Genomic DNA, 243,793 nt, shown 5'->3' with positions numbered 1-243,793 from the left:
AACCGTCCGCCAGACCTTCCTGCGAGATTATTACACACCCAGAGTGATATGGGCAACCGGTGCGCGACGCCAACTTGTCACGACGTGTCTGGCAGAAATTGAAATGCACGTCGCTCACCTGTAAAAAGAATAAAGCAGAGACGGAAAATATAAAAGTTGTGTTTTACTGTATTTTTTTATTCAAGACGGAAAGCTTCTTCAGGTGGAAAGTTAACATTTTCCGGCTCTTCCTTCATTCATATTAAAAAAGGGGAGTAAATAAAAAGAAGAAGGCGCACAATATTTTTACGAAAGAAAATAATGTTTTTTGCAATAATAAAAGATTGCTTCCGTTAGAAACATGCGAGTGAGCAGGAGGTATAATAATATGCGATAATATGTGATAATATGTACCTAATTAATTATATTCAAAAAATATTTAGTGTGTAATGACAAAAAAAAATGAAAAATAAATTAACCGCTTAAATAAAATTCTGATAGGATAGTGAGTTTTGTTACGTTCTTACACGGCTAAACAATGGATCGACGATGGATTTTTCATGGCACGTCAAACTACGTCACGTGTGCCCGCTGTTTCGCGACGAGAGATTCCGCATTAAAAAGTAACAGCAGCTCTGCACAGATATTAATCCCGTAAAAAAGTGAGTACATCACGTACAAATCTGGTGTGCGCTGCGGAAAATATTTATACAGAGAGCGAGACCAGCAGTCATAAATCGGCAGTTAAGTCGCGCGTGTGCACGCCGAGAGAACATGTGATTTGATTCTTTGACACGTGCAAACTGCAATTTATGCGATATGCACGGTGTGTCAGCTGCAATTTACTCGCAGTCACTTTTAATGGACATTGACGCCGGCACTTCATCACATGAAAACCCAGCAGGCTGCACATTTTTGGTGTGATAGTTATTGATCAAAAATTTAATTGTTAGAAAATACGAACTTTAGAAAAAGTATCATAATCAGAGATCCAAATACAAGAAATCATGATTTCTTATCTAAAAAATGCGACTTTTTAAAAGCGAAAAATTGAAATTTATGAACCGTTTATATTAATTTCTAAGCAAACTAAGATTAATATTTGATATAAAAATGGGGTGTCATATAAAAAATTACAATTTACAAATATTGATTTATAATATTTCATTTCAGTCAACGGCTACATAAAATACAATGTTTAAAGTGCATTTTTTTTTAAAATTAGAAATTTTGGACACAGATGAATTCTCAAGTTTCTGATTGTTGCATAATATCTTCTGACTCGTATATTTTGCGACCAATAAAGGCTTCCCTATATTTGATCCCAAGTTGCACTCCAGGGATGGAAAATAAAATGGAAATGCACTTCTACGAGTGCAGCGAGTGCAGCCGTTGCTCTCACTTGATGAATTGTTCAACTTTGCAAAAATGAATGGGTTTCTGCGCAAGCTGTGAGCTTTTCCTCGGCAGAAAGAAATCGCTCGACTGGAAAAGCACGAGTTTTCTAAATTCTCCTCTTGAATGGTTACTTGGTAGTGACACACAAAAAGATAAAGCATGTCGCTCTATTCTTTTCACTCTCTCTTCAGAAGACAACTCACTTCTTGCAAGGTGAGCGGAATGGTTGGAAATTGGCAACTGGTCAGATTGCACCAGAGACTTCAAATTTATGCCATTTTTTTCTCCTAAAATTTTCCTCATTACTAAATTATTTGACTTGCTGGAGTTAAATCTAATGAGATTTATTAATTGGATTTTGGAATTGATTTTTTTTTTTAATATCAGAGAGTAAAATGAATTTAATCACCAGAGAGTATTAAATTTAAAATATTTCCATGAATGCCAAGAATGAACACAACAGATTCTAGTTAACAGATTCCCAAATTGTGGGCATTCAGAAAATCCTAACAGTAAATCGCTTTCAAGGTAAAAGTCAATTGCACGCAATCAGAGACACAAAACAACACCAAAATGGCGACTAATATCTTGATTGTCGACTATTGTGCTGTCCGTCGGTCGTTTCCGCATCAAACTGCGTTTTTATTCCGCTCAATTTAATCCTCAAAAGAACTCGGACGAGAACGCGGTCTGCTTTTTAACTCTTCATATCAGGGAAAAAATGGTAAAAAGAGGCGCGCGTGTTTCTCGCCACCACTGCGCAAGTGGAAATGTTTCCGAAATCACATTTTGGTGTGTCCGTACAGACTCATTTAAATAATTGCTCATGTGCTGGCAGCTTTGCCTTTGTGCGGCCCGAATGGATTTTTGTTTATTTTTATGCAGATGTATTTTGTTTTTATCATTATCGCAAGCACGGTCGGTTTTTTCGGCGCCACACAAAAATTTGCGCCCAGGGATTTGCAATGAATTTACCAAGAAAAATTTATTTGGTAGATTTTGCCTTTCACCCATAGAAGAGTTGAATTCCGACAAATCTATTTCAATTTTTTCATTATTTAAGTTTTTTTTTATTGTGAGGTTTTTTTAACATTTAAATTGTCATGTTCTGACTGTTACTGGCTATTATTTAATTGCGATTAATAATCATTAATCATAACAGTACCTTGAAGTATTATTGATTCATTATGAAAACAAAATTTAGTTGCAAAGTGTCTTTATTGATTGTATCAGAAGGCAATTACTAAATTAATAATAAAATTTACATAATTTTTTTTTTTTAAATATCTACAATTTAGTATTTTAGTAAAAATAATTCAATTGTTTCTAAGAGAATATTCACTTTTATCTAAACACCATCATGTTTATTTTTTCATTATAAAAAAATTTAAAAACTGCATTATTTAATGTTGCATAAATATTTATTAAATGTACATCATGATTAGCGCTTTACTAAAGATGATATATTTTTCAATTTAAAATTCAATCAGCTCCAACTATAAAAAATAACTAAAATAGTTAATTTGTATTCTACAACAGATTCTGTTGCTGATCATTCAAGAATAAATTATTAATGAAAAAAAAAACCTTTCATAAAATATATTGAATTTATTATTACCTTGTAAATTTATAATTGATTCATACAAATGGAAAACGTATATACGTTTGTAATCCCCTGGAAGCCGTTACGTTTCACTTCTAATCAATTTGTATCCGCAACGCATCTGCCGAGGGTATCACACCTCGCTCCAGAAAACGAAGCAAACTCGGATCAAGAATGCTGATAGCATCGCACAGATCCTCTTTTTGCCCGACACGATCAAAAGGTTCGCACCACACACGCCCGCAAAGCCACCGCCAAATCCATCCTTTTAAAACTTGATCCGTCGACGTGTTATTAAAAAGAAAATCCATAAAAAAGCAGCAGACGGAGGAAAACCAAAAGCGATCTCACACTGGAGCCAATTGCAAGTGCAAATAAAGGCGAATTTCGCTGCGGGCTGCGAGTGATACGGCGAATGCGAAAGAAGGAAAATATAAGGCTGGCTCGTTTTTCAGCATGCCAATCATGCCCGGCCGGTAAATAGGGCTGAGGCTGGCAGCGCCAAATTAGTTGATCACGTCGCCATCCAGTCGAATTAGAGGGTGCGAACGAATTCGGCGCCCCGGCCGTAATAGAGGTGCAGTTCGGTCAACTGGAACTGAACACGATGGAGTTCTCTCGACATCGATCTCAAAAGTAGTGTATATGATGTGTGCGTTCGAGCTGACGAGGTGCGCGCCCCCACCTTCACTTCGCTCACATCACACATTTCGCAACTTGGGTTCACCCTTTTTATAGTAAGACTTTAATCATACTGTGTTATTTTTCTTTTTAAATTATAATAGTATGTTGAAGAAGAATTTAAAATCATAAAAGTACTCAACCTTGCAACAAAAATGGTCAATTTGTGACTGTTTGTGACCATTTAAGCGAGATATATCTCTCACAGGCGTTGATCACGTTAGTATCTGTAGGAAAATTTTTAAAAAATATTATAAAATTTCTGCTTCACACACGTATTGAAATCAAATTAATAGAAAAAAGAAAAATAGCAGTAATTAATAAGAACAATTCTGTGCCTAAATCAATTTAACAAATGTATATGCAAAAAATAAATCGCCAACCTAACGAGAGACATTGTTGGCAAAATGTTAAATAATTAATTGTAGTATAACGGGTTTTAAAAATTAAAGTTTTTTAAACGCAGACGATGCTTCCGTCTATTTTAATATGAATGTTGCTCTAATTGTAAGTTATAACGAGTTTTTTTTTTTTAAGAAATGTGGAAATCAATTTAATTTTGGCAGTAAAACTATCACAATGCTAAACAAATATGTGCTCAAATTCTGGTTGGAGTTTTTTTGTTTTTAATAAATCGTTTTTTACAACAGAATTTATAACAGAATATTACCAAATTTTCTCATTTTTCTTTCGAAAAAGCGAGTTTCCCCTCTTTGAAAATCCCCTTCCATCGCGTAAATATGAACGGCAGATCCTCCCTGCGTCTTCGAGTTGCATTAAATTGAAATTTCAATGTTGGCTGCGTCACTCTCGTCTCCTCTTTTCTCATGTACCAAATCGAGAACGTTACACGTCTCTTTGACGAACGGCTGCAATAATTCACTGCCTTATTGGTTTATTCCACTTTTTCGCTCAGCTGCACGTTTCATTGACAGATTCATTATTGCAGCCGTCGCGAAACAAATGGGGTAAAAGTAAGCAAAGAAAAAATACAAGAAAATAACAGATTGGGTTTGCGGTGCACATGGGGCTACGTGTTAACAAAGATTAAATTTTTTACCAGTAGATCGTCCTCCTCCCTGTGCTAAATCCTGGGATGAATAAAAAAAAAAGAAAGGCCACGGCTGTGCGGAGGAAAGTTCGATTTTCGGCGTTTGTACGCTTCCTCAGTTGCCTACCTTCGCATGCAACAGATTCCGTCGTTGCGAGATTTATAGCGTCGGTTGGCTCCCCCGCCAACCTACGCGAGTTTCCTCGCCCCTAATAAAATGCAGCGATCGGCTGCCAATGAATTTCGCGCCCTTGTGTCGACTTTTCACTTCTAGAGTCCTTCTCCGATTCGTCCATATTAGAGAAAGTTGGTGATAATCCACAATTATAATTATTTCTGTATGTACCTTATCATTTAGGTGAAAGGGTGAAAGTTAAAAACAAAGTTCCTTGTAGTAATTTTCTCACTCAAAATTATCTTCCAATATTAATAATGAAATCAAAAATAAAACGGAAAATTGAAATATTTTTGAAATTTTTATTGAAACCAAAACTTTTTACCGCATATTTTTTTAACACTCTGATAATTACAATTTATAAAGTGGAGCGAAATTCGACTACTTGTTTTGTTGATTTTTTATTTATTTCAAAGTCAAGCGACTGTCGTGCCTTTTTGCGTGTTTTCTTCTTTCGTTGCCTATAGCCGGAAGTCTCAGGTGATGAAGTGAGCTTCAATTGCTCTTTTTTATTGTGGGTGTGGCTTATATTACTGTCGCGAGGAACCATAAACTTGTGGTCAACACTTTGCAAATTATTCATGAGCCGTGAAAACTGTCAGGCAAATCTTTGATACTTTGTCTTATAATTTAAACATAATTTATATAAACTTGTTTAAAATATTTTTTTATTTATAATGTTACGAAAATTAAATCTTGATCTTTTTCTAAACGTTTGAAGACTTATAAATTATATTATTTTCATGTCGTCGGTTCACACGTGCGCAATGAATTGCATGCATAAAAATTCATCTGAAAAAAGGGGAAAAAAATATCTGAAAAAAATACATGTTTGTAAATCTGATAATTATAAGGAGGTATTAAATAATATTATCACATGTGTTTTTCCATATTTGATTTTTTTATGGAATAAATAAATTTATTGAAAAAATACTAGCTGTAATATACTGGGCCTGCTGAGAATTTGTTTTTTTGTGAGAGCAAGTTTAATTTTAAGTGCTGGCGAGCTTGATGTGAAAGAGCAGGAGCTCCTAATTGAATTACACACCGAGTTAAACTGCCTTGCCACAAAGGAGCAACTCGACGCATTATTTTCCATACACGCTAACAAGGCTGGAATTAAATAACGTGGCCCCAGATGACAAAGAGAGAGGTGGATCGGCTCATAATTAGGCAAGAGATACGAGCGCATTAGTCGCATTATTACAGGTAAAGCCCTTTTAATAAATAATGACCTCTTTGTTGATATTTTTACGCCCCTGTTTTGCGTTGCGGAAAAAAGTTTCACAAGATTAAAAGAGGAACAAAGCAGGACGGATCAGTGGGAAATGAGGTCGCAGGTGTCTAATACAACATTACTCTTTTTATGCTGCTCTTCGGGAGAGGAAATTTCGTTGGCGTGTCACATTATTATTTATTATACACAGAAAGAGAGGCAGAGGAGAAATGAAAGACTGCGATGTTGCTGCGCTTTAGATTAGTACTTTTATTTATTGGAGCAAAAATCAATGCATGTGATAGTGTATTATTTATTGGTAATTTATTATCCTTCATGAAATATAATAATAAATTTCAAACTTCGTACAACACGTCATGGTCCACCTTATTTCTCTGTTTAAATGGTTCTTTTGTGTGTATTTGTGAGTGTATGTGAAAGTGTGAGTTAGTACAACAGCGAATATTTTTTTTCTTTATGTCGTTTTACACAATCGCGATTTGTTTATATTTTCACGTAACATCAAACAGTTATAAACATTAAAGTATAACAATGAATCTTATTTTGTATATTTTAATTTTAAATTTAAGTGGGGTCGTTTGCGGCTAAATCCAATTTTCCAATTTTTGTGTTGTGATTCTTCTTCTTTTTTTGTATATGTATAGGAAAAGCCGCAAACGTGTTCCCCGTTGTAACGTGTATTTAATGACTTAATTAATTATGTCCTAGCTTGAAGTAGTTTTGGACACGCACCACTCATTTATTACCCTCGTTAGCATCTAAAAGTACAAAATCACAGTGAGCACAACCAAATGAGCCAAAAGCAGAGCAAATAAGCATTGTTTTTCTTTATACATCCCTTCCTGTTTGTTGTATATCTCGGTTTGTCTATAGTTTTTTTTAATCGTCGATTTTACAGCTTGCTTTAAGATCCTCGCGGTATATTAATTGTGTCAGTCTCTCTCGTTGGGTTTGCTCGTTTTAAATTTCAACTCTGCTTATTTACGCGGTTTAACTGTTCGATTTTATCTCTTCGTGCGCTTTTCTTCGTTTTTTGTGTGTTACTTTTGATTATGTGTGTATGTAATGTGTTTTTGGCTGCCTTTGACTCATGCGACATCGTGAATATTCGCCCGTTTTCATTCCTCGTCTCGTGAGCGAGTGAATTTCCGTCACCTAAACGTAAATGTACAGAATATATGTATGTCGAGAGAAGAGAAAGTGCGTTCGAAACTTCGTCTTTTTTATACAAACAGTAGAGTTTTGACACTTACACACGTACTTAATCAAAGTGTCGCTCTCGTTGGAAAGAGTTTTTTTTTCTTCTTTCAATTCACACATTCACTCCTCATTCACTATGGAGTGAACATAAATTTCTTCTCATTCAAACGCTGCGCTACTTTTTTGCGGAACGATATGTGAAAGGCAAAAACATGGCGGTCAGAGAAAGACGGACAGAATCAGAAGCGGCTGCACGTAGGCGATAATATTATGACCAAAAATGTGAGCGGCGGGAGAATAATAATGGTTTGTGGGCGCAGTACGTCCATCCACCGGCATTCCAATTTAGCGCGTTAACCATGGAGCACATCAGAGATAAACAGTGATGGCTCTTGCTCGTTTGTGTTTGTTAAAATTCGCACCAATAAAACGTAAGCGGAGTGGCAAATTGGACTAAAATGTCTGGCAGTGTTTACACTGTATTCAATTAAATTGATCAAAATCATATAACAAATTCATAAAAACTTTTAATTTATTTAAATTGAATTAAACAATGGCGTGAAATGAAATAAAAATTTGGTTTCTCGAAAAATTCAAAGTATTCTGACAATCAACTTAAAAAAAAAAACGTAAAAATCAAATAATAAATGAACAGCTTGCTCAAATTACAGTTTTTTTTATAGACTTCCTGGGACTTAATTGTAACAAAATTATTTCAGAATGGGTACTGAAAAATTATTATTTTCATTGGAGTTTTAAAATGAAAGTGTCTTCAAATGAAAACCAAGAAGACACGAAATTGTACTGAAACGAAAATAAACTTTAAATTTTGCTTGGCAAAAATCAATTTTTTAAAAAAAATTCCAATTCACCAAAAACAAATATTTCAATTAGCTCATAATTTTTGTCGCTAAAATAGGGACGATCGAGTGCGACCGCGCTGCCAGAATCGACCTCTAGCTACCATGAATCCATCAAAATTGAATTGCGCCTCACAATTAGAGCAGAGACGGTAATTGAATGCAATTCTGTTGTGCAGGCGCCACACAGCCACCGGCACACAATATGCTGCTGCTTTTGTTGCGCCGGACAACGGCAAAATGGACAAATTAAAAATAAATTACCTCTCAACAGCAGCGGCAGCCAACAGCGTTCAGTTGCACGCCGCATAACGAGAATTGTAATTGTTAATAATATTGCAGCGTGGAAAAGTAGTTGGTCAAGGGTGTGCTCATCGTCGGCACCAAGCTTTATTGTTTGTTGTTAATCGAAGAGTCATGAAGCTACACACTGAGAGTGTAGAATTTCGCTCTGAGCAAGGAAATTAAACTGGCTTTCAACTGTTTACTATTTTAATAGCAATTTCTCATTAGGAATTTGAGAAATTTTTTATTAAAAATTTCAATCAATCTTTTTTTTTAAATTCATTAAATATTTGCCTGAATTTTAAGTTTTAGATATTATTTTATGTTTAGTTTTTCACTGAAATTTAAAAGTAGTACGTCATTTGCAGGTTGCATAAAATTGTCTAACCTTGTATTACTTGTATTACCTGCGACTGTATCCAAAACATTCCGTATCAAAACAGATGAATTTAATTCACATTGTTTTAATAAATTTGCCTGATAAAATCATTATTTTTTGCAAAAAATTGTTATCACCAGAGCGTATTCTCAAAAGCACTTTTTTCCACTTGAATTGAAAGTTATCGGTTATTCACAGTGAATAGATGAAAGGGAAATTCTCAGAATCGGAAACAATTGGCACCCTTTCGAAACTTTCCACGATTTTAATCGGCACTCGGGCGTCACCTCCATCTTTTATTCCCTTTATTAAAATATCCACCCTTATTCAGAAAGCCACGGTCGAAGGAAAACTTATTTATTTCCTTTTAATGAGCTCTCTCACCTCAGGGTGGAGTGCAAAAAAAGGGAGGGGGAATGGAAAAGTTTTTTATTGACAGCGCAATTTTGGTTGGCAGGCGCGAGTTTTAATGCTTATTCCCGCACGTGGCGCCTGGGGAAAAGATTTTTGCCGATCGCACTCGTCGAGATTAAAAGAAAATGGACTTGCCGAGGGAAGTGAGTGGGTGATTTATTTCCAGCACGCACCGCTAATTCATCATCAGGCGTGCTCGCGCGCCGTAGCGATGTCACAACAATTCTTGCTCATTAACTTGCCTTTCTTGTGTACACTCACTCGCTATACTCGCGTTTTCTTCTGGAGAACAAAGACGCACAACCCTCACTCTCGGCTGATGACGCGACGCACCGTGTTTTGAGGAAGGAGAAAGAAAAATGCGCGGTGCCTTGGGTATACATTCAAATGAAGCGTTGCGAAACAAGAAAGGGGCGTCCTTCTCCAAAAGAGGGAACGCTCTAAATTAAACCGAATAATTGTTTATCACGTCACACGCACCGCCGAATTATTTAATTATAAAGAGAGAGTGAGCATTCATTTGCGCGCGGTTTAAGCTCGTGCGTCGGGCCGGCACTAAAATATTAAAGGTCTCACAAAACCCTCGTTTTTATTGTTTGTGCTGCCATCAGCAGAAAAAAAAACAGAAAAATATAAGGCGGAGAAGCCAAAGAAAAATACTAAAGAAGAAAAGTAACAAAATTGCAGCCTTACATAACAAAAATTATATTTAAAAAACAATTAAGACTTGATTCTATTGCCTAAAATAAATTCCAGAATATTTAAAATCTGTAGGAAATATTCAAAAATTTCATTTCCAGGGTCAAAATCTAACCAGGGAAATTTTATTTTGGTCCCTACTATTCGTTTAGTTGAACAATGTGATAAGAGAAGCACACTAAAAATAATTTAAGTTTGTAACAGTAGCATGTAAAAGAAAAATAGAAGAACAAATTAACAAACTTATTTGCAGAAGATTGGATTTAATAAAAAAAAACTTATTTCTGCCAACGGTAAAAAAACATTCTATCTTTTTTGGGGGTTCTGCGGACTTTTTTGTAGAGTCAATTGTGGTCCGGCGACGCGAGAAAAGTGGCGATTCTCTTTCGCTCTTGGTGCACTTTTCCCTACGCACTTGAGTAGACACCTAAGTAGAAAACTATCGAGCTGATCTGGCGATGCGAGCTGCCCATATGAATATAGACGTCGTGAATGTTTTCCTCATGCATGCACACGTGTCCTCTTTTATACATGTACATATAAATTTGGCAGGCGGTGGAACGCCGGCGAAAAATCCCCGTCCCAAAGGGTCTAAATCCGCTTTCAGTAATCTTCTCCCCACGTTCCTGATTATCCAATGATTCAATATTTCAGAAAGGCGACACTAACAAGAAGCCCAAGTCGCGTGCCAAAGTGTCTGTGTGAATGTTTTGCGCGTTTTCTCGTCAGATGGCGCAATCAGGAAATTGCACTCGCAAATTAATCGGAAAGCGGCGTCTTTCTCTCTCCCTCTAACAAGAGAAGAAACAAAGCCCGAGAGGGCGTCTATTTTAGTGGATTAGTTTACGGCTCTCTCCGCTACAGAGACATGCAGACACATCCCCTATTTAGTTTTCAAAGTAACAAATAAAGCGGCGCATCGGCGAATCGGGGACCCACAGGGTTGCCTACGTGTTTCAAAACACAAACACCTCCCGCATGCTTTTCGTCAACAAATTAGCGAGCGTTCTAACTTTGTACTAAAACCGCGGCCTTAAATATCACGCCTTGACACACCGCATTATTTTCAAGAGGTCCCCGATCGGTCCGAACGGCTCGTTTTTTACGATTTAACATTTTAAATATTTTTTCATAAATTTGTGAACATTAAAATCTCTCGTTTTTTGATATTTTTATACACATCTATGAAGAGCAACGTCTTATCGTCGATGCCTTATACACAATCAATGAGAAAAGAGCGTTATACAATTTTTTAATAATTCTTCTTTATCTTGAAATACGACGCGTATTTTTTTTTAAGTTGTGCCAATCAAAACTGGTGTTAGTAAATTTTCTTGTAAAATTTTGAGCTTGTCCCTTGATTCGTTCTCGAAGTGAATAAATTAAAAAAACACCCATGTGTTGCGTGCGTGTTTGTTGCTGCTGGACGTTTCTGATTGTGGTGTGGGCTGCCTTCTCACGTACTTTTGTATGTGTGTCTACACCACGCTGGCACCACCGTCGCTTCCGGTCAAAGACAGCGAGTTCTCGTCCAGCACACCCACTCGACAGCTTTGTCTGCAACATAGAGAGCAATTGAAGTGGCTAATAAGTCTGAACTAACTTCGTTTCTGCATGCATGGGACGGGGAATATAATGAGATTTGTGCACGTGCAAGTGAAGTTGATGAAATTTGGCTGGAATGTAATAACTTATAAGAATTTTCGCAAAATCTGACCGCCTCCACAGTACATAGCTGCAATTGGAACGTAATTGTGCCAGGAAAATAATATCTGAAGAATGAGTGCAAACAGAATTTTAAAATTTCACTTTGATTTGAAGCTATTTGTTGCAAATTTGTGAATTTTAAAAAGTTCTCTTATTATTTTCTAAATTTTTTTTTCTAATTTTGATATTCACGAAAGTAAAACACGTTTTTCCACAATCATAATGTTTTCAATTTTTTTATAAAGTTAATTGCTAACTGCTGACCGCTGGGTATTAGTTTTACATCAAATTCCTTAACCGGAGAAGTAAAATTTTAAATTGAAAATTCACTTTTCCCTCATTTTTCATAATCAATTGTATAAAGCGAGAGTTGTGATTGAGTTTTGACTCTTCCTTGTCTTGTGATTTTCTTAAAAAAGATTTATTATTTTATAATTAAATTTTATAGCAAACTATACTTCTCTAAAGTAATTTTCTTGATTAATAAAAAATATTTTATTGCTGATGTTTGACTGTATTTCTATGATTTTTTTTTTAGTTTGTAACATTTATTATGTTTATATGTCACAAAATACAATTACACGGCTCAGTTAATCCTAAAAATTTATATAAAAAATATAAAAATTTTAAATACATAGTGAATAAAATATTTAATAGAAAATATAAAATAAATGATTAAAATAAATAAATATATAAATAAATAAATACATAAAAAAATAATAAATATAGTAAATAAAAATTGGAACATTGTTATGTTATTATTTTTAATAAATAAATTTATTTCCGAAACTTTGCATTATGTTAAAGAACAATTTCTGTTAAAGGGATTGTCGTGTTCCTCTTGCATTGTCAAAAATGAAGCCCAACGCAATTTCCTGCTAGACACAATTGCCGCCTCTTTCGCGTTGCTTCAGCTCTCGGATTGTGTTACGCCGGCGGCTGCACAAAAGGCGCCGACCATTCAACTGTCGACGAAACACGCCAGCAAATTGTTATTAGCAGACAAGTGCGAGCACTTAAAAACACACACAACAATGTAATGCCTCTCATTGTTGCGCGTCGACTGCGTAATACTTGCTAATTGCACGTAATGGGGTCTGAGATTAATCGCGGGGATGGATTCCCCTGGCACTGGAGACAAGAAGTTGCCAACAAGTAAGTCTACTTCGTAATGGCAGGCAGAATTAGCTGAGAGGTGATGCGTTGGATTTCGGAGCTCACCCGTATTAGTTTTGCACCGAGAGTTTGCAGGGAATGCGGGTCTTAATTACGCTCCAAGTGCTTTAACAAATCGATTCGCACGAAAGAGAGATTGCCAAATGCTAATGAGAATGGATGGCAAAATCAATCTGCCAGTCGAACTTTCACAAAGACAAACATTACCCCCAATCAAGCGGTATGGTTAGGGGAAAAGTTTGACTTCGACATGCATCAATATAAAAAGTGCCAATTTTGCGCAAAAAATTTTCTCTTTGTCGAAAGGCGACTTTTCCTCCTCGAATGAATATTCATCTGACAGTCTGTTTTTTTTTTACGTTCTGTCCTTTCGGAAAGATGTATTGGGTCCTGCCGGGGCTCTTTTCTTCTCTCTTTCAATCTCTCCGTCAAGACTGATATTGATCTATAATAATGATAATCACGGTGCCGAAGATACGAACGGATTTGTGGTTTTGCAGAGATGAGAGTCTCTCTGCTTCTCAAAGAAAAGTTTTCTCCTGTGTCAGTTCAGCGAACCGGAATAATGGGTCAGCATTTATAGAGAGCGGCAGAGATTGGGCCGAACGGCGCAAATGCTGATTCATGTGAAAATTTATCTCTTGCTACTTTTCTGTATGCGAATGTGGAAAAAACAATCTCTTGAATTATTGATTATTGACTAAAAATAATCAAATTATTATTATATAATTGTAAGATTTTACCATTTTTCACTTTTGTGAAAGAGAGAAAATGTGTAGAACCTACTCCTAAAAATTCTTATTAATTTTGAAAATTGTTCAATAACTGACATTTCTAATGAAATGGATTTTAATTTAAATATTTAAATTATAAACATTCCTTATGAATCTCAAGTAAAGCATACCCTAGTTGAATGAACATTCCCTTAAGTACATGAGGGGGAAGAAGTATATGAAAAATTCCTTCCCCAATGGACCAGAAGATTTCCCGGAATTCAACACTTGAAAAAAATTTAATACCCTGAGCGCTGCTCGCGAGGGCTTTGTTTGACTTTGCGAACGTCACTGGTCTTCTCATTAAGGCGCGACGGATGTAAACAAGGAAGAGTCGTTTGCTTTATTGCCTCGAATTGATTCGGGAGCGCTTGAGGGACGATAATCTCGGGGGCTTACACGATATTACACAAGTTGCTGACAATCAAATTGCCGTCGGCTATGTAATCTCGACGATGATTATTGTAATTGCTAATCCCGCATGTGGCAGAACCGCACGAGCGCGGTGGCAATAAAACGCCCGAGAAATTATGGCCGCGCAATAAGGCCTCAGCGCCAACTGTGGAATGTTTGTAAGGAGCTCCATTTACATTTTATTGCGCACTTTTAAATTTCCCACCAGAGCGGTGCTGCCTTTAATGGACTAGTTTTCCGGTTTGCAGTATGAAGATAGAGAAGTCATCTATTTTTTAACTGCATAACTTTATTTCAACTGCGCCGTAATGGAATAAGTTGGTTCATAAATATTTAATAAAAAAAAAATGGGAGTGACGTAAATTTATTCCTTCCACGGTTCTTCCAATTTGAAATGTATATTTATAATCTTGCATTAATTACACGCTAGTTGAAAAGAATTAAAATGAATTAAAAAGTATTTATGGGTCCTCTGATAAAATTTTTTACTTTACAAAATAACTTGTAATTTCATCAATAATTGACTCAAATTATAATTATTGCAATAAAAAATATCCCTTCATTGGTTTCAGTAAAGGTGATAATGTTTCTAATAAAAAATTAAAGTCTTTTAACTCCTTAAAACGTCCCAAAAGAATAATAATTTCTAGGAACTAATTTGAGGTATTGACCAATACAAATTTTGCACCAAAAATGCAAATTATTACAAGCAAATTTTGATTTCTTCTTGATGATATCTTTAAAATTTGTCATCTACATACATGTAATGTAAGTAGCAGAAGCTAATTAATTTGAAAAAGGCGTTAATGTAATTGAATCCCAACTTTACTATTAATGAAATCAATCTCTCACTCTCAGGCTAAATAATGTCCCTGCAGAGTAGCTCGACTGCTTTTAGCCCGACAGACGTGACGGCTGCCTGAAGTGATTAAATTTTAATGGACGTCTTTGTACGTCGCAATCCCACACGGAGACAAACATGCCCTAAATGCAGATGAGTGTTTGATGTCTGCCGTAGACGTATATTCCAGTTCCTGCCTAGAACCCATTCAGACGCATGCACTCCTCGGTAAACAGACTGTCATTATCGGGTGTGCGGCGCGGTTGTTCGGCTGTGACTAATTCTTCGCCTGTGAAATGCGCCGGCGGAAAAACGGGAGACGGATTTTATGCTCCATATCCTTCAAATATTTGCCGCACATCCACCATAATTCATTTGCCTAATGAGCTCGCTATCCTTGCAGCTGGTTTTAAAACAAAACCATATAAATACGTTTTTTTTTAAGGTGTGCAACCAATCGGAAAATGGAATTATACAAAATATCCAAACTGGATGGACATGTTAATCTATGCTTTTTCCGTTTGAATGATCACTCATCGATAAATTATTCAGCCGACAGGACCGCAACTGAATTGCAAATGAATTCCATAAAAAATTAATGATGCACCGGGCGATGTAATAATACAACTCCCACGCAGCGTAATATATATGCGAAATTGGAAATTGATAACAGCTCTTGTATTGAATTTCCATTGTCCTTGTGGTGAAAGTTGAGAGGTGGTTTCGAATTTCCGATGGCGCAGAATAATAAAGACGTCGTAAATTAAACGCAAATAAACTACAGCTGCGTATATTGGAAAATTCAGAGTGCGTCTCGCTTCAATTATTGGCTCTCGGAAATGGAACAAAAAACACAGACGACATGTTTTGAAAATCAGCAGGGAGGCGGCGTTTGATTTTCAATCAAGCGGATTAGGCGGTGAAATAATGGCCCCGCATAAACTGCGGTCGTTGCTTGTCATAGGTAAATTCCCATCAGGTCCCCTGTTAAGCGGCACTGCTGCTGGTAAAAGGGATTAAAAACGATTAATTTATTGACTCGCGCGCCCACCAATCGTTACGTTTCGCCCAGGGATAAAATCCACATCATTGTTTTGATTGGGCAAAAGTAAAGAAAAACAAAACATTTTGTTAGTTTTAGCAGGAGCTGCGTTTAATTTCAGGCTCACCAGACAAGCTTTTCAAGCGATACACGCTTTTTTCAGTAATCAAGTGAAATGTATGCTTTGCTTTTTAATTTAGGTCACAGCAGGAGGATGATAATTTTAAATAAGAATTATAATATTCAATCATTTTCATGTCTAATTTAGTAATTTAAAACATAATAAAATATTCAAATATTCCATAATTTTTTGTTCAGTAAAATGCTTAAGGTAAAACAAATATATTAGCATTTGAGATTGCACCACTGGAAAGTTATGTGTAATAAAAAAATCACATTTTTTCTTTTGCTTCACAGGATCGAGAAAAGAAATTTAAAATGATCATTTCCTTCTTTTCAATTAATTTTGGTTTAATCATTTCACATAATTTAACATTTGCAACCCCGCCTTATAAAAAATAGAAAAAATTCTTTTTTGAACAAGTGTATTGATAAACCTATCCATCAAGCAGCAAGCAATGAAGAAAAATTCTTATTTATTCAAGTTGTTTAGTTTAAGTTATTTAACTTTAAAGACTACATCCAACTTCAAACGTAATTTATCAAATTAATTGATAACTGCAAATATGAATTTCAAATAGAGCATCTTCCTTTTAATTTAGATCAAGTTCAAATTTACGTTGACTTTTTAAAAAATCGAGGAGTCTCATTTCTTCCCAGTCCAATCGATCCAACACACTTTTGGGCCGCATCCGCTGAGCAAAAAAAAAAAAATGCATCAGACGAATATGACACCCGTAATTTTGATAAATGACCGCGAGCACGGCTAAAAGGCGGATGAGGAGGCTCTGATGGAAATTTCGCTCGCTCACACAAGTATCGAGCTGCCGCCGAAATTAATCCTCGCCATTTTGCTCGGTGCCTGCGCTCAGTGAGCGAATTCTGCTTGTCGCCGCCAAATTAAAGCCCCGCACATTTCCATGCGGCAGATCAATTTTATTTGTCAAAAACAGGCGAAAGCACCTGCGGAGGAGCAGCGATGAAAAAAAAAATACTTTTGCCTTCTCAAATGACAACCCAAAATGATCCTTTTGAAATTGATTTTCTCTCGCCCGCTGCAAGAAAAAAGAGAGAAAGTTGGGAATTGAAAAAAAAAGTGTGCGGAATGTTGGCGAACTCGGGTGGAGAAAATTATTACTGCGAGTGGAAAAAGAGAAACATAATTTCACCGTCACGCTCGGCTGGATGATAAAGAAGAAGGAGAATTGTCACTTGGCACACAAAAGCTCCCTAATGAAATTTTAATTTTTGAAAAGGTCATTTCGCAAAAATCGATTGTCCTCACAGTGTTTGCGCAGTGAAGTGAAATTTTACGTTTCAAGAAGCTTCAACTTCTTTTAAATTCATTCAAAAAGAGAGGAAAATAAATGAACGAGGTCCAAGTAAACAGTTTTATGGTAATGATTGAGAAAAGACGGTTCGGCAACTTGCTGCGCACGTCTGTTCAGCTAGTCGCATACCTTATAGATCTACAGGGGCTTTATATTTGACGATGGATTTAATTTTACTGTTGTTATTTCTTAAGGGGAAAAAATGATGAACTCGTTTTACTTGCTTTAAATATATTTATCAATACTACTGAAAGCATTATTAAATGACTACAATTTGATTTATATTTATTCTGAGCCAATCAAAGGCCATCTGAAGTCATCGTTTAATTGAATTCTACATAATTATTGTTTAAGCATAGAAAGAAGTTTGATTAATATAAAATTCCCTTTTTCAATTCAAAATTTCTTTTAAATGTTCAAAGTAATCGTTTTCATGATTGAAAATAGAAAATAATTGTTAACTTTCCTTGATATTTTTTAATACTCACTCTTGAAAAAATTATAAACTTACGCTTACACAAAAAGAATGTTAGCTTTAATTTTTTTGTCATTTTCTTTGTCCATATTTTATGTTTTCTATTATAATATATTTGTTTGCTATTTAATAATATTGTATGTATTTATTTCTAGGTTTGGATGTAATAAAAATAAATACAAAAGTTTCGCGAATTTTCTTATTCCAGGCTTGTCTTTTGTCTTCCAGTACATGAAACTTGCGCGTAACAGGAGCAAACAAGATGAAATTCATTCTCATTATATTCTAGTCTAGGACACGTAGCTCGGGGCTAAGTGATAACAATAACAATAACGAGTCAAATGTCGCAGACGAGAGGAGAGAGCTCAGTTTGATTTAGCGAGAGCGACCTCTGAAAATGGCCCTGGGCCACTTCTTCATGATGAATGTTTGGCAAAATTATTTGCCCGCGCCAAATGGCGGAGAGGGTGCGCGAGAGAACAAGCGAGCGAGCGGGCGGGCGGGCGGGTGTTTGCTTTGTTTGAATTAAACACAGCAGTCGGGAGAGAGGAAACGTCAAATGACAGTATCAGCTGACACAATCACGCGAGAGATAAAAGTGTGACATCGGTGCTTTCGGCGCAGAATTATTCGCGACGCGACAATGAATGCGCTCCCAGCACATCTCAACTTGCTAATTTATTCAACGTCATTTGCACAGAACTCGCAAAATTCGATTAAATGAAAGTTTCAGTGACAAAGTGAGAGCAACTTTCTAAGTAAGAGCAAAACTGCTTCAATTCTTAATGAAAGCATTTTTTTTCCCGCATAATTTTATATTCAATTAATAATTGTGTTAACAAAAATTTAAAATTTGTTGTTAAGTAAATGTAACTGACCGAATTTGATTCATTAACAAAAATGTATAATATAAATAATATAATCTAACTATTGTAAAATGGCAAAATGTTTTCATATTTGATTTTTTTGTCCAATCTTTGCGCAACAAATTTTCGAGATGAATAAAATTTTTGAGTCAAGGCACACACACTACAAAAATGTTGTGTAATCTGATTGTGTCATAATTTTATTTAATGAAAATCTAAATAACTATTTCCAAATAATAATGACATTTTGGTATCATTTAATAATTTTTATATAATTTACTGCATTTTTTTAAATCAATTTATATTTAAATACAATAAGAATCAGTTAAATTCAATTACAAAGATGATATCATATTTTCAAAAATTATTAATAATTCAATTAATGTTTCATAAAAATGTTTTGAATTCCTTTGGGTTGTTATTTTTCTTCTTTTCTAACGTTTTATAACATTTATTTCGCTTTGACATATCTGAAGCAATAACTTATTAGAATTCACTTCTTCTAAAGAGCGATTTTGTTGCCGGCGAATTTTCGTACATCCGCATGTATTTTGGTTCACGTGCTTGTTGCACATTTCCATATTATTCGGGCCGTTCTCTTGAATAATGCATGAAACAAGAGCAAGCGAGAGATCCGTCCCAAAAAGGCAGATAACGATAAATTATATCAGACTAAGGTTGCACCTGGCGCCTCTCGTTCGCTGCCTTTTCTTCGTTCGCGAGAGTCGCGTTTTGTTTATATAAAAGCCCACGCCTTGAACCTGCAGCATCCAGTTATATATTTGCACACCTTGGTGCATTGTGTGTGCTCTTGAATAAACGCGGAGAACAATGTTGGTTAAGCACATATAATGGCACCGTGGGCAAAAAGTATCCATCCATCTGTCCGTCGGCCTCCGAGAGAGAAAACTTAACTCACTCTCGTCGGAGGATCGCGTGCAGTTGCAGAAACAACAATGCCGGGTCGGCCCTGCTGACCGAAAGCAGGGCAGCTGCTGCACGCAAAAAGAGAAAAAGGGAGGGACGCGTATTTACTCGCGCTCCTTGGCAGCTTTCTCTTTTCCCGACCCTCGCCTATTCTTTCCGACGCAAAACATACACGCAGCTTCCCGGCCGCGGAGCTGGGACGTTTCATTTTCTGATTGTGGCATTATTTTCCCGCTTTATCTGATCGCGGCCTACAGCACGCCGAACCCATTTTTTTTCAACTAGACTCTGCATGCAAAAAGGGGTGAATCCCTTTAAATAGTCGGATATTAATTTAGATTATTTAGAAATAAGACCTCATTATAAAATAAATAAAGCGCAGACTTTATGTATATAAGTAAATTTGCAAAAAAAATACGCGTTTGTTTTGTGCTCAGTTTGACACATTTCAAGTTGTTTTTATTTCTCACGTCACATCACAGTATTAAGACCAACAGGTGAAGTGAGGTCTCAAAGGACCGGGTCACAAAATTTCATATTCTGGAAAAAAGAAATATATATTCACTTCAACTCTACTAAAAAAGGAAAAAAAAGAAAAAACTATAAAAAATTAATAAATAAATAAATAAACTAAAAGTAAATTGTGTGTCTTGTTATTAGGGGTCCCCTGTGTTATCAGTGGAATAGTCTGAGTATTCAAGAGTGAAAATGTTACAAATTGATATTCCAGGTATTTTAGGTTTTTTTTTATCAAAAAATCATCAAAACCTGTGCACTTTCACATCATTATCAAAATTGTGACTGTTGTGCTGGAAATTGCAGTATAATTAGTATAAATGTTGTATACTCCATAATTACTTTTGAATACGAATAAATGCAGCAATGATGTTTTTGTATGCATTCTATGGAATTATGTATAGTTATAGCTGAACACGGCTGAGCATAAGCAAACTGAAATAGAACAATATATAATCATTGCTATTTTTGAGGCAGTTACTTAATTTGGTTTAGAAATGTCTAATATTGATTTCGTGCAAATTTATAAATCAAATTAATTAATAAATTTGAATCCAGCTAACAGAATTAATTTTATATTATTTGGCACGACATAATTTTTTATATTTTGCTGCCAGCAGTTTTATAAACCTTTTTTTATTGTTAATATAAAAAGTGTCTAATTTAAAAAAAAAAAACGAATTTTGTTTATTTTAATTATATTACATCATTTTTTTAATACATAAATAAATTTAGCTGTATAATATTATATAAACAAAAATATAATAATATAAAGAAATTTTAAATAGAAGACATTACACATGAAAATAATTATGTTAAAAACTATGTCACATAATATTACAGCATTAAAATTAAAAAGAATGCACACTATGAGCACCCATAAAGAGCAATTTTCAGAACTGTATTGGATGACAGAAGAGTCAGATTTCCTGACATTGAGCTTTTTCACCCTCTCGCACCGAGCAACGGATAAATTTGGCTTTTATTGTTCTCGCGCTTGGACGCATCCAGAGCTATTTTAGTCACTTGTGAGCGCGCGAAAAAATGACACAAACATTCGCACTCTCGGCCGCTCTCTGTTTTCGCTCGCAGGCTACTTTTTATGACTCTTTTTCCACTGTTTCGCCCACTCCGGGGAAATTGCGCCCAAAATCAAACATTTTACGACTGCCGAACTCGCAAATTCATCAAATCCCCTTCACTATACTATATTGATCCGGAACGGCCACCAACTTTCGCCATCCATAACCTGGCGTAAAATATTCATCAGCCATTTGTAACGCAAATTTCACTTGCGAGAGATAAGTTCCGGCGAATTTCCAACTAATCTTTTACTGCCAAAAGTTAATGAAAGGTAGAGAGAGGCAGGCTGGTGAGAAATTAACGCACACGTGCGTGATTCTCAGGGAGAAAACAAGTTGGCAGCTCTTCGCCTTCGTCGACTTTTTTCTTTCTTTCTCTCTGTCGACGTCTCTCTCTCTCTCTTTGCCGCTTTTTACAACTCTGTCGGCGAAAGATCAACTTTATGTCGCTATGAAAGGTTCAGATTTATTTTGGCGCGGATCGATGTCGGCAACAACACACGCGCATCTTTCTGTCCTGCCGACACAAAAAGAATCCCTTAAACATTTTACGGCGCGCGGGTAATCGATTGTAATCTCGCACTGATTACATTTCGCCTGCCAATCCAAAAAATAAACACTGTCAGACAGAGTGTGGGCGGAAGGGTTTCATTTTTTCCCTCCCATAATATAATCTCTCAATCTGACATTCTGACGATGAAAGACTGTTAGAGATGAAAAAAGTAGCAAAATATACCTCAGGTGTTGATAAGTTTAATATTAAAAAAAGAAATATTTTATAGTACATTTAGTCCAGCTATTATTTCTTATTAGTAGATCCAAATCACCAAAACATATATTGTGAATGCTAAACCATTAACAAATTTAAAAGCTAAACAATTATTAACAACACTAAGAAAACTAAATAAATTTCTTAGACTTTGAGTATTTTTTTTTTTTTTTAATACAAAAAGAAGCAAAGCATAGTTTTTTTATGCTTTTTTTAACTTGTGGGGTTACTGAATGTGGGTGTGGATCCCCAAAAAGTGAATAAGGAAAATTTTCAAAATTAAATAAACTTTTTGGATATCCTTTATATGTTTTGAGAAAATCAATGGCAACCCTGAACGATTGTGAAATTCAGCCAGCAGCGTGGCAATATGAAATGAAATTTCACGATCCAATCAATTTTTTTTGTTCTTGTGGCTTCTCATTTTTCAATATTTACGCCACTGTGGCTGCAAATTGAATGAAGCAGCGAAATAACAATAAAAACGCCGCCCAAGAGCGCTCAGCGGGGAAAAAACTGTGTGCATTATAAAAGAGGGAACGGCGCACTTAGCGGTGCCGCGCGCGGCTGCTGCAGGAATAAATTCCACCTGATCCAACGGCGTAAACTTTTGCACTTTCGCGGCAGTTTAAAATGAAAAATGGGGCCTCCCGGTACAAGAAAGAAGTGCGCGCGCCTTCAGGTGCCCAATTCTGTAGCAGCAAAATGCCTGCCTCGTATTTATGGCACTCGTGAATAAATCTCCTCGCTCGACTGCTGCTCTTGAGCACATGCAGTGTAGAAACCTTCGTTGCGGGCGAACTTGATTTTACGGACACTTTGAAATTGCGCCAACGTAAAAAAAAGAAGATAACAGAAAACAGTTACAAGCACATAATATTCTTTTTTTTTTTTTTTTTTTAAATTAATATTTTATAGCGTCAAAAATTTAATATTTTTATTTATTTTAAGTGTTTTGAGTTCTTAAATTTTCATTTTGCAGATTACTTTAACGTTTAAAACGTAAAAATTTTAATCTAATTTTTTTGGCATGCAAAATAAATGGTGTGTCTGATATAAGTAAATGGAAAAGATAAATATAAAAAATACATAATTGTGATATAATTCATCCTCTAATTAACAGTATTTGTCTCTTTCAAATGTATTTTCAGATTTTTCTGTATTTTTATGTTTAGTTTTTTATGCTGTATTCATGACTCATGACTGTATCGAATGGAGAATAAATAAATAAATGAAAATTTATTTATGTAACACAAATATATAACCGTCATCACTGAATAAACTAGTTAAATTGTTCAGGATCTACTAAAAGATATAAAATCCAAAAAATAATTTCCAATAATTACCGATGTCAATGTGAAAAATAAATTTTGCAAATGTAGATCACAGCAATGATGACGTTTTAACATTATTCTATATTAAAAATATTGAAAGAATTGGATTCTTCTCAATTGTTCATAAAATATTTTGATAGTTCATTACTTTTCTAATGTTAAAAATTAAATTTACACAAAGAAGGCTAAAAAATTTGATTAGTATTTTTATATACATGCTATTCTGTTTTTGCAATATTTGATTGAGTTTTAAGTCTTCAAATTGGGCTGTGAACTTTACATTTTAATATCAAAATTTAATAATTCTTCTTAAATTTTACGTTAATTTCAATTTTATTTTGTATGGGCATAAAACTAAAAAATTAAAAGATGAAAAATATGAAATAAATCAGAATGACTATTTTACAGTTAATCAAAAATGCAATGCACTGAGGCAGTAAATATTTTACAAGGGCAACAAGGGATATATTAAAAAATATACCATTTTTATTTACAAAAAAAAAAATTATAACAGTGAAAACAACAATATCAAAATATTTGATAAAAAAATGTTATCTTTGTAACTGGTTTCAACAAAAGTTGCCTGTGTGCTCAATCTCTCAGACTAATCCGCAACACACCTCTCAAGAAAGAGCCGCTATTGTTCTCCAGGACAGCAAGTAGTGCAAAAGCCATTAGCCTCGTTCGTGCCGCTCTGTAGAGCTAAAATACTGCAAGTTAAGTAAAAATTGCTTTTACCACTAACGAACGTCAACAGCTTGAGCGAAGAGAACAAACCTTTGCTTCACTACTGCCGTACCTCGCTCGGATTAGAATTAAAAACTCGGCACTATCGACTCGCAACCTTTGTTTACCTGGGCACGGCACATCAAAGATTCATCGCGCCACCGAGCCTCTCACACGAATTAGCTTACACGTGCTCCAAAGGCTTGCGCGGCAAAACAATGCTTTTCTTGTTGTTGTCTTTTCAATTGCACACAATGCTGCCTCGCTCGCTCGCTCTCTTTTTGCCTTGCTTACAAAAGATTAATTATTTACGAGGAAAAAATTGCACCCAACTGCAAAAGGGCTAATTACGGTTGCGCTCGACTGCACTTGCGAGTAAACTAGGTTAAGTTGCAGAAAAAGAACAAACAAATAAATAAAACAGTGGTCTGGCTGCGGGCTGATAAAACCTGCACAGTCGAGAGTTTCTTATTAGGTTTTTGTAGAGCAAAAAGGGACGTGCTTCAATACAGTTCACCTCATCTTCGAAAGGAGAGTATCCGAGTTATCGGCCCTTGCGATTTAAATTATGAATTTTAATGCTACGTGGTCAAAACGAAAATTGAAAATTGATCATTAAATGGAAAAAAATTAATAAATTAAGGTTTTTTAACACAAGATTACATAATATTGTGCTATATTTCCTGTAATTAATATTACAGATTTATTTGTGTGTATAAGTTGTTCGTGTTATAACACAATTTTTTATTTAAATATTCAATTAGAGTTGGAAGCTCTCATGCACTTCCCTTTTAATTGCATGCATGCTCTATAAATAGAACTGGTCTCTGATTTCATTACCGAGTTGAGCTCTGCATAAAGTGCATTCAAAAGCGCATTATTTCAAGAGAAGTTTGGCCTCCTTCTTCTTGTTTTTTTCTGCTTCTTTGCATGCAAAAGAACCAAGGTGACTCTCAAGTGAAGATTTCATTTTATTTTTATGGCAGCAAGAAATTAGAATCGGAGTATGCAAAGCACGTCTTCTGACGAGACAGAAAAAAGCAATCATCTTTCAGAGCCGTATTAAATTTTATGTGAATAAAATGTCGCAAACGAGACAATCGCCGCGCATTTGTATCAACGGAATCAATACACTTAAAATGAGAGAAAGAGAGCGATGCAATTAAGAGGCGGCGAGCCCATCTGATTAAAACCCTTGAAGCAGAAACTTTTGAGATTGCATGCACTCGTCATTAAGCTGTGTAAGAGAGGGAAAGATGAAGTCATCATTCCGCCCTCTTTAATAAGCAACCCTCTGCGAGAGCGCGAGCCTCAAGTGGGTGACTTTTGTCGCAATTGTTGAACAATGTATCAAGGAGAAAAAATCCGGTCACGGGGGTGGGGGTGGAGGATGTCTTGGAAAAAAGAAATGCCCTCAAAAGTGCTTCAACTTTTCTCATATTCTGCAGAAGTGCAGCCTGAATGTGACTCTTCTTGACCTCATGAACTAATGTACTCGAGAAAGAGAGAGAGGAGAGATGCCTGGTTGGGTATGGCAAGGTATGCATATTGTTCGCGGCTACATTTTCCATCTCAATGGAAGGGTAAATTAGATCCAAATGGCTGCCACTTTTCTACCATATTCCATCCATTTTTCCAACAGTCGTTACTCAAAACTCCTCCTACTCAACAATCAGGCCGGAAAACAACCAGCCGAGCCTTATTTGAATATCAAAGGAAGGTGTGTTAAATTTTTTTTTGTTCCTACAGCAGCTAGAAAATTGGATCGTAACAAAGGGATGTTAAATTTTCAGTCAAATAGTCGGTAATTAGAATTTTATGAACAAGATGTTTTTAATTAGCTAGAATCAGGATTGTTTTGAAAAAAAAATTGTCCTTCTTTGGTCAAATATTTTCTTTCTGTCCGTCATTTTTTTAAAGTTATAAGTACTCAATTTTTCGCCAGGTATCTTGGTCTAGTTATAAGTCAGAAAAAATGAAAGAAATAAAATGCAAATCGCACATTTTTTTGATTTAATTGCAATCAATTAATAAATTTAAAAATAAAGCAAAATTTTTATAGTTTTTGTCCAAAAAATTTAAGTGAAAATAAATTTAACTGGGGATTATTGATCAAGAAAAAACATTTATTTAGGTTAAATGAGCTCCAGTTGCACACAATTAGAAAAATATATAAATTATCCACATTTTTGCTATTTTTGCGTTTTTTTTATCAATGGTAAAATTAAAAAAAAAAGTTAGTTCACTCTTTTTATGAGCCAACTTTGAACTGCTCTTTCAATTAACGTTTAAAACGTTGCAAATCGCTCTAAAAATTCAAAACTTTATTTCCCCGTCCTTAAAAATTACTAACGTGTTTTAATGTGCAACGTGACTGTCAGGATATCGGAAAGAAGTATACACTTGGCAGTCGTCGGCGGCTTTCGTTTTTTATTTCTTCCTCTTCCACTGCCAGGATGAGAATCATAAGCCCGCGCGACAAAGCTTCCTGATCTCTCTCTTTCTCCGGCGGCAAATTGATCTCCTATGAAGCACGATATTAAATAAAATTGCCTGCAGCTTCTTTCGTCTTCCGCTCGTCGAGATTTATTAAATTGATCTGGAATGAGCACCGCGCGCCTTTGTAAAATAAATAAATACATACACGACTTTCAAGTTGGCGTTCTCAGAGACGGCTTTGAGCTTGCATGGGTGTTTAGTGTTTGCTCTTTTGAGCATTATATCTCTTGACGAGCATCAAGATTGCGAGCGGCCAACGAGCGAGTGAGTGCTGGATGTAGTGTGCCCGCTTGTGTAATGTTTCATTATATTGCGAAGGGCTGTTGCCTTCATTCGGCGTAAGCTTACACTCTTCGCAGTTCAGTTTTTGTTGCTTTCTAGAAAGTTTACAATACAATTTAACACGCATCATGATTTTAAGCGAATTTTTTTAACCATTGAATAACATTATTTTTACAAGGATCATACAATTTATTAAAAAAATAAAATATTATTTATAATTTTTAATCATGCATAATTTATCTTAGTGCAAACAATATTTTTCAATGAGTTAATTTGGAAAAAAATTTAAATTTTTAAACAAGCAATAATAATAAATTGTAAAAAAGTTATCTCAAGAAATACATTTAGCAAGGAGTGTCCAATATTTTTAACTCCATCATTCCCGTCATTCAACAACACTCTTATTTTCCTCTTAAATTATTTTTTTGAGTATATGTGATTTATATTTAAAACACAGAGGCGTTGACAGACCAAAGATAAAGTTAACAATAATTGCATTTAAAGAAAAATTAAGCACACAGAAAAGTTTATATTATTTTTTTAAACTTGCATTTATAAAGATTAATTATACTAAGTTTCTTGCAAACATATTAGCATACAATTTGTTTGATATTATTTAAATTATATTAATCAAATAATCAACTTAAAAATGACAATAAAAAAATTAAGAAGCTTAAATAAAAACTTTAAGTTTTTTTAATTAAAATATGAATTTAATTTTTATTGTTATTGGTGATCAAATCTAAATGGATTTTTTTAGCAATTTTTTTTGCATAAAAATATTTATCCAATTTTCTCTTCTTCGTAAAGCCAGCATCTGCCGTTATAATTCAAAAAGCAAGGGTCCGCTCAAGTGGAGAGGAGTACGTGTGGGCCTAGAACATGAATAAATTCATGCGCGAGAGAGAAACGAGGCGACTTTAATCTCTCGGGCAGGACGTCCCGCCGATTAGAGATACGCGAAATTCGTCGCGTATTCTCTGCACGCCGGCAGGTCTGTGTAGGTGCACGAGAGTGCGGCCATATTGATTTTCGGCAAACGTGGGGAATTCCACTGAGAGGAGACGCATCCTTTTAGACAAATAATAGTATATACAGCTCTCGTTAAAAGCACTTTGGGCAGGCATTTTTTTTCAGACTGCCAAAAGTCCCGGGAGGGTAGTTTTCCTGCTACTATGTAGCATATCTACTTCCAGCTAATTAAAAGATCCACCCGTTTTATGTCTCCGGGAAATTGAGTCTTTGCCTTTAATGGCGCCGGCAAATTGAATAGCGGCGCCGTGATTGACGCGTGTTGTTTTCGTTGTTTAGCCAGGCGAAAACACACAAATTCCTCTCTTGCTACAATTTAAAGCGAAACCAGATAAAATTCCGCAGCTTTTAAAACTCGTAAAAACGCACACGCCACGGGAAAAGCTGTTTTTGTGTCGCAGAGCCGCCGCGATATCTTCTTTCTGAAATATGCCATGCAAAACATAACAAGCGACGCCGAGTTTTCCACAAATGACTTTAGTGATAGCGCTGCTCTCTCGCGACTGAAAAAAAATCGTAAACAAGTCGGCGACGTGTGTGTGTAAAACGTGTTCTACTTTTTGGTATATGCATAAAGGATTTTACATAATAAACAAACTGCCAAAACTTCCATTATGCGGCCGGAGAAAATCCGAGGACTGAAAAAAAGCAAAAATAACAAAAATGTCCTCTCTGAAAATAAGCCTGGCAGAAAACGCGGGCAGCAACAGATACATAAAGTGGTTTTTGGTGCTTGAAAAAACTGATAAAATGCCCTCAAAAAGTATTCATTTTATATGGTCATGATCGTAAAATATACTGGATGGATAAGTTATGGTCAAAACGCTTTGTTATGATAAAGACTAACATTTTTCTTTTTGTAGCCAAAATTTAAAGTAATTTTTGAAAGCCTGTAAACGAGTTGAAAGATTGTTTAAATTGCTCTACTGAAATGATGCAACGGTCTTTCGTCAGTTTACTCAAAACCTCTTCTCTTTCTATAATAATAAAATTTAAACTAGAGTGGAATATTTATGGATATTAAAATGTGCATTACTTGATATGTTTTAAGTTTTTACTTACCAATTGCTAAATAAAAAATTTAATAATTTAGCAGCAAAGAATTTCATAACAAAATTTGACGTTCTGTTTCAAAATTTTTGATTCCTAAATTGAGACCAGCTCATTGCTTTGTGTCCACAACATGCGTAAGAGATAGAAAGAGGGTCATCATCAGGGATATACATATATGTAATATTTTCCAATAAGAACGCAACCTCTTTCTATGGCGGATTTTATTTCCCAGCGGCTGTGGTGCGGCCACAAAATCTGTGCTTGCCGCGGGTGGATTGATTGATGGCTTTTCGCAGCGCAAGCACACATAGTACGGAGGACGGAATATCTTTCGCACATGAGCGAGCGCAAAAAGTGGCTGCTTCACTCGGCTTGGTCACTCACCCATTAGAGCAGGAAAGGTCGTAGTCGTTGATGGGCGACACGGCCCCTTTGGACTGGGCCGCCCTGGCTCTGGTCAGGATGGAGAGAACGGTGCGCTTGGTCGGTGACATGGTGATTCTGGTCCCGCCGGAGAGCAGCGGCCTCTTGCGGCCGATCAACGGCTGACTGCCTCCGGAATTGGCTGCTGCGAACAGGGAAAAGCCGATTTTGTTATAGACTTATCTGATGCGACGTCTCGTGCGTGTCACTGATTTCAAAAGGACATGGGGGATTATTCATTTGAGAAGGTGGTGGTTCATTCACTGACTCTCAAGTACCACTATTGAATTGCAATGATTCCAATGAATGAATCTTTTACAATTTATATGGGAATTTATTGAACAAATTCTTTTTTTAAGATGTAAAAGCTATAAAAAAATCAATTAGCCTTGCATAGATGAAGGGATTGATAAAAATACTTAATTTTCATAATAATAAGGTAAAATGCGCATAATGAAAGTTTTGCTTGGTGAAAATAAATGCAGAACACGGAAGAATTTTTGAAAAAATTTTAATTGATTTTTTGGATGGAAAATTTTTGTATAAATCAATAAAACATGTCATTTCTGATGTGTTGTGTAGCATTAATTTTCAGTCAAATCTTGAAATGAAAGATCTGTAAATAACATGACAGTAATCAGGAGTAGATTACAAAAAATTAATTTTTATTTGAACTAATGAATAAAAAATAAAAAATAAATGTACAGGGTATTAGAATTGTTGCTTAAATTCCTTTTTTCCAAAATACTTCATTTTGATTTGTAATATTTTATATTTAGTCGTATTTAATATTTTATTTTACCATTTTGTTTCAAATGAAATAATTAAATAAACGCTTATTTAAGTTTGTTGAATAATTTTTATTATTCTTTTTTTTTCTTATCATGTTTTTCAGAAAATAAATAGTATAATTATCTTTGTGTTTCAAGAATTTTTTTGTGCCATTGTTCTCTGAAAAAATCTTTTCGATTTATTAATATGATTAATATGATTTTAAACACATTCTAAACGAGTTGTAGCAAATGATTTAGTCCACCCTGAAGGCGAGGTTCATACCATTTTCCAATCGCCATGCAATTTTTTATATTCGTGGTTGACTTTTTGCATATACATCAAAATTTGTATATATCTTAATAACTCTGTTTCAACTGAATGTATGTATTTTATGTATAAATCGGTATAAATATTTTATTTGAATAAATCTATTTTTTTCAGTTGATTTTTCCAGATAATTTTCTTCATAGTATTATTTGATGTCCAAAAGCAAGCACAGAATCAAAATATATAAAATTTCGACATTTATTTTGGGTACGTGCAGAGACAACAAAGAAGGTTGACACGTTTCACCTTTTCCATTACCCTGGTGAATACCGAGAGTCAAAAGCGCGTGCGAAAAAGTTGGAAAACCATATCTGCCCAAGAGACACCCATCAAGAAATAATATCTTTCTGTTTGCCCGCGTGCGTCGTCGGCAGAGCCTTGCTTTCTTTCCTCCTCTTGTTTTCGCCGTTTATTTAAACACTGACAGCCGAGGGGATTTGCATTCCGCAAGCAAACACTAACGCCGTTAGCGGGAAAGCGCGCACGTGCAGTCTTAGTGTTATTATTATCAACGGTCGGACTTTTCTTTTTCCAGCTGCGGTGCCGAGAAAGCAGTCAGAATTTATTCGCCCTTCGCACCACATCCACTAGAGCCGGAAATGGGCTAAAAATGGCGCGGGTCGGTGCGGGGGCGGCTCGGAAAAACGTACGGCCCAGACACTTGCGGAACATGTAATAAGCGTTACATAAAAATTTCCAGGGGGATACGCTTGGCTCATAAAAAGAAAGCGGAAAACCGTAGGAAAAATTCAATTATCTGGAAAAAGTGTTTCCGTGAGAATTCACCTTAAAAGTTTCCGAAACCAAAAGTTTTATTTGTGCAATTTTAAATTACTGTTATTATTATTTTTCTGCAAATTGTTTGAATTACAGATAATTTTAATGTCCAAAAATGTTATTAATAGTTAAATAATGAAGCAATTTGCTGCTTTTGCTACTTTTATAATAATTCAGGTGAAAATTATTTAAAAAAATAATTTTTCATAGAAATATTTCCCTCCTTCCAATGAATCATTCTCTTTAAGCAAAAGTTATAAATGCTCCCATAATTATATTTCCATAGAAATGAGAAATTTATATTTACAAAAGATTTATCAAAATCAACAAATGTGGTGTAAATCCGATGAAAATGCAAAACAATACCTCATCCATGTGAACAATTCACACCATCAACCATCAATAACGAAATCATTTGTTTGATGAGGTTCTACACATCGCTGATTTTCCCTGACCACATCCACCATCCACCCACGAGCTTTAAAAGCGGTGATTCTGCATTTCGCCCGAATAAACCACCATTCCGCACCGGCTGAATCGAAATCGCTGAAATGTTTTGATGCAAAAACATCCCGTGCAAAATAAAATTTGCACAGGCGGCAAAATTGTGGAGCGCGAAAATATAAGATGTGTTGCAACTCGATGAGAGTGTTTTGGGCCCGCTAAGTGAAAATAAATTCCGGTGAGAGGCTCCGCTCGCTGAATAAATTACGCGCACCCCCGCAGATATTTTGCATGCGAATTAGCGGTGCGTGGGGAGGCTCTTTTGCGTGAAGGACGCGCAGCGAGAATCTAATAAAACAGGCTTCACATTGTCGCAGTAGCAGGTTTGTTATTTTATATTTCTTTGGTAACGTTTTTAAATCCTGTAAAACCCTCCAAGCTCCAAATTTCACATGACACCTTTCCGCAATCTGCTTTTACGTTATTGGAGAACTTGAAGTATTTTAAAACAAATAGGAAGAAATTGGTGAAAAAAAAACTATACGTTTACAAAATTCTGTAAGTTAATTTTTACTTAATAGATGTAAAGGTCACAATAATGTGCAATTAAAATATATTTAGATGATTTGAATTTGAATTCGGATTTTTCTGGGTTTTTTGAGTCGTTTATTGTTTAAGAAAACCATAAACAATCCACTAAGCCCTTTGAGGAGAAGACGATTTTAAATTGAAATTACCGTGAATAAACCCAGGGTTGTAGTCCTAAAATTTTCTTAATGGAGACGGTGGTGACGTCACAAATAGAACCCCTGTAAAGTAGGCAACCCCCTATGCACAAGAAAATTGCAGGTTGCCTATATGCAAATATTTTTTCCATACGACCCTCTTGGCCCACAGAAGCGCCCGACCTATCCATTTTTAAGGTGCGTCTTTATTCAGCAGGTAATACCCTGTTGAATTCTTAAAACTGACCACTTAACATTTCGTGGCAAATAATAAGGAAATTCCCCCTAAGAGGATTAACCACCTTTTGTGAAAATGCCAGGGCCAGCCTTCTTGTTTGGCTGTCGCCAGCATCCATTTTTAACAAAAGGATACAAAAGAATTTAATCCTAAACTTCGCCGCAGCCACGCAACAGAAAATAAATATGTTCTTATATGTTCTTTACGAATTTTGTGATCAATTAAACAATTTGAATGTATGAAATTAAAAAATGACTGTCTCCCTCCGTCACCATGGGCTGTTTCTTAATGGAGGCGCGTCACCTAAAAAATTCCTTAATGGAGGCGCCGTTACCCTCCGTCCCCCTAGGACTACAAGCCTGAATAAACCTGGTTTAAATTCTACCACAAATCATTTTTTAATATTTAACATGTTTTATAGTTTGATTTTCAACTCCTTGCAGTTCGACTTCAAAATTAAACTTTAATATTGATGTAATATTGCTACTAAAATCCAAAAGATATGGAATTTAAAAGGACATTAATCAAATCCAGAGCGCAAAAAAGTTTTGTTTGGCAGTGATAATAAAAATGAAACAAACAACCTGTGAACGTGGACCTATGGGGAAGATAAGTAAATTTTTGCCGTCAAACAACGTCCGCCGAGCGATGTGATAAAAATTTGCACAAATATTTGCTTTCGGAGCAAAACACACATGGACGAAATTGGCTCTCACCTGTGACCATGGCGGTGGCCGTCGAGGGCATTGATGGAGGCAAACCGGCCATCAGGGGAGGTTGCTGCGAGCGGACGAGCACGCCCCTGGAAGCGGGGTGCTGCTGGGGGCTGCCCTTTCCCGACGGCGGCGACCCGGAGAGCTGCGGGGGCGGCGGCGAGGGGCTGCCCGAGGAGGCGCTGCTGCTCGCACACTCGGGGCCCTCACACTCGGCCCCCGAGTGGCGCTGCCGGTTTTTTAGCACCTGCATTTCCCACATCTGCTCCTGTCGAATTTCGTCATTGTAGTCCTGCGAAAATTTAAATAGAAAAAAACACGGTTATTGCTTGTGAAATGTATTTCTCTGCGTTTATTCAAGATGAAATTTTCGGAAGTGTTTCCAATTTTGATATTTCTGACTTTCTCTTGTCCTAAAATTCAGATTCATTGCGAAAAATCAACATATTTAAATGCTTACTTTTAATGTAAAAAATATTCATTTTCAAGTGCTGCAATTTCAATTAATCAAATAATTATTTATTTTACACATATGTTTACAACATTCAAAACAATTATTATAAAAAAATTATAATTAAAAAAAAAATGTTTGTTTTGGATTATTCCGACTAACTAAGGCGATTATTTAGTATTTATTTTTATCTTTATTTTTGCTCACCATGAAAAATGGTGCTTCTATAAATGTCAGATTAAAAAATAAAAGTAGGGTAAACCTAAATTTAGTCATAATTCTTAAGAATCAAATTTAAATGTTGTTTTTTTTTTTAAGGATTTATTAGAATTAATGGCTGAATATTCTTAGTTTTTGCAAATAATAAATTTGATAAGTTCGCCTTTTATAGAAATTTGCAACTTATTCCACCAGTAAAAAGAAGAGTACGGCAGATCGATGCACACACGCACTTTTCTCACAGGATCTCTCTCTCTCCCCGACGAGAGCCCTCCATTATGCGTGTGTGGTGCCCCGACCGAGCCCCGGGATGGACGGGTGAGTGGCTGCTGATGGCCACTTTCTCAACAAACATGCATTATGCAAAATCTGCTGATGTCCGCGCCGCACTTTATGGCGTGCGCTTTTGCTTTGTCACTCTCACTCTCCGCCTGTCCTTATTCTATACGACTCTATAAAATGATGAAATAATTTCCTCCCAGAAGAGTCCGCAACCTGACAGATAGGATCGGGAAATGTGGGATTCTTCTAAATAAACTACCACCAAGTTATATCGAGTAAATCTCCTTGGGGACTGCCTGCTCATATAACGCGTGCTATCTGATTTGATGTTTTTATGCAAATGAAGTGTGCCCATATGATGACCTCATAAAAGAGGAATCATTTCCGTTTCATAGCCACATTTTCTAGATTTACTGATAAATCTTTGATGGCCCTCCAAACGAGAGGACCTCTCTCCAATTGCTTTGCGAATGTTATATTGTCTCTTGTCTGCCCCTAAAACTCTTAAGAAATGGTAAGAGAGAAAAAATGAATTGCCTAGGAAAGGAAACTGCGCCGCTGAACATTCCTGCAGTGCCGGTGAGGACGCGGTCATTGAAGTACGATTGAAAAATCCCAAATTAAATTGAAATAGAAGAGAGAATCAGCTTGAGAAAAATTAGCTCTTAAAATCTTAGCTATGTACAATTTCTAGTTTATTTTTAATTGCAGTAAATTCACAATTGAAATAAAATTCAATTTTTTCAACCATACAATTTTATTTTGCTTATAGTCAATTGAATATCTTCAAGTTATTAAGATATTTAATATATTTATTTTATAAAATCACTTAAAGTTAGCAAGTGTTTAAAATTTGTTGCAAATTAAATTTTATCTTAAGTGAAAATTAAAACTTTAATTTCATTTCCCGAACCGTCAAAGTTATACAAATATCATTGATGATTCTTCATCGGAGGATATCGAATGCTCATTTCAAAATAAAAAACTTATTAAACAGCTTTTCAACAGACTTAATAAAGATAATAAAATAAACAATAATTTTTTTTTAATTAATTGTACAGAAAATGTTAAGTTTCCATTTCTAGACACAATATTATGTGTTACTGGCGGAACGGTATGGTGTGGCTGTATAGAGTGAGAGCAAAGAGCTGATATACAAAGCCCGTGTGTGTGCTTTTCCTCCTTTCCTCGCCGCCGATCTATAATAGAAAGCCGCCGACGTCTTCGTGGGTGTGTTTTCACGCGCACTCTCGTAGCATCTCCTGTGCCAAACAACTTTTCCGATCGCTCCCTTTCGGAAGATTTATATTCGCCGCCGCCACCGCCCAGCCCACGAATTATTATCGCTGGGTTGCGTGGGCGAGGGCTTAAACTCGGCGCGCCCATTGTAATTAATATTTTAAATTTTAAAGAGGATTATGCGCACGAATGTCGGGGTTGAGTAAGACTTAACTCGGCAGCGCCCAAAGAAGGAAAGGCAGGGAAAGAGGAAATAAGATTTGAGCTCCTTCTTTTCTTTTGAATTATGAGCTTGAACTACCTCGAGAAGCGATAATTATTGTTCGGAGCTGTTGCGCTAACTTGCAAGCTCGGTTCTTTAAATAATTTATTTTATGAATAGGAGTCGGAGACGAAAAAGAGACGCGAGTCATTTTGCAGAAAACAAGTTTGTCGGGCTCAGAAAATCGTCTTGCAACTTGTGCAAGGCTAGCTTGAATTGCTTGACAATTTTTTTGTAATTTCCCTACTGCGGTACTGCGTCGTTTAGAAACACACTTTCGCTATAGAACTTCTAAAATATACTTTTTCTTTGCTCTTTAACCGATTGCGATTTCATTGTGTATGCTTACTTATGTTTTCATAGCAATCAATAGCAATGAGATAAAAGGAATAAAAAAAGCTTTGATGAACAATCTATGTTATTAAAAATGAAGCTCGTCTGCGCGCAATCAAATAACCAATTAAAAAATTTGCGAGAAGAATACTTACAAAGCCAAATAATGGAACTGCTTGTTTTGGTTAACAAATTTCAATTCTCAGATTTAATTTTACTGTAAGTTAAGTAATTATTATTTTTTATTTTTTATTACGTAATAATATACTGATTTTTTTTTCAAGTAAATAATATCTTATTGAAATATTACAAATTATTTATGTTTATTTGAGAACTAAAGAAACTTTTTAGTAAAATAAAATCACGTTCAGCAAAATGTGTAAGTCTTTAAAGTGGAAATACATGTTTCTTTGATAAGAGTATAATTTTAGATTGAAATTGACAAATTCATTAAAAATGGATTGATGATTACCAAAAATTTACTCGCGTGCGAATTTAAAAAAAATCGAAATCTTTAAAAACTTAAAAAAATTTCAGGGTTGGTTGATATTCATGCAAATTTAGCACAGTCTGGTAAAACTTTTGCCTCACCTGGCCAAATGGCTGCATATAAAATGCGAGAACACACGAGAGACTCCATTTTTATCACGATTAAAGAGCACTCAGCACCGAGTCTTTCAGACGAACTGACTCTGCCAGCGGTGAATTTGTACCCACAAACCACGGGTACGAGAAGTGGGTGGAAAAATCAGCAGAGCAGGAACGACCGCCAGGCTCACTTTTTGCAGGTGTGCTGAAGAATCTGATTCCCACACCTCCATGACGCCCCGCGTTGACGTACACGTGAACGTGATAATGGCGCAATAATTTGATTCGGATGTGCGGAGAGCGTTGCTCACCTCTTTTCACTCTGCCTTGAGGACATATTCGCACACGCGGCTTCCTCATTACGTATTCAAATGCACTCGGATCGGTCACACAAAGAGAGAGCCAGACGGAAAAAAGGAGCAGCGCGTGGATAAAAAAGTTTTGATGAGATGTTGAAAGGTATCGTAACTTTTTTACTCCGGCGTGCTAAAAGCGATGAGTGCGGCATACCAAGATGGGTTCTCGTGACATTGTGCTGAACGCATGTCATCAGGAAATGTGGGCGGATCTCTCTCGGCGCCCCACATACAGAGAGTTCACTCGTCGGCAACAAAAAGTAGTATAAAGATTGAATTTCCTGCGAAGAAGTTTCGGCGTTATTTTCCTGCCGGTGTGTGACTTATTTATGGCGCTAGTTACGCACCGGTTCTTCTCTCTCTCATCTGCCAGACAATGGGGACCGGTAAAAAGCAGTTGGCGAAAAAGTAGCAGATGCTGCTGCTAGAACTAGAAAACGAGAGAGGCCCCCAAACAAATTGACGGAATTGTGCACTAAATCGCGGGAATTTCCTTCGTACCCCTGTTTACTAAAGTTGGGCTGCTCTCGTCGGCACTCGCGACTAGTGTGAGAGGGCAAATTGAACGTTTATCACGAGTGAAAGTCGGAAGAGCCCATTTAACTTGCTCGTAGTAAGTGCTGCATTTGCAGTGCACGTGACCTGACAAGCTCAATTACTGCCATAATTTGCACTTGTGATATTAGCCTCATTTGTTATTAGGACCGTTACATTTAACTAGAAAATTGCACACAAAAAATATTTTAAATTATTCATCCTCTTATTTTTTTTATTAAAAAGCATTTTATTTCATACTCTTTCATCTGCTTAAAAAAATGGCTTAATACGGTTAAAATACCTTCAGGACGCCTCCTATTTCTGAATTCAGGACAAAATTATTTTTACAGGCAAAATCAATGCAATGGTAAATTAAAATTATCAAATATTATTGCTTAGATTCAATGATGTTTAAAAAAATTCATGTAGCAATTTCATTTATCAAATTAATCATGATCACCCCAGCCTGGTAACTAAATGTACAATGAAATTATTTGTTGATTAATACGTGGTTTTTAATTCAAATTAGGCAAATTAATACCATGACAATGTAATCATTTTCACAAGATATTATTAATATACATATTAAAAATTGAACTGAATCGATTTTTTTTTTATTATACTTCATTTGAATGTGATCTTAATTTCAATTATTAATTTAATGTCAAATGAGTTCAATTTAATAGGCCTTCTGTTGGTATCTTACTTGCCGATTCATTTCAAAGAAATTTCCAAATAGACGGAGCAATCAATAGCAATTCTTTTCCTGGCAGTCAAGGCTAGTGCGTGGCTGACACTGCTGTTTCCAAAAACCAATCATTCGAGAAAGTAACGCCACGTGCCTTAATTGCCACAACTCGTTTAACGACACGGTCACTCTCTCAATAAAAAGGCTGCGGCAGTTTCGTCGGCCAACGATATTACGTCTCTCTCCGCCGGTGGTGGACGGAATATGTCAGTGTGAAGGGATGGCGACGATAAAGCAGAAAAATGTCTTCACATTAATGTCCAGTTTATAGTTTTTGCGAGCAGCGCCCCTCTCGTCTCAAATATAAATTACGCCCTTGGAATTCGGGACCTCAGTGCTCATTTTTCAGTGTTGATGAGCCATTTATTTTTATGAAAAAGGAACAAGGAGTTTTCTAGCGCGAAATGGGATCGTGGCCTTTGCGTCTGCGGAGCGGATTAGGCTCTTGCACCGCGATCCGTGCACCTTTCTCTGTTCCAACTGGGGCGCGTGATGTTTGCTGGATTACGGTAGATTAACAGCACCGCACACGTCAGCAAAGAATTATGTGCGGACGTGTAACCTCTTCATACACAACCGGTTGTGCTTTCTCACACATTGACACGAGAGCGAGATGAATTATTACAAATGAATTCGGGAATGGCGTGACCTCTCGTAATTTTCGTCCGGGCAGTTTCCTCTCCGGATGTGGCGCATTTTCATTCGCGGAAAACGTTTGTTTGCTCTTTCCCGTCTTGAGAAAACATATCAATTAACTGCATAGCGCACGCACTTCTCAGACAGTTGCACGATGGACACGACAGAGTTTAAGTATATTTTCCAATTTTTCCAAACATGTGGAGTGTACACTCCTGATGCCAACAACGTGGGCTTTTACAAACGCATCGCAAACGTTTTCGTAACTCTCTGCGCGTCAAGTCACATGTTGTGGACCATCTTTTACGAAGACTACAGTGACAGCAACGGCAAACGAGCTTTGACTTCGATATTAAGAAAAGTGTCGTTATATGTTCATTTTTTTAGAGTCATCGCCATCAGATATTTTTTCTTGAGTAAAAGCGAAGATATTTACAAACTGACAGTTAGATTTGATGGTAATCAGGAAAATCATTTTTAAATAGCTTTATTAAGTTTAATTTCAGAAGTCACGGCTTTAGATCACCCATTGATTAGAAGAAGGGAGCATGAAATGAAACTCTATTTACGTGGAATCTGGCGGAAAAGCATGATGTGCGTATTGGGAATAATTTTTTCATTATTTACATTATCCATTGGGCTATCAATAAAAGAGTGAGTTCAGCATAATTCTCGAAGAAAAATACTTTAGAAAATTAATGATTTATATTGTCAGAGTACTAGCGACAGTAGGAAATGAGGCAAATTTGACAGATGTTGAACAACCAGTTGTAAAAGTTGAATGGTGGCCCAAACCAACAAACGAGAGTTGGACATATATATTGTTCCAAATTTGGACAAGTATGAAAAATAAGTTGTGCATGTCATGAAATTTTTATATAATATTATTATCGCTTTCACTTTTCAGGCCTTGCGATTTATATTCTTACATTACATTGGTCATTATAGATTTCTATATTGATTAAATTTTTGTTAAACTAAAATATCGCAATTTGATTTTGGTCAAATGATATAAAGCTTTTTTAATATATTTGAATCAATAATTGTTGATCGAATATTTAATCTTTAACTAGAATAATCCAGTGGTTTTATAAATAATACTAATAATCAGTAGCTTATCAATGTAAGCAAAAATCTTGACTACAGAAAATGTGTAGATTTTAAGCGCGGTTCCTAAAACAATGAGTATCTTGTTATAAAATTTAAATGATTTTTGCAAGCCATCGTTAGAAGTTCTGCATCAAGTTAAATTCACGGCAGATGAACAAACAACAAAATTTTTGTTTAAAATTTATAAGTCGTGACAATTATTGCATCATGATAAATCAAAATTATTCAAGTGAGTGAAATTTTCAAAACCAAAGTTATAATAAATAATGTATGTGTATTAAATAAATAATTAATGTATGTATTTTGTTTATAGTAAATCTTAATAAATAAAATTGAAGAAAATTATGTATTTTATGTATAGACAAATAAATAGACAAACACTTCTTGATACGTAGATTTAAAGTTTTTTTTTTGCTCAAAGTAGGTAATAGCGTGAAGGCTGAAAATTTTCAGGCACAAACTCGATAAAATAACTCCTGCACGCACGGGAAATGGCATCCTGAGCAAATTAAGGCTTGATAACCAAGACTCATTTTTCTTACTTATTGTTAGTGTTGAGTTCTTATAAATGTGTGGGAATGACAAAATAATCACAAATAAATATTATATATACTATCAGTCAATTATTCATTTTCTGAGAATAATTTATTCTCATAGGAGATCAAATTTATTTCTCAATGTAACATTTTCTTTTGTTTCTTGACACATATGTATATTTGAGTAATCATATATTTAATTTTTCACTTTTGTGCTTTGCCTTATAGATTTGAACATACGTACACAATTGGTACATAGTGTATGGAAGAACTGGAAGAAATAAAATGAAATTTTAATTGAAGTGTTCAATGGAAACAAGCTGTGACCGTTTGAAACATGCAAGTTTCACGTCACAATTTTGTGTTTGCTTTCATTTTTTGCTAAATATAAAAGTTAACTAACGTGTTTTTTTTTTTACAAGCCTGATTAAAACAACTTTGACCCCCCCTATTATTCCAAACAAAACTCGATCATTTCAGCGAAACCGCGATCTGGGGGGGGGGGGGGGGGAGTCTTCCACCAGATATAATCAATGCTATGGAGACCGCAGTTATTAGATTTCCGAACAATAATCTATTCATAATGAGAATTGATGTAGTGACTACAATGCACGCATTAATTCCTCCAACTGGTTGCTTTCGTGGCTCAAAGGAAATTTGCATATAACGTGAACAAGCGCACGTGTGTATACGTATAGCACATCCACGGCAAACAAGGCATACAGTGAAGCCAAATTCTCTGCTATTACGTTAGTCTTGTTTAGAGTGGAGCTACTTGATGAATATTTTGCCCAGAGGCATTCCGAAAGGCTTGATTCGCCTGCCTGGCTTCATTAAAATTTTACAGACGCGTTGACGAGACGTGCGAGTATGTTGCAATCAGGAAACTTTGCTCTAGGAGGTCGTGGATTTTGGCGTCGTCTTTCTTGCTCTGAAAGTTTTCGGAAACAAAGTGCTACAGCGCCAAGTTGCCGCGCACCGAAACTTGCTCTCGTCAAGTTTGTGTCAAAAACATTATGACATTTTGGAATGACATTATTCGTGCTCCATTGCAAAAGTTGCACTCTCTCGCGACACGCTGTATATAAGCGCAAAGATTTTGTGATGTGAAAATCGAGGCGGAGAAGGGAGCGAATGAGATTTGTGCCGAATTTACTATAATGGAATTTTGGGGAAGCATTTACTGGCTGAGTTATACGAAGGGAAAGTTCGAAACTTTAGGAAATGATATTTCACAGTCTGTGAGTAGATCATGAATTGCCAACTCGAAGATATTTTACAATATTTTATTATCAAACAACTTTCACGCAGGAATCCCGAGGCCTATTACATGCTTATTGTTAGAAGATATGATATCTCTGCTAAAAATGAGGAAATCTGTCTCAATTAATTTATCGTGCAAGTGGCAGACTATGAAATTGATGAAGTTTTTTATACACATTTAAAGAGTGCGACAGAAACGCAAAAGATACATCATAGAAAAGTTGCGGCAGACACAGGCCCATTTCTAGCAGAAGAACCCACTTCTGATTAGTCTGATAAGCCCTAATTACTACTATGTTTTTAAAATTCAAATTGGATTTCCAAATTTTAATGTAATATTGTTTTTTTAAACCTTTGGGCCGTTTTAAAAATTCTATGTTAAAAAATCTTGGCTCTACTACAAGTTGGAGTTAGAAGCATTCCACATTCACTAAATGCGCAGAATGGAGCGAAAACAATCAAGTCGGGTGAGCAGAACGCGATGTGAAAATAAACACGTTCGCGCACACCCACGCAAAAGGGTTTGTGTGCACTCCCTTTTTGTTTACATAAACTCGCATTCAGCCTCAACACAAATAACACTGCCGGATTTCGCAATCAGCTTTTAAGTTCCAAGGAACCAGCTGAGTACATTTGTGCACCAGTCCCAAAAGAAATTATTAGCATTTGGTAGAACAACAAGAAATAATTTATCGCCTCAGAGCGATTTTGAGCGTGTTGATTATGGAAATATTTTAATGTGGTCCAGCATATATAGAAAAATTAATTTAATCTTTATAGAAATATGCTTTAATCTTTATATTTGATACTTAAACTCTTTAGGAAAATATACAAATGCAGTTGAAAATTTTTAAGCACCAGAATAATTGGTTCAAATTGTAATTATGATGTACTTTTTACCTTCAAGTTTGTTAACACAATCAGAATTTGGATTTATTAGTAACATTTTTTCAAAACCTGAGGTATATTTAATTTCTCGACGAATTATAGACACAAAATTTATAATTTTCAACAAGTAATTTGATTTGTTCTGATTATCAAAATTTACTTTCACAAAAGTGGATAAAAAACGACTAAACTGTGTCCTGTACAAAACATCACCACGTGATGGAATGTTCAAAGGCGTAACTGCAAATGTCCTGTCACTCTGTTTAGACTGATAAAATCAGACGATCTCTGAACCGCCCCAGTAATATTTCTTTCTGCACTCTCATCGAAAGGGTGGCAGTTTTTGCCGGCGGGAACAGCAGCGAGAAAGAGGGTCAGGTGAGTTAGCGACACTTGACTGATTGTAGAGTGTCAATGGCCGACAGGCGAGTGAAAGAAGAAACGGAGAAAGATGGTTGCTTCCAACTTTGTGTGCATTTCCACAGCCGCAAATGTAAGCTGCAAATATACGCATGTGAGACGCTGGAGTGAAATATCCCGCTGGCTGTGTCACCCCTGCCCTCGTGCATTTCTCCCAGGCTAATTAACGTACGCTTTTCTCAAGCCCCGCCACCGTGCTTGTTTGCCAAAGACTTGTGGCACGCGTTGCTTTTAATCCGGAGAGAAAAGCGGCGCGCGAAAAGATGCGATGATGAAGGCAACCACACGCTTTCCAAGGCTTCACCGATTTTGCGGCTAAACCTTGCATAATGGAAGCCGCTAATGATTCCTCCGAGCATGCCACATTTCGGGATATAATATGAAACTCGATCAGGCCCGACCCGAGCTTATGTTATTTGGTAAATTGGAAATTCTTTATTATTTTGGCGTTGTTAAAATTGTGATCGGCTCATAATTTGAATTTAAAGAGTTAATGGTAAAGTGTTCGTTAATTTTAATCAAACATTCAAGGTGTGGTAAACTATGAACTGTTTATCTAATAATAATAACTTATAATTTCTGTTCCATTTGATAAATATTTCAATCTTTCTCCGTTTTATCCTTGCAAAAATGTGTAATCTTCAAAAGATTAAAGTTAGCCGATTATGCATAGTTTTACCAGTTTTTTCAATTTAGAACATTGAAGAAAACTAATTACACTCTGTGAAATATCTTATGGGGGTGACATTTTTTGGTTTAATGAAAATATATGTAATATAGAATTTAAATAGCAACGTCTAATTGCTTTCTTCACCATAATGAATCAATCCATAAATTCCAAAGTACAAATAAATCATTATATTATTTGTTCATTCAAATTTACGATTTTCAGATATTTCCTTTATATCCATCCCAAAGCCAAAATATGAAAATTAAAAAGCTATGTGTAGGTCATTTTAAAAAAGAAGACAAATAATAATATAGTAATAATAATATAATATTCAACGTGTGCTGAAAACAAATTATAATCAATCACTCTCGAAGAGAATTGGAATTTTCCTTCCCTTTAATTTCCTGGTTCAAATGACAGAAAGAAGTTGACCGCACACGTTGACTCCATAAATTTTGTAACAAGAAGATGAAGGAAAATTTATTTCTTCTTAACGAAATGAAATATTTACCGGGGTACTTCTTCTCCACACACTCACGGTCTACCCCTTTGCTCTCTGGAGAAATAACGGGTGAACTTTAATGTTTGCAGCGAGTACGTTCGTCTGACGTCGCCCTCCGACACAGGGTACGGCTAATTAAAAAGTCAACACGAGCGTTTGCGCAAATAAGCCACAAGTCACGTGAATATTTAATTTCGTTTGTTGGCCAAGTTGCTGCACAGGGCGGCGTAGCAACCCTTGCGGCGGCGGCGCGTGGTGCGACGGAGTGCATACAAGTGTGCGTATTTCGACCCGGCAACTTTTTACTTTCCGAAAAGGAGCTTATATCCGCTAGCTTCGGTGCAATATTTCACGTCCAAGCAACACTACGCCAGCCTTTTACTTAATGCCGCTCGTAATTACAAACTTTTAACGAGTCCTGCTGTGGCGTATGCTAATTAGCTAGTTAGCGGTGCCCCCGGGCAAGTATGGCATGGCTGTTGTTCAACCGACGTCTCGGGTTAATTTAATAAGACAAGTGATGTTCGGTTAAAATCAGTAACTCCAAGAAATGAAGATAAAGTTTTGAATAGAAAATATAAAGGTGGAAATTTTACGACTGAAGGATTCAATTAAATGTGGGAATTTAGTTTGCCATTATCCTCTTTTTGTATCCTCTAAAAATTAAGCAAAGTTGATGGAGGCGTTATCCAATTTTTAGCAACTGAAGAACTTCCATTGTAACTATAAAAATCAAAGTGGAGTGAAATATATAAATTATAATATATCATTATTGACTACTTCGTTAGTTCATTATTAGTAAAAATTGACTCTAGCAGCAAAAGATTGCCTTAAAATGATTTTATTAATCAATCTTCCATACATATATGAACAAATTGGGGCTACGCACCGAATTTGTAACAAATATTTGTATCTAGAATAAATTTTATATTTTCATCCTGCCTTGAAAGTTATTTCAATTTTCTGCTTAAAAATGATAATTACTTAAATAACATTTGATATCAAATTTCTTTTTAATTAAGCGCTTAAAAATATTAAATGAAGCAAACAAAAATAAATAATAAATAATAAAATTACTGATTATATCTCAACTAAAATTAATGTTAGTTTAAATTTAAAGCTCTATAACTCTTTTTATTTATTGTTGTTTTATATTTATAAATGTTATATCATTGCTGGCAACAAAACCTAATTACAGTTGTACAATTATTTTTCTTTATATTTAAAAATAAAATTGTGACTCTTGAAAATCCGGAAAACAATTTAATAAAACAAAATTCAATTCTTAAATCCTTGCAACCCACGTTCCTTCGTATGGAGGCGAACTGCCTTTTGTGGAGGGCCTCTTTATTTATATTTACAGGGCCGGAGCGTTTACGACGAAATGATATTCAGTGCTTGGGGCATGCAGGGAAAAAGGAAGGCAAAACAGGCGCGTTTCGTTCATATCCGCCAACAAAGAAAATGCGAAAGCGAGGCAGGAAATAAAGACAGACGAAGCAGTGAGGAGGGCCATTTGCATGCACACAGCATTGAATAATATGCTCTCGGGGAGGCGGGCGAAATAAATTGCGATATATCCACATGACAAAGACTTTATTTCCCAATAGCAGTGAATTATCATGTGCGGCCAGGCGGTTCCATCCTGCGCAAAAAAATATACCTGCTCCGATTGCCCGCATAAATTTTTATTGCCCTCCGATGAAAAATGGCGCATTATTTCTCTTGCTGCAGAACTCGGGCGAATTTATCATGCCTGGAGCACATATTGAAAAAAAAAATACAAACAAGCAGCGTTTAGGCGTCGTCCGGCAACAAAAAGGGCCGCTGTCGCTCTCAAGTGAATTGATGCTATGGTTACCTTGATGGAAAGGGTGTTGCAACAAAGGTCGCCCAAGTAATATTTCTTCCCAATTTTTTAGGGGTCATTCGATTGTGTTGTAAAATGAAACAAACTTCTCGTCGACAATAAAACAAGGAAAAAAATACCATAATCTAGAACAATTTTCAAAGGAGAAGGTATACAATTTTTAATCAGCTTGTTAATCATAATTTAATTTGCTTATATTTCTTTCTTATGTCTTACTAGTAGGACAGGTACTCTTACTCTACTTTTGAATTTTTAAATTTGACGAAAAACCTTTTTCCTTTTTTTTTTTTTTTTTTAATTTATTGCCTATCCAAATTTTTGTATTTTAATATCAATCGTATCAACTACCCAACAATAGTGGGGGTGATCAAAGAACAACCTTACTGAACCTTACCTAAACTAATTTCATCCGCCGCTCAAATTACAAATTTGTTTCATGAAATTTCATACCGTTTTTTTATACATAAAGGCTACATTGATTTCTAAAAAGATTGTAAAAAAAGAATTATTTGATGTCAAATTTTCCCAAAACATTTTGAGAAAATATAACGCTATTGATGGCCTGGCTGCTCATCTTTCTGTCAAAGTGAAAAAAAAAAAATGAAACAAATTTTTCTTTCTTTTCACGAGACGGCGCGCGTAATGAAGGCGATATAATTGGAAATTTTATGGGGGCGCACGCCAGTGACGGATTCCATCATTATTAAGTCGGTGATTAGAGCTGCCAAGCGAAAAAGATCGGGAAGGAATGAAGAAAGAATGAAAGGGCTCTTCCTCATTCACAGAACTGACTGACTGAGAGCTGAAGCTCCTTTAGTGTTTTGCAACGGACCGACAGCGTTGTCTTTTTTAATTTCGGAATGAGCAGGTTTTTAGGAATAAGCAATTGGAAAATATGTTGGAGGTTAAATTTTTTTTGAGATAGCGAATATTGGCAAAAAGCATTGTTAAATTTTGTCTTATTTTTAGGCTAGAGGCTTGAAATGAAAATCAAAATAATCAAAAAATAAAAACAACCAGAGAACCACTGAGCATCAATACAAAAAAAAATATTTTCTTTCCATGTAATTTTTTTTCTATTTTTACCAATAAACAACAATAGCAACTAAACTTATTAGCATATGAATTTTCATCAAAAACCTATTCATATATTATTATGCTTAATTTGCCCTTAATTGTGATGTAAATTAAATAAGAGATAAAGTTAATTAACTTGCCTTTGAGCCTTTCATTACAATACCAAATTCTCAATTGAGTCGAAATAAATTTTTTTTCTTTCTAAAAACATATCGATCTTTACAACTTTGAAGCACGCTGTCATGTAAAAAAAAAAACTCTGCAACAAAAGCAGCGAGAAACATTTGAAAAATTCGTTTTCCGCGTGCGTGGCCAAAGGGAATTGCTTGTGCTTTGTATTCACGGCACGTGTCGGCAGCATTCGCGTAATGAAAGGCTTAAATTTTCATCAGAGAGTACTCACCGGAACTAGAAACCTGCGGATCTCGGCGAGCGCGTAGGCGATTCTGGCGTGCGCCTCTGCCGGTGGAGCGAACGCCGTCACTTCGACGTGCAGATCATCGTTGAGGTGCGAAAATTTGGGGTCGTTTGACGCTCGCAGCTCTTCCTCCTGCGAACACAAGAAGCGTGTTTATTTTAGCTGACCTTTTGTCTCGGCAAAAAGCGTGGGGAACAAGCCGATGATTGCACCCAAGCAAAGCCCCCCGTGGTAATAATTCTGCCGGATGAATCGTCCGTCGGCTTCGTTTGAGCCGTCATTGTTTTTGCCGCTTGCATTTCAATTAATCGCCCCCGGGCGAACGCCGCGTATGTTGGAGGATGGTCTTCAAAGACCGCCGCACCACTCGATTTCGGCCTTGGCCCGAGGGCGCCGAAGCGGGAAAAAACACGAGCAAAACACAGAGATGCTGAGAAATTATGGCGGCTTTTGTATCGTCCATCACGCAGGTCGTCTTGGTAACGTGCAAAAAAGCTTGTTTTGAGCGGAATTTAGAAGCATGTCGAGGTACCCCAAGGCTTAAGTGCATAACAGAGGAGAATGATTACATGTTAAATTTGATGGAAACATATTTGCTGACAGGCCGAAAAACGTTTCTTTTTGGCAACCTTTTCAGCTCAAAAATTAAAGATGCATTAAAAATCTTCATACTCAAGGAAAATAATCAAATAATGTGCATCAATTCGCCATTTCTTTGACCTCTTTGTAAATTTTAATTGTTTAATTCTAATTGTAATATCTGAATTTTTCTTTCATCTCTTTTTTCCAAAAAATTTTATTTCCCTTTAAATCCATCTGCACTGGAGCTTGTTGAAATCAGATTGTCACAAGAAAACAAATAAACAGGATTAAAGTGAAGACAACCTTCAAAAATTACAAACGTACGAAATACGAATTCGTTTTTAAGTCGGAGCTTTTATGTGTTATCAGAAAATAACGTTTGTACAATTTTATCATTAATTTACAATCTACCTTCAAAAATAATTCAGAAATTATTTTTGTACAAACTTTTTACAAAATAAATTACTTGGCAATATAAATAATACCAAATTTATCGAGATCAGACAATGCATTATTAGTTTTAGAGTATTTCTCAATTAATTTTTATCATTTGTTTCTTCTTTTTTTTTTATTATAATGAAATTTAAAATCTTGTTAGCATCTTTAGAAAGAACTATGAAATGAAACATTATAGACTTTTTGATTCAGAATCTTATGTATACATTTTTTAAACAAGGTGAAATTATATATTTTTATAAAACATTATAGATTTTTTGAGATGGAGAAGGTTAAATTGTTATTAATTATACATGAATCGATTCAATTTAGCCAGTTATTCAATTTGATTGGCGGGCTGTTAACCTGAGTCATATTACACTTTTGGATCGCCATCACCATAATAAATAATTGCATTTCCAGCACTTTATTTATAAATCAGAAAGGAGAAGAAAAAATTTAAAAGGGATATTAATATCCCTATTTTCAACATTTATGAACTTATGAAGTAGAAAATAGGTTCAACATAAATTTAAGCAATTCAAATAAAAAATGTAGCGTGTATCAATTTCAACTTATCTCAGCACCCTAATGTTTTATAATCTGCATTTCCTGATATCTCTCCGCCCTTGATTTTCAAGCTGCAGTAATCAAGAATAAGCCAGCGTGAACCCCTTTTATTGAACGTTTCACGGTCTGACAGTTTGAATCGCGAGTTTTATTCATTTGATCCTGCGAAAGAACGAAACCACTCTCGGCAGAAAGAAACAGGCTTTAAATTCATCCATCCTTCATCACAAAGTGATCGCTCGAGTGGCAGACGTACATATTATATGTATTTCCAGATTGCCGACATTTATACAAATAGCCGCGCATTTCAACTGTCATGTTCGCCGGCCGTGGTCTGTGACCGCTGCATGTGCAATTTTTCATTCGCCTCAAACCGCCGTATCGTGTTTCAAAGGCCGGGGGAGAAGGTTAAGTTATGGATCTCTTCTCTCTCCGCTCGTGGCGAATATTGCGAGTGGTGGTTTGCAAATTGCGATAGGGTGGTGAGGGACACACAAAGCGCGTGGTAATTAATTTCGCCGACGCCGCGCACGAGCCGGAGAAATTAGTGATTGTGGCCGACTGCCACTTTTAAACAGCCGAAACCGCTCACTCGCTGGCCGGACCAAGTTGGACGCGTGTGTCCATTGTTGCGCGGTCGTATTGTTTAGCGGTGCCTATTGTGATTTGAGTTCAACGCGGCACCGCCTCCAAACGACACTAATGGACGTTCAGCGAAAGTAAAAGTTTGGCAGTTGCGGAGTTTTGGAACAAAACGTATACAGCGATTCAAAGCAGATGGAAATAAACTTTTGGCAGCTTTTTGAATAATTTCTAAAGGTTTGTGTTAAAAATTATGAAACCTCAGAAGAAAGTTCTCTTTTAACAATTAAAAAGAAAAATAATAATATAGCATTATTAATAAAATATTAATTAAAATAATCAATATAGCATATTATTTAGAGCATAATTATTTAATTTCCAAATGCATAGGATATTCTTTAAATTTTAGAGTTAATTAAAAATATCTCAAGTCAAAAATAAAAGCTTATCATTTGATCACTGATGCGTGATGATTTAAATATTTTTGTTGAATTATGTGACAAAAAAATGCGTAAAATTTTAAATGAAATACCGCTCATTTTTTTTTTTATTTTTGCTAAAGTGAAACAGGAAATTGCTGCATGCTTTATTAAGGAATTAACTTGTAAAAATTGTGATTAAATTACCGGTAAAAACGTGTTTAAAGAAGTTATCAATTTCCACCGATTTATCGTAAGAAACCTTAAGCATAAATGAATTTTCTCAGAACAATTCAATTCAACTCAATAAAGTTATCACAGATTAGTCAAGATTAGTGTTAAGAATAATTTGTGTTTTCCTGACATCCGATTTAGAATTCTCAGACTAGCAATTTATTAACAAAACTTTCTTTGTCAGCCTGCCTTTGAAAATTACAAACCGCGATAAATTCTCTGTTACTTTTTAGAATGAAAAGCTTGAGTGTTCCACGATGGATGACTGGCTTAATGCGCCCATTATGCATTGCGGTCTACGCTACTTTTAATCTAATTTCAAGAGCAAAACTAAAAGTAGTGCAGTATACATCAAAGGTGCAGCTCGGTGTTAGTCTCGCGAGAATAATTGAGCGCCGGTAGAAATTGATTCCGCGGAATTAAACAGCGCTCACACAGAAGAGAGACGGTCAATTAAAAACTTTGCAGTCCCGCCGGCGGGCAGTTGGCGTCCCAGGAGCTTTGTCACAACCCTCGTTAGTGTTCCGCTCAAGTTCGGACCGACCGGGCCTGCTGTCCATAAATTTGAAACTAAGCAAGCGAGAGGAAACCAAGCAAACAACACCGAGTCGAGGATATGCAACCGGGCGCACACGCACGACAAACTTGTTGCAGGCGTCTCGTTTAATGAATAAATGGCAAAAGTTTTTCGATGCACTCAAGAGATAGAAAAAAGGAGACACGATTTTGATTTTATTCGAGAAGTCGTTAATTAATTGATTGAGTAGCAGCGAGTTGGCGCTGCACCAACAGAGAGCCGATTCTCAATTACGGTTAATTGATTTGGAGGAGAAGTGGAGGCGTCCGTGCCAAGGTGTGGGCGCTGGAGGTTTTGTTGTCTTGTTAGACTTGGATTCAAACCTCTCTCGAGCGCACCCTTGAAAAGCACAACAAATATTTGAAGTTCGCTCTACCTCGCTAGCAAGAAGTGCCACCGCCAGAAATATTTGGCCAAGAGAGAGGAGGTATGAAAGAGGTAACGACGGCTGTTCGCTCCCCTGCCGTTTTACTTCACGGAAAAACCATAACGACGCTTTCTTTTTCTTTTATTCAGAAGATTTTTTTCCCCGGCAAAAAGCTGCTTTCGGGCGTCCCTGAGGAGCTCGTGCCAATTTACGGTGGAGTTTAATCATTAATAAGATTGAAATTTTGATTGAATGAACCGAAAAATAATTACTTTGGAGGAAATAAAAAAATTTTTACTCACTTTTTGCTTGTCTCGCATGGAGCCCCTTCCGAGTATCGCCATCTTCGTCATCGTTTCCTCCTGCAGGCGTTTTAATGAATTCCCTTTTGGTCCGAGCAATTTTCCCACGAAATTGAACTGAAACATGAGGGAGATGAATTTTCATTATTATGTTTGCCGTAAGATGAGAAATGATTAAATCTTTTCATTCAGCCTCTGGTGGCGGCCGCCGTCTGCATGGCAGCCGCCGTAATGAAATTCTTTTTTACGACGCGCGCGTTCCACAGGCCCCAATGATACAATATGTACACTCTGTGTATGTATGGTATATATAGGCCAGTGTCAGTGTGGTGTTATATGGCCTGAGAACAATGTAGTTAGCAGCTGCTTTGTGCCTTTAAAGAGGAGCCGCCACTCTATCACTTGCCGCGGTTAAATAAAGATTTTACCGCCCTGTTCGTGATATGACACGGCGGACAAAAATAATTTTTCCTAATGGCTGCAGTTAAAGTATTACTGCCCAATTTAATCTTGCACTTCTATGGTTATCTAGTTTTTAATTGAAATTTTTATTAAAAAATTAAAAGAAACAGAAATACAATATCTCCTTGTCAGTGGATTTATTGAATATAATTCAATTTACAGTAAGTTGGGCTATGAAAAAAAAATGCATATTTCAATTTTATTCCACTGAAGATATTGCACTTTTCTTATAGTTATTATTTAAATTATCAATATTATGAAATGTTAATAACAATTCCGTTTACTTACATTAGCGTCTCTTAAACTCGTAATTCTAATTTTTAATTAAATTTAAGTTAAGTACAACATATCAAATAATAAATATAAAAAGAATGAGATAATGATGAGCAAAATAAAAAAAACAAAAAAAAAAACAAGATTTATTAGTTTGATCAACACAAAACACAATGAACATTATCACCATGAATAATGAAGTTATTTCAGCCGCTAGTTCATATTGAATGATATATATTTGTTTGAACGCTCTGTATTTAACAAATGTTTTAACTTTTACCGGTGTTAATTGAAAAGCTATAGAGTCAAGCACTTGGCTCCCTCTCCACTTTTGAACAGGATGCAATGCATATTAAATAGATCGATTCGTGTGTTCATCGACTTGAATGGCATGCACATGTATGCAATCGCTGCAGGGCTCTATTTATCACGTTTAACTGAAGGAAGTAGCACTCAAGAGCGGGCGGGCGTTGCCTTCGATAATTGCATGCAGCTCGCTTAATTCGCCCCACTTCCACATTAATTACATCTCATATTGATTTACGGCCGATGCAAATAATGCATTCACGATTCCGACGCCAGTCCGACGGGCATCTCTGTACCAGACAGAAAAAATGGAGGAGCATTTGCAGTTAATTGCTAGACTGGAGAAGAAGCATCTTTTTAATTATTTTAGGACAAAACTTCCTAATTTTAAATTTTATAAGTTTTCAAGTAAAAAAGTATTAAAAATGTTTCTTAGCATACTGCCCGTTTTTTAATTTATCTAAGTAAATTTAAATTAAGAATACATACGTGATTTTGATTTCATATTTATATCTTTAAATTTATTTTGGTAAATTTTATTTAGACTTTCAATCAAAAGTTGTAATTTTTCTAGACGAAAAAAACATGTAACTCTAATTGATTCTTTATTATGAACTGATATGTAACAGAAGTAGAATTCAAAATTCTGGTAAACAGAATTCTTTGAAAATATCTGCGAATCTAAAAAAGTCTCAAAAGAGTTGAAAAATCTCATTAGGTCATTTTTCTCTTTAAAATTCCTAATTAAGGTCGTTTTTATTCTCACATATTTTGATTAATAAAATGATAAAATTCTCCAATTTAGTCTGAATAAATATAGGAGCAAATTTTATGTAAAAACTATTGTTTAATGGAAGAGCAGAACTAATAGGCATCCGTGTGAGAATTCCTTGTGAAGGTTCAGTCAATTAATTCACGCTTGCCTCCTCGAGTGCCATAGACGACAATTGAGGCGCACGCGGCCCAATCATTGAGCGAGCACGTGACTCGTTCCCAGACGCTCTCTCTTATTCACGTGTGCTCTCGCTTGACGGCTTGAGTGGAGCATAATTACATCCCTAAAACTAAAAGGGAAGTAAGAGCTCAACTTGCTCGAGATGAACCGGCGTGCGAAACCCTAATTTTGCGTTCAGCCTCGCGCTTTATTGGAACATTCGGCCGTAAAATGTGCAAAGTTCTGCGTGTCGCTGCCGCTTTTCGCCTGTATCAAATTACTTTTCCAATCTAGAAGTTTTGCGACAATTTCGTAGGTATACTATCTATCGAGCCAGAGGCAATTAATCAAAGCTTATAGGGCGAGGAGGAAGTGGGATGGAAAGTTAAAGTTTGTTCAAAGTTTAGATAGTAAACTCCTATTGAGTGGAAAATTTGATCAACTTGAAATGGCTCAATTAATATATTAACTTCAATATATATTTAAATTCCCTAACAAAATAATTTGTTCATATTATTTTGCGATTAAAAATTTCAACGGAACATTATTTTTTTGTTTAAGAATATACAGCAATACTCCCAACACTTAAGAAAAAGAGTATATACAATTTCTATCAACATGGATCTTAAATACACTTATATTTTAAATATATAAATGTTTGATTCAAATTTGAAAAATGATATTTAATGAATAACAAACCAAATATATTTTACAAATTCTTAAATTTAAAACATTATCATTTATCATATTAAAATAACGTACAATTTTTAAGAAATTAAATAAAAGCCTAAAACGTTGAAAAATATTTAATTTTAATATATTCCAAATAATTTACTCATTAGTTTTTTAATGTAAATCAAATTTTTTTAAAATTATATAAGTTTTGATTAAGTAAAAGCTTTAAAGAGTTGTGGATTATTTTTTAATAGGGTTTCTGTCTCCCAACAATTGTTTTTTTCGTGATCTTTTAATACTTATCATCTTCTTTTAAATTTGTATCCCTCACATTACGGAATATAAATCGATAAAAGCCTTGCATTACTTGAATTTTACATTTATTGCCACACACAAGCGTAAATAAATCAAATTTGTAACGAAGATTTTCCGTCCAATATTGATGGTCTAAATCAATAATTTTATAAATATACATTCACAATGTAGAAATGATGGTCTTACTATAAATCTTTCTCTTAAATAGACAAATAGGGACTTTTCGCAGTTTCCAATAGTTTTATCATAGTCGTCGAGCAAGTTCTTGCGAATTGCAAAACAACCGTCGAGACAGAAGTTGGGCCATCCGAAATCGATAAAGTTGAACACAAATAAAAGCGACGCCGGCTCAACTTGGTAGAGGGCCGACAATTTGATAATCAGATTCGCAGGCGAGCGCAAATCTCCCAGGCGGAAAACAAGCAACTGACTCTTTTTTCGCCACCACCGAGAGACAGACGGCCAAAAGGACATCCTTTTAAGGGTGCAACCCTTTGAGATTTGCAACCACTTGTTAGCCAGAACATGGAAACATCTATATATGTACATTTTAAAAGAAAGAAATAAAGTGACACATGAGCAATAAAAAAAAATCACCAGCCCAACGCCAGCCTTAATGAAAGAATAAGTCTCTCTTTCTCTGCACACAGTGCAAGCGAGCATGGAAAAAAGGCCCGCTTTGTCCGACATCAAAAGAAATAATGCTTTGTGTGTTCTGCCGTGTATTCTCCCTCTCAGTAACTTATTTAATGCACCGCTTCCTCTGCGTCTTTCCTCTCTTCGCATACAGAGTATCACGGGTTTGCTTATGGCAAACTGTTCAGCGAGGATTTTTTACTTCAGATCCTGAGGGTCATTTTTTATTCCCGGCCTGACAGTTTAAGAGACGAGTCTCTACTCCGTTAACCTTAATTTCCCAGCGATTCTCGAGCTTTCAGTCAGCCGTACGTGTGGGTGCCATTTGATGGTGACAAAACAAAAAATGACGGCCTTAAAGACTTATCTCCGAAGCGAGAAATTGATGATGTGCTTCCTGCTGTTTCTTTCTTTTCGTCTTTCTTGGAAATAAGCTCAATTTTTAGAATCAATTGTAATTTACACTCAGAAATATGTCAACCTAGACGTTTTTTTATTTATTTTTTTTTAATAAGAAAATATAATAATTATTTTCATGGACGCTAAAATTTGCTTGATAATTTTTCATTGGTAAAATTTACTTAATTAAATTTTAACCATTCATCAAGGTTCAAAAAAGTTTTCAGCCCTACATTTGTTTACTGGTTAGTTTTTCACTAATCTTCCAAACCGAAGACCAAGAGAAGTGACCGTACGTTGGGAAAAGATACGCAAAACGACGTGTCAGCACCGAAATAAACAACAAGGATTATTACCTAATTTCATACCGTCGGATTATGCAAAAATATGAACGGTGCTACTTTTTGCGTTCAATTTGCACGTGTGTTGCTTGCGTGTTATCTTTTTGGGCCTTTTTGCGCACTGCACGTGAGCTCTAATTACGCTTTCTCTTTCCACAGTTTATGGCCGTGCAACTTTTTACTCTACAGGCATGGTGAAATTTTTAGCTAGATTAAACCCGAGAGTTGGTTAACAAAGGGGAAACGAGATGTTTTGAAAGAGGAAACAAAGATAACTTAGCCGCTGATTAGCGTTGGGCACAAAGAGCAGCACTTAAGTTGATGCGGCGGAAAAACATCAAAAATTTATCTCCGTACCAACAATGCTCTCTCCCGCATTTAGTGCAAAAAGAGAGAGTGAGTGATGAGCGAGCGGCAGACAGAAGAGAGTCTGTTGCTAATTGCTTAACCGATAATTCGTACAAGACTGTAAATAGCCGCTGGCAGCTGTTGATTGATTTTACTTGTTTTGGTAATTAGCCGGCCGATTGTTCACGTCGCAATTAGCAAAGCTGTACTTGCCTTTTGGCAGACGAGCAATTATCCAGTTACACGCTGTCCTTGTCAGGTGACAGAGTTATGATCAAATCTATAGGAGATTTGAAAATTATAAACAAAAATAAATTAAAGAAAGAAGCCGTCAGAATTAAATTTTTTATCTTTCAAATTTAGCTGGAAATTTTGAATTTGACAGATTATTTAGAGGATTTGTAAAATTCAAGTTACTTGCTTTATTTTAACCATTAAAATACACATAATGTATTTTACTCTCCGCATATTAAATGAAAATTTGCAGTAATTGTGTATTATGTAAAGTAGGCCTATGGTGTATTTAATCTCGTCCCTTTTTTAGTGGAAAAAGACACTCTATCTGTGAAAAAAGTGAACTGTCAAAATTAACATGCATGCCTAATTGTTCAAACACGTCAAAAAAGTTATTTGCCAACTAAAAATTGATTGGCGTAATGTAGTATGTGCGTAATAAACTTTCATGGCAAAAAACAGTCATCTCTCTTCCTCAGCACGAATTTTCACATCGAGGAAAAAAATTCGGGCGTCAGTCAGTGTAATAATGCGTCGCGCAAATAATGAATACACACACCGACGGGGCTACCCTGATGCTTTCGCACTTTGTGCAAAAGCGGGCTGACGGCGCTTTCAATCAAAGTGGCAGCCGACAGGGTGGCGCGCCAGTCAACGACGTACGTTTAATTTATTTTTTAACCACACCAAAAAACGTAGGTAGCAGGTGAGAGAACCTCACTCGCACTCGGCGATAAGCCTTTGACTACATCAAACCGCTCTTATCTCTGCCACATCAGACCCCACACAAATCGATACTTTAATTATTAAATTTGCACTTAACAGAACGGCGAGTGCCAAGGTAGGCCGGCGACGCCTTGTTAGGATCGCGGATTTTTTAGGGAGATGCGCGAGTGCATGAATATATTTTATTATTATCATTATTAATTGTTTCTTATTTGTACAAATTATTTAAACAAAAATTATTTGCAGGGAATTCAATTGTTTAAATAGAAACTTTGGACATTAAAAAAAAAAAAAAAATATTGGTCTTTACACAAGAGCGTAAAAGACTAAGAAAACATTATTATAAAACGTTGTAAATACACATATTAAAATTTGAAGTGACTTTACTGGCGAGGAGAATGGGGGACAAGATGTGAAATGTTTTGAATTTTTCATGCATTGTATAAATTATTTACAATCCTCAGAAATTAAAATCAAATGTATGAACTGCTCATTGTCAGTTAGTAACGTTTGAAAAAAACATGAATCAATTAAATTTACATAAACTATATTTTGTTTTTTCGTGTACATTAAAACAATTTTATTTCAATTTAGATAAAGAGCAACGCCTATTTTTTTATTTGCTAAATTAAAAAAAAATCTGAAACTTTAAAAATGTGAGTTTCTTTTTATGAATCATGTAATTTACAATAGAAGAATTGAGCAAGAGCGTCTCCCTTCAAGATGTCTATTTGGGGTGAAATTTCCGCATAGCACTGGTCGGCCGTAAAAGAGCTCGTTAAAGGCAGTCTTGGGGCCAATCCTCTCGATTCCTCTTCAAAATGCAGTGTGTGCGGGGGAAGAAAAAGAAAGACGGCTCGGCGAACCACCCGACCGTCGCTGACCGTGCGAATGGCGTCAATTTGGATTAAAGCGGGCTTTTCTTTTAGGCGACCGTGCAGTTAATCCGATTTTTGAAGGCCGCTCGCTCTGCACCTCTCGCTTTTCAGCCGCCAACCGCAGCCTCCGGCACCACATTTCATGCTCGCCGAAAACAAGAGAGAATTGTGAATCCGATGGCATTAGGACGCAAAGGACTTAATATGGATCTGCCGCGCCGCCCGAGGGAAATTCAATTTCTGACTCGCCTTTCTTATCTAATTCTGCCCACTTTGGCGGCAGATGCCGCGTGCCTGGCCGTCGGCGAAATCTGCTGTTTTTCGCCACAATGGCTGCTATTTGCATTTGTATGTGTTTTTGATCGGGTGAAACAGATATAGAGCTCTGCAGCGAGCAAATTTGCATGCGCACGCCTTTCTGCGAAATTTTCATATATTATATAAGTCGAGTGCCTCTTATTCGTAATATTATTCGGCAGTCACAGACGCATATACATATATTTCACTTCGCAACTTTTGAATATTTCATTTCAGTCTCGCCTGCTCTCTCAATAAGGGAATCCAATGCGTGTGTGTATCTTTTTTGTTAATTTACTTTATTATCAATTTACATTTTTATGTTATGTTTTTTATGTTTTATCATTATTATGTTTATTTTTAACTAATTTTGAGACAAAATTGTTGCAACTAACTTCACAGAATTTTAATCTCAGAAACTTTGTTTGTAAAACTGTCATCTTTTCTCTCAATTGTATTGAATTTGTATAATTTTGAATGTATGAATGATGTATCCCGTTATGGGCAGCAATTGCCTTTGTGATATATCAATAAACACAATTTGCAACTATTTCCACTCAACAACAACTCCATGATTGACTTAAAGTCTCTTTGTATACAACAAGTGGTGGTGTCGTTTATTTCAACAATACCTTTTCTGAAACAAACTTTTTCGAAAAATTTAGCATAAACAATGTTATGTCACATTTGGTTGAATAAAAAACTACATAAAAATAATAATAATAATAAATATTCCTTGAAAATCTGATTTTTAGCCCAGCATGGCATTGTATTTAGGAAGATTTCTCAGCAAACATCATTACTTTTTTTTTCATCGTGGTGTGTAATAAATAACGTCGAATTGCTGCGTGAACATACTTTACTTCTGATCGTAAATCAAGTGAAAAATTTTGTGTTTGTCTGCACACTTTCGCTCTCTTAGATAATCTTTAATATATTACGCTTCACAAAGATGGCCGAGGAAAAAAACATAGCAAATTTACTAATAATTATAATGCCTGTTAAATTTATGCTATTATTGACTTTCCCTGAAGCTTGCTTTTCAAATTCATAAACCTTGAAATTTCAAGACTGCAGATATTTGGCCAAAATGTCTCTAAGCTTATAACTTTTTACACTTTATAAATAGAGATTCTTTTGTCCAAAAGATATTTAATGAATAATTGGGCTTCTCGTGTGACTGATAATATTAATTAATTAATTATTAATGTTAACAATATGGTTACTAAAGTGATTTTCACCAATTTGCAAGGATTGAGGTAACGTGTATTAAAAATATACTAAAATAAAATTTTAAAAAAAGCGATGGAAAAAAATAATTAAAAATATAAGGATCCCCGAATGAATGAGCATCCAACGATGAAATAAACATCTATTAATTCTATTGCTTACAATTTTAAAAATAAAACATTTATATTGTATTTGGGGGTCCTTGATCCAAAAACCATATTCTGGTAATTCCAGCTTTTGGCCTACGGATGATTAACAAAAATGAAGTAGGAACATTCAGCTGACAAATCATTGGTTATAAAGATGCAAACTTTTTTAACGTTTTTTCTCTGTTGTAAGTTTTCTCCCAACTTGAATAGTGCTAGCGTGTGGACTAGCGCGTACAGACGAAAATAACACATTGCAAAGAAATATTCCTGGAAACATTCTTTTCAGTGAATAAATAATTGAAATTCTCCACACCCACATGTCAGAGGGACGTATAACACAGATTTGGTTCGGGTCGCAATCCCGATTGACAGCTTCCTACCTGCTGTGCCTTCACGTGTGTTGTGTTCACTCGTGAGTAATGAAATGTCACTTGTAAAGCGTGAACGACAGTCTCGCAAGGCCGTTTTGAAGCACACGTACGCGTGGATACAGGTGGGTCATGCGAGGGCCGTAAAGAACTTCTCCCCTGGCAGTGAATTGCAAAATTTGATTTAAAATAAAACGCTCCCCGATGGCAGCACAGTCGTTCCATAAAAGTGTTCATTTTCGCGACTGCTCGCACCCAACTCGCTCTCAACAAACTCATTTCGCATTCGCCATACGTAGCCCTGCTTCTTTTGCAACGCGATCTCTCTTGGCACAGCTGGCACGCGCGCAGAAATAATGAATTTCGCATCTCTTGATCTTATCTGCCGCCGTGCGAAATTAATTTCGCAGGTGCCCCAGAGAGTGAGAATGGGCGACGGCAACGGGTGCCGCCAGATGATGATGACTATAAATGAGCAGACTAATAATCAGCAGCGCTCTCACAGAGAAAGAGAGGGAAAACCACCCTCCTACCCACTTTCGCTTTTTTGCCACCGGGAGGCATTGAAAAATAACCAGGAGAATGTTACCTCATTAGCAGGGACGTGATAGAAAACAGAATAACTTAAAATTTTGAGCTTAAATAAATAAAATAGATTTGAAAATAGAAAGTGAAAATATGTAATTTCACAATTTATTTACTACATGTAAAACAGCTTCCTTGTAAGAAATAGATACTTCATCATGGATTCTTAATTGATTAATTATAATTAATTAATTATAAAAAATAAACTAAATACTCTACTTAAATTTCTGTTATTCAACTTACTGTAAAAATTATCTCTTAATAAGTTTAATATTTTTCTTTTTCATCTCTCAATAACGCATTATGAATTTTTGTATTTTATATTGTACAGTTTATCTAGAACAATAAATAATTTCCCCAAATCTCATCCTTTCTTAATTTAAAAGAAGTGAAAACGGCTAAATTCGAACAGAATCAGATCGCTGGGTGTTTTTAACTGACGTGAGACAAAAAAAATCATCTTTATCTCCCTTATTCTTATTATATTGTTTCGATCAACATTGATTATAATTTTTTTCGACTGACCTTAAGTGTAAAATCATAATAAATTAAACACTTTTAGGATGATATCGTTGTCAAATTTTTGTGAAAACTTTATCAAAGTTAGCAAGCCTGCAATTTCCTAGGGTATGCACTAAACTTTGCATACCAACTTTGATGAAAATCGGGGGCGTCCCTCTTGTAAAACATACCTTGCTCAAGTGTGGAATAATGTATTGTGCAAAAGTTTTTCACTCTCGGCTGCAACACTTGAGCACTGCCCCTTCATTATCGGAGGTAGCGCGAGAGCAGCAGGGAATTTTGAGGGTCGACGTTTTTAATTTAGCCATCCACCCACCGCACACACACGGGGGCTCGAATCACGATAAAAAAAACTTGCTGAAGTGAGGCTCCTCTTTGTCATTGTCTGGTGCGTCGACGACGAGGGCCGGGATTTTGAAGTGGGAACATGCCAAAAATCAGATAGCTGCAGGGGAAATTAAGTAAGTATCAACGCCCGGTGGACATGAGAAAATCGATAATATTGGCTGAGCGAGAGGGTGGCCAGATTTTTGCATTCAGCCGGCGTTTAAGCCGTAAAATTAAGCAACTCGGTATTGGAGCACGTCGACATTTTTATTACGGCTGTAAAAAAGTTTTGCCAAGTTTTGCATTTCATTATCATCTCTGGTGACAGGGCTGAGTCGACGCCACGTGGCAGATTATTCAGCGTTTTTAGCCGAACTAGCACTTTTCCGGCGTTTCCCCGGCCGAAATCCGCGAGCGTGCGTTGATTTTAAGCTGGAAAATTTCCCTTTGTGGCCTCGCGCCGACTGCGCTTCAGTTGTTGCACGCAAACACATAAAAGGGAATACATACTCGCCTTTATTAATGTGCGCCTTCCCTTGTCTGGCGACATATAAATAAAACACACGCCGGAGAGTATGTGCACACACAAAATATGAGTTTGTGACTGTCAGGCACAGCAGCAGGTTTTTATCAATGGCAAGCTCTCTTTTAAAGAGTACATCTCCCTGTTGGGCTTGTAATAATTTCCCATACCACCCGGCGAATAAGCATGAAAATTTTATTGACAAGCTCATTTTGCTTGCTTCTCGGCTATAATATTCCCTTTGCTTTTTCAGGATGGCCAAAATCTGCATGCTTATTATTATTGTGTATTTGTCCAAATTGCTACATCACATTGTTTACATTAAATTTAATTGTCGCTTTTTCATTTTAATAAACAAAAATTCAAATTTTCGTGTGAAATAGAAAGCAACACATTCAAAGAAAATTAAAATGCATTTTAACACATGTTTGAAAGAAGCAGCGCAAATAGGTCGATGAATCGCATCGTGAGCCAAGTTGAGCAAGATTTCATTTCTCCTAATGCTGGCTGTGGCAGGGCAGAGAGACAAGCCAATGGCTGCGAGTTACATGTGTTCTGAGCAGCAAAGATTAGAGTTAAACAAACCGTAATAAGCACGTTTGACGTGTTTTATTTGCATTCTGCCGAGTTTGATTTATGTTCGCCGCTTCGGAGCTGTTTGTTGACGATAATGCGCCTCACGAGTTATTCATCAGAGCAGTGCAGTTTCTTGGGCAAATACAATGAGCTGCGGTTTCACCCAGGGAACCTCTGATATAGACCGTCTGAATAGATAAATTATTCATACACACGTGTGTGTGTTTTGTAATTTGCTTCGATTGCATTTTGAAATTGGTTGGCTTATTGTTAGTTAGAATTAGTTGAAATTAGTAAGTCATGTGTTTGAGTTTCAGAAATAAAATTAACTAAATATTGATTATTTTTCCATAATATATTCTACTTTGTTCATATTCACTGAAGTTAATGCACAAATAAAAAATAGTTTCCAGTAGGAAGAATAATTTGTAAGAAGTTTTAATTAAAAATTGTCCGAAAATGTAGTAAATAGAGTAATTTTAAATGAAAATTTATCCTTCTACTAAGAAAATAACTTTATAAAAAAAAAAATTTGAAATGCAATTTTTTTTTTCGAAATAAAAAATTGTTGTTTAACTTTTTTGCAGTATTAATTAATTTACAGCTCTACTCACTTCCTTTCCAAACTGATTTAATTATTTTCCAGTGTTCCCTGTAGCGTGGATATTTAACGACGGGAGATGCGTTATTTATTGAGCCGTGCAAATCGTCCTTCAGACCCAAAGCGATTTCCATTTTGCTGAATTTATTTCCGACGCGTATGAGCATTGAATAGCTCTGCGATTTTGCCACATTTAACAGATATACTAATTTTGCATTTCGATCAATGGACCAGTGAGAAACAGCAGCGAGCAAAAGATCAAAGAGGGCAGTGGTTAAACTCTTTTGGCACAAAGCACGCGAGCGTGGGTGGGTGAAATTGCTGCTGTAATTTCCTTGTTCATGGGTTCACGCCCACATCCAAATATTTGCAGAAAAGTTTTAATATTTTTAGAGATGAAGTTCAAATTGATTCTAAAACATCAATGAAGCCATGCGATGATTTAGAAATCCTACTGCAAAAGGATAGAAGGTTAATTTTTTTCTTAATGATACAATTTAAGGAGTCAAGTAAAGTCGTATTAATTTTATAACAATTCTAGGAAAATTAATGGAACGATAGTAATTTCAAATGATTTCCAGAGTTAAATTGTACAATAAAGGCTATGTAAATCAGCTGTTGTGCAATCAAACAACTCCTTTTAAATTGAACAATTAAATTAAGTAATAACTATATTTAATTTAATTTTCCTTTTTTAATTTGATGGTCTGATCTGCCTGAAAGCAAACTTTGAATCCAAAGGGGTACATTTTTTTTCCAAATTTAAATACTTCCATATTGTCTGCTTTACAATGAATGGGTCGTTTAGAACTTGAAACATTTCCGTTCATTCATTTTTTCCGCAATTTTTGTCAGGCCATTATTTGCTCACTTGTGGAGTAGATCATCATATGTCTGCCGACTGGAGAGCTACTTTTTCACATGCTGCCGCTAAAGAGCAAAAAATGACACTGCGCGAGAGGCAATTTTTCACTGTCCCAGCGCCCTCTTAGCCGCAGCGGCAGGGCGGAGTACATTTCCGAGAGAGGCAGAGAGAGGAAGACGAGAGAGGACAGGAGTAATTACACACGCGCGCTTCTCAGACAATGCTACTTTCGCGACGTTAGAAATTCTCTGTGTGGAATGATTCCGGCGGCCCAACCGCCTCTGCTGCTCTTTGTGGCCGCTTTTTGCACACCCGCCCAGCTCAACTACGAATAACGTGTACAGAGGCGAGTGCGTACTGAGCATGAAGGAAAGGCCAACTAGTTGGAAGTAAGTACGTAATAATTTATGCATATCCATGCATGTGAAATTTGTGGCGGGGTCCGTGTGTTGGACTCAGCGAGCCACACATTCCATGCATATACATCTTTAGTGGAAATGAGATTCTACAAAATAAAGTTGAAAACTAATTTTGTAGTGATGGATAATATTTCGTTTTGATGGGTTTTTGTGGAATAATGGAGACATAATAACGAGGCTCAAGTAGGTTTTTTAAGAGTTCAGGCCAAGACAAAATCTTGTCGGCCTGTGCCCTTCATTAGTGGTGAAGAAGGCTAATGTTTTTATTTTGTCTCGATATTTTTTTTTTAGATTTTCAATTTATTACATCTTAATCGAAAATTTGCGGTTGGAAAGGTGAGTAAAATCAAGAGCGGAAGCATCGAAGCAAAGGCGAGCAAATTATCGAAAAAAGGTTTCAATTTGACGGGTGGCTTGTCGGACAAAAGGGCGAATCAGGTGTCTTCGGCGTATGTGTCGGGGCTGTTTTGTCTCGTGATAAATTGTGCCTGCCCGCCTTGCTGCCTGCTCCTCGGCACTCTTATAGAGCTGCAGTGAAAGAGAAACAATCTCGATTTGTTGTCTTTTTACTCCCTTTTTTTAAGACCAAAAATACGTAGCCTCTTTTTCTTTTCTTTCTCAAGGTGGATTTAATCTCATCCTCCTTTGGAAAGGCGGTCTTTTACTTGAGAAGGGTGCTCTGTTTTGTTGGAATCGTCTGCGAGAGAAAGAGGATGTTGTTCTAGCGAAAGCAGAAGGCATTGTTTGCCGTGCAAAGAGAGGGAAATGAAATATATCTTTTATGATGAAGTTATATGTGCCGGGGCAGTGAGAGAGGAAGGGGTTTATTGATTCCTCGTTGCCGAAGTTCTACCGCTAACTACGCTTTTTATTAACCTACTTACTTCTTCGCCTTGTAACTTTCTAATAAATTTAGTTTTGTCACATCAGGGGGTGGGTGCGGACTGGTGACGCTTCCTATGGTCGTTTGCGAGCTTCGAGAAATTTGCTTTTGAACGATAATTTGTCACAATCAAACTAACAAACGAGACGTTTGCTTCAAAGAAAAACTTCTTTTGTAGTGGGTGAACTTTACTCTCATTGCTGTAATTGTCTTTGAAGGAAGTTAATAACAAATCAAAGAGATAATTGGTTCCATTGTTTGTTCAAAATATTTGTACATTCAATGAACATTATTATTAATTTCAATGAAAACTTTTTTTAATTTCAAGGGAAAATAAATATTTTCAATCTATTACTTTTTTTTCAATAACGGTAAACAAGACAACAAATCAATTTAAAAAATACCTGGCAGCCACAAACATGATATACTGCTATACGTATTATTATTTTTTTGTTTACCGAAATATCATTTTTTTTTTTTCATACATCGCCTGCAGGGAAAAGCACTTAGCTTAAAAGTCGTGTTTTCGCCGGATGCTCTCAAATCCAGCCATGGTCTTTTATCAAACATATCAACTCTGGGGGAGGCTGGAAAGGCATTTATCATGGAAAATTGATTGATTTACTGCGTGCATCTCATCTGCTCATATCGGCAAGCTCTTCTGAACATCAATATCAGTGTGAGTTTGCAAACATATACGAACATACATGCGTTCATTTTACATTACGCGCTCAGCAGGACAAACCAAATAATAATTACGCGAAGCATCTCTCGTGCCATGAGCTGAAATAATAATAATAATTTCCCATATGCTGTGCTTCTGCAAGATTAATCAAATTTGTTTTGCAGCAAGAGAGAGACAGAGAGAGAAGGATTGCTAAGTGTAATTAAAGCAGCGCGCGAATTTTACTCTCATCCCAAACGCTAGCTATCTCGTAAATTAGAGATAATTTCATTCCGCGCGTCTCGACTGCAGAGATATCGCGCATAAGAGATGAGATAGTTTTATCTGTCGGAATGAGTTTCCTGCGCTCCGCCAGTTTTAATCTACTTTTGAGACACGCGGCTGTAATTGAGCCGCAGGATGTACATCTTCATTCAATAACACGTTACTTGGCTGCTTGTTAGTGAAGCAAGCTAGTTTTTCTCCGGCCGGGGTTTCTTCCCGCTACGATAAATGAATAAAACAACTGCAAGTCCTGATTCAACTCTCCCTGCAGTTGAAGTTTTCTCTTTTTCAGCTGCCATCCCCGGGAGTTTTACAAAGTACTTCTGGCAGTTTAAAACTGTTCAAAACTTTAGAATTTTCACGCGGCACTGTTTCTTTAGCATTTAGCAGTTTTCTGCTGCGCATAGTTAAAGATAATATTTTCACAGATTAAAATGTTAGTCAATGGAGAACAGCTTTTGTCTTGAATAAATGAAATGATCGAATTCTTACACAGGACTGTGTAAAAAGAGAAACATGAAATTGCAAGAAAATCAAATCTTTTTTTTAATATTTATACCTAAAATTTATCGATGTAAACATGCATAGATGCATATAAAAATCGTTACTATCTAAATTTATTTCTATACAATGCTGTCGTGAAAACTGAACATTTTGGCAGTACCTTATTAATTTTTAATAAAACTTTTTAATCTACTCAATAATTTAATTCGCAAAATGTAAAACTTCAAAAAGTATGATTTTAAAAAATATAGTATAAATACATATAAATTACAATAAAAAAAAAAATACATTATCAAAAACGTTGGAAAAATTTTCATTTTTATGATAATGCAATAACAATAAATTTTTAAATTATGAAAAAACTAATTAACAATATAGTATTTATTGAAGTTCATTAACGTTATTGTGATTTCAAAATAAATATAATCACAGGTAAAATTGTTGCGCCTTTTCTATGCATTACGGACAGAAACTAGCTGCGGAAAGATCAAATTTGGCCCTAGACCATATTTTCAGTGGTCATAAATCATTGGTCGTTTTCTGAGAGTAATTTTACATACAAACACACCCTAAGTAATGTACACGATTACCAATTCAGCCGGGATAAACAATGGCGGCGTCAACCCTCGACCCGCGTATCTCACAAATCCCGGCCCGAGAGGATTTTGCAATGCAAAATCGGCTGGAGCGTGTGTCGGAAAAATGTCCTACCTTGGGGTGGTCCCTGACGGGGACGACGACTCGCACGGTCACTTTGATCGGTTTGTCCCTGGTGATGTCGATCATCCGCCGCTCCTCTCTGGAGCGCGGGAAGTGCGTCGAGAAGTGAACTCCGGAGCCGTTGACCGGCTTGTCGGCCTCCTCCGAGTCTGCAAAAAGACCAAAGCGGGTGTTCAGTGGATGGGTCCAGAGGCTAATGAATAATGCATGCGCCATTTCCTGTCCGGGCCAGCTCAGCCCGAAATGTATATACGCGGGTGGAAATTTCATTGTTCATGTGGAGAAAAGTGCGGTACTTGCATCAGACAGGCCGCATCAAAAATTTAACTCTGCTCGTTTAACCCTACGTATCGCATTACACACCGAGGTAATAAGGCTGAGCTTGTAAATTACTCGGCCGACAGCTCCCCTTGGCACTGCTGCAGTCGTGTAATGTATATTCTGGCACGGTGAAGCAAGGAAGTAGTTTTTCACGAGTGCCAAGCTAGTATCGCTGCGAATTGCACACGTTTAATTCTAGGTATGAGTGCATTTCTCTCTCTCTCAACGCTGCGGTTTTACTCGCGAATGGAAATTGCGGTTGGGAAAAAATAGATGCTTTCCGAATTGGAATTTGTTTTGACAACTCGCTGGGGAAATACAGTTGTGATATATACACGTTATGCATGGGAAATTTAAATTGTCGCCATGAATTTTTTATTATTGAGAAAATAAGGTTAGTAAAATTGAGCCACAGCGAACGTAGTACTTTGCAGGGGAATTTCATCAGCCCTTTGTGTAAAAAATGAAAATGATGAAAGCTTCTTATGAACAAATTTTTTGTTTTTATGCAAAGGAAGCGTTTTCCCGTGATTTGAAGTTTTGTGTTTAGAAAAATTCAAATAGCACAAATAATATAAGAAATAATGCAATTATAAATTTTTAAAATAATATTCTGCAATATTCCGTGCATGTGATATCTTTATTCTGAATAATAATTAATTAATTATTTTAGATCAAAATTTTTAATTACATTATAGTTTCAATTTTTTTTTTTTTACAATAAAGCTGAAACTCTAATAGAACTTCAAAATGTTATTTTGTTTGTTATTTAATCTTTAATATTGTATTGTATTATACGCAATGAAATCAATATGGTATTACATGGTATTTAATGTGAATAATGAACAGGGAATCAACATAATTATACATAAATATGAGAAGGAATTATCAAAATCAGTACCAAAGAAATGACACTATATTTTAATAATTGCCAATTTTTAATAGTTGGATTCATCTCCAAGCCTTATATTGTTGATAGCAAAAGACATTTTAATGAAATAATTATTGATAGGAGGAAGAAATAAATTTTTATGAATTTATACAAAATTCCTGTTTGAAAAAATTCTTAACTCCAAAAAACAAAATTTCCATTGTCTTTTTTTTAAATTTAAACTTTATGCTTCAAGAGAATAGTGTACGTATTTTTATTTTATTTAAAAACACCAGAATTGGCGGCCATTTCAATAAGACATCTCAAGGAATTGCAGCTGGGTGGAATAAAATTTTCATCACAAAACGTCCCTCAGCTGCGACTCGCTCAATTTGAGGCTCCCCTAAACGAGCCGGTCGTAAAATCAAGTCCCCGGCCGGCATCTTCACCAAACAAATCAAACGCGTACCTATCGCTTAAAGGGGAAATAGCAGAAAATCACCCCCAGCAGACCCAATAAAATCGAGCCAAAACTGCTTTCGCAGCCAATTTTTTGCATGAGATCATCTGCCACATCGGGGTGCAGGGCGTGTCGGCGGCTGCGTTTTTTTATGCTCGAATACATTATAATTGAAAAAAAAATAGCATTTGATGCAGTGAGCTGAGAAAGACCACCTAAATAATAAATCTTGGCCAACGTGACGTTTATGGCACAATGATTGGCTTCATCAAAAAAGCATTTCGCCCGCAGCACTTTATCATGGCTCCTTTTCGGCAAACAACCCTTTTGTTTTCATGTCCCTATATTAGTCTGCGAATAATAACAATAATTAATTCACGTCCGACCGGAGCTCAGGTGATACCAGAGGGGACACCAGCATATAAATTCAACAGATACGGGTCGTAAAAATTTAATTGCCCTCTATATTGTTTTCCGACGTAATTGTTTTGTTATCTTGAATATTTACTATTATTGGTCCAGGCAGTGCGTGTTCTGCCTCCGAACATCCCCACTATACTCTCTGGAGAATCTTTTTCAGCGGAACAATGCCACCCAGAGATGTATTTCCAGCCCTTCTCTTTGGCCGACTCTGAGAGAGCAACGCGATCCTCTTACTGAGAATTCGCTGCGAATCGCAATTGAGACGTGCTTCACTGGAGAGTTGACTGAAAAAATTACAAGCTTAAACGTACACAAGATCTTTTCACGGAAGCAGCGGCACTCGAGAGAGTGAATTATTTATAGCAAACGCGGAGAACATGCGATGGAGAGCGAAACACTCACGGAAGAATTTTTCATTTAATTTTGTATCGAGTGCATTCGAGGATGGAGAAAATGTCCAAGAGAGGTTTGCTCTGATTTCCTCTGAAAGCAGAAGCTTTTGTACAAAGGACGAATCTTTTGACTTGAGTGTTTACATTTTGATCTTGCAAATTCCATTTCTAGAATTAACCATGTTAATATGGAACTTACATAGTCATGGATTGAAAGCCGCTTCAAAGCAACCATTCAACTTATCGCTTGTTGACATGCTTCCTTTTATTTGCTTTGTAATATGTTTCTATTGCTTCAAAATCATATAATGTAATATACGTTTCAAATGTTTGATTGATATCAATAACTGATGACGTTCTCAATCAAAATTAATAAGTGAATTATATTAATATTTTCACTTTACTTTTTTCAGTATGAGCGCTCAATTCACCATTAAACAGTTAAAAATTAAATTGGTTTACCTGCATTTTAAGCATAAATCAAACAAAATTTGTCATAACAAAAAGAGATTTCTACCAATCAATAGGCAATGTAATTTTTTTTTATATATAAATATTAGCCATTAAGAAATCAAAAAGAGAAAATTATTTGGAAGTTAGATTAGATGGAAGGCGAAAATTCAATTCCTTGCAATTAGTAAGGAATTTAATTTTCTTAACCAGTGTCAATCAACTCTTGTAACAAGAATGAAAACACCCACTAGAGCATAATCTAAGGCGCCGAATCACATTATCTCTCGCTGATGAAATTCCGCAATTTCGCGTTTAAGCCCTAACACGTGCATCATAGCAAGCAAACAACACAAAGTTTCGCAAAGTTTTAGTTAGTTTGTAATGTATAAATAAGTCGTCTTATCTCATGAAATATTTGCATTTGGTAATTGAATTCTCCAACACGGTTGCACAAGTTTCGCCAGTGCACACATCAAAGAGGGAGGTTTTGCAGGCTCCGAGTACGTACTTTATAGGTACTCAGCCAGCAAGTCGAGTTGCATCACAAGACCTTCAAAGTGTCTATACCAGTGTCTACACAAGGTGGTTGGCAAAGCTAGTTCGCTTTTCTTTCCCTCCGGGTGGCAACACCTATGTTATTTGTCGTGGATTTGCGTATTCTAGTCAATCGTGCCATATTTTATCTATTTGTTTCTTTCACAAGTTCAGAAAAATCATATGTGTGATATAAACTGCAATTTAATATTGAAAATAACATTAATGCATTAAATTTTCTAGCATTATTATTGTAACTATTTGAAATCAAAATTTATTTTTAACCATGCCTCATATTATTAAATATCTAAAAAGATCGATTATAAATATCTATATCCAATATCTACCGTCACTTGACTTTGAAACTACAAAACCCGTGATTATTTTTCTCCTAGGATGCAAAAATAAATCAATTAACAGAGCACCTGCCGTTCCAAGCAGGATGTTATAAATTTTCATCGCTTGAGTTTCTCCACTTCCAAAGACATGACTCGCGGCGTTTTATACGCCATGTCATGTAACGTATGGAGCAGTAATGAATTCAAGTTGTCTCCGTCAACGTGCATAATTATCCCCCGTCGTACACTCCAGGTGACACATGCGATATCGCGCCTCTCCCTCACCGCTCTGCGATACATAATTCATATTTAATATAGCCACACACACTAGAGGGCACATTCTTCGACGAGAGCAAGTCATTAAAAGTCGCAACTTTATGCATAATAATGTTCAGACCAATTTCCTGAGAGATAAAATATGAAATTTCATCAGATATAAACTGCAAACCTTTGATGTTGTTTATTTATTTATTACAAAAGTTGCAGCGTTTGTGCACTCATAAAAATATATAATCTTTTTACAGTGATTTTTATCATGGGAGAAATAAAAGAAATTAAAAATTTTTGCGATCAATTCAGGTGAAGCAAAGGTGAGAAGTATTTATGTTGACAATGTTGTACTGAATTCGAAATTACTGAATATTTCAGTTCTTGGAAACTACAAACTACAGCATAAAATTGCAAAGTGGAAAACCCTCGAACTCTTGTCTTTTTCCTTGCCAAAATCGACTTTCTCTTTTATATATCTGAAGCTCTTTTTTGCTCGAGGTAAAGTTGCCTCTCGAACTTATATTGCCGAGGAACTCGAGTCTCGTGAGCTTTTGATTTAGCCGAACAGGCACCGCTCGAGAGGGTCATCGAAAAGGACGCAACGCCCACGAGATTGTTCCTCGATCCAATTCAATATCACATATGGTGCGTGTGTAGCTCTTCAGCAGCTTGTCTGCGTCAATCAGATGCTATACGGAGAGAAGAGATATGTCTAAATTCGCCTTTGGTGAAAAGTGACGTGGCTGACGTTCGCATATGTAACTCTATTTTGCAAATGAGCAAGAATATGAAGCTCGAGTGCTCCACTCTCTGCGACTGGAGTGCCTCTGACTGAATATCGAAACTCACGCTTTCCAACGCATTTAGTGTGGCAGCAAATCAACTATTCCTAGACATGCTGGTGACAGGCAAGCAATTTGAAATCAAATCTGAAGTTGTTAGGTATAAGAAATATATAATGGGCATTTTTCTATTTTAGTATCTCCTGACTTTTAGTGGAATATTATGCAAACATAATTTATTGTCTTTGTAGTTTTATAGACATTATCACACAACATAAACATTTTCCCAAAAACGATTAATACAATTCTATTTTACTTTTGTATATTCTTGGAATTCATCTACAGCATGAAATTCGAACACCAAAGATAAATTATTGAATGCTATTTTTTTTTTTAAATAATGCCCATGGTTCAGCAAAAATTTATATAATATACGTGTTTAAATTTAAATTTGCAAACTTAAATTTCAAATAGTTGTATATGTAAAATAATAAATCATTAACTTAATATATATTATAATGCTATAATTTTTATGAAAAAAAATTAATAACTGATAAATAATAAACAAACATAATAATAAATGAATTTTTAGAAAAGTAATGATCTGTATAATATTTATGTTAAATATTTTCTGGTACGAATAAGAATAATTGTTGTTGTAATAATTTTGTCATTTAAAGTTAAAATATTGTTCTTCGGGGTTTAAAAAGCATTTTGTTGAAAGAACGGGGAATTGATGGACATGACGGCACAAACATTAGCAAGAATTTTGCTACAAAATTTTGAATTTTGAGAACTATACTATGCTTCACTGAACTTGGTTGTTTATTATTATTGCTGTTTATTTGTCCAAATTGTTACATCACATTTTTTTACATTCAATTGATTAATTCCATTATCTATATTTCTCCAAAATTTCAAAACTTTTTTGATAATATATATTTTTCATAAATTTGTGGCACTATTTGGAACATAGTTTTCAGTGTGTTGGCAATCGCAAACGCGGCGAGACGAATGCATTTATTTGCAAGCGTGTCCCATTTCACTCCACCTGTCTCTCTCTCTTTTGCCCGCAGGCTCCACCGAGGGTACAACAACAGAGTGTGCAGCACAAATGATACGGGAGAGACGTATATGGTCGTTCACTCAAGTGCAACTCGCGCGCACACAAAGAGGGAAAACAACGCCCGGCGAAATTACTCGGTAGGCATGAGGCCGTGCAGTTTGCATGCACAAGTAGAGCGCACTCTACTCCAGCTGCTCTTTGGAAGATTCGTTTCTTTCGGTCGCAAAAAAGCAGCAGGGTGTTTGCTATGCAAATCTCGCAGAATGAATGCCAATGGCTCTCTTTCTCTTCTTTTCAGCGTTCTTGAGTTGGCAATCATGGTAATTTACGTTTTGCATCTTGCATTTCTAGGAAAATCACTATAAAAATAAGCCCAAAAAGAGATAAATTTAAATATTAAAAGTATAAAAATTTTAGAAATTTTTTTGAACGGATTATCTTTCCGAAAATTATTCAATTTAGACAAAGTTTTTAATTAGTATAACCTTTTTAACTTTCAACTTTTTAACTCCCAGCTTACTTAATTTTGAAGTGCGTTATTTTAGATTTTAGTTGTTATTGTTATTACTATTTTTTAAATTAAATGCACAAATTTGATATCAATTTGTTTTTCATATATTCTTTGCGTTTATGCTCACTTCTCTCTTTAAAGTGCAATTCCCAGATGTCGAGCTTCTGTTAAAACTTTGCAAACGTTTTATAAAGAGATGAAGGACGGTGGTGTTGGTGGAGCAATCGTAAAAGTTTAAAACCAGCGGCGAGGCTGGTGTATTATTTGCATGTACATTGAGGAAGGCGGGTACTCGAAAAATACAGGCACAGTTCTGCGTATTTCCCACGAGTGCACACCTTCGTCACACAGGTTGCATAGCCGCGAGGGACTTCATCTGCCAGCTGCGGCTCGGGCGTGGTTACTAGAGCGTGTACTTTGGCTTTTACCGCGCGTAAACACCATTAGCGATGCCCTTTTTGCAAAATTCTACTGCGAATTTCTGAAAAGGAATGCTCTTGGGAATTGCACAACTTTATATTTCACGAGGAAAGTATTAAAATCGTTTGCATATTAAAATATCATTGAATTCATTTAAATCATTGAAACCTTGTTAAAAATAATTTGAATTTTCCACCTCCATGTTACATGTGCAGCAAAATTGAAAATGAATTTGGGTGAAAAAACAAATGTTTTTTCTTCTAAATTAAACACAATACATATAATAATAATAATAATAAATAATGATTTCTTGACGATAAATATTTCACACTTTCCCCTATTCCTCCTAAAAACATTTAGTATGCAATTTCATATTTTCATTTAATTTGTCTTAAAAGGTAAAAATTCAATAAGAATTTAGCCCTTTTTCTATAAAAAAATTTAGAGCAAACAATTGTAATATCATAATAGAGCTCTCAATTACGAAACAATGAAACAAAAATGTCGAGTGGAGTCTTTTTTTATTTATATATGCTAAAAAATATTTTATGCAAAGGAACCTTGCTTTTTTCCCTTAATATTGAAATTTTTTTCTTTATAGAATAATCATACTAATTTCAAATTTTAAGATACATTTATAAAAATCGTTGATGTGATTTCTGCTTTTCCATCTTTCAGCACACTTGCAAGTAGGGCAACAGAAATCAAGTATTTTGCTCACATCCAAGCTGAAAATCCGGACAGACTTGATCTGAAATCCAGCAAAAGAGCCGTAAAACAAGGGGCTGAAGAGTAAGCGGACCTCGCGTTCCCAATTGTGCAGCCAGCCGCGGATAAAATGTGAACGGCGCGGTCAAATCCTCAAAACCCCTCTTTCAATTTGGCGGCTGCGGCGCAGGCACGCCTATGCAAATCGTGCACACACACATTTTCCCAATTTCAACCATGAATTTTTATCGAGTGGTGGCGGCGGCGGCGGAGAGGATCACACGTGATATATGATACACACACACGTATGTACGGCGGCTGGCTGGTGGAAAGAGCTGCGCGTTATTGACCATCACTTTCAGCCGGGCCTCTCGAAATGACAGCAAAGCTCTCCGGCGCTGTCACTCGGCAGTCGCCGTTAATACTCCTCACAGTAATGCAATGTTTACCTTTTCCGCACAAAATTCATTGGACCCTGGCTTGGAAAAAGACAAACACGCCGCGAAATTGATACATCCCTCGCTCGCTCAACAACCCGGAAAAAAATTATGGATGCAAATTTCTCACAATATTGTAGCAAGGGTGATATTTCATACCCCACAGCTTGAATTCCTATAAAAAATGGATCGATATTTTTGTGAGTATTTTTTGCTCACATTATTTGTAATAGACTATCCTTGTCAGAAAATTTTTAGTCCTTGTTTGTTTATCGTTGTAATTTAGTAGGTTTTTAAGTTTAAGCTGCTTTTTATTTGTTAAAAAATGGTAATGTAAATCTCAAGTATGTGGCAAAATTCTTTCAAAATTTCACATGTTGCAGAATTTAATAAATTAATATAAATAAGTGTATACAAGTAGATATGGTCAGTCAAGGAGAGACGTTTGTGAAGTAAAATAGGGCTTGGCCCTTGATGATTATTTTCTTTATATACAAAGAGCTCCATTAATTCCCATCGCGGACTACCAATTAATATTTTGCTGATCAAGATCAATTATAAATTATTATTAATCTGCAATAATAAATTCTGAAAATAAATGTCCATTTCTTTTGCTATTTTGTAATAGCACTCATTTATTTCTATATCAAGAAAAATAAAATAATTCAGTGAAAACGCATTTCGTGAATTTGCTTGCAAATTTGCGTTTTTTTTCTATTTATCTTAAATTATGACATTTACATGATTTGTAGGAGTCAATGGATATGGTTTCACCTCAACTTGAATTTGGAGCTCTTTACACAAGGTTTACAGAATTCAAATTTTGCGTGGATTCACTCCAGTCATATTTGCAAACTATCCCTCTCTCCACCACCCCCTGCGCACACATTTGACCCCGTCTGAGAATTCGCCCACTGGCAGATGTTGCTGCTGGAGAGACGGATTAACTGCTGTGGCTACAGCTCGGCGAATGCTAATGTAGTTTATCATTTCGCAAACAGCCCTGCTATGCCCAGAAGAGGAGGGCAAAAAGAGACGTTGCCAGGCAAACTAGGTTTGTGGTCACGTAGATAAGCACTTAAGCGCGTTTGGCACCTCCGAGAGCAATATTAATCCCGCGCTTTATTTGCTGCAAACCAGGCACGCGGTTCTACCAAACTCCAAATGACCGGTCGGAGCTATAGGAAAATTGGTGCGAGAAATAAATTTTGACAAGAGTGCTTCCATCATTGATTTTCCTTTTGGATAGAGATTTAGTGCAGATTGCGCGTCGCCGGTATAAGCTGTTTTTAAGGCGATAAAAGCTTAGCAGACTCGAGCTTGTATTGAAAGTGTTGAGAGCGGAAAATAGGACACATTGGGAAAAGCTAGCTGAGCATGGTATGGATGAATAATCTGACGTACAAAGCTGCTCAGCAATGAAAAAAATCTGACTCAAGACCAGCAGGTACAGAATGATACATGATACAGAAACATCTGCTAAAAAATTCTAAAAACAAGCAAAAAGTTAGAAAAGTGAAATCTGATTTAAAATACTTAGTTAATTAACTAATGCTAAGAGTAATTCTACAGTAAATGGACGTACTCAAAAACCTTTAATGCATTTGGCATCATGTTCATGGTGTTATCAAGTGGACGAGTGAGCTGAAGGTAAGTAAGTTGAATCTTCCATTTTATTTTGAATTTAACTTGCAATATATTATAAATATAAAGGTTAAAAAAATAAATTTAATTATTTAAATTAACAGACCTGAAGTAAGTGAGTGTATTTTGTCTGTGTCAATAAATAATTTCTCCAATGACTGATTTTTTTAATGTTGTTGACATTATGTTGATAAGTAAGAAAACGGCAATCAGGTACCCATGAATGAAGATTCTGTATCTTAAAAAATTGTTGTGACAACGCAAATTGTGTAGGGCACAAATAATTGTATTATATATTTTGAAAATTTTACAAATTCACACTAAAATATGAATAGTTACAAATAAATATGAAACAAATAACTTTTTTTTCGTATGTTTTTTGAATAATATAAATAAATTAAAAAATTGTATAAAAATAAATAAATTTTTAAAACCATTATTTGAAAAAAAATTAACATTGAACAAATATATTCATACTTTATAGACAACTGTTCAATACGATTAAAAATATCATTATTATATATCATTATTATATTATTTGTATCTTCTCTTGGTTATTTGCACAATTTGCAAGCTCTTTCCCGCAGATGAAAGAATTGAACAACACAGACGTGCTTTTTAGCTGGATGGCCTGCGCCTGCAGGTATGGTGTGGGACGTGCATAGCATGGCTCAGTTTCTTTGCCAGCAAATTCGGTTACTCTGAGGCTCGCTTTCATTTCAATGCGTCGACGGGCGAAGGAAGAAGCTGCTGGAGCCAATTTTTGCCGGCTCGCAAATCCACCTTGGGCGCGCAGGTATGTGTGCGACCGACCACACGTGCGCCATACATATCCCAAAAAAGTGGTGTGCAACAGAGCCCGGCTGGGTGGGCGGGGGTGGTTTTCGACCAGGGCGTGCTGATCAAAGAGCGGTGCACATTAATTGAATCCCGTCGGCCATTCCGCAGGACGGCTTTGGCAAGCAAATAGACAGAGAGAGAAGTGACCTGCGAGAGAGGGGAGGGGGAGGTTCTCCCTCTGCGGTCACGCGGCCAAACTGGAGTCATCTTTGTTTATTCGGCACGCGCAAAGAGGTCCACATTGTAATGCGATTAGAGCGCGGGATAAGTAAGGAGCAGTGTTTCCACATGTGTGTTGTGTTTGTGCGATTTCATATACGTCTGTATAGACCGGGGTTAATTCAACGCCAACAAAGGCCGTCTCTGAAGATTCCGCTGGGACAGATAAAATACCTCGGCCTCTCTGGGGGAGAAAAAGAGCTTGGTTGCTTGCTAGGGCGGCTATCTCTCGAATTCAATGTGCATGACAAAGGACAGGCACTCTTGCATGTCGCCCGACCGCAAAAGAGAGCCGCTCTCTCTGCCAAACTGGAAACGCGCGCCTCGCTCTACAGCTTCATTCTCGAATTACACTACTCGGTCTGCTTTTATTGTTATTAAAAGGAGAGGCCGAGTGTTTTCTGCGAAATCAACACGTAGCAAATTGAGCAGCGATTGTACATATGTGTTTACCAACATGTGGCTCGTATTTCTGTGTGATGACGAGAGGGTAGCAGACCCTTTCTGCTGAATGGACGACGAGATTCGCCACTTAAGTGCTAATAAGTCGCAATTATATGAGAGAGTCCTCAGCTTTTCAGTGTTAACTCGTTGGCAGCAGACATGTTATTAATATTTACATGTAAATATTAATTGTTCCGTATGTAAATAAGCTCCCTCATATATTGAGGGGATTTTTCGCGGAACTGATCCAGGCCTAACCTATAATATGATAAATTAGAGTTTCCAATTGAAAAAAAAAAATAACTATAGCTTGCACGGTTGCACATATCATCTAAATAGTTATAGTCATGATTAAGTTATTACGGTCATTTGAATTAAATGTTTAAAAAAAAACATTTGCTCTTTTTTCACATGATTACATAAAATGCTGAAATCAATTTCCTAATATATGCAATTTCAAAGAGCTAGAATTTTTCAAAGTTTAATGTATTAATTAATAAAAATGAAGACCTTTGATGTTCTTTAGAGCACAAAAATATTTGACTTCAACGGAATTTAAATACGCCACTAATTGTTTCTAAACCCATAGAGTAGAGCCCTCTTTTGAATGTTAGATCGTTGACGGCATGTGATTTTGATGTTATAAATATGTATGTATTTGGAGAAACTCCTCGTTTCAACTTGATAAAAGAGGCGGTGTGAATTAGCATAAAATCAATGGCGACAAACTTATTTTGATTTCCATTTCAGCCACTTTTATTTCCTGCCGTAAAAGACCATCTATTTATCGATCGAGGAGACGCACACCGTTGAAATTACGGCCGAGTGCTGGAAAAGGCGAGAGAGAATTGGACGCGTTCCATAATGTTTTATTTAAACCGCGGTGAAAAATTTTGTCGCAGGCTCACAAGTTAGTTTCGCACTGCCGACTATGCGAAAACAAATTCTAGTTTTTAACCATTATCATAACTTTCCCGCCTGCATCTGACTAAAATTCGATATTGTTTCTGCAAAAGCGAGAGATCAAAATTTCTTGAGCAAAATCCAATTAAACTTGGCAGGCAACAAACAAAACCAAACGATTAATTGTGCAAACTTTTCCTTCTCCATTGCTGCCAAAGAGTTATCCGTCTTCTCTCTCTCTCTCTCGCGCGAGTAATTTAATTTTAATAATTATTCTGCAGCAGAGAGTCTAGAGTAGAATTCAATTTGCTCAAGCAGTCAAGACGGCGCTTGCTCTCGCTAATATTTATTTAAAGCACCAACTACTATTGTTTCTTTAGCAAACCTCATTCGCAAAGTGCCGCGAGCGATGCAGTTTTATTTAGCATCGGGGTCAATTGGCCTCTTTGACGCTAACAATGGCCGAGGTGTTTATTGCTTTGTTTATCCGCCGAATACACAATACAAGAGTATACGCAGCAGTAATCCATCCGCCGTGTGTCGTTACGGACCCATCCGTTATTGCTTTTCTAACCGTGGCCACGCGGTTAGATTAATGGACCGTAAATTTCTGACATGCCCCGGCACTGCGCGTATACATATTTATTCCTCAATTTCCACGGGCTGTTTTTTACGACGCACCGAATTTATGATCGCGTGTCATATATACAAGGTTGGGGCAGGTTGAGAGCGATAAAATTATTGTTTTTCAGCTTAAGAATCCTATCAAGCTGGTTGATATAAAAGAGAGATAACACATAAAAGTTTCACTATTTCTGAGTTAAAGAAATGGATTTATTGCAAAAAAATGCAGTAAGTAGAACTGCAATCTAATAAATATTTTTTTAAAATTTTAACTACTTTTTTTAACCACTTAACTATAAATTATTATTTTGGTTTTATATTTAACAGTTTATTATGTATTGTATAATTTTTTTTATGAAACGATGCATGCGCTGCTCACTAGTTGTTTTTATCTGTTCATAAATTTACTATTTAAAAATATAATTATTACGTGATCCATCAATTCTGAATCCCAAATCTATGAAAATAGATAATTTGCCTGACTTGTAGTACCATTTATATATTTTAACTCGATTTGAATTAATATTTTGGATTTATTTATTAACAAAGAAGGCGAAAGAATTCTATTCAATAGTAAATGTCAATAATATGGTTGTTGGCAATCAATTTGTCCTAGTTTATTGCACTGTACCAAAACATTATTTTTGCCTTCTTTAATAACGAGATCGTGTTTTAACATAAAAAACTGCTTTCTCAATAAACCAAAAAATAAACCAAATAAGGAATTCCGATTAAAAAATTTCATGAATCTCTTACTTTGGTAAAATATGCGATAAACAAAAATGTACAAACGCTTTTCCGCCTTTTATCATGGTAAGTACTTTGTTGCTGTTTAATGCTCTAGTGGCACGAGAGGCGCTCTCCGTCTTTATATCTTTCTTGAGAGAACGTCTGCTCGACAGTCACGTCGTGATCAATTCCCACTGATATTGGTCACCGCAATCAATGGGGTGGGCGGTCGGCGGGCCTCGAGCGCAGGGAGCAACTTTTCGTTTCCATCAGACAGCTGCACACTTTCTCACAACTAAAATAATATCCACGCGATAGATATAGGAAAACTAGAAAACAAACGCTGCACTTCTGAAACTATTTTGATCGCCAGTTTCCAAAAGCAATCAGTTCGAGAATTTTCTCTGCGTGTGCATCAAAATTTTGTTGTAAAAAAAATAATATATCAAGTGCAATACGTGAAGCATTTCTCCATCACGAAAATCCGCTATCTAAACAAAAGTGGCTGTTTTTTCCCCCAAAGAATAAATATTTGCGTAAGGAGATTGGCCCAGGCCTCTTCCAAGATAAAATATTGCCGCGAGATTTGCACACCTCCTTCGGAAAATCGATCGCGGTCCTATCCACCTCTGGCATGCCTTTGTTTTACGGCACCTGCTGTCTCGCTGGAATTCCACTGATCGATTCGCGCTCTCCTAAATTCGGCGCCAGAAATCAACGTCAAAACAGAGCGGTGTCGACAACCGAGAGAGCTCTTGCCAGAATAATAATATAAAAAATAGGGATCGCCGTACTCATATCCATCACTATATCTCTTTCGCTAACCCCGAGGACGGCATTTTTCAACAGGCCCGGACTGCCGAAATATTTCATTGTGCGGAAAAAAACAGCCGACAAAGCGCGTGCGATTTTTTGCTCTATTTTATATTTTCCAGCAGAGAGGACAATTTGAATACCAGTCTCTGCTGTACGCACATTTGTACACTGAAAAGCGAGGAATGCTATTCAGCGACAGAAAACATGTGGGGGGTATATTGTTTGCTTTCAATTCGTTCTCCTGTTGCAGAGCGGCCCCTTTCAACAAAATTATTTTTCGTCGGTCCTCAATCGCATTTACCCCCATCAAATTTTCTGTTCGTTTTTTCCTGTCGCAGAGAAGTTGATCACATTTGGTCTACAAAACCGCCATACAGGAAAGCGTTTTTAAATTAAAACATAAAAATGGTTTTAAATTATTTTCATTTAAGCCTAAAGCACGTTATTTAGTTCATTGTAATTTATTTATTTTAGACAAAGATTACAAAAGTATCTAAAAAAAAAAACACATTGTTAAGAATAAATGTTTCAAAAATAAAATAATCTTATTTATTCTGAAACTGCACATTTTTTTCTGAAATAAAAAATAGTTTGGTCATACCAAGGATTGAAAATTCATTAAATTAAATAAATTTTGAATATTAAAATTTAAAGATACTGAACGTATTATTTATTAAGTAAACCGTCATTGTCCATCCTGATTTTATTATTTTATTTAATTTATTAAATATCTTAATTTAATTTTAATTATCTCTCTGGCGACTTTCAGTTAAATCTTATGCGCCATATGGTTGTAAAAAAACCTGTAATCACCCACAAAGTTTCCACATCGACAGATGTAATCCCTTTATAACGTTTTTCAATTAATTTTTTACCGCGTTTCAAACGTTTCCAATGCAGGTGTTTTCCTTTACGCATATAATATCCGGACACCCGCAGAGAGCAGGCGCTGTTTTGGTTTGGATTACCCTCGTCAAGAGTGCACCTACACATTTCACTGTAAATCTCACGAGGAAAATGTTATTTTCAAAGGCAATAAAAGGATGATGTAAAAATAGTAAGCGGTTTTATATATTTCGTTTGCGCATCTCCCGGCATTTTATCCTGGGCTTCGTCGCACAAACCGTGAAAAGTTAAAAGCATTTTTTTTTCCAAGCAATCCACCGACGTGTGTATCGCAAAAGAAGAAGGAAAGAAACGAGTGGAGGGAAAGAAAGAAAAAGCGGGCGTAGAGGGAAAGCACGTGCATATACATCACGCTCGCAAAAGCCGGCGATGAAAAATATTTGCCGGAGGAAAACACCTCGCAATAAATTCCCAAGCCACGCGGCGCCCCCAAACTCCTCGAAAAAGAAAAGAAAGAAACACCACCAGAACTTTTAGGTATTTAATATTTGATTTAAAACAGAGGCACAGTCCGTTCCTCGAGGAGTGCACGCTGGGGAAGCAATTCGAGAGAGAGTTTTATTATTTCGCCAAAATTGGCATCATAAGTCGGTCCGACGGTCGTAAACCTTCTTCGATATCTCACCACGTGCATGATCGGCGCCCTTTAAAATTTCAACTAAAACATGCTGACGTTTTCTCTCTGCATTCATAACAAGATGCGAGTGGTTGACGTTCCGCTTCTTTCTTTCAAATTTGATATAAAATATAAAAAAAGTAAAGAGCCTCTCGCAGCCCAGGTTGTTATATCTCTATTTCTCACTCGTTTCCATGGCTACCCTTCCTTCTTGCTTTCTTTCTTCCTTTTGTCGGGAAAAACACAATCCACTCCTAATCTACTGCGCTACAGGCTTTTCACCATAAGCCCTTCTTGCTATATTGCATTTCCCTTTTTGATATTCAGTCGTGCTCGGCCCTGCGCGTGCACTCGAGTCTCGTAATTGCTGCACCTCCCTGCGGCGACGATCCCTATTAATTTCTCTAATGGAGAACGCGCTGCACGCCCCCCAGCTTCGTTCGCTGCCCACCGGCTTCAAAGCAGTGTGCTGGAATTTTGCGCCTCTCCTCTGCTGGCAAACAAATGGGATATCGAGCCGCCAGAGTTCTCTCTCGTGCGGTTTTGCACGAAATGCGGCTACTTGTATGTAATTGCTGCCCCTAAACGTTTTTGGATACTTTTCTTCCAGCTGAGAGCGAGTTTTTACCTTTGGTTGTACGAAAATAAAATAAAGTTTATAGATGGTCGTGTGGAATTTGCTATGGAGCCTTACTATTGAGCAATGAAAAAATTAACAATAAATAAGTTTAAATTAAAAAAAATATAAATATTTTTAATGGATACTGATATTATCACTATAAATATTATATTAAATCTTTTTACAAAATATTCAATTTTAATAAACAATATTATACAATCACATCTATAATATCTTAATCTTACATATTTTTTTTTTAATAATTTTTTTATTTTATTTTTAAATATTTTTTTTTTTGTAAATTTATTTAAAGGGCATAAGAATTCTCACTTCAGTGTGGCTTGTGTAATTGAAAGTAATGATCCTGCTGACATGTCATGTGTAGGCTGTAATGAATTACTTAAATTCATCGTTTACAATAAAATTCATCATGGCACTAAATATTGATCTGAAATATTATTAATCATGGTCAGATAGAAGTAGCACAATATAGAATTATCTCTTTTACATTTGAAAAGGAAAATATAATTAAGCTCAAAGCTAAAGTAACGAAAGCTTTCTTATACTAGTGAGAATTGCATTAAATTTGCAGAAATATTTCAAAGATCCATTCAAAGCAAAGCAAGAGGGTCTAAAAGTATTAAATTATTAATCAAGCCCTTTGACAAAAAAATCTAATCCTCATTGATTTGCATTCAACATTCGCGCCCACGTGTCGGATCAAAGCCGGTTAATTGCACACCTGCAAGCGAAGCGTTTTTGCAAAGTTGATTATAAACGAGGAAAAAAATCAAATCAGTCTCTCCTACATGGATGAAGTAGATTGATCAGCAGCTTTGAGTTGGAGTTTGTTACATGTTGCTGTAGAGGGAGGGGCGTGTTCAAATGCGGTGGTGGTCTCCGCAGCACTCTGCACACATCAGGCAGGTGCGGTCGACGGAGCGTGTTTGCACAGCTTTTGTGCATATATGATTTCGCAAACGGGAAATTGGCAACGTTTCACTCGCATAAAAAATTCACTATTATATTGTGTCGAGTGACACGGTCTGCGTTAATTATTTCCAACCACACAGAATTAATAATCAGTCTGCTCGAATTATATTAATTCCCTCGTGTTTGCTGGCTAATTAATATTTGAGCGGCGAATTCCTAGCCGAAATTCACTCTTCGTGGAATTTGTGAATGTAATCGAGCTTTAAGGAAATATAAGCCTAGGGAGAGCCAAGTTACGTGAGACGGGCGGCGAAGTGCGTAGCCAACTGGGCCTCAACTCTCCCGAGACCTGCTACATGAGTCACTCCTACATTCCAGGTGAGCCTCAAATTGCTCACCAAATTTAATTTTCTACCCAGTACGTTTTTAAGAGGCGGAAAATTTAATCCTCTAAGGGGTATTCAAGTAAGAAGTAAGACGATTCTCAAGGAGTGAATTTTTTCTTGACTTTTCATTTCTTTTCTAAGCATCAAGGATCAATTTACCATGTTTTGCATAAAAACCTCTAAATAACTTTTCTAAGGTTGGAGATATTTACTGCAGTTTTCAAGAGTTAGTCAAAAAGAATGATTTTCTGCAATTGAGATCAATTTCTTAAACCATATTATAGTTTGGTGCAAAATTCAGAGTTCATTTTCTATAGTATGGAAATTTATCAGCTTACCTCAGCTATACATAAATAATAAAAATTATAGTCAATAATAACGTTATATCCATCAATACAAATAATTTAGTAAAAAATTGAACTATAAAATATACAACCCGTTGTGCTTCAAATGCCAATTTATACATAAAATATGATTTTTAATAAGGTTATCCTGCAAACAATTCATTGTATTTAAATTTATGCTATAACAGACACAGGTAAAAATTTCCTTAGAAGCAGAAAACTGGCTCTTATTTCATTGTCTTAAAATAACCTGATATATAGGTAAAACAAATTTAAATTTTACCCTCCAGTGCAAAAAAAATTTAAAACGTGGGATGCTTTGTTACTGTTTATAGCGGTAGTAGAAGCAGCAATTTGAAATTGGTCCTTCATTATTCAATTAAACGCCTGCTGCCTTAAGATAGGAGCAACACTTTGTTTTTTCCATTCTTTGCCGGTGGCTGTTGGTTGTTGAACTTTGCTATTTGGTATGTTTTTTGCTCGTTTGCTGCCGCCGGTGAGTTTTGTCATCAGAATTAATTTTAAGCCTATCAGCGCGCGGCGGTGCCCGTGGAGCAAAAACGGAAACAGAGCACGTCACGAGACGCCCTAGGAGAGCGACAGATTTTGCTTCGGGAAATCAGGTCAGTGCGGCATTAAAAGTTTGTTACACAAACCAAGCGCGCAAAAATTAGTTCTGCAACAAATGCATCGTGTATAAATTTCCATGGAAATGGGACTGTCAGACAGGCGAGAGGGGGTGCAGGGGAAAGTGTAATTATTTCCATTAACGGCCTCGACTTTTCCGTACACCGGGGGACACGCCGAAAAGCAGAGAGTTTTATCCTTTTGCTTCATTTCCTGCGGGAACTGTTCATCAGCGAACGGCGACACACCCCGTCCGTTTTCCAACCTGCGCCTTCCATTTAATGAGTATGGATTTCCAATGCGGACCAGCGCACGTGTGTGTGTTTTGCCGAGAATTATTGCGTTTTCAATTTCTTAATCGTGGCAGTGGCCCCGAGCTCCCAGTCCCAATCGTGGAGGTATATATTTTTTATCTCTTTCTTTTCTCTCATTCTCGCTCACAGCTGCGAGAAAAAAATCAATTGCTCCTCGCAATCAGCGGCTTGATGCTGCGTGTTGCGAAATTGCAATCACCTAATCGTGCTCTCGGTGGACGTCGCCTCTGAAATTACTTTCTGCTCTTCACATGCATGGCGGCACATTTTATTTTAGTATTATGTGGGCCACGATATATCGCAAATTTTATTACTAGCAATATCAAGACAGTATCCTTGGAGAAGAATCTTTTTTTTTTATTTGCTCATGGGCGTAAAAAGATTTAAATTTGTATTTAAATAAGTAAAAATTTAATTTTCAGAAGAAATTTAAAATAATATTGTGACGAATTCTTTGTTTTAGTGAAAATTTTTACCTTGTAAAATAAAAAAGCAAATGATAGGAGCGTAACTTATAATTGAGTAAGAATAAAAAGTTTGAATTAGGAAAATTACGTTGATATTGTTGATGTGGTATACGATTTTTTTCCAAACTGAATATGAAAATTCATTGGATTAATGTTAAGAATTGTGTATAGAATGCATAAGAAATATGTGTAATATTTGGCAACATTACACGCATTTACTGCACATTAAATAATTATTTTGTGATTTATATTTGATATTTACTAAATCTAAATTCTTGCACAAACATGGAAACGCAGTGTTTCATTTCAGCATGTATTTTTTTATATTGCAACTGGATAAATAAGGTTTTCCGACCCTAATATGTGAGTTTAGTTCAACAACCATTGTATTGGTTAATACATATGAAAATTCAAAATGGTAAATATATTTTGTTAGAATTATATTATACTTAAAAAAAATCCCTAATCCAACTAATTCAATGTCAATAAATATGTCAAATTTGATATCAATTTTCCGCACCACTGATGTTGAATTAATCAAGCGAATTAAATTACATACATAATTAAAGGACCATCCACACACCGAATTTAATTAAATGAACCGATTCACAGTTCTGGGTGAACTTCAAATTTCCAAAGGGCAATTAATTGCGTCCATTGAAAACAACAGAGTGTAATTTCCCGAATGGGTCACGCACCATGGAATGTCAACGGACCGATTTCAAAGGGTGAAAAATCAAACAGAGCAGGTGCGCCGCGAGCGATCGGTTCGATTTTCACAGCTCGAAATTGGAGTCGTCCACTTGAAAAAAGGCGTTTCGTCCGAAGGGTTGCTCCACCTGTTGTCATCTTTGCAGCGTAATTGCGTTTGGCCGTCCGCTTGCTTTTTACCGCGGACCCCTTGCCGCGATTCGTGTAGGCAACCCGCGTGTAAAATCTCACAAGCGGGTTGCATACATGACCGAACCTCGGCTGAACCGACGAGCGCCTTTGTCATTTTTTTCGAGCATGTGCCCGCCACTCGCTCTTTTTCGTGCCGGAGAAAAATTTGCACCCACAAATAATAATCACGCTCCGCTCGCCGAGTGAGAGTGAAAAAGACGATTTAACAAAAGAGCGCCCGTCGTCGCTTCTGCTAGTGCTGGGGGTTTCTTTTTCGCCATTTGTTTTCATTCTGTGCTCACGAACGCGAGTACGAGAGCTTAACTGGGGGCGTGAAGTGCGAGGGAGTCTTTCCAGCAATGAGAAGTGTCTAGATGACTTACAAAATTCACGCATTGCTTGAAAGTTATCGCACTTTGATATTGTATTTTATTTATTGTGTTTGCATTTCTTAAAATTTGTAGTATTAATTGTAAAAAAATATTTCAACAATTTTTTAATTTAGTTTTTGAATAATGAATCATCATATTTATAATAATCCAAGTAAATAACATTCTGATTCTATATTTTGGAATTTTTTTCACCTATTTTGGTATTTTCAATTTCACCTAGAATACTTTTTTATACAATTAGCTAATGTGAAAGATAAAAATTGAATACAACCTCAAACGTTAAATTTTATCCAAATATAAAAAAAAATCAATACGACTCTGGCAGGGGCAACGGAAGATGAAAACATAATTATTTATTCCGCGAAGCTTCCTTCAAGTTTGTTTACAATATTTTTTTCTGATAATGAGAAAAAAAATTATTTAGGAGACTTTCTTCAGGCAAAACTCATTTCAAAGTTGACGAAAAGCACTAATTACAAAATCATCGAGGACGGTGCCATCAACTTTGGCCGACGATGGAACTTTCACCAGCAAAAGAAACTCTTGGAAAGCACCGGAGAGTAATTCGGTAATTTCTTGGCCCCACCATCCAGCTCGTGGGAGAGCACTTTCAACTTCTTTCCTGCCTCTCTTGAAACGAAAAACACACACGCGAAAAGAGAAATTGATCACACTCGTCTTTTGCACTTGTTTCGGAATTTCTCGACGGCGACAAAAAGGCGCGCACTTTCCGCCCTGCTGTCACTCACAGCCGCCATTTATTTTCAGGTCACACAGACAGTGTGTGTGCCTGCTTAAATGTTTTAGCTGCCGTGTCATTGTCTCGTTTCTGCATGCAACGCTGGCTGCTTCCCCCGCCGTGTTTTTGCACTGAATTTAAATGCCGCGACGGAGATTCGCGCTACGAGCATTGTTGGCGGCCTTTTGTTTTGGCTTTGGCTTCATTAAGGCAGTAAACAAGTGGCGGTTGCAAATTGGCTCTGAGGCGTTCCACCGATAACTGCTGCGGCTCTCGGTTGCATAATTTTGCAAGGATTACTCTCAAAACTTTGCCATCCGTACTCCTTATCATATTTTCACAGAATGAATTGCAAATCGCCGGGAGTGATACTTTTTGTGAATACTTATGAGTTTTTGAAGGGAAACGTGCCCTTTGGAGAATAATGTTTCTCACATAATACAAAATTTGATCGGATAGAAATACTTTCTTTAAGCATACTAGCTTAATGTTCTTCTATAAAGGAGGTAATATTTAGGAGCTTTTTCACTTTATCTTGGTCAGACCCTAGTGACTCATTTATCTTGTAAATTTGAAGCTTTAAGCTTAGAAAAATGTATCCAGATTATATTTTTTCAACTAAACAACATTGAACTTATAGATTTCAAAAGTCAAGAGAGAGAAAATTTAACTTAAAACTTTCAAAATTTCTCTAACAAAACATTGCATTATAAGATCTAGAGAAATATTTATGGTATAATTCACGGTTTCCCTTAAAACATCTCTAATATATTCGACCAGTAAAGTTTACATTTAGAATACACCAACGGGAGAGAGGAACTACTTCACGCTTTAATACATTCAGAATAGAGGATCGAATAATTTAACTTTTACGATTATTGCGAGTGACATGCATAATTCTGATGGGAGGAATTCAAATGAAAAAGAAAATTAATTATTCTATCAAAAATTCAAAACTGAACGATTCGTCGGCTGGTTTGCTCTCCAAAAATAGATAAATACCGTCTTCCATTCACGAGTTTATCTCAGGAAATAAACTACCCTCGGTCACGGCACGCGATTCACTTCCGCTTGTCTATTAAAGAAATCGTCAATATTCCGGCCGCAGAATCTAAAGAGGATTGAATAAATGTAAACACGCGAGACGGAGGAGGGTGGACGAACAGAAATGTTGCATCTCCAGTTTGCGCCATATTTTCCCAGAAGTATGTGCAATTTTCCGCGCCGGTGGAAATTACGCAAACAACGTAATTACGGATCAAAGCAAAAATAAGCGGAGAAACGCGCGTTATTAAATAAAAAGTACATTTAGGTAAGTAATTCAGCGGTTTATGGCAATAAAAGTGAAGCTAATGAGGCAATTCTGTGTGCCGAAAAATTTCTCTTGAGCAGACAAAAATATATAAAAAAGTTTCAAGAAGAGACGGAAAGAAAGGAAAAAACAAGCAGCCAAGATTTAACTAAAAGTCTGCCTTCTTGGCTTTCAGAATGTCCTCTCCACTCTGCATATTATAAAACTTTTGTCTAAATCAGAAAAGTTGCGAAATCTTCCTTCAAAAAGAGTTGTTTAAACTGCGAGCGCTTTGGTTTCATTTCAAGACTCAACCGAAAGTAGATGAGCAGAGATGTCTTGGGTAAAAAAAGAGATGAAGAAAAAACGAGCCGAGGAGTATTAAGAAATAATGACAGATCTGGAAAACTTTGCTAGAAGAAATGATGCAAAAGGAAATTGGCCTCGGCAGACAAAAAAAATATAATAATCTTTTTATAACCACACGTCACATGTGGGAGGAATAACGGAATTAATATCTTTTTCCGCCTCGTCTCCAGCTTTTATGTATTTATATTTCGTATTTTATTTATTTTGCCGCAGCGCGGGGTAGTAAAAAGCAAACAGCGCCGTGTCACTCTATGTTAATCTGAGAATATCTGGCGCGAACGTCGCCTGTGTCATAAATCTTATTTTCACAGCTTCTCTTTTGTCGTATGGCAAAAAAGTAAATCGGCGCAAATCGAAATTCGCGCCCTCCGACGATTTGCATTTTATTGTGCGGCGGCTGCGGCGACGGGAAATTGACTCCCTAATGAGACCAATTTTTCGCCAGTAAAATGTCATTTAATAACGCCGCCCACGCGACAGTCACAGCCGATTTGATTAACTCTCTGCAGCGTTTCCGTAACCAATGAAGCGTCAACGCGAAATTGGCTCCCGCATAAACTGGAAAAAATCGCAGCCTGGTATCAATCTGCGGGTGATATAAAATATTATGGGAACCTTCATGTGCAAAAATTGCAATTTTTCATCCATCCCAGCACGCCCTTAATTGTCGCCAAAAATAAATGATTGCTTCCTAGCTCCGCCGGGAAGAGATTAATATTTAATATGCAATCAACTTTTTAACTAGATGAGACCGAAGACTTACCAGACAAGAATAAAATGCAGATTTTCACAGCAAATTTTTTCATTTTCCCCTCATTTTATTGTTATTAATTTCATGAAAACAATAAAAGTTTTGTTTTAAAACTAAATTTTTTATTATTATTTTATGCTGTAAAATATCAATTGAATGCTTAGATTTTATTTTTAAGGAAATAACAAACTGCAGTTGCTGTACGTCCGCGTTCTTGAGCTAAATCTATGACGCGTCAGCGGTGATTTGAGCTAATTTTATTTTCAAGCCCGTTCACCTGAGCTAAATCTAATTTTGACGTAAATAAAGTTCATTTTCAGATTTTTATGTCAAAATGCATCAGGTAATTATTTTTTTTTTTTTTTTTTTTTTTTTACAATTTTAGAAGTGATTCAAGTGGGCCAAAAAAGTGCTGAAATTCGGCTCATGCTGGGTCCCAGAAAGCATGTTCACCACTTTAAACTCCGAAAAAACAGGTAAAGGACAGAAAAAGACGCTGAATTCCCAAGGACAGATCTTTAAAAAAGTTGGGGAAACACTTAATTGATATATTCCAAGCGATTTATGTCCACATTCAGTCAAAATGTATGAACAAAAATAAAATAAAATACATGACTGAATACACTTTTAAATTTTTTTAACTTCAATAACAAAAAAAATGTAATAAAAATTTCATGAAACTAATAACTTCGTCTGGGCGCACATCAATTACAATAATTTGTGATGCATGTTGTATCAGAAAAATCAAAAATAAAAGCCTGCGGTTTTAATTTGCCCATATGAAAGTTTGTGAACTTTAAATAATGCCCTCCGTCCAGACTCTAATTATTGCGCCAGAGCAAGGCTTTTAGCTAAGGCAGGCAATTTAGTAAATTTAGTATTTTTTAAATATATTCCTCCTCTCTTCAGTTTTTTGCTTCTAGTAATTACCGCAGAAACGAAATGAAATTCCACACGAGTCTAGTGCGGAGATTGAGTACCTCTGCAGATCGGTGCTAGAAAGGTCTCTTTTGCTCCGTAATCAATAAACGGGCGCGCCATAAATCGCGGCGCACCTCGTTGGCCGCGGAGAAATTTATGGCTATAAAAAGTAGATATCAAATTGGACAAATATTGGCCGCTTGCTGCCATCTCTATAAATTATAAAGTTGTAATTGTTTCGTGATTTATACATGCGGCGTGGGCGAGAGCGAACGAGCTCGGAATGTCTGGCTTCTCCCTAATGACCTTTTGCCTCGTCAAACACGCGCGTTATTTCTACATTCAACAGAGACTAATTAAAATCGCACTTTCTGCTTTTCATTCGGCGAAACGTTTTGTTCCACGTACACCTCCCTACCTACCCCATACACGAAATAATTACGCTTGAGCGAAATCTAATTTGCGAGAGCGCGTTAATCTGTATCATTTTCAGGTGAGGAACTTTGCAAACTCAATCACAATGTTATTGTGAGAAACGTACCAACTCACGCGTATTTTACTGAACAGCGGCAGCTCCGCTAATTGGTTCGCTAAAAATTTAATTAGCGGAGAGCATGAAGTTCAAAAATAGTTCAAAAATTCAGCAGCGAAAGAAGGAGGTCGATCAAAAATGCTACCCTTTTTGTTGTTTCCTTGCGAGGTTTGAGTTTCGTGTCGCGAAAGCAATTTATTATTTCGTAACGAACAAGGAACAAGAGCAGAGATGTTTTGAGAAAAACTTGGCCTCGCTCGTCTCATCTCCCTGCGAGGAGCCGAGGAAGGCACAAAGCTGTGAGAATTAAATTGCACTCTAATCCGTACGTCAACGGGAGCTAGAGCGACTCTCTCGCTCGTTCTCTCTCATTGCGAAAGCAAATTTACACTGCAGGCCCTCCAAGTTTGTTTTCATTCACTCTGATTAGCAGCACACGCCTCGAGCCATTCAAAATATCTCGTCGACCGTGCTTTCCGGGACCCATCCGAGGCCCCCGGTGCCAACTGTTTTTTCAGCCGGATTATTTTTTTGAAAAATGGCAATAATTGCCGCAAATCAGAATTTATGGCTCACTCGGCCAGATTACAATTAATGGCGTCGCTTTTGTATAACTGCGGCGAATTCATTTCGTTCACAGTGTATTTCTGGATCGATACACACAACCCCGGAAAACAAAGTTTTGCGGAACCCCCTAGGATTGCTGGCAGTAAATCAAGTTTTTCGCCGATTGATCGATGAAATGCACCCCCGAGATGTAAGTACGGAAGACCAACTTTTGCCTTTTTGGAAGCGGATATGGTTTTCGCGTCATCAAAAGGAGCGTCTCGTGTAATTAATGAGGGTATACTGCTTGCTTCCCTTTGCCTCTGCGTGATCATTCGGCAACTGATGCGTAATGATCGAACAGCTTCTGATCTGGCCCTCACCTTCCTGCATATTGCCTTCCTGACCATAATACTTTCTCAGCTGGAAATCCCACAGGCCAAGAAGAAACGAAAATTGCCCATCTTCTCTCTGAAGGACTTTCAAACAAAATAAAAATGATATATTAAGTATTTTAAGTTATTAAAAAAATTGATGGTAACTATCGAGAGTTGCTTTATATGGTGATAAATTGTTTTACAGAATTTTACGTAAGCTTATTTTGAGAATTTACTATCATTATCCTTTAAGCTCATACTTTTCTGTAAAGTAATGTCTATTATACGGAGACCAAGTCTTATGATAATTATTTGTAAATATGGATTATGGATTTCCTTTTATTTCACATTTTGGACAAGACAATAGCTCAAAATCAAAATTATTTTTGAAATGTATCATACAGTATACAATATATAGTGTTGTTGAAAAGATTTAAATTAAATAATTTCATCCCCTCAATTATTTAATATGCAACATAGAACCTGTCCTTGGCATTATATTGATGTATTCTACTTTTACAAAGTATCTTTTAAAGAATCAATATATCATCTTCTGATAGATATGTGAAAAGTACTTCAAGTTGATTGATTGATTGATTTATTTATTTAAAATAAATTTATTTATTTACTCTCCATTCAGATACAATATGAAAAACACAACATGTTACATCAAGTCAATACACAAAAATTAAATTGATGCACAGATTTAATTACATTAAAATAAATTTTATCATCGTTAAGGAGTTTCCTTGTGAAGTAATAATTGCAATTAAATTAGTGATAATTAATTCGAATTATATAACCAAATTACATCTTAAAATATATTAATGAAGAGTATGAAAACAATCAAATAACAAAGCAAAAATTAAATTGAATTTTCTCATATATTTTTTAACAGTTAAAAATGCTTTTGAAAAATATATGTATGTAGATAATGAGAAACATCTGCGTTTTGAATCACATTCGCGCTGCACTTCTCTGCGTTTTCCCACAAACCACCCAATTCGCAAAAGCAGCTTGCAGCAGCGACCCAGCCGATCCTTTGATATATAGTCGCAAGATTACGTGTTGGAGCATTAGGTCTTAATGAATATCGCGCGTCTAACTTAATTACGGCCACAAACACGGTGCTCACACGGCACCCAGTGGTATAGTCTGCAGCCGCCGAACACGCCCGATTCTGCTGCTAATGAAATACCTGTCTCTCTCCCTTCCCGCAGTAATAATAATGACTCACGTACATAATATAATCATGCATAATAACGAGGTCGCTCCCTGAGAGAGTGAGAAACTGCAGTAACTAGAGTCAATATTCCAGGAAGAATAAATGAATGCCGGTTAAAATAGTTTCAAAGAACCAAAATTTGGTTGATTCGAACCTAGCTGATTTTTCATTCAAACCCGTTTATTTTTGTTATTAGATTTATTTATTAGAAAAACTGTAGAAAACAATTAAAAAAATCTTCTAAATGCCCCCTTCAATCAATGTTTTTATCGTTTTTATTCTGGAACTCCGTATCTAACAATGTAGAGAAATTGTAAAAAAAACAAACGCTTGAATTTTTACGCTATATTATATCAGAATGTTGTTTTAAATATCTTGATGACCAATATTTTTTTATTTTTAATTTTCCAAACCATCAAAAAAGGGATGAATTTCAGCGAGTGTCCCTGTAATGAAAACTCATTACTCGGCTGCTGTCAGAAAAAAAATTAATTAAGTTCGCGGATGATGATTTTTTTGCAGTCGCGCGTGACTGATGCGTGCACGCGCTGCCAAAATATTGTTTCCGCCGGGCATCGAGCCGGGTGACACTTTTCAATTTCCTCTACCATACGTCAAGCAAAAAGAGCAGTGAAAAATCAAATTAATATCTTTTGTGTTCGTCCACCACCGAAGTTGCTCTTCCCAAAGTTCAAAAATCAATTGCCGGGGAAAGGGTTGACGGCAAAAAATTGCGGTTGGTGAAACAATTCCGCTTTCCAATATGAGCGGCTTCCGGCAAAAAATCTAACAACGCAGGTAATTTTATTGCTCTGGTGCAAATTCTATGGGTTCTGTCAAATGTACAGCAAATTAATATGAAGACACCTTTCAAGCCAAAGCACAGGTCGGTTGGCAAGGGGTCGTGGATTTATTTGCAAAAAATCAGGTGAAAAGAACACAAAATGTGACGGATTTTGGCGTGGAAAAAACTCGGAAAAGTCAAAAGCTTTCCCGGAAAAACGCTACTGTAGTTTCAACTTAAAAATGGAATATCTAGGGTTCTAATTGAGATACAGAAATGCGGCTAGCACCAAAAATTTTCTTTTTACCTCCTCTTCAATCATGAGGGGTCAAATAATCCAGAGGTCAAAGGTCAAGGTCATTTTTCAGGGGTCACACGTACAAAAAAAATTCTAGCAAAAATATGCCACCTTCGATTGGGCTGAAATTTTTTTCTAAGATATTCCCAACATGTAGGAACAACATATTAAAAATTCAGAATGGCATATTTTTTAGATTTTTTATAAAAAAATCACAAAGGTAAAAAAACGTGAATTTTTCGTATTTTGCCAATGATCGGATATTGATTTTTAGAATTTTTAAGAATTTTTTTGCAAATTTAGGAATTTTTTGTCAATAAATAAATAAATTTACCCATTTTAGATACGTGCTTTCTACAAATAAATTTTTGATCATGAGCAAAATGTGAAAAAATCATGTTTTTTTACCTTTGTGATTTTTTTATACAAAATCTAAAAAATATGCCATTCTGAATTTTTAATATGTTGTTTCTACATGTTAGGACTATCTTAGAAAAAAATTTCAGCCCAATCGGCATATTTTTGCTAGAATTTTTTTTGTACGTGTGACCCCTGAAAAATGACCTTGACCTTTGACCTCTGGATTATTTGACCCCTCATGATTGAAGAGGAGGTAAAAAGAAAATTTTTGGTGCTAGCCGCATTTCTGTATCTCAATTAGAACCCTAGATATTCCATTTTTAAGTTGAAACTACAGTAGCGTTTTTCCGGGAAAGCTTTTGACTTTTCCGAGTTTTTTCCACGCCAAAATCCGTCACATTTTGTGTTCTTTTCACCTGATTTTTTGCAAATAAATCCACGACCCCTTGCCAACCGACCTGTGCTTTGGCTTGAAAGGTGTCTGAAAGCATACAAATGATTCAAGTTTATAAAAAAAGTTTTCAGTGCAATTAATTTGTGGAATTTTCCGATTGGATTTCAATGGTTTGAGTTCACTACTGATTAATTTTAATTTACCAGCAATGGAACTCGTGAGATTGAAAAAACATTTGCTTCTTTTCAAATGTGGATAGACAAAAAAAAACCTCTGCGAACTCGAGACTCTCCGCTGATGAAAGTAAACAATAACCGTCTCTCTCAACTCGGCGCCAAGTAAAAATTAATTAATAATGCAACCCGCGGCGGGGCGTCTTCTTCAGTCAGCTGCGAATGAGTTGCGATTTTCAATTTTTGGCCAAAGTTTTGGGGCGTGGCCGGGCTTTTAATCAAAACTTGTTATTGAGCAAATACATACAGACATTTTGCGGCCCACTTAATTATTCACCAGACCGGCGCATTAATTAAACTGCGGTTGAATTAATTCGCTCGGTGAAATTCCACAATAATTACGATATCATCCTTTATTATATTGATGACGAATTAATCCACACTCGGAAACGGCTCGCAATTATACGTTCGTTGATATCGTACACCCTCTTGAAATATGCACGCAGCCAGCTTTGCGCTCTAATTCCAAAACTGACCCTTAATTTCCGCCTGCGTATAATGTGCAGCTGCCGGGATTTGATTCGAGCCGACGTTATGAACAAATTGCTGTTTATCGAGGAGATAGCCCTCTCGCAAAACGCTGTTGATCTCATGTCGGGCGACACGAGTACCCATCGAGCGTGTGGTTTCGCTTGATAATTTTGGCGAAAGCTTGCTTTTGATGCGAAATTTTCGGACGGCCAGCGCTGTGTGCTTTCGAATTACATTTGGTCCGATGAACGCTCACAATGCTGGAGGTTGTTCCGCCTCATGGCTCCGCAACTTTTGGGCCTCAATGCGGGAGATAATTGAAAAACCACACAAATTTATTTGCGTTGCATTAAATCTAGAAATATTTAAAATATTTAAATTTGCGAGGAGGAAAGAGGAAAATAATGGATCTCACAAAAAAGAGAGCTGTTTTCATAGGCACAATATACATGTTCATTAAGTGATTTAATATTTAAGAGTTGCAAGCCGACAAAACAAAAAGTTAGTAGTTGTGGGATTTCTAGCAAATAAATTTAAGAAAGTTTATGTTAAATTTATTTCGGAGGAAAAAAAGTAAAATAGCAACACTATTTTAGTAAAAATCATAGAAAATACTGAGTTAAAAAAATTGAAAGTAATTATTTTTTTATTATTTTATATCTACTTTTTCTTCGTCCATTTTTGTCTTGATTTAATTTTTAATTATTAAATTGGCACCAACATCTATAAATGTGCCTTATACTCATCAATTTGCTGATGAATATCTTATTTTAATAAACATTAAAAACCTTTGAGGAAAATAGCTGAACATTTCATTGGAGCTGTTGTTTTGTTGTATGAAGTTTATTTCATTATCATTTTCTATTTTATAAGTTCATATAAAACAAAAGTAACATGAGAAATGGAATATCAAGTTTGGAAGTAAAAAGTTATTGAATTTTTTATGAAGAAAAAAATTCCGCAGACCGTGACTATATATACAACTTTTGGTTTAGCTTTTTTATTAAAAAAAAATTACACCACCCTCTTGTTGTTGTTTTTGTCATTCCATAAATTTCATCGCGTTAATGAAATTTAAAAAGCTTGTAGAATATAACTGAAACTCATGAAGCAGTTAAATCAGTTTCAATGGCGCAAATATTTGTTTTTAATCAGGGAAAAGTGGGGCGAAAAATTACAAAAATTGTAAATTCGAAACCAGTGGCGCTTGAGTTGTGAATCTATTTGCTCTCTCGATTGCTGACGAGTGCTCACTTTAGTCGACGCTCAAATCAAACACTCGCTTCCGCAGACAGCGAAAGTGTTCGCCTAATTAAAGTGCTAGACCAGCTGCAATGGGGAAGCGCAATCGTGAACCACAAACAATCATTACGCACTGACACGCCCAAAGAATGTAATTAGCAAAATTAATTAGCATGTTTCAAAGGACTTGCCTAGCTGCGTTTGTGCATTCCTGTCAAAATTGTTCACAGTCCGGCTGGGTCCGGGCTTTGTTCCGAGAGCCGGGGCCAACTTTCAATTAACACGCACCGCACAATCAATAAGTAATGAAGGGCTCACACAGAGAGGAATACGCGATCGCACCACGGCCGGGCACACAATTAAATTTTCATACTCGCGCGTCGCGCGTCCAAAACAGAACATTCGCAACGCCATGTACTTGTTTTTTGAAACATGCACGCATAAAAAATTCAACCTGCCACACATGTCCAATTTGAAAAAAATTATGCATAATGAACTTTATAATAAATTAACAAACGCTGCGCCGCAAATCCTTTCACACAAAGGCCTGGCGTGGCGGCCCATTTGCATTTTAATTCAAAGGATTCGGGCAGGTGCACTGCTGCTCTCCGATGGCCTTTTGTCTGCTGGCAAAACGCTTGCTTTTCAACCTCTTCCAAACAGAATTTTGCTCTCTGCTGCGACTCGTTGTATTTATGTAGTTTATTTCTCCATAAAACTTCTAAGGAAATTGAATAAATTTTGTGTTTTTCCCCGCAGTTATGTAAAACAGCCGATGCGAAATTTATGAATTAAAATTCCGAAAATGTAAAAATTATACATATGGCAAGAAATAAAAGACACTTTAAAAAAATTAAATACTTGTTAAATAAGTTGAATTAAATTTATATCAAGATGCATTAAAAATAACAATAGACGAGATTTTAAGAAAACCTTCACATACATTTGTGAAAATTTAGAAGTTAGGAAACTTAAAATCTGCAAAAAGAGCAAAAAAATATAAATATTTTTATTCCAATTACTTAGCAATTTAATTAACATGACAGGCATGACATTATATAATTAAATTATATTTACGTTTTACGTCACAATTTTTTCCTCTAAATTAACTAATTTATTTTTTAATTTTGATTTTTTTTCAGAAGCGTACGTTAAACCTTTTGAATACTACTAGAAATAAATCAACAAAACTCTAAAAACAATATTTGAATATTTAACATTTGGCCTCCATTAACGCACCTCCGCCTTTTCTTTTTTCGTTAGACAAATGTGAAAGCACGTGTTCTAAAAACATGAAGAGTGTGAAAAAAGTATCCAAAAATAAACCTCACTCAGCATAGAGAAATTATTCTCTCCGAAAATACGATCGCAGCAGAGTACGATAATAAAACCTGTTCGTGTGTAATTTTAAAGAGATTTGGCACACTCGGTGGGACATACCGAGATTTGAAACGCTTGGCGAGAGTGGAAGTAACCACTCTTTTCTTCATTCTGCTCCAGCTTGAAACAGCCTTGCTAACACGTCGCCCAATTATTCATGTGTCATGTTTCATCGGCCGTGCGGCAGTTTGTGCTCGCTCCAAAAAAAAAGCACCAGACCAACTTTCACACGAGCCAAGCACTAATATTTTGTTGATGTCCTCTCTCCCGGGCTAATTCTGCTGATGCCGCCGAATGGACGCGTTCGCGCGTGCACTCAAAATTTATACCACGCACTCTCAGGTCCGATAAAATTTGTCATTGGAAATTTGTAGTATGAATTACATTTGCATGCAAATCAGATTTATGAGGCGTGGCGCTCCCCGCACACTTAATCACATTCCCGAGTAAATTCACTCATGACTGCTCGTAATTGCCTCAGGCTTTGCGAAATGTCTAAAAAAAAGCAGTGAATTTTTCATGACAGCAGAGTTTTTTTCCTCCAAAAATTATTTTATACCATATCCGCAATTTTTAATCAGAGGGATTATTCTGATGCGCAGAGTGTTTGTTTGTCTTTTTTTGCAAACAGGCATAATTGATGAATAAATATTGAGTTTGACTGATTACGGATTCATGTTTGCTACCATTTTAGAAAATGACAGAATCCGAGGTTACGCCAATCTGACAATGAAAAAGAATAATGGAAAATTTTGAATATGTCTATTAAAATGTTCACTAATAGGAAAAAATATTAAATTAAATTAAAGCAATTGTCCAGAAAGACGGTACGAATTTTAAATTCTTTATTTACATTTTGTAGAAATTATACCATTTATATTTTGTCTCGTCAGTTTGATACGTTATGCAAATTAAACTCCAGAGATTAAATTGTAATTTGATTGATTTCGAGCTAACTTGGCTCAACGCCACGCTTGGATGTGATTTTTGCCGTAATAGAAATATAACGTAAAGTTTGACGTGGCTCGTTAGTGCCCCAATAAGCATGCACATACGATTTGCCGGTCGTTTTGCTACAAATGTGGGAATCTGGAGCACTTGGCATTCGCGAGTAAAGAAAGTTGCCAGCATGCCAAGAGACAGAGGAACCTTTTTTTAAATAACAAAATATATGAGAGGAGGATGTGTGCATGAAATCGCATTTTTCGCTCTGTACACGAGAGGAAACTTCTTCGCCTCATTGCATATTGTGTACGTGCCTGAGAGAAAAAGTTCTTTGCAAGTAAATGGAGACGTCACGGGTGCCACTTGGGAGAGGTCACATTTCCAAGTGGGTATTTAATTTTAGGCAAATGTATGCACAGCCGAATTTGCATGTTTCGCCTTCGGGATGGGAGAAATAATGTCATTTTTCTTAATTTTCTCCTTCTTCGGACGAACGATGGGGCGCTCCCAGTGCCGCCTCATTCCGCATGCTTCCAGAGTCGATTTAACTTTTAATCACGTCGGACAGAATAAAGAGATGGAAGAATTACTTCATGAGAAAATTTGCACTAATTTTTTGAAGAACAATTAATTTACGTATTATTTTGGCTACGTTTTAACTTAAATATTTTAATATTAGATAATAAGGAATATAATATACACAGTTAAAATTATTCAATTCATGGTTCAAAATCATATTTTCTTTATTACTTGCGATTACTTGCTTTACTACTTTATTGCGATAAACGTAGAATTTAAAGTTTATTTATTTACTACTTATTGAGTTTTCTTATTTTATTTCACTGTTTCTTTGGAAACAAAGAATGCAATCTAGGGAGAAAATGGTAAAAGAAATGGAGCTTGTTATATTTAGCTATATTCATAACAACACAAATGTTGAACGTCAATGCAAGCATATATATTTATTGCATGAATTTAAATTTTTAGCTAAATTTTTTGATCAATATTTAAATAAAAGTCATATTTAAAGAATTTAATAAAAAAAAGATTGGAAGAAATGGAAAAAACATTTAATTATAAATTTAAAATATATGTTAATGTGAATAATTACATAGTGTGTTATGTTTACAAATTTTAATTAATCTTGTAAACTTTTTCTTAATCAAAACATTTGCAGCAAAATACTTATACAGGTCGAATTAATCAGCGAGCGAGAAACGTCTTCGGGGGATTTGTCGAGATTGTTTCCATGCGTCAGGAATTGCAAACATCTCGTGGCGCGGAGGCGTTCTGCAAATTTGATTAGACGCTGGAGCCAGTAGGCATATACAGGGGGGAAGGAAGGAGCCTAACACAATGAATGCGTTTGTCAAATCCTTCGGGCAAAATGTAGATGTCAATCTCTGGAGAAAGGGAGTCGGATTATCGGCGGCGGCACACACGTTCGTCTCTAGTTCTCAAGTGCTCTCTGCTCATCAAGTGGGGGCGAAATGCGGCTCGGAATGAGATCCTCCTTTCATGACACTGCGTGTGCGAAATCCTGCGTAATTGCGTTATCTGCAGGCGAGCGCGGCGGCATTCATAAAAGTGGCGGACGCCCATTGTTTGTTGCACTCCCGAAAAAGGGAACATTGCGCGACACCACGTGCCAATTTCTGGTCATTGCCAAAATTTTGGTATTTATTGTCTAGAATTCAAAAGACCTAATTAAACATTTTTTTCTCGAAGTTCTGGAACAGAAAATTTCGTGTCGCATCAAATAAATGTGCCAATTTTAAATTTCAATTCAAGGCTAAATATTATTTCAAAATTCTTGATAAATACCTAAACTTTCATTAATAGTAATTAAAAATCTTATTTTATAAATTTCCAATTTATGAATGAATATTTTTTTTTAGCACTTGCCATTAACGAATCCAGTTTAATATTTAGAGAAACTTATATGTTGACTTCAATTTTTTTAACTACGCATTATTGAAGCTTATCTGATATACACAACTGATACACAAACTGAATGTTATTAGGATTGAAGATGTTCCCTTGTTGGAGTTGTTATATAGTCATTGTGCTTAAGAACATTGTCATCTCCAAGCTACCCCTAATGAATCAAGTCTTGGCGACAAGTTGCCTTTTTAAAGGGATATTTTATTATGTATATTTTTCGTCGCTGGGAGAAATTTGGCCAGGCATATAATTAAATGCGCGCCGTATTATACATACCGTCGTCTCAAGAGCGAAATGTGTACATCTCTCTCGTCAGCCCTTCCGTGCTTTTTCACTTTCATTTTTCGCAGCGGCGCCCACTCAAGGAGCAATAATAATGAGCGAGCACACAGGCCCATTGTAGCCCCGAATGTGTGCAACTCTTTCACTCGAGCTCGTTCCGCATTCTAATTACGGGCATCGCTCTTCTTCTCTCCCTCCCTTTTCTGATAAAATCTCGCCATTTCAGAGTAACTCGCTCTTGCTCGCAGTTTGCAAGCCGAATCCCATTCAGCGCCGCTTCCTGCTGTTGCGTAATTATTTCGCCCAAATGACAATTTGAGCCAATTTGCGTGCGAATGTGATTTGTAACAATTTCAACAGCCTCGCTGCGAGAGAAACTGCTTTGATGAGAGCATGTTAGTTGCGTTTCAGGAAATTGATGTTAGTTAATGTGGCAATTAGGGTAATCAAAGTTGAGAGTATCCAAGGACGAAACGATTTTAGGTGCTGCGGAAATCAAAGTTAATTTAAGTTGGTGAAGGAAAATAATTCAGAAGCTTTCATTGGGTAAGCAAATTATGGATTGTGCTGATTGAATTAAGGACGACAGAAAAAAATTACATGATAGTCAATAATGTCTATAAATTATTAGGTTGATTAAAATGCAAAAATCCAATTGAAAACTTGTATTTCCATCCTTAAAAACTTGCAAAAAAAATTAATATTCGCATTCATTTTCAATAAACGCTGACAACAAAGTCGTTGTTAAATTTTTTTCAATATGAAATATTATGCTGAAAGAATATTTCCGACTCCATTGAATTTGATATCTTGGATTTTCTCCTCACAAATTTAATTAAAATAGCAGCACAAGGAGAAAATAAATATATAATAATATATGCAAAGTTAAACGGCAACATTGTGTTCCACTTCAAACGAGTACATAGCTTTTTATTAATTACCTCCCAAGGAAATACTTTGAAAATACCAAACAACACGCTTTAGAGTAATTTTCCATCCTTTCCTCTCACGGATTTGCGTATCAAAAATACCTCGTGAGTCACGATGCGTAATTAATTAATTAAAGGGGGATGATTTTCAAAGAAGTCCAATTTCCGATGCGATTTTCTCTTAATCTCCAAGCATCGTTTGATTAAAAACACAGAGAGATGCGCGTTCAAAGAAAACTGCTCTGTCGAACTCGAGAGCCACTTCGATCGCATGAAACAACACTCCTGAGAGATAGAGGGCTGTGCACATTTCGAACGATAGAGGGAGGAAGAAGCATCTGGAAGCAATTAATGCACACACAAAACACTATAAGGGTTTCGGAGGGCTACAAAAAATGAAATAAAAAAAAACTCTAAGATGACCTTTGAGGAGCAATTTTAACAGCAAAAATAATTTTCTTTCGGTTGCTTGCTCGCTCAATAAGCCGCTATACGAATTGCAAAATTAATATATGGGCACAATCTTCAAGTGGGCGGCAAAGGTCGGAAGCAACATGCTGGTGGGATTCCTTTTGATACGGTTCAAAGGAGAGAAAGGACCAAATTGGTTTTAAACTGGCAGTGAATCGTGCATGGGTCGAGAGAGCAGAGAGACTTGTCTGCATTTTATGTGCTTCTTAGGTACTCTCCCGGTTTCGTACATAAAAAGGCAAATAGCTGGAAAAGTGCTTAAATTTTGGCTCGCCTGCTGCACGAAAAGAGCCGCTTTATTGTGTGCGGTGTGTGTGCTCGGCGGGTAGCATACCCTCCATGTACACACGGCGAGATGCACACACACTCCAAAAACGGCAGCAGCCATCTCGCTGCCAAGAACAAAGCCCTTTGTTTTATTTACGTTCCACATGAGCTGCTCACGGGCATTCACAAATAACAAATAAATAAATATTAATTGGAAGCGGAGAGACTGCCGGTGTGCTCTCGAGCGACGCGCGCCGCTTAAAAATAAGTTGTTCACTCACAACAGCACATTCACAGTCGGATCCAATTAGAGAGGGAGGATTTTGCAGATGAACAGGTTTTCTAATTATGCACAGGTGACTAATATTGCACTCCAAGTTTGAACCACAACTTTTCAAATTTGATAAGAAAACTTTTGTCGAGGAATGTGTGGTTCAAAAAGCTATGGACACTTAAAATTAGGAGATGATATGCAAGTATTTTGAATGCCAATCATTACAATGGTAATGGTAAATAACGTAAAATATTATTTAAGCTTTAAAATCTATTCCGATGATTTATTTTTGCTTTGAATGACTGCGAAAAATTTCAAAGCAGATAGTGGTGATGAAATCAGAGAAAATGAAGGGAAAAATGGATAAAATCGTGGCAAAATCAGCTCTACAGTTCTGCTACATTAAATTAATAAACAATTTATTATAGTAACAAAAATACAAAAAATTTCTGTAATGATTTTTGAATAAATCTGAAATTTTGAATAAAATTATTACCATGTTTTCTTTCTCACATTCAATTCAGTATGCATTATCTCGGGTTCAAAACGTAAAAATTGATACTTGGTACTAAAAAATTGTTACATCAATCATTGGCTTAGCGTTGTTACTTATACATTTCGATAGAAAAAAATAATACAAAAAAGTTATTAACACTCATTTTTTTATTATTTATTTATTAAACATATTAGGTTAACAAAATAACAACAAATATTTTAACTGAATTTATAAACATTCGAAATAATGTTAAATTATATTATTTAAAAATTATTAAAGAAGTAAAAAATATTTCAATTCTTTAAAAAAAAAAAAATTGTTTAAATTATATTTATGCACTTTAGCCAAGTATGTAAAAGGGCACCCTTTTGATCTGCTTTTGATCTTAAAATTTGGCACTGTTTCAAGTTTTCAAATCAGCACTGCTGTCGGAATTCAAATTAGATTATGTGTTAACCCTCTCGTTTGCATGCACTCTAAACGCGAGGGCGTCCCCATCCTTCTCCCTACTTCACATGCACTGGACGTACAGTTTTTTTTTCATTCCGGGGGGAACCTTTCTCACTCTCGCTCTCTGACTTGGCCAAACATAAATTTTATTTGTGGTCACGCTGTCAGCGAGTGATTTTTGCTTGTTAGCGACGACGGGTTAAGTTATTTGTAGTAAAAAATGGGCTGTCGTCGGCCGGAGGCTGGGCGGCGCAGCATAGATACACACACGCGATGGCGAAATCTCATCACTCTTGTCGAGTGTCCTGGCCTTTGTTATACACACTCGTCCACGCCGCTGCCGACGAGTAATGCGACGAAGCAGGTGTGCCGTTTGTGAAAAATTAAAAACACGCAGACAGACACATTCAGGCAGAGCCAGGCACCACCCGTCTTATTTATTTACCGCGACCAGACACCCGACATGCAAACGCCCTCTTCAAAAATCTGCTGCTGCGAAAAGCCGTCCGCCCTTAATCCAGGCGCAGGGGTGCTTTTGTGCGCTGATTATTATTTTCCCCGTTCTCTCTAGAATATTGCGACGTGATTATATTTTTCCTCTCCGCTTGTCCCCAGCAGCCGTGTGGTTTTTTTTTCATTCGTTCCAGATTTGAGTCGCATAAAAATAAGGATGTTTGTTGACGGTGTAATTAAATAGGGGTGGTTTACAAGTGGTGCGCGGTACATAATTAAGGGGTGAAGCGTAGGGATGTAGGGACAAATCAGGATTATGTGATGATTAAAATCTGCTGGCGTTGAAAGTTGAAAAGTAAAAGTTGAGTATTCTTACGCAATATGTTCCACCTTTATTATATATTTTTTTATTTAAATTTTGATGATTTTAAGTCTTCAATTTATAATAAAATTCATACTTTAGTAGAAATCACGATTTATTCGTATACTTTACCGTCAAAACTGAAATAAGCAGTAATTAAAATGGAAATCGTAAAATTGAGTTATTTTTTTCCTTTCGAATTGAGGAAATGTGAAAACTTCCACCAGTTAAAAATAAACAAGGATTCGATTGCAAATTAAATCTAATGGGCTCCATTGATTTCTATGATCAAGTTTCTCACGTAATCACGCAAGCAAAATAGGCGTCGATAAATTTCGATTTTTATCAACATGCGGAGACATTAATTATATATTTTGCAAACAGGGAAATATTTCTTTGTCACTATTTTGATATTCTATACCTTGAAAAATATTGCAAATAAATTCCACAGGGAGATTAGCAGCTGTATTTTTGTCCTGATGAATTTAATATTTCGTTTTTGACACACAGTTGATGTAGCCCTACATCAAACAAAAATGTAATAATAATAATGTAATTGAGTTTTTATTCAACAAAAAACACAAGCAGAAAAATGCAGCAGATTTGCTGGTGGTGTGGGGGGAAATGCCTAGTACTTTTCAGATCGGAGCTCATTATCCGTCTGGGTGTGCTGCGGGAATATCATTTTCACTATAATGGGCAAACTCGGCAGAGAGAAAACTGCTGTCCGCGCCAGAGATGAGGTTACGCCGTCGCGCCGAGTGACACGCTCGCCGTGGAATTAGCTTTGTCAGCCGGAGAAATGAAAGAGGGCCGGGCCAATATTGCGTCGCGCCACCTTTTGCTGTCCCTAGCTGCCGGTCAAAGGCGCGCGCCCAGTGCGAGAGCTCCTGTCAAATTAATTTTTATCTCCCCGACACCGCTCTTTTGTTTGCCATCTGCTCAACGGATTTTTCGCTCGGAATACGTTTTTCCGTGGGATTTAATCAAAGAAATAGTAGGAATTACACTTTTATAATTAAAGGAAATTCAACTTTTGTTACTTGCAAATCGTTGCACAATTCCAGAGATTTTTACAAAAATTATTATATTTATTACAGATTAATTTTTTTTCAATTATAAAATTTTGAGGTTTCATAATTATCTCAAATCAAAAAGCAATAAAATAATGCAATTTTTTCCTGAATTTTGTAATCTTCAATTAATGACCTCATTTTTTGGGAAACATTTGGTACATTTTTTAGAGCAAATAAATGAAGAGGCTACTTCATTTGGATTTTTTAACTACGAAGAGTAGTTTTTTTCAATTAATTACAAAAGAAAGCTAAGGAAATTTCCAAAGATTAATTTACCTTGAATTAAGCATTCTTTCCAGTTTCCGCTTTTATTGTATTAAAAAACACAGCCTCTTTCCAATAATAATGAACTTTTGCAGCCAATTAGGACAAAAGTACATTTTAGACTTAATCACATCAAAACGCGTTATTGATGGAAACTCCTATTTGCATATCAAAAGGGAAATTTTTTTGAAAAGATGAGGCTTCTTTTAATTTTCGTGACAAATGAAAGGGGTTGTACATCAAAGACAGGAACTTTTGAAAAGACGACTTAATTTTCACATTTGTTTTATTTCCAGACCTCGTCTTTGACATTTCCCATAACTTTTAAACCTTTGAAGACGCCCACTTCTTAATAGGGAGCAGAGAGAGTGAGTGTGGAAAATTGTCCAGATTCATCACAAGTTCGCAACCATGAGAGATATAAAGTTTGCGCAGAGTCACTCGCAGCGACGGGAGAGTTTTGCAAAGTGTCTTTAAAATTGATAATCAGAAATTATGGCGAGCGCAGCACAATCTGTCAATGTAATAAAAAGAGCCCTACACGCGCAGGGGTGAGGGGAGGAGTTCGTCAAACGCGAGAGCGGCTTAATATTCATCGCACAAATTGCAGTTTGAAAGTGCGCGAAGCCCTGCCGGCGAAATGAGAAAAAATGGGGTTCGCGAGACGAGTGTGCGAGAGAGAGAGAGAGCAGATCGATCGTGGAGCCGCGCCGAGCGCGCCAAAGTCTCCCCCTTGAAAAAAGAATCTACAAGATAATTATCACTTCATTAACTTAATTAAAGCACGATGTCGGAAATAGCGCGCGCGTGCTGATGAGAGACGTGTTTTACGGCCGCACCAACAACAACACTTTTGCGTCTGCGGTTTTAAAACCTTGTCGGTGTTGTTATTTAACTTTTCCCAGCATAAAGATTTATTAACGTTTGAACAGCAAGCTAGACTTGACCAATTAAATAATTCAATCCAATGAAATTTTGTATGTACCTAAGATTTGAGAATGAAGTTATTAATATTTTAAACGATAAAAAATACTAAAAAATTTATTTATTGCTTTTTACTTTGTTAATAAATGAATGTAGTAAATAACTAAATTAAAGAAAAATACATACGTATAATTATTATAATAGCTAATATGCACTAAATTAGTTTCTACATGTCAAATGTCTCATTCAGGATTCAAATATTGTTTGAAAATAAAATTAAAAAATCCCAAATTGACCCGTTTACAGCATGCATGGCTGACTTGGAGTTTTTGGCCGAGTTAAACAAGTAAATCAGACTTAATTATGAGCCTCGTAGGTCAATTTACAAAGCGAGATCGAGAAGGGAACTTACTTTTCTAGCGGCGAGTCTGACTGGCTTGCGAGCTGCTCTGCCTGTTCGCTTCTTCTCACGTTGCATTTCGGCCAATTTTTGTCCATTTTGAGCCGGATTTGGACCAAATCTTGACCCCGGCGAGACACGATGCACTTCGTAAACAAAGAAAGCCATTATTTATCATATGTGGGCGTGTCCGATTGTCATGTGGCCCATGTGGGAGAAAAGCGGGAACAAGTTCAATCAGAGCAGAGCGAAATATTGATTCATCCCGTCGAGACAACTTTGTCGGGTTGCTAAACTCGTTCCCGCTTTTCTACCACAAATGACAATCGGACACGCCCACTTATGATCAGTAATAAATTGATTTCTTTGTTTACGACGTACATCGTGTCTCGCCGAAGTCAAGATTGAGCCCAAATTCAGCGCGCCCGAAATAGGCGAAAATCGGCCGAAATATAACGTGACGTTTTTCTTAAGGACCCTGCCGGCCTCGGCAGAGCAGCTCGCAAGCCAGTCACACTCGCCGCCGGAAAAGTAAGTTCCCTTCTCGTTCTCGCTTTGCAAATTGACCTATCGTCGGGCTCATAATTATGCTTCATTATACTAGTTTCACTCGGCGAAAAACGCCAAGTAAACGGGTCAATTTGAGATTTTTTTAGTACATTTATTAGTACTTACAAATGTCATTTTTATTATTGTTGCTTATTTAAGTCCTTAGAAATAACCGTTGCTTTTTTAATGCTCCCAAATTAACATGGATGGCTTGAATTACATCCGTGACCTCATCAATTAAAACAATAATTAATAATAATAAAAAATGGAAGTAGTCGAACTCGCGATTTATAAAAAACATTCTATCAAAACTAGAAATTGACTGCTGAGGAAAACGTAGTGGTTTTACCGTTTCTTTTTAGTGTAAATAATGCAAACAGGGACCAAAATTGGGAGAATTTCAAATTTACAAAATCAATAGAGGCCGCCTGCCAATTAAAGCAGCGTGTTTCAAAGGCCTTTTGAAGTGGAACTGCATTTTTTGATGAAACGCGACCATGAACCTGCTGATTGGATTAGCGGCTTGTTGTGCAAACCCTCGACTTTTTCAGTTCTCTCACAATTAATTTCGCCTCAAAAACATGTCCGCAGAGCTCAGAGGTGGATCACTTTGTGATATCCAACCGTTTGACCAGCGGTAATTTTCGGCCCGTATAAACGTTTTGCGCTTTGACACTGCGACGAGGAAAGGTTGTAAATTTCAGCTTTTGGCGGTGCTTTATGTCCTTTTTGAGCTTGTGTGGCGTGAAGGTTGCTTTTGTTTTAGCACTCATCGCGTCAACTTTCATGATTTAAAATTTCAACGTCGGCTCGACGTACGTGTATTAACGACCGGACATCGCTGCACTATATTACACGAATTTAGCGCTGTGTCACAAATTACACCTCAGCAGTCAGCTTTTATTAATGAGATCCAGCCGTGAATATACCCGGTTTCCATAAGAGAGGGTTCGCCCATTTCCATCGATTTGCATCATATAGAGTGCCGACGCAGGTTTAGTTATAGCATCCGGAAATTTAGATTGATCTAGATAAACAATAAACTGCTCTCATATTATGTATTTCTCCTGTATTGCTTACATTCGGGAATATTCATAATCCATTTCATTGAATAAGTTATATTAATGAAAAACTAAAATAATTTTGTAATAAAAATATCAGAAAAAATCATAGGTAAAAATAACGAAGATAAAGGTGAATAGAAAATACTAAATATTGAGGGAAAGTGTAATCTGACTTGGAAAATGTTTGATGGGAAATCAAACTTACTGTTTTTGATGAATGTACTACATTTGTGCATTGATATAATTTTACAATTCTTAAACTTAAAATTTTAATTAAGTTGAAATTTAGTATAAAAATTCATTCATTGAAGAATTTTCAGTCTGATTTCCCAGCTGAAATCATCCCTGGAAATTGAATATCTGAAGTAACGCAAGTTAAATAGATTTATTTATTAATACATTAAATATTTGAAATAAACTTAATCTAAATTAGATGATTAATCTCAACAGCGAATATTTGATATTTTTGATTTGCAAAGAATTTCATTTCTTTTTTAAATAGCTAAATTAAAATTTGATAATTCAAGAAATTGAAATCCTTTGAGAAAGTTCCCCACGAGGAAATGTCATGGCCTAATTCCAATTGACATACTCAAAACTTTTCTGCAAAGACCTCTACTCTAAAAAGCAGCATTATTCCCACGAGGATTTCAAAGCCTCATAGCTCCACTTTATCTGGTATTCCGCCAGCCTCCGAATTAAAATCAATTTGCTTCCTTTTCACGAATTAATTAAACGCACTTACTTTGATCACGCGGCGTGGCGAGGAAACTTTTGAGCCGGGAAGCCTTGAGGGAGACACCGCGTATATAAAAGTATGAATTTAAACGCGGTCGAGGGAACACTGCAGCATAATTGCAAATCCTCCACCGCCACCGCGCCCCAATTTTCAATTTTCCTCCCTTATTCAATTTGGAGTAGGGGCTCTGTTGGGTGCTCCCTCTCTGCACACTATTAATTCCAGGAAATGTTTTCAGAGGACATGTTTAGGAATAATAATATTCCATCAGTGAAGTATGTAATCTGAAAATCAGCTTAGGTGGCTCTTTTCCGAAGCACCAAAAATCACATTCTACTTTAAGAGTCCATTTAAAAACACACAAAAAGCCAATGTCTCTTTTCTCTTTGTGATTCGGGAAAAATCCCAGCATCAGCAGAGCTGCCGGCGAATAATTCGACGTCTGATCAAAAGAAATAATGGCGATAATTATCAACGTGTAATGAGTCTGCGAACGTGACAAAGGCAGACACTCGTCTCGCTGCAATTTTCTCATTCTTTTGAAGAGTAATTACGATCAGCTCCACTCTTTTTACTTCTCTTTCATTCACACATATATAGATTTACGTGCTTTTGAAGATGAGCGTAATTTTGCCGGGAGGAAATTTCTTTGCGAGAAGAAAGAGAGGTGTGTGTATTCGGATGATTTTCGCCTCAAAAAGGAAAAATTCTTTCTTCTTTTTCGCGTCTTCTTTTCTCCGTTGCTTCATTATGTGAGGACACACGAATTTTGCCCCTTTGAAGTCGGTGTCTCTTTTAAATTGCATTCACTTCGTGATGTATGCAAGAATTCACACGCGTGTGCAACCGACGGAATTTGGACCGTTCGCCCCGAGGTATCAAAACAAGGTGTACATTCAAAGGCACGCACCCTTTACACCCGTGGACGTTTCGTTCCGTCACTGCTCGCTTTTGTGTCCGTTCCTATTTTATAGTGTATTGTTCCTAGATGGAGCTTAATTAGTTGTAGTATGCCCAGAATAATATAATAATGTGTACCTTTTGAGAGAGAGAATGCTCGTTTTGAATTATTACTTTTGGTCTACGGCAGTCAGCAGCTTACTCAAAGAGAGCTGCAGAATTATTCACGCAACTCCGTTGGGGTGTGAAGGCGTTCTCAGTGCGTGCGCGTTCAAAGCTGCTGTTTCTGTGAGCCTAACTTATATTCTAGGGTGTTCAATTTAGTTTCCATTGTAAATGTCCATGCAAATGTTTGTAAGAGGATAAACTATTCCTCTAATTAGTTTTCAGCTCCGTAGAAAACCTTTATTAACTAATAATACTGACTTGCAAATTTATCCCAATGAAAAAAAGCCGACTACTGAATTTATCACGAGCAAGGGATTTTTCTTCCAAATTTAATGATTTTATTTTATGTTATTAAAATTTGACCCCGAAAAAATTAATTTTATTGCTCTTTTTTCAATAAATGATTTTGCTTCGTCAAACAATTTGTTCTAATAATACAATGAAAAGAGGGAATGTTAAATTTTCAATTTATTTCCTGATTCAAAGCCAATTAATCAAATAACTGAAATAATAAGGAGATTATCTTGAGATCCCCAGAAACTATTGAGATGACATATTCTTTTGTCCATATTTCAATTATTTCGTGGAAGTTTTGAACATTTCTCAGTGAGGGGGATTTTCTAAAAAATACTCTTTCTTTATACTGCACACAAATTGTGAAAATTCTAATCTCTTTTTTATCGCCTTGATTGTGCGGCATCCTTTTTTGCAACTTAATCCTCCACTAAGAACATTCGGGATGATGGGGCATTTTCTAATGGAAATTAGTATCTCAACCTTGTCCATGTCCTTTTTATTGATTAAAATTTAGCTCGCTTTTTGTCTCACGGGGAATACAGTACCGTACCCTCATAAAATTTGCATAATGACGCTGCTCAAATAATGTATGAAGTCGAGAACAGCGATTAGCTGATCCCTCGGAATTGTTAAAAGGGGATCAAGAAGAGCCTTCTTATTCTTCTCTGCCCCTCTCTGTGTCATTTTCCTTCAAAGTACATCCACAAAGAATGAAAGAAAGAAAAGTGTAGTCCATCACGAGATTTGCAAGACTTCTCAAAGCAGAGTAAAAAATGCTTTCATTTGTAATGAAAAAAAAAGGTATAAATCTGTTGGAATTAAAAAAAAAGACCACTTTGGCTTAAAAATCGTATAAACATTTCATTAAGAAGCAGCAACCGGTATGCAAAACGCAGCGATGCACACAAAAATTTCCGCCTCTTTTCGCATAAAAATGAGCACCGCGTTTTGTCTCTTTTCCAGAGAGTCCTGTAATTATTAAACGAGCCTTTTTCTGCCGGAGACGTGCTCAACGTCCGTCACATCTCAAAATTAATTGGACTCTACTTCTTCTTCTTCTTCTTCTCCTGTTTATTTATATTTTATTTTTCCTCTCACGCTGCTTTCTACCGTCACTCCCCGCGAGTAGAAGAAAGAAAAAAATTAGTGGAACGTCAGTGTGTCTCGGAGAGCCAAGAATTTATTAAGATGTCCACCCCGCAACAGCCGCAATCACGCTGCGTGTTTTAATTTTCTGCCAAGTGACGCTCCATTACGCTATTTTGGCGCGCAAATTGCCTCCTCGTCTGAGAGTACTAGTGAGAAATATGTGCTAGTGGAACGGAAATATGCGGCGGAACCGAAAGATTTCCAACTTCGTGACAAATGGCCCTTTGAATAACTTATAGTATAGTTCCAGTTTAGTATCTCTGCTAAAAGTATACTGAAGAGATATGTGCCGCCGAAAAGTTTTTCGTCGTCCGTAAAATCAATAAGGGGGAAAATATGATTTCAGAAAACATGGGTCAGTAGATGGGTCGGATGGGTCGAGGACAGACTTGGCAACTTGTTAGATAAGATTGATCATCTACTTCATAAATTAAGGAACAAAAATACGCATTTTTCCTTTTTATTCTCACTGGGTTAATCCTCGGCAAAAAAAATCACATTTCTTCTCTTATGGAGAGCAAAAAATTTGTTTTGCAGTTTTTTTTTATGCAAAGAATTTTTAAATAATATAAATCGATGGATTATGATTCAATAAATACATAGGTCATTTGATTGTCATTTTTTTAGCAAATATTTTTAAAAAAAACTTTACCTTTTTTTTAATATAAACTTGTGGTGTTTGATTACATTATTAGAAGAAATTTTTAAGGTGTAATATATTTTCATATATTCATGGATAAAAAAATATTAAATATTTGAAAAAAAAATTAAAAAGATGAATAAAAAAAACTTAAAGAATCCAATACCTATGAAATATGAAGAAAAAAAATACATATTACCTAATATTTACAAAAGCATTGCAGGATCTCACTAATTTGCAACTCTATCGATAAATATATGCTCTGCCCGGGGATGTCACTTGGGAATGAAAAGTGGGTCTTTCGAAAATCAATGTTGGTGATGATGGGATGCACCAACTGCCGGCGCGCCCAACAATAATCTTGGCGTGCTGCACAATAAATCAGGATCATCAGAGAGACTCATCTGGAGCCGGGCTATTGTCTCTTCCTGATGGCTTGTCAGCCACCGGGGCTGACATGCGGAGCGCAAATTCAATTTTGCAGCGACACACGTTCATAAGAACTGCAAATAAAATGCAAAGCCTGGAGAGTGGTACTGATATGAATGCTGCATATACAGAGAGAGGGACGCGTATCTGCACTTTTGCAGGCAGGAAATGTTGTTGACAAGAAGCCATTTGGGACTTGATGCAAGTTTTTTGTCTATTTCAAGTTTCAAATATCGTTTCAATAAAAAATTTTCTTACCGAAAGTGGCTTTAAATAATATTATTTTGTTGATTCCCTTGGTGTTTAAAATATAATTCAATTTAACGGGCTGTGAAATCAAGACTCATGACTTATAAAATGAAAATTAAATTTTCGTTTAACAACATGCACAAAAAACGTTGAAGTTCACACTAGTAAAAATTTCAGTGCTTTAGTTGTATAGTGATAACAAATATTTTGAACAAGTTTCACACTGGATTATGTCAACAATACATATATATCTTCTATCTAAACCTAGCATTTTTTTGCAAAAAAAATCTAGAGGCAATTTAATTCCAATGCAACAAAATAATCAAGTACGTATATCCGCATCCTGCCCAAAAGGCTTCTTGCGAACAACATTTTTTGTCAGTAGCAAGCAATGAAAATTTCAATTTTATTCGTCTACCTACTCTCGGACGCACACTCGTCATACTTTTGTTTTTTATTCCGTTTCATTTGAATGCAGCCGGTGGAGAGCGAGCGAGCGCGGTGCCGGAAAAAGCGCAGCCAAAGTTAAATGAATGAGTTTAACCTACTTCACCTTGCTCTCTACGCCTACACTCTATGTACTGTGGAGGATGTAATGCACACATAACGTACGGTTCTATTGTACTTGCAGTCAGTTTGCTCGGCACATGACGAGGAATTTTAAGTAGCGGCGCTCTAAACTGCCAGATGAGCCGCGCCTTGCGTCCGCCCGGCTTTTTGCGGCTACTTTATTTTATGCTCCCTTTTGTGATGGGCTAAATTAAAACTTGCACGGTTCTTTTCACAAAAGCTATTTTAATTGCTCCCGTATGTACGTCGGCGAAATTGCCTTTTTGGCCGCGAAATTAGCAACTAATTTAAGACGGAAAGAAAACACACAAGTTTCAAAATTGTGTGGGTTTGTTTTTAATTGCTTTAAGAGGGATAGACACACTTAATTATAAGTTGTAATTTACGGGTAACTCGTAAAACTCACTCCACTTTCTTAATTTGCGTCAATTTGCGCAGCAGAGCATCTTTGTTAAATTAAGATTTAGTGCACCCCGGCTCAGTTTAAAATGTCTCAAAATATTACTGTTATTATACTGTCGTTGTCGTAAAAACTCTATATTATTTCACCTGCTAGCAACTTGCAACTGTTTGAGACTTTTTTACTCTAGGTAATAAAACTCACTTTAAGCTAAGAGAGTTTTCCTGCGTTGGACTTATTTATTTAAGACAATGGTTAATGGCCCTGTGCAGTAAAAATAAATGGAAGTTAATTTTCCCAGGAAATTACTGTCGGATGCATTATTACGAAATTTTACTGTTTATTTTCACCTCTTCGTGAAAATTTTCCACCCAAAGCGACTTACTTTCCTTCTTCCTCCTCCGACTTTTCGAAATATAAAAGAAGCTAATGAAGAGGCAGTGGAGCTTGAATCGAGAATGAATTCATCGCTGCTGATGCAAAGTATACAAGAAGAAGTGCAGTGAGAGAAAAGCCAGCCGCTTTTCAATTGCACTCTTTCCATTTGCATTTCGCGCCTCTCCTCTCTTTGAATGATTGTTTTTTTCCACATGGAACACGAGTGCTGGAAGCCATTCATAATTGGCTGCACATGCATAATGCATTCTGCAATAAAACTGCATATGCATCCGGACGAGCACTTGGCACCCAACATAAAAGCGACTAATCCTCTCATTTGCACATCGCCGCGTGGTACGGATTCGCGGGAAACTAATTAAATAGTACATATTCCTGTTGGCAATTTTGGTGTTCTTTCGGCTTATAGCGAAATGCATAATTAGATTATTTCACTTCTTGCATAATAGGATTAAATTATGATGCCATACACCAACTTCACATATTTATCAATTTGCTTCACCAGCAAGAAATTTTTAAACAAAAAGCTTGCGACAGCCGTTCCATGAATTGCGGACTTGGTCCTTTTTGAAGAATAATGATCTACCGTTTGAAAGCTGTATTTTCTCTACACGCGAGCAAACCAAGGAAAATCCAAAAATACTACAAAACAAACAACCTAAAATAATATGCATTGCAATGAGAGTTAGATGTTTTCACTAATTTGCAATTCCAGAAGACCCTCGCACAAATACACACACTAGATCACTTACGATTCACACACATTGAATAATATTTCCCACGTCCTTAACAAATAGAGGGCCTAAACAAATAATGGATTGGTCCAGAAATAGCAATTTAACACATCCTTTTCTGTGATTTCCAGTTATTAAATAATGCCTAAAAAATGGATTAAAAAAAATGCGAATTTAAAAAAAAAATATTGCCTGTTTTCTTAATCCTAAAAATATACAGGCGGTAGTATTAAAAATTTATAATTATTATAATATTTCACCAATTTCGGTTTGTGTTGATTTGTAAATTTTTGTTAATGGCTGCGATGTCTGGACATCCGATTCTTGACCAACAATACTTTAATCAATCTTGTCAACCAAAACTAAAAAAGTCAAATTTCCCGTTCAACAAAAATATAATTTACAAAAATCCTCTTATTTCATATCATATTGCGTTGCCACTAATTGAATTTTTCATCTCTGCGGATTCAATGAGAATTTCCCATTATCCATAGGAGGACCAATCAGTCAATCTGCGATCTGTGACCATTTCCGCCTTTCATCCACCCTATTCAGGAACAGAGCTCTTTTTTTGTAATCTCGCACACGTACAAAATGAAATCCTGCGCGTTCGCTGCGTAATTGGAGTGAAAAAATACTGGCCTTTATTCAAAGACTAATGACACATATTCTCTGCCATGCTGAGCTTGTAGGTTATGTTTGATAAATAAATTGGATGTCGCGCAGAGATAATCTGTGACTGCGACGCAAATAATTAATGAACTTTGCCGATCAAACTGGCATCGCTTTTTTTAAAATTCATTTTCAATCAGAGTCGGCAGTGCAATTGCACAGTTAAGGCTTGAGGCGGAATTTCTGTGATTTTAGATTGAAAATGACGAGCATTGGTTTTTACATAAACTGTGTGCAAATTCGACATATTTAACAGGGTTTAGCTCGTATATGTCGTGACTATGCAGTTGCCTAAAGGGATTTTGTGTTTTGAATTGGTGGTTTATATTGACACATTAGCAGCAAATAAAATAACAGATTTAAGTTGTAAATGTGATTTTTAAGCAGCTATATATGTACAATATTAATTGAAAAATTAAATAAAAAAATTTATATTAAAGGAAATTGATATAAATGTACGTAATTAAATTTCATTTCAATATTTTAAAAAATTGCTTCTTAACTATTAAAAATCTGCTTTCTCCCTTTCATGTTCTCCTTGATTTACTATTTGAATTTGCGATTTTTCTATAAAAATATAAATTTTTGTGTTTTAGCTGGATAAAAATCGGTAAAAAACTAAAAAAATTGAAATGAAAAATTAATTGAATAGTTATAGTTTCAGTAGCAATGATACAGAAAACAAAGTGTACACTTTGCAAATATTAATTTAACTCCCACCATGCCTGCGTGTTTTTGTTAACTTAAATTAAAATAAAGATGACCACAGATTAAAATAAAAAAATAGTTGAATTATTTTTACTTTTTAAAACTTTATATAAGAAAGACGAAAAAATTTTCAATATAGTGAAGGTGCATCGAAACTACCTACTAAAATAGTTATTCAGCCTGTATATTCTTGTTCCGTTAATTTTTCAAAACTATACAATGAGCCTAAGAGAACAATAATAAGAATACAAGCGCCAATCTTTGAGAGGTATACGTTATTGGTTATGTGTAAGGTCTAGAATTTGTCACTATGTTATATAATATTATTAATATTCAATTCTTAAATACTTGTCATTTTTCCTAAAAGGATTAAAACTAAAAAGAACTATCAAATACAATAAAAAAATCTTGTTTCATCCCTGTCGTTTGAAGTCGTATCAAGAGAAAATAAAATTTCATCGCAGAAGCGTCCTATCCTATGCGATATCGAACTCTCGTAAAAGAAACACGGTTTCGCCATAAAGAAAGAAAACACGATCTGCTGATTTTACAGCTTATATATGCATAAAAAATAGAACTTCGAAACAGCGTAAAAAAAGTATGAGGAAACCTGTCAGTAAAAAGAAAAAAAATTATGTTCCAGGAGTTAAAAAAACACGTATATCAAAAGTTTACGCGTGGGTGAACAATAACTCGTTCCGTGTCACGCGACGATTCTCAAATATAATATGTGAGAGTGGCAGAAAAAATGAGTAAAGGTACTCACTGTGTCGTTGGGCTTGCATCATGGGTCGCGTGTAGCTGGGCATGGCATCGTCCGAGTGGTCCATCTTGAGCTCGTCAGGCAGGCCGTCGGACAGATCGTCCATCACTGAGTGCGCGTCCCGGTGAAGAGCGGCGGCCGCTCGGTCGTACTCCTCGAGAGAACAAAAGTGAAGTGGGGTGCGCAGAGAGGAGCAGCACAAGGGGTGTGCTCGGCGCGGATGCTGAGGATGCTCTCGCTCGCGACCCAGGCAGGGGTGGCTGCGCCTTCCCCGACCGGCAGCACCGCCTCTGCGTGGTCCCACCGCCAACTACTACACCAGCCTTCGCTCGCTTCCCTCAAAATTGATATACATTTTAAGTTGAAAAACGCGGTGGCGCGCACCGAGAGACAGACAGCCGCCCCCGCACACCAGCCGCGATTTTCTTTTCCAGGCCTGATTTCCATTCACCTCTGCCGAAAGGAACGCGAGACGCGACGGAATGCAAGCTGGAATTTCTCCGCACTTGCTAACCATCTCTTCACACTCCGTTTGTCTAATCGAATGTGTACATGTTTGTTAAATTCGATGCGGAGCATAAGCTTAACGAAAACGGCCGATTTTTATTTGAAATTGATAATTTTTTTATCAAATATTGCTCTTAAAACTGTTTTGTTGTAAAATTTTATAATTCAAAATAGGTAATTAAATGTGGATAATTTCATAATGGTAAATAATAGTTTTTCTTTTACCAATTTGTTAAAAATATCACTTAATTACTCGTTCCTATTTATCGTTTTTGTTTCATTTTTTAGCTCTTTTTAGATTAAAGCTTTCACAAAAATCACAATCTTCTTCAACAAAGCAAGCTAATGGTCGGTTCAGATCCAGATAGAAGATTAAAAATTAAATAAAGGGAATAATCCATTGTTTTAAAGTAAAACTGGCCTTTCCTTTTTAGAAACATTTTTTTATCTTAAACTTTTAATAAAAAAGCACAGAAGAGCCCTTCCAGTTAACCTTTATTTTCATATAGATATAAACACTGAAACACAATATTAAATTATGCATGCTTAGAATATAACCAAGGAATAATAAGATGAATTACCTGCTGTATAAAATTATTTTTCTCTGCAATTCAGAGGGCGGAATAGATTTTTAGGAAGTATTGTATAATAGGATAAATTAATTCAATAACCTACATTAAAATTAAATGCAGATTAACCCAGTATTGGTAAATAAAGCCTGATTTTTCTTCAATTTTTTTCATAGATTTTTTATTTATTGTTGTTTATTTGTAAACAATGTATTTGTAACAATGTGGACAAATAAACAACAATAAATAAAAAATCTATGAAAAAAATTGAAGAAAAATCAGGCTTTATTTACCAATACTGGGTTAATCTGCATGAATTTAAGATAAAAATAATTATATACTTTTTACTGCATTGCAACTAGAGTTTTTTTACATTTTTATATATAATGCTGAGTGAACATTTTCCATCCGGATGCATAAAAAGCATTTCTAAATGGATTATTAATTACTCTCGAAGTGCATGCGTTTATTCAACGGAGATTGTAAAGTGGTACATATTAAAATGAGTAATGTACATATGAAAATTGTCGTGAAGATTTAAAAAACACTCTGGGGAAAACATTTATCGATTTTTTTCTATCCATTCGAGCACTTGAGCAAAACTGGAGCAGCGCTGCTCTTTAAGGAGTTTTTCAAGATCTCCATTTGCAGAAAATTTTTATGCAGCTGGATATTTGAAGAAATTACGAGAACAAGAGTGACACGCGAATGCAGCTGAGGTCGTCAAGAGGACAGTTTATTTTCAGCGAGTTCCAAGGGAGTTGATCGCTTTGCGTGTTTTTAAGTCACAGGCTTAATGAAATTTGCCTCCAAATCAATATTGACGTGGAGGCAGGGGCCGGGAATTTTTATTTGCCACCCGCCCGTCGCTCCGTAGATTTATAATGCTTTCATAGTGATTATGAAAATTTTTAAAGCGCCCTAAAAGCTGCTGGTGCGCCTCGCGTCGCCTTTTTCCCAACACTTGAAAGGGGTAAAAACTTCCTCGGGGGAATTGTTTCGCAAGTTTTGCAAAGTCGGCTGCCCTGCGCGCGTTATAATGAAATTTTTTCCCCTGCGCTTTTCTTGAAATATAACAATAGATTGTTCGGCAAAATTCTAAATTAAAAAAATAATTTTGAACAGCTTCAGATGAGGGATAATGCGATGGAGTTTTGTTATTGATGCACACCTTACCTTTGTTAAGAGTTTTCAAAAGGGAATTTATGCTTTGGGGGCTATTATTAGAATTTCCGCTGTGAATAAATAATAATCACGTGTTAAAGGAGTGAAAAGTGAAATTTTTGCTTCCCTTCAAATAAAAATTAAAGAAGGGGAATTTTGATATACTTAATTTTCGTTGCACAGTGTTTTAGAGCCATCAAAAGCAGAAAATAGCTATCGCTTTATATGACAAGGAAAATTATATTATGTTATATAATCTTCCAGAGATAAAAATGCACCATATAGAGATTTTTTTTTCAAAATAGGATACACATTACTATTTTTTTTTTTTTAATTTTAAGAGGCAATTATTGCATAAGAGAATAAAAATAAGTTTCAAGAATTTGAGAAAACAAAATTTAGAATGGAGGTTTTTTAAGATATTTGAATGCAATTAGTTTTTCTTTTTAAATTTCCACAAAATTTAGAATTAACACGACACTTAGTATTCAGATTAAGTGCATGGAAAAGCAAATGGCAAGAAGAAAGTAGATTTAGAATTAATAAAGAGTAGCAGGTTGATTCAAAAATTAATAACTTAATAGTTTTGTTCTATTTAAATTGGTTCAGTTTGAATGCGGAAGAATTTTAATTATAATACTTTTAATATAAACCAACGCTTTTCTTAAAACTTGTCTGATTTGTTTCCAATTTTAGAACCTAACTTAATTCAGCACAGTTAAAAAAATCTGTTTCCAGAACTCATTAGTCCGAAATAATTTAAAAGTTGCTTAATTACCTAAAAAATTCCTTCTTGGAAAATTTGCTGCAAGTTAAGGGACGAATTTCCATTCTTGCACACCTGCCTCCCGCTGGGATTAAAGTAAACATCTCCTAATGAAAAAAGTTAACAACCAGGAATAAATTTGAATAGAATAACATAACCCCCTTTGTGACAACGAAAGAGCGAGAGTCTCCCTGCTTTTGCCGGGAAATATTCTGCTTTGATCCGCCGCCGGCAGCAGGGACGGGCAGATTGATTTGCCGTGAGCCAATTTCCTTTAATGGCGACGATTCTTCATTCAAGTTTTGAGTCACCGGCGATTCCGGAGGCGGCAGCTGAGCCGACCGGGCCGAATCCAAATTTAATCAAACTCAAGGGAAGTAATTAGGCGAGCGGGCGGCACTTGGCTGATCAGCGCCGTTTAATAAGCACCCCCCAATCTACCAACCCCCAAAGGTCACTCTCGCTCGGTCTCAGGTGCGACCGTTTGTTCGGCAAACACGACTCCCCTCTCGCTCCGCTGCTCAAACACACCGCGGGCCCTGCTGCCGGATAAGCTGGCTGGCAAAACTTGGCACGGCGCATTTGCATGATGAACAACCAGCATCAAAAGTTTATTGCCCCTTGCAGCGACCTCCCAGCCTTTTTAAATCCGCACGGGGACCGCGCGCATGGGCCGAATATTTGATCAGCATTTCACTTTCCGTTTTTATTTTCTTTTTCTTGTGCTACAGTATAAATTCATAACTTTTTTCAGATATAAAATCAGGAAAATAGCGCATGCACACCTTTGCATCCTTTTGACATATATTTGATATATTTTTGAAACTTAACTATAATCAGGAGAATATAAGGGCTAGCAAAATAAAAATTTTAATTTTGTCCCTTTGAGCTTTAGAATATCAAGTTATTAATTATGTTATTAGAAAGGAAATATTTTGCAGTCATTTTTTCCAAATATTTGCAAATTCAGTGGGCGTACCCTACGATGATCGCTGAAACAGCCTTAAAAGTCCAAGTTACTATAGCTATGGCTGAGCTATATTATACATAAAAACGTTTTTACTGTGACAGAAAGAGCGATTACCTCGTTTAGAAGCCATTTAAAAGTTAATATTCGACTTGATAGAATTAGCAGCGCAATAAAAGCAGCAATCGTATAACTTTCAACATGATAAACTGCTCTCTCGGTTAATTGATTGCACAAATAATATCTTATTCATGGGGACCATCACTCTCTTCTTCACTTTTATTTTGGAGATATAGAGAGAGAAACTACAATAAAATGCAGCAAAAGAATCGCTTTTTAAATCTGCACGCTGACTTGAAGCAGAAAAATACACAACAGAAGGAGCGCGCACTGGAAAACTAATGACGATGTTTCCTCTCTGCTATTTCTTGATGTGCAAGAAGAGAGGCCGGGATAAAATATAATAAATTACGTCGGCGGCAAATCAATAATTTGAAAGCGTGCTTGAGCTGACGGTGCTGCGGGTGAGTGATGAGACGAGCTAGTCAGTGCCGCAAACTGCAACAATGGCTTTTTAACGAGAATAAGGATGATCTGCAAATAAAAAGACACTGAAACGTGGTACTGACAACAAAGAGATGCAAAAATTAATGAGATTGAATCACAAAAAAATTTAAAAGGTTACGAGAAAGCCTACAATTTACTTAATTTTAGCTAAAAATGAGTGATATTTTGTAAATTTTACGGTTTTTTCTTTTGTTAGCACGAGTTGTTTTAATTTTAATCAAAATTTCCAAATGATATCCTTAACCTTAATTATCATATAAAGAAAAAAGGTAGATAATTTTTATTTATAGTTTCTTTGCACTAACTAGTCATTTATTCCAGCAGTTTTTAAACCTTAAAAAAATTTCTAATTTAAATTATATTAACAAATTTCATTATGTATTTATATGGTTTTCATTTTGGTATGACTATAAAAAATATAAATGTGGAAAATTATATAAAAATTATATTTATGCAAGACTTATAATGCATTCTGGGAAGGTGACATTGGAAAACCTTGGCGTCGAAGATATGAGGAAAAACGCACACGTTTTCCCAGCGGGTAATTGGAGCCACTCTTTTGCTGGCCGCCCTTTATTTTTTCTTCAAGCGCAAAAATATTACGTGTATATAGAAGGGCATTTCTGCTGGTGGCCAGCAATATCCGTGCAAAACAAAGGCTGTCCGTCCATGTGACTGCGTGATGGAGCCATGTGCGATAGACGTGCCTTTCATGATCAAATCCTCTGAGGATTGAAAATAGGCCCTTTGATATTGGCCCGGCGAAATTGGATGCAAACTAATCTTCGCCCAGAAAGCCAACTTCGTCTCTCAAATATTTGTCCGCACCTGCTGATGCTGAGTGGAAAAAGTATAACTATTTTTATTAATTCGATATCGGAAAGCAAAATCTTCCCGCGGAAAAAAATTAATTTTACTTTGACTGTTTATAATACTGGATATCTCTGCGCAAAAACTTCAACTTGATTCAAAAAGTTTGAGCAAAAAAATAAACTTTTTAGGCAGGTAGGATTCAGCCTGCACCCAAATATTCATGTATTCAAACCAAAAGATCCTACCTAATGTATCCCCTTGGTTTTCATTCCGCATCCATTTATGCATTTTAATGATGAGTTATATAATATATTGATTTCGTCATTATGATGTACATCAAATTAAAATTTCCTGCATTGATGCGTGCCAACTGAAGTTGAGCGAATGCAATCGTTGGCATCAGATTCACATTTAATATGATCCCATAAGTGATTTGCCGAAAAACCATGATATATGCGTATTTTTAATTGCAAAAAGCAAGTTTTAAGATGTATTCTAGATTGTTAAGTTGGCTTCTGCTTTGAAAAATCTGGATGAATACAGAATTTGGAATTATTTGCATTTTTCAAATCAGATTCTCAATGTATTGAGATAAATTTGAGCCCAATATTCATTGAAGCTTTATGCATAACGAACATGTACGAAGCAAGCTATTTAGTTGCATACCAAATATGCTATTATGAAATAAATTTAAAATATTTTCTTCAGCACGGGAAACCAATTTAATATGAAGGCTGATTTTACCTCTATTGAAGCTCACCACGTGGTTGCAATTTCCGCACCTCAGCGTAAAACCCGTACCCCTTTTAGGCATTCAGCTTTTGACAAACGAGCGTGAAATTTTCCAGGTCGGCGTCAGAGTCTATTTTGGCTTATCAGGAGACGATGAGGGTCTGTTTATTATTAGGCAAAGAGCCGCCGGCCAAATTTAATGAGGTGTGCCAGCGCATTATTTAAGGCAAAATAATAATTGACACCCTCGTCAGTTGTCCATTAAAACTGTGTTATTATCAAATGCACTTTGGTTCTTGCCGAATATATGAAAAAAAATTGCAGCCCCTTTTCAGCCCCAGAATTTGGAACGTAAGCCGCTTTCGTCGTCGCAATCGCGGGTATGATGATTTATTCCTCATTCATGTAAAAACGCTGAGAAGTCACTTTACTTCTCAAGGAGAGCACCGGGAGAGAAAGACGGTGGATAAAGAAGAAAAAAAATTACATTCCTCGTCTGGAAAGTGGAGAATGTGAAAAGGGGAGCAGTGAAAGAGGCTAAAGCATTATTTTTTTGTGCTGGCAACAGCAGAGCACACAAATCTGCTGGAGAGATCATTTTTCCGTCGCGTATTTTCCGACCGTGCTGCTGATTAGTGATTACATTGTGGTGCGTTCGTTACTCTCTCTTTCCAGACTCGCATTCAAAATTCTCTCTCATTATCATTATTTAAATTACAGGCCTTTTTATGGTAGTGATACACACTCGAATCTCGCACGAATCGCTCTAGTCTCCGGTTTTAATATTAAATTCCGCACACCAAAGTTGCTGATTTCGGCTGCACAAAGGCATTTGCGTTGGTATGTGTGGAATTTAGCTGAGCAAGTGCTAAAGTATTCAATTCGCCGCCGCCGGTGCCCCTTTGTGAAACGCTCGCTTTTAATCTTGCGGGTGAATAATGCGTGCGTTAATTAAGTCACTGATTGATTGACTCTGGTGCTAACGAGTGCAGCTTTTAAAGAATTTGGGGCGTTTTATCAATTTTCTTTTTGATGGGTGAAAAATTTAAGCACGGTGCCTTCAGAAAATCTTTTTTTGGTCTTGCTTATCTCTTTAATTTCTTATATATTTTTAGTGTGTAATAAATTATTATTATTATTATTATTATTATTTATTCTTCTCGGTCAATACAAAAATTTTAGTATAAATAGTATAAATAGTAAGTATTTTCCCTCTCTTGCAGTTTGCCAATTTTATAAATATATAATTCGTTTACATCGTTGACATGAAAAATTTTTGATTAAAAAAAATGATGATATTTTTTTAATGATAAAAAAACCTTTTGTACAAAATGTCTGACAATGTTAATTATTTCCTACAATTAACCTCCACACACAAAAATATAGTATCAACTTGAGTTACCACTCAATGTCTAAAATATTTGCGGTTGCCTGGGTTTGCCATTGTGCAGCTTTTCTTTGATCGCAAGAAAGAAAAACACGGCACAACAAAAAAGAAAATAAACCTCTGCTTCTTCTCTTATTTCTTTCCTGGCCTGTGTGGCGGCGCAAACACAAAGGGAAAAAAGAAAGTACACACGCGTGTCCAGCTCGATAAAACCTTAGAGGCTCCCTTTCAACTGGGGTGAGCCAGACGCACGATTTGAATTTCCGCAACTATGTCTGCTCGACCCACCAAGTATTTCGCAAACGCGGCTTTTAAGTTTGTTGCGTGAAAAACGGGGTGAACTCGAGTGAGGTCGAATTTCGCGGGCCAGTGCCATGGAAAAATTTTCTGCGACGCGATAAGAGGCCCTCTAGAGAAGGAAAATTTTAACATTCGGCGCCACACGCACTGTTTATTTTTCTTTCTTCAACTTTTAACATTTGACATTTTGTGAAGAGCCGCCACATTTATCAAGAGCGGACACGACGTGAACGGAAAGAACGAGTTTATTTTTGCTTTTTATTTATTTATTTATTTTCCAGTCAACAAATACAATGAAATACACAACATCTTACATCAAGTCAATACACAAAAATTAATCGAAAATATAAATTAATTCATTCTGCTACAAATATTATAATGAAGTCATAAATCAAAATATTAGCTGTTTTTTTTTCTTTTTCTCGCCATGTGGTGACGTAAAACTACATGATGTTCGAAAGGACACCTTTAAAAATAAAAATAAAAAAAGTAAACGCAGTAATTCCGTCTTATTTTTGGATGCGGTATCATATTAAATAGGTTATTTGGGCACCGATCAGTTCAGTACACACCGCTTTTTACTCAGCAGTGAGTAGCATAATGATAGGAATAAAGTGTAACGTGGTGGATGGAGAAAACTCGGAGGTGCACTTTTTAACAACTTGGGACCAGAAAATGTTGACAATGAAATGTATTTTAAAAAGCTCAACTTGAGTAAGAACCTAAAACAAACCTGCAGAAAATGTAATCCATAAAATTATTCTCATCCAGCTTCCTGTACGAGTAGCACACCCTCCAGAAGTAGAATATGGCGGATTCTATAACCAGGAAACTCTTGAATAATTATTTCTACTCGTTGTTGCGTTTGAAATGTGTTTGCTGGAACTGCACTGCGAGTTACACCACCTGCGAGTTGCGGTGCACGCCTAAGCAAGCGTAAAACCTCGTATAACTTTTGTGACTGACTAGCTCGAGAGTGCAACCACTGTAGCACTTCATTTGCAAGGCCTACTATTCACGACCCCTTCTTATTTCAAGAGAGACGCACAACCATACGTGCAGCGTTGCGTATACAATGAGTGTGTTTATTCGCAGAAGTATTTTCTGCAGTTCAACGTGCCGCGCATCTACGCACCGCTGCATTTCGCCATTGTGTCAGTCGGGTAAATATTTGCAGGGACGTGCATCTTTCCTTGCCTACCCTCCGTTTCCTGGCTTTTATTGTCAGGCAACGCGCCCTCATATTCAGATCGGGTCCTTCATTGCGGCGGCAGAAAAAGAAAAAAAAATCACCCAAAATTTATTTAGCAGTGCGTGAAGCGTGAATACCGTCGACGAACGCTTGGAAAGTTTTTCAAGTAGCTTGATGAAAAATCCTGAAATGCTCTACAATTATTATTCATTATTTAGTGCACAAAACTTAAACATTGATAAAACAATAGAAATATTTAAATATTGATTTCTATTTCATTACATTTCAAATATATAATAACAAAATTATTTAAAAAAAAATGGGATCTTTATATTAAAAATTCCAAAATCATCTAAAGTAACTTGGTAGCCAAACAATGTCAAATGCAATTGCCTCTCCTGTTTACTCCAAAGGAACATTATTTCCATTAAGTGTGTGTTTGAACTACTATCGGACCTGACAACAATAATGCTTGACACAATATGGTCTCTTGCTGCTTTATTGATTGAACTGCATTGTTTACATCGTTCGGCAGCAGAATGGTGTGGACTGTTTCAGGTTCAATGCACGGTCGCAACCCATCAAGCCCATTATCACATTCGGTCTGTATGCACTTCTCATTTACCCTCGATGCACAAAGCCGTGTTTTGGTTTACTCGTGAAACGCCACAAGCAAGGCGTGAGGCGTGTTTACAGCTCAAATCATTCTATGAAAAGGAATATGAGGCTGATCGCCGCAATCGATTTTACCGTGTTGCTGCTTAATTGAGAAAGCAGTTGCGGTGATCTGCTCGGTCAATAGTAAAATCGCAATAAATATAATTCATGTATGCACAATATTAGATCTGTAAATAAATACTGAACTGTAAAATTGTTCAATATGCATTGCTTCTGTTTTTAATTTCATAGATCGCTGCTTGTTTTTTTTTTTCGATTATTTTTTTAAATACTTATGAACCGTGTGACCTAATTTTTGTGAAAAATTTATTGAAACATGATCTCATTTGTATAATCACTAAACAAACTGTTCTTATTTAACGCGTGATTAAACTGCTAACATAGAAAATTTTTATATAAAGAAGTTAAATTTTTGTGAAAGTAAATTTGAAAGTTGTCTGACAAGAAACAATATTTTTTAATCGATCAGTATAAATTTTATTTATATGAAATAAATAGTAAATGCATAGAAATTTGGTTTCTTAGTTTCTCCCATTAATTAAAAAAGCAAAATATATTGAAGATTGAATTAAATACTATTATGAAGATTATTTCCTGCAATCATTTTGACTTTCCACTTTCAATAAAACGTGTGCAAAAATTTTACTTATTCGGTTTTCCCAGTTAAATCATACTGTCTGAATTACAATGACCCCAAGATAAATTATACAGAACTAAAAATGGTAACGATCGCCACCATTATTGGCTCGGAAACGTGAAATAATCTTGAATGCACTCAGTCAGGTGCATACAGTCCCATTTGCACCTGCACGAAATTGCGTCTGCGGCGTTGCACAAACTGAATGCATCTCTCGGTGCCGCTGTAATTCCACACTGCCATTAGCGAGCAAAAATGAGGCCTTTGCGAGTCACGATTTTCATTAGTTACACCTTCCGCTGCTGCTGCATCTCAACGGCTGCAACCATTTCCATTATTATTTTATTACGGAGAGCTCGAATTTCCCGGGTGATGTGAATTTCGCTTGGCATCCCTCGCTGTGTGTGTGTGCGAGTGAGAAATTAATGAGACGAGATCAACTACTCTCATTTAGTGAATTAGACGCGCCTCCGCCGTTAATCAATAAGGGGAGAGCACATCTGATGCCTGCTGGTATTTGATGCAGCACCATGAATTATGGCGAACCTGATCGTTATCACGCGGGGCGATCGCCTCCAGTAATATTTTATGAAAATACCGTCGGATGCTGAAGAATGCCAAGGTATCCAGTTGCATGCCAAGGGGAAATGTTTACTTCACACTTGGATTTTATTTCATTTCATTCAAACGAGGTCAGTGACCCTAATGTGCAATTATTTCATTTATTATTAAAGTTGGTTTTACGATATTAATTATAAAAGTGTAGTATAATTTTATAAGATACATATTTTATTTTATTCGACTTTGCATAGGTATCAAAGTTTTTTTATATAAAAATTTATAGAAATAATTGGGAGTATAGAGAGAGTTTTATTATAAAAATTTACATTGACACAAAACTAACATATATTATTTCTAGCTTACAAATTCAACCAAGCTTATTTCTCTAGAGAAGAATATTCAGTTTCATCGTTTTTCAATGTGTCAGCAAAAATCCAAATCAGCCATCTGAAAAGAGAAAACGCATATTTGCAAATAGAGATTACCAAAAAAATCCCTCTCTTGCGAAAAGACGCAGTATTTTCCCCAAACCTATATCGTATTTTTTTTCATTTAGAACATTTCATTGTTTGCAAATGGAAATATTAATAACAAATCGGCAGTCACTAGTCGTTTCGTCTTTTCAAATACAAAACTCGCTCCCCGAGGCTCCCAGGCCAGATATATCAATTCTGGATCTTTTGCAAACACGCGCGCGCCGAGGGCGAGCAGAGAGGAAATTGCAAGACTTTTTTCCGGCAGGATCAAGCGGCTCAGAGACGGAGAGAGATAGAAGGCGAACGGCAAGTTTGCTACTCTGGATGTGACTAGGCTTCAATGAACCAATTAAAGTTTCCCAAGGGCTGAATGCGTATCGAATCCAGACATGTGCACCAGTGCCGCCGAGAGGAATTAATTAGTGATGTGCTATTGTGTGAGAAATCGAAGGTATTAGGGGGCGAAGAGATCAAAATGAATTTTTGTATCAGTGCTTCTATATATTGATTTTAAAAATAAGTAATTTTTCAAATAGATAACTATTATTTGAAAGTTATGAAGGCTAAAGGAAATTAATCAAAATGAGAAAAATTATTCTGTTTTATTCTTGAGCTTTATGGATTCTTTTCAATTTTGTAATTAAATAAAGCTTTTTTTTACATCAATATCTTTCAGAAACTGTGAATGTTAAAAGTTAAGCCATTTTCACGCCAGTGACGTCAGTCTGTACTGGTGACATTTAAACTATATTAAATCAAAATTAGAAAATGGCCAAAAATTAAAAGAAATTTTGTTTATTTGTTCGCTTTTAAAATAAAATCAAATAATTTAATTGAAATTTGCGCTTATTCATTTTTTTTTTCTTTAATAAAACATCAGGCGCCTAACACTTGAAACATTGTAAGCGCTTACATTTTTGTTCAAATTGTTGAAACCGGTTTTATTTATATTGGAGAATAATCAAAAATGGACTGAACCCCAATTTTACCCCCACAATATGATCTTCTCATAAAAACTGGATACTTGAAAAAGAAAATTGTATTAATCATTGATAATAAAACTTGCTAAATTTGTCTAACTCCTTCCTTGATTGTTTGCAATTTATTATAAGGTCCTTTCAATCTTTTTCTCTTTCTTTTGTTACCCAGTTGACTCATTCATATCTCTCTCTGGTCTGACTAGTGAGTGCAAGTTAAATTGTTCCTCACCGCAATTATTTACGCAGGACGTACGTCGGATTATTTGTCACTCTCTCTCCCTTGCAAGATCGCAAATTTACCCAAGAACTTTCTCTTTCTCGCTGTATATCCGTGGATTGCGGTTGGCAGTAAATTCACAGAGCAATCGTGGCAAGAAGTAGAGTCGTCTCGTTTTATCTGATGGCAAAAAGCGCCAGGCTGCGTCCTATTGTCTACCAGGCGCAACTTTTGTAGAAGCTGCAGCAGAAAGGACGCTGCAGTAGAGATACACGAATATATACATAGCCCATTATTGTGCCCATTGTTGCGACACTTTTTGGAACGGTCGCGTTACTCTAAATTATTCTGCTCTTTATACGAGTTTTTTGCTCCTCCAGAGTGTTCCTTTACAAAATTACACTGTCGTAAAAAAATATTATTTGGGTTGCTCCAGAATTCAAGGAATTTTCTAGGCAGAGACCAACACCAGAAGTGGTGTCTTATTTTTATATAAAAAATTTTTGATGATCATTTAATTGTTGCTTGAAATTTAAATATATAATTTTATAAACCTATTTATTTTTGAGTCTAGAAACAATTTTTGCAAGGGCGAAATTGAATTTTTAAGACGCAAAGGCACCAAAACTTGCAAAAGTTTTTGCTAAAACATCCAGGATCAAATTCAATCAACTGATATTTGCAAAAAAAGTGTAAATATATTTTATTATAGATATGAGAGTCGATAAAATTGTTGAAAACCTGAGCAGTTTTTTTTTACTTTGTAAGTAATTTTGCAGCCTACATTGTTTTAAGCACTTTGTCAACTCTCACCTGCTCTCACCTGTCGTTACACACAAACTGCAACCTGATCTATCTACATAGTGGGCTTAGCAACAGCCATCACAGCGAACCAACCCGGTGATGACAAAACCGCTCCGCTCTGGCAATATTTGCATGCAAAAGGGAATTTTAAATTAACTGAGAGCGTTCTAGCACGGCCAGACTGCGCTAATTGCGAATTTCAAAAGCTTTTCAGTGGAGCGTCACGTGTTGGAGCACAACGGGAATAATTTCTGTTCAAGTGCGAGAGCAATAAAGAGAGAGGTGGATATTAATTGAATTGCAATTGTTCAAGCATCACGTCATTGGAGGAACGTATCGACCGAAGGAGATGTTGCATTATTGTTTCTAGCTTGCGTTGCTCGATACCCTATGTGCAATATTGCATTTGACACTAATTGCGAGAGGAAATGGCCACATGCAACATGAGTCGATCATTCATGGTCCATGTTAATTAATAATTTGCTAATTGACGCGTTTCCTTTACTCTCCTAACTTATCCACTAATAATTAGATCAAAATTACGCTCAATTTAGATGAGATAATTGCTAATTTATTATGTTAAGGTTTAAATTGACATCCTCTAATACAAATTATAAAAATGATAAAAAAAAATTATTTTAACTTTCGCAGCCATGATTTTTTAAGAGGAATAATACGGCTGTGCACAATCAATTCATTAAAATAATCACCAGTCTAGCATTGAAAAGCGTGCGTTCGATATGAGACAAAGCAAATTTCATGCAAATTTACACGCGAATTTTTCAAGCTCCTGAGAATTAAAAGAAAAAAACAATGCAGCCCAATTTCATGATTTTTATTTTTGCTTAAAAACCACTGAAAACATAAATTTAAAAAAAAAAAATTAGTTTTACTAGATTCATCTTTAATTTTAAATTTTTTATTACAATATACATATCATTTTGTTAGATATTTTTTGCAATCTTTTTTTTTAACTGCTCTACTAAATTTTTCTAATTGTAAATAATTGTTGATGGAAATGAAGAAAATCGGGTTTGTCCTGTTGTAAAAAATTGTTTTTATTCAAAAATAAAACGGCTCATGAATAAAATTGAATAAAAACAATTTTTACAACGAGGACAGGCCCGATTTTCTTCACTTCCATGATCATCTCCTCGAGTGTCAACTTCTTCAAACAAAATAATTGTTGATTTTATACACGTTTTTTAAAGATTTTAAAATACATACAATATTCACAGACAAATATTTTGCTCGTTGTGTGAGAAGTAAAAATATAAATAATTTATTTTTACAATTTGTTTCCCATTCAATTTCAACACACATTATAGTTTTTAATTAAAACACCAATGAATAAGCATGTCCAGAAACCAATGGCATCATTGTTATGATTGTTATCAACTTTGCCGTGTTTTCACAAGGCCCTTTAAATTATTTACATTATCACTGATTTACAATCATATCATGAAACATCTCACATTGTTAACTTTTCAATGAAATTGTATTTCAAAAGTTTAAAAAAAATGATAATAATAATTTACAGATTCTATTAAAAAAATCTAATTAAATATATTTATTAAGGAGAAAACATTTTTATTTATTGTTTATTATTATTGAATATTTTTAACTTTAATGCTATTAGTCTGAAAATTTCTAAAGCGAGTCAAAATTGATACAGGGCAGCCCATCTGTGTGGCGCGAGCAGCACTCGGCAGAGGCGTCAGTTGGTGGCGCCGCTTTCGGATGGCTCTGGCGGCGTCGTCGCGCGCACTTTGAGCGACAGGTCAGCGGCGGCGGCGGCGAGGCAGCCAGTGCAGGTACCGGCGGTGAGCGGCGAGCAGCCCCTGCGACCAGTGGGCACATGCAGTGGCCCTGACCTGACGCACTAGACGCAAGCATGATGGTCAGCACCGGCCCCCCAGAAACCTTCAACAACAACGCCAGTAACGGCGCCGCAACGCATCTGCTCTGCTGTGCCGACTCAGAAAAACAGCAGCAGCCCGAACCGAAAACGGCCAGACAGGCGGCCGCGTCGCCGGCCGAAGACGACCTGGCCGCCGCCGCCGACTGCGGCTCACCAGACGACAAAAAGGGCGACCATGGTGAGTACTCAAAAATTTTTTAATTAGTTTTCAACCGATTATAAAAAAAATGCGCAAATCGATTTGCAGTTTTTCTAAATTTCAATTTCATTTGATTGATTATCATGTAAGGAAAAAATTACATTAATTAGGAAACTTACTTTGGTATTTAAATCTATCAAGAATTGAACCAAAAACTACTTCACGAAGCATAGAAACAAAATATAAAATATATAAATCCTTCTAGAATTACAATACGTTACAATAAAATATGTTTCTCCCCGCAGAGCAGACAAAACGTTTGGCATTATCATCAAGATTTTACTAAAAAAAGTCAGTTGGCTGACCTACAGTCTTCATCAGTGGGAATAATTACTTTGGGAAAAATTTTAAATAAACTCCCACCTCCGACAAATCAAATTTACAATCAAATTGTTTGATTAAAAACAAGAGCGGAATTTAATTATTATAAGAGCTTGGTGGTCCACTAATTTTCTCATTTGTCATTCTGTAGAATAAAAATACTGAACCTTCTTTCTGCTCCTTCTTCTTTCTCTTCAATATTTTTTCCAGAGGCACAGAACAATTTTGCGCAACAAAACGGAGAAAAACATATTTTCCTTCTCTTCTTCACTGTAGGAATATTTTTCCAGAGATGTATGTGACTTGTTTTGAAAAGCGGTGAATTTTTTATGCGAGCAGGCAGAAGTTTTACGACAAGAGCGAATCTTTGTGCACAAATTTGATATCAGCCGAAAAAATATTTATGCACTTTTAACGGTCTCCATTTTCAATTTGTAATTCAATTTCCTACTCGGGTAAGGAAGGGGAGAAAACGTAAAAAAGAAAACTTTCCTTCTTTATTGACTGGGAAACTGCTCCTTTAAGGAAGAAAGAAAGAATATTACCTCGCCGTGTGCAAGAAGTACCGACGTAAATTAAGTTGAATGGAAATAATAAAGCGCGAGATTAAAAGTGGAAGGGAGAAGAAGCTTGGCAGCTGCGAGGGATTTCTCAATATAATATTACTTCTAATCCAGTGGTGCATCAACCTGTTAGCAATATGGAGGCTCACATAAAGCTATCTGGTCGTTGGTTTGTGAGGCCGCTGCAATCACACATAACAATGCAAGTCAGCCGAGCGACTGCCCTTTTCTATTAAATTGATAGCGGCAGCGGCTGCAACGGCGAAAGTGACAATTTAATCTACACAAGAGTGAATGGACCCGCGCACTTTGCCCAATTTACAAGTGACCCACCCGCAGGCGAGATAGGGGTCGCCTGCCAGGGGCCGCAGGTAGGCAACGTGCCCGGCCCGTGTGCAGTGCGGCGCAGCATGCACCAGCTGCTGCAGGACCAAATCGACGACGGGCGAGGCTTTGCACGGGAAAAGAAAGAACCCGTCCTAATCCCTTGTTGTGACAGAGGGTGAAATGACCCATGCAAGCTTACCCCCCGAACACCCCGTGCAAAATTGAAATTTCGTTCTCTCGAGCTGGAATTGAATCAAAATAAAAAGGGTGAGTTGTGCTCACCGATCGAATAAAACGCTGCAAGAAGTAATTTTTTTTCGTCGAAAAAAAAGGAATAAAAATCCTAGAGCTCAAAGGAGATTGCTAGATTGGGATTTGGTCGGATAAATATTTGATGGGAAATATGAAAACAATAGGAAGCTTTTTGGGATTCTGCGGAGTCAATTTTATTCTGGATCAAATAATGTACTGGAGGGAACGAAATCGGTTGTCTATGAAAGCTTGATTTTCCCTATCGATATTTAGAGTTCTTGGAAATGTCAGAGCTTATGCCTGGATTGTTTATTTATTCATTTTCTATGGAACATTGCTACGTGCTGAATATTCAGCATAAAAATATCACTTAAAAAATATCACAGTAACAAAAAAATGCTGGCCAGAATACTCGCGAAAAGAATTAAATAGGCAGAAATTATAAAGAGAAGTGCCAAATTTTAAATTACTACATTTTAAAATGCAGAAATATGCTTAGGAATATTTTTGCCTCTCCAGCCACAGGGGAGAATTTTCAATTATATTAAAAAAAAATCTTTGAAAATATAGATATTTCTGATATTTCTATTATAAAAAAATGTATTGCAGTGATAATCAATTAAATCAATTAAGTACGTTCTTGTCTACTAGAATCAATCCACAATTATATATTTACAGAAATTTCAATCTTCAATCTATTAGTTCACTTTTTGCAATATATTTATCAAATGTAATTTAAAATACTTAAAAAACAGTTTGTGAAAATCATTATCCTTAATTTTAAAATTTATTAATCATACAATTATGTAGTAATATTTGTTTTTATTTACTTTCATTTAATTTTTAACAATAATTAAATAGAAAAATCATAGTATTTAGGTTTATCTTGTTTCTCTATAAAAATTAGTAAAACAAAATCAAAATAAAACAGGAAAGCCCGGTATTTGTACCTCGCCGTCTATTTTTGATAAATATGTGAAGGTTTTCTCTCTTCATATGGAACATAAATCGTGAGCCGAAATCTGGGGAAAACGCGTTGACGCGCCCTTTATACGCCCAATTTTCTTGGAGCCATGTGCAAACCCCAGACGCAGTCGAGGAAAAAGTGGCATCGTTTGTCTCCAAAAAGTGCCGTTGCAGCCGAAACTTGCGCTACAATTGCTCCACGCATTTTTTTAGCTAAGAAAAAAATCGGGTATCTTTTCCAGTGGAGTGAACACGAGAAGAAAAATCTGCACGCTTGGACGGTCGTTGTTTCAATTTGCGTGCGTGAACGGTCAGGTGCACGCACGCACCTGACACTCATCGTGGCCCGCTGCGTGAAAAATGGCCCAAGTTTGGTAATAAAAAACGCACCCCGTGTTATTGTTTACGGCTGCACCGACAACAATAATTACGCCAACACCGTCGAAACCATTTATCAAAACAAACAACGATTCCTTACTCGTTTTTCTGGCCCCTTTTTCTGCCGCCGTGTCTCTGGAAATTTTCAAAGCGTTCAGCAACTTTTTCTCGTCGGCGTGAGTTGCACTTTTTATGCATATTTGCGGCCTCTTTTCTTGACTGGCTTGGAAGAAATATGATTAATTAAAGATTTCGCCACTTTTCTCCGTTTTTCGCCCAAAGAGTTAATGAAGCTTGCAGAACGTGAAGGCGTTTTTTGCAATCATTATTCAGACCGAGTTAGTTTCTTGCCGTCTCTTTTTCATTAATCTAGCGCAGGAAAAATTGATCGTAATCTTGGGCGTGTAGCTTTTCGTCTCCAATTAATCATAGAGTTTCTTCAGCAGTTCCAACAAGAAAAGTGCTGATAGTTTGTTGATGAAAAAATTACAAAAGTATACATTGTATAATATACCACAACGCAATTTGAAATTACTCATACATTCATCCAACATTTTAGCATTGTCTGCAAAAAAAAAATGCAATTTAAAAGGGAAAGTGTTAAATTATGTTGAGGAAAACTGATTAATTCATATGTCCTAGTTATTTTCTAAATACAGATTGGTTTTGTAAAAATTCATGACAATTTGAGCCAAATTCATAATAATATAGTCAAAAATATTCTTCAGGTTGACGATTCAGCCTGTAAGTTTTAAGTTTTAACTCTTCTGAAAATAGTCTTCTGCAGCGTGTATCTTTCTTTTTCCGACTCTTTTTTTTCTAGAGCTCTCCAAATAGTGAAAGACGCGGCACATGTTACTGCTGAAGAACGTCGCTCTTTGAGTCGCATTTAAAGAATTAGCAGATGATGAGTGTGGCCGCAAAAAGAGAGTGAAGCAGGAGATGGACTTTGCGGCTGAGAAACGGACGCTGTGTCTCGTCGGCCGCGAAACTGTCAAACAACGAGAGACACAATTTAACGCGGCGACCCCCCTTTCTGCCTGCCACTTCATTTCGCAGATAAATCTTGACGCGCGGCGATACTTGATACTCGCTTGGCACGTTTTCTCCACTGTGAAATTGAAAATTTGCGCGCCTGCCCGGCCCAGCTGTCTCTCGAAGTCAGTCAGACGCTATCGGGTTTCGCTCTTGCTTTCTGCTGTCTTCTTCTTCGCACTCACTTTTCCTTTTTTCTACACGCGAGAGTGAGAGAGAGAGAGAGAGCTCTTATTTTCTGGAGAGACTCCTCAAGGGCACTTTCGTGGCCCACGGGAATGCGACTGATTTTGACATCAGTTGGAAATGAATCTGTTCTGGAAAAATGACAGTACTTTAAAGACAGTCTTAGTATTTGAAACTACTTTGGTTTGTTGATATTTTATTTAATTTTTAAAAATTGAAATTGAAATTATTAAAAGAAAAGCAAAAGGATAAAACAATGGATTAAAAATCATTCAGATTGTGGTACTTCATCTATGATTAACTGCTGAAAAATATTTAATTCCTCTGTACACCGTTGCTTCTTTAAAGCCTTTTTAAAGGATTCAAAGAGGTATTGTCAGAAGCTTGGAAATTAGAAAAAAAATCACTGATTTCTAAATTCTTAGGTTAGGAAGGAACTTAATGATTTCCTTTTGAAGATATTTTTAGTAGCAGAACTAGATTGGGAGGAAGGTACTGATTGTGAGTATAAAATGCAAAAACACCTTATCCTTTCTGACATTTGATCAACCTAATACAATGAATGACTTTTAAATTTTATGATATCCAGTAAGAATGTTGAAAAACGTGGATTTTAATACATTTGTGGCCAAATATAGCAACCCTCAAAGAAGCTATAGGGAAAAAATATTAATTTTATGCTCGCAACATATTTAAGTCTTATTGTCATGATTTTTTAATTTTTCTTATGGAAGAGCAAATAAATAAAATAACAAAATGTATGCTTCTTGTTCTTGGATTTTAAAATGAGATTGAAAAGCAATCACTTTGAATAAAAAAAAGTTTCCGCTAACCAGTTGTGCGTGGAAGAGTTAATTAAGGCTTCCTTTGAAACGAGCGAATTGTGTTTGGCAGGGTCTGTCGATGATTACGCGACTTTTATCTTTTATGTGTACGGCGTCGCACGCAATAAAGGGATTAGCCTGAGTCGTAAAAAAGGATTTGAGCGCGATTCAATTCGATTTGGAAATTCCGAGAAGCACATTTCATTAAACTTTTAACGCTCTTTGATGAATCCATTGGCCGTGTTATATAAAACTCAACCCACCGACTTTCATTTCCTTTAACAATTTTTTAGCGGCGGATCAAAAACATCCGCAGAACGTTTTGAATTAATTTTGTGTCTCTTTTTTGGCTTAAATGCCGAAAGCAAATATATAAATTCACATTTGCGCACACACGCGTATTTGTATTTGTGATTTTGCCGACGCAATTTACATCCCCGGACAAAGGATGCAAAAAACAAAAGGGGGAGTGAAATTAATCAACGGCAAATCCCGAGAGCGCGTGTGCATAAACACGGCACATTTTAATCGCTGAATTTACTGCTGTTTGTTGGAATACTTTAGTCTGCTTGGATGATATGGGAATGAGATTTATAGTGGATATTTTTTTGGTTTTTTCGTTTTTTAGAATTTGAATAAATTTTGGAGGATCAAAAACGTAGGAAGGAAACTTTTGAAGAAGAAAACTGGATGGATCATAGAAAATAAGAAGTTAATTTCTGGATAGAAAAAGTCAGGAGAATCCCAGAGTGATGTTGCGAGCATCGCATAAATAATTTTCGCACGCAGCGCTACGTTGTTTCCGCCTTTCCGGACGGATCGATGTGGCGGCGGCAAAAGTGCACGGTCGGTCTGCCCGGCGATTCAACAGCCCGAGATTGATTCGGCAGCGCGGTAAACAAGAGGAACTTTGGTGTAGAACACAGCAGACTGTCCACCACTGCAAGAAGAGTAAAATAAACACAGCGGTGCCTCTTTTGCACTCCTCCGTGTTTCAACTTTGTGTGCGGGGTCAGCAGCAATTTAGAACACATTAGCATGCCACAGAGAATGCTCCTCTCTCAGCGCGAGTTCCGACTGTTAAAAGGCTTTTTATTCTGCTCGAATGACAGGAGCGAAAAAGGCACCGCCGACCGCGAGAAAAGTTATTTCAGGTCATGCACCGCTGCAAGTAAGAAAAGAATGGCGTGGTTTTTATGATTATTTGCAGACTTGACAGCTCACCATAAATAAAAGTGCGGAGCCTTTGTTTTTATTTGCGTGAAATGCTGTTTGGCTGATTTACAACCTCAGTTATATCAAATATGCAGATTTTTAGCAAAAAATTATTTAAGGAAAATAATGGCCGTTATTATGAATTTCAAAGAATTCAATAAAATAAGCTACAGAACACATGTGATTTTAAAAAAACGTTTTGCATAAAAAATTATTATTGTTGTAATAAAAATGTGTCATACATATTTAATTTAAATTTTAAAATGACATTATTGGGCATATTATTATATTTTATTTATTTATTTTTAATCAAAAATTTTTTAAACTTAAATTGTAACAGTTATTGGTAAAAAGATCTGTTTTATTTTTCTTTTCATTGAAAATTAATTTTATGTAAAATTATGTTGATGTCTGGTTTCGTGCACATAACCAAGTAATAGAATGTTTATTCATTTTATATGGGGAAATGTTTTGTAAAATATTTGTTCATTTGTTGTTCAACATTATCAAATAAGCTCATAATGTTGTAGTAGAATTAATCACACGACTGAGGGGAGTTTTGAATTTAAGTCGGTTTTTCGTGGATGGGTTTTGTGAGTTGTTTATAGTAGGATAATTTTTTTAACAATAAACAACGCCAAATACCCATTGAGGAAAAGCCGACATTAAATTCAAATCAGCAAGCTCATAATGATTTGTAAGATAGCGTGACCTCACTGGTGCTTAAATTCCAAAATACGAAAGAAACTTTGTCTTTTTCTGCGAAATCGAAGTGAAACACTCTCCCCTTTTCTCAAAATGGGGCCTCTCCTTGCGAAATAAGTTATCCTTCTGCTAATTGCTTCACCTGTTGTCGGCAGGATTCGGCGCCGCCGTCCGGTATAACTGGCAATCCCGTGAGATCTGGAAAATATGACACCCAATTATTTGTGCCTTACGGCGCTGCGTTCTGCAGCTAGATAGAGGCAATAATTTTCTCCCCTGTAGGCAGGGCAGCAGCTTGGGGATCAATTGTTTTCGCTCCAACTTTCTTTCATCAGTCCATTTCTTTTGTTTTCAACGTCTTTAGTTGCAGGCCGATTCCTTATTTATGGCTCACTTGTTGTTGTGGCCGCACTTTTCTGATCGGAGGTGAATCTTTGTAAACTTTGCTTTTAACTTGCAACTTTCCTCTTCGTGAAATTATACCGTGAAAGAAAGAAAGATTTTATCCATAGCAGTATATTTATAAAAAAAACCTTGCTGTGCAAACGCGATTCATAAACAAAACGGGCAGGCATTCTCAAGGGACATTTTTCGGCTCTTGGATCCTTTTTGAGAATGAAATAAAAGCGCGGCCGTGCCTGGAAAGCTACATGCAAAATTTATCGCGACCCAGGAAGGAAAGAGCAGAATCTAAACATCAATCCCGCTCGCAAACAATATTGAATCCAAGTACTGTGAATAATGCCGGGATAAAAATTTAAGTGAAATGTTTTTTAAGAAAAATGTAAAACAATGAAGAAAATACAAAATTCCAAACTTTACGTTTTAGAAATTATATTGTATAAAATTTTTTTTCTTCACCAAAAGAATCTTAATTTCTATTTGAATTTACATCCTGATTAACACTTACAATAAAATTTCACTTCCACAAAGAAACGGGAAATAGTAAAAAGAATGAAAAAAAAAGTTTCATGTTTCTCTAAATATTGTAAAAGTCACATTTTCAGAGAATAGAATTTTCAAATGTTTGAAATTACTAATTTTAACTCCAGGTATTTAAAACTTTCCTGGAATTAAATAAAAACATCTCAGAAACCATTAAAAACAGATTGCCAAAGTTTCTAAGTAAAAAATTCGGGAACGCCTGGAGAGGAAAGGAAGTTGAGCAGACTCGACGAAGCATAAAAATTCGAGGAGCAACGCTCGGCTGCTCAATTATTCTGCTAAACGCTGATTCAGATGAGCAATAAAGTCGGTGCACCGTCGTCCATCGCTGGTATTGTCGGGCACAGACCGAGGTGTGCCACAGACACCACTCTTCTTTTATTATGAACCAGAGAGAGCTAAAAAAATATCGATAGTGCTGATGCCAAGTATTCTTTGTCCTCTCTCTCCGTGTTCCATTTACTATGTGTCGGGGGTGCTTCTCAGTCACTCTCTCTTGCAATTATATTTCATCGGATAACAGCCACGGGGAAGCATGAATAAGTTAGCAATTTCACGGCTGGGATGTAAATCGCGTTAGCCCCCGAATTCCTCTATGTGTCAGCTGCTTATTAAGTTTCGCATCCTGAGCACACACGTCATTCATTCAATTACACAACACACAATGTCAAGACTAACAAGTTGAGCAAGTAGTGAGTTCTGCTGCGAGGCCTAATTAGATTGCCAGAGTGCCGAATCTGCTCTGCTCCGACGCATGGTCGCCAAACGCAAACGCGTGTGGTTTTCCCTGCAGCGCCAGGTGTCGCCAACAACCGGCCAGACCAAACTCCAAACTTTATAACCGTTTGGTTAGTTTGTCCACTGCGGGTTCAGGCCAGAAAATCTCATTCGGGTGCTTGTTTTACAACGCACACCTGGCCTAACTAAATTGAACTCTGAATTTTGATACCAATGCGGACGAATGAAAATTTATACATCTCAATTTTGGAACTCAAGGAGACGTTCATGGAGTGAAGGAAAACGGGATATTTTCCTCATTAAAAAAGGTTTGTTGATATTCAAAAATAAATGGCTCGATCACTTTTCTTTACGTTCTGCAACCCTATCTAATGTCGTGTGCAATAAAGAAGATCTAATATTTTTTATTTTTCATTAAATTAACTTAATAAGAAAAATGGCAACTGGAAATTTAGTTTCAAATCTATAAAATTGAATTTTACATAGTACACTAATTGAAAACAAAATATTTTAATATATATACTTTTTAATTAATTTAATACATTTTTATATTTATATGAAAATAAATATAATTATTTTATATGGAAATAAATATAATCCTCAAAGAAGAAACTAATTAAACTTTAATTATTCCAACAAAACAGCGGCTAGGAATATTGGTCTGAAAAAGTATCTCATCCACAACAAAACAACCAATAAATGGTTTTCTCATTCTCATTTTACAATTTAATTACTTCCAATGAACGGTCTCCTTTGATTAGCGGGAGCGATGAGAGCTGCTGGAGTGCCGTCGTCGCTGGCGTCTTTCCGATAAAGCCCCGGTCTATATCGCCTGCCGCGTCTTTCTCTCTCATCCCAGCACAAGCAGACGATTAGTTATTCAATTTGGAAGATTGCTCGTTGCAGCAGCAGCTGCGCGACTAAATCAGCAATGCGCTCCAGTTTAATCGGGGGATATTGGCTCCATTCATGATCTGCTCTTGTGACGGGTCTTGAGTGTTCCCCAGACGAAAATTAGTCTCCTCTCTCTTCGATGACAAAACACCTGCCTGCCTGCCACTTCGGAGAAGAAGGCTTATTACGCAAATCGGCGCCGGCGGCTTTGCATATATTCCTCCTAGTGGTGTGTGACGTCATTCGCCGATCGACGCTTAATAATTTCATTCCCTGCGAGATAATTAATTAATTGAAACTGCGCGTTAACTCGGTGCTCTTCGCGATCTCGAGACTATTTTGATTGACTAGAAAATTGAATCTTGTGAGAAAATTAATTGTATTATACTGGATGCTTCATGAAGTGATATTGGAAGCTTTTTAAGACTGATAGGTTAATTTTAATTCAATTAAAAAATAAACAACATATAAATTTGTAAAACTTGTCTTTAAAATACAGTTTATTTAAAGTGGTCACAAATATAACGATAAAAATTAAAATCAGCCTATTCAGTATGATAAAAAAAAATGTGACTTTAACATTCTTTCTTTTTCAGGTAATTTTGAAAATCAAGATATTTAAATATATAATTTTTTTTATAAATGTATGTCTTGTAAGAATTAAAATCACCATGCTATGGAACATCCAATTCAAAATGAGCAAATTTTGCTTTCTTCAGGAGAATTGCTGACACCCACTTACATTTTATAGCAAATTAATTTAATTACAAAGAGGCGCGAGTTTCACATTTGTTAAATTAAAAGATACTGGATCTGCCTTAATTAAGATTTCCGAGGGTAAAGGGGTGCTTTTCAACTCGAAACACCATAAAAGCTCTTGAAATTAAAATCCTGCAAGGAAGTGCCGTTTTGGCCCCCCTGCAAAAGTTCTCTGGCAAAGTTTCCCACTATCAGAGGAGAACAAGTCGCGGAAAGTACCAACTCGAGAGCTTAAAAGCGTCTCGCCGCCGCTGATATCGGGGGCGATGCATAAAGTATTGATTCGGGCCGGGACCATTATCTTGAGTAGACAATGGTCAGAGAGAAGGAGAGCCTGAAATTGCCCCCAAGATGCAGCTGAGGCGGAAATAAATCTGCCACATAACTCATCTCGAGAAAAGCAGCTAGCCCGGCTCGGAAAATGGCACCTGCAGCTCCCGAAATAATTATTCTTGCTGAGGGTCTTCTTGATCAAAAACTTATTACCGGCGGCAGATGCTTTTCTGGTCGGATTACAAGCTTATTAAAACTTGCTGACCCGAGATATAATTCTGAGGATTTATGCGGCGAAATTGGTCCGCGGCTTTTTCCTTCCGCCCACTCTCGGTAAATCACCAGGAGTGAGAGCAAAATGGTACTCTCTCGCGGTTAGCTTGCTGAGCACACACTTCTCTACTTTGCCTAAACTTGGCCGCCGCTATAATTTCGGCCAAAGTTAAACACGCTCTCTTCTTTGCGAATATGTGATAACGCGCGAGAGTAGTGGCGTGTTCCAATGATGCTGTGGCGAGAAGTCTTTCTTTTCGAAACTTTCTCTGCTCTGCCGGTTCGTTCGCACGCGCGCCTTTCAACTTTGAAGGGTTGATATTGCCTAATGCCTCGGCAAACTTTGTGACGACGTTTTGCTCGGATTAAGCTCGAATTTTAACGAGAGTTTGAGACTTGCAATGCCGCAAGGGCTGTTATTGAAAGTTCATACTGATTTTTTTTCAGCTAAATTTTTATTGACGTTCATTGTTATGTTAGGGGTCTACCTACTTTTACATACAGTATAATATACTTCTAGTTAATAATTACCTATGCATAATCAGCGCGAGCAAAGAAATGCTTCAGCAATTCACAATAAGATTTAGGCGAAAATTTGAATTGAAGTTAAAAAATTAAGCAACAGTGTCCTTTACTCTTCTAAAGAGAGTCCACTAATAACATTGATTTTTTGAAATCTATTTTTTTTTTAATATATACATATAAATCAACTTTTCTTGATAGAGACTCTGGAAAAAGAAACCATGCAACTTGCGTCTTGTATCTAACAATAACTATAATTGACTATGGAAGTAGTTTAGGGTTTTTTATAAGTATTATTAAGTTAAACAATTATTTTAATTCTAAATATCTTAGTCCCATGTTAACATAATATAAAGAAGGAAAAAAAATTAAAATGTGAAATAATAATTTAAATTAAACTTTTTAAATATTAAATGTTTTTATTTTACTATAATAATAATAATGTAAGGAGATTATATGAGTATTTACACTAAATATATATATTTTTTTAACACCAAACTTCAAAATATATTAACTGCTCGTTTTTACTGAAATCTTAAAAATTTTTAAACTTTGTAAATCTGATTTATTCCCACAATTTTTTTCATTGGTGATGGTGAAACCCTAATTTTTAGACGAGATAAACAGCAAATTCCATCTTAAAAATCTACTTTAAAAATTTCAGGAACTTTGTAAAAATGAAGTTCAAATTTTGAATTCAGATTCAAAGGGTCGTGTCTATTTTACAAATATGTGATTGTTATTTTATAGATTATAATAATGATATTGAAAGCTCCTTTCTCATTTGTTGTAAATCAGCGTGCTTCTGTATTCTGGTTTGTTTTAAGCCGCAACAACAAACCCACATTTTCAACAAAACTAAAACTATATTGCTCTTTCTATTCAGCTTTGTGTATACGTCCTGTTTAAAGTGATCAAATTAAATCGGCGGCAACATAAAAGTGCGGATTTCACTTTGCTTTTACACGCGCGGTCATTTCAGGGCTGCGAGCTGTTGATTCCGCAGCGTCGTGTTTACCAGGCCATTAACAGCCGAAGCATAAATTACTTTCACGCTTCATTATTCATCGGAATCAATAAAAACGCGCCAGACACCCCGAAAAAAAATAACGCGCCAGAGAGAGAATAAAGGCGGGAGCGGCGAAATGCCACCGGCAGGGGTGGTCGTAAATTTGCACGCGAGCTAGAAGAGCAGCCCCGGAGGCGAGAATGGAATTTCAAACGATAACCTAATAATCAGGCTCGCATTTTGCGAAGGATAACAACACGCAAGTCGTCGTCGAATTTCCTGCGGTGCGTCCTGTTTGCGTAGCTGATGATGTTGATAAGTTCTGCTCGAGGACGACACCTTCCTTCTCGCCTTGTTGTTCGCAGGCAAATCCAATTAGAGGATATTTCCATGAGCAACTACATGGGCTCCTAAATTTGTCTGAAAGTAACCAAAACAGAAAGTTGGGAGCAAAATTTAAAGAGAAACATTCACTGAAGATTTTAAGCAATTTTACCCCTCTTAAATTTTTTTAGTTTTCGTCTATAATTTTTGAATAATTCTGTAGTTATTTCAATTTCGGCAGAGATTTACAATCTCAATTAGAAAATGGTAAATTAGGAAAGAAAAATTAATACTCTTATAAACTACCACTCAATATAGTTAGTGTGTCAAATATCAACTCACATAATTCATTAAAAATTGCATTTCCCTCAATAGTAATAAATTAATATAAATCTCAACAACGTGGAAGATATAAATAAAGTAAAAAAAGTGAAATAAAAAAGTAATTATTATTTTAATCTTCATACATTATATATGTATGAATGTTTCAAAAGTTGTACCCGGATGGGTTTAATAAATAAATAAATTAAAATATTAATAAATTAATATTGTATCTTCTTATTTACACACATAAAGCTTCAGCTGAGAAGTGTCGACTATGTCGAATAATTATATCATTTAACAATAATTTTATACTATCATCATGAAAATATGTTGTTATATGGAGATAAAAAAAAACGCAATTAATTGTAAGCCTAATAAAAAATACTTCAGAGCTGTACTTACATTGTGTATATATTATATACACCTCAATATAATTTAAAATTTAAATAATATAAATTTATAAATAAAAAACAAATTATAAAAATTAAAAAAATTAAGTTATGTAATATAAAAATTAATTTTTTTTTTTAAATTTCAGCTTAAAAGTTTTTCTGAATCAACTATGGTGACCCACATGGCAACGAACTTTGATGTACCGGGTGAGAGAAAGGCCTGGGGTTTGCTGCTGACGCCGGCAGACTTGGTCAGACATAACTCCGGCTTAATTAAACAGCCGGCTAGGCGCGATTATCTACCAGAGATCTTAATAAAATTAAAGAAAAAGGGTCTCTCGGCTAGGCAGGGCACTCGGGCTTGATTAAAATTTCAATGGCGCTAACTCAATCGACGAGGCTCCCAGTTTGATCTTCTTGCAAGTTCCTCTCTCTGAAGAGAATCAAGGAATATAACCCTAGGGATTACATCCTCTCTGTCCCTGCTGCTCCTCCAGCTATATAGTAGAAGCTTGTCAAAATAAATATTTAGATTAAAGGAAAACACAAGTTGCCGGCGGATCCGCACACCATCAACGAGCAGCTCGCTCAGTCGCCTGCCGTGATCTATTTTCCAGCTGCGGTTTGTTAACGCTCATGCAGGGATTTGCACCAAGAGACAGACTGCTGTGCGTGCTCTTGCGGCGGAAACGCGACTTCAAAGGCGTGCATAGACTGATGGATGATGATTTTCGCTGTTGTTGCAGCTAACGGAATCGCAATTTGCTGACGAGTTTCGACCGCACACAGGACGTGCATGATGGAAATTTGTTCGGTTGCTAGGGCCAAGAAAGATAACACTATGAATTATGTTTTTGCAAGCGATTCGTGTAAATTAAAGCGGCTTTATCTCGACCATGCTCTCGTTTTGCGGGATAAACACACACGCATCTGATAAAAACATGCACCGACATATTTCACTCGGTGCTAATGCGATTATGTGTGGAGGAAAAGACAATTTCACCCTTACACTGTAGTGCTCCGGGCGCTTTTCAAGCACCGCTTTGGCACTTGCTGGATTTATACGGCCGTCGGTCGAGGAATTATTGTTGTAGTCAAAGAGTACCAAACGCAGCTTGGGCTGAGGAGCACGAAGTAGTGGCTGCCGCACATAATACAGAACTTATCTTGTGCTGAGTAATGGCTGCCAAAGACACCGAGTTCAACATTATACGCTGCTAACTGTCTTAACTTTCGCGAGAGGAGGCATTAAACAACTGCTCGCAGCGCACAAAGACTGTAATTTACGGCTAAAATTTATCTGTGATGCACAAGTAATTGAGTTGGAGAATTGTCCATAGCACTGAATGGTTATACCATAAATTCTAGTATTAGTCAAAATCAGTTTAATTTTTTTTTCAATTGATTCTCTTTCATTAATTTTTATATTTTCTTTGCTATTTTTTTTAAATTATTAATTAATTTAATCAAAACGTAAGTAATAACTTTGTACATTTATTACTAATAAGTTAAAATATTGGTAACTTGAAAAATAAATGCAACTGAAATTCTTCAAACAATTTAAAAAAATATTATAAATTATAATATACTTGATTGGATAAGAAGTGATTTGTATTTCCAATACGGGTGAAAAGATAACTTTATACCATAAGAAAGATTCTTTCTGTTTTCACATACCCCGCCCAAAGTTGAAGATATCGATATGAGATTTTCACCACTTCACCATCTTAGTTAGAAAGCGACTTTCCTAAATTTTTGACTAAAAATTTTCAAAATTGCGGGTTTTACGGGACATTTTGGAAAAACAAAAAAACGTGATTATCTCAGCTTCTAGTGGTCGTAGAACAATTTTCCGGGTACGGCTGAACTCGTCTTAGCAAGTTCTACAACTTTGCTGTTGAATGTAAAATTTTAGGTCAAAGGTCAAGGTCATTTTTGGTGACCTGAACTTTTCAAACTCAAATTTGAAAATGTGCTGCATGATGAAAATCATTTTTGAGATTGCCATTCGATTCATCATGAAATTTTACGTATTATATGTCAAAATTGCGATGTTGATATTTTTAGTTTAATTTAAATAAAAATAAGAATATTAAAAAACGTGGTTTTTCGCACCTCGGCAGGCAGTGTCAACAATATAATCGTCTGTAACTTTTGTTCTGATGATTTTAGGTACAAAGTGGTTACGACCAAAGTTAATCTCCACGTCAAGACCAATCGATTGGTGTATATGTCAATGACCTTTAGTGACCTTGGGGTCAAAGGTCACCCAGGTCGGTGACCTGGGGTCACACGACCTAAATGTGTGATACGTACTTAGAAAGGTCTTGTCAAGAGGATAATTTTAGTCACCAAGTTTTTTACTTTACGTCTACCACAAAGCGAGTAATCTCTAAAATCCAATAAATTTTACCCAAACTTCTGCGTTTAATTAGGAAAAATTATAATTATTCGATTTGTAGTAGACGTAAAGTAAAAAACTTGGTGACTAAAATTATCCTCTTGACAAGACCTTTCTAAGTACGTATCACACATTTAGGTCGTGTGACCCCAGGTCACCGACCTGGGTGACCTTTGACCTCAAGGTCACTAAAGGTCATTGACATATACACCAATCGATTGGTCTTGACGTGGAGATTAACTTTGGTCGTAACCACTTTGTACCTAAAATCATCAGAACAAAAGTTACAGACGATTATATTGTTGACACTGCCTGCCGAGGTGCGAAAAACCACGTTTTTTAATATTCTTATTTTTATTTAAATTAAACTAAAAATATCAACATCGCAATTTTGACATATAATACGTAAAATTTCATGATGAATCGAATGGCAATCTCAAAAATGATTTTCATCATGTAGCACATTTTCAAATTTGAGTTTGAAAAGTTCAGGTCACCAAAAATGACCTTGACCTTTGACCTAAAATTTTACATTCAACAGCAAAGTTGTAGAACTTGCTAAGACGAGTTCAGCCGTACCCGGAAAATTGTTCTACGACCACTAGAAGCTGAGATAATCACGTTTTTTTGTTTTTCCAAAATGTCCCGTAAAACCCGCAATTTTGAAAATTTTTAGTCAAAAATTTAGGAAAGTCGCTTTCTAACTAAGATGGTGAAGTGGTGAAAATCTCATATCGATATCTTCAATTTTGGGCGGGGTATGTGAAAACAGAAAGAATCAGACATAATAGTTCTAGCAAAGAGTATGTGAGAGAAAACGCTCATTTTCCATTCCATGATAACAAGCTGGAATAAAAAATATTTGCATTTAACACACGTCAGCAAGTAGAAGACGAAGAATAAAAATGCTTTTAGTGCACCAACAGCAAAACGAAAAAAAACGTAAAAAATATAACTATAACACCGGCCTTGATGGTTTTCATTTGCAAGTTGCATTTTTCCATTTATGAATATGGATTGAAACACCTTATCTAAAATGCACCACGCGCTGCAAGTTGTAAATATATGCAAATATTGTGCAGCAGATTGCTGCAGATACGGCAAACTTGGAGATAGAAGCGGACGGGTGGTTGTGCACCGGCAGCAAAAACTCAACTGACACACCCACAGACCCTGTGTGTTGGCATCGCAAACACGCTGATCATTTTCTGCCGGGGGAGAGATGAAAAACGGGCCAACTTTGAAACAATGAGATCAGGGACAGATAAAAATAATGAGCCAGTCATTAGCATAATGGGTCTCAGCGCGGCAGTTTAAGACGCGAGAGGGATGGCCGGCCATTACTTGATGCGCCGCACAATTTATCGCTGCGTGCGTTAATTTGCCGGGAAAACAGCGCGGCCATTTTTGAAAAACGATTGCATCTTTCGCTCTCTCGGACAGACAGAGCAGAGCAATTTGTTAAGTAAATTTAGACTCGGGGCCTCACAAGAAGTCGCTGCAGCGTTTCCTGTTTTCGGCTCTAATTGCAGTTGGACCGGGCCCAAAAGTCTAGAGGTGATTTTTATTTGGTGCTAAGCAAAGTATAAATAAACACTTCCTCCTAGTCCAAGAGCGATAAATCAACCACTTTTCCAGCGTATTCTCCACCCAGTCGGCGCATTTAGCATTTGATAAATGGCCCTGTCAGACTACTTTCGGCGCGCCTGAATGAAATCAATCGTATATCTCAGCGCTGGATTTCAAACTCTCAGGATTTCAACACCAGCTTGCAATCACTGGTAATTTATTCGCACACGAGATAGGCCGGGATTTATGAGCAGCGGCTGTTGAGAGAAAAATAATGGAAAAAATAAAAATCATCCCATGAATATTTATGGGATTCCGGTGACAAATTAAAACGCGAGAGACTGACAGGAATTTAAAAAAAAATAATGCCGAGAGTGAGCGGTTCATGTCAGTTCATGGAAGATTTACGAGCCGGTGTCACTCGGAAAACACCGAATGCCCATTTTGAACGCCATAAAAATGTTTGTGACCACCGAATTTAGCTTTCATGCGAGTTTTGACACACTGATGAAAAATAGAGAGTTCGGGCCAAAATGGAGCAACAAGAGAGAAAACTCATCTCTCTAGATGAATGTTATATATTCCTGGCCAAAGTTGCTCTTCTGCTGCGCTGAGCAAATTCCGCACCAGTTTAAAGATAGGGCACCGTATTCTCCAAGGCACAATTGAGTGATTGCCGGCAAATGCGGCGGAAAGTTGCCCCAGAGTTTAAATAAGCGCGGTGAAACTTCTTGAGTCAATAAAATTGGTTTGCTTGAAACTTTATTTCCAGGCCATTTTATTTACTTTCCCGTTTCCTTTCAACCGCCCCAACCTGATGCACGCTTACGGGCTCGGCCAAAATCGGAGGTATAACTTTTTGAACGCAGCTATTGTAGTGCGCAAAATGTAGCAACTCTTTTTGAATTTGACAATCGTTTGTTTAGGATATTTAAAAAAATAATGTTAAAACTTAAAATATAACAAAGTGATAAAGAATCTGTTTTGTAGTTTCTTTCTCTTGAAAATAAACTATTGATTAATCTTTTTTCTCTATATAGTTGTTAAATAAATAACTATTCTACTTAGTTTACTTTCATTTGTTATTTTTTGAAATTGCATTATTTAAGATCTTTTTTGTCCAGGAAAATTATATCAAGGCATAAAAAATAGATACATATTTTGCTCGTATCTAAAAAATTTAATTCAAGAAAATAAAACTTCTAATACAGCAAATTGCAATAATAAAAATTCAGTCATAATAAATTAATATTTACAATATTTAATTTCTCAAAATAATAAACTGGCGGTTGCTTACAGGATGGAATTATATTCCATCTTCCTTTCTTGAAGCTTGAAGAGATCTTCTTATTGTCGTTGGCATCAATCGGCGTGTCGTGTCAACGAATTTCGCAAACTACACGCTTTTCATTTCAGTCGAATGTGAAAACTCTGCCAGTCAGTATGCAAAGTCGGGGGAAATGAAGTGTCAAAAACGCGACGAATGCCAGTCAATTCGTGCTGCGCAATAAAACTTCGATCGCACTCTCTGCTCGTTTTTGTATCGCATTTATACATTCAATTATTTTTGGCATGCAGACTTGCATGTTCGCGATTGATTTTCTATTAAGTATAATTTATTCTTCCTGAGTGCACGTGCGATAAAACTTTGCCTGCACATGGCATGAGCAATCTGACGAGATGTTCGCTCGCTATTATCGTGAGGGCTGGTTGTAAAGGGGCACGTTAAGCGGCCGACTGCTTCGGTTTCGATTTCGGATTTGAATGGTAGAAACTGATACGCTCGTAAAGCACCGAGTCGAGAAAAAAATGAATGTTCTTCGCGAGCGTTTCTCGTTTTCATCAGAATATTGATGGACTTTTTCGGACATTGAAAGCGGAGGGTGAGGTGCATTAGCCTGATGAGGAAAATCTCTATCTGAAAATATCTTTTATAATAAAAAGTCACTATCCATTTCGCAAATTGCGAGTAGACGCAGGGATTTAGGAAAACGAGTAAATTTTTGTAGTTAATGAAGCAAAATTCAACAAAATTGAAAAAGAGCGTCATTTACAAATCAATTTGCTGTTTTAATCTATTCTACCTTTTGCTTTTAATAAATATGATTAAAAATAATAACAATTATACTGCATAGCTGCTGCATAGGCTGAATTTGAATAAAACGGGAAGAAATCAGAAATTTTTAATCCAAAACAAGCTATCTAATTATTAATTATCCAGAATGAGATCTTTCCGAAATTAAGGAAATTTAAAAGGTGCTGAACTTTGGATTTTAATTGAAAAATAAAACAAAAGAAGAGAAATGCTTTTAAAATGGGCTTCTGTAGCTTGCAGTTGACAAACAAATTTTATTCATCGTCAATTTCTATTTTTAATTCATTAAATTAATTAATTTACAACTGAACCTTTTTCTGTTCGGCTAGCTTCTGTGGTATGTGAAACAAAAATAAGTCAATCTCTTTTCTTCCGAAGAACTAGAAAGAGCGTTGGGAAAGTTTAACTTTTGGTGCCGAAAACTCACAAATTGCCAATTTATTCGCAGAGGGGCCGTTTTGGCGGCGCGAGGAAATCAATTATGCGCATTCGAAGGAGCTCGGCAATGAAAGCGTGAAAATAAACCGCATTTTCGACAAGCCCAACGCAGGGCACAAGGTTTGCGCTCTCTACTGTTTTTACGATCCCCTGCTGGATACGCGCCCAGTGAACTGGAGAAAACGACGCTTTTTATGCCGTGTCTTTTTTCCGTGTATCAAGCAATAAAGGCAATAAAAATCCATTTCAGCCAAAAGTCTAGCACTGGCAGGCTCGCCATTATTCATGAAAAGGGCCTTATCCGCTCTCTCGGTCCATTATATTCGCGAGACAGGTGGACGCCGAGCTGCTTTGGCTCCAAATCCAATTCCGATGGCCGGCCTAACAAGGGCCGAATCGCGTGACAAAATTGACTGCACGTCTCGCACATTCTTACAATGGATTAGTCTCGCCGGGCTAACAAATGGTCAGAGACGAGAACCACTCGGTATGCGCATTTGTTTCCACAAACGGCCGCCAGCAAACTCTCTCGTTCGCGCAAGAAAGATAAATCACCCTGCAAGAGAAACCAACACCCACGCGTCAAATTGCAAAACTAGGCAGGAAACAATTCTGCTTTGTGTGTGTTGTTATTCACGCGCCGTGCATTCAATCAAAAGTCCGATATCCATCCAATCCATCGAGATAAATTGGCCGGAAAGTTGATAAATTGCCGAGAGAGGGCCGTTAATTAGAATGTTTTGCTATTCAGTACAGGCAGGTGGGGGTTCCTTTCTAGTTCAAAAGGAGCTTTGATTACTAAAACGTGAGAGGGTTAATCTGCTTTGAGAACTTTGGGTGTAAAAAAGCTGCAAACTTTCCTTTTAGAGAAGAGGCGAACTTTTTTTAGGGTCGTTGATTAATTCTTGACGGACGTCCTTCCTGATTCGCTTATGAAATTCCTGCCTCTCTAAATTTTTACCAAATTTTCGAACGATTCGCCGGTAGCGTTTTGGAGAGGAAAAGTTTCCTTTGATTAAAAAAAAGCTTTTTGTTGTGAATAAATTATTTATCCAAGCTAAAAATTAAATTAATTTTTCTTATTTTTTCTAGCCTCTTGTAAAATATTTTTTCAATAAATCCACACACAAAACATATAGATTTTTAAGTGAAATCAACTTGAAAAACCATCTTAATTGTAAATTCAAACATATATTTGCACTTTCAGATTTAATTGGATTTTAAGTCCGTTAATTTAATGATTATTTTAGGCGAATTTGAAATTAAAAAGCAAGTTGTTAATTATTGTTCATTTTAAATTCCGTTTTCACAAAATCGGAGCCTCAAATTTACTCGCATCTTTTTGGCCAAGCCATTATTGGATGGTAAACACGCAGTGCAAATACCTCTCTAATTAGCCCTTGGTTTAGCTGACCAAAAGTTTGATTGCACAGCGCACAAATTTTCCTCAATTAGCTTACAATTAGTGCTGAATCTCTTCATGCTTTGCGCAGTTCGCTTGGCATTTGTTTGTGCGTGCTGCAATTAAATATTCATTACTGTCCAAAATTGCAAATTGTGTGCAAAAGCAGCGACACACCGCGGCCGTAAATAGGGACTGCGCTCATAAATAGCCAATTTGCAAAATTTGGCATCGCGATTGTATATATAAGAGCCGCCGGACTAAAAACACACATCCTGCTTTGTCACAAAGCTATTATCGGCCGTGTATATTTCAAAAACTTAGCTTATCTGGCAAAAGCATTTTCTCCGCGTGCAAAAAGGATTGTTGGCCGATCGCCAAGAGCCGAGTGCACGTTTTGAGGTAGGAAGGAAATCGATTTGAGTCGCAAGAACTCGGCTTGTCGATTCCGATGAAAAATGCTCACACAAAATGGAAAAAAAAGCGGAACCAAAAATTTGTGAAGGCAACTATAATTTAAGGCGAGTAATTTGAAACCTTTAATAACTCGTCAATCAAAAATTATTTTAGATATTGTTGAATATAACTAGTATTACATTCAATTACAAATACTAAATAATCTTTAAAATGCTTTATAACTAAATAAAGTATGTGGGTTTTAGTTTAAATTATACATGATTTTTTTTTAATTACTAGTTAAACCAGATTGTGAATTTTGGAAAATTATAACATTAAATCACTATTAGCACAAAATCGGACACAAATGCAAAAAAATGACATTTTCCTTAAGAGTAATTGCAAAGTTTGTTTTGTTACTAACTTACTATGAAGTATAATATTATATCATCTTCTTTTTTTCAAATAGATTTAAATAAATGATTGATCGCATTAATTTGTATTTAAATATTATTTTAGCTTTAGATTCTTTAATGTGAAAGAAGAACAGAAAAATCAAGAAGAATAATTTAGAATAATCCTGTGAAATCCTAAATATGACAGATAGTCAATAAACATTCGCTGTTAATTTCCAGGCTGCGCTTTGCTGTTATTATTCGGGGTGAAAGGGCTTTTTTGTCAGCTTTACGAAGATTATGATAATTTAATAATTCTGTCCCCGCTGCCATACGCTTTTGTTCCTCGGCGCCGCAAGTCATTTCGCACGTGGGCTTAACAGGATCTTCTTTTAATAGTTGTCAAAAGTGACAGGCGCCTCCTTGGTGCACAACCGCTCCGCAGAGACTTCTTTCATATTTCACAACGCGCAGACGACGAAAATGAGAATTGAACGACGCACTCCATCTGCAATCATGTTGATTGACGTGAATAAAAAGAACGCTCAAAATTTTTTTTATAAAAAAATCCATTCGCTTAATGAAACCACGGCTAAAAAAATAATGAACAAAAAAACAAAAACTCGCAAGGGTGGAAGGGCAGAAAAATTAAGGGGGTGGTTCACCCGCTCATACTCTCACACACACACGAGAGAGAGAGAGAACTCAGCTTAATTTAAATTTCCATTTTAGCCCATTATTCATTTTTAATCCCGCTGCAGGTGTGGGCGGCGGACTCGCTTTAAAATGGGCCACTAGCATTACATATACCTGTGTGCTTTGCCTGCCTACTCTCCACCGGAGCAAAAATCCCATCCGTGTCTGTTAATTAAGAATGCAGATCGTTATACACACACTCGGTCGGTCGGTTGGAGAGGAAGTTGGTGCAAAAAAATTAAGCGAACGCGCCGGTATGATTTAGCACCCGACTCTAATTCCAGCGAGAATCTTTTGAACAGCTGCGAAATTACACTTTATTAATTTAAGAAAAAAATCTCCCTCCTCCGCCAACAGAATCATTCAGCACAGCATGTTTCGCATTGTTTCGCAATATTCTGTGAAACGAAAATTTGCAAATTTATGCGGCCGCCTCGTTTCGCTGTGTCAGAAAATTGTGCAAACTTTATTCAAAAACCAACGGAGTATAATTTGTATGAATGGAACATTTTCTGCTTTTTGAAACCACCTGGAGGTGCTTGAATTAATTTATAAAAAGGAAGGGTTTTATTCTAAAAATATAATGCACAATATTTTCCTTTGGAAGTAAAACCAGAGTGCAGCTTAGTGAAATGGCGTTCATGCAACGGAAATAGCAGCGACTCTCTGATTTCGTGCTCGGCTCGCTTCTGGTTACATTAGTAATGTGCAGAATGCGAAAAGTTTATCGCTTTTTATGCAAATTCGCGCCGCTTTTATGCGCGATTGCGGCTTTTGGAAACTTTTTACTGCCGCTTTTTGCAAAATGTTATTTTTTCCGACTGATAAAAACCACCATTAAATTTTTTGCTTTGAAATAAATCATTCCTTTTTCCGAGCAAAAAATAACGAGGGGGATAAACACCCTTCAATTCGACGATTTATAAGTAATAAGCTCACTCTCTTCACTCGCCGCCGCCGCCTTTTTCCTTTTGCTTGCTCACGTCCCCTTCTGGGGACAGACATACGCGCAGAGAGAAGTTCGCACGTCGGGCGCATCTCGAGGGAGGATAAAACACACGTGCATGCGAAGCAGTTCTCTCTCTAATTTGAGATAAATGCCTTTGAACGAGAGTGCAAAAGAAAAATAAAATGCCTGGAAAGACTTGTTACGCTCTCCCGTTTTATTTATGGTCTCTTTTAAGCGTACTTTCTACCATTAGCCAGAAGGGAATGAAACGCGAGCAGGGAATTTTGCTTCCTCCATTTAGGAGCGTCGGCTATTAAAGCTGCATTAATTTGAAACGTGTGGAATTTGTTATATTCGTCGGCCAGTGGAATCTGCACGGATTAATTGAGCTTATTGCCGGAGTTAAAGTTTTACTTATCGAAGTAAGCGCTGCTTTTGGTTAAAAGTCAGCGAATGGAATGAGGGTTTTAATTCTCTAACAAGTACAATTCATTTCTTTCTCTGAGAAAAACCAAGAAATTTCAAGAATCATGTTGAGGGAAATTGTTTAACCTTTCTTCAGCTTTTTATGTCTTAACATGAAAGATAAAATAAATTTATTAAATGCCTTAAAAATTCAATCTTTTTGATCTTTGCCATTATAAATAGAATTTATAACAACTTTTTAAAAATATTATTCAACACGTATTTGTTCATTTTAAGAAATCTAACAACTTTTTTTTAGATTGAAAATCACAGACCCTTCTAGTCCTGATACTTCATATTCATCAATTTCGTTTCATTTTTTAGTGATTGAACAATAAATATCTGTTTTTATACCGTGGACCCTTCATCCAGCAGATTTTATTTCCTCTTATGTGCCATAATATTTCACCTCATAAATATATCGTAAAGGCTATTTCAGGCACATGTATGTCCGGAAAAAGAAAGTTTATCGCATAAAAATAAAAAAAGTTCGCCGTCATATAAATCGGCTTTCGTGACAAATGTTCAGAAAATATATCAGACAGACGAATTATAAGAATTTTATATTGCAAGAAACTTAATTTTTTATCTGATGAAAGGCGCTGAATTAATTTCACGGGACTAGAAAAATGCTTTTGATGAGAATCGTACTTCTCGAGATTTATTCCGAGGCAGCGAGTGGGTGCTGACATTTGTAATGACAAGCTAAGCATCATTTTCAGCACGGACTGTGAAAGTCTGAAAGTTGGTGCCAAGTGGTGTAAAAAATTGAGTCTGTCTTAACACCTACTCCGCCCGCATGCAAAAAGCCGAATCATTCTCATGACTTTTCTCTCTAAGTTTGCTTTGAAGCAAAAAAATAGAACCGACAGCAAAATTTGTCCCCTCGCACCAATTTATTTTTTTCACCTACGCGACTTTTAAGTTTCCTTTTTTAGCGGAAGATAAATCACTCTGGGTGGCGACAAAAAGCTGTTCGAATTCGGAGGGCTGCAAAAGGAGGAGCAGCGACGCAGAGGGGCTGAATAAGTAAATAGGCGGCCGCTTAATAAATGCGCAAATTAAGATGTACTAATGATAACAACTGTTTAAACATATTACGAGAGAGAGTAGAAGCGGAGCTAGAGAGCGACCGGGCGTTTACAGCCCGGCCATAAATTAAGCTAAACGAGTTTTCTACAAGGCTGACTGTGCTCTAGGTTGGTTCGTCACACCGTCTGCATCGAGTCATTTATTCAGCTCCGCTTTTGGGAATTGCACAGCCCCGGCTCACAAATCAGCAAGGAATGGCAAAGCAGCGCCAAAGGCAAAGCTCAGGCTCATCAACAGGGTTGATTTTTTAATAAGCTTGTATTTTAAAACATAAAGATTGTTTTTATTAAAAAAAAAAAAAATCTTGAAGTGCAATAAATATAATGTTACATCCATAAATTTAAAACGTATAATATTTCATGTAAATTTTATTTATTATTTTTAGCCTTTTTAATCTTGCACATTTTTACATACAAGATTCGTAATTTACTTATCATTGGAAGATATACTTATAATTTTAATTATATTGTTTGAAAAAAAAATAAAACTTTAGCTGTCATCACCATGTATGTATGAAAAATTTTCAGAATTAATTGATTATGCATTTTAAAGCAAATTAAAAAAGGGCCTCTATCAGTTTTTATATCAAATTAAAACATTTTTTTATATAATTTTTGTTGAATACCTCTTTTCAACAAAAGTGATGACCAAATTTTTCAAAGCTCGGCGTGGCGAAGTTTGGGTCGATGCATCAAATCCAAAATGATGATGAATGTGTAATGCGGAGAGCGTGGGGCGGTCATTTCGCAGGCCGCACATTTTATACGTCCTCCCTCGGCAACCCTCTCGAGTATGTGTGTACATTTGCCGCTGCGGCTTAGAGACCTGCACGACAATGCTTTTTTCAATTTGCATACACACAGTCATATGTATGTGCAGTGGGAGAGAATTTACGACCGCAGCCCTTGAAAATGAGATTTCGCCCGCTTTCAATTTCGCCCGTGTTTTCATCCCGCCGGTATATATTCGTCTCATCAAATATTCACAAATCATGCGAGCGCCTTTTTGTGCGGCTGGAAAATTCGAATCTCTTTTGTATAACACACGTATGGTGAATTCCATTTCGCTATATAGATGGAAACGGTTCAAAGTAATTAACATCCCAGCGTGAGTAATTTTGAAACGCTTTCACTGGAATTTTAATACGCTCCGTCGGATTTAATTACAGTACAAATTTTCATTTTGTTACTCACGCGGCACATTAAGTATTTTATTTCCGCCAAATCCCTTTGACGAACGAAATCCGTCTGCTGCTGAAAATTGTAATTTTCCCTTGACAAAAAACTAAATTTTAACAATACAAAAAAGCCTGCTCGAAACTCGTTTGTACCGCGCTCGTTTATTTCTGATGGACCATTAAAATTAAACCAAAAAAATTATTCTTTCACACTCCATTTGGCGCACCTCCAATAATCACGCATCAGTTTCTAAATTAAACTCGCTCCGTTAGTTTCGGCAGTCAAAACACGGAGGAGGTCGTTTCTCGAACAAAGAAAAAACTCTCTCACCGACGTTCATGAATAAAAATGAGAGACATAGAAACGTGCCGGCAACATTAAGTGCAGAATCAATAAAAGGAGAAGCGCATCCGAATGCATCAAAGAGAAACAACTTGAGACAGCTCGCCATTATGGCACGCATAAATTTGGCATCCCGTGCAGTTCTCTCTCGCCCAGCTCGCTCGGTGGATGGATAAAAGAGGTATGAGAGGCAGAGAGAGATGGAGCTCTCCCGGCATAGTTATATGAGAGTGAGTGAGTGTGTCATATACAAATTTATATAGAGCAGCCCGAGCACATTGTGTCCCTTGAGCCATTACATCAGTGCAGAATGGATGGAGCACATTGAAATTCTGCGCGAGAGCATAAAGAGAGCAAGCATCTGTCGCGAGCCGCAGTTCGCTCCCGCCCGAGTTTACAAAACACACGCCTGAAATAATCTGGCACACACGTATTTAAATGCGCCGCACCAGCATTAAATCCCGGCGCAGCAACTTGCTTTCGATCAGCACGATCGACTAATGGCGTCGATCTCGTCAAATGCAAATCGGAGCGTGGAATCCGAGATGATTATTGAGGCGCCGACAAGACGAGCCTGATTGTGCTCGGGGCGCAAATTGAATCGCATTGCACACGTGATTGTGCAGGGCTCTTTTCAGTGGGGGAGTTCCTTTGTCTGCTGACGCGCGCTCCCAGGAAATCGTCTTGCGATCTGAGATTCGTGGCAATTTGCAGCGGCGAGAACCCCCGATATCATATTTTCTAACGAGAAATACGCAGATCAACTATATTTTCCTTCGTGGTATTTTGTTTCAAAATGTCTTTGTTTCTGATTATGTTTCACAAGACCTACTTGGTACAAAAGGGATATATTTTACCACTTTATCCTAGTTAAGAAGCATTGACGTTTAGAATTTCAAATTTAACTTGATACTTGCAAAATGAGACGAATTAAAATATTGTAAATTTCATTTATATTTAAATTTGATGAGTTTAACAATGAGTTATGAATTTTTTTCTATCAGTACATGACGCTTGTTGTAGTCAAAATATTATGCAAGTTTAATATTATTGATCTATTATTATGTTCGATCTGTTGTGAAGAAATACCAACTAAAACGTAAGCTGCTAAAAATAAAAATTATAATCTATATAAAATTAAAGTTTTTATTTTTTAAAGATATTTATTACTTTTCCATAAACTGAATAAATTGAGTGTTTGTAAATAATTTTGAAAGCACATCCGAAAGGAAGGAATTTCTTCTTGAATCAATACACACGTGGTCGCTTCTTCTTGTGCAGTAAATAAATTACAACTAATGTTTACACCGTAAGCGCCAATAAATACACCCTTTGTTCTCTCCACCGATAACAGCAAGTCCCTGCCTGTATACACAACCCGAACTACTAGATTGCAGTGTGGTAAGAGTGATTTGCGACGCCTACCCACTTCCAATCAACGTTGCAACACGGGCCGGAATGCGACCCCACAATAATTGTCAAATCAGGTCGAAAGCAAGCCCCGCAAAAGTGGTGCCCGCACCGAACCAACCGAGCAGCAAACAAAAGCCTTTTGAAAATTACAAAACCAGAGAGGCGCGTTAATGAAGATTGATAATGGTGGTGCAGCGCAGGTTCGGATTCGGGCAGTGGGCAGTGCTGGGGCCCTATCGGGTAATTGATTCGATTTGCGGTCGGAAGCTGAGAGAGGCAGAACATTCAGTGTCGAAATAATTTGTGCCGCATGCAGGTTATTACGGCAGGGGCGGCCGTAAATTCACTTAAAAGCGTCGTGCCCGCGCGAGTAATGTATGTGTAATGGGGGTGCGCGCAGTCTCGCGAATGAGTTACGGTTCTTGTTATTACAAGCGAGGTGCCGCCGCCACAAATAATAATATGCGACACGGCGGGCCAAGTTTGCTCTTGTTGTTGAGCTGAATGCAGCTCCTGGTGAAACATGGCCCCGAGTTTCCTCTCAGATGCAAATGCTGGAGCTGCCAGATAGCGGCTGCATTATCATTTCGACGAGAAATAGAGCAACAAGCACCCTGGTGTATATCACTCTCAGCTCCTCTCCTGCCATGCAGCTTTGGAAATTCCACCGAATCGGAAAATGCATTCCAAGTCTGCTGGGATTTCGTCGAAAAATCCTACCTGCCGGGGAAAATGGTGGAGTTCTATCGATTGCTGCCATCTTTTGACCTCGCATTTTATTATTCAGATATTCCAACGGAGCTTCTTCAAACGGGGCACTGTATTTTTTGAATCTATTATCCTTCAAGATCAAAAGCGTATTAAGATGGAATTTATGTCAAAAGTCTCTTTTAAGTGGCCGAAGAGCATTTTTTCACTGAAGAAGTCGATTATTCAATACGGATATTGAAACAGGATCAATACAATTGAAATTTTGGTGAAACCTTTTATCAAAATCTCGTATTTTTACTATAGCAAGGAATTATAATACTTTCAAACAAAAATTTCATTCTGGATGGGTTTTTGGTTTTTGATTGGTTGCGTTAAAAATCAGAGATTGGGACACCCTAAAGCAAGCAGCATTAAATTGATGTGCTGTATTTTATATCCATGATATATCCCATTTACTTCAAGCAATTAAAAACAATCATAAAAGTCAACTAAAAATTACTGAAATTTCATATCTTATTTTTTTTTTAAACTTTCTCTGTAAATCTATGTTGCTTTGTCATGAAGGAGATTTTAATTAATTTGATGCGATACTTCTCCAATTCATCGATTGGCTCTCTTCAAATGAAACCGAAAATTATTTGCTGTGATAAAAAAACTGGTGAAATATATGAAATGCTCCCGTTGAGTGTCTGCATACATTATTTCATTAAAAAAACAACAGTTTCAGTCAGATAAAATAAAATGCCACTCTGTAGCTGGAGCACGCTAACGCAATTTATTGTTCATTCGCGCGCTGAGCACACCAACCATTTGAAAGAGTCATCTAAAAAGCCATCAAACGCGCGAGCAGAACAAAATAAAACGCAGCCAAACAAACGAACGGCGAATTTACATACCTTTCTCGCGAGAAAAGTTCCATTCCGATTCAATGACACAACGCGCATATCAAAAGGACGCCTGAGCGTTTTTTGTATCACTGATATTGCCGCTCTTCTAAAGCGCAGTTTCGCTTCACCCTGGCAAATAAACCTGCAATTTCCTGGCGAAAAAAGTACCAGTCACTTTTCCGCGACACCTTCCTACCTGCAGCCCACACACACGTGGGGGCAGTGATGAATGTGTGAGTGCGGAAGAGAACGAGATACACTCGCTCACCCCCCTGTCTGCTGACTGAGTGCTCTCTGTAACAAATTGTGCGTGCATCATGAATATTTCTCTCTCATTTGGTGCAAAATTGAATTTCTCACACACCGGTCTGTCAGGCCGTAATTTATTCTCTCTGTGTATTATTTACGCAGAACTTTCTGAATTTTCAACAGTCTGCATTTTCAGGTGTAGTTTTTTCTAGGTAGTTCTGTTCACCAATTTTGAAATTCATTTCATTGAATTTTAAATGTTTCAAATTTGAATTTTTTTAAAGAAAAAATAAATAAAAAATAAAATAATAGGGAAAACGAAAAAACGAATTTCAGTACTTTATATTTAAATTGATTTATTTTGCAACATAAATTCTAATCAAAGCATACAGTTGAATGTAAAAAAGATTTTTACCCTCAAATTGTTCACGACAAAACAATGCTAGAACGCAATGTGAGCACTTTGCCAGATAAAGGGAAACACTTCTTCTTATGGGAAAGTTGAAATTCATTTTGTTTTGTTGGAAATCTTGGAACTATACATTATATTTTAATAATTTAAAATAATATGCTGCAAGACCAGTGAAATTTACTTATTCAACTCAAATGATATGAGTTCAAAATATTAATTTGAGAGGTTTCTCAATCATTAAAAACTTTTATTTCTTACTAATTCACTGAATAAATCAGGCAACACTGCTCAAGATTAAATTTTTAAACTTATTAGAAAAAAAGACTACAGAATGAATCTTGCGTAGAAGCTTCGTACTACGTCAGTTTAAAAATTTTACACGCTCGCGGTTTTATGAAGGGAAGCAGGTGAAATCATCGAGCCAACGACTGTTGAAACGATGTTGATCGGGCGCGAGATTTAGGGTCAAGCCGCTATTTTCGGCTGATGAGAATTTACGAGCGCGATTTTTCGCCGCAATTTCTGAGCCGAGAGGATTCAGCTGTTTACTCGCAGCGCATTACGACGAGCAAAGAAAAATTGCACTTTCAACTTCTTTTCGCGAGAGTGATTTACCGGCTGCAGAGATTTATTCTGCACAATTTCCTCAATCCGAATTTATTACAGCTCGTCTCTGTGGCAGCAGCGAAATACACTCCTTAATATCAAATTGAAAACCCGCCCGCTGGAAGAAAATTTTCTTCGTGATGAAAGAAGAAGAGTAAAAAAGCGCCACCCACGCACATACAGTTCGTGCATGCATAAAACATTGGAAAATCTTTACTCTGCAGAACGGCGACGTGGGTGGAGAAGAAGCAATTTTGGGCTCAAACGCAGCAGCTACACTGCACTATCACATTTCCTCCATTCGGAAGGCGCCACACGGGTGTCGCCTTTCCTCCAATTAGCGGCGAAAACACTATGCCGGCGCGGCAATTTGCCTGTGCTGAATTATTTCGAGTCGTCGCCGGAGCACTTTTCGCTCTTTTTAATGAATTTCGACCGGCAAAGCGTACCCCAAAGAGAAATTTAAATGGAAATAAGCGCTCGGCAGGCGAGACGCTTGGCTGCTTTTCTCTCTTTTGACTTTTTTCCTTGCTGTGCTTAATTCCGCTACCTATGCGAGACGTTTTTGGCGAGAGACAGAAAAACATGGAAAGGTACACGAATGTCAAGCTGGACTTTTGGAAAGTGAAAAACACGCAGACGAGCCTTTTAAGACCTAGCAAACTTTTTCACTGCTGCTGCGAAGATTTCGCCATTTGTGCCGGGGTTGGAAAAGCTGCCGAGCACTCCAGATTATAACCTTACATTAATGTCGGCTGCAGCTCGAGAGAGCACTTTATATTCCGAGGGAAAAACGCGCGACCCGTTGTTCTACCCAGGTAAATAATAAATTCCGTGGCCCATCTGCACCGCTTCTCATCATCCGAGGGTCAGCCGTAATCCCACTTCAGTACGGAATCACGTAAAATGTTTTGGAAACGATGGATTTAAATATTAATAATCTTGAAACGAAATTAAGTTTTAATGATGGATCATATAGAAATAATTCTCAGTTGGAAAATATTGGCGTCAAGTATGAATCTCATTTGCATTTCAGGCAAATAGGCAAATTTTCAATGTAGCAAAGGAGATGGGTATTTTTATTATTTTTGTATAATTTTCTTTAAAGGTATTATTTCAATTTTAAAGCATTATTTATTTGATTTCATATCAAGGCAACTTTGCTCCTGCTTTGCGCTATACAAGAAATAAGTCAAGTTATTTAAGACTACAAAATAAATGATAAAGGAAAGATTACAAATTGATCTAAAAATAAAATTGCGTTTTCCCAAGAGAGTGGTTGATATTCCCGAGTATATTTTCCTTGCCCTAAACCATTAGTTTGTTGTTAGCAAACATTTACTTTTGCAGCCCCGTAAATTTAAAAATTTGTCGCTAAAAAGAAATAAATATTGCAGATATCGGTATTTATAGCTCACGCAAAAATGTATACAAACATTTCAAATTGTTTTTATTTTTTACATTTATACATTTCTATAGAGATTCTTGTAGTGGTTGTTTTGGAACATTTTGGCTCTTAAGGTGTTCATTTTTGATATAATGAAAGTTGGTTTCCTCGGTGAAGATGAGCAACTTTATTGTTTCTTCATGATACTGAAAATCCCTGCTCAAATATGCGTATCATGCAGAAACAATAAAGTTTCTCATCTTCACCGAGGAAGCCGGATTTTGTTTGATCAAAAAAGTTTAATTTTTTTCAAATTGAAACTAGAAGTAAATTAAATGTTATAATATATTTCTTGCATATGCCTCTAAATAGAATCCCTGAGCTTAACTATTTATTTTTTTTTTGTTTGAAGAAGTTGACACTCGAGGAGATGATCATGGAAATGAAGAGATCGGGCTTTTCCTCGTTGCAGAAAAATTGTTTTTATTCAAAAACAAATGGCTCTACCAGTTTCGGTCACGGTCTGCGACCCTATTTCATGAGCAAGAAAAAATACAAAAAATCAGCAAATTGAAAAAACACCACATTTTAAATAAAAAATTAAAATCTTAAAAACTAACAAATTCAGGTACCAACCTATTTCATGAGCAAAACGCGCTGCTCGCTGACTAATACAAGAATGAGCTAGCTAAAGACAGATTGATTGGGGGAGGTGATCTTTATTGGGTGATTTCTGCGCGATGATTTGGTCAAGAGTCTTGGCGTCCTTGTCCTCGAGGGTGAACTGGAGGTCGGTCCACTGAGCGTTTTCCTCCTGGGTGGAAAAGTGAAGTTCACCTCGGGCTTTGTCGGTGGCCAAGCGGACAAACGAGTGGTTGGCTCTCTGAAGGATGCCCTTGGCGCGCGGGTCGTCCTGCAGAAGGGCGGGCGGTTTGACGCGCAGGGCCTTTGGGCAGATGAACTCTTTGCGGCACTCGGATAGGAAGTTGAACTGAGCGCGGATGCGAACAGTTTTTTGGCAGGTTTGTTCATAGTGGCGTACTTGCTGCTTGGTATCGGGCCCGTACCGAAGTCGAATTTGTTTGAAGAAGTTGACACTCGAGGAGATGACATAACATTTCATTTTTTTTTTATTTATAAAGCTTTTTTGTTTTAAAACATGTGCAACTCCCTTCGAAAGCTATTCTTAGTTTCAATGTATATAGGACGGAGCAGGACGATTTTTTTCTGATTTTTATTACATTGTTTGAGGGCTGATTGTGATTGCGCTCGAAAATCACGGCGTCGTCACGTGCGCTCTCATTGGCAGTGTAAAAGTGTCGCGCGGTTCTCAATCAAATAAAACAAAAAGGAGATAGAAAGCAGCGGGCGCTCGTTCATTCCTCGATGGTCTTTTTACGATTCCACATTGATCACTGCGACAGCTGAGCAAGATTCCTGGCGAGCGTCCGCCAAGAAGTGAAGGGTGAAAAGACAATTACACGTCCAACGAGCGAGCGAATAAAGAACGAAAGAGAGAAAGAAAGAAAGAAAGAGAGATCTCGAAGCGCTGCCAGAAGACAATCGCGCGGGAGAATAAAAGGACTATTTTTCATCTTAGCCAAATATTGATTCAGGCCGCGCTCAGTCACAGTTAATTAAGGGATTTTCGCCATTCACGAGACTGCACGCAGCACCCGAGGCGGCCCCCGGCGATTTTGCAAATCTCCTCGTCTACATTAATTGCCGGCGGGGGTGGCGGCCTTCGTTTCTGCACTGCTCCCTCTCGTCCGTCGCCGTCGGCCTCTGCCAAATATTACACGAACGAAAGAAAGAGAGCGTGTGCGAGAAATGCTGTTCCGATTTTTTGTCTCGAGACACAAAGAAGAGAAGCCACAAAGGAATTGCGCGCGCGCTTTTAATTTAGAAGAAGCAAGTGCTCCTTCTTTCTTTTCGCACACTCTCCCCATTTAATAAACAGGCCTCGCTCTTATAGACGCTTCGGCATTCTTAATTAGAATAATTGCACAATCGCCGATCTCCACTCACGCGTCTCTGCCAGCGAATCTCGCTATTTTCACCTCGGTATAGAGACCCTTCTTGTGCCGGCTTCAGAGTGCCCTTTCCTCATTTTTATGTGTGTACACGCCTTCTACTTTTCTGCTGCTGCTTCTTTTTAAGAGAGAAATAATGCTGCACGCTTGTTTTCCTTGTTTAGCCTGCCAGAGAGGCTCTTTTCCCCTTTTTTATTTCTCTCTCCCTATCTCGGACATGATGTGTGCGTGCGGTTTTTTCTCTCTTTCGCGCCCAAAGTAGCCCCATTCGCAATTTTCCACGTTCCATTTTGACCCTTTGTTGGCACTCTAATTTTTCGCCCGCTTGGAGTTTTCCAGCAAAGTCTTAAAAAGCTACCGCGGCTCGCTTTTATAATTTGCATGTTAAATTGCGCACTCGCCCAAAGACGAATGTATGATATGGTTACTTAAAATATTTATAAATTTGCATTTTTCCAACTTGCGGCTCTTCTGCCCTCCTCATTTTCATAAATGAAATCTCCCTCCCGGTCTTTTGAATTTTTATTTTCAACGGATAGTAGAAATTTCCGCCAAAAACGAAGCCTTAAATTTGTGCCTCGGCAATTCTGGAAGTCATCAATAAAAAAATCGTTCGCGCCTCATTACCTTATCTCGGCAGTCCCATTCAAAAAAGAGCCCTCTAATTTCTGCGTCCCATTCTCTCTTAATGGCCCCCTTCGCATATTTCTAGGGAATTTCCATTTCGAAACGAGCACCGTCAAGTTTTATTTTTATTCGTATTTCCTTCTTCTTCTTTCATACCTGCTCAGTTTTTTTTCTCCCGAGTCCATACTATCCATTAAATCTCTCTTCCTCCTGCTTTTCTTTCTTATCTCAGCCATAATTTCATAAATTTTCCAAAGAGCCAAATCCCAACCTGTCCACACTTCATTTTAACAACCCTTGCTTGCTCGAGTCCCCTCGGCTCTCACCTTTCGATTTTTCCCTGCGCTTGCATTTTTTTCTTTTGGCTACTCGGGGCGGCCTAAACCATCCGATGCTGTCATTCGCCGATCCTCATTCATTTTCATCCTCTGGGCTTGTTGCTAGCGAGCGCAGGCTCTCCGGAATCACTTACCGCCGATGCGGTCTTTTTGGAGCAATTTCGCCGGAGAAAGGAGAGCCCGGAGAGAGAGAGAAAGGGAAAAGTAACTTTTTATACAAAGGACGGCTTGCTTGTTTTTGCTGCATGTATTTGCCAACCATGAAAGCTGCCGTGGGGCATGAATAGCCAAACTCTGGCCTGCCAGAATCAATAAAAAGTATAAGGTTTCGGTTTTCCCTGCCGCTTATGAAATGCTTTAAGGATATATCTGAATAATCAATTTTGTAAAAAAGATAATATAATAAGATAATATATATTAATGATGTTATTGAAATTGAAATGAATACTACGGAAACGCTTTAAAAGAGGATGTTTTACACTTTTGTGAAAATTGAACCTTTAGAAACACTGCGCTTGGAAATTTTAGTTGTATTTTTTGAATTTTTTTATGATAAGGTAAATTAAGTTATGTTGAGGAAATTTTTACTTGAGTTGCGCTTCATTAATAAAGAACCGCAGAAATTTTTTCTATTTTTAAAGCCCAACAGCAATCTACATTAACATTAATTATCATTATAAAGAGGAACCTTTAATAATAAAAAGAGTTTCTTCATATTTGAATTTTGTATGTTAATGAAATTCAGTCCGTGAATAAGATCATTTTTATTCCATTCGTTTTACTTTCTCATTTAAAACACTAAAATTTTGCATTATTTTACCAACTTTCTTAAAAAACGCCTATTTTTTGCTGATAACTAAGAAATTCAAAGTGAATTAAATCTGGAAAGAAGTTTTGTGTAAATTTGCACTCCCCAATGACTACAGACAGTGACAAGTAAAGTTTTTGCTTCGTGACAATTCCTGCGATCAATTCAATTAAACTTATTAGCCGTCAGCCAGGTTCGCTTTGAGTATAATACATAATGAATGGCAACCGCGCAACACGGCACATTCCAGGAACAATCCACCGAGCTAGAATTTCATTAAAAGCAAATGTTGCGAAGAGCGTCAGTCAGCCGTGCACTCGGAGGAAGTTGGCAGCTTGTAATTAATTCGAAATCAAGATCGACGTGTGTTTCCTCCCGAGCGGCGTTTGACGATTCAGAGATTGTTATTTATTCACTGCTCCGCGTCGATGGAGATTATCAATAAGGCAGGCGGTGCGTACTGAGGTCGCCTGTATGAAAAAAGCAGCCTTTCAGCGTAGGGGTCGAGTCGTAATGTGCGCGAGTCAATATTTGCTCCAGTACACCTCGCCCCGCCACACACACAAGGAGCAATTATAAAAGTTGCCAAGCGCTGCACTTCACTCCTCTCCGCCGCCGCAACTTGTCTCTTGCTCGCAGGGGGCGTCGTCAACCCCTTCATATGCCGGCATAATGAGCGCACAAGAAGACGCGGCTCGATTTTCTGACGACGAACAAGAGCACCTGCCTGCATGGCGTCTCTCTCTCTTTTTCCTCCTCCCGTGCCTGCACCGGCCTGATTAACGCCCGGATTAGCCCTCTTGTTTTGTCCCAAGTTTCTATTCGATTTTTGTCACCCTTGTTAGATGTGCGAGTTTGGCAAGCAAAGTTTTAGGCGTGATTAATCGGGATCGCGTTAACTCGAAGCAAGGGTGGATAAATTCACGTCGCCGCTTCGCCTTTGAACCGTGTGGGAATTATTCCTGGCTGCGGAGTTGGCAAAAAGTTTTGATGCGCAATTTCCCTTTAAACGCATTTTGATTGATTTCGCCACTTCAAAGGCTTTGAAATAATTTGTGGCTAATTTATATAATTATGCTAATGATGGGATCAGTAATCGACATTTCAATCAAATGCAGTTGACGAAGTGAATCGTTTCAAATTTGAGAAAAGATTGAAACAAATTTGAAATAATTAAATTGGAAAAATTCCGTGCTTCAAGTAAAATTAAAATTTCTCGTTGAGATCTTTCAAACTCATTTCTCACTCTTTTATTATGTTGGTGCCACTCAAGCAATTTGAAATATTTAGTATTAATAATTTTTTAATCTTTTATTATACTTAGGGACGGCACATTTTTTTCGTGTTTTTGCATAATTAATTTTTCCTTCCTTATAAGTAGACAGTTTATTTTTTGATAATATGTAATTTGACTAATTTGCAAATCAAAAATTTAGTATATATGTAACCTTCATTTAATTTTTGAGAATAATTTTAAAAAATATTATAACAGATAAATAATTAACGCTTAATCGAGTAAATGTTTATTTTTAATTTATAATTTATTCTTAACCTGTATTTACAAATATTATTTGATAATTAAGCACAAATAATATATACTTAACAATAAGTCCACACTAATTCCCTAATATTCTAGCGTGCTAATGGCAAACTTGTCGCCCCGCTTCTCTAATTGCCAAAAGCACTCGCAACTTTTGTGTTGATCAAATATTTAGGTTGCGTCGCCGACTGGCAACTCTCGGCGGCTCAATCCGGAATTTGCGAGCGCATATAAATTTTGCCGAAAAGCTGTTCGAGGGAGCGGAAAACCTCTTGCCAGAGGTAGAGTGAGCGAAGTGCCAGAAATGAGTTACACCCTCAATATGGAGCAACACTTTTAATCTGCTTAATGGAGCATAATGCTGGGCGTGCTATTACTTATTTCTATACAAGTCCGCGTCCATTGTTATACGCACTTTTGCAGCGTGGAAAAGCAGAAAGCGTACATATACTTCCAGTTATAAACGTACGTCCTGCTGCGGCTTTCGGAAAGAAAAAAATAAAATACAAAAAAAGGAGAAAAACGCGCTTGAGTTTTGCTCGATCCTTTTTGCTCTAGTTCCGCTATTCCTCATTTCATGAAAGCTTTTTGCACACGTAGCTGCTGCGCTGTGTCTCGGTTTTGTTCGTTCGCTCAGCAGCAGCAGGAGTTCGTACGTTTGTCCGTCCGTCGACCTGACACACACTCTCGCAACAGTTACTTTGCAAAATGGAGCTTCAAACCGGCTGAATCGGAATATTATATATATATGGTGTGCCGAGACGAGCTGAAGAGAAAGAAACCCATCCACCGTGAAAAATGTTTTATACGCTTCGGCTCTTTCCCTCGATCCCTCCCCGCAATTATTTTCCTTCCCCAGGGAGTGCATTTATATATTTTCTTTCTTACTCCCCGACTAAGTATTTCTTGATTCAGATTTTCCGTCTGACGCGGATTATCCTCCATTGTTCCACTTACGTACCACGTCTCTTTATAGAAAGGATTTATTTTGCTTCGTTCGCGAACTTTCGCATGCACCGAGCCGAGAAAAATGTACACGCCAGAAGGAAAATCTCATTGCCTTCTCAAACGGAACTATAGCGAGGGAACTACAACAATCATCAATCATCATTTCTTTGTTTAATGGAAACGTAAGAGTTGAAATTTTTAAATAACATTACATTACACTGATTTATAAACGCAAAACGAGACGATCTTTTCAACCTCAATCAGCGGGTTGCAAAACTTTTGACTCGGTATGTTAATTTTTTAATGAAATTTTTTTTTCAAACAAATTTTGTATTTTATTAAAGATTCATGTGTGGATTGAAATTTCAGTTTTTCTTTTTTGAGCTAGCAATTATCACACTGTTGGTTGTTCCCTTGCGAGTCACTATTGGCTTCGTTATGGAAGAAAAAACCCTTTTTTGGCGGCGATAATTGGGAGCCGGCTGGAAACTCCACCCGCAATTTTCGCTCTGACACTTCTTCTTCACTCGGGGACCTGCCGCCTCTCTCCTGTTTGTAATAAACACTGACCAAACTGCGAGCCATCAACTTCGGCACTTAAAATCTTGATAATGAGACCCTCGAGAAGACTTAGAGGACGCCCTCCCGCCGCACTCTCGGTGTCAATTTTCTCCCCCTCTTTAGCCGCTCCGCATCAAGGAAATTGGCCAGAAAGTTTGCTGCGAAATTCACCGGACGGTGCCAAAAAGACGACAAGTGTCTCCTTTCCAGCAAACAACGTTATATTTTTTTTCCGCCAACTCGGAGGCGACGAGGCGCGTAACCCGATCAGCCCTGCATAGTTTAGCATATTAATTTGGTCCACTTTTCTACACTGCGAACAACAAGGACCCGAGCGAAAGTTGCCTTGTAATTATTTGCCGACGTGCACGTTTATTTGAGACAGGGACAATTTGTCGTCGACTCAAAGGCAGCGGCACTTTTCCGGCCGAGTTATGCAGCACGCTCGGCTCGTTTGCATTGCAGATTGCATAATCTCTCTTGTTGCTCGTTAATGAAAGACCACGACTGAAAATGTGATTAACTGCCAGGACCGTGATTGATTTCGTGCCGAGTGTTTCAATTTGCGTGTATCTGACGCATAATTACGTTGGAGGGTTATTTATGTATTTATTCAGTGTGAGCTGCAAAGGTATGAATGAAATTTATTACATGCACAGTTGCAAAGCCGATTCTAGCCGGAAAACTAAATAGTGCTGCTCTTCAATGAGCAATGCTAATATGTGCACAACTCAACAGCATGCATGATACAACTAACAATATACAAGCTGCTGTGTTAGCATGACGTATATCGCAACAATACCTGCAGTGTGCGGTATTAAATTCCATCGGATAATTAATTGTTTGATCCAGCTTTTGTTCTGCACACACAAAAGAATGCTTGATTAAATATTGCTGTGACTTCTGTCTTTTGCACAGTTTTAAATTTAATTTTGATAGCAATTTGGAAATTTTATTTAGAAATAACATTAACTTATAAATTAAATTATATTTTTTGCTTCTACTAAATAAAATAAATAAATACAAGAAAATCACAAAATTTCTACTTCTTTTTACAAAAAAATTATTTTATAATAAAAATCGCATCTATTTAAAGCGTCATTAAACAGCCTTAAAGAAAACGATTAAAATTAACTATTTAAATAAATTGTTAAAATACTTTTACAAATCACCGTATAAGCATAAAACTGTATACATATATGTATATGATCATTAAAACTGATGATTATTTATGCATGTCTTTTATTAGTATTTACACGCATCTTGTCATTTCCGTTTGACGCAAAAGTGATTATTCCGTTTGCAAAACTCAATTTCGCGGCGTCATCATTTCAGGAAGCGCGAAAGACGTCTTAGCTGCTGCTTTCAATTGTCGCGAGATAAAATTTGATGACGCGCGCGGAACATCTTTATTAGCCGAATTAACAGTCGGAGCAGACAGATAGCAGCGAATGAAAATGAGCTTGTTAAAGCGGAAATTCCTTCACGAGTTGAATATAAGTAAACTCGCAGACAGGCGGACTGACGTTTCCGTCCTTCAACCAAACCAACCAAGAGAAGAGCAAATTCTAAACCAAGAGAAAAAATATCTAACCTGCATTTTGCTTGGAATGAATTTCCTGAAAGAGACTCGACATGCAACTTTTACAGCTGCACATATTTGCATTTAGACTGACACGGTTTGTATGTTTCTTATAGGGGGCGATAACCCGAGCGAGCTTTTCTCTTCGCAACACACGCGGCCTATCTGCGCCTGTACCCGATTTCCTGGAGAACTTGCTAATCTGGCAGTAAAACGTTTTTACGAGGGCGGTGCAGGCCGCAAAACTCTCAAATAAAGAAGGGACCAATGCTTGTTTTGTTTCCTGAGGCTGCAGCGTTTATGTTGTAAAGGAGGTTTTAAGACCTTTGTGACTCTCTGAATTTAAAATTCAAAGTTGAAGAGGGATTTTTTATAACAAATACTAAAGTCAAAATTTAGATTTCTTATGTTCTCGACTAGCCATTGCATTGGAGTTCAAAATAAATTTGTTTCTTCAATAATTTTCAAGATGTTTTTAAAGATATTAAATATACGAAATTTTTCTTTGGTTTGAAAATTCGCTTAAAACTCGTTAACAAGTACCTGTAAACAAAAATTAAAATGTGCAAAAATATATTGATAATTATATAGTTTATTGTAATAATATATTGCAATTTCAATTATATAGCTTAATAATATATCATAATATTAATTAATTTTTAATTCATTACACAAAACTAAATATATATCAATATTTAATTAATCAATTTAATATTTATTTGTTGCACTAATGAATCATAATGCACTCTCTGAAAATGTCAAAAAGACTTCCACCTTAAAAAAGCATTCGGATGGAATAATCATGTTTACGTCTTTTCCGTTCTAGTGAAATGATAAAAACGACCTGGGAGATGTATGCATATCAGTGTGTAGCCATCATTATACGGCATAAATTTACATTCATTGGAGCGCGTCGGCCTCAGCTTCCCTTATCCCTCTTTCGGCGGCGGCTAAAAATTTCCGCCATCCATCTAACTTTTACATAATGCATTAAAATATACACTCTGCGGCAAAAGGTGGAAGAGCTGAAAAATGGAACGCGCCTTTAATTCAGTTTTTCGTTCGGCCGCGGGTCGAGCTTAAGGTGGAATGAAAAAAAGACGGAGAGCAGTAAAAGTAAAAAATGGGGCGGGCGGAGTCAATTTATTGTTGATGCGGCGGAGAAACGGCAGCCGCAACCTTTCTCCTCTTTTTTACTCTTTCTGTTTAATAAATTACCGCGAGTTAAACAAACAAAGGAGCACTCCGGCAGATGAACCCGGGAAATAAATTGTCACGGCACACGTCTGTCGGTCTCTCGCGGGACTCGCGATGAGAGATTTTTATTTTTGCACGTCGCTTTCTCTCCTTTCGCTGGGTGCGTGCGTGTGTGAAAGCGGCGGCACGTTGATTTTACGTCCCGACCCATCCACGCCAATTTGCACCGAAACTTTTCACAATATAAAAAAATCCCAGGGCACCCCGGCAAGGAAATCATTTTGTCACACGCACGCCCCTACAATGGATGGTTAAATATTAAGCAGGTGGCGTGATGCAAAGTCATTTGGCCGCCGCCTTTCATTTTTAATTACCTACTTCGCCGGGCCGTGAATTTTTCAGCCCCTTTTCCTTCCTATCCGCCTTTCTTCTCATTCAGCGCCGCCACGTACGCGATTACGTTGAGGCGGCAGAATTGATCGGCGTAACTTTAGTGAAAAAGGAAGTGTCGCGCGCGGAGCGTCTTCCCCCGTCATAAAACTCTCAAAGGAAACCAGTCTAGTACTGAAAAAAATCTAGTTTAGCCAATCATAATTTCTGTAATGAATTTTAAAACTTAAAAGCATTTTCAGTTCAAGATATTTTGTTTTGACCTCCTCAAACGATTGGTGAATTTTATGATAATTTTAAGAATATTCAATAATAAATTTGACTTTTTGTTCTAAATAGAACCCAACTAAAATGAAAACAGCTAGTATACATATTTCTTAAATAGCCCTATGTGTAGATTAAATTTTTATATTTTTTACACTATGCCCTGTTTTTGGTTAAGGATTGCTTGAAAATCTTTTAATTTTGAAGTTTCAAATTTTATTGGGATATAATTTCAATATAAAATAATTTTGCAGCAAAAATCCATGAAAGTAGGTTGATTTACTTGATTATTTTGTCACTTGAAAATTTGAAGTTGATTTTTCCATATTGAGGTACGTTTTGATTCATTTTGCTTTCCTGATAAAAAAATTAACGTCTCTCAAGGAAAACTGACGTGAAATAAAAACATCACATCACAAAATATTACACTGTTTTTAATATGGCTAATTAAAGCCCAGCATTTAATCTGATTAAGACAGAATATACAAATTTAATTCTTTATTCTCTCGCAACAAGTCATACAAAGAAATGGAATAGTGACTGTGAGAGAATTGGCAGCCAGCTCTAGTAGACAACTTCACTAAAGCTCACAGGCCCAATTAGGAAGCAATATGAAGACATACCAGCAGACCTCAAGTCATCTTTTGGGGGTCAGTTGTCTTTTATTTTTTCATTTTTTCTTTGCAACAAGATTTGCCCGGTTTCAACTTTTAATCCAAAGAACATAATTATCAAGAAAATAATAATCACAAAGACAAATGTAATAAAAAATAATATTGATTTAATTTTATTGAAACTCATTTTAAAAATAAATCATTATTTAAATATATTATTAATGATAATTTAAATTTATAAAATTAAAAGTATTGTGTCTGATTAATTAAAAAAAAATATTTTATATTGAATATTAGATAATGCTAATTATGAGGTCATCTTAAAATTATTTAAAATTTAAAAAATTTCTTTAAACAATTTATTTTTTTATTAATTATTGTTAGACCATCTTCATCTCATAAAATTTGACAAAATGAATCTTTTCTTCATGAATGTTGACGGAAAAATAGTAGTTAATAGATAACTTCAATGATTTAATTTATGCATTAATACATATGATAATACTTTTGGAAATATGCGCATACATCAAAATGAAGCAACCGATCAAAAGTTTAGAATCGTGTGCTTGAATGCCTTTCTTTTTTCGGCTCAATAGAGGCCACTTGACGCCCTCTCGTGTTTTAGCATAACCGGGAATGGGAAAAATGATTAATAACGACGCGCGCTCATCGCTCGCCCCCATTCGCGGCCGGGATTGAAAAATATCCCCGCGCATTGTGCCTCGTCGGATATCAGGCCAGAGCTTTTCCGAAAAAATATATATCAAAATGTGTCTCCCCGGCGGCACTCCGGTGCGTCCGCGGGTATCAGTCAATCAATCATGTTTATTTATCCGAAACCCGCAGTTTATTTCGGCGCGACCGTCAGCGTCACCAGGGTTTATCATTCGAAACAAATTCGCACACAAAGCGCCCGTTTGTTTGCTTTGTTGTGCAGCTTTAATAATGTAAACTTTGCATGCAAACAGCTTTTGAATCTGCTGCAATTAATCAGCCCCGACGAACAATGCACACAGAACAGATGCAGGCCTTTTTCCGTCTGCATGCAAATAATGCACGGCGTCGTGTGATATTTTGCAAAATGCCGGTGCTTCCGTTGCCGCTGTTTGATTTCGTTCATTTGGGTTAATTGCCAGTTTCACACTTCATACTTGACTGCTTCACTCCGCAATGCTAATTTCGTCGTTCAGTCGAAAACTCTTCGCCACTGCACAAACTAAATTCATTAAAGTGAGAACGTTGGCCTGATTTTTCATTTCATTATATCACGAAAATAAACAAAACAATGCAGGGCAAGTGAGGTAAAATATGTCACAACCCTTTGTTAAACCTTGTTCCCAACTAATATTTTTTTTTAATTCACATGTTTCTTATAAAATCATTCAATTGATACAAAATTATTGTTGTAAATTAAATTTTCACCCAATTTTTGATTAGGTTTTTGACAGCCCTAAAAAGTAGTTCTGGAAAAAAATTCAGCCAAGTAATTCTTTTTTTAATGAAGTAAATTCATTGGAAAGAAAGTATGAGTGATTCATTAATGCAACGAAAAATTGAAAAGAAAAAAGGAAATTTCGTCGATCTCATCGCGAGTGGAGATAAAATTATTATTCATTCGTTTGCATATTGGCGAGAAGAAAAGTTGGAGAGCAAAGAAACAGCTCTCACACCACTATATTATTATTATGTTTTAGAACAAAAGTTTTGCGCGAGAAAGAGCGTAAAGTTGGTCTAGTTATTTTCTATTCTGGAGACACTCGCTTGCTTTGTTGCTGAGAGGTTTTATTATTTCTTGAGAGACCTGAATCCCATATGAGTTATAGCCACTCACGGGTAGGTATAACCGTCGAGACAAAAGAATTTCCTCTTTCCCGTGACTTGTTTGGATTTTCCTTTCATGAGAAAGTATGTGTGTGGAAAAGCAGCATTCGCGAGAAGGAATTCTTTTCTTTCTTTCTCTGCTTGCTGCATTTTATCTAAACAAGCAAAGTGTGTTTTAATGCTATTCCTTTAAGTAAAAGTCGGCCACATTATTAAATTCCATGCGACAGTCGAGCTCTGAGAAAATGAAACCGAGGGATCTCCGCTCGCAGGAAGGAATTATTAAGCAGTTTTAAGACTGATACCTCGGCAATAATGTACACATGCTCTCACTCACGCTGCAGACAAAGTAATGTAATAATGCCGCGCTGCTAGATGCGGGGCGATGGAAATTTGCATAGAAGGTATTCGCTCTCTCGTGGTGCTGAAAGGAAACACGAGGCACAGCAAACATAAAAGCCGAGGCGAAGTTTGCAAATAAATTACGACGACGAATTTCGCGTTAGCGAGAATCCAGCAACGACAGCGTTTCCAAGAAAACCAAAGCAATACGATTTTAGCTAAATAAAAGGCGACATAGCTTTTTCAGACATGTTTGTGCAGAGAGAATAAATCACTCTGAAAGAAGAAAGGTAAATAAATAAATTAAAAATATATATAAATCAGGGTTTCTGAGCACAAAATTTTTCAGGTGCTCAAATTAATTTGCTCCTGCTCCTGCTCACTTCTAAAGTGCTCCCTAATTTCTGCTCCTGCTCCTGCTCACCTCAGTAGTGCTCACCTACATCTGCTCGCGAGCATGCTCCCTCTCAGGGTGCTCGCGAGCAGATGCTCGTGAGCATGCTCACTGAAGGAGTGCTCAATGCTGCTCCGAGCAATTTTTGCTCCTGCGATTTGCTCCCAAGCAGTGTCATGCTCATGTTTGATATGAAAATTCGGCATGTAGGTTTTTAATTTATTCTGAAAGAATATTTATTACGCCGAAATAATTTAGCAAAATTCAAATACATCAATTTGATACCAAATTAAGACCATATAAAAAATTTAATATAATTAAAATAATAAAATTGTTTCCATAAAATAATTTCATTATTATTTAAAAAGACGAATTGTTGCCAGGAGCACATAAATATGAAGCAGGAGATTGAGCTCTTTATAAATTATGTACAGCGGAAAAGACTCTAGAGGACTGAAGGTTTGCCAGGAGCACATAAGGTGCAGCAGGTCGAACTCAGGGCTGAAAGGGGTGTAGGCGGAGCGTCAGAGCATAGGATTAATGCATTGCGATTCTAAAGCGTCCTCCACTGGTTTTTGTTGATCTCACAGTATACAGTATAGATTTAGTATGAAATTCTGTTATTGTAGTAAAATTTTTAAAGCAAATGTGAGCAGAAGGAGCATCTCGAGCATTTTTAGTTAATTTTGCTCCTGCTCCTGCTCACTTCTAAAAAGTGCTCCCTAATTTCTGCTCCTGCTCCTGCTCACCTCAGGAGTGCTCCCCTATATCTGCTCGCGAGCATGCTCCCTTTTGGGGTGCTCGCAAGCATCTGCTCGCGAGCATGCTCACTAAAGGAGTGCTCAATGGTGCTCGCGAGCAAAATTTTGCTCAATCTTGCTCGCGAGCAGCTCATGCTCAGAAACCCTGATATAAATAAATTGGCACAAAAACTATTCCCAACATTTTCATTACTTATACAGAAGAAAACACGTGGGATTTTGTTTTAACTCCAAAATATTTTCCGGCCTTTACAAATTGTGCCATTCTGAATCAAAAACAAATCAATAATGAGATTGTAAAATAAAATCATAGTTATTCAGATATTTCCAATGAATACAATTGAAATTTACAAGCAATCAAATTAAATAAAAATATTCTAAAGAAATCCAAAAAATAAGATTTTTGCCAATTTCCGTTTTTAGGCCACGCTTTCAGAAAAGTGTCTCCGGAAAATTGTTTCTCCGGGTGTGTCAGTATGCGCGCGCAAAATGAAATTCGCGTCGCAGGGCGCTTAACTCGATTTCATATTGCACAGCCCGGCCGGCGTCTTTGACGCGATTAAGGCCTGAATGAGAGATTATGAAATATTTACCCGGCGTCTTTTTCTCCCCAACCTGTAAGCACGTCTCGCGCAACAACGCCGACAGAAAGGGAGAGAGAAAGAAAGAACTCATTTAAAAGGGGGGAAGATGTTTTCGCCGAGATAAAACGCGCGGCTCACAGATTTCAATTCCAACGTGGCGGCGGATAAAGTATCAATTAAAAGGAGATGAGAAAGGGCGAAAGGAAATTTCATCTCCAACTTTTCCTGGCAGCTGCCACGTTGCGCGAGAATATCCGCATAGCCGCGAGTCGCGTTTGGTAAAATACAACTTTCTTTTCCTAATTGATTTCTCTGCTTTCGCAGCGAAACTTGCCAAATTGTTCGAAATAAATTTCGACGACGCAACTTTGCAAATGAGAGTTGGCTGCTGCTCGGCCGCTTCTGGAGAACAACAAACGCAACTTTTGTAATTTGCAGAAAGCAGTTCCGAGTTTGTTCAGCGCGTGCAACTTGAGCATTATTTTCGATTAGGTTCCGAAATATACGCGCACGAAAATGCCTCTTGGCGAATTTCACTTTGCTCTCCTCGCTACTGATTGAAAGTTGCAACTCTCTCCCGGTTCATTATATTTTGTCGCGTGTTCAGTCAGTCAAGAGAGTTCATGCGAAACACCATTATCAAGCCGGCTCTATTCAAACTTTGCTCTTCGTTTGAGCCCGGCTCATTCTTAAAGTTCTCCCTTTGAGGAAAATCAGAATCTTACCTGCACCTGCAAACCATACTCACTAATTTGAACTTCCACAGAGGAACAATATTTATGGAAATTACTTTGTAAAATATAAAATATCAAACAAAAAAGGAGGAAAACCACAAACTTTGAGCTGCAAAACGAAATGCGATGGAAAATGGAAATAGAAATTCACAAAACATAGGCATACATTTTTAACTTATGTGGCATTTCCTGAAATAGTTTTTGATTATATCGTTTAAAAAATTCAAACAAAATCAATATGACGAGAAAAAGGAAAGCAACATAAGTAAAGTATAGAAATGTTTTTTTACTCTCTTTGGTGAATTTTTAGTCCGAAGTGCTTCCTTCTTCAATGGGCTAAAAAAGGGCAATGCCTCGTCCAATTATTTTTCTAAAACTCAATCATTAGCATATAAAATAGTATACTGCAGCGGTTTTGCTGTTAATTATGCTCCGTTCTCATGTTTTTAAATTAAATTTTAACGTAATAAGTCGTGCTGGAAGTGGTGCAGCGTGCAATCGAGATTAGTGCTAGCGGCGACCCATGGCAAAGCGTTTTCACGCGAGCAAACAACCACGTGTGTGACGTGCAGTTTTTGCGCCACGTCGAGAGGGTGCTGAGGGCTGACGAGCGAAAATTAATCCTAAGAGCGGCAGTTTAATTCACGAGTGCAAGCCGAGTAATTATTCATGCGGGGCAATCGTGTGCACTTCCATTTGCAGCGCAAAGAGCAGCGGAGGGTGACGTGTATGTATGTATAATCTCCCAGAGATAGAACAAACCTCACCTGCGATAATAACCTAGATGTGTACATAATGCATCGTTCGGGGCAAATTGCCGTCGCCACTATGGCAATGCCTCCTCAAACGTATAAATTCACGCCGTCGGCTCCTGCATCAAATCAAAATGCATTTTGCATAAAATTTAATCACTCATCTCTCGCTCAGCTTGCATAATAAAGCTTGGCTCAAGTTGAAATTTCCGCTAACGAGGGAAGTGCGAAAAGTTTGGTAAAACCTTGGGATTTCTTAAAAAATTGTGAAACTTGCATCATAAATGATATAAAATACAATTTACAACCATTGCTATTACTTTTACTATATGCACAATTTAAGCAATATATTAACATTTCTGTGAAAACATTTTCTGTCAAAATATGTTAAGGAATAAAAACTTTTATAAATATTTGTATAAATATTTAAAAAAAAAAATTAACCTGAATAAGGTATTAATATAATAAAATTTTAAAATATTTTAAAAATTTTATAATATTAAATAAAATATAATTTATTAAAAATCTAAATTTTGTATTATTTTATATTTTTTTCAATTGTCTTTTTTAACAAGTTTTATAAAAAATATTTGTAGCAACATAATAAGAAAAAATTAAAATCATATTTTGTTTCTTAAAGAATAAACAACTTGCTAACCTCATCAAGGAAAAGGCGATATTAAAATAGTATTCAAATATTAATATATTTGTTAATATTCTAAAATAGTATAAAAAAAATTGCCAACGGGTGACGGCTCAAAAAAATATAGTAATGTTTTTAATCGACTCCTCTCTAAGTTCCTGGAACATTTCTGCGGGTCCCTCCTTTTCTCTCACTTTGAACACTTCCCTCCAGCAAGGCCAACTTGCAAAGTTCGGAAACCGCGTCTCACATTATCATGTGAAGCCGGGCGGCTTGATGCGAAAGTTCTGTATTCATTTGGGCTTAAGCCGGGATAGGATGGGGGAAATTACACGGGAGAGGCTGAATTGTAAATTTGCCTGGAAAGATTGCTCTCTGCTTCAACTTTCGGGATGTAGTGTTCAGTATAAAATCGCGCAAATTGGTTTTTGAATTTGGATGTGATAGGAGGAGGAAACTTCACTTTCTCCCCCTCATCTGACGTGCCACACGTGTTAATCCGAACTTTGAATAAGTTATACAAGACGCAAATGAGCAAGTTAACACGTGCTTGCGGCTGAAGGGCAGAAAGTCAGCAACCTTTTAAATAAACTTAATCTTTCCCCAAATATGAGACAAAGAATTAACTAAACAGAGGTATCTTTAGGAGTTTAAATAAACATAATCAGCATGTTTTTGTTATTTAATGATTTTAATATTATTTGGGCTCAAAAACAGCTGTTCCAATAAAAATGTTTCTAAAATTTGAAATTTATTTATTGAGAGAAAAATTTTGATATTTTGTATTTAAGTTACATCATTTCTTATAATATGATGTTTAACTTTTTCATCCTAGAGAAAAATATTTTAAATAATTAAAAAAAATCTCGGTTGTAGTCTGACGTTCTGTTTTGCAATTCAACCCCTGAAAGTGCGAAGTAGTACTTTTTGAATAAATATTTTCTTGTGGAAATAAATGATTGGATTGAATGATTTTTTCATTTAAATATTAATGGTAATTTTGATTATATTTTGAGACAAGAAAAGCTTTTTTAGATAAATAATTCCATTTCAATGAAATGAAATGAGTAAGAAAATCTCGGCTCTGGAGGGAAACGGAAACCGAAATCGGAAATTCAAATATTGTGCATCTCAGGAAGCCTCTAATCCAGAAGCAAACAAGAAAAAAATCGGAATCCTTCTCCGACATGGGAAACACTCTTATTTTCCCTCAACTGCAGGCACAAAAAATAAAGTCTCAGACTATGTTTTTGAGAGCAAAAGACGATGGCCTCTCCTTCTCTCTAATTCCCTTAATGCCGCCCTCGCAAGCCGTATATTTATACAAGAGGGAAGTGTATTAAATTTCACATCAAACGATTTCGGTTGTATAAAACTTGTGCCTACCTGACTGTTAGGCTTTTGGATGCTGCGTAGGAAAGGGGAACTTTCTCCCACACGCAGCACATATTTATTGATTAGCCGTTTTTAATGGGGAGCCGCAGCTGCGTGAGAGAGAAAAGAGTCTCTGCTCCTTTTCATTTGTACGCCGCACCCTCGCTCGCACCCGCCACCGAAATAATAATTAACAAGCCCTTAATAAGCAGTGCGCAAATTAAATTAAAAAAAGTATATATAACGGAGCAGAGAGTGCGTGGGTTTTTCTCTGCAGATCGCGCAATGTGCCGGCTCATTAACGCCGCCCGAGAGGCTCTTTGCAAAGTTAGTTTCGCCAACGCTTTTTGCGGCGATTTTATAATTCATCGGGGACCTCTTTTTTTGTGTCTGTCCGTTTCAATGCTTATTTGTTTTTCTGCTTTTTTGCAAGTAACGCCGGATGACGCAGAATTTCGTTATGTGGGATTTTTACGTTAGTCGAAGCTGATTAAACAAATAAGCTGATTACTGATGTAATTCCCCATTTTCAAAACTTTTGCCAAAGGTACATTTTGCGATTAATCAGTACACTGGTGGAAAATATTTTTATAATAGGAGTGATATTTTTGGACCAATCTTTCATGAAAATATTTCCAGATAAAGTTGTATTTTTAGAAAAAGGATACAATAAATGTAGAAACTTTATCAAATTAACTTTAAACATGATATTATATAGTTTCTGTGTTCCTTAGTTTCAGATGACACTGATTTTGACAGAAAACGAGAATTAATACCAAATTAGTTAGCTTAAATATTAGTCTTGAACTTTTTAATAATTTATATCAATCGAAGGAAACAAATTTGAGAATCCAAAAAAACTAATCTGGCCCAGGCGAATTTATTTCAAAATTCAAAATTTGAAATACCTTAAAATGTGGAAAATAATTTTTCAATTTTAAAATTTATATAAAAAAAATCGTTTTTTATTCTCAATTTTTAATCATATTGACGCAATTGTTCGAATACCTTTATTGCGCGAGAATAAATTGTAAGATTTTTCTGCCAGTTTAGTAATTAGATTGTCATTTTGACAGAGAGTGAAATTTCATCATGAGTTGCGAGGTGAAATTTCATTACATTGTAGTCATTGTTCTGGAAACGGTTCCGAGGGAGACTTCAAACGTACCTGCATAATCACATTGTGATGCAGCGGAATTTAATTCCACGCTGAGGGAGTAGTGCTTGAAATGCTCGCCGTGTGTGTGCAATTTTTCTTTGAGACTGCGAGTTAAAAAGCAATTTGTCATGCCAGGACATTTTTCATTCGTTCTCTTTAAATAAGCCGTATGCAACATTGTGTGTAATCTCGCAGGAGTATCCACAAACTAATTTATTATGCATTAAAATTAAACAAAAACGTTTTTATTCCCAGTTGTTGAACGTGGAAATTCGTATTTACGCAAATAAATACAAATATAGATGAACTCGCTTGCAAATATTGATATTTCATTACTTCATTTGAAATTGTTATTAAATCAGAAAATTCGGAAATTGAGGAAGGAAACTAAATTTCTCTTTAGCAAAGGTCAAAATCATTAATTGAGCTCTCTTGAAGAACTGTTATCACTGAGATGAAATTATTAGAAAAGTATAAAAATCCTCATCTCTCAACATTCTTACAATAAATATTTATCCTCGATCCCTTCCGGGATTTAGCAAAATAAAAGTACGACAATATATATATTGTATTTTGACCAGAATTATCGTGTTGCGCGGGTTGCATAATTACGCACAACTGATTGCTCGCACAATCAGTTAGCAATAAAATTTTCCAGCAGGGGTAAAGAAAAGTTACGCTGATCTTTATCTCCTCTTACAAAAGAGAACGACTTGTGAGAGAGAGAATGACGAGTGACTTTGCCCGGAGCCTAATTATTCTCTATCAGTCAGCCGGGGAAAAGTCGCGGCCTGGAATTGCTCGCTCGCTTTTTGCATTATACAATATTGCGCCGTCTCTCCATTTCTCAGGCGTTGTCAGGCCAACTTCGCAGACAGCAAAGAAAAAATAAGAAAAATCCATATAAAGCCGCGAAAAAACAAGAGAGCAATCTGCTCTGCCCGAGAAAGAAGAAAGAAAGGAAGAAAGAGAGAGAGAGGCGTGTATTTCACTCTAATTCAGAGGGTGACGCTAAAAAGGCCCCGTGTTAATTCAGCGGCAGATTTTTTTCTCGGCAGCTTAATGCCAGCCGCGATAAGATAAGTCCGACTTTTAACCCTCACAGCAGGCGTATTCCAAACCCATACTGGCTTCAACGCAACCTGTGGAAATTCCATCCAGTCGCACCTCTTACAGTTAGCTTAGCGCACTTCTACCAGTATTAAGTAAAGATAATCTACAATTTCTTTAAAAAATGAAGTTGCCAAATATTTATAGATGCACCGAAAGCTAGGAGCATGTAACACTTTACTGGGTATGGATTTGTAAGAAGCCGTCAGAGAGCCTCATTATTTCGCGCCGCGTCGACCGCAAAGAGTTGGTGCTCGACCGTTCAACAGTGTCATGGCTGCAGCACGTGTCGCGTGTCACAAGGCGCGAAAAAAGCGACGCAAAACAACGTCGCCGATCGCTAATGAACAAATCACTCCTCGCCGCCAGCAACAGCCCTCGTCGAACCAATTTCGTCAATTTTTGGCTCTCGTTCAAGCGTCGCGAGGGGAGAAATTTATGATGACATGGCGAGCACCGTCTATTCATATCAGGGCGGGGATTTTCACGTTGAAAATGAACACCAAAGATTAGTAAATTTTGCAATAAGAAAAATCCTAAAATATATTATTTTATTTTATTCACACTTAACTTATACAAAATAGAAAATACCTTATTTTAATTATTTCTTTTTATGATTTTTGCAATATAAATAAATTTAATTATAATTCTTTTTAAATGTAGTTAAACGTAAATATTCATTTTACTCAAACTTTGGCACGAAATCAATAAAAGTGTGACATACATTTTATTTTTATTTCTATGAGCAGATTAAACTATGTATTTATTGAATTCTGAACAAATAGTAAAGATTAATAGCATAAAATTTAAGTAGTTGCTTCAATCAATTAGATATTGTAACAGAAATCCATCATAAACAGTGAAAAATGGCTAAAACAACAAAAGGACTTTTGGCTAATTTAAAAGTTTGTCTGTTTACTGCATTTTGTGAAGTTAAGAGATTTTTACTTATTTAATACTTTTAATAGAAACAAAAATCATTTCTTTAAGTAATATACTTATTGTTAGTCATATTGTTTTATTTTTGAATTTGGATTTTATTTCAAACATTAATTTTAAGTAAACAAAATTGTTAAATATTTATTTTTGCAAAATTTCAGTTAATTTGCTTTTATTGTGTCTCATAAATAAATTCATTAATTTGAAATATGTCGAGATGATGTTTGGAAAAACGAATCGCACCAAACGAGAGGCAATTTTTCTCCTCACCAGACAGACGTAGCCGCGTGTGTCATTTGATAAATCTGACATCCACGATGCTTCCAACATTTTTTTCTCTCTTATCATAAAAAAATGACTCCCGTCATGTGTGCTTTTTTTGTAAGTTTTGTTGTATTTATTCGCCGTGCTCAATCTGGTCTCTTTTTAATCCAACACATAAATCACTGTTCGGCGCTTGCTAAGTGGCGGCGCCCATTATTTGTCGATATAGCTAAAAGGCTCCCTCTCTCCCTCGTCGTCGGAGGCACCGCAGGCGAGGGAGGCGTCCGAGAGAGAGAGAAACCAGATGATCGGCTTTGATTATTTATCGCAAAGTACACTTCAACACAGCACCTGCCTTTTGCCAGGGCTGAGAGTGAGTTTGTGCCTCATTCATTTTTAAACGTTGTAGAGAGAGACCGGCAGCTATCTGGCCCATTGATTCAAGTGTTTTGCCGCTTTGTTTCATTCCCTCTCGGATTTAAAGGGTTTGGCAACTTTCAGAAAGTTAAAACATTTTAATTATATATATGCGCATATATATTCAAACGCTTTTTCCCTGTTTTTTCTACAAAAATTGAGGATGGTAGAACCTTCTAGAGTTTTCCTAACGGCAACAATTCCTGGACCTGCTGGTAATGGTGTTTTTTTAAACAAATTTTCACTCTGATCTTTGTATATTTTTCCAGTTAGTTTACAATAAAAACGGTTTTGTTTTTAGGTTTTTTATGGGAAAAAAATTAAATAAATTTCTGGATTTTTTACATAAAAGTTAATTCAATCCTCTGTTAAGTATTTAAATATATTTCCCTCGCCGCAGAGTTAAGAAAGATTCTCTTGAAAGCAAACAAAATGCGGCGAATTACATTTTGCACACGGGATTCGCATCCGCCTTGGGCCGCATTGTTTGACTTGGAACTTAATTTAAAAAAGGATGAAACTTTGGCCGTAAACTTTGAGAGTCATGGATAGAGGAGGCGGAGAGTTTGCTCGTTGCTTGCAGGTGAGCAAAGGCAATTGCCAACAAAACTCGCAAACTATCGCCGTGCGCCTTTTACAAAAGGTAAAAATATAATTAAAAAGCTCATCAGTCTCCGTGCAAATGAACTTTTCCGCTTGTACGCCGCGAAATTGAAGCGAGTGACAGAGAGAGTCGGTCGCTCCACGCTTGCTGATGCCACTCGTTGACTTTTCCGCTTCGGAAGTTTGAAAAAATGAGCACAGATTTAATTCCTCCCTCTCTTTGTCATTATTAATTTCATTGTGCGCTGATCATTATTGTTTGCTGATGTGAGAGCATAATAATATCATTTTCCGTTTGCTAATTCACTCTGGTTAAAAATGCATGTCCAATATAATTATCCATAAATAATTACATAATTTACTTTTTAAGGTTTGAAGAGAGTTTGATATGTTTTCGTTTGTTTTCCGTGGGTTTTTTTTTTTCAAAAATTGGTAATATGCTTGAAAGAAAAAAAAACAATTTATCTTCTCTAAAAATACTTAAAAAGTAATCTTGAGGCAAACGTTTTTAATCTCCTTAGTTGCAGGCAGGAATTTGTAGAAATTTATGAAATTTTGAATTATGCAGATGGCAGGCGGCGAGTTCGTTACACGAATTTTGAGTTTAGCACATCAAAAGCACGCGCCGTAGTGCCTCTGCAGCGTAATATATTTTTTGGTAATGAGCACTCTAAATTTTCAAATGAACTCGCTCACTCGGCCTGTGCCCCGTGTATTTTGACGGCGCGACTCAAAATTAAAAAACTTTGGCCGGCGAGGGGTGGAACGGGAAAACTTTGGGGCGCCTGCATGTAAGTATTTCGACCGCAGAATTAAGCCGGGCCTGTCATCTCGGTCTCACAAAAACCATTCCTCTTCTATTTTCCCACTGCTCAGGAGTTGGTGTGTTTTTTAAGCCCCAACGCCTATCCTCTTTTCGCTTTTTCTCGCGCTAAGCTGCTTCAAATTACCTCGCCGGAAAGAGAGAGCCGAGCGGAAACGGACCTTTTTGCTGAGTAATGCAATTGGAAAATAATTTTCTCACCTTGCTGCCAAAAAAAGTGTTTTTCAGCAGCAAGAAAGTAAAAAAGAAAGCAATCGTTTGGAAAGAAGGGGAAAGACAACTAATAGAAGAAATTACTATGGGCCAACATTCTTTTTTGAAACTTTTTTAACAGGTAGACCAAAAAAAAATTAGAATTGAGATGAAAAATGAAGGAAAATAAAAAGTACAAAATTTGTGATTGAGACTAATATGTTTTATTTTTATCAAAATGAAATGAGCGTTTGGTGTTGATTTCATACCTCATGATTCATGATTCATGATATATAGTTGCAAAAAAATGGGGGATATTATCATGCTAAGTTAGCTCATGGGAATAATCGCAGGTACTAACTTAGCACGTGAATATCCCCCAATAATTTTTATTGATCTATCACAGAGCAAATCACTGTTATTACAATAAAAATAATAAATTTAAAAAGAACAATTTTTTTTCATATTTTGTTTATTTTTTACTCAAAATCCGCTGGCATAAAATGAAATTAATAAAAATGTCTTTAAATCATGTAAACTTCATTGTATCAATTTAATCGTTTTCTTTTACCCAAACACTCTCTTGTTTCCTTTTTATATTTAAACCAAACTTTATGTTTTTAGTGCTTAATAAAAATAAACATGCTGAAATAGGAATATATTTACTTTCTTTCATTTGGGGCCATGGGGTGAATAATGCATCTGTCGTTTTATGGCCCATTCGAAGATTTACATTTTTATAACCGCGCTTTCTGCTCTTTTGCCCACCATCAATCATTTCGAGGCGCTTCTCTTTTATTCCTCGGCCTCTATTAAACTCGTTTTCCACTCGCTCGGTCCGCAACCGCACTTGCGGATTTTGAAACGACCAAAGTCGACACAGGTACACACACCAACCATGCACTCACATAAAAAAGAGACCGTTTTTCTCTATAAAAGTCACACACGCTGGCTGGCCGTGTGTGTGTCTCTCTCTCGGCACATAAATGACACTTTACAAAACCGAACCGTGTTCGAGCGGTGATCGGTTCTTTGCACTTTAGCCCCTTCTTGGCGTGCTCTCAACCGCGGCGTTCTGAAAGCAAACCAAGTGGATCAGAAGTAACCAACCCTTTCGCAACTCAATCAAGAGCGAATTTTGCCTGTGGAAACCGAGCGAGCAGCGTTCGTCCGGGTGTTTCATTATGCCATTGATTATTCATCAGGCCGCACACTATATAATACTCTCTATGTATATATTTTGTACCACATCATGCAAAAGCAGCGAGGATTTTGTTGAGCTTTCTGTTTTAACTTGCGGCCGGCTCTGCCCACTTTGCGTCTCTTGTTTTATTCCCACGTGAAATTTCGCATGGAGAGAAAGTGGCCGCTCTCGCATTCGAGCTCCGCTTTATAATCAAAATCAAAGAATGTGAACGCCCCACTTCCTGTGAGAAAATTACACACTCAATTACACCCAAGCAGGACTAACAAGCAAGGTAGAATGCGTCTATTAAATTTGGGTAAGGTGCGATGAAACTGTTCCACGATAAATTCACTTTTAATTTAAATAAGTATGCAAATTTTATGGCATTATATCATTTTAAATTTATTTCAATATAAACCTTCTATATTGGTTAGGCTGATGAGAAATGGAGTTTAGTTTCAAACCATTTTTATTAATGTATCACCGGGCATTCTCTGCCCAAATACATCATCCATAATTCCATAAATTCAATATTTTAAATTACATTGGTAATACAAGAGAGAGAAATTTAATCAAAAAATACAAAGACAGAACATACAAAATAAACAGTCCTGAATTATTGGGTTATTAATATTTTTGCCATTATTAGACTGTTCATATCGTCAGCACCCTGTTGCTATTTATTTTAAGCTTGTCTCGGTTAGCTTAGACATAGTCTAGCTTGTACTGTTTTCCTTTTACGACTCAGGTAAGGTGTAATTTTCTCACAGGAAGTGGGGCGTTCGCATTCTTTGATTTTGATTATACAGCGGAGATGAAATTCGAAATCCAGCCTGGAGCGGCCACTTTTCTCTCCATATTGAACTTATTTATATTCATTTATAAAATTGTTAAATTTCACAAAGAATGTATGTTTTACTCTAAAATTTATTCTGAAAAAAGATATTTGCGAACCATATCATTCCAATAGAAAATGTGAAAGAATGAAATTATACAATCATGCTAACGTATTTTTTTTTTTCATTTTTTTGATGAATTTATGGGTTATTTAAAAAAAAAATTATTATCTCATTTTTAAAAATTCATTTTTTTTACACAAATGAATTCTAGTTATCCTCAAAAATTTATTACTTAAAAAAATTAAATAGCAGACCTTACCAGACTGTACCTTTTTATTGAACATAATAATATATTATATAAATGCTTACAACATACTTACATTACTTTTGTGCGAACCAATTTTATTTATTTCTCGTAAAAACCATTCAATCATCGATTATAAATGTTTAATAAAATAAAATTAAATTAATAAAAAAGTATACAGAAAAATGAAAAATTAATCGCTGACTAATGCAACAAAAATTAATCAAAGGACTTTTTTCAATAAAGGAAATCGACCCCTGTTTGAAAAACGCAACCTCAAAAGGGGCCGCAGAATTAATTAGCCTGCTGCGGATATTTATCGGGTAATACACTGATCGGTTTCAACACGCGGCCTGCATATTTGCGGTCAGTGTCGTCGCCCTCTGAGAGAATGAACAGACACGGTCGCTGCATGTGAGCGTTTTTGATCCGGCTGAAAGAATCTACCCCCGGGGGCATGAGTGCCACACACAATGGCCTAATGAGCACGGCGAAATTATTTGTCACCTATAGTCCGCCAGCGCGCGCGGCGAGAGGACACGCGTCGCGACATCGATCAATGCCTGTCACTCTCTCTGCGGCACCGCACACGATGACAGTGCAAAATGCAGAAAGGAGCACTCGCCAAAAACGCACGGAGCGAGCTCTAGGCGATACAATTTCGCGGCCCGCTGGAAAAACAGACGTCACCTGTCCGCTCAACCGCATAAATTATCTCGCGCCCCTGACCGCGTGTGAATTCGAACAATTTTTCACGCCAGTGGACGCCCCGAGTGTTCGTTTTTCGTTTCGCTACCAAAGTGAGAAATTGCGCGGGGGAGGATTTATGGCCCGCTTCTTGGATATAAATGTGGGTTGGAAAATTAGTTGGTTTGTTTTTAGTGATTAATTTTGGTGAGGTTAATGTCCCATTGTTTTATGATATGAGTCGTAAAAGGAGCCGTACATTAAGCACTACTTTGTTAGTACCTAAACCAGCCCGTGTACTTTTGTACTCGGACAAACGTCAGCGGCGGAATGCTATTTTTGGAGTGGCCCCAGCCGCGCCGCCCGCCCGTTTGACATTTTTTTTTACACGCGATGAGGTAATTTTGCGTCGTGTTTCAAGCGCCCAAATTTCCGTTATTAATGGAAGCCGCAAAAGTGGGTGAAAGAGCCTCACTTGAAAAGCGAACAAATTGCCTCAAATTAAGCTTACTAAGTGGCTAATTAATATTCGCGTTTGAATTTCCACACAGTTGGCGAAAATTGTCACACATGGACAATTGAAATTTAATGTCTTAGGCATTCAATAATGTCAAGCAGAGCCAGTTGCTGATCCTGAAAATTATCTGCAATGATTGCTACGTCGTCTGCATAGAAGATAATTTTTATATTTAAATAATTTTTAAAATATGTTCCAAGGTATTTAAAACATGTTTTTGCATGCTGTGAAAATTAAACAAATAACTTGAAATTGAACTCATATTTTATAAATTAAAATTATTTCTTTTTAAAACAAGCATTATTATATAATCGCTATTCTTTCTTTAATTCAATTTTTATTATTTATAATTAGTGTTATATTTAAAGTATAATTTATTAAATTTATTCCCTGCAATCAACGTAATCTAATATGTAAGTCTTATTCATTTAGAAAGCTCCTGTATTGCATTGTTCGTCTTTTATTTTCTAGTAAATAGTATAATTAATTATTACTTTATATTTACAATGTTACCAATATAAGTATTATTCGTATTATTCAACCACACACAAAAAATGCATTTCAATTTTTATTCATTTTTTACATTATTAACTCTTTTCCAAGCATTTTTCCAAATTCTCTCGCATCGAAAAAGCTCGTAAGCAAATTGATTCGTTCACACTGGAAATTGAATTAGAGGCGCCGCTCCGGAGCGCAATCCATTACGTCAGAATTTGCATTCGGGTATATCTCGACGGCGCGAATTCCCCGCGGACGTGCACAAAAAATTAATCAACTCCTCCCCAGCGAGTCCACTGCGAGTGTGTGTGTGTGTGTGTGCTCGGGGGGAAAGCGCGATTTTTACATCAAACGCAGCAAAACAAAGTAAAAGGCCGGTGGTGCAGAATTACTCATCCGGACTCACAATGATAAACATTGCTGGGGTGGTTATTATTATTTGTCCTGCCAGAGCTAATCGAAAGTGCAGGCGGGCATTAAAATTGGCCGAGTGGTGTGTTTGCACTAGGCCTCAGATGTGTTTTGGCGAGGTGAGGTTGGCCAAATATTGATTCAGTGCGTTTGTATTTGATTACAGAGCAGGCGAAGGCGAGCGCACGACAGGGCAGTCCGGGCCCGCAACCGCCGCTGCCCATCAGGGACTGCAAGTACGTCGACATCTACCGAGAAAAGCCCATCAGGGTCATCGTCAAAGTCCTCGTCCCCGTCAGAGAGCACCCTAAGGTCAGTGTTTGTTTCATCCCCCCAAAGTGCTGCGTCCACCCCCTACACGAGCAGGCAGGGGATTTTGGGCGTGTGACGGGAATAATTACGAGATGGGCCAGACCCACGCGTTCAATTAATTTCTCTCCTCCGAACCAAGATTAAAGGTTATACATTGAGCTGCGGACGAAATTCTATTGTCATAAAGTCAGCTTTTTATGGTTGTTGCCAATGTGAAATTATTAGAAAATGGTTTAATTAGTTAATTAAAAGTGATATTATAGACATGGAATTTGTACATTCCTGTGAGCTATTAATTTATTTTAAATGAAATTTTGAAAGAACAAAATTAATAATCGAGCTGCTTGTTGACAATTCGTGAATAAATGGGTTATCTAGATTATTATTTCCACTTAAAAATCAAATAATATGGTTTAAACATTAGCAGCACTTAAATAATTGGATATTTAACTATTTTTGCTCTTTTTTACAATCAACTACTGTTTATAATTGAACTGTATTATAAATTTTATATTTATCTTATTTGCAAATGGGGCTCATCGCAGTGACATTGAGGAGATGACTTCATAAATTTGCTGTTGAAAAATTTAATGAAAACTAGATTTTAAAAAATTAAATTTCTTCCAAAACGATTATTTGAATCCTTCTTACACTTTACGTGTCAAAAATCATTGTTCCCTGGTTAATAATTCACAAATAAATTCATAGTAAATTTGCATCACGCACGTTTTTGTTTCCGTCACGAATTTTACGATTGCTGAAAGTGGATCAGGTGCCACAATAGCCCCGGCCCCGTCTATCGACAGAAACGATTGCTTGGCTTTTTGTGCCTGTGATGAGCTACGGTGGAACCGCACGTGCTCGTCCAAACATCCCTTGCCAACTTTTTTACGACTCGTGTCTGTCAACCGAAACTCTCAGGTCAAAAGTCATAACGGGAGGAGAAGCTTCACCGTCGATCTTTATTGTCCGCCTACAAACGAAGAGAGAAAGAAAACTCGCGCGCAATTGTTTCTCTTGCCAAAATGCGGAACTGGTTTATTCCAAGAGAAAGAAAGAAAGAAGGGACATAATTCTACTTTTATTATCGCGACGAGAGAAAAGAGAAAAGTATAAAAAAATCTCAAAGCCATATAAATCTTGAGCTGCGAAAAGAATTGCAAAATTTCTTCTTTCTGGCGAGCGAGGAGATGATGCGATATAATAAATTAACACGCCATTTGCGCGACTAAATTACGCAATCATGGTTGTGTTTTCGCCATGCGAGCGAGACAATAAAACACTTGTTTCGCCGTGGATTTGTCCGCGTGCCAGAACGGAGGAATATCGCCTCGGCCATAAATTACAATATTTACACAATATCGCCGGCGCGAGAAGGCGCGGGCTTGACACATATTTCTTCTAACGCAGCCAGATGTTGCTTTAAAATATTCCATTCGAATTTTGATTCTGCAGCTTTGGGCGAAGGGAAATAAACCGCGCCAGCGGAAAACAACAAAAAAGGGGTGAATAAAAATATATATTCCGCCTTTCTTTCTTTCTCTCTCCGCGCAACTGAGAATATAATGTACGTGTATTCATGGTGGAGAGGCGATATGTGCTTTTGCAATCACATGCAGCTTTATTTCAATGGAATCCATCATTTGCTCAAAAATACTTCCCCAAGAAAATATGTATTTTTTTTTCAGTCAAATTGCATTCAATTTATTATAAATGTTTCGTGTTCTGTTAATGTTGATGAAAAACGTCATCAGCAAGGTTAATGAAATTTTTTGTTCCAAAATGGTATTGATACATCACCAGGCAAAAATACATCATACATACATTTAAAAATTATCAATTTAAATCATATTAGAGAGGAAAACAAATAAGTCATTATATGTACATGAATTACACTTAATTAAAATTAATAAAAACAGGAGAGCTTAGAGAAAGGATTCAAGATTTTAAGATTCCAAATTTATTACTCATGGTTCATCTTTTTTCTAGTGGTGGTGCCGTTTTTTCCAAACATTCCTTTTCTTTCAAACAAATCTGAACAAACCTTTTTTCAATAAAATAAACAACGTCGGAGATACAAAAACAATAAAAAACAATATGTACAATTAAATTCATTTTGGTCAAGGTGATGGCTACCTTCATCCACCTCTCTTTTTCCGGGCACAACATGCTTGATTTTTTTCCTCCTTTCCGAACAGTAAAATCAGCGTCACTTTTCTCAATAGCTGGTGCGCTGTTGTAAAAGAAAATTACACCGACGCTAAGCAGCTGGCCATTGAAACTTATAAGCGGCTGCGAGTGTGTGCAAGATTATGCTGGTGCAGCGTTCTATCGTTTGGCGAGAATGGCGCGCTAAACAATAATGTGGTCGAGCCGAGGGAATTGGGAATTTTTGTTGAGAGCAACAAAGGACTGCTGAGGTTGAATAGTCGCGACAACGACTTCTGCTCCGTTTGCCAGATAGAATTTCTTTTCAAAAAACAAAACTTTTGTGAGAAAATTTGCCTAAAACAAACATTTGGACAGAGAACGGTGCATTGTTGGAGGAATATAATAATAAAATTAGATTAGGTGGTTTGAAAACGAAGAGTGAGATTAAAAAAGAAGCCAATCAAAAACAAAAATCTTACAAGGAGTTTGCGGGTTGGTTTTTTCTGGTTCATAAAATTTAATTTCAGAAATCTTTGAGAATCAAATTGGAAGTTGCTATTGGAAATTTATCTGTTGAAAACAATATTTTATTTTAATTTCCTGCTTTTGAAGTTATCCCATCTATTTGGAGCTTTTTATAATGACAAAATAATTCCTTGCTTGTCCAGATTCAAAAAATTTTCTTACCTATGTTGAAAACCCTCATTGATGGCAAAAGGGGAAATCTGAATAAAATTATATTTTTTACCATTTATCATTAATTTAGAAAAAATTTCTCAAAAAGGTAAGAATGTCATTTAAATTAATTCATTTTTAAAATAATTTGCTTTAGTTCCAGTGAGATCAATTTTTGATTCCCTAATTAAAAATATTTAATTTCTTGTGAGCTTCATTAAACTTTACTGAAAAGCTGGTTCTATTTAAGCTTATGTGAGATTTAATGCTTAATTTTTTCTCAGGAAATTTTTAGCCGCAGGCAGGCAAAGTCTTCCTTCCTACTTTTTATTGCGCTTTAGCTTTCGCGTAAAACACAGCTTTGCGCTAGAAAATGTAAAATTAATTGCAGTCTCACGTGAGAACAGCAAACTTGTTTCAATTTTTCCTCCTAAAAAAAACTCTGCCACTCCTTTATACCGCCGGAGCAGCTGCCGCGCGCCATTTTCACGAACCTGCAATCATCATAAAATAAAACCACCCTGCAGGCTAAGTAAGTAATAGTGGCAATCGACGACTCTCTGCATTTCTCTCCACCCCAGTGACTTAGCAAAAGGAGTCGGCGGCAAAAAGGCGCAGTTTATATTATATATAAGGGCTTATTTCCCTGATGGTTATTACCCCTTTTTCTTCGTTTTCCAACTCCAGGTAAAACCCCATTCACGCGCCCAGAGTTCACTACCTCACGCTGCCAACAATCCTTGCTGGGTTGAGCGAAAAGAAAGAGCCAAGAGAGGAAAAATCCTGTTTAGCGCCGCCCCTGCAATTACGCGGCGTTTGTTCGAGGGCTGATCGCAAACATTAGCATTTGGCTGATTGAAAATCCAGGAGGAAGAAAAGACGGCGACGGTGGTGCCCGTTTTTTTTTTTTTATTCTAGCTCTCGGAGACCGACCTCGTTTCCTATTGATTCGCGACGTTGCACCGAGAAACAAAAAGCCGGCAGCACAGAAAGAAGGAAAAAAGAAACACGGTAGGGTATTGATGACAAATTGCTGTGCTGGCTCAAATGTTTGCACTCCGTCTAGATGGGGGAATCAAAAAGCGAGTGACAGCAGAAATGCAGCGGAAGAATTTTCGTCCATTGATTGGTTTTTGATCAAGTGTCTGATGCGTCAGGCCTGAGAGCTGTACTTCATCATCCGCGAAAAGTAAAAGTGTTTTGAGGAAGAGCGAAGTAATTTTTTTCCTTTGACAGTGCAAGAGAATTTTTGAAAAGATTTCCAAGAACATGATTTTCAGTGGAAAAAAATAAATCTTTTCTTGTGAAAGAAAGGAAAGATTCTCAAGTTCTTGCTTGGGTGAAAAAAGGAAAGCTGGTGTTTAAAAATTTGTGGAAAATATTTTTCGTGTTTTCAAGGTTTCCGTGCCTCACAATGGGTCAGTTATAAAAATGACTTACATAAAACGAGCGAAATACTATTCATAAGAAAAATCATTCAAAATGTTTAATTTTTTGCTTAAAAATTTCCCTCCTGAAAGTCTTGAATAGGTTCTCGCAATAAAAAATGGACTTCTCCCAAGCGCAACAAGATTCGTTTTTTCATGTTGGTGGCGCTGGCGATCGCGGCTAATCTCCCAAAGAAAGCACTGCAGCTCAAACATTTTGCTCAAAATCCTTGGTATAGTTCGGAAATTCAGGGGGAATATTTTGATCGGTAAATGATTTTCAATTTTTAAATAAATGGTTTTTCTTACTTTTTTTTCAAATTTGATTCAAGAATTTTAACATCCATAAATGATTGAGAATTAGTTAATAAATTCAATGTATAGACAAAATTTTAGTACAAATATTTTTTATAGTAACTTATACCATCATTTAAATTGATTCAAAGAAACTTAATATTTTGCAAAAGTTTATGATTCTTTTAAAGCCAAAATGTCCTTTTACGGCTTTTACTCTATCAAAAGCCTAAATCTGACTTTGAGATCAAAAGGAAAAGCAGCTTTCGGACGTTGCCGCAGTTGATGTAAGACCGGCGAAATGAGCTGCTACTTCTCACTGCCCTGTTCATTTATGTGGGCTGAAATTAAAGGGCGACCAGAGGAGGAGCTATGCGCCTTTCGCTGACACGAACTGCAACCCGCCGAACAGGGCGGTTAGACGGGAAGGCTAACCGCTACAAATTCAAGCACATAGCAAGTTCGATTAAAAATCTCTTTGTGCCGGGCGCATAAATCTTGTTTAAAAGTTGGCCAGAGCGGTATAAATATCGGCCCGGGCAAGTCTAATGGATTACGGCGGGGACGAGCAACAACTTGTGTGCGGTTCTCACTTTTTACGGCCCGCCGAGCTTGTTTGTGGGATGATACGAGGCACTTTTATGTTTAGCTACAATTTCACTGCGAGAGAGTCAATTATTCAGGCGGACGTGGAATTAAAATAAAAGCAGAAACAAGCTCGAGGTTTGTTTCTCCTTCCGCCTTTCACTCTAATGAATAGCAAATGAGCTTTCGTGAGTTAATAAGCTTGATTTTGCGACTGCTCTCTCTCTCTCTCTCTCTCTTTCCTCTGTTTTCCCCGTAAAAAACTTTTTCAATTTCTCCCTCTCGGTTTTATGTGCGGTTCGCGATTCGGTTCTCGTTTAATAAGAAAATATATAGCGTTCCGTCGCCGACGACTCGCTTAAATGGAAATGTCGTTCTGCGAAGGAAACGCTCTCCGAATTACACAATTCAATCTTGAGGGTCCGTCAGGTTTAGCAGTCGGGCTCTCGAGCGAATGTAAAAGCAATTATACAACTTTCTCGAGGCAACTTAAGCCAAACATAATGGCGCCGCGCAAACTTTTCCTCACCTCGCCCGATTTGGGCCCAACAGTGTCGCAAATTGAAAGTTTTCGCTCGCAGCTTGATCCTTTTTTCATGCGAAATTAAGCCGTGCTGATGCGCTGGTATTAAGATGGTAGTCTTAGGGCGAAAGAAATTTGAAGAAAAAAACACTACAACTTTTTATATTGTAATAAAATTTGAGTGCATATGTATTTATTTAATTCCAATTTCATTGGTATAGGAGGAAAAATGAAATATAGAATTAAGGAATTTTAATATAAAAGATTTTATTGACAGCTATTAAAATAAGAAAATCTGAAATCTATCCATATTGCTGAATTGCTGTTAAATTAGCTAATTTTCATTTTCTTCGAGGCAGCGCGAGACAGAGTAAAAATCACTTCATTAATTTATCTACAAATATTTGTTTTCTTTGCAAAAGAAATTTATATTTATCACTATTTCTTCTTGTGAACCCTCTTTTTAAAAATTTAGTTTTGAATTGCGAAATTATTTTAATGGATCTCTCAACCGGATATGAAACTTTTTGAATCCCAAAGAACTGACTCTAAAATGAGCTCAGATAGCGTTTAATATGCCCCATTCTGTCTTTCTCTCGTTTTCCATTTTCCATCCAAAACGTCTGGCGCGCATATTATAATGGCGCAAAAGAGCTCATCACCATTTTTTCGCGCGCGCACACAAGACACGATGAGCAACTCCTCGCGGGGTGTGATAAAAGTCACACAAAAAGAAGAAGCGCGATGAAAGAAATTTCGGTTGAAATGAGAAAAAGAAGGGAATGCATGCTCAAGCACTGGAAAAACTCATGCATTGTGAAGAGCGCGCGATTTAAAATGCGCATCCGAGCACAACATTTACCCTGTTGTTGGTGAAAGAAAGCAAGAAATGTTATTCAATTTGTGCAAACCACCGCTGCCGACCGCGAAACTTCTTGCGGAATAAATTTATTTGCGTGCACAGCCATCTATCAGAAGTTTATTCTTCAAATCGCTGGAACTCCCTTTCTTTCTCCCTTCCCCTCTTTCTTTTGAGCTTGCCGAGATAAAAAAAGAGCTTTTCATATTATATTTTTTGAAGAATTAACAAAGCGTGTTTTGTTACTCGCTCTCATCCCTCGTGAATATTTGAGTTGAAGAAAACATGATGAAAGCAACTCTTGTTTTAATGTCGTTCCCCAAGGATTGTGCTGGAAAAAAGAATTATTCATCTAGGTTGAGGAAGGGCAAGAAAAACGAAGTACAGCTGCATTGGATTTGGCTGGCGTGTGGATTGGTATTGATTTTAAAGCTCAGGTTTAAAGAGATTTTCTGCCAGAGAGAGGAAAGAGCAGACCTATGTATTTTTGTCAGCCGACAAGATTTATGTGAGATGCTCAGTCACTTGCTCCGCCATGGAGCACCACACCACTCTATACGTGCGGGAATTTTTCGCTTTTGCGCCGAAAAGTTAAAAACGCCGCCTCGCTCGCGTACATGCCCACACACGGCTGCAAATTTTATTTGACGCTCTCTCTCTCTCTCTCGGCTTCACGACACGTATATTATATATTATATGACTTTGATTCACTCGGAAGTAAAGAAAAGAGGAAGAATGATGAGAAGCAAGAGGATTTTTAGAAACGAACACATCAACACATGATGAGAAATTTCACAACACATCAATCCGATTAAATTGAATTAAAATTATTTAAAAACAGGAATTTATAATAATGATAAGCTCGATGAGCTCAGATTTCCGTAAATATTGTTTCAGAATCGAGTTTGAAAATTCTCGGATTTTTGTATTGAACATCGGACCAAAATGAATTACATGATCAATCGCAATTCCCAACCTTTGACTGGAGATCCAATCTCCACGTACCGCGAGCACTTTCGCATGCAGCAAGTCTATTTTGAGCTCCACAAATGAGTTCCGTCTGACAAGCCGCAAGGCCCTGCAGCTTCCGAGAGCAGCTCGCACTAATTGCAAACCCCGGTAAGTGCTGACTCGCACTCGTTCATTCTCTCGATCAAATTGCAAGAAAGTGCCCTTTAACAAGTCAGCTTGTAAGAGACTCCCAAAGCCGTCGGCTCGATAATGCACACATCTCATAATTTTAAGTCCTGAGGGTGTTTTGCGAAGGGTCGGTGACCTGTTGGCGAAAACTTTGGGCATGTCATCGCCGATGGCAAACACGCTCCTTATTCTTTATTTGAACCAGAGCAGCTCCGTTTGTTCAACACAAGATTAAATTACCTGTAGTACAAGCAAGCCTTGAGCCCGACCATGTTAGTACTGTGTGCATAATTCATAGACGTGAGCCAGAGCATAATGTCAAAGTACACATTTGCTCATTACGCCACCCGGCTAGAAATAACAAGGTTTATATGCTGATTTTTGCCCTGACAAGAGTCGAGTGGGTGGGTTTTGATCCCGGCCTTTATTTTTGCGCGCCCTCGGATAACAGGCCAATTATACGCTCTTGCCATTTGCAGATTAGATCCATCCAACCGGTTGCGTTGCTCAAGTGCTGTGCGGCAAACCAGGAAAAATGCTAGTATGAACGTTTCTGTCAGCAAACAGAAAAAAATTTAGTGTTTTTTAATAATAATTGGAGTGGTTCATGCTTCAATCTCATTTCTAGAGAGGCGAAAAAAGTATTTATTTTCTCCCTCTCTCCAAAACTCATTCTGACCATGGATATTTTTTATCATTCTAAATGAAAATAAATAAGACACTACAAAATTTGTAAAATAAAATACTAGATTGTAAGAATTATTTGACTTTAATTTTTTGGAGGATTGACAAAAAGTAGCTTTAATTAAATAATAATAAATTTGATCTGTAAATAGTCAAAATTAACCTTAAAACTAACATATATAAATGCATGAGTTAATTTTTATGCACTCTGCGTATAGCAATAAAAATCAATAGCTGAATAAATTTAACTTTGCTTAAGATTGAGAAAAAATTATGAAATTTAGCATAACAGCATAATTTTGTTTTCAATTTTAAAATGCAAGTTGTACAGTTAAAATTTTTATGGTTACTAACATGGCTAAAACTGATTTTAAAATGACTTTTTCATTTTTGATGAATCGGTTCTATTTATTGTAATTATATTTTAAATATCTCAAGGGAATTACCATTTACAAATAATAACAAGGAGCTAAAATTTATTTCAAAGCTGTATTATTCTACATTAGCGCCATTTTTTACTTCAGCGAAAATGGTGAAAATCACTTGATGGCCCTGTGCTTAAGAGAAAAGACCATTTTGCCTCTCTTCTGAAGCAAAATCTTGATGCGGGTGGGATGAAATAAAAATTGCAGTTCAAAGCAAGGGCTGAAGAGGAGATTACAAGACAGCACCAGAGGTAAATCCCATGTTTTTAGCAGTGGCGCGAGGGTCGCAATGGCGCTTATTGTGAAAGCGAGTGGGGCACACGCACCCTCTCTACGCGAAAATCTGCTCGTCGGTCGGTGTTTTGCGAGAGAATGTGTCACAAAAGTACGCAGCAGGGCGCGCAAACAATGAGGCTCGCGGAGACAAAACACCCTGCATTTTGAGCGAAAGCAAGTCTGCTGATTTTCAGGCTCAGCTATAGCGAGGGAGCACAATGAAGACAGACTGCGAGTCAATTGGAGCTCGCCCCCGGCGGCGGCAGCTGCGTCGGCCTTAAACGCTGTTTACCCGTCCGAGACCTGAGCAAAAAAACGTCACGTTCGCTGCAGGATCCGTACCTGCTCCGTCGGGCAACGGTTTCCGTTGCTCACCCGGCCAGGCTTGTAATTAGCTCCGCGTTTATTCATAAGTCGGTGACAATACACATCTGCATTAATTGGACTTTATTTGCATGTACCCTCTCTGGCGGCCTATCGATTTTGATCGTCAAAGTTCCGCAATGTTTTTGTTACGAGCTCTCTGCTCGCTGTTTCATTTTTCACATAAAGGGCTGCAAACTGCAATTTTGCTCTAATATTCCCTCATGGGGGAAAGGAATACAACTTTTTCCACGTCCTCAAAGCTCATTTGAGTAGATAACTTTCAAAACATATCAAATTTCATTAATTATTTTAATTATTGAATAATTCAAAAGGGTGAAAAAAAAAATAAAACTTTCATAATAGAGATCCCATTAGAACTTTGAATAACGAAAATAAATTTTATTTTGGACAAATTTAAAGATGTTGTCCGCTTAGAAAACTTTGAAAACTAGTCAATCGGTCAATTGTTTAAAAAAAAAACATTATAGTCGTTACAGACCAGAGAGAGGTCAATCAGGATATCTAAACCATGAAATTTTTATTTTCATTTCCATCCCCTGCATTTCAATCCTTGTAAAGGTAATGCATTTTATTAGAATTATTTTGCAGCATTGAAAAGGCCAAATAATTGTAATTCTACATTTTAATTCTGAAAAAAAATTAAATTTAAACAATTTTGTGAATAATTCACAATTCAAAGGTTTCCAAATTAAATAATTTAGCATAAATGATCCTTGGAATAGTTTGGGAATATTAAGTTATTCCCCCACCCCTGCCAATAAATTTAAAAGGCGTCTTTCATTTCTCTAAAATAGACGTCAGGGATTAAATTTGGATAAAGAAATTCGATTAGACCTTTTCCTGGACTTTGTATTATTTCATTGGCACAAGAACCAAAATTGTGCCTGCAGAGCCCGTTCTCGCCGACTCGCTGAAGTCCTCGGAGAAATTAAATGTGCGAGAAGCTCATCAGTATTTTGCTCGCCTCTCTCACGGGGGAGGCAACTTTTCGGCGCGGCTCTTTTTGCTCGCAGCTAGGCCAAGCAGCCACGCTGGTGCTCAATCATTTCCACTTCTTTCGCCGAACGTATTTGTCTTCTGCTCTTTAATTATTATGGCGGCAAAAAGCAGTCGTTTTTAACCCCAGAGTGACGCTCCCCTTTGCTTTGTTTCGCGCGCGTGCCATAATTCCCACTTAATTGACTCTTTAATCGCGACGATTAATTTTCTCTATGAATATGAAAATTCGTCTTGCTTAAAAATCTGCTTCTTTTTAATAACGTCTTAATTAGGCAGGTTGGAAATTTTACAGGCTTTTAACGAAAGCTGCGTAACGACGCCATTTCTCTCGGTGCTTAAAGTCTCATCGCACTCGGTTCTGTCTAATTAAACCCCACGCAATCTGAAAAGTGGCCAGAATAAGCGCAGCAATTTGCGGTTTATCGATTGATATCATCCTGGTGTGTACATAGAAAGTTTCCCATTCTATTTTTTTTTCATCAGAGCCAATTTTCAATTATGTGTTACATTTCCATCCGCGGCTCTTCAAAAGCAATTACAAAAGCACTCTGGAAAATCCATCTTGCGGCCAAAGATTATTATTTCAGAGAATCCTCCCTTTCTCGCGCTCCACTTGCTGCACAGCAAAGCTGAGTGAGATTGATCGCCCCGCCTGCTGACGACTCTTTCTCTCATTAAGAAACTCTCCGCTCTGTTGTGGGGTAATTAGCTGGTATATCAATCCTTCTCTCCGTTCTAATAACAAACTTTTAAATCTAAATCTTTGAAAGCTTCCAACAAAAAATTCATCCACAGTTTTTAAACTAAAGTTAGATAGAAGGGTCAAATCCTCTTGAGCCGACTGATGGAAAATAATGACCACATTGATGAGCTGCGTAAAAACAAAAACTCATGAAATTGATGGCCAGAGTTTGGAATTCAGTAATTTGTGTAAATTTCAAGAAGATCAGTACTATTTCAAATGCAATTTGGAGGATGTGGTACCAATTTCGGTGTGATTTAAAGTCCTGTAAGGCTTTTTTTTTATTAAATTTGAGTATAGTTTTAAATGAATTGATTTTATTTACAATAAAAATGTAATGATGCCAAATTTTTCTCGGTGTCATGCAGGATTACCTCTCAAGAGATGTTATGATATGATCTTTATGTGCTCGGTTGTTATGTTAAATAAATTTAAATTTAAAACGAAATAATAATCTTTAAGGGCTATTCCCGGAATTTCGGTTTAAAAGATTCAAGAATATTACAAAAACTCAATTCACTTTAAAATACATAAATTGTTCTAATATAAATAATAGTAGAGAAAATATTTTAATAAATATTATAAAATACATAATAAATAAATAAATATAAATTTATTGTAAATTTATGTTGTTTGCAAATTTAAAAAATCATACATAATATATGAGGTAATATGAGGTCCTTAATAAAATGTTGTGGATTGTCCATAATACATTTTTGTAAGCACTTGAAAGATTGAACAATGTCATATTTATTTGAGGAAAACTTGCCCTTGGAGCTTTTAAAATCAAGTTTCATTGTCAGATAAATTTTTTGTCAAGCGACGCAAATTCATAATTTCTTTCTGTCATTAACTTGAATTTAAGTCAGAAAGAAATCAGGGGTAGACTTCTTATCCACTTTAACTCTCTTAATTACTTTTCCGAGTGCTTTACAGTCCCCGGGAGAATTTTCCACTTTTTTTTTCAAAGAAATACAGGGAAACTTTCCTTCGTGTTCTTTTATGTTCTGCGGTCGTTCCACTGCAGTGGTATTAACAGAGGAGCTCGATGCCCGCGCATTATCCCGTATGATTGAATGGGCATCTCACGCAACAAAGCGCACATCAAACACAATTCAAGCTGCGTCAAATTGGGCTGCGTCGTTGCTACTTTTGTTGTGCTAATAAAACGCACCGAGCGGCTCTCGCGCATAAACGGACATGATGGCCGCGTATGATCGTTAAGCGTGCAGGACCGGGGCGGAATTAATTTTTTGGAAAAATGACCCGGGCGAGCCGCAGCGGTGAGCACCAGCACTCCCCTGACGATTTTTGTTTGCCGTTTTATTATCCTTTGTTATACTCGGTCACCAACAATTGAATGTCCCTTGCTTGCTTTCTGAAACATTTATTTTCGTTCAAGAGATTATATTTGTAGGCACGGATGGGCAACGTTTGGAATTGTAATTTTTTTTACAAAATTCCACCCATTTTTGAACAACTGCCTATTTCAAAGTATTTTATATTTTACCTAAAACGCAAACTCAATAGAATAAATTCATAAATAATGAACATAACTATTTATTGGCTATTCTTTTTATTTAATGGATGAAAACCAACAAAAATATTCAACTATCTTGAGATCTGATTGGGCTCATCCGTGGTATTTGTAGGTACGCGTCTACATTTTTTTTTCGATCGCGAGCCAACTTTTGGTTATATTAAAGTGCGAGTTTTTCTTTTCTTTACGTTCAACTTTTTTCACCGCTCATAATTCATTTGCTCGTTTAAGCAGAACTTTTCGCGCGCCCGCCGCCGCCGTTCAGAAGTAAATATTCTCACTTAGCGCACTGCTGCTGTGGTGCTGACAAATTTACCGATCTTGGATACCACACGCAGAAATTTTTTGTCCGACCTAACTACTAGTCTGTCCGTTTCAAACTTCTAAAAAATGACTTAAGAAAAAAAGCGGTTACTCTGTCTGTATTGAGAATCGGAAAATGTTTACGCCGAAAAACATATGAGATAGGAGACCGCGCTCAGAAGCTCTGTACGCTTTCAACTCTCCTATTTTGTCCGAGTTGGGTTGCCTGGATTAAATGAGAGGAGAACGCAACGCGCTTACGACCCAACTCGGACAAATTGTCCGACTTCACTATTCTGTTCCTTTCGTTTATTATTTCTTGCTCTTTGCGTTTTCTTAATTGTATATATGGTACAAGTAAATAATGCATGGATAATTTCAGTATAGAAATATTTATTTACACAAAAATTCACAAAGTACAAAATAACACAAGGAAATAGCAAAATACAAGTAACAAACTGCAAAAGTTGTTGAAATTAAGTTTTGATATGCATATTTGAAAGAGAAAATAACACAGCACTTTTGAGACAATTATCAATAAAAAAATTGCTTTAGAGGTATTGAAAAATCAAGCATTTGAAAACGACAACCACAGAAAAATTTTGCTTCACACATTGATTTATAAAAATGTATAAGTATTATTTTTTTTTACTGAATAAATGAAACCGGATTTCCGGAACAGTACTACTTAACGTTCTGAGGAAAAGTTCATCTTCTTGCACTCGCGCTTTTCCAGAGATGTGCCCAAGCTATAGAGATGATTTTGATTGCTTGATTTTCTCAGATTTCATGTCAAACTCTAGTGGGTTTTTTTTCTGGTAGTAAATATCCACGGTGAAGCCAAGCAGCTCTTTCTGAAACAATGCATTCCTCACGTTAAAATTTTTGCTTTGAAGTTTGAAGGAAAGAAAATTATAAAATATAATATTCTAAATTTATTGAAAAAAAAAAAAATAAAACGGAGAGAAAAATTTGAAAAATATTACCTGGTAGTTGATGTTCATTTCTAGTTCTTCTATAATAACTTGCACCAGGAGACGTATTATCATTTTGCGAGCGTCGCAGTTGAGGCCAGAATGTGGAAATTTTCTGCAAGTCAGAAAGTCAAAATTATTTCAACATACTTTTTTTATATTCATTTTACTAAATTTCTTACCAATTATAGAAGTTTTTCGTTGAGTTTTCAATTTTTCTCTCCGCAACACAGATCTTTCCTTGTGAAGAGAGCTCTCTCGACTGACGCTGAAGTGACCGTTGGTGTTTTCAAACCTGAGAAATGCCTGGGATATCGAAAATTATCGAAAATCCCCAGACCCTGAGTGCTTGCCTGTCGCCAAAACCTCCCCCCGAAAGGCTATCCTTTGTTCTCGAGAAGCGCGGTTACAGGTTTCTTGGATAGCCTGTCCGTTTCCAACTCGGACATTCTAGCAGTTTTGAAATTGGCTGCAGTAGCAGCGCAAAGCCGTACACTGTATCAGATCTTACAGCGTTTGGAAAAATCTGTCCGACTGAAACGGACAGGGCATACGTTTTGTTTTTAGAAGTTCTAAAACTACAATTTTATCTGACCAAATCGTACAGACTAGTAGAGACATCGGATAAAATTCGTCCAGACGTTTTCAGTCGGACAAAAAATTTCTGCGTGCAACTTTGAGAATTTATTCGAGCGCCGACGGCCTTAAATTCTAGGCGAGAGATGTGAGCAGTGCGCCAGCGAGTAAATTTCCCGAGTAAAGACGAGGCCAGAGTTGGAATAAAAATAAGGAGTGCTTTGTGCCGCACATTAAAAGTTTACGGTTGGATTGATCATTTTTCGTGGCTTGCAGTTTCGTTTTTATGTCACTCAGACTGCTGGGGATAATTAATTTCGTTCTTGCCAGAAATGTTCCATAAAAAGGGTTTTAAAAGAAAGCATTACTTTGGAGTTATAAGAAAAGGCAAAAACGAAAATAGCTTCTGTTTAGTTTAGCAAAAAGAACCAATAAATCTTTGTTGACAGATATAGCTTGCTTAATTTATTAATTCGTGCACGTTTCTGGGAAGTGAATGTATTATGATTTATTAAAACCGCCTAATTTATCTTTAAAGTTTAATTTCATTTTATTCGATTTCACTAGTTGGCAAAAACTAATATAAATTAAAATATATTTTATTTGCAAAATTGGTAATTTTAGTGAGAAAATGTTTATAGGGATTATTGTTTTTTTTTTTTTTTTTATCCACTTTGTTAAGTCTCATTGTTTAAATTCAATTATTGGAAGATTTTAAATTAAAATATCTCAGCAAATTGAATCAGAAGATATGAAATATTAAATAAAGTCACTTTAAAGTTAAAAGTCCTTTTGTAATAAAATTTTTGGTATATCAAATATTATTTTAGTACTAGTTTCTTTCCGTGTCAACGCTGTGTAAAAACAAATCTCCAAATCTGTATGCTGCAGGGAGAAAAATTACTGTGTTCAAGGTGGCACCAATTTAGTTTTGGAGAGAGCGCTTTGCCTGCTATTGTGGTGGCAGTCGAGTGGGGTATAATTTTCATTTCAAACCAAATTGGCCCAATCCACGTCGCGCGTACCTGATCAGCATCTCGATAAAATCTACCTCAAGCCTGGCGACTCTCGAGGAGAGCCACGCATTTACATATCAGGTCAATTGAATAAAAGCGGTCGGATATACACAAGAATGGGGAGAGAGACGAGGCAATTTACTTGTGCTGACCGCAAAGAATACAAATAATATATAGAAATATCCGAAAATACGCCGCATCTTTTCCATCAAATATTGAAGGCAACTTGTTTACGCCCACGTCAGCATGTTATGCCAAAGGAAAAGAAAGCAGTGTCGTATTTTGTAGAAAAAATGATGCATTTTTTAGCAGAGAACCGCCGAGCGGGAGAGCAGGAAAGGAAATCGATAACAGGGGAAGGGCCGGTCGTGACACCTGCACCGACACTTCTTCTTGCTTGCTTTTGTGCTTCACTGCCAAATGATGTGTCTCAAAAGGGCCCCTAAATTCCGCAACAAAAAAGCCGTAATTCCGACGGACGAGCACTCGAGAGAGAGATATATACCCGGGGTGTATGGGTGAGGTGCTTCTGTAATTAACTCTCTCCCCTTCCCTCCAAGTTGCCTGTTCTCTCGCTGGTGATGGGGTGTGTTTTTGTTTTGCTCCACCAAGGCTCACCTCAGAGCAATAAACAGTAATAATACGCATGAGTTCCGGGTATGTTATTTCTGCGGTCTCGTCGAAACAAATTCGTCCATACGTATGCAGCCTGCACGGCACGCGGCGGCTCTTTCGAGATCAAACGCGGTGCGTCGTCAAAAGCACATGACATCGCCAGTTTTTGGCCCGGCTTTGGGGTTAGCCTCGTCTGCACACGAATGTGTGGTTTTATTCACGAGAGCCAACTTTGATCAGTCTCTGCGCCCGACGGCAGCCGCTGCGTGACTCCGATTTGCACAAATTTAATTTTTCCAGCCAACAAGTTTCGCAGAAAATTTATTTAATACTGCGGGCGTGCGTGTGCAAGGTAAAATATGCATGAGTAATTCCGTACTAAATTCTCCGAGTGTTCGCCACTGATTACATTTTGCGAAATTTAAATGCGAGGCGTACAAATGACTAGTGACGGCCGCCACAACCACCATCAGTGGTCATTAGGAATTTGGTGCTGTTTTTACTCTTGATTTCCTAATACCTCTTAAGAAAAAATGAAAAAAAAAACATTTTTATGAATAATTTTACAGGGTGCCCCGCAAGAAATTAGTGATCTTTGAGAGTTAAGCACTGGTGAATTTACGACCAAATTCTGGAAGATCAGCTTTCTTTTAAGTTGAATAGCAAATTATCAAAATGAGGCCATATTTGAATCTGTGGCAAATTTAAAAAAATTAGAGTATAAAAAGTAATGAAAATTCACTTTAAGGGGAATTTACATAAATGAGGAGTTTCAAGGTGGCTAGATAAGTGCAACATTTAGCATCACGATTTACTGGTATTTTTTTTTATATGATTATAGTTATTTATAAAAATAACTTATTATTGTTATTTATAAAAATAACTATAAACCGCAGTGCAATTTGGTCAAGATAATCTTTAAATATATCTGATACTCTAATTGTAAGATTGTCAACCAGTATAAATTGGTATTCCTTCATTAATTTTTTGTTACTATCACTTTTTCTTAATTCATTAATAATAAATTTTAAATACTTGACATAATTACTCCCCCCAGGCTTTGAAGCATTTAACAATTATACATGATTTTATTAATGCATAAAAGGATAAATTTTGTAACAATATAATCCAAAAATAATTGTTGCGTTAAATAGAAATACATAAAAAGCTTTGAGATTTTGCGTTATCATATTTTTTCAATCAACTGCATGTGTATTGTTGCTTTAAGTTTTAAAATACTAAATAAAATATAGATCACATTTCTAATTATAATAATTTTAAGTTTTAAAATAATTCTTTTGACAAAACTATTTTTCTTCCATATGTGATAAATTTCACCGCCCCAACTTTTCGGATCAAATCATTTTCCTGATTATATAAGGAAAATTGCATTGAAGGTCATTCCAGCATGAACGAGAATCCGCCTGCTCAGGCTCGTTCAGCAAACCGCAGAACAGATTTTGTCGCATGCAAAAACCAATATACGTGACGCTCAAGTGCATGTAGTGAAAATTTCGCCTTGTCTCTCTGTTTCAGTTCAATTTTGTGGGCAAGCTGCTGGGTCCCAAAGGAAATTCGATGAAGAGATTGCAAGAGGAGACAATGACGAAAATGGCTGTGCTGGGACGCGGCTCGATGAGGGACAAGCAAAAGGTAAAGAGAGAAATAAAATCGATAGTGGCGAATCAGCAGCCGGCTGCATGCGCCTCTTTACAGGTTAATTTCGCCGCTCTCTCGCCAGATGAAATAAAAAAAAAGAGAGAGAAACACGATCGGCCGACCGCCTCTTTCCTCTGCGGACCTGCCGCTGCGTTTTTTTTCCGTGTTAAAATCGATGTGAAATAATGAAGCTGTGCGAGCGAGCGAGCAATGGCGGCCCCGCCGACTTAATTGAATCGCACACTCCGGGGCGGAATGGTAAAATTTATAAGCCGCCGCCTAATAAATTCGCCCGCCAGTCTAATGATAATAGATTGCTCCTTTGCCCGGTGCGCCTTTGCCCGGAGAAATGCAAATCACCTGTTTTCCAATTTGCGTGAAATTAAATAACACATCACTTGCAGCGCGTACAACACCCACGGATAACGTTTAGCGCGCCGTTAATAATTCACGCGCTAATGAATTCCCGCCAACGACGAACTCAAATTCAGCCAACCTGCTACGGCATTCAAGTAATTGCACAATTATTAAAATTTATTATTTGATTTGCAAAGTAAAATGCGTTGAAATAATCTTTGAAAATTACACAAGATTGGTTTTATATTGTAATTTTGGTTTTTAGTATTCTACTATGTATAGTTAGATCATAATGATATTGACAACGATTTTAAAGCATAGTCTTGCCAGACTATACAGTGATCTTAATCTAACTTTCACAAAAAACTTAAATTTTCACAAATGAACTTTTGAATTAAAAACGTACCCGATTTTTTTCCAAATTTTTGTTTTAAATAAATTTAGGGCTATAACGCAAAATTTAAAAACAATTCTAACACTTCTAGCACCATAATTAATAATTATTGATTGTCTCTACTACTGCCGCAAATATTAAGTGAAATATGCATTTACGCTTCTGTTGCCCTCCGGATGTTTCTGTGGTCTTGTCCCAATAAATTGAAATGATGAATAGCCTGCCTACTTCCGTATATGCATTATAATTCTTTGAAATGAATCAAATAAGCAAGGACGCAATGCGCTCGTGCCTCACTTCCTGAATCATTAAATGTCATCATAAAAGTCAATCGTCACATACATTTGAAACTCGGTAAGGACAAGCAATGAAAATTTCTACTGCGATAGTGCTCTTAAGTACCATTTACCTTGTTGGTGCTGCGAATAAGAAAGTGAGTTGATAGTAAATAATTTCCAATGTCAATAACTGAGCGATTTTAATTTGGTAAGGACAATGCAGTCAAGATATTTAAAATGTCTATTCCTAAAAATGCAAACAATGGTGATGAATTGATTTTTATTTTTACATTGGGATTAATTTAAGTTAAAAGAGCAGCACCTATTCTACTACCTCTGAGAAAATTGGTCCAGCGTAGGAATCGCATAATTAGATGTTGCGGTCTCACTAAATGTCTTGGGAAAAACAAAACGAACGTTTTAACTACAGTCAATCAGGTGAAAGAAAATTTTGTCTATTCATAAACTTATTTTTGTCTCTAATTTGAAATTTAAATTATTAGCCAAAAGACAAATTGAAACAAACCACAAAATTTATATTGAGTGGTTCAACTTCTAGTGATGCTCAGAATACATGTAATGGTTTTTTATTATTTTCAAATAAAAAGAAAAATCCATCAATTTACATTGTAAAGCGCCAAGTGAAAATTCTCAAGTTAGTGAAGCTGTTGTGAAGGAGACAACAACTTCATCTCCTATTGATGGTCTCACTGAACCAGGGGGAAATGATTCCACAATTGTTGTGACTCAGCCAAATTCGAACCAACCAGTTGCCGTTGATTTTACTAAACAAACCAACGCACAATTAGAAACAACTTCAAGCGCAATTTCTGGAGTTGGAAATGATACTCTGACGCCTCCCGGAAATGCTATTTTTATGACAAATGCAAACAATCCAAACTCACAACCAACAATGTTTACTAGCGTCTTCCCAACTTCGGCAGGGTCTTCCTTAGGAACCACAAACCAGGATTCAACCAAACTTTCTTCTTCTGCAGTATCTACTATTTCTATCCTGGCAATTACTGGTCCTCAAACATCTCAAAGTTTCACTTTGCCACCAACCACACCAACCATAATAACCACAACCACTGTTGCAGTACGTCTGTGTTATCTAAAAATATAATTATTCAAGTTCAATTCGCAAATTTGCAGCCGTGCATTCTATCATGTCAAGCGTATACTGCTGCTGTGCAGGTAATTTTTAATTTTACATTTAGAAAAATTCATTACCATTATTATATGTATGCTTTCCTAGGCAAAAACTCCAAAACCTGCCGGTATGCTTTTTAATCTATTAATAAGTAAAGAAATAAAGTTCCTTGTTGTTGTTACTTTTATATTCAATTTATTGATAGAAAGTTGGTGTTTTTTTTCATTAAATTAAATTTTCATGCAATTATTTTATAGAACACAGAATCCGTAAAAAAATTCATTTATTATTATTCATTGACCCTTTTCAGCTGACGGAGCTGTGACAGCGTTAAGTTGTGGCAGAAAATATTTCATTTCCAACGAAAGCGTAGGTGTAAAATCTTCTTTTAAAATATTGAAATTCAATCATCCTACTCAAGGTAACACGTAATGAGGCAGCTTTGAGGTGCAAATCGAGGAATATGACACTTCTGGCGATCAATTCTCTTAGTGAAATGGACTGTTTTTCCTCATCAAAGAGTATTATCGATTTAATAAATATAACCATTTTTAAATAATATGTGAAAAATAATAAAGCAAAAAATTCTTACTGGACCAGTGGTTCTAATGAGGACGAGGGGTGCAATTTAGCGGGAAAATACGCCTGGTGCAATTCAGAAATAACTTCGATAAATTTGGTGGAAGCAGCCAAATTCTGGCTCACGCGAAATGCGAGTTCTGACCAGGAGAGGTGCCTTGCTCTGCAAAACACGGGTAGCACGACAGGGATGCTGCACAAAAAGTGTAGCGATGCGTTACTGTACATTTGTGAATTTACAGTCGAATGCCCTATTACGTGCTCAAAAAATGTACTAATCTTGAAATTCTTTTCATTGTCAGAATAATTCAATAAGTTATAATAATAAATTTTTACAAGGCTTCCCTTTTTGATGTTAAGGGAGTTCTAAAGGGTATTAAGAAGCAGCTTTTGACTTTCAAGATTTTACAACTTAATTAAATAAATTAGATCGGAGCAAACTTGGACTTTGGTTTGACGTTTGCAATTTCACCTATTTACTTGGCAATCGTCCAGTAAAAGACAAATAAAGTAGATTAAATCCCAACTTTAAAATTGACACTAGGTTTATTGGGCGGAAAATTGGGACCTTTGCTGCAGCCTGGGAATGGAACCTCTGAACATCGACTCGCTGAGTGAACAAAATTGCTTGACGAAATTGACAAATGGTTTATTTAGAAATAATTACTACGTGTCTATTTTAATGAATTAAAAATAGGGACTTGGAAGGGCAATTTTAATTACTGGACTTCAGGAACGCAAAAAGGATCCCCGGCACAATTTTCATTTTGCGAGCCAACCGGAACGACAATTTTTGATAAACAACTCGTGTGGGAAAAAGGCCAACCTGACAATGAAAGAGGAAATGAAAACTGCGTTCACTTGCGATTCACGGCAAATGACACAGGTGCCATTCTAACTGATCGGAATTGCACCGGGAAATACATTTTTGCTTGCAAAGTATCTATCATTAAATATTTATTTTTTCATATTATTATGATAAAAAAAAATTAAAGGCACCTCGGACAACTCCATTGCCTGCATGTGTTGCGACGTGTCCAAACGACGATTGCCCACGGAATGTAGCTAACCCAAATTTATCTGCGCTCTTAAAAATATATGAAATTTCAGACTAGCCTTTTTAATGGAAACCAATTGGATAGTATGAATATTAAGTTCTGAAAAAAAATTATTTATAACATAAAGAAAAAAATAAGATTTCAACTCTTACGGCACGTGGATTAGCAATTGCGGGAGAAATTTTCTATTTTATGGAGATGCAGTAAACGATTTTAAATTGCATTAAAAACATTGGCATTCCTCAAAACTACTAAAAACTATAGACTAATTGGTCCTCAGCCTGGAAAAAATGTTGCGATGTTGGTCTGTCTTTGGCCTCGGCAGAATCCATTGGGAAATTGGATTGCATTTCAAGGATAAATAAGCGTAGCTGATTCAAAGAGCTTCATGGTTTTTATTAAATAAAAATATTATGTGCATTGCAGAATTTTCTACCGCAGCCAAAGGTGACCTGTGGCTTTCAGGGACGGATCAGGGATGCGATGGGGAACACCGTTGGTGTTCGCTGCGCAAGCCATTTGTGCAAAATGAAATTCGTTGGAAATCCGGACATCCGATTTCCAACTCTGACTGCGTCGCCATAGAAATTAAACAAAATAGAAGCGCTCCATTGGAATTAATATCCTCTAACTGCATGAACAATAAAACTTTTCTGTGTGAAATCAGGAAGGAAGGAACTCCAGGAAAGGCAATGCAAACGGAATGTGCCGAAATTTGGAACATAAAAGAATGTTATTTTCAATATCTTAAAAGTGTACATTTAATAAATAGCTGTCTAATCTTAGCGGACATCGACGTCCTTCTAAATTTAACAGTTTTTCCAACTTTGAATATTTCACTTAATTTGAAGGTTTGAACAATATTAATTTATCAATACTAATTATTCTTATTGAATATAATAGTGCTTTATAAAATGCATTGGCGTTGAAGTTGGAATGGTAACAACTTCAAGTATTTCAATTTTTTAATCAATCTTTTGTTGTGACAAAGTTTACCACTGGGGGATTGGACGCCATCGAAACTTTGAGACAAATTGAACTCGCCGTCCAAGAGGAGCCGGTGAAATTGCAGCAAAGTTTCGTAGCTTACGACGAATGTGGCGGGAAAAGTTTTATTTTATTTTATACACTATCGGTACTATGCTTAAAAAAAACAACAATTTTAGAGGCAGATAACGAGTGCGTGCTGGCTCATGAAATCTTCAAATGCGGCCAAGACAAAGCACCAGATGTCATAAGCAATATAGTTCAAAATAATATGGGCAATAATACTAACGTGAGATGGCCAAATAATTACTCTCAAAATCTGACAAATTGCATCAATTTCAATTAAGTTGTTGCCTCCAGTGCCGTGCGTCAAAGTGGCGCGTGATTGTTATTTGAGGGACAACTACCCTTGTGTTGCAGATGTATTAGTTTATTATAAATAATAATTCTTATAAAATATTTTTTTTCAAGCCTGTGCTTATTGCGGAACTAAATGCAAATAATTCAAGTATTAACTTCTTGTTGATTATTTAATTAATAAAAAAAGATTACAATTCCATTTTTGCAGCTGTGAATGGTACTTTGACAGACAGATACACACCAGGCCAGCCATTGTTTAAAGCTAATGATATATATACTTTAACGTCTGGATATGTACATAGTTTATATGTTCACAAGAAGGAAATTTTGTTAATAATTGATTATGAAGGATGCTGTTGGTGCATATTCTTATTGCTGCGCCCTCGGGAAAAAGTTGTGGGAACCAACTCAACCAGAATTCGCTCAACTTGTTAGTTATCACGGTGAGTTTATAAAATGGAAAGCAATTGCACAGCTAAGGATTGGTTTTATTTCCATGCTAAATATTTACTTGCGCTATAAGTTTTTTGCGATATTTTAAAATAAAAATATAATACAATTTTTATTTTAGCAAATGACCAATTCATTGGAATCTTGCTTGGAGAGTCTCAGGGCGTGAACTCGACCCATGAAGCTTGGTGTGAAAGCGGGCGATTATTGTCCAGTGATATGTACTATACGTATTACACTGGTGGGACCTCATTATTTTACGAAAACTCATTGAGCTGCGAAAAAACTATGTTCTATAAATTTAATGCTGCGTCATTAACTACGGTTTCACATTTCTCATTATGGCCGGCTAACGCGCCTAAATTTTGGTTCACTTCTTTCATTTGCAAATGACACAAATTTATATGAACACTCAGATTTCATATGAATTTTGAATTTTTTTCTCTTGGTTTTGAGATGATAAAAAAATGATAAGCTGTTTTTCTCTTATTAATAATAAGTGTACTTTTGATGCAAAGATTTCCTTTCACTTTTAATATTTATGTTACCGCAATACAATGTGTATCCTTCAAAGCAAAAATAAGGAAAAAATTGTAAAATTCAATTAAAAAAATCTTGGAAAAGCTGCATGACTTTAGAATAATAATAATAAATCATGTATAGTTCAAGTTAAGTCTGTGAATTATTTTGACACAACCGTTTTCTTCTAATCCTATTCAGAGTTACATGGAAATGGAAAGACTGATTGTGAGAAGAAGTAAAGAAAATTTTAGGGCAATATAAGATCGTAAATATAGAAAATCTAAAAGAAAAAAAAATAGAGAAATCTCTTTTCCAAAAAAAATTATATCATGGATTATTCTGCAACAGAATTTTAATTAAAGCTTAACGGTGAATAAAAATGTAAATCTATTTTAGTGTGCTGGCCTGTTAACGCCACCTTGGCACAGTCTAATTTCAAAGCAAGCGCCGCCTAATTGGTTATTAAGCCAAAAAAATTAAACACCGCGGCTTTCAAGTGAATCGAGCTCCATTAAAATGACAAATTTTGCAGTTAAGCAGATCCACCCTTAGCTGCGTCTATTTCATAATAAAATTTTACGACCTCAATTTTTTTTCATTGCACCTTATTTTTCGCAGACCGAGCACACAATTTAATTAGCCGGCGTGACTCATTCGGAATTAAAATCATCTGTCGCCATGTGTTTCGAATTAAGCCGCACGTCATTACACGGGCTAATGCAGGTAATTAATTGAAGTTGATGGCATTCAAATTGCATCTCGTCATTTAAAACGACAGCTGGGATCGCCAAACAATAAATTGCCGTCGGTTTCCATTAGCTCGCGGATTATGATAATAAAGCAAGCGAAACGCCGACGGTGTCAAAAATGCGGTGTTCATTTTCCACTTGGCCGAAAACCAAACAACAGGTGGCGTGTATAATATGTTTATTCACAAATTGCACCGGTTCACGGACGGCGCCCTTTTATTGTGATTGAAATCGCTCGGCAAATAGACACCAGGGTTGGCGCCGTATAGTGGAGGAAAGAGCACCGGCAATATTTTTCTACAGTTTGTGCTCCACTCACCGTTTATGTCAACAAGCCAGACAAGATTCACAAACATCGGTTTCAGATGACTTCAACTCGAATCGTGGAAAATAGATTTAAGGGCAGAAAAACACGATTAATTCATTTCCCTTCTATAACTAATAAAAATGTATGAATCTTTGATGCTGCTTGTAGAAAGTACATTCATTATTTATTTTTTAAAATTAAAAATTATTCAAAATTAATTAAATTAATCGTGTCAGGTTAAGTTTAAAAATATTTATTGAATCATCGCGTGCATTTTTCCACGCTGATCCAAAAAATGTGGTAAAATTTCATGATCGGAGACATTTATGGTGATTTGAATTTAAATACTTATTTATAAGAAAAAAAATCCTCAAAAAACTTATCAAGGAAAAGCTGACTTTAAATTCTAATCACCATAATATTTAAAAAATAAAATTATTCTAAATAATAATAAAAAAAACTTTACCCTGCTTTACGCATGCAAGATTTCAAATTATCTTCTGAATTTTTATTTCAAAAGAGATCGGTAAAATTAAACTCTTTAAATTTTTTAATCTAACAATAAGATTTGATTATTGCCCATTTATTTGGACCAGAGTTAAAAAGCCTCAATGCTGGTTTCGAAGGTCGCTTCGCAATTTTGGAGACAAATAAGGTGCACATTCCGCCATATAATTTTGGTCGGCGGCTTCCGGTACGCGCGATATTAGGCGAAATTTAAATGCACACGCAGACGACGACATAATTATTACTGCTTTAAACATGCCGGGCCCTCTCTAATGAAAAATTCCAGAGCGGACCGGCGAAATTTGCGGGCGAGGGAAAGGAAGCCAGGGTTGCCCGCGCTTGCCAACCGCCACGTGAATAAGAGGGAGTGTTTGTGTCTTTGATCAAATTTATTATCAATAAACACGAGCCATTACGAGCGACATAAAGCAAGGCGAAACATTCCTCCCCGCTTTCTCCATTATGATATCAAGTCATAAAACTCATGAATAATAAAGTAGCTCGGAAATACTCAAGGCAACGAATGCAAATTGAGCTCCATCAATCTCACGAAAAAAAAATACTTTTACTATTATATAAGTACTTTGACAAATTATTCTCACTTGCCGTGGCGAAAAATATAAAATTGCTTATTGTTTTTATAATACATGAGCGTGTCCTCCTTACACAGTTTTAATTTGTAATAATAATATATTATTAAGAACAGCATTATACGCTTCATCCTATTGATACATCCAGTCGGCGTGTGTTGATAAGCAAAGTAGCACGGACGAAATTTATTTCCAGTTGATCAACAGAGAGAGAATCACAAGAGGCAGACGGCGAGCGATTGTGTTAGTTAATTTCATAAAATTTTTCCTATTTACTTGTACATAAAAAGTAATATCAGAATCTCTGAGATTTTTAAATTTTCACATAGGAATCGTTTTAATTCAAATAAGAGTGATCAATTTTCTGGCAAACACACCAAAAAGGAAAAATGAAATAATAGCAAATAATATTATTTTCTAATAATAATAAATATGATAAATCTCTAGCATAAACCTGAACTTTTTTTGTCCAGAACTTTAGGGCTAAATCAGTTCAGGTCTCTGAAAGAAAGTGGGGAAATATAGGTTTAAAACAGAATAGAGCCTCAATATATAGCGCATTGCTATATTTTTTTATCATTGTTCTGGATTAAAATTACAAGTAGACGTATATAATTTTTGAGAGATTATGTTGTTTTCCTGAAACTGTGGATTGAGAATATTGAATGCAAATCGAAATTTTGATTTTTAGTTAGGAAATTGATTTTTAATGCTCCGAAAATTATCTTTTTGAGTGTCAAAAAAAAAATTAAACTCAGGAACAAAGGAAAACTGGACTGGATCAAGATTTCACCCAGTTCCAGGGCGGCTCACCAGAAGGACTTGATTGTTTCCAATGTTTCAACTACTTCTTTATACTGAAAAACATAAACATAAGACACTACCCTCACGCCATTTTTCACTAGAAACAACTAAACAATTAAACATACAAAAAATACACATGCAAAATCCTCAAAATATTAATGATTATGGAGTAACAATTATTAGATGAATAAATAACGAGGATAACAATTAACAATACAAAATAAAAAAATATTTGTTATTTATATTAAATAATATTTTTCGTTTGCTTCAGGAGGAGGAGTTGCGCGCCTCGATGGACCCAAAGTACTGCCACCTGGGAGAGGAATTGCACGTGGAGATCACGGCGTACGCGCCGCCGGCGGAGGCCCACGCGCGAATCGCGTACGCGTTGGCCGAGGTGCGCAAGTACCTGATCCCGGACAGCAATGACGAGATCCGGCAAGAGCAGATGCGCGAGATGGAACTGCTGCAGAACACGTTGGGTGGCGGCGACGACTCGCCGGGGGCCAACGGCGCCAACTCGTCGTCCGCCTCCTCCCCCTCCCCCGTGACCAGCCCCCCAGTGTCCAGCGTGGGACCAATGCCCGGCGGCCGTAGGATGCCCATGGGCATGCGCGGCCGCGGGGGTGGCCGCGGCGGGGGCCTCCCGCCCCCACCCATTCTCCGCGGGCCCATGCCCGGCGGCCGCGGGGGCCGCGGAAGCCTCCTGCCGCCCCCTCTCACCGGCGGCCGCGGACCGCACCCCCTCCGCAAAGCCCCTTTGCCGCCGCCAGGCGCCAACATGCTGGTCCGCCCATCCCCCAAGCAGAAGGTCATGAGCATCCTTGACAGGGCCAGAGTGGCCATGGAGGAATCGTACCAGTACGAGGAGTGCTACTACAATGCCTATGACCCTGTCGGGTGAGTTTGCAATTTCAAATTTGGACTCAATTGAAAATTTTCATTCCTTCAAGAAGCAGGTTCTCTAAAAAATTATCTGACACTTTATGTTTAGCATTAGTTTGTTTTTTGTTTTACGGTAATTTCAATAATTTCTTTGGTTTCTATAAAAAAAAATATCTTTTGAGAAGGAATGGATTTGTCACAAATATTAAAATCCAATAAAACACATTTTAGTTATTATAATTTAAAATCATAATCAGTGAAATTTGATTGGCCATGGCTCGTTTCTAACTTTCAGGACAGTATTTTCACAAAACTTTTAGTTTCTTTAACTAGAGCAGGGAAAAATCAAATTTTAAGTAGAATAATATATTAGCACAAAAAATTGTCCGGTTGATTTTGCTAAAATAAATAGCTCTTTTAGTACAAAAAGCACAAGAAATATCATGCCGGCGTGAAATCTGGGTCTTGCTGACCCTTTTTTGACCCATTTAAGTTGTGAAAAAGAGTAATTTGGGTTCCGATATGCGCAGTAATCAAACAATGGCCTGGTTTGAGTACGTCAAAAGCCCCTCCTTGCGTAATTTGTGCCAGGGATGACATAATGTTTGAAAGTAATATTATTAGAAGTTAATTTGCAAAAAAAAATTAATTGAAACCTCTTTCGACTACTTTTGAATGTTCTATCCCTCTTGTAGAAGAGCAGAAAAATGACAGAGGGGCATTGATTGGTCCTATTTTCTAACTTTCCGTGTGAAGAAAGATGAGAAATCTTTGGAATGCAGTCCACTTACCACCGGGATGGAAAAGCATTCTAGTGTGTTGGGAAAATCAAGCGGTGCTTCTCCCTCTTTCAGACCGTGAAATTTTATACCATTCTTCCCGTCTCCAATGACAAATGTGCGCGCAATAAAATGCCCTATCCTATTTCTCTTATACACTTGACATTGTGAGAAGTTAAATTTTAAGGTATTTTTCATCCTTTTAATTAATACGTTAAATAATACATTATAGTTTTTAATTGTTATTTTGCTTAAGAAACAACAATAATATATTATTATCTATCGCAAAAAAATTGCATGCCGCAGAGAAACTAAAAACCATAAACTATTATTTTTTAATTCAATTAGATTTTAATAGTGCGGCGATTTAAATTTTCATTATATATTAACTTTTTTATGTACTAAAAATATAGAACAAATATTTCTTGATAGACTGTGGTGCTTTTGTTGTATGTATGAAATTTTACTGCAATCACATTATATAATTCACAAAATAAAAAATTTCTTAAAATTGGGCAAAAAATGTACCAAAATATAAGAAAATTCATAAGAAATTCAAAACACCATTTTAATTCACATGTCTGCTAGTCATTTCTAGTAGAAATAAAATATTGAAAAAGAAAAATTTTAACCTCATTGTCAGCATTTGTTCTCTTTCCAATATCTGTTTTCATTGCTTTTTCAGCCGCGGTTCATTTTACCTCTGCATGAAACTGCAGCACACATTCCTGGCGGGCGTTTTTCCGCTCGAACAATATTTTTACGGCGCAGTAAAATTTAATCAAGCCGTTATTATTGAGAGGGTCGCCCGTTGCTGCGGGTTAAAAACCGCATTCAAATCAGGTGTAAAACACCTCTCGCCTTTTCAAGTTTTCAGGTCCATAAAAAGCGCACTCCGGACTGAGCAAGGTTTACGACTTGTATATAAACTGCAGTTCGCTCGCTCGACCGGAGCAAAAATTTGTCTTGTGTTCTCGCGGGAAAATGTCTCGGACGGGCAGGCTGGCGATCTCTAATCTCGCTGAGGCCGAGGTGTCGCCCCGAGTCATAAATTATTCGGCGGACGTGTTTGCTCAGCACGCCGGTGAATAATGCCGCGCCCGTGATGGCCACGGCTCATCTGCATGATGGGAATTTTAAAACTGAAGGGAGGGAGGCCTGATTAATTTTTCACCGGTACGTTTCGGCGCCGCGTGTTGGTTTTTCGCAGAGCATGCGTGATTTTTGCAATCAACCGCATCGCCGCCCCCGCGAGACGTTGGCGACGCAATATAATATTTCATTCGCACGAGAGAGTTTGCTTTGCTCTCAGCAGCTTTCCTCCTATCCCAGTGGCTGCAGGGCCAACATTTGTCTGAAAGGAAAATGTCACAAAAAGATGCTGATCAGAAAAATATGTTTTGAAAATTAAAAAGTGACCAAAATTACACAAAGAGGCGTAATAGTTTGTAAATATGCACGCCTGCAGAATATAATCTGCGAAATTTTTTATTTTTTATACTTATAATGCATTCTTTTTAAGTAACACTCCAACTATCTAATTCATCATAATTATCAGTTTTAATTTTTTAGATATATCATGATGTGATCTCCGATTATATTTTTTTTTTTTACACTTAAATTCAGTTTCAAATAAAGTTTGTTTATTGATATAACACCTGTCATTTTCTACCCAAAAACATCAATCATAAAATTAAAAATTTGAATTGTAAGTCAAACTATACAAGAAAAAGTGCAAAAATTAGAATTTAACTAAATCTCCATTGAACACGTTTAATTATTTAAAAGACCGTGATATCGAACTTAATACCTACATTTTGATTGATTTCCTACAAAAATTTAATTAGCCTGGATTATTATTATTAATTTTTAAAAATTTAATTTTAAAATTATTCTCATTTCCCATTTTTGTCTGCTTCCGATGTTTTATCGTATGAATATTGGCGACCCTCCAAGTCACACACTCACAGAGCCGCTGTCCGAGGCGGCGGGCCAGTGAGATTTGTCGTTCTATTGGGAAAACTTGTGCTTTTTCTATTCAATTCGGGCCAGCGCAGAATGTGTGTTTTTCTCGAAGCGTGCCTTTTTGTGTGGCTGCAACAAAGGCGCCTCTTTCTTGTTCCGCTCTGTACCTTGGGGGAAAGGCCCTAATTAGTGCTGCACCCCGCAAGGATTACGTGTAATTGTTCCGCCTGTTCTCCTCAGGCGTGCTACCGTAATTACAGTCGTACTTTTTTTTGCACGGGCAAAAATTAATTTGTGAAAAAGTTGGTGGCGCAAATGTGTCAATGGCCGATTTTAGAGCTGATTTATGGCTGTATTCATATGGAAAGTTTTTCTAATGAAACAAATCAAGAAAAAAAATGTCTGCCTTGTGGGAAAGTAGTTTTCTTTGGACACAACAGAACAGTCTGACAGTTTTATTGATTAATGAAGAACGTGCCTCGGCATTCCTTTCTTCCCCCAAGATTCCACTCGAATCCCTCAAAAGCAATCAAAACTTCTCGATGATACTTTTCCGAGCCAGCGATAATTTGTTGTCAGGAAGCGGCGGAAAAGCAGCTTAGTAAGAATTGAAATGAAATTAATAAAGCCGCAAAAACGCATGTCGGCTCTTTCAGTCAGCACAAAAAAAAACTTCTAAAAGCATTTTCTGCTTTTTTCGAAAGAGACCGCAAATCCAATTGAGTTTCTAAAGAGCTTTCGCCGTTATCACTTTGGGCACAAAAGTTTCCAGCAAAAAATCGAATTACGGGAGAAATATGCCGTGTGGTCTGGCCTTGTTTTGAATATACAGCAGTCCCTCAAAAGTTTTTTATTTATCACCAGCGGTCTCGGGAGGCCTGTAGGAAGATGCCATTGTGTCGGCCGAGTATATCCTTCTCTCCGCAAAGCTCTTTTTCTGTCTGACGGGAAATGGAGGCACCACCCCAAGAATTATTTCCCGAAGCCCACCCAGAAAAAAATGTGACCCCGCGGACCTCCTTGGAACTCCATGAATTTTCAATTCGCATGTTTGAAAATTGGCACCTTGGGGTAACAGATGAGGTATTATTGCAAAACCTGACAAAAGCAATACATAAAGGGAACAATGAGATTTTATGAGGGTAAAAGAAGTATGAGATTTTGGAAGCAGCAAAAATATGAACTGTTTCATTTTATTCATAACATTATTTAGTTATTAATAATTAAATGTGTAATAAATTAAAATTTAAAATTATTAGAAATTATCCATTAAATTAAAAAATGAATTAAAACTATCTTTTATATTAAAATAAGATTAAAAAATTTCAGGCCTCGCTTTTTAAAATCCATTTAAATAACCTGCTTTTGAATACTGAATAAATACCGCATTTATTATTCCAGATATTCAAATCTAATATGAAAAGTTCCCTAATATCATATTGCAGTTGTTGTCAAAGTTCTTTTTTCTAGCAATTATTTCCCGACTTTTCCAATTACTTCAGAAGTTTTTACAACTCCTATACTCGCCCTATCACAAGACCCAAATCAGCGTGTCAAGCAGTATTTTCTTCTGATATCCACCCCTGCATCCACTGATCCCGGCCATGCATTTTCCGGATAAAAAACGTCACCAGGGAATCGCGATTTGTGCCACCGTCCGAATCGGCGGGTGGTCCCCTTTTTCTCTTTTTTTGTCAGCAGGTGTAACAAAGAAAGGAGGTGTGTTCGCAGGTACGGAGGGTACGACGACTACGACGACAACCTGGGGGACTACTACGAGCCCGCAGACGGCTACACTGGTGAGTGGCGGTGCATGCTAACGAGTAACAGGCAGCACGACCTGCTGCTGAAAATTCGAGCGGCTTGTGATCTCTAGCCTTCTTCCACGAGATAATACACATCATTTTATTAACAGCGCTGTGATATCAGAGGCATTTCCAACTAGCAAGACAAAAAAATATGCGAGCGAGCTACCCTCTCGAGAGAGGCGGCGGCCTCCTAAATTTTAATTAAGCACGGATGGAATTTAATCGATGGCGCGCAATTTAATTAAATCTCGAAAACCAAACCGAAAAAAAGTAATTAAACAACTTGATTGGTGCATTTTGCACACAAACTAAAACCGACGTTGACTTTCTTTCACCACCGAAAGAAAGTAAGATCTCTAAATCGCGTGTAAAAAAAAATCATCTCTCTCCAGGCAAATCGATTTTTTCTTATACAATATCTAATAATTATATACATATATGTCGAGTCGCACACTAATTACATGCATTCCACGTTTGTAATACACGCGTGCGTTTCGTCTCGCCCGCCACACACTGACATTACACACTCTCAATCACCCCTTTATCACCTCTCTTGGTAATTAGAGCAGAGAATGCGAGGCCGGATTAGAATAGAAGTTGCTTGCACGGCTGGATTTGCAGACACACGTGTACAATATATGCAAATGTTTGGAGATTCAGCCCTTTCAAGTGCTACACACAAGTACACCGGGAAGGCTCACTAAATGCCACTAGCCGATTTTTTATTATTCTTTTTTTAACTCATCCGGCTGCGACGTCACGAATGCTGCGTTGGTTATATTTTCGAGAGCCCTCCGTGTGTTGTTTGTTGTTTGGAGGCGCGCATGAATTTCATTAAAGTGGGCCACCTTTTTGTCTCGCCTGTACATATTTTGTGAGATGACACGCTCTCTCGGGTGTCAAACTGCTGTGTGCCGCGCCAAGTGTTGAGCTGTTAATTTTTTCATTGTGACAAAGGAAAATTGTTTGAAACGGGACGAGATGGAATGGCTACAAGCGTTTCCTTGTACTGGGAAAAAAACATGCTTACTAGTATTTTCATACCAATGAAAAAGAGGAATAATTTTTAGTTGCAAATGATGGCCGGTTTTTATAATTTTTATAATTTAGGTTTTGGCCCCAATAAGTTTTGAAAGGTGTAATTGCTCTGTTGCAGTAAAAAATGTAGCAAAACCTTTTCTTTATATTTCGTCAACAATTTTAATATCTGCAAAGCCTGTGAACCAAACAAATCCCTTATTAAAAAAGTTCACAGATTTTCCAGCAATCATCGGCTAGATTTAAAGTTTCAAATTTTCTTTTGAACTAAAATTAGTGTTAATTCACCAGTTTCTTAATTTTTCAAATATTTTACAAAATTCTCTGTTTTGAGTGAAACGCCTGAATTGAAAATTTTATGCAATTTCTCTGACGTCCTTGTCGAGCCGGTTGCATACCTCTGAAAATGCTTTTTAATTAAAAGGCAAGTTGAGCCGCGTGAGCCTTCCCCGCATTTTTCCCTCTGTTTTTATTTTTCTTGAGCCTCAGCGAACGATTCAGACTGGCTGTCCGTGCTTGAACACATTTCGCATTTGCACAATGAGCGCAAAAAGGATTGAAAAGGATTAATTTAGTCACTGTTGGCGCAAGCAAGGAAGGCTTTGTGTGATGGGAGAAATCTGCAGTGTGCACTTGTCATTGCAGTACAAAAAGGGCGGAAAACGATTTTAATTGACGAGACGCTTGTTAATTGCTTCTCCTCTCTGTGTTTGCAATTCTGCAGTCCGGCCCGTTTTCTCGAATCACCGGGGTAGCGGAAATAAAGCAGATATTTGAATGCTCACGCACCACGGCACCAGAACAGACTTTAAATATTTAACTCGGAACAACTTTTCTTTCTGTTGTCCGAATTTCCAGCACTAATTGGCTCCTTTCTACCTTTCGGCGAGTCGTGCGCCTCCTTTGTTGAAACATTTCTTTCTCTCATTTCAAAGCTTTCAAATTTGCATACTCGCGTGTCCTCCGAAAATCACTCTTTTTCACTTGCGTGTAATTAATCTGAAGGGGTGTAAGTCTGTCTTTTTGAATTCGCAAAGTCTCTTTTTTGACAAACAGCAAAAGTTTTAAACATTTTCGCTACCCCCGGGATTAAATTTCCTCGTCCCAAATAGCCAAAATTTCATTAAAGCACAGAATTATTTGCATTTTTTTTTTTTTACCGAGAGGTAGACGGCACTGTGGCGACAAGTTTCATTATTGCAAAAGTAATTTATGCGCAGCTAAGGTTCCACTCTCTCATCCATCCAGCCCTCTAAGATTTAATTAAACTTCATTAATAATTCATAAGTGTAAAGAAATTTAGCCTTTCTTGTGGCACACGGTTGGTGAAATTTATTCCAATCACACCTCGCCCACTGATAATTGATGGCGAATTAATTCTCCACCAAGGTGAAAAATCGTTACGTTGCTGAAAAGTGGGCTCGCGTGATTGGAATAAAAAGTCGCCATTTAACACACAAAACTCGCTGCTGCCTTGCAATTGTTTCCACTTAATGCGTTTCTTTCTTTGGTTTAGTTAAAAGAAGAGAACAAAAAAAACTTTAATTAAAAGAAGCACCTAATAAAAAAAAGAAACAAAAGAACGCTTCATTAAAGACCAACACCGGTGAATATTTTTTATTCTGAAAGTCGACAAAGTTTCCTGACTGTCGATCGAAGAAAGCTGGAAAATTCGCATTTTTACAGTTGAATCAAGGATTTGTTGAAGATTTTTCTGAGATTTCAATCAGAAGGGAAATAAGTCTTATCTTGTGCAATAAAGGCTTTTAAGGCTTAAACTGCTTAAAGGCATTAATGCTTTTGGCGGGAAAAGGCAATACCTTGTTTCAACCATAAAAGGTTTGAATTTTTAGATGGCGATTTTTCCATCGATCATGAAACAATCAGAATTAAAAAAATACTGGTGTGGGTTTTTTAAGGGTCCGTAAACTTTCCGTTAATGAACTGCTAGACTGAAGTTCAGAACATTATTTCTGGCCAAATAAATTGGATATAAGACCTTCAATTTTTTTTTTGCTGATTACGCCATCAATTTTTGTCAGTAATAAATTTTCAAAAGAACAAATAAAACCAATTAAGATTAACATTTCTCACGTGTGGAATTTTAATTTTGCAAAAGTTGTCAGACCCTTTAATTAAAAATTGCGTACAGTTTCTTAATTTAAAGAAAAGATAATTATAATGACATTGGTCGAGCGCGCCAAGAGTAATCCATTTCAATTTCCAAGAAGCAATCTATTTTGGGGTTGCAGCAAAAAAAGCAATGCAGCAACGAGTTTTGGCACCGACATCAAACGAGAGCAGTCGAGTAATGCAAAAAATTATATGCATTTGGGCAGACGCAGCTGCGGGCGGCCACTGGAAGAGCTTCAAAGCACCCCCTGCCGGCGGGGCAGGGGCGGACAGGACCCGTTTCCGGACAGTGCCCTACGCAAGACCAAAGTAGAGAGGAGAGCAGCCGAGACGCGCAGCACCGGACCGGCCCTTCTTGCTCACTGACCCACGCAAGCCGCGCTATTTTTTATAAATGAGAGAAAGAAAGAAAGAAACAAACAAGTTCGACCGACCTCTGCTTTCTCTCCCCCTTGTTTGATTTTCCGGAAGGGCCGACGGGGGATTTTTCCTTTCCGCGGGGACTCGGCCGAGCGAACGCCATATATACTCTCTCATTGTATGTGTGTATTTCGAATTTCCGGCGTGCTCGGCCCCGAGGCGACGATTGTATTTTCGAGGTTGTTCAAGCCGTTGGGCACAAATAATACACCTGTGAGATATATTGAATTTTAAACCAGAGGAAAATGAGGTTCTTCAAGTATAATGAAATCTCTCTGAATGTGCAGACTTGAAAAGCGCAGCAAAAAGTGTTGTTAATCAATTTGTGGTTATATATCATTAATGTGTGTTGAACGAACTGATAGAGAAAATATTAATTGCATGTTGGAGAAAAACGCAATTTGTTACTTACTGAGTTGGATTTTCCTCATTATTATTATAATAGTCTTGAACCAAGTAATGCACAAACCGAGTTGTTAATATTTAAAAACCGCAGTTGGCCGACGAGGGTTGAGCAGAACAAGTAAAGCATTTTTGCTGCGCCTACTCTCCGAACGTGAAAAGTTGTTTTTTAGTTGTTAAGAGATCATTCCATGACGAATATATTGTAAAGGCTCGGGATTCATATTGTTACTATCCACGGTACATTGACGTGAGAGTATTTTTGGCTATTTGGGTCTGAACACTGCATGAAGTCGCCCTGCCAATTGCAAATGATATCGATCTGTACGAGAACGGCATTGCTCGTCTCTCTCTCTTGCTCTATACCGTGTTATTATTGAAACAGTGTCACGCCTAGAGTGGCTAAGTTTCTGGAAACTCAAAATGTGTGTGAAGCCACTGATTTTAAAAACAGAAGATAAACCAAGTTATTTAAAGGGTATGAACGTGTTTTGAAATGAAATTATATCCAGATAGATCTTTGAATAACAATTTTTATAAAATTATTTAGGGCAAACTTTTACTCTACAAGAGGCGGCCATTTTTTTTTTAAGATCTGGAAACGTTTTGAAGCAATAATTTGACTGGTGGAAAATTTTAATAGGCAACTTCTTGAGCTAAAATTTTAATTGAAAAAGTTTCCGTAATAGTATTGGTTCCACATATTTAGAATCAGAATGTTACCATTTGCAAATATAAATTTTGTAGCAAATAAAATCAAAAAAATACTTTCTCACCAGTCACGCCATAGCTTGGTCAATTTCAGTCCAAAAACAATTATTTGACATCTCAAATTTATTTCAAAACGTATCAGGCCCTTTTAATTAACAAGTTTTTCATTAGAACTCTCCACGCTTGGATAGGAGCCTTTTAACCCCATCTGATGGACCAATTTAAAGCTTCCATTTATCAAAAAGGACGCTTTGCTTGCTATTAGACAAAAAGAAAATACGAAAGAAAGAGCTGGAGCACACACGCATTGGCACAGCCAAGTTATTATCCTTGTGTCTCACGGCTGTTGATTTTGGCGTGCAGCCACCAGCCAACTATTGGAAGGCGCGACAAAAAGACGGCGCTGCTTTTGTTGCACGTCATATAAGAAAAACAAAAACAGATCGCGAGATGATTTTCGGTGGCACTCAAGTGCGAATTTTAAGTCCGAGTTTCCCGGAACCTTAGCAACTCTCGGCAGGGGCGTATGTGTGTGTGTGTGAGTATATTGCGAAACTTGTAATTTCCTGATAGTCTGTGTAGCTGTTCATCGCTTCCCATTCCCCCTCACGATCTTCCCGATTCCATCCTGTTGTTTCATCTCTCTCACCAGCCACACCAGAGGTGGTCCATGTTCAATGCATAATTAACAACCCATTTACGATTTGCCATTCTCTAATCTTCCTACGCTAAATAAAAACAACAAAAAAAACTTTTTCTAATAAATATTAAGGCGGCGTAATGACCATACTTAAAGAACGTTAAAATTACGGCATGTGTAACTACTATACTAAACTTAAAATAAATTATGCTCGTTAGCGGTTTAAAAACACATCAAGAAGAGTAGCCTAGTTAGGCTCGTTGTCTTTTCACCAAGGGGACTCTACTTTTTTCAAATGGATGTGAGTGTGTGTATACAGATAATTAACGGAGAACACAAAAAATACCAAGATTAATTGAAAACTAATTAAATGACGTTTAAGAGCAAGAACAACAACACTTTAAAAAAAAATGAAAAAAAAATGAAATCTCTCTGTGTAGACTGTACTTGTATTATTGCATACGTTTATTATTAAAAATTAATATTGTACTTTTAAAAAGAATCGAGGATCAAGTTTAATTATAAATTAACTCGGAATAACACGTACGATTTAATATAATATTAAAACACGTCGACGCAAGATACTTTGTTCTGCGCGTCGACGATATTAGTGTTTGCAAAACTTTAAATGAGCGCATTAAAAATCTCTCTCTGACAGAGTGTTAAAGAAACCGGCTCGTCACTTTTCTTCTTGATTGGCGAGCTGCGAAAATTAGTCACCGTGGATTAGATTTTAAATTAGCTTAACTCTCGGAGCAGCTAGCATCGCAACTCTCACTAAAATCGATTCAGAAAAACTAAATGTCGTTACGTAAAGAAGTTTCATTGAAATATTAAACCTGTAAGGAGGCATTAAAGAAACAATAGAGATGCTGTAGCTGAAAAACTTGTATACAAGGTACTGATATGATGAGGAAATCGAGCCGAAGGCGACAACTTGTGCTAGTTGAGTGCATAGTACAATTCAATCATAATTAAAAAGAAACATTTGGAATACATTATATTGTGTATAACTCTTATACAATTATTATATTATTATATAATAATAAAAGGAGTAAATTTAACACACACTGACCCACGGCTATACACGCATAAAAGTAAGCTAAAGTGTCTATCACTCTCACACAATCTTGGATTATCATTTTGCGATTGCGATAACGTATTTAATAAAAGTTTAAAAATGTGAATGATGTGACGAGCAGACATCGTTGGACATTTTCATTGTCATTGAATTAGTATGCACCTTGTATTTTTTGGACTTTTTCCACCACTGAATAAAGCATTTTCTGAACCAATTTGCGCCGAGGTTTCAATTAAATTTCCACCCAACTGCATGTGGTAATTAGTTTTCCACGCTAATGTGGGCAAATGTTTGCTTTTGCGCGACCAGGGTTCGATTCAGAATGTCAGTAGCAAATGCAAAGCAAACAGATGTTGGAGTTTTATTCCGCCGCTGCCAACACACAGATAAAACTTTTCAGTCGCACGGCGGCGCATAAAGGGATTATTTTTGGTCAGCGTCCCATGGTGTTATTCTTCTTGCGCGTCCCTTTGTTTTGAAAACATACACACACTGATGCAGAATACGGCCGCCGGCTTTTATTTTTTGAGAGCAAAAATTGAAAGCCGCACTCCAACCTCGAAAAACCGCTGCTGGTCAAACACACGGAGATTGCCAAAAAAAGGTAAGTGATTTGATATTATTTTATGCATGCTAGAAAAACTGGTAAAAAAAATTCAGTTTCTGGTGTCATATAACTTATTGATTATGTTGGATAATTTTAAAATTTGAATTAAAATTAAATTTTAATTTCCTCACTCGATATAAATTAATTATTAAATTTAGGCTCACTTTTAAAAAATGTTAGAAAATTGTTAAAAATATTTTGAGAATAGAAAAAAAATATTGAAAAAAAAATCCCAAACCACCTGATTTGAGCATAAAATATTGTATGAAAAATTATTCCCCCGTCAAGACTCGTAGCATTATAAAAAGTCGTTCTCATTTTATATATTATTAATCTGTAATCTAATATAAAAATATTAATAATTTTCAAAAACATGAACGGATTAAGAATGCTTTGTTGTTACTATTTTATGAAACAAGTTATTCAGTGCCGAGGGTTTTCATCATTTCATGATAAAATTGATAACATTAATTTCTTTTGTGCCTTAATGCAAAGTGAAAGTACTGATTTTTGGCAGATGTTTGTTTTTAATTAAAAGCAAGCACTTTCCAAAAACTTTCCATGAAATTGTTCTGTTTTTCAGCTTGGAAAAGTCAAGTGGATAATTCGATTAGGGAAGTTGCTTCCAACGTAAAAGTCAATTGAGTAAAATTTACTCCCGTGAAAGTGTAAAACGTGCGCACAGAGGATTTGCTTGCGCCGAAAAACACTTCCTTCTGGCGCTATTTGGCACACGCGACGCGACTTGGTGCCAAATTCGGCGAATTTCCCCGGTGCAAAGAGTCTGATTGTGTTTGTTTGCGGCGTTATCAATCGCTCCGCCACGCTCGCTCAATTTGAATATTTGATGGCGAGTTTTCAAATTTCATTAGAGAGAGACTCGGCAGCCGAGGGATAATTAATATCTGCGCGCCGTGTGTTTGCTTGTATTGATTTTTGCTCGCCGTTGTGCAAATAAATTAAATTACTCTCCGGCTCACAGCAGCCTTCTCTCCATTATTTCATCACGCTTTAATGGATATTGATTAAAAATGTAATATCGCGACGCTCATCCGCCTGCTCTTTCTCTAGCACTGGGAAAAAGTATGTGGTTTGTTTTTTGCCCGCTGCCAATGGGAGGATATCTTTTTAATTGGCATCAAACAGCGGAGGATAGTGTGTAATTTGTAACGTCTGTCAGCCAGCTGGGTGGTGCTGGTTGCTTTTGGCTCGCACGGCTGCCCACAGACCCACTCTCAGCTACGTGCGTCATTATAAATCGCGATAGTCTAGAGATTTTTGGCGCGGTCGCGAAAATATTGCTGACCATCTCCATCCCAATGGGATGTACAATCTCCATAACTCCAATGCGGTGCCGCTTTATCACCAATCGCCGGCTCTAAATGTAGCCCTCTGTTTATTAACACCATTAAACCTCCTTTTGTGCAAAACATTGTTACTTTAAAATTTATTATAAATATGATGAATATAAAAAAACAATTATATATAAAATTAAAACTAATCAAAAGATATTTAAAAAAATAAGTAGTTTGATTTTTAACTATTTTTACTTGCAGTAAATTTAAAATTTTTATATAATTTAGATGTTTGGTTTTAACAAAATATTGTGTAATATAATAAAATTTTAGCACTGTAAATTTCAATAAAAATATATATATAATATTAAAATTCCAAAACAAAGACAATCAATTTCTTCACTTCATAAAATCAAAATTATTTCCAAGAAAGATAACTTTTGTGGTAGAATTTCATGAGCGTGATTCAAGGTGATTTGAATTTAAATTCTGCTTTTCCTCGATGGGTTTTGTGATTCGTTTATTTTTTTAGAAAAAAACTATCCTGCTCTACATGTTTCGGCTGCTGGCTGAAGCCATAATTCTTCTCTCGACCACCGCCAAGAAAGCTCACGAATTATGACTGCAGCTCGCAACATGTAGATATTGTTTTTACTTAATATAAAACCACTTACAAAATCCATCGAGGAAAAGCCGATTTTAAAATCATATCACCAAAGATAATAATTATTTGTCATTGATCAATCAGTTAAAAGAGTTTTCAGGCTTAAAATTGCGTTATTTGCATTCATTTGGTAATTTTGGACAAGTAAAAGTAATCGAAAAATTAACAGGTCCGGCTAAATTTTCAAATTTGATTTATTGCAATAAGTACACTCTAAATAAAATACTGCTAATTTTTTTTTACCGACCTGTAATTTTGCATCATTAAAGCATCGAGTGCCCTGAACACAGTCAATTTACTTATAATAGTATATTTATTATTCATGCTCCCGTTATTATTAATACACTTGAAAGAATTTTGCATGGTTGAATGAGCTTATAAATATTTACCTTAGAGAGGTGAGTGCTCGACTGTTCGGTTGTAGCACATAATTCATCAACTTTTGATGGTTTAGAACTGAAGCATCCCCCTCTCCATAATACGCCCTGGCTAATTACCCTAGTTAATGGTGCAAGCTTCAAACTACACACAAGATCAATGAGGACTTTGCATGTATATGAGGAAAATTAACTGCCTGAACAACCAAACGCATGCAGAAAACGACTTAATTAAGCGTTGATTGCATTTCGTCAGTTGAAATCTGTCGCCCGTGTGTATTTTGTTTGTCTGTAATATCCGTCAGCTCGTGCAAACTTGCTGCTGTGAAGAGATAGAGAGGGTCGCCGTTATTTACCCTAAATTCATACAAAGCACTTTCGTTACATGTCCTGAATTCAAAATATTTAAAAATGTTGTATTTTTTTTTCAATAATTTTAAAATAAATTTTCCTAAAAATTATTTGTCACAAGCTGTTTTACTTTCAAATAGCATGTAAAATGAAATAAATAAGATCAAAAATAAATTATAATGAAAAAATCTTGATCTATCTTTTCAGGATGACTATGATATTTTAGGAAATTTAAATGTTAGGGAAAACAAACTACATTTTTGAGTACATTTTACAAATTAACCATACATTTTTTTGGAAATTTTAGTCAAATTACGGATCTCCCGATAGTCATGAGTTAAGGAACATCTTCTCCTTTCTCTCGAAATAGTTTCTCATTTCACGGCGGACAGAGACTAATCAACAAGTTTTCGAGGCGGTTGGTTTGGTTGTGCGGCGGGGTTGTGCGGTTAATTTCGCCGAGAGATCAATAAATTGCGGCTGGGCCGAGTTATGGCCAAGATGATGCAAATCCTAGTCGGATCGCAACCCCACTCGTGCGGTTCTCATCGGGCAGACGCGCACGGACGCTTCCATTAAATCCTGTTGCCATTCGCCCAGGGGTCATGAATCAAACAAACTGACCGCATCTCGAAATGACCCAATTTACCTTCGCGTCTCGTTTGTTGCCGAGCGTGAGATCCGTTTCGACCACGGAGAGGAACTTTCCATCAGAACAGCTTTTGTTTGATTAATGGCGGTTTTAATATCCCTTGGAATAAGGGAATTTATGGCGGGTATAATGAGAATTCCTGCGTAACTCATGCAACATAATTTATTCCATCACATATTAACTTTGTAACTTCAAAAAAGAAAAAAAAAATTTAATTTCAAATATTAAAAATCATGCCCTAATTAAATTAAAGGGGTTTCAAAATTTTGTAATAAAAAAATATTGTTAATAGTGTAAATTATATATATTTATTAATTAGTTTAATTGTTATAAAAAAACTGTATTAATTATTTTAATATTGCTTTTAATTTATGTTTAACAAGTTGAACCAATAAACTATAATAATAATTTAAACAGTTTATTTATTCTTGGTTCAATTCAAGTTTTTAAAGTACAAAAAAAAATCTTCCTTCATTATTGATTTTCTAATTATTTATAATATTCCTGTATGTTTTTAATGTTGCCACTGCAGCATTCAAGTCGACTTCGAGTAAACCATTTAAGAAGGTTCATCAGATGGTGAGGAGATTTGTTTTTTTACAAGCTTTGAAGAATCAAAGTTAAAGATATCTCCGGACCTGCCAAGAAGTTGAGGAAACGTCGCGAGCAGAAGTGGCGCGTTGTTGATTACTTTTCAGCGAGTGCCGCGCTCGATTGCGATCAAAGGCGAAATAAAAATAAATTTGACATTCGGCCAAGGCAACACATGTCAGTCAAAATTCTGCCACTCGAGCCGATATTAAAAACTATTCCTAGAGCGGGCGCACTTATTTTTAACCATGGCAGCTCGAGGAACAACTGAAGCTGTTTCTTCTCGCGTCTCAGAGAGAAAGAAAATAGAAGCAAAATATCTGCTGTGAAGAAAGTCATCAACATTTTTATTAAGGCCTATTTGCAGCCGGCCAAATAAACCAAGCTTTACTAATCGCCAGATTAGTCGCAATTTGCACTCGAAATCCCTAATCGCTCCAGATTAATGCCGACAGATCGATCTCGTCCCCCTCTCTAGTGTTTTTATTTTGTTTTTTTCTCATGGTGGTAATTTCGGGGGTTCCAGAGGAATTCCGATCCACGTTCCTCGTAATTAAGCCACAACATAAATCGAGGCCGACGGTGGCGATTTGTCAAGTCTGCCGAATTGTGTGGTGCGGGACGAGAACTTTACAACGGCGGGGAAACAAGGAAGAAGCAGACGGTGTTTTTGTTGGCTGACGCGTGGCAGAATTCATATCTGCAGTTGCTCGACCGGGGTGTTTTATTGCTCTTTTAAGACAAGCAGCAACGCGGTCTTTTGGCAAAACAGTTGTTCAAAAGAGTCGAGAAAAAAATGAGCGACAAATTGGTACATAATAATACATTCACTCAATAAATTATTTGGTCCAACTCCATTCATTTTGCATTAACTCTTTCTTTATATAATATTTCTTCAATTTGTTTCGTTATAATATCAAGTTATAAATTTTTTATTACATGATTCTCTCTTAAACGGTTCCAGCGTAAAATTGGCTTCTGTTTGTTTGTTTTTCCTTTTTGAAATACGTCATAACCTGGGAATTTCTTATTCCGTCAAGTATTTATATTTAAATGGTCTCTTCTCTTTGTGCTAAAAAAGCTTGAGCTAATTTTTTATTGCAAACATACATAACAGTGGAGCTGAAAAAGTGATGAATTTTTAACGCGAAACGGGCACAAAAACGGCAGGTTTTAAAACGAACCTGTCGGCTGCTTTTTGCTTCTTGTCCTTTCATTTCTGCAAATGGAACTGAGCAACTTGAAAAAATGCCATGCAGAAAACATCGAGCAGGTTGCCTACCCACCCGCCCTCTTTTGTAAGTACTCGCTTTGACATGGCGACAGAGCTCACCCGGTGGCGGTTGCGAGAGAGAATTCAAGCCGCGCGCAAAAGTAAATTGTAGAACAAGCCAAGAGTGAAAGCGAAGCCAGGCAGAAAACTAAATGTCAATTATAAAAAAGAAGCAGCAGGAAAGGAACCCGTCCTTCCTCGTTTTTCCTGCACTCTGGCACAAGTCGTGCGCACTAGGGAAAAAAACATTTTTGCACTCTTGACGATTTTCGCATCGAGCGGAGCTGAAAATTAAATGATATAATGTTGTTGAAAAGAAGCAACACGTGGACAGCTTAGAATTATAAATTTTGGTCAAGGCACTTTCTGTGTGTAAAAAGTTACGCAGCTACTCAGTTTACATACAAAAGGGATCCTCAAGCTTGGTCAATCTAGCCTATTCACTAAAAAAACTTTTTAAAGAAGTCAAATGTAAAAGAAATTTAAAAATTATTTCTTGACAATTGTTGAATTATTTGTGAACTAAGTAATACTTGGAAATTCCATTAAATTTTCTGAGGTACATATTATCAGATTAAGTCCAGGCAGAAATGAAATTTATTTTTAAATATTGTGTAGTAACAATTCTGACGGCTTAGATAGTATTATTTAAATTAGCATAAAATAATATAAATAATATAAGAATGGTGAGAATTAGAAAACTAGCAAAATTGATAATTGAACTTAGAAATTACTTGCTGATCTATGATCTTCCAGTTTAAATTTTTTTTTAGAATTTTTAATTATTAGCTGAAAAGTTGCAAGGAATTTAATATTATTATTTTTTCTGACCTCGGATTTTATAAGTGAAATTTTTCTTTTTCGAGAAACATGGGTTAATATATTAATTAACCTGAAAAATATTGAATTTTTGGAAATTTTATATAATCAAGAGTATTTGCACTCAATTTGAGTTCCTTTTGTGGCAGATATTTCAATTAAATAACCAAAAGATTAGAAGAGCACAATTGAAATACTCAACTTTACGAGTTTAATTTTATGATGAGTCAAACTTTTGAATATTCATAATCATTTCATGTGAAACTTCCTAAATGTACAGAAGAGAAGTTCAACTATACAGTGTTCTAATTTTTCTGACCGCAATTAGTTTAACCACAGTAGTTTTTTCAAAAAAAAAAGTTGACTGCAAACCCTTGGATAGACGAAGAGTAAAATAATAAAAACCTTTTTAAATTCTCCACAAAATGTGCCAGATTGCTTCTTTTCACCAACATTTACAGAGATGTGGATGGGAAAAGCGCGAAAAAAAACGGTATTACCAGTAAGGATTTTTCATCAAGTTGTAGTCGGGCGGAAACACTTGAGAAGCCAGAAATATCATCCGACCAGCAGACGCACTGCTTCTCGGATGATGGCACGCAAATGTGGTGAAAGCGTCTCCACACCGCTATCTATTTTCTCTATAATCACGCGCGTTTTTTCCCTTGGGTCCAACTCGCTCGCTCTCTCTGATGGGCTAAAGATGTGACACGCGGTGGCTCTTTTTGTCTCAATAAATCAATCTTCCGCTGCCGAGTGGCTGCAAATTCACAACGACGTGCAAATGTTTTGATGTGCGCGCCAATTCGGTGCTGCTTTTTCGACTCGTGTTTTCGTTTTGGAAACTGCGTCAGACTCATCAATCTTCTCTCACGGAGACGTTTGTGTTTTTCGGTTTATTGGGCCTAGATTGGTTCATTAGTTGTAGCCGCGCTGATGAATGCCCCATTAGGCACGGAAACGGCTGTAAGTTATTTTTCTTCAAAGCAAATCGAATATCAAAGGATTTTGCCTAAATTATTTACCCAAGTAGGATAAAGTCGATTAAGTTAATTTGTACTTTCAAATTTCTTTATTGGGTGTAAAATTTAAAATTTTATTCCATGCAAAATTTTATGTTGCAATTTGTAAGTATGCGTGACTTTGAACTGGCTGCTTGCCTTGTTTTGTCCTTGTTTCGCTCCAAGAGATCATTATTTACAATTTTTGCTTTTTTCAGCCATTTCCTTAGTCAACAGAGTGAGAATTCAATTACACCGGCCTCTTTATGTCGGGCAAAGTGTTTATTTTGCCTCTTTTGTCGTCAGCCAGCGAGTTGGAGTGGCGGCAGCAGCCCTCTTGCTCACGTAAATGAATTGTCCCAATAAAAGGCAATAACTCATGGGCAACAGCAGCAGCGCCAAGTGAGAGTAAACAGTCTGTCCGCGGGAATTCATTATTATTAGTTTCTCAATAGTGTTTGTTGAGAAAACACAGAGAGGAGGGCAGTAAAAGGAGCGAGCCGATAGCAACCAACACAAAAATAAAAGGGCGTAAACACAAAGTGATGCTCAGAGACGCAAGGGACAAGAATCATAGTTTTCCTACTGATTATTCGCATCCGAGCTGAATA

At 36.7% G+C, this 243,793-nt stretch overlaps 2 protein-coding genes and 1 long non-coding RNA gene across 6 annotated transcripts; 2 read left to right on the top strand and 1 right to left on the bottom strand.

Moving 5' to 3' along the window:
• Window positions 1-6,357: 6,357 nt before the first annotated feature.
• On the bottom strand, window positions 6,358-120,640 carry LOC132194078 (KH domain-containing, RNA-binding, signal transduction-associated protein 2-like). 4 transcript variants are annotated; one of them, XM_059615185.1, is made up of 7 exons: window positions 120,436-120,640; window positions 67,857-68,014; window positions 51,821-51,937; window positions 47,738-47,884; window positions 33,351-33,639; window positions 29,311-29,494; window positions 6,358-11,518 (listed from the first exon to the last, which is right to left on the bottom strand). In XM_059615185.1, the coding sequence occupies exons 1-7, from the start codon at window positions 120,536-120,538 to the stop codon at window positions 11,440-11,442; spliced, it is 1,077 nt and encodes a 358-aa protein (XP_059471168.1). In that variant the 5' UTR covers window positions 120,539-120,640; the 3' UTR covers window positions 6,358-11,439. The 4 variants fall into 4 exon arrangements, with proteins under 4 accessions (XP_059471168.1, XP_059471252.1, XP_059471336.1 ...); XM_059615269.1 differs by having other exon boundaries at window positions 29,311-29,491; XM_059615353.1 differs by lacking the exon at window positions 120,436-120,640 and adding an exon at window positions 110,018-110,100.
• On the top strand, window positions 110,353-235,760 carry LOC132193999 (KH domain-containing, RNA-binding, signal transduction-associated protein 2-like). Its single transcript, XM_059615059.1, has 7 exons — window positions 110,353-110,536; window positions 135,425-135,848; window positions 196,600-196,745; window positions 214,473-214,589; window positions 223,962-224,590; window positions 229,051-229,118; window positions 232,505-235,760. Exons 2-7 carry the CDS (start codon window positions 135,644-135,646, stop codon window positions 232,609-232,611), a joined length of 1,272 nt encoding a protein of 423 aa, XP_059471042.1. The 5' UTR covers window positions 110,353-110,536; window positions 135,425-135,643; the 3' UTR covers window positions 232,612-235,760.
• Window positions 219,970-220,594, top strand: LOC132194324 (uncharacterized). Its single transcript, XR_009441536.1, has 3 exons — window positions 219,970-220,055; window positions 220,111-220,204; window positions 220,333-220,594. It is a non-coding gene; the product is annotated as an uncharacterized LOC132194324 (long non-coding RNA).
• Window positions 235,761-243,793: the final 8,033 nt, after the last annotated feature.

The sequence above is a fragment of the Neocloeon triangulifer genome, unplaced genomic scaffold (assembly GCF_031216515.1).
Source record: "Neocloeon triangulifer isolate White Clay Creek 2 clone unplaced genomic scaffold, ASM3121651v1 ptg000001l, whole genome shotgun sequence".
Lineage (NCBI taxonomy): Eukaryota > Metazoa > Arthropoda > Insecta > Ephemeroptera > Baetidae > Neocloeon > Neocloeon triangulifer.
This window is presented reverse-complemented; position numbering and strand designations above follow the sequence as displayed.

Excerpts from the sequence above, each read along its gene's own strand:
- LOC132194078 (XM_059615185.1), bottom strand. The coding sequence starts at position 120,538 with ATGGACGATCTGTCCGACGGCCTGCCTGACGAGCTCAAGATGGACCAC. Across the intron at positions 68,015-120,435 it reads GATGCAAGCCCAACGACACA|ACTCGGAGGAGGCCGACAAG; the intron begins GTGAGTACCTTT and ends GTCTTTTTGCAG. Across the intron at positions 47,885-51,820 it reads CCATGCGAGACAAGCAAAAA|GAGGAAGAGCTGCGAGCGTC; the intron begins GTGAGTAAAAAT and ends TTGTGTTCGCAG.
- LOC132193999 (XM_059615059.1), top strand. The coding sequence starts at position 135,644 with ATGATGGTCAGCACCGGCCCCCCAGAAACCTTCAACAACAACGCCAGT. Across the intron at positions 214,590-223,961 it reads CGATGAGGGACAAGCAAAAG|GAGGAGGAGTTGCGCGCCTC; the intron begins GTAAAGAGAGAA and ends CGTTTGCTTCAG. Across the intron at positions 229,119-232,504 it reads GCCCGCAGACGGCTACACTG|ACGCAGCTGCGGGCGGCCAC; the intron begins GTGAGTGGCGGT and ends GCATTTGGGCAG.